This window comes from Natrix helvetica, assembly GCF_964273705.1.
Source record: "Natrix helvetica genome assembly, chromosome: 1".
NCBI classification, from domain to species: Eukaryota; Metazoa; Chordata; class Lepidosauria; order Squamata; family Natricidae; genus Natrix; species Natrix helvetica.
Genome location: NC_138548.1, coordinates 298321283 through 298566208, shown reverse-complemented (window position 1 = coordinate 298566208; position 244926 = coordinate 298321283). Strand labels below are relative to the sequence as shown.

The following is a 244926-nucleotide window of genomic DNA, read 5'->3' as shown; positions in this document are numbered from 1 at the left end:
TTAAAAAATAACAAAGGGCATTTTTACTGAAGGGGGGGGGGAAATGAATCATGGATTGTGAAACCGTGGACGAGTGATTTTTATTTTGAACATGATTTTTTTAATGGAGTTGTTGCTACCTGCTGTGAAAAGGTCATTTTTTTTTTTTTGGTCCTATGCCTCTTGTCCTGCTTAAACCCCAGTGAGGGCTCCTGCTGCAGGAGCCTTGGTGGAGGGCTGAAGGTCCAGTTTGGTCTCGTTAAGAACCTGCTGTTGCTGGAGATGAAGGACTCTGGCTTGCAAGTCTCCCTCCACCTATTGCCACACACCCCCTTCTTTTTGACGTTGGCATTTTTAATCCTCTCTCCCCGTGCCCTTCTGCCCTCTGTGAAAATTACAAATTGAAATCCTTTTTCTTCAATGTAAATTGTATTTATTAAAAAAAAATAAAAATGAGATTCAAGTCCTGTCTGTTCATAACTCTGAGCTCCTGTCACATTGCTTGCCACCTTGTTCCAAGTGAAGATAATGAAGGCAATAAGTTACTTAAAATATGGGTTATGGCGATAACAAATGCTGCCATATTCATAGGAATGTAACTGAAGTACAATGCGTAGTCTTTGAGAAACATTCGAGAGTTGTGCTCTCTGGACTTCAACAAAAGAGCACACAATGAACTCTTACCAGGAGAATCATGTTCAGTGACTTATGGGAGAATTCTGAATCTCCAGTTGTGCATGGCCAACGCCAAGATAATTTGAAAACCGAAAAAGTGAACTCTTGCAGAGTTTTCCTTCCTTTCCTTTCCCTCCCTCTACAGTTAAATCTAAAATTACAGCAACAGTAAGATTGATATATAATGCAAATACATAAAGATCTATACAGAGGTTGGAGCTGTTGGCTTCTTGTTTCTGGTCTCTGAGGTACTTACATTATAGCACCTTTACAAAATTTTGCAGTAGCTCTACAATGTAAATCAGCATTTATCTTCCACTTTGTAGGTAAGTCAAAGCCAAGCAGAGTTTATAGCTCATTCTTAGACATTGTTCCAGCCTTTTTGAATTAAAAACTTTGAACTTCGTATGTACTGAGGCTTAACCTATGAATAGCATTGTTTTTAAAAGTTCACACATTTCCTCGTTAGCTTATTCCAAAACATTTTCTTTTAATAAATGAAGATTTTAATTGATTCTGTTTAAAAATTGCATTATGAACACATTTGTTCAATTGACTAGTACTACAGTTGGAAAGCCTGCTAGGCATGCCTTGGCCAGACATGGGTTTAACTTGGCTTGTTCCAGCAAAATGCATATTAGCAGACTGCCTTAATTGACCAAGTTTCTTTAACAGCCGATAAATCTGGTTTGTATTAATGCGCACGATTAGTAAATGAAGTGTTCAAATTTGCTTAGGTGATATGTTCAGTTTAACTAATTAAGATATAGGCAAATTGCTTATCTCAATTATATAACTGATCTAAACCTTCCTTAAACTTGCCGAATATAAATACAAACAATATGATTAGACTAAACCATATTGCACATTGCAATGCAATATCTAAGGTTTATTCTCTACCTACAGCCATAGTTTAAAAATGTTGCTTTATATAAGCCATTACACCACCATAGGGTAATAAAGAAATGCAATTTGTTAGGAAGAATTAATAGTGATTTGTGTCATACTAGCATATTCCTTATTCAATACAATACAATACAATAGCAGAGTTGGAAGGGACCTTGGAGGTCTTCTAATCCAACCCCCTGCCTAGGCAGGAAACCCTATACCGTTTCAGACAAATGGCTATCCAACATCATCATTTAGTGTTTGTCCATAGAAGCAGCTTAACTACAAGTTGTAGATAAACAGTCGATTTTGTAAAAATGAAGATACGAGTTGGTTACAAAGCCACTATTACATGCTAAAGCCAACAAAATATTTGCAATTGAAAGGGTTGTGTAAACCGCCAACCCCTAAAAGTAGAGCAAAAACTTCAGAGAGCTGTTTACGTTTAAAACATTTGTTCACAGCCTAACCGGACTTTGTTAAACTTTCACCCAATTTGAGCAGATTTACAATCTAGGATCTCAAATGAAATAAATGTAGATGCATGGTGATTAAAAATGCCAGTTTGAGGTAAACAAAATTGTGGAATGCTTTACAAAATTGAGATAATTACTGTATATCTTTACTTCTATTTACAGTAGTTTCCTTTCTAATGCCTTCTAGTCATTGTTGATTCCTGGTAACTGGACAAGTCCCTGTACTTTTCTTGGCAAGCTTTTTCTCAAGTGCCATTGCCTGACTGAGTGACAGGCCAAAGGTCACCAGGTTAGCCTTGTGGCTGAGGAGTTACTAGAACTAATGTTTTCCCAGTTTTAGCTAAGGCCTCTTTACTTTCTACTTAGCTTATTTCCCAGGATCAGGTCATCTCAGATTTCTTAAATACCGTATTTAAGACGCATCACGATTTTGAAGAGTGGCAAAAAACTGTGGCGTGCAGAGGCTTTGGGAGGCTTGTAGAGTGCTCCTGGGGGACAAAAACAAGCAAAAAATGGCCCATTTCTTTTTGCAAAAAACGGTGTGCAGAGGTTTTGGGAGGCTTGTAGAGTGCTGCTGGGGGCTGGGGCAAGAAACAGCCTGTTTTTGCCCTCCCCAGCAGCACTTTGCAGGCCTCCCAAACCTTCTACGTGTCCATTTTTGCGAAAAATGGGATGTGCAGGGGCGAGGTTTCGGGAGGCCAAAAATGCTGTATTCAGTGTATAAGATGCACCCAGATTTTCACCCTCTTTTTTGAGGGGAAAAAGGTGTGTCTTATATCCAAAAAATACGGTAATTGCTCATACTGTTTCACATCAATAATACAGGGATTGAAGTATAGAAGCCCAAGTAAATGAATAGACACTTCATTTTATGTAGGTTTTAAAAAAGAAAAATATGGGTTTAAAATTTACCTCATGGTTATTATTACTATTATTTGCATGGCTGCCCAACTCTGGGTGGCTCACAACATTAAAATATACATTAAAATATACATATAAATATTTGGAAATAGCAGAAAACAGTTGCCACTTTATGTTATAATATAATTTGCATAGTTTTTAGAAACCTTTTTTCCCCAGAATTGATAAAAAAAAAAACTTCTTTAAAGTCTATTTGCAACACCTTTTATGATTTTCAATGGTTGTGCGACAGAAACCTTTCATTAAAATTATTTGCTCGTTGATAGTAGAGTGATTTGTTCACGCCAATGCAGTGGGTATCCTGTTTACAGCAATATAGATTACCCTCAACACCATTTAGCAACTTCTATGCAATAAATTACTGTTACTTGAAATATTCAGGAATATCACCACTGTAAAATTGCATATCAATATGTTCTCGTGACACATGTTTTCACATTTTAAAGAATTAACAATTTAGATACAAATGCCTATGACACTGAAAATAAGAAAAACCTTTAGAAAAGCAATGTTTATATTAGATAAACCTATCTTTTTCAACCTTAATGTTATACATTACAACTCAAGAGAATTTTCAACCAAATGTTTTGTAGTCCCAGCACATCTGGTTTGAAGTTCCAAACTAGCTGTTTGAACAAGCTTAAGATTTTGGAGTGTGACAATGCTCTTTCTGAGCAAAATCTTGACCTTCTTATAGTATTGAAAGCATTCCCTAAATGCATTGGGAAAAGAGAGAGTAGGAATAGATTGCACAAATTATAGCACCTGTCCTTAGTGTACTTCTTGCTATTCTATGATTCATGTAGCTGCTCAATCATCTTACAAGCCTTTCTTCCAACTACCTTCCCATTCTTTTGGGAAAGTTTCAAATTTTTTGAGAAGTGAACTGCAACAGTGAATTCTGAAAAGTAACTAGGTTTACAGCTATTTATTAATTGCGTAAGTTAGACACAAGGGAGCTAACCTGGCTGTAGAAGGGGGAGGATTTCATTACATGCTTTTTAAAAAGAATATACATGACACTCCTCACAGGACTACTTCACAAAAAACTATGAAAGTAGTATATTCCAGCAATAGTTATATGCGAATTCATTTGCAATTACAATTTCCAGTCTAAGGTAAAATAGATTTATATGCATTACGTACAACATAATTGTCTGTGGTAAAGGGTATAGACAAACTAAATCCTGCATTTGTACAGTTGTGATAAGAGTGCTTCAGAATACATCCAAGTAGCACATACATTTGCCTAGCTCCCTTGGATATAAAAAGGGATGCAGTTTAGAATTTGATAGTATTATATAAGATAGTACAAACACTATAAGCAGGCAATTTGTCAAGTTTTGTCTTTTATTTTTGCTGTATTAACTGATGAAGGAACTGAACAACACAATCACATAGATGTTGTTATCAGGTCCTACTCAAGTGCCTGGTTATTTGTCTTCCTGAGAAGCCCATAATTATTACTAGACAGGATATTTAAGAACAGCTTTCAGTTTGCAATATTATAATCAATCCAACAATCAACACAATCAAGAGGAAGAAAAAAGCCCCCAAGGTGCCTCATATTTTTTATTGCACCAAGAGTTGCAGAGAATTAACTGAAGCTTTTAAGTTTTACACAGCTGTTCTTTGGCTAAGACCACCTTAAAAGCTTTCATCCACCAGGAAAAGGTTGGTCTGAAGGATACACTGACTTGTCTTTAAAAAAAAAAAAGCACTAGCTACCTACCACTGGGGAAAGAAGCGACCAGGCTTCAGTTATTGAAGAAATAAAAAGAGCACAAAACTGGCATAATAGTGTTAAATAGCAGTAGAGTGGAAGAACTGAATTTGGTAAAGTCATTAGCTGTTATATTCTGGAACACAGAGCCAGCCACTGGCAGACTACAGAAACCAGGACACTGCACAAAATTAAAAAAATCCATCAGCGAACAAGGCTTTACTGACAACTTTCCATATATTTTTTTAAAAGTAAGAACACGGCAGACAGTGTCACGTAGTAAAACAAAATGGGATTCATTAAAATGGATATTAAAAATATTAGAAACTAATACAATTGTAGAATTCGGTGGGAGGACTCCTAGGGCCTCACTCAAAATAATTGGCCTTAAAAGCAACCAGGCAGTGTGAGACATAAAGAAAACACAGAATCAGAACAAGGGGATAAAGAGGAAATGGATACAGAGTAGATACTAGGCAGTGTCTTTGACTATCACTATCACCATATGTTCTTCTTCTAACTTTCCCAATGTTCTTAGTGCGGACTGGAGGTACTGCTGAGAAAATTCACAAGGAGGAAAAGCATAAAGCATGCCTGTGCTGTCCCTGCCCTTTGCCCCTCCCACAGGAAGGCTGATGACTCCTGCAGCCTGTTTTTGTTTCAAGTAAGAGACCAGGTTCCTGAGAAGCCGTCTTTGTAAGCCAGGCTCCGCCACTGGGAAGGTCCCTTCAGCACTTGCTCCTTGAGCAGCCTGGGTGGCTAGTAACACAGCATAGCCATTAGGGCTCCCTTGCTTGATACGTCGAGTTACTTCATCCAGTTTGGGTTGATCCAACCGAAGTCTCTGAGCAATCTTAAGCTGTGTTAACTTTCCACCAGACAAATGGTCTTTCAGAAGCCCGTTGATGACTCCCAAGTCTCCTTCAAGGATGTGCATAGATGTAGGGAAGCAGCTGTTTTTAAGGACAAGTAGCCCATTCCAAGCAAGCTGCAGAGTATGGGCGTAATCGGATAACGTTTTTAACTTCTTTGTTTCGGATTTGGGCTCTTCATGAGTCTTTGATTCAGACTCACCAGTTCGGTGATTGCGTTCACTGTCTCTTTTTTTAGGCTGAGGAGGATCAGAGGTTTCACGGTGAGGTTTCTCCTCTAATGCATGTCGATTATTCTGCAGCGAGTTGTTTTGTTCTTTCTCTGTGGTAGATTCTGTAGTGTGATTCTCCTTCCGAACCCGATCTGGGCTGCGATCTGCTCCTGGCCCACCAGCCTTTGTCCTGGCTCTCTCCTCATATGGCGAATGAGTAGTCCTCCCACGATCATTGGAAAGGCTACGACGCTTACGCCTTTCCTCCCAGGGCTTGAGAACACTGCGATCACTATCGCTGCCCCAACGTTCTCCACTCCGGCTGCGTGCTGAACGACTGTATGTCTCCAAACTATTTCTGCGCTCTGCACTTTTGACAGAGCTGGCCCAATCGGCCTCTAGAAAGCTCCTTTCCCTGTCTGAGTAAAGGAGATGAGGAGGAGTCCTATCCCTCACCCTTAAATCTTGCTCCAGACTCCTGTGTCTGCTATAGCTTTCGGGGAGTAATTCATAGTGTACAGGAAGTGGTGCAGGTTGGTACTGCTGAGGATAGCGGGCTTCCTCAGCTTTAGCAAAATCCACTCTAAGTCTCCTGTCTGGACCACCCAAAGGGAAGCCTCTCATTTGTGCACAGGCAGCTTGAGCAGCATCCAAACTCTCGTACTGAATATAGGCAAAGCTGTCCCCCTTTACATAGTCAATAGTCCTAATGCTACCAAAGCGATCAAACTCCCTAGCAAGAGCAGCTAGGGAAGTACTTGGACCAAGGCCACCAACCCAAAGTCGGGTAGTCGGGTTGGCTTTCCCATAGCCAATTTTGATAGGGTTTCTGCCAACAACCCGCCCAGACATGGCAACCTTGGCCCGATGTGCCATGTCCAGGTTTTGGAACTTAAGAAAGGCATAGGCTCCACCTTGACCCCGTGCAGGCCTCTTGATCACCACTTCCTCAATGATACCGTATTTTTCAAAAGCACGCCTGAGTTCCACCTCAGAGACATTGTGATCAAGATTGCCAATGAAGAGATTCCGGGTAGCTCTCTGGTCATCTTCTGGCATTAAATCCTCCTCAGCCACCAAGGGATAGCTGTAAGGACGGCCCCGTTCATCATATAACCCATAGTAATCCAGCACCCTTTCCCTTTCTCGAGAAAGTCCCAAGGCAACAGCTTCCAAGGCAAATGCTGCTGCTGCAGCTTGAGCATGTCGAGGTCTAGGCTCTCTCAGCAAAGGGCTGGCAACAGGAGACAGCGATCTCTGTTTATATGGATAAACACCATGGATAGGAGGGAGAAATGCCAAGGGTTCAGGAGAGGGGGTAGGTGGAGGAGTACGGCTCCGGCGGCCCCCTCGCAGGTACACAGGCTCCACCTTCAGAGGCCGATCATAAAGGAGAAGCTGCCGGGCTCTGGCGTGCCGTCGAGCATCACGGGCATCTGCCGGGTGCCTGAAGTTAACGTAAGCAACACGGCCAAGTTCAGGTGTGTGGGACAGCTTGACGCTAATGTCACTGGCACCGCCACTAGCGAATCTCTGGAACTGGCGAAAGAGGCCGTCCTCCAGCAACTGGTCAGGTAAGGCTGGGCCCAGGCCACTCACTAGCAGAGTCTTGTAGTCGCTGGAGCCAGGAGGCTCACCTGCCAGAGTCACCCCTGCCGGTAAGCCAAGGCCAGGGGCCAAGAGGAGCGACGGGGCTGCCACGGGTGGAGGCCCACCCAAAAGCAAGGAAGGGGCGACCACCGCCGCAGCGGTCACTTTACTCTTGGCGAGCCCCAGCGCCCGAGAAGACGAGGACGGGGTGGGCGGGACGGCAGGGGCCGCGGCGGCGGTTTGGCTGCTGCTGGTCCTGGCGCTGGAGGAGGCTGCGCGGTGGTTCGAATCGCCTCCGCCTCCCGGCCGCTCCTCCCCGCGATGGCTCCGCGAGCTGGAACCGCCAGCGGCAGGCTTGTCCCGACTGCTGCGCGACGAGGCGGAGGTGGAAGCGGATGACGAGGAGGAGGCGCCCGAACTCCGGTGTGGGCCCCGCCGGCTGCTGCTGCCGCCGCCGCTGCCGACACCGCTGGCGCTGCTCTCGCGCTCTCGAGGCCTTTTCGTGGAGGAGGCGCCACGCGTGCCCCCGGACCCGCCCGGGCTGGAATCCCGCTCGGTCGCCCGCTTCATGGCTTCGAGGCCCGCGATTCAAGAGGCGCCTCCGGCGGCAGCTGCCATCTTGGACAAAAGGGAACGAGCGAAGGCGGCTCTGCCCAGTTGCCGCGCCGTGCGCTTCTTCGACGTCATCATCCCGCGCCCATCAGTATTAGGCGGCGCGGGTGGCTGTCTCGCGCCCTGCTCCTTTATCGCCCCGTCCCGCCTGGCTCTCTGTGGCAGGCGGTTCCCCGCTGGGCTTTTCGCGCCTGCCGACCAGGGAGCGGAGCCGTAGAGCGGGCGACCGAGGGCTGGGAGCATCGGTTCAGGACTCCGAGGACACTGCGCTGCAGGGCGCTGACTTAAATACTGCCAAGCCTTGGCCTGGGGGATGGGGCGCCTGTTTAATATCAAACTGCAGTGATAGCCAGAGTTAGAATCGCTAACCTAGAGGCACACAGGCTTCGGCTCCAAGTACTGTACGCAACTCTCGGATCGCCAGAATGGACGAGGTCATACTGTAAAAGTTGTGTTACTGGCTTTTTAAAAACAAGAGGGATGGTCAGTTATTATGAAGGCAGTTATTGAACTGATCCGACAGAATTTCACTTCCCGTTTTTTCTAAACGACTGATACTTTCGGAGATGCACCGAATACTTGAATAGCTTGCAGCTAGTTTAAAGCCTATTAAAAGGGAATGACTATCCTGTTTAATGAAAACAAGAGCGAACTTTTTCAAAAGTGCTTTTTTACATCAGTTAAAGTTTAGTAGTAGGTCAAAGTAAAATCTCGTCTTTTTAGTTTAGCCTGTCTGTCATGCAGACACTCATAACTTAATAGGCTCATTTAATTTCTTCTAAGGTTTGTAACAATGCTGTTTTCAGATTCAATTTCAAATAATTCATTGCATGTAGGCCATCAGATCCAATCTTATAAATTCCAATATAAAAAAACCCTATAAAGATGTGATCATCAGCTTCACACCACCTATTTTTCAATATTATTTAAATAAAAGTAATTTTTTCCTGTAGAGGTGCCTTACTCTGTTTTCCCATGTTTAGTTTCCGGTGATGTAACATTCTGCAAAATGTTCTGTCCAATAGCTGTTCCCTGCCGAACCTATCCAAACCATCCCACATCAAACAAAGGAACTCCTGTATATATTTAAATCCCCGAGGGGCTTCCCTGAACAAAACTAACAATTCTGAACAGTTCTCTCTTTTTGTAACATCTCAGTGCTTTCACATTTACATTGGTTAAAAATGAAGAAATTCTTGTTTACAACGATGTTTTTCTCAAAAATGAATCACACGGATTTAATTCCACCGAGCAGAAAAAGCTTAAATTGATACAATCTGAAATGCCGGTACCCAGAACTAAGAGTCATCACAACACAAGTTGCTTTAACAGTTTATATTACGTGCATCATATGAAAGTAGAACTCATCTTTAAAAAAGTGTACATCAGTATATCTTCCCCTTCTGCCACTGCATATTTGTAGTTGAATAAGAAAGGATTGTCATAGGTACTGACAGTGGAAATAAAGACAGAAGGAATACCTTTCTTATTCAGAAAAATTAACTCCTGTGAAAGATGTGCATTAAACATTTAATTTGGATATGTAATAAAAGTGTTCAGCATTTTAAAGAATGGAATGTAGAAAGACAGTAATAACAGCAAATGCAAGCTATACTGTCTCATAGGTCATCTTCAAACCATTGTTACTTAGGTAGTGCTGGAAAAGTGCAAGGTTCAGTCATGACACTAACTAATGCCAATTCTTTTAGTTCAACTGACAGTAGATTTCATAACTTTTATTTAAAAATCCCATATGTATGTCAAAGTCTTATAATAAATCAAAAACAATAGAAATAAAAACTTAAGACATGACGAGGCATCTGAACCAGCATTGCAAGAATCCCTTCAATTTGATACTTGAAACCCAGTTAAATAAGTTACAAAAAACAGCTTTCCGGGAAAGAAAAAGTTTAACGTAGTTTGTGTATCTTGCTAATTGATAGAGGTCACTATGGTGGTCAGAGATCTGTCCGCGAACTGGCTGCTTTTGGTGCATATTTAGGCATCAGTTCATTGATTTTACGAATGTAATCTGATTTTTCTGCACAGCCCTTGCATGTTTCACCCCAGTCGTCTAGAATTTTTTTCAATTCTTTGACTCTCAGTTTCTTCAGGTCTACAGTACTCAGGTCAATCTGTTTATCTGTGAAAAAGAAGTACATATTAATATTTGATGCATTAACTGTCCAAGTATTAGATGATTAATTTATATAATCTGTATCCTGATGCCAATCATTATTCAGCACTTGATCTTACATAGTTTATAAGGAACTATTTCCAGTTAATGGTAAGACAATGATGAAAGTTATTTCCCAAATTTGTCCATTATTTCCCCCCTTTTTGTATCTTTTGTTGAAAAAAAAAGATATACTTACTGGAGATTATAAAAGTATATTGTTATTGTTACTATGCTCAGCTTCTACTGGCTAAATATATGGGTTTCTTTAAAAAACAAAAAATTACTTCAAGTCAACTTTAATGAAGAATGCAAGTTTTCATAACTCAAATCTATATACCATATTTTTCAGAGTATAAGACGCACCAAGGTTTTGAAGAGGCAAATTAAAAAAAGGTTTTGCACTCTGCAAACCTCCCCAAAACGGCTCATTTTTCACAAAAATGGGCCCATTTCCCCCCCCAAAAAAGGGCAGCTTGTAAAGTGCTCCTGGGGGGTTAGGTGTGGGCCAAAAACGGCCCATTTTATGTAAAAAAAAAAGGCATGGATAGCCTTTAGGAGGTTTATAGAGTGCGGGGGGGGGGGGGGGCAAAATTGATTTCTGCCCTCCCCAGCCACCAGGAGCACTCTGAAAGCCTCCTAAAAGCTATGCATGGCCATTTTGGTGAAAATGCTGTATTCAGTGTATAAGATGCACCCAGATTTTCAGCCTCTTTTTTGAGGGGAAAAGGTGTGTCTTGTACTCCAAAAAATATGGTAGGTACTCCTCAACTTACAATTCATTTAGTGACCATTCAAAGTTACAACAGCACTGAAAAAAGTGGCTGTCGACCATTTTTCACACTTACAACAATTGCAGTATTACCATAGTCAAAATTTGGATGCTTGGCAACTGGTTCATATTTATGACGGTTGCAGTGTCCAGGGTAATGTGATAAATATGTGATATATGATTTTCTGACAAGCAAAGTCAATGGGGAAGCCAGATTCACTTAATTTACTAACTTTAGCAACTGCACTTAGCAACAGAAATTTTGGGCTTAATTGTAATCATAAGGCAAGGACTACTTGTACTAGATTTGGGCTCAAAATAAATTGTTAATGTGTTTAGTAGATTTCTAGTATTGTAAAAATTGCTCTTTAGGAGCATTCAAACCTGCAACTAATACAGAATGTGGCAGCACGGGCAGTTATACACGCTCCTAAATCAGCACACATTATACCTCTGCTCTACAAGCTGCATTGGTTGCTAGTATGTTTCCAAGTTCAATTCAAGGTGGTGGTAATGACCTATCAAGGCCTACACTGCATGGGGTTAACTAAGGCCCTGTCACTGCCTAATTATATCCACCATCCTATTGGGACCAACAGGAGTGGCATTTTATGGATCCTGCCTACAAAAGAGTGTCATCTCCCTGGATCAAGGAAGAAAGCATTTTCTGCCATGGGGCTCACTCTATGGAACATCATTCCCCTGAAACTCAGATTGGTCCAAACCGTCTGGCTTTTAGGAGGGCCCTGAAGTCTATTGCTGTGCTTGGGTGTCTGGCAATGGTGGAGGGCTTTTATAATGGCTTGTTGAGCTTATGTAAAGATGGTTCTGCTACTGATCATCATAATTGTTTTTGTTTTGGAATTATTACTGATGGTTTTACATGTTTGTATACTGTTTTAGCTTGCTTTTAATGGACTGCTGTTGTTAACCTGATGTAAGCTGCTCAGACTCATTTCAGATGAGATGGGTGGCCATACACATAAAACATATTATTACTATTATTTCCAAACATTACCAATTTGGTAATGAAAGAAGTGTATCTTTTAGCTGATAAACAAAGAATTGTTGTATTTACTTGGAATATATTCTATTCAATGAGGCTTATTCTCAGTATTTTTTCTATTATCTTTATCCTACAATATTTTCAATGTTTAAACTAGATCTTTTTCCTTCTCTGACAGTACAATCACTTCAAGTGATCCAATAAAGCAAAATACTGGAATAGTGATGACAGAAAAATAGATATTCTTCAGAGTTCATTACCACAAAATATTATAGCTTAAGGAGGAAACAAATTCATGAAGGATAAAAAATAATTCTATGTCGTCTCCAAATCACTGCATATATTTTGAACATTTCTGTGACACTATTACTACATTAGTATAATTATTACTAATACTGCTCTGTGCATGTCTGCATTTGGACTCTGTTGTGAATAACAAGTAATACATAAATATACAAGTAGTCTCCTTTGAATCGAGTTCCGCTCCAGATGTTATGGCTTTTTATTTGGTTAACAACAGTATGTAAATGATTAGTACTGCAACCTTTGGGGATGATTTCTTAGCTTCACAGTTTACCCTACAATCCTGGGAGTTCTTGCGGTCTTCCAAATATTAAGCAAGCCTAATCCTATTTAATTTTTTCAGCATCAGCTAAATTCATCTAGCTATGACGCACTGCTGTGATTTACAAATATAGTGAAGTATCCTTTAGTCTATGAATCTTAACTGTTGAAAGAAAATGTTGTATTTGGAGGGTTTTTAATGCAATCCAGCATTTCTGTAATGTTATCATTTATTCCATAACCAACATTTATCTGTACTCACCATATTTCAGTTCACAGATCTGACTATCTTTCTTTTTCAGCTTCTCACAAATCTTCTCAACAGGGATATGATGACTTAGAGGTTTTGATACCTCATTAGTTATTTTGGTGGCTGCATCACTGGTTGCTCCAATGTAATAACACTAGAAGGAAAACAGCGAAAGGAATCAGGACATTTAAAAAAAGAATCAGGCATCTTTTGAGCATCTATAAAATTTATCAGAAGCATAGATAAAACTCAAAAGTAATTCTGCCTTTGTTTTCAGATAGAACACTTCAGCACTGTCTGCTTCTTCCTTTTATTGAAAGCAACTAAAGACTAGGAAGACCCTTGTTTCATTATAAAATATTATAGTGATATTGTTACTTAGTTTTATTTAGTTACTTATTACCACTGTTAACCTTTTAAAATAAATATTAACAGTAACATTTTTTTGAAGCTAAGATTAAAAGAAAACTAGGATGACCTAGTGGCTAGTTTAAGATTATGTGCAATGTGGGAATTCTGCATTCGTTTTTTCCTAAGTTAACAACCCTTGCTTTGGTACCTAAAGTAAATAAGAACATCTGAATGTAATCAATCCCTTGTTTTCAATAATTAATAGAGAATTCAGAAGTGATATTGTTAAATGAAAAGGGGATGTGAGCATTACTTGTAGTAGCTAGTTTTCTCAAAATAAATTAAGCCATTTCAAATCAGCTAACTCCAAGAATACTTCTGGAAACATTGCTCATAAGAACCCAGTTGTAATTTTTCTCAGGAATGTTTTCCATAATTTAGGTGGGTGTGCCAGGTCAACTTCTTTTCTAGAGAAATTACAATCACACATGCTCCATAGATCAAGTAAAATTGATCATTATCCACTGCTTGCATTTTCTAGGGTGGATTTCTTTTTCTTGTATTACTCGGTTCCTGTTGAATTTGCTACTTCCTAATTTGTTACCTAGCCTAATTCAAAGTGCTAACTAAACCATAAAAAGATCTAGGGGTAGAGACTCTCCCATGATGCCAGGCTTTAACCCCTCAGTGTGGAGGACATACCATATTATATATGCTGTTAGTTGGTCCACCTCTATGGCAATGCCTGGGTTCAGGATCAGCGTAATCTGGCTGAACTGATTCATAATGCTATTTCAATGCATACAAAACTATCTTCTGAGCAATGCCAACCTTACTGTCTTTTTAAAAAGAGTTGGATTTTTTACAATTGAAAATGTTAAATCTTAAACAACACTGCTTGTGTGAAGCTTCCACTATAAATAAGTCAAATATCCTTTTCCCATTGGTTCTCAGTAGCAAACTTACTAAACTAATTTTTGTCTTATAAGCAATATAATATTTCCACCAACTTCACACTGCTTAAAATATGACTAATTGACTGAAAACTCAAAATGTATTATTAATGCTTACAAAACGGTTTTCTTTGCCTTTTGCCTCTTTACAGAATTTCAAAAGTTCTTTTTCAATACTGTTTGGTGTGAACTCAACATTCTTCTCTTGTAGAACTTGATAGAAGGTTCTCAGGAATGACACACACACTGTGAAGGGGAAAAAAGAGAATGGTAACTTTATTAAGAATTTAAAGGGTTTAAACAAAAATGAAAAAGAACATTAATGCAGAAAATAAGCTACTGGGGGAAAAAGAAAAACATTCAGATGATGTATTAGTGTAGCAAAAAGCAGTGGGATAATGGCAAGTGCTATAAGCAATAAACATTGCTGCAGCACTCCAGCCTTACTCCATGACATCAAGTATTTTAGTACTTGACTGCATTTGCTCATCTGTAAGCCTTGTTGTTTTTCAAAAAGGAAAAACAAGGCAGTAGGCAAAGTAATGCTTCTTTAAACAGAATGAAGAATGGTACATAAAATGCTATCCTGTGAAAAAAAATAAGATATTTTGTTCATTGTAACTTCGTTAAGTTTATGACATTGTTTTTAAGCCACATAATATCTATTTATATAATCAAAGTTTTCATTTTAAACTTATATTTGGATAGCAGAAGTCTTTTTAGTTTTTCAGATTTGGAAACCAAATGAACAACAATGCTCATTTTCTCACATTATAAAGATAGGAAACTTTTAGAGAAAAATAAAATATTTGTATTTCAGTCAGCATCTTCCATTTCCAGAGTGTTCAACTTTCCAGAAGCAAAGGGAGGAAACAGTGTGTCCTTTGAAAGAGAAGTGATATACGATACCACTAGAAACCATTGTCAGAAATCCCAAATGTGTTCTGATTTACTGCAGTATCAGTGTAGATGTAACACATTAAGCAAACAGTTAACAAAATGTAGTTATTTTTATAATGCTTAAATAAACTACCGAAAAAGCTGTGACTAATTTTAATTCAGGTTTGATCATGGAACAAAGTTAGTGTAAATAAAAGTGACTGACCAACCCCGTGTTCACATAGCAAGTGTAAGACAATATAGAACCAGGAAACCCAGGACGTTCACTTTATCACACCTGATTTAATTTATTCTGAGTTATTCAATAACTCAGAGCAGTTCAGACAGGGATCCCCATAACGGGAGGCCGTTTTGGTTTTGAGTATATGAATAGCCCCAAATCACTCATGAAGTTTCGAAAGTTAAGAGTGGGCTTGAACTTGGGTTTCCTGGCTCCTAGTCCTATACTATGCAGTACAGAATACACCCCCCCCAAAAAGGGAAATACTCTTCAAGCTAGTAATCACTTACAAAAAAAGGACAAAGAAGATCCAGGACTGTCCCTTGCACTATAGTGATTGACACAGCAGGTACATATCCTAGTCGCTTTAAATCCCAAACTCAAGATTAGAGGAAAGTTAGTTGCACTGATGTCTCTTTACGATCTCTAAACGCTTTTCGACTCGTAGAAATGCTGCCTAAGAACTTAACGTTTTCCAGAAACCCTAAACTCCTCTCTCTCCCTGCCTCAGTCCTGAGAGCAGCCCCCTCCCCGAGCCGGGGCCTTCGAGATCAGTGGCTCTGTAATGGCCCACAGCCCTAAATCGCGGCCTTTCCCACTTTGTGAAGGGGTTTCAGGAGGCCACTTCGCAAAGCCGGCTTCCTTCCTTCCAACGGGACCAGGGACTCCAAGCAGCGGGCCTCACCCTGTCGCCGGAAGATTATCATTTTCAAGAAATTCCAGATTTATACTTTGGGCAGAGTCTCTAAGCTCCACGACAATCCCTCGAGGTAGCTCACATCCCTCCCGCTGATGGAAGATGAAGCCCATGGGAGGTGGGAAAGCTCTGCCCGGAGCCACCCTCGCTCCAATGGGAGCGGAGGCCGGTAGGCTGAGGCGCTTTCGGCTCGCTTCTGCCCTTCCCGCTCCAGCCAGCGGAGCCCCGGTAGTCCCGCGATCTCCACGGCTGGCTGTTGCCGCCTCGCAAGACTCTCGCTCGGCGAAGCCAAACTCACCTTCGCAGTCTCCCTCGCGCAGAGCGTGGCTGTCTCCGGGGAGCAGGATCAAGGCCAGCGCCGCCCAGAGCCCGTTAGCCGCCCGCATCCTCCTTCCACCGAGCCCGACTCGACCGCTCACTCGGCTCACACTCAGCCCCTTCACAGCCGGCACCTTGACGACGCACTTGCCGCCCACTCGGAACCTCATTGGCTGCTTCCCCCTCTTTCCGTTCTACATTAGAGGCTTTCGTTGGACCATTCTATAACAAGCCTCCACGCTGCTTCTCTTGGTTGGCCGAGCCGTTTTCAAGACGGGCGAGTTGGCGGCCGCCGATTGGACGAGCTTTTCCGAAGGAAGACGAGAGGTGCGCATGTGCCGCTAGGCCGTAACCAATGGCGGATCTCTGGCGGCGGGGAAGGCTGTCGCGGCAAGCGAAGGATTCGGGAATCCCAGCCCGCGAACGTCCGGGGCGGCGTTCTCGCGCGTGGCGCTCCTGTAGGGGCAGCTCCGCAAAGCCAACGCGGAGTAAGGAATCCCCTTTTCTGTCGCCCACTCTGGAGTTGCAGCCCCGGACGGTGACACACACACCCCCTCCGAGTGTGGGAGCCCTACATGTGAAGGAAGGGCCGCTCTACTGCTCTCATCAAGCAGCCTCGTTGCAAGTGGACCGCCTTAGACGGTCTTAGGCCTTCCAGTCCCATAACGCCGCCGGTCACAGCACGGGGAGGGTGCCGCTTTCAGGAAGGCTCCTTGGTGTTAACGGGTTTAATAGGTGCATGGATGCTGCTCGGAGCCAGGAAAGTGGGCCGCCGGGGGTATATCTCACCGGCATTGGTTGAGTGCCGCCTGCTTCTAGTCTGGCATCTGAAATAAAAAGAGCCAATCTGAGTCAGGGCACCGCGGCCGGAAGCTTTAGTCCTCCGATCTTTCGGACTCGTGCTGGAACTTCGGGGGAGAGAGAGAGAGACGTTCCCTGAGGATGGGCTCCACGATTCCGAAAGGTCGGAGGACTAAAGCTTCTGGCCCCGGTGACTGACCCAGATTGTATCCTGGAACAATATGATGGGACACGTATATTTATTTGCCTTCATTCGTGCAATTAAAAAAAAAAACACGGAAGAACCATTCTAGCTTCCCCAGTGGTCAAGCATTGCTGACAACACCGTTCTCCACTGGATGAAAATAACGCAGGAGCAAGGCTATGCTTTAAAAAAAAACCCATAAAACTGGGCCTCAGACAGCTGTTCATTTGTCTGCCTTGAGAAAGCTTCCTCCAGTGAAATCATTGTAACATGTATGGTAAAAAGCCAAAACTAGGATGAAATAAATTTTATTGAAATATGCAGAAATCGATGATGATCAGGTAAAAACAGTGACTTCAGATTTTTCAATTTTTAATAGAGAAAAGGAGTTCCAGAATTTCTATTTTTCTGCATCTGCTATTCAGTAGTAGTACATTAATGTTTCATTTTATTGTAGCAGAGTGTTTTGTTTTTTATATACCAAAATGGAATTATTCTTGCATTTTTAGCGGCTATGCACTCTTTCAGGCACTTGTTTCTTTTTTATCCTCTTTTTGTTCTATAGTACTGGTTACCGATAAAAAAAAAACCTCTAATTTTTATAGTGATTTTGGGAATCAACTCTTAATATTCCAGAATAATGCCAAATCATTGAACATTTTAAAATATTTTATATATATTTATTTCTTGCTCCTCCTTCCTTTCCTTTTCCTCTTCCTCCTCCTTTTTCATTGTTGGCCAAAACAGGTCATTATTGGTACAAGTTTCTGGTAGTAGCTGATATATCAGTAGGTGGACCAGGCTCTGCATTCCTCCACATTCACATATTGTGCTGTTATCCGCTAAGAGCCTCCACTTGAGCATATTGGTTTCACATTAGGCAACTCTCAACCTATTCTGGGTTCCAAGAAGTATAAGTCAAATCCTTCAGCCATATCCTATTCCTTGCTCGATGGTCTCCTTCCTCCATCTTTTAATTTGCTTTTATTCTTGTGTACTCTCAAGAATGTTTGTTGTTGCTATAAAGCTTTTCCTAGATCTGAGTCGGTGGGGTGTGGGGCATATATCCATTCAGAAGATGTCAATCATTCTCTTGCTTAGTTCTCTCGGCATCTGCTGCTACCTCTCCTGATCTTAGGTGGAGCAATACCAACAAGAGGATATATTTTCTCAATTGGTGTAGGCTTGAGACAACCTGTCAGTAAATGTACTGCTTCATTGATGGCAACATCAACTTGTTTTTCATGTGCAGAGTGCCACCCTGAAGCACATACTCTGCTGCAGAGATGCTCAAGGCCAAAGCTGATGTGCACAATGTTGAGCTCCCCATCTGTAATTTAAAAGGTAAAGGTTCCCCTCTCACATAACTGCTAGTTGTTCCCGACTCTAGGGGGCGGTGCTCATCTCCGTTTCAAAGCTGAAGAGCCAGCACTGTCTGAAGACATCTCCGTGTCATGTGGCCGGCATGATTCAATGCCGAAAGTGCATGGAACACTGTTACCTTCCCACCAAAGGTGGTTCCTATTTTTCTACTTGCATTTTTAACTTGCTTTCGAACTGCTAGATTGACAAACTGGGACAAGTAATGGGAGCTCACTCTATTACGCAGCACTAGGGATTCCAACTGCCGACCTTTCTGATCAACAAGCTCAGCGTTTTACCCACTGAGCCACTGCGTCCCTGCCCGTTTGTAGTTTATCAATGTCCTAATTATGTTGTTCCTTGAGCTGACTAGCCTTAATAGGCAATGCTGTTTAAGAGAGTGCATCTATAGAGGGTCATGCCAAGATACCTGGGTGTTGGACAGTGTTGTAGTCAGTTCCCTTGCCACATAACATCCAACTCTTCCCTTTCCCAGTTTGAAAGCACATACTTGGTTCTTATTTGGGTTGGGCTTTAAATAGTTAATAATGTAATAACCTAATTCTTTAAGTGCTACTGTAAGTTTCCCAGCTATCCCCCTCATCAAAAGTTTATTCTTATGTGGCTACTGTGGTTTCATTTGCATAGATGAATAGATGTGTGTTGTCAGGGACAAGTTGATCAGTCGTATATGTTAAACAATGTTGGAGACAATATACTTTCTTGTGGCAGCCCTTTCTTCTGTATCCTCCATCTACTGTACTTACCATTCTTACCATTCAGTGTCACAGTTGTGAAGGAAGCTGCCAATGACCCTGGTAAATTTATTATCTCTGGTGATAATCAACTTGAGTAGCAATATCCTATGGTTAAGAGGGCAGTGGTGGGATTCAACATTTTTTACAACTGGTTCTGTGGGCATGGCATGGCAGGGGAAGGATACTGTAAAATCCCCATACTCTCCGGATTAGCTGGGACTCGGGAGGCAGAGAATAGATGGGGGTGGGGTCAGTAAGAGGTATTTACTGGTTCTCCAAACTACTCAAAATTTCCACTACCAGTTCTCCAGAACTGGTCAGAACCTGCTGAATACCACCTCTGCTACAGGATAATGTGCTGTAGTTAAATCAATGAAAACTACTCCAGTAATTAGCTTTCTTTTGAAAGCATCCTAAATATGTTGTATGAAGATTTAGGATTTGGCCACAACAACCTTGTCCAAGGTCTAAAAACGGCTTTCTCCCTTATGATCTTTGCATCGATGAATTTTGAGATATGGTTGAGAAACATCCATATCCATTCCAGTGCCTTGTGGAGATGGCAGAGAAGTGATACTGGTTGGTAATTTTTTGGATCCTCTAGGTCTTTGCTGGGTTTCAGTAAGGGAGAAACTCTAGCCTGTCTCCACAATTTCACTATCTTAAACCTGACTATACAGTTCATCAAGAATATTTGTAGCTCAGGGTTGAAATGAGGGGTCCTTGGTGCTCTGAGCTTGCTTGGGTTTTTTTTTTTTTTTTTGCAGATGTTTCATTACTATAACTAGTGCTGTTTACTGATAGTTTATATTCTGGTGTCTTGCCTGTCTCTGTGGGTGGGGCTGCTCTTAAGGATTCTCAATAGGGGGAGATAGCATCCATGCATGGGTTGACACTGTCCGTGCTCTGATTGGACTGAGTCTGATTACTAATTAACCACTATATAACCCGCCTCCATGAGTGGTACCACCCAGTTTGCAGATTCAGTTCACTCTGGGACAGTCGTGTTATCCTTCGTATCTTCTACCTGATTTGATGACTATTCTCATAACTTCAGCTATATCGATTCACAACACTGAGCTCGCTGTATTTCCCTGCTCCTAATGCTTGGTCTCCCGACCCTAGAACCAAAGGGCTGCTGCCCGCAGGCCACACACCTCCCCCCTGCGCACCTCAGAGAGCTCTCAACTCACCTGAGCTTTTAAACGGCATGCCGGAGCAGCAGAGAAAGGCGAACAGCCCGGACTATCGGCCTTTTGACCTGTTGAGTTCTTGACAACGGCGCAGGCAGGGGGAGAGTCTGGGACACCACACAGCGGCTGGGCAGCGCCCAAATTAGCGGAACAACCCTGAAGGTTTGTACGAAGCCGCCCTTGCATTTAAAGCAGTAGTGTGACAAAGGCAGGCGCCGCGGAAATCGCGGGGAGGCTTGGCAAGCCGCAAATTGCAGGGACAAGCGTGCAGCTCTCTCAAAGGCCTAGCGCCGCGCCAAGGAGTCTGGGCCCAACTAGAAAAAGGCGCGAACGCCATCTTGGATAGGGACGGAGCCCAGGGTGTTAACGAATGGCCACAGATGCCATTTTGGGCCATTTTACCTCACCCTAGTAACATGGCTGACGGCACCATGCCTGAGTCCTCTAGCGCTGACAGAGAGGTCGCAGAGACAGAGCCTGGACTCCTGGCTATGACGGACTCCTTTCCCCCACTGGGCCAGCCTCAGCACAGGCTAAACCCTCCCACAAAAGCTTATCTTCTGATAGCAAGAACTCAAAGGCCAAAAAGACATCCAAGATCTCTTCCAAAAGTAAGCACTTGGATTCATCGGGTTCCTCCCAACACCGATCTGACAAGGAGATGCGGGCACCGCCACAACCAAGCCCATTGCCCCCATTGCAACTTGTTTTGGCTCAGGGCCCGTTTAGCCAGATGTTACCAAATAACAAATAGGGGTTTGGGGGGTCCACTGGATCTCATTGCCAAAGCAGGAACATGGAGGCTACCTTCACCCAGACTGCTGCTGGGCTCCGTCCAAGGGAGCCCCCCTTACCTCTCCTGTCTTCCCCTACTGCCATGCATACCATGCCTCCTAATTGCGAGGACATTATAGCGGAAGCTATAAAACGGGATTGCAGCTGGCTTAAAGGAAAAAGTTTCGGGTTCACAAACTGCGATCCCTCAGGGTGCACCCCGAGCAGGGGGGCTCCCAATCCTTACAGATCCATCTCAGCCATCTGAACCTGACCGCTGCCCCTCCCCCGCCTCAGAAGAGGGCGAGATCACGGATGTCAACCTGTCTGACGAGGAGGGGCCCGTTACCGATAAACCCTCCTACATGTGCCTATTTCCGTCTAACTTATTCACACCTTTACTATGCAAGGCCAAAGCGGCCTCTGAGCTGGGAACTCAAGCAGTGAAGGAACCCCCATCTCAGCCCCAGTCAACCAGTGTTTGGTTTACTGAACACAAGATGGAGACCGACACCATTCCGGCTCCGCAACTGTTTGTTGACACTATTCAGCATCAGTGGTCCACACCTACGTCGAGACCAGCCCCGTCAACCAACGATAAACGTTTCTATAATGTTGCAGACGACGTCAACAAGGTGCTGTTATAGCTAACGATTGACCCACCCATCGCAGCCCTATACACTAACACCACAATGCCGGGGGCACAGGAGGGCATCCTCAAACCAGAGGATAAACAGGCTGACCAAGTCATCCAGCAAGGCCACCAGGCAGCCACTTGGGCGGTGCGGGCCTCAACAGCGGTGTCCTTCTCCCGCTCCAGCCTTAGCTGGCTACAACAGTTACAGGGGCGGATCCCAGTCAAGGATTCAAGGGCCCATCAGGACTTGAATAAAATTATAGCTGCTGTACAGTTCATCGTGGACGCCAGTTCGAGCGCCATCCAGTTCGCCTCCAGGGCAATGGCGTCGTTGGTGGCATCGCACAGGCTTTTGTGGCTGCGACAGTGGCAGACGGAGGTCAAACATAAATGGCGCTTGGCATCTAAGACATACACGAGGGGGGCGCTCTTTGGAGATTCACTCACTCCCCTGTTGATTGAGGGTAAGGATAAGTGCAAAATCCTCCCCTCCAATCCCAAGAAGGGGTTCGCACACCCGGCTCCTTACCCTAGAAGGCAACCCTTTCGTAATCAAGAGTATGGGGGACCCAACTGGCAACAGGAGTACTCTCCCTTGGGGTATCGCTCACAGGGGGGTTCTTTCAGCAGTCTCGGCAACAACAGTATCGGCAGCAGAGGGGTAACCAATCTAAGCGCCCCTTTCGGGGAAGTGGTAACCGATACTACTGCAGACCTTAATCCTTCTCAGGAACAGTTCCCCTTTGGAGGCAGGTTGCGTTTTTTTGCTGACCAATGGGAGACCACAACTACTGATGCTTGGGTTAGGGCCACGGTCAGGTTCGGTCTGGCCTTGGAGTTGTTTCCACGCCCCCAAAGTTCTTTCTTCGTTGCCCAGTTTCTAACAACCCCCAGAGGAGGTCCCTTATGCAGTCCGCTATACAGCATTTGCTTGAGATTAGAGCTATACAGGAGGTGCCGGCCGCTCAAGCCGGCTGTGGTTTCTATTCTGTTCTATTTGTGATACCTAAGGCCTCTGGAGGGTGGAGGGCCATCCTTGATTTGAAACGATTACACTAGTTTGTCAAGTAGAGACGTTTTAAGATGCATTCCTTGATCACTATCCTGGAAGGTATTCACGAAAGTGATTTTCTAACCTTGACTGACCTCACGGAGGCATACCTACACGTGCCTATCTAGAGGGAATATCGCCAGTTCTTGCGTTTTTGTTACATGTCACATCACTAGGCATTACCCTTTGGCCTTTCTTCCGTACCCTGGGTTTTTACCAAGGCCTTGGTGGGCCATCTACATTCGATCCCTGTCAGGGTACAACTCTATCTGGTGATATATTGGTTTAATCAAGTTCCAGGGACAGGGCTGTGGAAGACCTTCACCTCAAATTAGGTGTCTTGAGGGAGCATGGGTTCTCCATCAATGAAGCCAAAAGCCATTTTACACCCACAACTAGTATTTTACATTTGGGTACTTGGATAGATACAGAGGCAGGTCAGGTTTTCCTTTCTGGGGACCGACTGAACAGCCTTAGACATATTGTGACAGAGGTGTTACACAGTCACAGGGTGTCCCTGGCGCCTCTATCCAAATTGTTGGGGAAAATGGTTTCTACTATTTCCATCGTGCCCTGGGCTAGGTTACACACAAGGGAGTTGCAATGGTTCCTTCTCCCCTACCAGAAGTCCAATTGCAGGGTCTCCTTCACCAAGGTAACATTACCCAGAGAGGTTTGCCAATCTCTCAGCTGGTGGAGGTCACTAGCCATAGAGAAGGGGTGCCATTTTAGGGTGGGCAATAGGGTGACAGTTACCACAGATGCCAGTCTGTATGGTTGGGGGGCCCATATGGGGACACAAAAGGCACAGGGCCAATGGTCAAGAGAAGAGGCGGAGAAAAGCATTAACTGGTTGGAACTACAGGCCATAAGATTAGCCCTATTGAGTTTTCAGGATTCCGTCTCTGGACAACATGTACTTGTTCTAACTGATAATATGGAGGCCAAAGCCCACATTAACAGACGGGGGTACTAGATCAGGTGATCTCATGACAGAAGCGAATGTCTTGTTTTCCTGCACAGAGGAGAATCTCTGGTCCATCTCCGCAGAGCATATCTCGGGCATCACTAACATCACTGCTGATTAGCTTAGTAGAATTAGGGTTGACCAAGCCGAATGGCATCTGCACCCTTATCTTTTTCAGGAAATAATGCAGTGTTTCGGGCTCCCGATCGTCGACCTATTTGCTACTGCGGACAACGCCCAGCTGCCGAGGTTTTTCACACGGTTCAACACACCGGGAGCGGAAGCAGTGGATGCTCTTCGCTGCCCCTGGCCCAGGGGTCTGCTTTATGCATTCCCCCTGATTCCTCATCTCCCCAGGGTCATCCGCAGGATCATCGGCGTGGGAGCAGAGATCTTCCTTCTGGCGCCTCACTGGCCACGCCGCCCCTGGTTCGCCGCCCTGTGGTCGATGTCGGTGGAGAGACCTTGGAGAATTCCGCCAGACAGGATTGTCCACCCAGGGATCTTTGGAACATCCGGACCCTCAGTGGCTGCAACTGACCGTATGGCGGTTGAGCAGCTGCGCTGAGGGACGGCAATCTCTCGGACAGGGTCATTTCCACCATACAAGCCTCTAGGAGAGCGCCTATGGTCAGCATTTATAATGCCACCTGGAAAAAAAATTCCCGCTGGTACGTAATACAAGCGTATCTCTTCAGTTCAATCTACCATCCCTCAGGTTCTGGAATTTCTACAGGACAGTTTGGAGAGGGGGTTGTCTCCCAACAATCTTAGGAGACAGGTAGCCGCCCTTAGTAGCGTACTTACCTGGGGTGGGAGTCAGTCATTAGCACATCATCCCAACTTCCAGTTTTTTTTGAAGGGGGCGGTTAATCTAAAGCTCCCAGCGGTGCATAGATACCCAACCTGGGATCAGGCCAAGGTCCTGGAGGCCCTGATTGATCCACCATTTGGGCCACTCCAGGAAGTGTCCTTACAATTACTTACCTGAAAGGTACCATTCCTGGTGGCCGTGACGTCAGCGAGGCGTATATCCGAACTGCATGCCTTGTCTGTGCGGTTCCATGAGGATCGGCTGGTCCTCAGACTGGACCTTTATACCAAAGGTGGGTTCCTGGTTTCACCGCACGCAGGAAATGGTGTTGCCAAATTTTTGTCCCTCACCCAGTCATGATTTGGAACATCGTTGGCACAAGTTAGATGTGCGTTGGGCGATAGGAGTTTACATTGATCGCACGGCAGGTCACAGACACTCAGAGGCCCTTTTTATTTCGTTCCAGTCATCTTCCCTTGGGCAAAGGGTCTCAATAGCGACCATTGGACGGTGGGTCAGGCGTTGCATTGCAGCAGCATGAGTCGCGCCAGGAACTGAGGCCGGCAGGTATGACGGTCCACTCTACAAGGAGCGCTGCCACAATGATGGCATAGGCAACGCAGGCTTCTCTGGAGATTTGTAGAGCGGCTACGTGGGCTTCCCCGTCTCCTTTCATATACAATTACAAACTTGACAAGTTCACATCAGCTGATGCTGCTTTCGGAAGGAGAGTGCTGCAGGCTGTTCGGTCGTTTGTGTCAGTTTCGGAACAGTCTATTGCCCACCCTTGAGGGTTATACGGCTTGGGTATGTCCCATGCATGGATACTATCTCCACCCTTATTGAGAAAGGGCATTGGTATCTTACCTGATATGCTTCTTCTAAAAAGGTGGAGATAGCATCCAGCCCCAACCCTTCTTTTGACTGTTCTTTGTCTTTACGGGACTGTTTTCTTCGTTCTAATTTCAGATGTTTGTATTGATCTTTTGATGATGGTCTTTTTCTTGGAATCACTAAACTTGAAATTTGTTAGGATAACACGTGGTGTCTGTATTTTTTTCTGTTTGCTGGAAAACTGGGTGGTACCACTCATGGAGGCGGGTTATGTAGTGGTTAATTAAGTAGCAATCAGACTCAGCCCAATCAGAGCAAGGACAGTGTCAACCCATGCATGGATGCTATCTCCACCTTATTAGAAGAGGCGTATCAGATAAGATACCAACACCCTTTCTTTCTCTGGGCTGTTTACTGATGGCTCTTTGGCAGTTTCTTGATTGGGGTATTGCTTACTTGATTGTTGGTTTGAAGTTGACCTTGGAGTTAATCTATGCTGATCTGAGTGCTGATTACTGATGGAGAGGTGCTGGAATCTTTTTCTCTTTTGGGCTGGTTGATTAATATATAAAGAATACAAAGAGTATTCTTTAGTTTTCTGAATACATACAGAGTATGGTGTGATATACTTGGCCATCTAAATAAATATTTCATCACTAATTCAGAAAATATATTTTCTCAATGCTTTTTAATATCAGTATTAATCTTTAATTCCACATCACAGCAGTTGAGTGGGGAAAGAAAATTTCCAAAACAAAACATCAGATATTTACACCTAAAATTCACATCACTTATTTGTTGATTCTGGAAACATGCTATCACAATATATACAACCAAGTATCTTTAGGATTCTGGTACATTTTTTCCTTTAGTTTGTTTTCCTTACAATTAATACAGGTTTTTTGAACAAGAATACACAAAAAGAGAACTGGTTTAATTAATGTTTGTGTGTGTGTGTGTGTGAGTGTTTAAATAAGATTGGCATAGGTTAAAAAACACATTTACAGGGCAGAATACCAGACATCACAATCTATACATTTTTTGCTCAATTTCCTGTACAACTACACAGCATTCATGTGAGATATCTACATAAAACATAATACAGAGAAAATTAAGCAAATTATACTTCCTCTCTAAAGTTCCTGCAGTCTCTTTATTCCTCATATAGAAAAGTATTTAGTCCCCATTGACAGTAAAATGAGGACAAGGGTGGGATGGGGAGTCAAAATGATTATGGGGATATTTCCTGGGAGGATTTGTTTTTCTATAATAACAAAATTTAACTATATTCTTTATTACTAATACATGATGGAATGAATTCATTTCATTTTCCAACCACTAATGTCTTTGAACTTTCACTTCCAGAAAACATATTTTGGAGCACTTTATACCTTTTTCAAGGCAGCATGATTGTGCTATTTTTATGTCCAAAAATATAAAAAAGAGTATTTTCCATTAGCTACCTGCGTCCAAAAAAAAGAGATGCTTTTTACAGAAAGTCACTTTAACACATAGATTCCATGCAATAGTGCTTATTTGGTAATCTGAAAAATTAATAAGCAACTTTAGTAATACAGCATAGGGTATCTAATAAAGAGCCTGACATCTACCCATATATACAGGTAGTCCTCGACCTACAATTCATTTAGTGACAAGTTAAAAGTTACGTCACTGAAAAAACTGAGTTATGAAAGTTTTTCACATTTCAATCACGGTATCCGCATGGTCACATGATTAAAATTCAGATGCTTTGCAACTGGTTCATATTTATGATGATTGCAGTGTCCTGGGGTCATGTGATCACCTTTTGCGATCTTCTGACAAGCAAAGTCAAATGGGGAAACCAGTTTCACTTAACAACCATGTTACTTAATTTAGTAACTGCAGTGATTCACAACTGTGACAAGAAAAGTCTCAAATGGGGCAAAACTCATTTAACAAGTGTTTCCCTTAGTAATAGAAATGTTGGCTCAATTTTGATCATAAGTTGAGGACTACCTGTATTTTGTGATGTTCCAGTTCCAAATTATACAATGCTTAGTTTCACATTTATCTTTTAAAATATACTGGAAATCTGATTTTATACTTTGCACACAGATATATACACAATGTTTCCCTTAAAAAGCTATCACAAACTTGCGTGGACACGCACCAACATCATAAAAGAAACTGAAAAATAATGGATCCTGAAAATTCTTATTAATATATCAAAATGGGCTTTACTCCACAGAACTTGGTGATTATGATAAATACGAATGTACTTGGTCCTTGAAACCCTATTTAACATCTACATGAAACCTCTGGGTGAGGTCATCTGTTGGCATTAAATCAAGTATTATCAGTATGCTGAAGATACTCAGTTATACCTCTCTGTTCCAGGCCATCCAATTGATACTGTTGAGGTAGTCTGCCAGTACCTAGATGCTGGGAGAGTCTGGTGGAGAAGTACAGGTTTTTTTCTCAACTGATGAGATTGGCTATCTGTGTCTTTTAAAGACCCCTGAATATAGTGATCTTCCCTTCTTAATTCTAGAAGTTGTGCCAGTTCCTAGATTGGGAAGCAGTGCCCGATTTTCCTTTCTTCTGGTCAATCATATCTAGATCTTGGAGATTTCCTGGACAAGTCCCTGAAGTTGCCGAGTTTTTTAAGTAATGGTTTGCAATTGCCTTTCGTAGGCTGAGAGAAATGATTGGGCCAAGGCTACCCAGTTGGCTTTGGGCCCAAGGTGGAACTAGAACGCAAGTCTCCTGGTTTCTAGCCTAATTTTTTCACTACACCAAATTGGCGCTCAACCACCCCCACCCCAACCCATTTAGACTTATAGCAACATGTTGTATATGAGGCCGCCCTTTAACAGCGTTTGCAAGCTCCAACTGGCCCACGGTACAGTTGTGGACACAATACAGTATGCTGCTATATAAACTTCACTGACTTGTGTCTGGGGGAGGTGCTGGTAGTGTAGCCTCGACTGATTTGTATGTTATATTTTTATCTTTTGTTGTCACCCAGAGTTCCATTAGTAGATGGTCAGCTATATAAATTTATAAAATATATCTAAAAAACTCCAAGCTAAATAAAAAGAAAATATATATATAGTTAACATCCAGAATTCAATCCTCCAACCATTACTTACTATAGAATAAGACTCAATGAATTTAAAGAAGTATTTTATTTAGACATGCTTGGGAGTATGCTGACGCTCTCTTCAAACTTCAAAAAGATTATATGCTTTAAGAATCCTGCTGGAGTTTTGGATGAGTGAAATTTAGGATGCCTGGATGTTTGATGTTCTAAAATTTGAAACTTATATTTTCTACTGTGCTTTTGTAGATGGGGGCACCAATGGGAAAATGCTGCTAATGGGACTAAAGTTAAGAAATGACTGTAAACAAAATAATTTTTCATGTCACTTCACTTAAGAAGTTAACGCATGTTTTGCACAGAAGAGACATTGAGGAAAGTAACTGAACAACTCCTCAACATTTGACCACAATTGGGAGATGATTAGGTGATGCAATCTTTAAGTGAGTCGCTCCTGCTTTCATTACCTTTTTTATCATGGTCTATTGCTAAACAGTGCAATCATTAAGTAAGTCGCAATTGATTTTACTATCTCTTTTTTTTGCTGCATTTATTAAGTGAAACCCTATCTTCCCCCATTGATTTTGCATGTGGAAAACTCCTGGGAAGATCACAAATCATGAACATGTGACACTGAGATGCTGCAACCATTGTAAATACAGGCCAGGTGCCAGGCACCCAATTTTGATCATATGACCGTGGGGGTGCTGTAAGTGCAAAGACCAATTAATAGTCAGTTTTTTCAGCACTGTCAAAACTTCAAGTGGTTGTTAAACAAATGGTTGTAAGTCGAGGACTACTTGTACTTCCATGAAAAGCAATTTCAGCCATGGGAAGCTGTGGACACTGTACCCTTGGTTTTTAGATTTGTTCTCCCCCCACCTTACAAATAATAATTCACTGATTAAAGAAATGAAGATTTTAAATTTGTTTTTTACCTATATTCTATTTAACATTTCACGAGCAGACCTTCACTCATACACTGGCTATTCTTTTTTTTATATATATACTGAAGTCTGCTTCAAAGAAGAGTAAATTTTGAGAGTATAAAGGGCACAAGAAGGAGAATCCATTCTACCAATGTTGTATGTTCTATTAATGAATAGATATCTTAATTACTGACTTTTGTGGGAGAAATACAGAGTAAACCCATGTAGTGAATAGGATCCTAAAGTATTAAGTGACTCATAATTTAGTTCGGACTCTTGTGGTAAGCCATCAACTTACACATTTTTCACAACGTGCTTGTGAAAAATGTAAAAATAAATGGAATGTTTTCCTTTTCAGAGACTGGGCAAAAAACAAAAACAAATTTGGATCGTAAAGCTTTTCCCTTTATATTTTCCATTTTAAGAACCTGGAATGAATTATAAGAAAATGAAGCATTGATTAAAATTCTTCAATTATCAATATAAAACTATTTTGCATTATAAGTTTTCCATATTGCTTAATGTGTATTCGTTTAATATATTTTCATACACTTTTCCAAGTTTAGTTACGCTATCAACTACTGCATAATATATGGCACCATGTATCATGATTCCTTTGGTGAAAATGTATAATGGTAACATGTAAAATTAATTGGTGGAACTAGTTCTTTAATACGAATTAAGTAGCTCCTTTCTCTGTATGCCAATGTCTTTCAATCAGTCACAATTTTAATACCTCTATCTTAAACCCACTGGAACAGGTTTTAATTTTTTTTGGTGATCTGAAAGTCTGAGGAACATGATACAAGACATTTGAGGCAAAGATTAAGTACGCACTCAGATATTCCTTTTATTTTATTCTAGACCAGATTCCCAGCTGCTGACTCATAGTTATTCCTTTGCCAATCCTGAATTGGCTTTTGGCAACACCATTTTATAAGAATAAAAGAATGCTGGGGCCAAAAGCTTCTTTAGGCACAGCTGGCCAAAAATGGGCTACAGGTTGTTTGAATAACACCATGATGAGAAAAGAAATTGAAATAAAAAGTCTAGCAAACTAGGAAATATGTAAAATAGGCAATAGCAAGCGAACATAAGTCAGATTGCTTCAGCATTCCTGAGGCAGCGCAAGGAGATCACCACAAGAGTTCATATGCCTCAAGCCTGAAAGATCCAGTTATCTTCAAAAGCAGAATTCACTGTACTTAAAACTTTAAACTGCACCTTCTGGCTTGACATTTCATGGAATCTCCAAATCCATTTAACACAACAAATAAATACATTCCTAGTGCAACTGCTTCGATTTGTGCACATCTTCAAAACAAGAGGAAAGCTTGAAAAAATCCCATGCTGCTTCCCCTTGTGTCATTCAATTCTTCCTGTTATCTGAAATTGTAGAAGGAATGTAGCATCCAGTGTGGGAAAAAGAACAAATCCCAAACCACTAAAAACCTGGAAAGTATAAAATTAAATAAAAAGGAAAGCAGCAGTTTTTTTACATGCTGGCTCAGTCTCTGATTCCAGTCAATCTCACAGAGCAGAAGAAAAACAATCAACTTCTCCTCTGCTTTTTCACTGTTCTGGTTCTAAAACCTGGAATGATCGTACAAACTATGCTCTGACAATTTTGCCTACTGCTCGCTGATGCCATGCTCCCATGCCACCCTTGCCTGCTCCTCTTTTGCACCAGTAGCTGGTTGGGCAATTTTGCGATGCAGTGCTCGATATTTTTCGTCCTCTTCCAGGATAATTCCCTCTTCATTTGGGTGACGGGAATGATAAGGTTTAGGGGGTAAAGCTGGAGGGTCCATAGTGTCCTGAGGAATGACTCCAGACGGAGCAGAGTGGCTTCGGCATGGCTGAGTTTTGAGAGTTTCTAAAACATCAGGTTCTGAGACACTGTACCTGACAGGGAGATAGGGCGTCTCTAAGTCTTCATCAGTGTTCCATGTCTGGCTCGGGACAGAATCCATGGTGTCTGTTCGAGGAGGGGGCTCAGACGAATGGCCAAAATTACTTTCACTTAGTGAGGAAACACCACTGCTAGCACTACCAGAAAGAGTGGAATTGCTTCCATCCAGGCCAGACTGGGGACTTGTGGGGGATGCAGGTATCGGATGAAGAGGAGACTAAGTGGAAACGCAAAGCAAAAGAGACAGGCATGCATATATTAGAACATATAAAGAGTTTCATGTAGTTCTATGTTGAATGCTTCATATTTGCAATAGATTAAAGAATATTATTCCTATTTTCATCTCATTTTATGGTAGTGATATCCTTGATTTTCATCTCAATTAATCCTCCTCTAAGCTTCTAAAATGCTACATCTGTTTGTGATGGTAGCATTATCCATTCTGTATATATCTTTGGTGAACTGAAAAATCACAAAATGTCAACATTTTAATTAGGTAATATTGAATGAAAAGCACAATATCTACAGCTGAGCAATGTCTTTATAACTGGACCAAGCAAAATATCCAAAAAAAGCATGTGTGTTTTAGAATCTTACAGAATACTTTAGAACTGAATGGTTAAAAAGACTGAAAAGAGCCTTTCAATATTGTTTAAAGACCGAATGTAAATCTTCATTTGGACATCTAAATTCTTCATTGCTATAAATCTTACTTCTATATTGTATAGTTTGGCATGAAGCAACTTAATTTTAGTTAAATATGTACAATTTCTAAGCAAGACTGCTTTTTGTTTTTAAGGGTAATTTCTTGGTGAACTGGATGCAATCTGCATATAAAATAAAACATTCAGCTGTGATTCAAGTATGGAAAACCTCAAATCAATAGGCTGGGAAGGTGCTTTACGTTACATTACCATTTACATATATGAAAGATGGCAAAAACAGAACACACATTTTCCCCATTTTTTCATAGGCAATATAAAGATGATTCTAACTATCACCTACATAAATGCACTTAAGAAGAAAGTTTAAAATGGATTAAGGGGTTAGTTATATTTGAAACATTGGGATTTTTATTGAAGAGTTAAAAATAATTAAATACATAAAATAAGAGATTATTGGAAATTCAGACTGTTCAGTGTTCTAGTATAAAGACAATTGGATTTACAAAACATATCTGAGATAAATCATGTGTCCATACAGTAGAATTAGGGATCAAAGAATTAAGGATGAAATCAACGATTTAAGGCAAAACAAGGAATAAACTCTTTTTTACTTTCCTATTTGTACCTAATTAAATGGCTGTTAATAGAAAAAACAGACCATTGAAATAGACTATATTTCAATAGACTTGAAAAAGTCACACATTTCAAAAGAACTTTGAGAAATTGGGAAAGAATATTACAGCTATCATAACAGCCTCAATAACTGCTTATGTGAATGCATTATTTAAAAGAGATTTGAAACGAGTAGAGATGAAAAATAATATTTAAGAATTTATAAATAAGCTCAGTGGAGAGGTAATTTGAAGTGAAGTCAAGATGGGATTTTGGGGAAATAAACAAATTATGGAAAACAAAATAGAGATAATAAACAGTCTATTTTCTTTATAAGGACCTAATTAATTTATTTTAATCAATATGCTTGAATAACTGGAAATGAAAATATGTGCTAAGAAAAGGCTTGTTTGTCAGTGGTGTCTTAGATGTTTAGCCAAGTTTAGTATATATTTTGTATCATCTCCCTTGATTTTGAAAGCCCAGCTCTTCTGCAAAGATTCATTTTCCTTCCCTAGTACCTATTAAGCTAAGAGGAAACTTTAGACTCATCCTCTCACATGGGAGCATGAGCAAAACCTGGACATAATTTATATGAACTCATTCAAGGTGAACAGCTTATATAAAAGAACAAACAGGAATGTTATTTTTTTTCTTTTGAACATCCTAGCGACTTGCTTCACTTTTTAGCATTTTATTCTCAAATAACCCAAGAGACCCTTATACAGCTTACAGAGTTTATATGTTTCTCTTAGGGATACTGATTTTTGCTTTTAACCTCTCCAAAAACTGGGTATAATAGACGTATCTTAAAATTCTAATCTAAGCAATATTAGAATGATACTGGATAGAAGGTTCTGAAAAATGACAAAACATTTACCTTGCGCAGTGTTCGTGCAGGCAGTGCTGGGGGAGCGTCATTAAGATGATGGTGGAAGGCATCAAAGTGTAGTAAATAGTGGCCTTATAAGGGAAGTCAGATAGGGCAGAATCACGGACCTGTTCAAAGTTCTTAATTTGTGCAATACTAGTTAAAGCAAATGTTAATCCTGAGAGTTGAACACTCATTTTCAGAAATCAGTGTTACTATGTAAATACAGTCTAATGTTTTTAATAAATATAAAATGGAAGTAAAAAGTAAAGAGAGCAGAATTTTACCAACAGCTGATATTGTATCAAGATTCCCGTGGCAAGAAAACAGGCTCATTAGCAATCCACATCTGAAATCTCAATTACTTTTTAGTACTTGATTGTCCTTGGAAGGATGATAAAAAATTTAAAGTAATATTTGTTTTCAAAAATAATTTGAGCTCAATATACATTAAAACCTACAGCAAGACATCAGGTTACCTTACATCGTTCAAAAATCTAAGTCCAGTCCCAAAGCACATTCACAGCCCTTCTGAAGTTTTCAAGGTTTAGGTTAACTGTCAGCCAAGAGAACCAGGACAATATTTTCCTCCATGAATTCTGTTTCTTTTTATAGTCATAAAGATGTCTGTGTTGGCCTTCATATGATTTATCTGGGCATTGTTGTAGGGTGGTTCTGCAGACCCCCTGACCTTTTCCTTACCATGGGTCAGGCTTCGGGGAGGCACTGGTGGGACCAGGATGCTCCCAACATGAGCAGACAGGAATGGTAGGGCCTCTCTGGTTCCGCTGTCCAGACTCCAGCTGCTTGGTGCTGCTGAAACAGCTGAAGGATGGAAACAGATTGTATTTGGATAATAGTCAAATACAGGTTTTATTGGGACTTGACAGGATTGAAGGCTGACATTTTTATTTTCTTCAGTCTCTGGAGTATTTTGGGACTGGCTTCATGCATATTTGTCCATGAAGATGGGGTAGATGATAGGAAATAATAGTGGTTTTTTTTAATGAAAGAACAGAACAATTCTGAAAACCAGTAATACACACACACACACACACAAACATACACTCCGACACATTTTACTGTAGTAAGTTATCGTTTGCTTTGAAAATCAAGATAAAAAAGAAGCAAAAAAATTACGAAAAGAAATAGCAATATGCAACAGAGCCTGTTACTGTGCACAATGACCACAATGTTTTCCATAGCTTCAAACTGTTTTTGAAAACTTTCTCAATAATCATGACACCAAATGAGTATTTCACCAAATAAAATTAATCTTGAAATTATATTAGATTCCAAATTAGATCCTTCCTAAAAACTTGCTTTAATAATTATCCATAAGATTTTTCATTGATTATGTCTTAAGAATTGCTGCTTTGATTGCTAAACAACAAGCACAATTTTAGGCAAATCTGATAGAGAACATTAGCCGACGTCTTATACATCAGCATTTTGTCACTTAAGGGAGTACTGTAATTGAAAATGAAAAAGATGACAATTCGCAGCTTTAAAATCTACTCCATTTTCACAAAGTGGAGGCAAAGTCCATTTTTAATCAAGTTCGATCCTGACAGGGCTCAAGGCTGATTCAGCTTTCCATCCTTTGGAGGTCAGTAAAATGAAGACCCAAATTGTTGGGAACAATATGCTGATGTTGTAAACCATTCAGAGTGGTGTAAAGCACTTTGGAGCTGTATATGAGTCTAAGTGCTAATGCTATTGTTATTCTAACTTTATGCCTGAACCATTATACCAAAGTGGCTCGCAGACTTCTTAAATCGGTGTGGTCGCGTGACGCCTCATTTAATAACAGCTTCACTTAACAACAGATTTTCTCCTCCCAATGACTTAAAAGCTTAATGCTTCCTAAATATTTTCTATATTAGTCCTCTAGAGAATTTGGAAACAAAGGGAGGTGGAAGAAAATCAATGTATGTATTGTGAATATTCTACTGTGTTAGTATATTACTTAAGTACCAGGCAACGTGGAATGTCATTTTGATGATAGGTGACTTCTGCCACAATAAAGCTAAATAAAAGGATGTCTACCTTGAAAGCTCATATTACAGGGCATCTGCAAACAAACCAAGATTCCAGCAAAATCTGACGGATAAAGCATGTGTTATGATATGGCCATACAAAATTCCCTCCTATGTATTTGTGTGGGATATGACGGCTGCAAGTATAAAAAGTGTGCAGTCACATTTAATCGTTTGCTCCCTGTCCAACTCACCCTGCAAATAATTTGCAGATGGGCATTTATTACATGAACTTTTTTTGTTTAAGCCACTGTGTATCCCTTTATCACAAAATAAATAAGAAATGAAAAACTTCACAGTTTTTTTTGAATTTCTTTACTATGTCTCTTCAACTGGTTGGGAAAAGTTGTTCATTTATTTTGAAAAATCCATATTTTTGTTTATATGGATTAGTGATGTTTCAGAAATTATTTCTTTAACATTTGGTTTGGGGGATTATCTTGGTAAAAATATGATATATAAACTGTCTATGATAGATTGGGATAAGATAATTGTGTATCAGATCAAATGAAATAGTATTAATATCAAACAAATGAAAATCAGTAGTTGAATGTGTTGTATAAAACATATATAAAATAGAATATACAATACCTTTTTCAGCAACAGATAGATTAGGATCACTGCAGGGTTTGCATGGTCCAATTACCTGCTGGAATAAGGCTCTCTGGAAATTTGGATGCTAGGAAAGATAAAAATGCAATTTAAGACTATTGAAACAAACATTGCACATTACAAATACAGAATCATAGATTTAATTAATCAAATGCCCTTTTTGCAATGAAAGATCTCATTCAGGTTCTTACCATATAACTTATGTTTTTAGTTATAAACTGGATTTGCATGTCATGTTCAAGTCTCAAATGGCTGAATAACAAATGCATTATCTTAGAAATTCCTGTGGTGACAACACAGAAAACCTGTGACTAAAGCCTTGAAGATTAATCCTAGTAATCCCCTGGCTGTATCACATCATATCAATTTATGCATTAAGGCTGAAGTTGAACCCAAGCAAGATAGAGGTGTGTTTTTTTCAGTGAGATTCTCTGCCAATATAACACCAAGATTCTCTGGGGTTATATCTCAAAGAAATGATACTGCCCCGATGGGAGCAGTTTCATGATTTGAGTTTCCTTGATTTCTAGCTTCAACTGGATGGGCATATGGAGGCTATGGTGATATGGAGCTTTGCCAAACATTGGCTGGTGCACCAGCAGTAGCTGTTCCAGGATAGAGAAGACTTTGTGACAGACACTCACTTGTGTTCTAATCGCAAGCCAATTAAATTACAGCAATGTATTCTACATGGGACTTGCCTTTAAAGACTCCAGGAAAATCAGTTGGTTCAATAGGCAGCACTCCTGTAGTAACTGGCACTAGGTAGGGTGTCATGTGCACAAATTCATATTGTGTGTTTATTGTACCTGGATTGTGAGGCTCTGTTCAGTTACTCATGCCCTGCTCATCTCCTGAATGGACTACTGTAACATGCTCTAAATGGGGCTGCTCCTGAAAAGTATCTGAAAGCTTCAGCTGGTGCAAAATGGAGTAGCATGGGCAGTTATGGGCGTTCTGAGAAGGATTCATTTTGTACTTCTTTCTATGAGCTGCACTGGTTGCCAGTTTGCTTCTGTGTACACTTCAAGGTAGTGTTTTTGATTTTTAAAGCTCTATATGACGTGGAGCCAGGTTATCTGACAGATCAACTCTCCCCAGTCACTTCTACCTTCTACCCATCAGGTCCACCAAGAGGCATCTGTAGGTCCCATTTGCTAAGCAGTTCCATTTGATGGGACCCATGAATTGAGTCCTTTCTACTATGGCATTTACCCTCTGGAACATCATCTCCCAGCATTATTTTATGGCCTTTTGAAAAGCTCATAAAACTTAAGTTTTTTCATCAGGCCTGGGAAATCCCTTGGCAGTAGAGTTAGTTGAACCATGTATAACACCTTAATTAACCCTCTTGAAATCTTGTTTTTACCTATGTTAATTGTTTAATTATTTTAACTGGTTTTTATGTTTGACTTTAATAGTTTTATTGTACATTACCCAAAATCATTTTGTGTGAGATGGGTGGCCATATTAATTTGATAAATAAATTGCACCTTGCTGCAGGCCCTGAATTAGTAGCCAATAGTTTTCCAGGAGTAGTTTAAAGCAATAGTTTTAACTCATAAACTCACTATGTCTTGAAGCATATAAGCACAGCCTATTTCAATATCAGCATGCATGTGATAGTATAATACATTTATACTTAAATTAAAAGCAGTAAGTGACAATATACTTTTGCTGATACATAATGGAATGTAGAATTTTTAAATCCTCAAATTATTAAATTATTTCTGAGACATTTGGGACTTTTTTTTGTTCCAAAATCTGGTTGTTTTCTCACAAATAGGAAACCATGTAATCTGTTTCTTCTATTAGCATTCATTAGCATGCTTTAGGAAGGAGGATCTCTCTTTCTAAATTATTAGTGGTAATTTTAGTAAGATGCTGAATAAAAGAAAACAGCTGGTGGTCTTGTTGAAGACAGATAGTAGGATGCAAGAGTAATTATGACATGAAAGAGAATCTCAAGCATATCCCTTTTTGGAGATGAGAGTACCCTCATTTCTAACAGAAAAAGAACTTTTGTTTTCCTCTAGACCAGCGATGGCGAACCTTTTTTGGCTCGCGTGCCATAAGCGGGTGGAGCGCAGGGGGGTCGTGTGCAGGCGTGCCGCACCCATAATGCAATGCGCGACCCCCAGTGTGCATGCGCGCACTACAGGTGCTCCCCCTCCCATTTTTACATGCTTTTTTCTTTTTGAAGCCTCCAGACAGTCCCTGAAGCCTTCGGAGCACTCAAAATGACCCTCTGAGCAAACCGGAAGTCACTTCCGGTTTGCTCAGAGGGTCGCTTTAAGCGTTCCGAAGGCTTCAGGGAATCCTCCAGACGGTCCCTGAAGCCTTCGGAGAGCTCAAAACGACCCTCCGAGCAAACCGGTAGTCACTTCCCTGACGCCTCCGGAGGGCTTCTGGGGGGGGGCTGTTTTTGTCCTCCCCAGGCTCCTATAAAGCGTCTGGAGACTGGGGCAGGCAAAAAATGGCTTAAAAAAAAAAGGGTGAATTCAGCTGGCCAGCGCGCACATGCCTCGCGTGCCCTGACAAATGACTCTGTGTGCCACCTGTGGCACGCGTGCCATAGGTTCGCAGTCACTGCTCTAGACGTATATTTCTCTAGACTCTGCATTTCCCTCCCCTACAATCCCAGAGTTAAGCATCTAGGTGCCTTGCAAGGAAGACTTCCTATTCTTCCAGGTTGATTTGAAGAGTGGCTCTGCTTCCCTTTCAAATGACATAGCAAGAATAAGGAAGTGGTGGTGACACTGCTTGCTGATTTCTCTCCCACTATTACTGATTAGGTCTGAGTTGTGGCTGTAGAAAGGATGGCAGAGAGGACACTTGTAGGACCTGCAGAAACACTTCTAATAGTATGAAGGAGTGAAACCAGTGACTGTATTTCTACAGTCCCAAGACTGGCTTTTAGTAAAATATATATTAAACATAAACTTTGCCCAAATCAGGGAAGTAGATACTTTCCTGTAGGTATTTTTTAAAACAACTCCCTCCCTATATATAGGAAAATACTTTTAAGCTAACTGTGTCACAGTTGGTATAATCTAATATCCGTCACAAAGATACACACGTATATGCAGGTGCATGGATGTGCATGCATGCAAAAACACAAACACACACACCCTTTACCTGTCCATTTTCCATGATAGCTGCAGGATACATAGCACTGCTAGGCCGATCTCGGTGTGCTGGTAGTAGCATCATTAATTCTCGATGATGGCGGTATTTATCTGGTAGAGAGGGAGAGCCTGTAAACGAGTTAGAACAATCACGTACACATGACAAAACACAAACGGTTCTCTTTCACCCAATTATTTCATCTTCCTGAGACATATAACTCACAGACATTTATAAAATTCCAAATATAAGATGGCAATGACAGAATGACTAATTACATTGATTCATGTGAGGTGATGAGGAATCTTTTGGTGAACAAAGATGACATTTAACATTGGCAGAAAGTGACCAACTGAATGAAACCACATCAGACAAGGATATAAAAGTGAATTTTTAGAGGAATTTGGAAGTTATTTAATAAATACGATATACCCTACATCACAAAATGGCTATTTTTCATCAGGTTATCAAAGGGGGAGTTGAGTGGATTGAAGGACCACCAGGTTAGAGCAGCTGAGTTAATAAGTCAATGAGGGAATTCTGTAACTCCATTTTCACTGAAATAAAAATTTTATGGTACATCTGCCATCATTAGCCTCAATGGCAGTGTGACTATGTACCAATACCACTTGCTTGGGAAACTAGATGTACCAGATAGATACTTGTACTGGTTGAGATGGGCGAAAGATCCAATTCAGCAGGGCACTGCTTCTTTTATTAGTTGCCTTTCTACATTTATGTCATTTCATTTTCAAAAATATGAACATATTTGACTGAATAGGAAGGAGTACTACATTTTCAGCTTTGGCAAATATTTTATACATCTCACTCAACCAATATAAAGTCAGGGCTATAAGCTCAAAAGAAATTTATTTACCCCCCAAAAATTAAGCAGTTAAAAATTAATCTGAAAATATTAAAACACTGGATTATAGCGAATTTTATCGTTCAACTGCAGAACAGCACCTATTAGAACAGAAGCCCAATATAGGCTTTATCAGTTTGCATATTCTCAAAACTATTCCAGAGGGCTGCCAATATATGAAAGCACTATAAGAGGCTAGATTATTCATTAGATTTTCCACTTTAATAAAAGTTTGTTGGAAAATTGCAGTTTTTCTACTTTTCAAAATGCAAGTTGTGGATAATGTATAGCTTTCAAAAACTTAATCTGGGAAAAATGGTTACATTGCTCCCCAATCTCCCAAACAATTTAATGGTTAAATTTTCTGGATTTTTAAAGATATTTATATTGTCTTTAATTTATGTTTAGGTTTATACCAACAAGAATAAAGAAAAAGAACTGAACAGGTACACTTGTTAGAAGGGCTATTACTGCCACTTGATAAATTTTCCACAACTATGAATGTTTGAGTCATAGCGACCTGGTTTTCACATTAGCAGAAACATAGCACACAGATTGCAATAATAAATTAATGAGTAATACAGGAGAAAGTTGCAGTTTTTCTCATGTTCAAATACCGGTATACAAACAAATTCTTAATTCACAAAGCACACATTTGACACAAATGGTCTAAACCCTCAATCACTCACAATATTAATTTAACTAAAATATTTTGCTCATCCTACTCATATGCACATCAAAGATAATGTTGATGCATATATTAGTAAAATATTGGACTTTCTGAAACATCAAAAATTGCATAATGGCACACTGAATATCACAGATTCCTCCTCTTTATCAGATATTTCTCATATAGTTTCCCAAATGCAGATATAGATATGTATCATACATTTGAGAAAGCACATGGCTCTAAGACAGTTATTGCCTTGACCTAATCTGCAAAATGTAGTTGTGCTGCTTTTGGTATCAGAATTGGTGAATAGTGGGGATCCTCTCACCTGGAATATTTCTTTATTTAATATAGTATGCTTGTTAAATAGGGATGGGAAAGTTTGTAGCTATTTGTAGACTCATTATGTAAAGGGGAGGAGAATTTATCAGTTTTACTTTTTTTTCCTCAGCAACCAGCAGGGGTGGAGTCTGTCTGTTTAATATTAAATTTATTTGATATTTTCATAATTTTTTCCATTTTTTGTACACATTTTACATTTTTTTTCTTTGTTGTTATTGTTTTTCTATTGTTGGTTTTTTGCATTTTATTCTTGTTGATAAAACAATGTTACCTCTACATCTATTTTGCTATTTTTTTCCTTTTCAGAAACTGAAAAGAGGACTGTTTTCAAGGTAGAAGAACATATAAAAAGTAATATTGTAGCAAACTTTCTAAATCCGAACCATTTGGACAAGGTTTAGATATATTTAGAAAAACAAAAGTATTGATAGCTTTTTAAAAATAACATACTTTATTTAAAAGTAAATAAAATTATTATCAGATGTTAGTAGATAGCTCATAGATATATATTATGTGGAACATTACTGGATAGATGCTCTATAAATACATGCATCTCTACAAAATACCTATTTCAGGTACAGTAGAACCTCAGGTGATGACCAGAATTCATTCCATAACTTTGGTTGCAAACCGATTTGGTTGTGACCTGAACCTAATTTGGGAAATTTGTGGTTTATAAAAAAAATGGTGTGGAAGGGAAAATTGGCTGCGGAAAACAAATTGTGAATTTTTTGGTCAGAACTGGATTTGGTCGTAGTCAGAAGCGTTCATGACCAGAGGTTCTACTATATTACTTTTAGATTGACATGGTGCAAAATAGCAGCACACTCATATTTAAATGGGAGGAAATCTTCAATCATTTAAAGTTGTAAATATAATGGTATGCCCATAGGAATCGGATACCCATAAACAATGAGATAAGAGGCATTTTTCAATCAATATCTTTGACTCTGTCAATTGCATAATTCCTGTATTGCAATACCTAAATTAGCCAGGAAGCAGTTTTCTCATCAATTAATACCAATGTTTAGTACAAAAATAGCATCAGATCTTTACAACAGATGTCTTTGGTAAAGATGTCGTATAGAAATAATAATAATCTATAATTAATAATCTATTTGTTGTACAATAAAATTGGCAACTGGAAATGGGATATCTGGGTAATTTTGTTAATGCTACTGGACTAGCAGCTGGAAGAAGTGCTCTTATAAGAGCACAAGATTGATAAGCAAATGATGAGATTTGCTATATAATGAAAATATTTTATTTTTGAAGTTTTGAATTTACTTAGCTCAATCTGATTTAATTAAACACTCAGGGCTTACATACAATTAGTATGGCTTGATTGTCAATAGCTCTGAGTGAGGTGGGTGATTCAAAAATGTGAATAATAAATAAACATTTGTTATTTTTAATTACATTTGTTTTTGCATATCCTGTCACTTTTGGGATCCCCCCCCCCTCAATAAAATATAAAAAATTACTCTAAGTGCTGTGCCATTGGAGTTTTGTTAGGTATTATGAACTCATCAACATATACTCTTACACATAGGATTGCATGAATAAATAATACATTCATATTGCATTAAAACTTGGAATGGTATGTACTACATATATTGAAATTGAACAACAGCTGATTGCCAAAAATATAGCATGAATCTGATCTGTAACTGACATTTGCAAAAGAATACATGACTATGACAACATGAAATGCCTTTACTAATAGTTGCTCAGTGAGTCGCGTACATAGAACCTGGTCATTCATTGCATTTAATGTACATATAATCATTACATACAGACATAAGAGAGAGTGTGTGTGTGTGTGTGTGTGTGTGTGTGTGTGTGTGTGTGTGAGAGAGAGAGAGAGAGAGAGAGAGAGAGAGAGAGAGAAGGAGAGGGAGAGAGGGAGGGAGGGAGACTGAGAGAGAGATGCTATACGTAAATATTTAAAGAGTACAAAACTGTATTACAATGTGCCTTTTACATGCAAATATGGTACGACAGGAACTGCCATTACCACAGCCGGTCCACAATTCTGCAAACTAAATAATCCTCAGACAGCTTTAGTAGACGTAATATGTAATTCAGCCAATTCATATACAAACAATTTAAAGTGTTGGATTTCACTGGATCAACTGCTATGTTAAATGCCCTCCCTATTTGCAATATGCATAGCAACATCTGATTGGATGACTTTGCTGACAGGAGAAAGAAATATGCATCTTTTCAACCAATCCTAACATCAATAAAAGCATTACTTTTATTCAGGTGTATATATGTCACATGCATTTATCATTTTGGGAGGTCACAGTTCCGCAATATTTGAGAACCATCAATTTATATAGTAAGCTATTTCCTTCCTTAAAATTGAAAGTGAGATATTAAAGTAAATTAGAACACAAGAAAGAGATGCAGTTTTCATCTACTGAAGAATAATTCTATAATGTTCAACTTCATGATTAAAGAGAGAGACCTCTCTTTAAAAGAGACTTTCAACTTAGCCTATATGTGGAATCCAAGAAAAACGTTCCTTATTAAATGAATTTTTAATTGTTCATTTTACTATTTATACTTTAAAATAAACTTTTCTACAATGAAAGTTAAATGTGCTAAGCATTATAATGATAGAAACAATCTCCAATGTATTTATGTAATCAATATGGTATCATGATTTTAAAATAGTTAATTGTATATGGACACATTGAACAACTGTCTTGCTTGCTTGTACAGAAAAAGAATAATGCATCAAAGCATGGTGTCATACTGGGACAAAACTCTCATTCCCTAAAAGAAATAGTCAAAAATCCAAATTTTCATAGCTATTTCCTGACAACATAGATGGGCATCATATAATAAAAATGTGTCTAAGTAGATTTGATCCAAAATCTTCTATTTTATTTCAGCCAGTTCTCCGTCACATTGTCCCTATGTATTCAGAAATGTAAACTAAGGGATGATTAATCCATCCCACCTTATCATAGTTATACTTCAAAAAAGTTAAGAGTGAACTATAACTACAGCGTTTTTCCAAAGGTATCTCTCAGTTCATGAAAACTGTCAGTTTCAGGGATTCGTGCAACTTGAAGAATTAGTCATAGAGATACTTTGTTTTTGTTAGCTGATGGATATAGCATAAGTGAAGAGTAGATAAAGCAGTTTCGTTATAGCTTTCTCATGGGTAAAATATTTTCATTGGAGAGGGATTACTGTTAAGCTGGCAAAGAAAATGGAGTCTTAAAAAAGCACATGAGAAGAAGAAAGTTTTGGAAGAGAGTTATAGAGGAATAATCTATGGCAATCAAAAACAGATCTAAACAGCATTGGTTGTTTAAGATTTGTGGTTGGTTTAAAGCAGTGGTTCCCAAAGTGGGCGGTACAGCACTCTGGGGGGCGGTGGGATTAGGGGGGCGCTAAGAGGCAAGTGGGGCAGCAGGGGGGCACTAAGAGGCAAGAGGGGCGGCAGAGGAGTGCTGGAGGTGACCCCATCTAGCGAGCCATTTAGAATCAGTTCATTCACTCACCCCCACCCATCTGGAAGCTGCTCGATCGCTCGCTCCCCCAGCCTGTCCACACTATGCTAACCCTGCCCACCGCTCACTGATGTCCCGCCACCGTCCCCACCCCCGCGCCAGTGCTTGCAGGTGGCCATGCAGCCCTGCGCTGTAAGCAAGCCAGGGATCCTTGCAAGGCTGCTGAATCCTAAGGGAGATGCTTTTGGGAGACCAAAATTTGAAAAACATGTGAAATTCTTTCTGGAGACCAGAAGCAAACACACACACACACACACACACACACACACACACACAGAGCAAAAGTTTCTGGTTTTGAATATAATCCTTCCTCGTGCTTGGGGAAAAAAATAGAGGAATATTTGGATATACATTTTGAATTAACTTGGGAAGAAAATTGCTAAAATCACTTTTAGCTGTGTTCTGTATTAAGGATTCATGCAGTAGCATTTCTTGTTGAATTAGCAGAGTAATATTTACAACAGCAAGCTAAGATAGTTTTATCTGTCTTATAATGTCCGTGGGTAGAGGACTTAGGCATAAATACAATGTTTGCCTGTGATTATATAATAAATTCACAGCTTATACATTTGAATTAGATGTTTTTCAAATCATGCTTAACCTACACTTGATATACTTGTATTCAATACATAAGGTGTTAATTATGTCAATGGAAGAGATAGGAAACTGCATTGGTGATATATATGTCAATGTGTTGATTTGTACTAAAAATGTTTAGCTTAAAGAAGTTATAAGGAATCACAAATATGAGTGTGGAAAATGTAATGTAGTTGTGGATGACCCATTGCACGAATTGTATTGGGAAAAATAAAATAAAATAAATAAAATAAAATAATAAAATAATAAAATAAAATAAAATAAAATAAAAATAATAATATTCCCCAAAGAGCTAAAAGGCTACATTTTGCTAGAGTTATTCTTTGCTTCCAAACTGTTGAGGAAGGGGATTGGACTCCATTGTCTATATTTCCCTTTCCATTCCCATGGTTTTTTAGTGAAAATTATAACCCAAGAAATGATATCAGGTTTTCAAAGTTTGATAGTCATTTATCAAGAACCTTAGTAACTAGTAACATAGTAAACTCAGTACAATTTAGTAACTACTTCACTGTTCAGTAAATTCTTAATGTGATGGATGGGCTTGATGAAGTGATACCAGTTTCCCAATATCTGGTTTTAAGTCACTTAGCAGGAGTCTTAAATCACCACGTTCAGTAATCTGGAGTCGATTTCTTTGCTTGGAGAGAAGTTGGATGACCACACTGAAGCCACGTTCCACCAAATATGATGTTGGAAATGCAACAAGCAACTTCTTAACCACTGTCCATAGTGCAGGATAGCGATCAGAAATTTCTTTCTGTAACCAAAATTCTTGGTACGATTTCTTAAACTGGCTTCAGCTCTATGTCATTTTACAGCTCTATGAGTTGTTCCTCCACTACCCCATCTTCCTCAGTATGTGAAAATGGATTTATCACCTAATCTGAAATTTCTAACAAAAGAAGATCCTGATATCGCTCAGACATATCTTTATGCAGCATGTCCAAATGGTCACAAAAATCTTGAAGATCATCATCTTGTATCCCACCTTTCTCTTCTAGCTCAGAGAAGCTCGGAAATTGGTATAGCTCTTAGTGCCCCTGCAGCTGCCCTTGCCTCTTAACGCCCCCCTAAATCATCCCACCTCCCCCAGAGGGTGGTACCGCCCACTTTGGGAACCATTGCTCTAGGTCTAGGAGGAAAAGACACCCACATCCAAATTGTGTGTGCAATTGCTTCTAACTTAAACTACTGTTGTTACCATTCAAGAGAGCAGTGGAAGGTTGCTTCCAAGTGCTTCCAAGTACTATTTCCAATTTTTAATGAACCTTGCAAAGGAATCTTACATAAAACTGCGGCTAAAGACTTGCTTTGCTTTGGTGTGGTAATAAAAGAAAAGAAAAGTTTACAACTTGTGTCTGGAATTCTGAATGCTGCATTAAATCCTAGATATCCACAAAACCCTGGGGCACTGACCAAAATTCTCTTTATGCTTTCTGTGTACAAAAGCACCTGATAGCTCAGAAAGCATTCTGGGGAGAAAAATTATCATTAGTTACATTCTGATCTTCTTTAGGGAGAATGTGTGAGTTAGACAAACGTGTGAGTTATTCAAATGTACAAACATAGTTCTTTTGCAAGATAATTTAACTGAAGTTTTAACATATTATGTATGTTGCGAGATTATAATTCAAATTGTACTTCATCTGTTTATATTAAAGGCATGTTGATTTAATTGTTATAAGAGGAAATGAACTGATTATCATAAAGTGTTTCGGAACAAAGAAATGTGATGAAAAGTATTTAAAAGATATTTAGAAATACATTTGTTTTAAAGCATCTGTTCCTTTTTCTAGATGCACAGAAGACTTAAGCCTTGTAAATATATAGCTAACATAAAGCTAAATTTTTGGCATACATTTTTACTGTGAACTCACAATCTCACAATTCATTATTTCTCATTTTGTACTTATGGTTTACCTTGTTCCTAAATAACTTGGATATACAATAAACATGTATTGATCAATTCATATTTACTAAATTTCTTAACAGCTCTTTTAAATGCAAGTCTGATATTAATCTTCTGCTATACAATTCTGATTATTTATGTAATTATTTACAAGCATGATTTTCTTCTTAGGCAGAGGAAGGAAAAGTCTGAAGAAAACAGCAAGAATTACCAAATTGTTCCTACTGTAAATACAGCTTGGAACCATCTTGAAAATATATTAACTACATTTAAAGATTGCTTTTAAACAGAATTGATATATTTTTGCATGAAACTTTCCTATTTTAACTTCAGCTGTAGTCTGTTATATAAAATATGAGGCCATGGCAATCAGTGCTTCATTAACATTGGTCCACAGAACAAATTCTTACTGGTCTCCTTTTCACAGTTCATTAAATTTATAGAATAAATAGTGCAGCCATGAGCTTATTAAAAGCAAATATGGACACCCCATTATGTAGCATGTGAAGGAGTAAGCACTTCAGTTTTTTGTATTTAGATTTATGAAATAAATATATGAATGTTTATTTAATATTATTGATATTACAGTTACTAATCACAGATATATGCTAGAAATTTTATCTCAGTATTGTCATCCAAGAGTAACTAGTGCTTGTAGAATATTTATGGAAGTTTTATCTGTGCTCTAAGTTCAATTCTGAAGGAAGGGTATGTACTAGATCAGAAATTCATAACTAACATTTATGGGGGGGAAAGATCATATGATTTCTTACACTGTTAATAAACAGCTTTTTGAGTTATACTTTAGAATGCAGATAAATCAATCTGTGAAGCAAAGCTTCTTAAAGTTGCTTTATGCATCATGTTTTATTATTCTAAGAACAAAATATAACCATAGAAAATATAGGATACTTTCTATTTCAGTGGTATGAATTTAAAATATTCCAGCATTTTGCTAGATAGATTTACTTATTTTCAATAGTACTTTGAGTTTTTGTAAACTGCAAATGAAACAGCTTGACATGTTGTTTTTATTCACTAATATTTACTTCATAAAATTGAATACTATGTCAGGAAGAAAAGTGATCTTGTAATAATTTCATGTCATGTTGGCTTATGAAAGGGCCGATCAAAGTACTCATTATTTTGCTGAAAATTAAGACATTGTTAGAAAAGTGTAGTGTCCGACATATCATTTAGGCCAAAGTGATTCTTGATATCTCCATTCAGTAAGTCAAGGCTCAGTAACAATTTCTGAAATCATTTACTGACACTGAATAGATATAGTGAAAGCTGTTGATGAATGTGGCACATTTTCTGACTGAAGAGGGTATACTACCACAAGCTACTGATTTTAACAGAAAGGCCAAGGACTGAAAGAGCCATGGAGACCAATCTCTCTTCTCACCTCTAGAGGTGGTCCCTCCAGGACAGAGATGAGGCACATTGGTGGGGGCAGTGTGGGAAAGCTTGCACTGCTGCCGCCCAGGCTGTATCTGTTCTGTGGATAAATAGAGGGCTTCAGCCTCCAGAGTTGTCAATCCAGCACCCTTCAGCACTAAATTAAAAAGAATATAAATAAATATAAAAGAATTGAGGTAGATTGACAAAGCTAGGCATCTGAAACATGGACTGTACCTTGCTTTAGTGCCAGTGTTTATTTGACATATAAAATCATTAAAATTAAAAAGCACAAATGAATGAACAAGACCCTTGCTATTTTTGCACCATGATCAATATGGTTTCCTAAACAATATCATCCTCCATGGTGGTTTCATAAAAATATATTATTAATTAGTGTTAAGAACATCAAAATTATTTTAATTTTTCTGTATTACGATTTTCAAATTGTTTATCAGTTACTCTGGGGACACTTTTTAAAAATAAATGATAACATTTCAGTATATGTCATAAACATATATTGAAATATATAAACATTTCTTCCTGTCTGAAGCTAAAGGAATAAAAAGTGTTATTATTTTGTTTGCTTTTTAATATTTTTGAGGAAATGCTGATCTATTTATTAGCTCTCCATTATACAGTTGTCTGGTCTCTGTAGAATCAAAACAGTGGGAAAATGTTTTGAGAAATCCAGCAGACACACATCCAGTATGACAATGTTACCAGCAGTTATAATATTGTTCCGCAAAATTTATACTTCTAGATTGATACGATAAGTTTACAAGTGTGACCTTGAAATAATGAAGTCACATATTTATTTATCCCCATTATTATTACTATTATACCATCTTACATGCTAATGTTAAATACTTTCCCATCCATTTATATGTAATGTTCAGTCCAATAAAGAAGTAATTGTTATATCTGGTAGATGATGAAAAAAATATATTTTTAACTGTTTGTCAATAAAGTCCCTCTTGAAAATAAAAAGCAATTACTTTTTGAAAAAGTGGGGAATGTTACTCAGAAGTGATGCAAAAACAAAGAAATGATTAGTTTCTGATTATGTATCATACAGTTTACATATATATATATCCCCAAATAATACTATCTCAGTGCAAGAAATTCATGTTTACCTCCCTCAGTTAATGTGTACCAACAATTTACTGCCCATATGTTTAGAAGACTCATCTTTTTTGACAATTTACTTAAAGGACTGGTGGAAACTTTTATAATTCTGAGACCATGTTGTAGATCCATGGTCCCCAATCTTTCTGGCTTTGCAGACGGTGATGGTGGTGGGTATCTGCATTGGCAGGTGAGTGTGTGCAGCTCACGCAAATGGAGCTTTGCACACTTGTTCGCTGCTTGTACAAGCAGAGCTGCGCACACTTGTGTGCTCGCCCACCACTTTCGTGCCCAGTTCTGAATGGGCATGGCTCAGGTTCAGGCTGGGGCCTGGTGCTGGGGCCCCCTGTTGTAGATAGTCTTGCAAAATAATTTCTGGGAATGGAAGACTTCTGAAAAATGGCTACCATAGGCAATATAACTAACTACGAAGTAGCATTTTATCAGAAATATACATACTATTCCAATAACATCTTTCATAGGATGCTCCCTATCACCCATACATATATTTTGTTCTCTTTTTTCTGTGCACATTTCGAAAGAAAGCTCTCAGCTAAAACCTCCAGATATATTTATATTTGAAGAAAGCATAAGGAACCCAGGAAAATAAAGATGATTTTGAAGGCTAGCATTTCACTTTGTAGCATTACATCATCTAATGTTTTATATTAAAGATTATTTTCACTGTAAGTCAGGTAGAACACAGAGCATGTTGAATGCCAAGGGAGATCACATTGGGCATGTTAGTACTATGGGGTACCAGGTTGGGAACCCAAGCTGTGAATATTTACAGAATAAGATTTCTGTTCGTTTACTGAGTTTCTATACCAACTACAGGCAATTCTTGACTCACAACCATTCATTTAGTGACCGTTCAATGTTTCAATGGCAGTGAAAAAAGTGACATATGACTGGTTTCCATATTTACAACTATTGCAGCATCTCCATGATCACGTGATCAAAATTTGAATATTTGACAACTGGCATGCTTTTATGATAGTTGAGCTGTCCCGAGGTCATGTGATTTACATTTGTAACCTTCCCAGACAGCTTCCAAAAAACAAAGAAAATGGGGGAAGCCAGATCTACTTAATGACATGATTCAATTACTAACTATGGCAAAAAGGTCATAAAATGGGGCAAAACGTATTTAACAACAACTATCTGTAATCTCTTTTTGTACAATGCATATTTCTGCATTTTTTTCTTTTCCAAATATTATATCAATTATTGGAGAGGTCCTTTCTTTCTTTCTATCCAATGCTTTGAAGGTTTATCCACAACACAATAGTGAGAAGAGTTTTTATATCTCACAATCCCCCCTCTAATTGCTTTTGTTGGAGTAGAATTGAACTGCAAGACTGATAAAGATAGCCCAATCAGTCTGGGATTATCTCAGACATACTCCCAATTTTATTTCTATACTTCAGAATAGAATAACAGAGGTGGAAGAGACTTTGGAACCCCCCTGCTCAAGCAAGAAACTATATCATTTCAGACAAATTGTTGTCCAATATCTTCTTAAAAACTTCCAGTGTTGGAGTACCCACAGCTTCTGGAGGCAAAATAGTGATTTGATATCAGAAAGATATGACATTGAAATCTCCTGGATGTCCTTTGCTCTGTTCTAAGAGCAGAACACCAAAATATCCTATGGTGTCCAGAAAACTAGGCAGAATATGGTACTACAGTCCAAAGTTTGTGAGATGGGCTGCTATATAAATGTAATAAATAAATAAAAAGCAATTATCTCAGCCATTTGTGAGACTTTGTATTACTTTATCTTAAATGCCTCATTCATACCTCTTGCACTAGCAGGTGCAGAGTTGATCATTTGAGATGGTGCGGAATGGGTAGAGCTCAAGCTTGAGGTGGAAGGACTGGCCTGGGAATAAACAAAAGCAACGCTGATAAGAAAGTTCAAATATTTATTATTAAGGAGCCCATGATATATATGACAATATTAACAAGATGAAGGACTTGGGGAAAATAGACTATTTATTTGTTTAAAATACTTATACTGCCACCCTTCTTATTAGTCATAATGTTGAGTGGCTCACAATTTGCTTCATGGCACCTTTATCTTAATTAATAATTAATACGATTCATACACAAAATATACTTACTAGCACTTTCCATGCAATGTAAAAGAAATCTACGTTCTTTTAACTTTATACTTCAAGTTATTATTTGTACTCTCAGGCATATAGGATAGCACTATTTGGGCCAACATGAAATGTTCATATATTCAACAGAGTAACCTGATATAAGAAGTTTATCTATCTATGACTCTAAAAGAAAAAAAACCCGTAAAAGGTACAACAGAAAGAAGCGTTTGGTAGCTCTGGAATATTAATTTTACCTCAGCAGGTGCATAAACCCTTGAGGGCTTTCACAAAGGACAAATAATGGATTGTAATGTCTTCGTCATCAAGTCTGATGCCATGAAGCCCCTAGATAGAAGCCTTTGGAGAACTGAGGCCGCGAAGAAAGATATTTTGCCTACGTCCCATAGGCAAGTTCATGGCATAGACAGACTGAGACTGCTCAGTTTGTAGCTCAGTCTGTTATCTATTATGCTTCAGTAGTAACTTACTTCTCCAAGCACATTGTATGTACTCTATAGTTTTCTGTAAAATAATCATGAATTATACATATTGCTTGCAATGTGTTTCTAATATATTTGCGTGATACCTGCATGTGGTATACATCCTCTGCATTTTCTCCAACAGAACTGTCTGTTAATATAACCATATTTCCTGTTTCACTTGATGTATGGGAAGAAAGGGAAGACGATGAATGTCGGACGGTACCCAGCATATTCAATGGGCTAGAAAAATAAAAAACTACTATTAGCAAATATTTTCTTAAGCTTGTTTAATGAAGAAAATGTCATACTGAAAGGTGCTGAACTTCAAACTCTTCAAACATCTGTACATAACATGTAGAGACAAACATTTTTATTTCTGCATGGGAAACATTAGCAAATTTTGAAAAAATCAACATAGTTCCCAATTGGAAATAGTTAGAACTTAGCAATATAAATACATTCATTGTACTACTCTCTTTTGGAATAAACAGCAGAAAGTGAAGAAAAAAATAGTGAGGAATAGTGAACAAGAGAAATCAAAATCTAATATATATAAAAAGAATGGAAATATAATATCACATTCTATCCAGATATTGTCTTTTCTTTTTTTTTAAACTAATCTCTCTCTTCCAAGTTCTCATCAACTCCATCTAACCATCTTTCAACTCCTCTCAAAAATATTAATTCCCTGTTTGTATATTGTTTTTTTGTAATCCAGTCTTCATTCATTTTATCTACCGCATATGATCAAAAAAGCGGAGTATTTCTTTCATACTGGTTGCTTTTGTAATTCAAATTCATCTGACAGCACCCATTAATTTATGACTCTGTTCTTGTTTTATCACACACACTTAAGTAACCGACTTCTATTTCAACATATGTTTTTTTGACACATCCAGATTTTCATTTCTGACAAAATCATGGTTTTATACACATCCATTTTGGGGGTTTTGACATTCATTCATTCATTCATTTCTGGCATCTGAGCACTGTTTTTCTACTTACATTAAACACATTTTAAAATTTCTCCATCCATTTTCTCATCTTTAATAAATATTCTAAGGTTCAATAAATCATTTTCTTCTTTATATTTTCATCATTAATGTATAACTTGCAATCATCCAGCCTACATAATTATCTTGGTCTTCTATAACATTAATTTTCAGATTTTAATAACTGTGAAAAATGGTTCTTTTTATTAAATCTGGTTGCTAATCATGATTTTATCATTTTGTTATAACCTGCTAATGTCAGGTTACTACATAAATAATAAGAAATAATGAACTTTCAGACAGCAAAACAATCTTATAGAAAATTTAATCCCACAATAATGAAGTTGATTTAAAAATCTGGCCTTTAATTTATTATAGCTTTGAATACTCCAAAAGTCTTATTAATGAGACTTTTAAATTACATGTAGCAGGTATATTAATTATTCAATTTCATATGTTATTTGAAAAGGCAGATACAGAAAGACTATTATATATAGAAAGTGCATAAAATAATACCTGTGGCGATGCATTACTTTGATGCTCTCTGGACTCATTGGACTGTGTGATACAAGCATATTGCTGCGTGGTGTGCTTGTTCCTGAGCAGGCTGGGCTTAATTTTTCCAGAGTGGGTAATTCCTGTAGAGGATATTAAATGCTAGTTGTGAATGGATAAGGCAGAATATAAATATTGTTTATAAAACAGGATACAACCAATATGGCCTGTCCACCAGCTCTACATGTTGAGAAGATAACAGAAATGAACTAAGATGAAGAAGCTGAAAAATTGAGTTATGGTGACAAAATCATTTCCAGAATATAACAGAAAGAACATTGGTAGAGACAAAAAGTATGGAAATTATGAACATTATCATTGATAATGTTTTTTTTAAACTGAATTATTGTCAACTCCCAGCGTTGTTATAGTAAGAGAAGGGAGGAGTGCATTCCACGCATAATGTCGGCTGAAGTTGGATCTCAGATTACTGCAGCCGGCTTGGGAGGGGTAAATCTCATAGGGGAAAAGTGATTTGTGACACAGACTGAGGGGAGGGAAGGAACAGGGGTAAAGTTCAGCTATAAATCAAACAAAGCTTAGACTTGACTGCAAAAAGATCTTGCCTATAATGCTCCTAATAAAGGACTAGTTTTGTATTAAAACTTGACTCGATACTCATGAACCAATTAGGGCATTTTTAGGAAACCTTACAGACAGTCAAGACTGCTTTTAAATATCAGTGGTGCATGGAGGGGAAACTCAGGCAACTATGGCAAAGGGCAAGCTATCCGAAGAGTGCCTGATTGCAGCCGGACTGCAGCCTGACCTCAGACATCAAAGTCAAGATGGGTGAAGCAAGAGGAGATGAGTATTCAACCCCTAAAGCAGTTAAAGCTGAACTCCCCCACACCAATGCCCAGAAAAAGGGAAGGGCCCTGAGAGAGCTGGGAAGAGTGGAGGGGATGCTGGACTGGAACCAAGCCAGGTCCCCAAAGCCCCCGATGGAGCCCCTGGGGAGTTCCATAGAGCAATGGAGGGAGGAATTTAACTGGGCCACCCTCCGCAAAGAGAGGCCATTATGTAGGCCAAAAGAGAGGGGAGGAGCAGTGGACCCACTTGAGGTGATGAGAAGCAGATAGGAACACAGTCACCCTTCTCCACCCATCAGGAGGAGGATGTAACTAGTGCCTCTCCCAATAGCAGGCAGGCTGCCCAGGACAGATAACCTCCTCCCTCCTTCCCAATTGGAACTGAGGAGTATCTCCAGACATATCAAGCACAAGCATACAGAGGCCGACAGGAGGAGGGAGGGGTAGTGCTGATTGAACCGCCCTGGTTCAGGGGGAAATTTGATGGAGACTCAGACCAGTTAGCCCTATTCCTTGACTCAGCTGAGATCTACCTAGAATGTTATGGACACCTCTACTCATCCCCCAGAGCCATAGTGAATACTATTACAGAGGGACTAGAAGGAGAAGCAAGGGAATGTCTAGCACCCCTCCACAAGAGAGCTCCCCAACTGCAAGGCATAGATGACTTCCTACGACTGCTAGAGGCCAGATTTGAGGAGGTGGAGGAGGACCTGTATGCAGAAGATGAGCTCAGTGACCTAAAGCAGAGGAGCCGCCCCATCAGAGCACATCCACAAATTTAGGAGAGTCATTGGAAGGCTACCCCTTTTACCAGAGCGTCTGTTAGTGCATTTTTTCAGAACAAGTCTGGACAAGCAGATTGCCCAGGTAACTGCCTACCTTGACATCCCTTTACCTCTCCACAAAATATTTGAGGTTAAGACTCTCTAGCAAGAAACTGGGACCATTCCCCATAGTAAAGATAACCAACCCAGTCACAGTGCAACAGCCCTGATTGCTAGAGAAGATACACCCTGTATTCCATAGTAGCCTCTTAAAACCCGTGATTGGATCCACTCTGAGACCACTACCCCGGGAGCCCCCCGGCCCTGTGGTCATAGGGGGCCAAGCCTATTATGAGGTGCAACAAATATTTGATTCGAGAAGGCACAGGAGACAACTCTAGTACTTAATCAAGTGGAAGGGCTACCCCTTATCAGAGGCATCTTGGGTAAAGAGTAGAAATATCCAGGCTGAACACCTTATAGAAAGAGCCCATGCAAAAAATCCAAACAAGCCTGGGGAGAAGATGTAGCCTTAAATCCTATACTTGTACTCAAATTGGTTTTGCTTAGCACAGGTTGCTTTTGGAAAGTCAAGGGAGCCGAATGTCAACTCCCAGCGTTGTTATAGTAAGAGAAGGAAGGAGTGCATTCCACGCATAATGTCGGCTGAAGTTGGATCTCAGATTACTGCAGCGGGCTTGGGAGGGGTGCATCTCATAGGGGAATGTGATTTATGACACAGACTGAGGAGAGGGAAGGAATAGGGGTAAAATTCAGCTATAAATCAAACAAAGCTTAGACTTGACTGCGAAAAGCATGCCTATAATGCTCCTAATAAAGTACTAGTTTTGTATTGAAACTTGACTCGATACTCATGAATCAATTAGGGCATTTTTAGGAAACCTTACAGTTATTTCTTGGCATGGAATGACAACCTGAAGATAATAATATCACAAATTCACTGAATTAACAATGCGTGGTTAGTGGAAAAGCTCTGTTGCACCATCTATTTCTTTATTTATAAAATTTATTTGCTCCCCATCTTACAACAGAATCGTTTCTCAATGCTGTATTTCAGTGAAACCAAAGACAAAACGATGCATATTTAGAAAAATAAAGAGTAATTATGAACTTACATGGTACAAGCTAGATCGCATCATTTGAAATTGGTCAATTAATTTCTTATGTAGTGGACGCATCTCAGGATGTACAAACTTCTCATGTACTGCCAGACCTATTCCTAGGATATGTACCTATTAAAATTAAAATCACAATTTAATATTCAGTTTCAATGAGACTACAAGATAATACTTTCAATATTGCAAGCTTACTAAAATATTTAAATATTGGGGCTATTTAAATTATAATTCATGATTACTACACATAATTTCCAGATTTTACTGGTAAGAATTGTAAATGATAGCTAAACGATAATTGATTTGCTTCCCTGGTAACTATTTTGAAACAAATCTTCTAGTAGCAATGTTAAGACTGAAATAATAGCAGTTTTAATTGGATAGATAGCATACATTCAAATACATATGAAAGGTATTTGATAAATTGCTTGTTTTAAGGAATTATAAAACAATCTAGCATATTGACGTGTTTTTATCTGAAAGGAAATGTGAGTTTTAAAGTGAAATCTCTTTAAAAAGATTTGTTCTGTACATATGTACACTTCTATTTACACTATTGAAGATGCAAGTGGCTAATAAAGGTTAGCAAACAGCATTTTTTAGACCTTCATTGTCCCCACTTTCTTAGTTTTCCGTTATTTTCAAACATCTGTATCTGTTTTATATATCTAGTACATTGTGTTATACAGGTGGATGTCAAATTCTACATTTCTACATTTTTTTTGTCAATAAATGCAATGATTGTTTTAGAACATGAGTGTCAAACTGGTGGCCTGTGGTGCAGGCCACATTTACCCTGGCTCTGCAAAGGCAAAAACGTCATGATATGTCATATGAAGTGATCGACTTTTGACACCCGTGTTTTAGAATATAAACATAAGCATAAGTATATGTAGTATAATGTTCTGGTTCTCAGTATTTTATATAGTTTGAATAAGCCTATATTACTTTGCATAATATCAAAGGAAACAAATTTTATTACAGTATTATTTTATTTTTATTTTAAAAAGATAAGAATACCTGTTCATGCATCAGTTCTTTCAACTGTGTGATTTTTTCTGCATCTCCAGGATGAGAGGAGATATAATCCCTATCAAAAAAGGCCTGGAGAAGAAAAATAATCAGTTGTACTTTGGAAATAGTCTGTTTCTTAAGAAACATAAGGAAGAACAAAATTAATCCTTGGTATCTTTATTTTCTATACAATGAAACATGGAAAGCCTCACTTGACCCACATTCTGTGACTATGGAATCAATTTTAATCATTTTGTCACCTTTTCTGCCCATTTTATGCAGCCTGTATTTTCCCCATTCTTGTATTTTGTAAAGTCAAAAGCCAACACATATAAATCACTTGCAAAGGAAATTTGCTGTAGGACAATATTAAATCATTTTTAATTGATCATATATTTATTTTAAATTTCAACAGTAATACTGTCAACATGCTTCTTGACAAAATCCTGAAACTTTCACATATATTGTTTATTTCCACTGAAATCTTCTATTTCTAGAAGATGAGAAATAAATAACTTCAGAAATCATCTATATTGAGTGTGTTTTGTAGATTTTCTGCACTCAGATAATCCAGAAATAATTTTAGCAATTTACATTTTAAGTAAGCAATTTCTAAGGCAGCATTTATTATTTTGCATTATAATTACACACTTTTATTTTTTCAATTAATTTCATATTTATACAAATAAAATAAGATGCTATGATAATTTACTATATACAGAATTCAGAATCCCCCAAAATAAAATAGTTATTTAGACTAGAATACAGACATAAAGCTAACATAGTGTTATAATTAATTATTAAAAATTGTCACTATTTCTAATATAATTGAACATTTTTATATACTGTTAAACATAATAATGAAATATAGCTGTATCGTGAAAAGCTCTGAAAGTAAAAATAATCAGAAAAGTCTGAATTTACCTCCTGATATCGTGCTATGCCACCATTCACAGCAGCATCAATAACTCCATTCAGGCACATACTGAGTAGATTGATGTTCCCATGCATTTGTTTGTGTTGGTACTGGCTTATTAGTGTCCTTAATTCCTGATTTTTGTTCTCCACTACTTGAATAGCATTTTCCAATGGGCTTACTTCAACCTATAAATATATCAAACATATATCAATTGTGTGTGTGTGTGTGTGTGTGTGTATGTGTGTGTGCGTATATACATACATACATACATACATACATACATACATACATACATACATACAAGCTTTTTGCTGTTTACTTCCAATTTTTTAAACTCACATTATATTTTCAAACTTGTCTTTTTGAGTGTCTCTAATTGCTTAAAAGTACTTAATAAGCAATTTACAAAGTGAGGTTATCAAACTTAGTGTCCTTTAAAAGGCACCAATTGCAATTGTAAGCAAGAGGGCTATTCCTGTTTCTTGACATTGCAGTTTCCTTGCAGGTAGCAGCCATCCCAAGCACATGTGGACAAGTTTGTGTCCTCTCCTTATGCTGAGAGGTTCCATTGGTCTTTGTTATGGTTGTCAGTTCTCCTTTCATGGAGAGATCTTCAATGGACCATTCCTCTCCTGGGAGCCCTTCTATTAAATTAGTCTTAATTATGTAAAACACTCGTTTGTTATAACAAGCACATTTAACATATTATTTTATCCGTTAGATAAAAAATTACCCACTCTTTCTCTTTATGTTATACCTTAACTTACAAAAATAATATATTACCAATTCTCGTCTTTCCACTTCAAACCACCGAGAGATTCCAGGTAAACTGTGAGTCAGGGTTAGAGTGGTACGTTCAATCCACAAGCTCTACAAAGGAAAACATAATATAGGAAATGAAAAACCAAATGTGCCTTATTTTATTTATCTATTTGCAAGTCTTACAGACTGCTCCAGTGTAGCATACAAATAATCAATGAAAACAGCAATTAAAATGAATTCTTCTGGAACCAGGTTTTTTTTTTATATAAAACATTAATGATAATGAAAGAGCCCAATCCCATGACTGTAAGACCATTATAACAGAATAGCCTTCCTGGCTGTAGAGGAATATGGAGATAACCTTGAAGAACCTACATAAGAACCATCAACTTAGCTCTGGAAAGGAAGAGGGGATGATAAAGAAATTTAAGAAAATCAGACCTTGATTCTGTTTGGTATCAGTGTGGACAGAGGGAAATTTTGATAGGCTTATAAGACTCTGTTACTTACTTACACACACACACACACACACACACACACACACACACACACACATCCTATTTCTAAACCACTCATCTCCCTCAGAGGGATGTTATACTATACTATACAGCAGCAGTAGATCTTTATTTATTACAATAATACAATAGTAGAGTTGGAAGGGACCTTGGAGGTCTTCTAGTCCAACCACCTGCCTAGGCAGGAAACCCTATACCATTTCAGACAGATGGCTATCCAACATCTTCTTAAAGACTTCCAGTGTTGGGGCAAGCTGTTCCATTGATTAATTGTTTTAACTGTCAGGAAGTTTCTCCTCAGTTCTAAGTTGCTTCTCTCCTGGATTAGTTTCCACCCATTGCTTCTTGTTCTACCCTCAGGTGCCTTGGAGAATAGTTTGACTCCCTCTTCTTTGTGGCAACCCCTGAGATATTGGAACACTGCTATCATGTCTCCCCTAGTCCTTCTTTCTCTTAAGCTAAACATACCCAGTTCCTGCAACCGTTCTTCATATGTTTTAGTCTCCAGTCCCCTAATCATCTTTGTTGCTCTTCTCTGCACTCTTTCTAGAGTCTCCACATCTTTTTTACATCGTGGCGACCAGAACTGAATGCAGCATTCCAATGTGGCCTTACCAAGGCATTATAAAGTGGTATTAACACTTCACGTGATCTTGATACAGATCTTTATCTGACTCAATCTTAGATGGCTTGACAGAAATATCAGGTTTTCACTAAAGGTGGGGCAAGAGGGAGGCAATTGCACATGATGGGGGGGATGACTATTCCAGAGAACGGGAAGTTACTGGAAATGTATATTTATAAGGCTCCTAAAGGTGAAAAGTCTTTAATTGAGTGATCTTATTGTGTAGACAAACATTACAGCGAGAAGGCAGCCCTGCAGATAACAGGCTCTGAACTGTGAAGGGCTTCTGGACCATCTGCAGCTTCTGAATGTTCTTCAAGGGAAGCCCCATGTAGAGCTTATTATAAATAGACAGGAAATCACTCCTGCCATTCCAGGAAAAGTAGATAGAAGCAAATTCTTTATTAACCTTGACTACCACCAGTTCCTAAAACAGGAATCAGTAGTCCAACCCTCAAATTGCAAAGGAGTTCTACTCAGTGGAGTGCAATTCTATTTAGAATTAAGGATGTAGTTTTACTGGAAAATGCCAGAAATATGCAGATGATGGGTCTAGGGCTTGATCTCCTTGTCATCCTGACTAAAAACATCATTTTAGGAACCACCATCATATAATGCCCTTCCCCCACTAATAAACGTCAAGATGGTTCAGAAGGATACAGTACTACTGAAAGCTGCTTTGAGACCAAGAAGGATGGTTGCATTACTTTTATTTCTTATCTCAGTTCTGCCAGAGATTAAAATGCAGTTAGTTTTTAATTCTGCTGAAACTAGACAGAAACTGGGCTGTGCTGGAACTAAGCAAAAACTGGGCTAAAACAGATCCAGATAATCTGTTCCAGCCTAACTAATTTCTAACCATAACCTTCCCCAAGAGGTTGTAGATAGATTGACAATCATCCATTAAAAGGGGGCCAAGCAATGATTTCTTAAGGAGAGGGTGCATTATCACCTCTTTTGAAGTACACAATAATATCTCTCAAGGATGCATTTTATCATTTCCCTCAGTGAACTTTCCATAATCTTCTTGGCAGTTTTCACCAACTAGAAGGGACACACATCCAGACCAAAGGTGGTCACATGCAGAATCAAATTCATCTCAGATAACACCCAAGGATTCACTAATTCCACTGAAGCTGCTTAGCTGGCATCAAGCTCCAAGTAAATCTAAACAACTACTGTATGTCCTTCATATGCCCAAAATAATGTTCACAGTGGCCCCTTGCATGATCTTCCTCCTTGTTCTTATTCAGTTGAATTTTTGTCACTTTGGAAAGAGCTGTTGATTAGCAGTTTGTGGATGCAATAAGAGAGCGAAGAAATGTCAACATTTTGCCATTCTCATCACTATGGTGTAGACCTGGATATGGGCTCTTACCCATGCTTGCTCATATTCTCTTTTTTGTTTTGCTCCGGTAGTACGCTAGGTTTTTTTTCAGTTCGTTTCATTTCATGGAACTCCTAAAAAAGCAAGAACCTCTTCCTGCCCTTCAAGTCTGCAAATGCAATTTTGTTCAAGTACACTGCCACTTCCCTATTTCAGCAGGAAGTTCAGGCCTTGGCTTCTGAAGCACCCTCTAGAAACTATATAGTTCTATTAGCTCCCTTAGTCAGACTAATCACATTTGCAAAAATTTGTATTTTTAGTCTTTTATAGCACAGTGCTATGCATGCCTAAACAGAATTATGTCTTACAGAGCTCAACAAGGCTTAATCTTGCACCTGTTGAGCTACTTTACAAGGTCTACTTTTATATCATAAAGCTGCAATCAATTATTCAAAAAAATCAGTTGTTATTCTTTTTGCCAACATTCAAATTGCTTAACACTTGCTTTGAGGATAGCAATAATTCTATGAGCTCTTATATATATCTAAAAATTCCACAATATATTTAGCATAAAAACAGTGTTAATGTGTTAGGAAGAATTAAAACCTTAAATTCATTTTCCTTGTCTTTGGAGCCCTTGTGAAAAGGCCTGTCATAGCGGAATTTCCTGATGTTATTAACTCGATAAAAGCTCTTTATGCGATCAGGGACACGATCCATATGTAGTACATCAATATTGTCTGGAATTGGAGTCACTGCATAGATTTGCAAGTCTGTAATAAGAGTCCAGTCAAAGAAAAAAAAAACTACACATAATACAAAAGACTATAGATTAGCTTTACACACTGCATAACATTACAGATCACACACACTTGAATCTCATATAGCATAAAAACTACAATGTGAATCTGTGCAATTTTAGCAATTATGGCATACTATGTTATTAATTTGCTAACATCATATAGTTCTGAACCTGTTCCTCCAAATGAAAGCATTGAAAGTGAGATGACATGTACTTTCAGTTTTATTTCCTTCCCACTTCTTACATCTTGATCTGTTATAAAATACTATTGGATGAGCATTTTGAAAAAGTGATACTTATTTTAAAAAGGAAACTTTGTTCAATAATTTTCCATTTCTGTCATGTTCTTAAAAGCTCTTCTGAGCCCTAATTTGTTTTAAATTAAGCACTTATTTTAAAAAGGAAACTTTGTTCAATAATTTTCCATTTCTGTCATGTTCTTAAAAGCTCTTCTGAGCCCTAATTTGTTTTAAATTTAGCACTAACCAAACAATACTTATTTTCCCTTTTTCAATACTTTTCATTAGGAAACCACAGTTTAAATCAACATTATCACAGAATTTAATCAATTTTTTAACCTGGACATCTGAGCATATACGTTAATTTCAAGTTTGCAAAGGGGTTTGTAACAGAACTTTATATTAGAATTTGCATTAAAACTTTGGTGTTTATTTCGCTGTGCTGTGTAAATTTTCTCTTTTTATTTCTCTGTAAAATAATTATGATATTTCAGCAATTTATGCCTGTTTTAGATTATGCATTATTTAATTTCTGGTTTGAACTTTTTGTGATCTGGATTAAAAACTGCAATTCTTCCTCAATCTCTTTACAGTCAATTCTTTTAATTTATTGAAGTTTAAGATCACATTTGGTTTTCATTTCAATTTATTAAATTTGGTTCCCAAATTTCGCTTAACAACAATACTATCCAATAAATTTACAATGAAGGCCTCCCTCCCTAATATGGCACTTTGGGAACATGTTTGTTTGGGCATTTTAATTCTTTTTAACAGTTAAACATCTCAACTGACATTTCTTGATTTTGCTTCACAGGAAAAGGGGAAATATGCAAAACACTTTTTCTAAAATGTTTTGAGATGGGGATTTTAGGATAAAAATACTCTAAAAGTAAAAACAAAAATCTTGCCAGGAAATTACAGAATATAATTTTATGAGGTTAAGAAAAATTAACATCTATGACAATCATCCAATGAATATCAAAGCTCCATTTCACAAATCTGACAGTGCATGCTACGTTCTGTTTTTAAGCATCCCCCCCCTCCCCACATTGCAGTTAAGTTTTAACTGTCTGTAAGCAGACAATGAAAAATATTAAAATTACTATAACTGTGTTTTAATTCTGAAATATTGTTAATTTTGCGGCAACTTTGGTAACTTTATTCTAAAACATTCTAATCAAGGATACACTGGGCATCACACTGCAATATGCTATCATCTGGATGATTTGGATGTTGCATTGCAATGGCTTGTGGAAATTCACTAAGCATTCTTTGTTGGAAGGTCTCTAATCTCTCATAGTCATGGCCTCGACAAACATACTCTTTATTCTGTAAGGAGAAAAAAGCAACATAAAATTAAAATATCACTGAATCACCAAAGTTCCCTTAACCTCTTTACTTTTATTTATCAACCAGACTAAAGGACAGTGGAATAAGACAGTTTAAACAATTTTATGAAGTGGAAAGAAGGAAGGGACAAACCAGAGTATGGTCCTAGTACAGGTAGCCCCCCGTAATGGAGCCTTCCTATTATGGTCATAATATTAAGTGAATAACGTTAAATGAATGAACCCCCATCCCTGCTCTTAAATCTTGCCTACACATGCTTCCATCCTCTTTGGGAAAGTCTTTTTTCATGAAAGATGGAGACCTGCAGGGATGCAAGTCTATTGTGCTCCTGCAGGCGTCTGCCCTCTTTGAAAAAGCCTTTTTGCGTGGAGGACAGAATCGTATGTAAGAACGCGAGAACTATCTTGGTGTCTGTATGGACAGAAGCATTTCCAAAGAGGAAAATAGATAGAGCTTGCATCCCTGCAGGCCTCCATCCTGAGCAAAAATGCTTTTCTAAAGAGGATGGAAACATGTGTAAGAACACGAGATCAAAGGAAAACAGCTTCACCAGTGTCTGGAAAAAAAAGACCACTTTTCTGCCATATGGCCCAGCCTGTTCTCCTTTCCTACCCCAACATCTTGAGGTTTCGAGATCTTCAAAAGGTAAGTGAGTTATCATTGACAGGGTGGGGAGAAGCACATGAAATCCGGTGAGCTAGCAAAGCAGACCCAGTGCCAATGGGGACTAAGCAGGGTTAGGGTGTGTCATAACTTTGAATTGTCACTAAGTGAATTGTCATAACTTGAGGATTTACCTGTAGTGAAAAGTTGTGCAATGTCGTCCTACAGTGGACATTTTATATAGTGCAGGCACAGAATTCTTAGTAGAACTTCTTTAGATGTTCAAACCAGATAAGTAGATTCAGTTTTAGTAACCTAGTATTCCAGTGCTATGTAATATAAGTGACAATTAGAACTTTGAAACTCACTAACGATCATGACTAACTTTAGATTTGGTGTATTCTGAGGTGCCAGACTGCTAGATTTTGTACCAGTAGCATCTTTTGAGTCATCTTGGGAGATAGCCCCATGTGAAATAGTTCACGGTAATCCAATTTCATGGTGGTTAAGACATGAGTTACCACTATCAGAGCATATTAATATAGCTGATGACATAACTGGCAAATCTGTTACAATTGGGCAAAGGCTAAGCAAAGGACACCAGATCATCAATCAACTCTTTTAGAGGAAGAAAAATTCCATCCAAGATAACGGCAAAGACTAACGCTTCCAAATTTCCTGAATATTTATTAATACAACTCAACCCAAGTAGTATTTTGTCTGGGCTTATTTCACTCCATCTAGTTTTTAACAGCTTCCAAACCCTAGTTCAAGCTTTCTACAACCTAGGATAGTAATATATAAATGTATGTCATTAATTCTACTACTCATAGAATCATAGTATCATAGGATTGGAAAGGACTTTGGAAGTCTTCATGTCCTTGTCCTGGATAGGAATCTTCACAGCACCCAAACAAATGGCTACTCAAACTTTGAATCCAGAACTGAAGTCAAATAGACTGTTCCATTGCTTAATAGTTCTGATGACATCTTACTGTAGACCAATGGTAGTGATCACTGATAGTGCCTTTCATTTGCATGATAATTACTGGGGAGAGCAACGAACCATGTGAAGCCTTTAACAAGAAATTGGTTTGATTATGGCAAAGGAAAGGTATCAGTTTTATTTTCAGATCACATTTCGTCTTCTCCAAATTAAAGGCCATCTCTAGCATGTGTCTTCCCACATGTGTTGTGACCACTATTACTTGTGACACTTCCATGGTTGTCATTGTGGCTATCAGGTCATAAATAATACTGGAACCCTCATTTAGTAAAATCTAGCTGAAGATTTTACAGAATAATAAAATCATGCAGTTGGAGGGAATGCTTAGACCATCCAATGCAAATTACAGTTTAACACAGGAATCAAAAACATTCTTGACAAATGTCTTCCACTCTGCTTGAAGAGTTCCAGTAAAAGTGAACTCACAATCTCCTAGATAAATAGTCCCATACTTTACCTGCTGTTACAGTTAGCATTTTTTCTAATATTCAAAAAAATTCTTGGAATTTAAATTCATTATTCTGTATCCTGCATTCTGGGCCAATAAAAAACAAGTCAAGATTTACTTCTTGTGACAATATATATTAATTTAATTTATTATGTGCCATCAAGCTGTTTCTGACTCCCAGCAACCATAGATTTTTTTCCAAGATGATGCTTAATCTGTTCTTTCGTATCTCCCAAAGGTGCACGTATCACATCTATAAATAACTCCATCCACCTTGCTGCTGATCATCCTCTTTTTTCTTCTGCTTTTCTCAGAATTATATCCTATAGCAGAGACTTGAGTCTTCACATAATGTGTCTGAAGTAGAGTAATTTGGGTCTAGTTATTTGTATCTTGAATGAGAATTTTGATTTGATTTGTTCAATGATCCATCAGTTTGTTTTCTAGGCTATCAAAAATATTCTCAGCAATCTTTTCCAACATCAAAATTCAAAAACGTCAATACTCTCCCTATCTTGCTTTTTCAAAGTCCAACTTTCACTTCCATGGAATATATCAGGGAATACACTGTCTTGCATGATTCTGATCTTTGTAGGTATAGACGCATCAAGGCATTTGAATATCGTTTCCTAGGTTTTCATGGCTGTTCTACCAAGTGCTAGTATGCGGCGTATTTCCTGTTCCTTTACTGTTGATAGTTGATTCTAAAAGATAGGAGCTATTGATCATTTTACCAATTCTATTGTTAGGCTATTCAGTGATGATATGGGAATCAAGATATCCCTGAAGCTATGTGGATGGCATTAGGGCTGAAAATAGTAGCCATGGGATGGATTTTGGCCAGTGAAATCTCTTTGGAGAAAAGAGAGATTGGAGGATTGGCCACATATACTGCAGACAGCCACTCCTCATGAGTAAATTGCAAGAATTTTTGCAACTGGGTGACGAGCAGAGAGATCCAATCTCTATCCACAACTGTAATGTAGCCTGTGTGGACATAAAGCTTGGCTGATTTCCTAATAACTTTCGGAATGACTTTTTTACTCTTTTTAAAATATTAAGAACTTTCAGAGCACATGTTTAATGCATTCCTTCAATCTTTAAGAAACTTTAATTAGAGCTTGAAAGATTTCACAATTTGGGCAAACAAATAGGAAAAAAGGTGATTACAGTATTTTTTTAAAGAAAGATGTAAATGGACTAAGGGTCTAGATCAGACCTGGGCATTTTAAAGCTCCAACCCATATCCAGCCCTTTGGCTGTCCCTGTCCAACCCATGTGACGTCACCTGGAAATTACAACTCAAATGTAATTAAGTGTATACCATGCATGCAACACAATGACATTGCTTTTATTTTGAAGCAGAATATTTTTTAAATCACTTTACATATGTGTCTGCGTGCATACCTACTACTTTCACAGCCCAATTGGTTTGGCCCTCCACAACATTTCCAGTTTCTCACGTGGCCCCTTGAGAAAATTAATTGCGCATCTTAAATGGACTTTAAATAGGGTTTTTTGGAAATTAATTGAATAAATCAACTCTATGGGAAAATGACCTATGTTTTGAATTCTAAAAAAACAAACATGATAGTATGGGATTTTGAAGGCTGGACACTAGAGGGAGCTAAAACGAAATAAAGATTACAATTAAAGAAGGAAAATCTATTTGACTTGTCAATACAGAACTGAGGCAAATACCTTATAACACTAAATGTACTGAAGGATATATGAACAATTGAGTCATAAATTAATTTTAAATATGTCTGCCATGATAGACAATTTCTAATAAGATTTATCAGATAAGACCAAAGTAGAACTGAATGTGGATTTTTAAAAAGAAGGACTACAAGAATGATCTGGAAAAAGATAAAATACTGAATTTACAAATGAAACTATCTGACATTTTAATAATTAAAAAGGACATACAAACATCTAACATGTAGTGATTTGGATAGTTTTCTTATATTGGATTTACAAGGGACATCTGTTAGAAGTTTTAAAAAACTTGATGAGAAGAGACAAAGGGAAAAAAAGAATTTAAGTTTTAAGATATTACAGGTGAAACTCAAAAAATTAGAATATCGTGCAAAAGTTCATTTATTTCAGTAATGCAACTTAAAAAGTGAAACTAATATATGAGATAAGACTCATTACAATTTTAACAAATCATCACTTTCTCTTAAAATACAATTACTTCATGCCATATCACATTACTTATCTATAAACAAATTTTTAAAACCTTGTCATTCAGTCCCGGCAGAAGGAAGCATGAAGTGCTCCAAAATCTCCTGGTAGACGGCTGCGTTGACCCTGGTCTTAATGAAGCACAGTGGTCCAAAGTCTTGTTGCTTAGTGGTCCAAAGTCCTCTTTTCTGATGAGAGCAACTTTTGCATCTCATTTGGAAACCAAGGACCCAGAGTATGGAGGAAAAATGGGGAGGCCAATCAAGCACAGTAATCCCACGGTCATTGAATCAGGTTTTGGTGCTTTTAGCAAAAGTTGCTATCAGAAAAGAGGACTTTGGACCATTGAGCAACAGGACTTTGGACCATTGTGCTTCATTAAGACCAGGGTCAACGCAGCCGTCTACTAGGAGATTTTGGAGCACTTCATGCTTCCTTCCACAGATGAGCTTTATGGGGATGCTAACTTCATTTTCCAGCTGCCCACACTGCCAAAAGCACCAAAACCTGATTCAATGACCATAGGACTACTGTGCTTGATTGGCCAGCAGACTCACCTAACCTGAACCCCATAGAGAATCTATGGGGCATTGCCAAGAGAAAGATGAGAGACATGAGACCGAACAATGCAGAAGAGCTGAAGGCCGCTATTGAAGCATCCTGATCTTCCATAACACCTCAGCAGTGCCACAGGCTGATAGCTTCCATGCCACACCGCATTGAGGCAGTAATTGCTGCAAAAGGGCCCCAAACCAAGTACTGAGTACATATGCATGCTTACACTTTTCAGAGCTCCAATATTGTTCTATGTAAATCCTTGTTTTATTGATTGCATGTAATATTCTAATTTTCTGATATGGTGGATTTGGGGTTTTCATGAGCTATGCGCCATAATCATCACAATTATGACAAATTACGGCTTGAACTATGTTGCTTTGCATGTAATGAGTCTTATCTCGTATATTAGTTTCACCTTTTAAGTTGCATTACTGAAATAAATGAACTTTTGCATGATATTCTAATTTTTCGAGTTTCACCTGTATTTGAAGGGATAAAAGATCAAGATTGTTAAAAGTAAAAGGAATGAATATAAAGTTGGTTTATTTGATCAGGGTTAAAACATAAGTTATTTCTGATAATGCTTAATACAATTTTAACGACCAGGACTGAATGACGAGGTTTTAAAAATTTGTTTATAGATAAGCAATGTGATATGGCATGAAGTAATTGTATTTTAAGAGAAGTGATGATTTGTTAAAATTGTTTATACTTGTGGAGACAAAGAGAGAAGTTGCTTCTTTATATTTCTTTTTTGGTTATAGTGGTATTTTTCTTTCTTCTATGGTCTTTCTTTTATATGCTTCTTTTTTCTTTTCTGCACCTTGTATTTTTTTTCTTTTTTATAACTTGTATTAGTTTTTATCTGCACAACTGTTAGAAAAATTCTGATTGTTTTACCAGTTGTCATTAATTTGGTCTTTCTTACATTTAATTTTAGTCCCCTTTTCACTGTGCTTTTTTTTACTTTTAGTACTAAGGCTTGGAGTTCATTTGCATTTTCAGTTTTCAGGGTAATATCATCAGCATAGCACAGGTTATTATGTTTCTTTCTCAAATTTTAAAACCATCCTTCCAATCTGGCTTCCCTTAATATATAGATTGAATAAAAAAGAGGGTGAGCCTGTGCAGCCTTGTTATACTCCTTTACCAACCTGGCTCCTGTGTTTCATCATCTTCTCTTATACTGTGGCTTTCTGACTTTTATAAAAGTTCGTCATAAGGAAAATGAGATGTTCTGAAATTCTGAGCATATTCCACAGCTTGACATGTAATTTAATTTAATTTATTAATTTTTTCTAATAAGTGTAATAAAGCTTATTTATCTAAGAGCTACATCCTTGAAACTCTGCTTGCTAGCCTTCATGTTTGAGTATCACTGGGTGACAATCACAAACAACTTCAAAATCTGTTTCTTCTTCCAGAATGCAGGACACAGAGTAAAGAATGTAAGTTAAAAGAAGGCAATTAATTTTAGGAATTAATTCCCAATTAATATTAGGAAAAACTTCATACCTGTAAGAGCAATTTGATCAGGTACCAATTAACCAGAGAGGTAGTGGGCTTTCACTGGATCTGTTCAACTAGAAGCTAGACATTCATTTGTCTGGGATTCTTCATCTTGTATTCCTATACTGAGTGGGGGGTGGGAAATTAGAATTCATATCCTAAAAGTTCTTTCAAACTGATTTTATTCTTCTGTGAATCTAAGTCTTGTTTGAATTAATACTACTTGGTTTAATCTATTAAAGTGACTTGTAGAGTGACTTTTTTGAAATTTCAAACACAGAAGATTTATTGTACATACAATATTTTACATGAAAAAAACTCAATGATGTTTATAAAGAATGAAAAAGCCAATAGGAATGCATATACATTCCAGCTACAAAACTACATTAAATGTTAAAATTTCCAAAATAGGGACAATAACCAGACTGGCAGAAACAACATCAATGTTTTGGATGAATCAATCCATTGTATAATTTTCTAGATAAATCCATATTGCAAAACAGAACAATTTTTATTTCCTTCAAATACACAAATCATCTTCATTATAAATTGCACTGCATTCATACAGTAATGGATATGTTAAATCTACTTACACGAAGGAAGAAAGGAAATTTTCTTCCATAAAAGCCAACTCTGAAAAATTCAGGTTCCAACCGTTGTTGGTCCATTATATTGTCATAATAGTTAGCTTCCATTTTCTAAAGATAGAAAAAATATATATACTGAACTGAAATAATGCTCTACTTTTAGGAGAAAAATGCTGACAGCATTCTTGAATGGGACAACTTGCCGCGACCGTCTCACCGCTGCCAACTTGCTGCGGCCATTTTGCCATGGCTAACTCGCCATGGTCATTTTGACAAAAACACAAATAATGTTGAAGAAATAGTGGTGGATAACATTTATCACGTTGAGGTATCCTGAGTGGAATTGTCCCACAGTGAGTTGTCTCGTGGCGAGTTGGCCGCAATGAGTTATCCTGTGGAAAGTTGGCCATAGTAAGATGGCTGCAGTGAGTTGACTGTGGTGAGTTGTCCTAGACCCGATGTAGTAACACTATGATATCTGACACTATTAACATATTGTTTTTGAAAATTTAAGGTATCACATACCATTCTGAAACACATATTCAAGATAATTTTACAGAGATCTCAATTTTTCATAGGCAGGATTTTATGCATAATTATTCTTAATATTTGTATTAAGAACCTAGGTATTTGCGGGATCGCATCCTGCCCCATACATCCCTTCGGCCGATTCGCTCTCACAGGGAGGGTGTCAGCATTCCAAATATCATGCAGAATTAAATCATTGTCCAAGGCAAAGTAGTCCTTAAAACTCCAATTTAATAAGACAGGCATGTTGGCATTAAGCTGGTGAAATTTCAACTCTAAGGTACATCCGGTGAATTCCCCAAGTTAAAAGTTCATCATCTATCCCCACACCCCATAATTCATCACATGGTCCAATCTTCATCTTCCACGCTGGCATGTACACCCCTCTTCTTCCGGCCAGGTGTCGAGGTGCGGAGACAAAAGACGACCTTGAGCTTCTAAGAAATCCATAACAATACATTCCACAATCCTACTCCTTTCTATTCCCCCCTCCCAACTACTATACCAATGAAACAGCATAATATATATATGTTTTAATTATGTGGCAGGCCAAAGATCCTAAAAGGAACAGAATTACAGGCCTGACAGAGGGACTCCTCCGGGTGCCGTCCACTAGGCAGTGCCAGCGGACGACGCCCAGGAGCAGGGCCTTCTCTGTGATGGGCCCGACCCTCTGGAATGACCTCCCCGCCGATATCAGAATAACCACCGATCTCTGCTCCTTCCGCAAGAAGCTTAAGACCCACCTGTTCAATTTAGCTGGCCTGGCCTAACCGCAGTTTTAGTCCCTCAAGTCTGTATTTTAAATTTTTAGGGGTGGGTTTTTAGGTTGTTTTTAATTTTTATCACTTTGTACAGCCTATTGTTTAATTCGATTTTATGGGAATTTAAGGGTATTTATTTTTGTATAATGTTTTTTACTGAGATGTCTGTACACCGCCCCGAGTCCCTTTGGGGAGAGGGGGCGGTCTATAAATTTAATAAACTTAAACTTAAAACTTAATACAATAATTATCTTTAACACTGTACTTTCTATGCAAGCTTAAAGTTATAAGAACTCAAAGAACAGTTAACAATAGTCAATTTTGGCAAAATTGAGTTCATCGGGTAATGAAGATTCAGAAGTGATTGAATGTCTGAGCAACTTTTAGTATAAAGCATATATACTGACTATTGATTAAACAAAGTGTTATGAAAAATTCTCAAGATTAAAATAAAAATCAAAACTGATTCCTCACATAGACTTGCAATATATGTAGAAATACATAAACATATGTACACATTTGAAAATATTCTTTTTATTTTTATCTTCAATGAATTTTAAAAAGAGTAGCCTGCAGGCTAAACAGTGTTGATTTGAGGATGTAAAAATATAATTATTTTCAGTTGTATAATATTAAATTCAAATCACGGTGATTTCCATTTGAATAACTATACCAGATATAGACTGAATGCATGGATTTCTATATTCATTTTAGTAAAATATAGATTTTTGTCAAAGAATCTGAATGATAAAGAGATCTCAAATTTAGAAAAATATGGGAAATCTATTTTGGATGCCATAATCTACAGTACATTCAATAAACTAAATAAGGGAAGTTACAAAAGTTGGGTTAACATCCTGATTAGACGATGTTTAAAGTCCAGAAGTGAATAATATTTGAATTTTTTATTTTAGTGGCTGCTTTTTTAAAAATTAAAACTTAGTAAATGTATTCTAATATGCACAGTAAGTATATTACAAAGTGGTGTTTTTTTTTACTTGCTAAGAATGGGCGTTGGTTCCTACCTGATACGCCCTTTCTCAGGACGGTGGAGACATCATCCAGGCATGGGTATGACTCCATCAGGATCCAATAGGATTGGGTCTACAAGTATTAAAGACACGCCCACCAGGCTACTCCCCAGAAATAGATGAAGGAGTGACTTGTAGACTGCTGTGTAAGCAATCTGAAACGATATATAATATCTCTCCCCAAGGAGCACAGTAGAAAGGAAAGGAACACATTAGGAAGGAAAGGTAGTAAGCCCCAGGAATAGGGTGGGGATGGATGATGTCTCCACTGTCCTGAGAAAGGGCATATCAGGTAGGAACCAATGCCCATTCTCCAGTAGCTGGAGACATCATCCAGGCATGGGACATACCAAAGCCCAATAGTCCCATCGGGAGGGAAATAAATAGATAAGAGACTTAAGTGGCCACCACTCGCTGCAGCACGCGCCGTCCGAAAGAAGCCACAGCTGAGGCATATCCATCCAGTTTGTAGTGACGGATGAATGGAGTAATTGAGGTCCATGTAGCTGCTTGGCAAATGTCCTCCAGCGGAGCTTGAGTTGACAAGGCTGCAGAAGTGGCCGCGCTGTGTGTGGAGTGCGTTGTGATATGAGGCGGAACAGGCAGAGAGAGAGAGTGGAATTCCCCCCTAAAAATAGCCACCCTAACCCAACGACCCATGTCCAAAGAGGAGGCCTTGGATCCTTTCTTACCTCCAGGTTGGAATTTGACAAAAAGGGCCTCAGATCGCCTGAAAGAAGCAGTTCGCTTAATATAAATGCGTAAAGCGCAACGCACATCAAGGTAATGCCACTTACGTTCCAGCTCGTGTGATGGACGAGGGCAGAAGTCAGGAAGCACAAGTTCCTGGGTTCTATGGAATACAGAATTTACCTTAGGCAGAAGAGTCAGGTCAAGCCGAAGAACTACCCTGTCCGGGTGAAAGATGCATAAGTCTTGTCTAGTGGATAAGGCTGTCAACTCTGAGATATGCCTTGCCGAGGTAATGGCTATAAGAAAAACCACCTTTAATGTTAAGACATGCAAGGACGCAGAGTGCAAAGGCTCAAATGGAGACTGAGTCAAGGATTCCAGGACTTTGGAAACATCCCAGGTAGGGAATCTATGAATTGTCGGTGGCTTGATATTTGTGGCCCCTCTCAAGAAACACCAGATCAGAGGTTCATGAGAGAGAGGCTGGGCCACAGTCAGAGAGGACTGAGGACAGAGCTGCGATCTGGCAATGAAGAGAGTTCGGTGAAAGTCCCAGGTCTAGCCCCCGTTGCAGAAATTGGAGAATTTGGGGAACAGACGCCTCGAGAGGAACAACACCTTTTGATTGGCACCAGAGAGAGAATTGAATCCAAGTGGCTTCATAAATGCGGTTAGTGGAAGGGCACCTGGCGGCTTGAATCATTCTGATGATTTCCGCTGAGAGGTTCAAGGTCCTTAAGAGCTTCCCGCTCAACCTCCAAGCGATGAGGTGCAGCCACGGAAGATCTGGATGTTGGCACGCCCCTTGCAGAAGTAGTGATGGGAATTGGGGCAATTGCCATGGGGAGCCCACTGAGAGATTCATGAGGTCAGCATACTAGGGCCTGCGGGGCCACCGAGGAGCGATCAAGATTAGTTCTGTCCTTTCCACCAGCATCTTTCGGATCACCCTCTGGATGAGAGGGGTAGGTGGGAAGGCATACAGAAGGCCCAGAGGCCAGTCGTTCCTCAAAGCGTCCACTCCCTCTGCCCCCGGAGACGCGAAGCGGGTGAAGTACCTTGGTAACTGAGTGTTGTCCTGGGAGGCAAAGAGGTCGAGGACCGGGGTTCCGAACCTGACCGTCAGCTGCTGGAATACGCGGCAATGCAAGCTCCACTCTGCTGGATCTATGTGAATGCGGCTGAATTCGTCTGCCTGTGTGTTGTGGATCCCCGATATGTGTTCGGACCGGAGCGACAACAGGTGAGCTTCCGTCCAAGATATTAGTTGGAAAGACAGAGACATCAGACGCCGGGATTTTGTACCCCCCTGCTCGTTTATGTGTGCTTTGGTGGTGGTATTGTCCGTAAGGATGAGCACATGCGCATTGGCCAGGAGAGATTGGAACCGGAGCAGGGCAAGAAACACGGCTTTCAGCTCCAACCAGTTGATACTGTTCCTTTGGTCGGAGCGCGACCAAAGCCCTTGGGCCATCTGAGACAGGATGTGAGCTCCCCAACCTTGCAGACTTGCGTCTGTCGTTAGCGTGATATATGGGGGTTCGCGAAATAGAGAGCCCAGTGTCACAGCAGGGGAGAGCCACCAGCGTAGGGACCGCCTTACCTCTGATGTGAGGAGAATTCTGTGAGAAGATCAACTGCAGTTTGCCTTTTGGTATGGGAGTAGAGCCATTGTAGTTGGCGACTGTGGAATCTGGTCCACGGCACGATGTGGAACGCGGAAACCATCTTGCCCAAGAGTTGAAATAGTTGAATGAGTGGAACCGTATGCTGGTCATGGATGGATGAGACCAGTTCGCGAATGCTTACCTGTCTCTCTGGGGATAAAAATACCTGTTCCAGAGAAGTGTCTATTACTGCCCCAAGATGCGTGAGACGGGTCGTGGGCTGCAGATGACTCTTCTTCGAGTTGACCAGAAAGCCGTGGTCTGCTAGGGTCTGGAGGGTGAGCTGGACGTCCCAGAGGGCCTGATGTGATGACCTGGACAGTAACAAAATATCATCAAGATAACAGAGAATTCTAATCGGCATAGATTTGAGATGGGCAGCCAGGGCAGCCAAAATTTTTGTAAAGACCCTCGGGGCCGAAGATAAGCCAAATTGAAGTGCTCGGTATTGGAAGTGGTTTCCATCATAAGAAAACCGTAGAAATTTCCTGTGATCTGGAAGAATGGGGATATGGAGGTATGCCTCTGTTAGATCAATGGAGGAGAGAAAGTCATTGGACCGAATGCTCTCCAGAATGGACAATAGAGAATGCATTTTAAACCTCCTATAAACAATAAATTTGTTTAGAAGTGGCCTTCCAACCCCCCAAAGACTTAGGCACTATAAAGAGGCAGGAATAAAACCCCCGCCCTTGTTGGTCAAGGGGAACCTCCTCGATGGCCTGAATTTGGAGGAGGTGGCTGATAGCTGTTCAACCAGATGTTTTTTGGAAATGTCCCTGGAGACGGGACAAGGTACGAAAGTCTGCGGGGGGCTGGAAAAAAATTCCAGAGCCAGGCCAAAACGGACTGTACGCCTGATCCAGGAGTTGCTGGTGATGTCATCCCAGCGATCAGCGAAGGAAGACAGGCGGTCTCCAATCGGGAGGTCGTCCAGACCTTCACTTCTGCTTTCGGAAAGTGCAGATTGACCCGCCCTTGAAGGGTTTTCTATAGGAGAATCTCTGGGAGTTCCGGTGGGACCTGTCCTGGAACTGCTGGCCTTGTCCCCAGGGGAGCCTGGTGTTGAGGACGGGGGTAGGCAAGTCCCCCGTCCATCCCGCGAAAGGACGACCTGCGGAAGAAGGAAGAAGGTTTAGGGTCAGACTTGCGGTTTGCAGCAGGAAGCACCTTGTGCTTGTCTTTGGACTCTACCAAGAGAGGCTCCAGAGAAGGACCGAATAGCAGACCAGGTGAGAAGGGTGCGGATGCCAAGTGCCACTTTGCTCTGGCCTCCGCCTGCCACTGCTTCAGCCAAAGGAGGTGCCTCGTGGCGATGGAAGAAGCCATGCACCTGGAAGAAAAATGTGCTGCATCCAGAGAAGCATCTGCTGCATACTCCATTACCACCTTTAATTTGTTAATGTCCTGGTGGGCACGTGAGTATCCAGGAGGGATCCTATCCTGCATCAGCTTCAGCCATCAAAGGGCAGCCCTAATGAATAAGGAAGCAGAAGAGGCGGCCCTGACCGCCCAAGTGGCTGACTGATGACCCTTCACCAGTGACTGCTCAAAGCGTTTGTCCTCAGGGCGGAGGGCGACCTCAGGAGCATTGGTAACCGCATTAGGCGACGACAAGGACACCACTGGAAGATCAATGGAAGGAACCTCCAAAAGTTTAGAAAGCTCTGGGCTGACATTATACAACTGTTTGTCTAGAGTAGAGGGGAGGGGCCCTGACCCTGGGGAGCCCCACTGGTTTTGAATCACCTCTAGAAACAGTTTTGGGGAAGGAATGATGTCCTTTTCGATGGGAGGATGGGAGAATAGGGGGGTCTGTGGTGTCTGATTTGTCCGTCTCCTTGGAGAAGGATGGTTTCGAAGCCGGAATACCAGAGACCTTCTTGGCTTTAAATAAGAGAGAATGAAACATGGCTTGAACAGGTCCAACAAGGCAGAAGGGGCAGGAGACAAGTCCTCATCCCCTGACAGGTGGGAATCACAAGTGGCCTGTTCCTCAGTATCCACTTCAGGAGGCTGAGAGACCCTTGCAGAAGCAACCCCTTGTGCCTGAGTAGAACTCCCCCTCTTGGATTTGTTAGAAGAAGAGGAATGAGGAGTGGCAGGTGCAGGGGATTGATGTTGCAAGCCTGCAGCAATGCCCCGCTCAATGGCAGCTGCTGTGATGTCAGCCATATCATCGGGGTTGATGGTGACAGCCCTTGGAGCCGGAGAACCCACGTCAATGTCTGGGGTAACGTTGCCATCTCCTTCAGAATCAGATTCCCCCTGAAAACCAATCCCATCCTCTGGATTCAAAGGAGAAGCTGGGGGGGAAGCATCCCCATCGGTATCAGTGGAGAGGTCCTCCATAGGGTTAAAATTAGAAGGAACAGGAGCTCTAGGAGCTGGATTAGGAATAGAGCAATGATTGGTCTTGGAAGTGGTCTTTCGAGGAACAGGATCACAGGCCTTGTCAGAATTTGCACTGGGATTAGAGGCCTCTTGAACCTCCTGAGGAGGGGCAGGCTAGGGGCCTTAATTGGTTTAGGAGCAGAATGTTTAGAATGGGTTCTCTTTTTGTTCCTAGTTTCAGCTGGGGCTGGAGCAGGAGGGGCAACTGGATTGGGGGAATCCTCCCCACGAGGAACCGAGGCCTCGTTGGTCGCCATTACTCACAGTTACTTGAATCGTCAAGGAAGGCCTTCCCGCCCAAACAAAATGGCCGCTGTTGATTTCGCGCCCAAATTAACTGCCGTCTGGGTAGATAGGGCCCTGAGGAAGGCCTGAGGTGGCGAGCCGACCAAGCAGCTTATCGCCCAGCAGTTAGCAGCCTGCCAAGTGCTTCATCGTGAAGCGCAGAGATTGCAGCCAAAGGCTCACGTTGCAGGGCGGCAAGAGGAAGCAGTGGCTGGCAAAGGTGATCCTCGTGGCTGGCGTGGCAAAAGGAGGCTTCCTGAGCGGCGCGGCAGCAGCGCTCGTCTTCCTGTTGGTACGGCTCAGTGAATGGTGCTTCAAAGGCTGGCGTTCTTTGGGTGGCGCGGCAGCAGCGATCGGCACCAGAGAAGCCTGAGGCGAACCTCGTAGGCTGGCCGAAAGGCTCTGATCTGCAGAGGCAGCGAAGCCTGAGAGAAGCAAAGCCTCGTAAAGGCTGTTGTTTGAAATCAGCCCAGAAGGAGCCTGACTGAGGTTAATTGAGAAGGAAAGCCAATTGAAGAAATTGAGAGAAGTTTTTGAAGAGAAATAGAATTTTAGCAAGGAGAGATAGGGAGACACAGCTAATCAAAGGATCAACTGAGTCTATTTCTGGGGAGTAGCCTGGTGGGCATTTCTTTAATACTTGTAGACCTAGTCCTATTGGATCCTGACGGAGTCATAGCCATGCTTGGATAATGTCTCCACCTACTGGAGAACAGGTAATCCTTGAGTTATGATGACCACCAGAATTTTTATTGTTCAGTGACGGAGTTAAAAAATGCAACATCACATTTAGCAACAGCAATCCCTGCTGTTGTTAAGTGAAGATTTGAGTCATTAAGAAAATGACTTCTTGCAACTTCCTATGGTTTCCAACAACCAAAGTCAATGGGGAAACTGACATTGGTCTTGCAAGTTGCAAGTCCAAAGTGGCTTACAAGAAAGACAGCAAGCAAGTAAGTGACTTCTGCCAGGTGGGAGAGGGAGCAACATGTGTGGGTACCCAGGGAAGAACAGCATGAGTATGATGGGGCTTGAGGTGGCAGTAGGGGGGATGTCCAGGTGGTTGCTGAGGCACAGCATATCAGCGAGAACAAAGGTACCAGGGTAAGGTGTGTGAGTAGTAAGACTTATTTGAGCAACTTGCAGCCTTCCCATCTGGCTTTCACATTAACTTGGCTTATGGGAAGCCCACAGGAAAGGTTGCAAATCACAATGACACAATTGTAGGATGCTGCAACCATTGTAAATGCAAGTTGGTTGCCAAGCACTCAGATCATGATCATGTGACTGCAAGGTGCTGTGATGGCTGATACTCTGAGGACCAGTCATAGCCACCACTTGTTCAGCACTACTATAACTTTGAATAATCACTGAACAAGTGGTATTAACCAAGGACTGTCTGTATATTTCCAATTGGCAAAATATCATGTCCTGCAGGAAAGTTGAACATCACTCACCCGAATCCAGCTAAGGCTTTGATAATCATATAATGTTTCATATTGAGTAGCCAGGTCTCTGCATAATGGGATTCCAAATTCCCAGCTCTAAAGGAAAGATTAAAAACTGAGATTAAATAGGACGTTTATACACAAAAAATATCTAGTTAAAGTTAAGTGAGTAACCCTTAGTAATGTATTCCTATGATAAAGAATGGACACAAGAAAAATAAGTGAACATTTAACAATTCTTAGTGAGTTCCTCTATTATTTGTTAGCCGGTCAGAGATATAGGCTCTGGGGTTTCTCTGCTTTGGCCATCAGAAAGATTAGCTGAGTTGGACAAAAGATACCATCCCAAATTAAAAAATGTTTATCAAAACAATAACTAACTCTGAATAACAGCAGATACTAAAGTATAGGCTGTTAAAGATACTAAAGAATTGTCGTATTGAGTAGGCTCAATACGACAATTCTGCAAAAAAGTATAGGAAAGAATGCACAAATGAATCTAAATGTTTAAATAGCACTTTCCATCATTAAAACAGTTGCATTGTTAAAACATTTGCACTTTTTTTCAAGCTGGCATGACTGCTTCATAAACTATTCTTAATAATTATTAATGAGTGTTTTGCTTGTGAAAAATAATTATAGTTGTGCATGCACATTTATGCGTGGGCTTGTGTATGGAAATATATAATTAAATATGGAACTAATTTAGACAAAATACAATATATTAAAACATGGTAGTTATATTAATATATTAGAAATATGTATGTACTTGAATAATAATTGCATTAATAAAGGAGAATATTTGTAGCTCAGAGTTGAAATGACGGGTCCTTGAGGCTCTCTGAGCTTGGTTGTTTTCTTGCAGACATTTTATTACCCAAACGAGGTAACATCATCAACGGTACTCCACTGATGATGTTACCTAGTTTGGGTAATGAAACATCTACAGAAAACAACCAAACTCAGAGCTCTAAAGGCCCTTCAATAATTGCAATAGATTACGTGTCTAATGTATCTAATTAGATTACATAGATATAGAATTGTAACTATTTACTACCAAAATGATACATTGTATTTTTATGCATTGTATTTTTCACTTTTATAAAGTGTCTTTTTTATTGTTAATGTATTGTTCTTTGTCATTAGTTTACAGAGCAATAAAAATAAACCTCCTCGGCCGCTTCTCCATCCCCCGCCATCACCCTTACCTTCTCAGGCCAGGCGAGGAGTGACTGGGAGTGGGGAAGGGTGAGGGACGGGGCCAGCCAGTGATGGGACAGGGAGCCGCAGCAGAGGGCCCAAACAGCTGCATGCGGCTCTGGAGCTATGGGCTGCCGACATCCGGGCCATACACTATAATTCAATGAATTTATGATTCTCCTGACAAGTAAATATATCTGAGTATCCTCCAGTAATTTTGCATAAACATTAATTCTGGCTTTAGAAAAGAATATCTAATAAAATTTGAAAATAATTGCTAATAACATTTGCTGACCTTGCCTTTATTAAAATAATGAATAATCTTCCGACAAAGATTTTCTTTACGTTGCCACTCTGTCTGAGATGGATAGTGGAGGAATTCCCGAAGAGGCCTGTCCTCCCATTGTAGTAGCTCGCAATACAAAAGCAATGTAAAAGCAGCCTCTGTCAAAACAACAAGGAATGAACACTGCATAACAATATCAAAACATTTCAACTTTAATAAATGTGCAAATAGATAAACTAAAAATAATAATAATGAAAATCCTAAATGAATCAGATAAAAAGGCATTTTTCTAGTAAAAAGAAAGTGAATATATATAATCATGTTATGCTGAAGTAAAAACAAATAAATTGATACACATTATATGTATATATGTATGTATGTATGTATGTATGTATGTATGTATGTATGTATGTATGTATTTATTTATTTATTTATTTGTGTTACAACCCCTGGTATGCCTAAATGGGAGGAAGGTCACTACTCCCTCTTTCTGTCCTTCGGCTCATCACAGAAGACCATGCAGGCAGAAAACCATTAGTCTTATTTGGACTTTAGGTAATATCAATGGAAATAATGTGGACATAATAAAAAAATATACTACATCAAATGTGTTTGAATATTAGTAGCTCGGGTTGGTAGTTAGGTTGTTTGAGCGCTGATCTTGGCAATTTGGTTGCAAACATTTAGTCACCATTTGAGGAGACATCGTCAGTGCGCTTTTAATTGTGCTCTACAAACAACTAATATACTATATGCATGAGTTGTGCTCTACAATTACCTAATACACTACATGCATGCAATTAAAATAAATTAGCTGAAACTCTCCAGCTAGTGTTTAAGCGGACCTCAAATTGCTAATTGCTAATCTCAGTATTTATGCAGAGACATTGGTAATGTAAACCAATAATGGAGAATTAATTCCAACCTGCTTACAAAAATGCAGAAAGTCTTCCAAAGATATTGGGTCACCACTTAAAAACAACATGCATGATCCTAGCCACATATTTTTACTGACAATTGTGATATAATTTGGTAAGAATTATGTTACTTACTGTATTCTCATACAATCAATTAATATGTAAATTATACATCTACGCTTAAAAATGTTATGAAAATTTAAAGAGACATATTTTAAAAAGAACACTGTAAATATATAAATAACACTTTCTCCCATATTTACCTGTGTAATTTTCAGCCTGCAGATGCATGTCACATAACTTGTGTATATAGCGGATATACATTTCCTCTTTATTAATTTCAGATTTATAAAAATTCTGAAAAATAAATATTTCAAAAAATAATCTTTGAAAATCTGTCGATCAAAATATTTTCAAGATTTATGTATTTTTTCATTCAGTTTATTTAGAATGTTAAATTATGTTTCAGTTTCATGAAATATACCATGAAGAAACTGAAAACATACATCCTCTTCTACACCCACTCTCTCCTATAACCATCCTTCCAGTGCAGAAAACTTTTAGTATGGAATGGACTGTATTACATTTCTGTATTACATCTTAATTTTGTTTATTCCATCATATTTTATTTCACAAATTAGGATTATTTGAAATACAAATTAGATCTTGAAGATTCTACTAATACAGGTAACGTAACTAAGCTCAAAACAAATAATGGCCTGATATTATTTCTTTAATAGTTCCTCCTTAAGAAATGTACTTAAAGGTTGAAAATGGTGCCATTCTATTTTTTATTTAAATCAGGAGAAATAAAAATGTATATTGATTTTAGGGGATTTTTTTCTTCTTTCTTCCATTTAATCCATTGGAGAGTGCCTGCATAAGTCCATCTAGTTTTCTTGACAAGGTTTTTCAGAAGTGGGTTGTCACTGCTTCCAGGGCTCAGAGAAAATGACTAATCCAAGATCATCTAGCTGGCTTTGTGTCCAAGGCAGGATTAGAAGTCACAGCATTCCAGTTTCTAGTCTGATTCCTCAATCGCTATATTTTTTTTTAAAAATCACTGCTCACCTCTACGGAGGATACATGTCTTCCTCAACCTTGTATCTCCTACCAGAAACCTGGGAGTTTGAGTATTCTGTACAGTATCTTAGCTGTTCCTAGCACTGACTCTTCTGGACAGAGAGCTCTGATATTCCTGGGAACTGTTGGAGCTGCTCTCGCAGTTTAGGAATCACAGCCCTGACTGTTCCTCCCACCACTGGCACCACTTTAGCCTTTACTTTCCACATCCTCTCTAGTTCTTTATTCAAGCTCTTCTCCAGCTTCTCATCTTCCTTCTTCCTGATTCTGCTGTCATTTGGCTTTGCTACATCAATCAATACCACTGTCTTCTGATCTTTATCTTTTATCATGTAATCCACTTGACTGGCCAATACCTGCCTCTCCATCTGGATCTGGAAGTCCCACAAGATCTTAGCTCTGTTAGTCTCCACAACCTACTATGGAACCTCTCATCTGGACTTTGGAGGTCTAGCCCATACACTCTGCAGACGTTCCTGTACACAATGCCAGCTACTTGGTTTAGTGTATGCTTCTGCCTGCCACTATGCGTTGGACTTTCTCTGAGGCCTTTTTTCCATCTGCCCTTGGTTCCTGTCTAGTGTGGAAAATCCCTGCTTTTATGGATCTGATGTTTAGTGCCTGTTCTTATGTGGCTATGATTAGTCCCTTGATTTTGTCTTTTGTCTTTTAATCCAGCCCTTTCTAGACACTGGTAGAATTTCTCAAAGTCAGCCACCTCAACTATCTGTCAATGGTGCATCTCAATGCAGGGTATTGTCTTGGCACAACACTTACTCTGCTTCATCTTCTTTCCAGATCTGCTGCTGTCTCAGACATTCCCTTAGCGGCTCATTTTCAGTTGCCATCCTACTGATATATTACTAGATGCTCTGGGTTTCATCCAGGACAATACTAATGAACCTAAGACTTAGATATTTTGAACACATAGTACAGAAACCCCCAATGTTTGGAACAATCAAAGGCAATAAAAAAGAGGCCATCAGAATATAAGGAGGATAAATGCTTTCATTGACACAAGTATGAGATTACAAGAATTGAAAGAAACAGTTTTTGATCCTGGTAAAATGATGTTTATAGTGTCACAAACATTATTCTCACCATTAAGTTAACAGTGCAACCAATTTTCTTGTTCTCTGTTTCATCTCCTTTCATACAGTCTCTGAAAAACAGAAAGTGTTGAAAGTTCAAAACTTTCTTCCCTTATAGAATTAAAACCAATATAGGCAGTTCTAAAGAATTAATCCATAAAGGTATTTCCAACGTTGACTATGTAGCTTTAGCAAGATCAAGAGTTTTATTTACTTCTTGATTCTATAAATCATCAAAAAATTCTTAAGAGTCTTAATTCTCAAGATTTTTTTAACTTTTCTTTTATAGCATTTATGTAATAATATATTGTGAAAATACAAGAAGTGACTGCATATTAAATCCTTAAAAACTGGGGTACAACTCATGATTCTCAGAATGTACATACGCAGTTATAAGCATAAAAAAATCTTTGGGAAAAATGTTATGTCATTAGTTGCTACTAACATTATTTACATATGTATCAGAGGTCCATGAACTGTGAATAACTGCATTACCTGTAGTCAAGGAGGCGCTCCATCAAACGAGTAACGGATGTAACAAATGAAACACCTGTCTCCCTCCAAGTTTCTTGTTCTATCTTTTCTAGCAGGCTGTATGAAAGTAAACGATCAGTAAGACTTACTCAGAAATATTATTGATTGTGAACAGTTTTGAGAACACTTAAAATACCTAAACACTTCCATATAAAATCTGAACAATCATCTTACCTGGGATAAGGCCCAAACAGCTGGGTTCTGATCCACGTTGCATGAAGCAAAGACAAGGAAATTATTGAACTAAGATGATACACTATTATTATTTCATACCAAGAAAATATTGTGCCTGGTCTAGAGATTGCATTTACACTACTGCTATTCATGAATGTAGGCGGTTTATATATATTTGCAGAATACATAAACATTATTTCCTTTAATGTAGAAATAACGTATTGCTGAGAAAAAAGCAGGGGTCACACTGTGAGATTGTTTTCATCAGGCTGATTTCCCTCCCCATCCCATGCTCAGTGATACTGTTGGTGCTCAGGTTAGAAAGTGAGCATTAGTATTGTGATGATGTTATCCATTCAGTTGAGTCCAACTCTTGGCAGTATATATATCTATGGGCCCGGTCTCTCCACATCTTCTGATCTTGCACTTAAGATCTTTGAGGATTTAATTACAAGTTTTATGTCTTTTCTCCCTTAAAAGATACAAACTTCCTTTTCATAATATTCAATATTTTAAAGAATGAAGCAATAGAAAACAGTGCATGGGAGTATAGTTCAATTCACTGCTTCCAGTATAATATTTTATTCTTCAGTAATGTAAGTTGTTTATCTATATATTGTGTGTGTACCAACATTATGAAATAGTGGCTATGTAGTGGTTATAACTACAAGGAGATCCTGACCTGACATTTTCTGCAGGTAAGGACGGCTTTGGTAAAAAAAAATTTTTTAAAAAAATCTGAGCTTTCAGAAGTGCTCTTCAAATTTAATTTAGTTCAGAGAATTATTAACATTTTATATATTAATAATTAGGTTTGTATGATCTGTGACACTAATACTGAACCACTGTTGAAATTTAATATTTTTACATTAATTTAAATTTTTTAGTATTTAATCGTGGAAAGACATCTCAGTTAAATTCTAAACCATGTGAAAAACAGATTCCCTTGTATGCTCTTCTGACAAGCTCTGAATGACCAGGAAAGAATTTAGGTTATCAAAGCAAAATAATGAATATTTAACAGTTAGTGCTTTAATTCATGTATTAATTTTGGAACAATGCCAGTTTATTTTCAGAATTCATGTTATGCTTCTTTTCAAAATTAATAACAACAAGCTCTTTTGGTAATACAGAGCTGTTTGCCTAACCTCACTTTGTACTTTCATTGAAACTCCAATCAACATCTGTGCAATCTTAATGAAGGTCATGAATTTCACAAATAATTTAGTAAATTGTCCTTAAACATAGGCTGAAAGTTCATATTTAGAGATACCCTGTTGAAGATAATGATTACACGAAGATACTCAATATACACTCCTTGAGACACTGAAGGGATAATTATTAGGGAACAGTAGGCAAGACTTCTTCCCCACTCCTGTATTCATTTTGTCAAAACATAGGGACATCTCCAATTAATATCAACTCAAAACAGAAAGTTAAGAAAAAAACAGAAATCCAAATATTCTTCCAGAAAAAAGCATTCAAAGGAGATGCAAAAAGCTATAAATCAATCAAATTTATCAGCTATTTCAGATGATTATAATCATGAATTGATCTTTCATGTTAATATAATACAATTAATAACAAATCTTGATTTCTGCAATTATTAAATAAAATGGATTTGCTGCTTTATATTAATACCTATTTTTATCAAACCGTTTATTCTAATGCATTATTCATTTCTAAGAACAGTTTTTTTGTTTAGATCATCCAATCACTTTATATAGACATGTACAGTTTTAATAATGCTAAACATAAGACTTACAGCAGACTGAAGAGTTCCCTGTAATTTTCATCTCCTTTTCCCTCTGATACCAAACTGTCTAGCTTATCAATCAATTCTGCCTCCACCTGGATCAAAAAGAAAGAATTTGTAAGAGTAGCTTAGTTTGTAAATTCTAAATATAAAGAAGGATGTGAAAATGATATTTCATGATATTTCTCCTACTCTGCATGAAGATTATTTTTATGGAGATACGGATGATTTCTGTTTCTTAACATAGAGTACTGAAAGTAGCAAAATGTAATTTTATAAAATAGTAGTTTTATGAAAAATAATATGCCTCATTTGTTTGAGGCATATTAAAGTTGTCACAATTTTTTTGACTGGACATCTAATAAAATGACTGTTTTTCATTTTCAAAATACAATACCATTACTCATTCTCTTATATAGTTATGCATTTAGTGTAGAATAAACAAAATCAGTGTATTATTTAAAATGTAAAGCAAGACCCTACTCCAAGATTGTTACTTGCTAATTAAAGTTGATCAAAAAATAATTAGGTCTTAATAATAATTCATTAGCTATGTAATTTCAATTCCAAGACTTCTTTTAAATATTAGTGTATTTATACAGTTAAATCTTCTCTGGACTTTTCTAAAAATTCATTTTCTTCCACATATATTCCACAGGTATTATGAATCTACTGAGAATCTAGTGATTAAATAAAACTCATTTTTTTCTGAATAATAATACAATAATACAATACAATAGTAGAGTTGGAAGGGACCTTGGAGGTCTTCTAGTCCAACCCCCTGCCTAGGCAGGAAACCCTATACCGTTTCAGACAAATAGCTATCCAACATCTTCTTAAAGACTTCCAGTGTTGGGGCATTCACAACTTCTGGAGGCAAGCTGTTCCACTGATTAATTGTTCTCACTGTCAGGAAATTTCTCCTCAGTTCTAAGTTGCTTCTCTCCTTGATTAGTTTCCACCCATTGCTTCTTGTTCTACCCTCAGGTGCTTTGGAGAATAGTTTGACTCCCTCTTCTTTGTGGCAACCTCTGAGATATTGGAATAATGCTATCATGTCTCCCCTAGTCCTTCTTTCTCTTAAGCTAAACATACCCAGTTCCTGCAACCGTTCTTCATATGTTTTAGTCTCCAGTCCCCTAATCATCTTTGTTGCTCTTCTCTGCACTCTTTCTAGAGTCTCCACATCTTTTTTACATCGTGGCGACCAGAACTGAATGCAGTAGAATAAATATGGCGTTCTATTAACAGACAATTCACAAGTAAAAAGGAGCAATTTTTGTTGCACAGATATTTACCGGACATTAATAGCATTATAAGATTGTCAAACATATCATTCTTCAATATCTTTCATTGCTTTAAACAGCTCACCAATATTTTTTGCCATTTTCCTTATTTCATTGCTTTTCCAATAATACAAGTTGTGTGTATATTATAATATTTTTTTAAAAGGAGATTTTGTTGCCCTCAGGTGGACAGCCTTGTTTTTCTCTAGTACGAGGAGAAAATTCATGTCTTGTGTATAAGATATGGTGGATGGCTAGAAAAATTCTGCTACTTTCCTTATTATACTTTATTTTATACTGCACTTGAGTTCTTATAACAAACCTATAGATGTAACAGCATTAGTCATGGCTTGGAATGTGTTATACTTTTACTTTTATATAACTCTTAAAACCAAATAGCTCTAAGATTTGAAAAAAAAACCAGTTTTTTTAGACAGATGCAATATTTTTAAGAGAAAGAAATTTTTAGAAGAATGTATATCATAGCCAAACTCAGTGGCTAAGACACTGAGCTTGTTGATCAGAAAGGTTGGCAGTTGGCGGTTTGAATCCCTAGTACAGGTCTCCTGTGTGAGCAGGGGGTTGGACTATATGACCTCCAAGGTCCCTTCCGACTCTGTTACTGTTTACTTTTCTGTGATCAACAATTAGTTTAGCTGACCATGGGAATGTGGTTGATATTGTATACTTTAACTTCAGCAAAGCATTCATAAAGATTCCAATGATATATTGGTAGAGAAAAGGACAAAATATGGGCTGTATAATACTATAATTAGTATAGTAGATTGAACAATCATATCTATTAGATATATGTCAATTGCTCAACATCAAATTGGAAATGTTGACTAGTACATCAGAGTTCTATTTTAAACCCTATGCTGTTGAATAGATTTATAAATGACTTAGAAAAGAGAATTAAACAACAAGGTTATAAAATATGGTTAGTCGATATAAAAGTAGCAGGGATAGCACTATCTTAGAGAACAATGCTAACATTCAAGAAGACCTTGATAAGCTAGAACAATGATCTAGAAACATCAAGATCAATTTCGGTGAAATTAAAGCAAAAAAAAAAACAATCTTGGTGGAAACAATTGAAAAATCCTATATTTTGATAGAATAAATCAAATGTTTGGGTGGGGGAACCTTACTGAATAACATGCAAAAATAATCAGGTGTCCTGTGAATCAAAAATTAAACATGAGCCAACACTATGATGCAACTATAAAAAAGCAAATGCAATCATATAATAGAATATAGAATAGAATATAAGATCAGAGAAACAATTGTTCCTCCCTATTCTGTGTTGGTCACATCACATTTGGAAAAATTCCTTCAGTTCTTGGCATCAGATTTTAAGAAAGAATTGACAAATTGGAACATGTCTTGAAGACAACAACCAACATTATATGAGATGGTTGGATGCATTGGACATGTTTAAACTGGAGAACAAACTACTGTGTGGAAACACAATAGTGACCTTCAGAAATTTGAAGAATTGTCATATAGAAAAACGAACAATTGTTCAGAGTTGTTCCCTCAGCCAAGCCAAGAAATCATGGATTTAAATAATAAAGAAATATATTTCACTTGAACATTAGGAAATATTTCTTAATGCTATTAGTTTTTAACCATTGACTGTCTTGTGAAATGGTGGACATTCCATCTAAGGTAATATTTAAAATTAAATTGAAAATTGAAAAGATAGTTAAAATTTAAAAGTTTACAATATAAGTTTATATTATACCCAATGTGACCTGTCCTCCACCCAAGTCCCAAAACTAAAGAAAATGCAATTAAGCAAATGAATCAAAAGCATTACACTTGCTCATTATTTTCTCATTACTAAAGAGAATGACAACGCTCATTCTAGCACCTCTCTCCAACCATAAAGGCTGGCATTTGTGGTTAGTGTTAGACGGGGCAGCTCACAAATCTCAGATTCCAGACTTAGGGCTGGAGACAGCCACCATCGTAGGGACAGAAGAACCTACGGAGAAACGCGCACGAATGCCACCGATGCACTAGTGCCCTGCCGCTGGAATGGAATCAGGGTCCATTGCAATGTTCTGGAGTGTAAATGGGCCAGGGCATGATGCCTATGCAGGAAATCATTTTTCTTAAAAGGCTGGATAACGTGAATATGGACATCGTCCGAGCCCGACGTACCTGATGTATTACTTGGACAAGGCTGTCCCAGCGGTCCGGTGGTAAAAGACTTGTCCCTGGACCGTGTCGATGACCGCCCCCAGGTGCTGAAATCTTGTGACAGGTTTTAGGTGGGTTTTTTTGAAAGTTCACCGAGAACCCCCGAGTTTGCAATGACTGTATTGTTAGCTGCAGGTCGTGTGATGCCCAGGCCGCCATTGATGCTTGGACGAGGATGTTGCCAAGATAGCACTGGATTCTTACTGGGACTGTTCACACCACTAGCACCACCACTGTCAACACCTTTGTGAAGGTCCGGGGCGCAGATGCTAAACCAAATGGGAGTGCTCTGTATTGGTAATGTATGCCAAGTAGTCACTCTTGGATGCCTGCTAAAATCAATTTCAATGATGACATCTTGAATCTGAGATACACCAGGTGGCGGTTGAGGGATTTCAGGTGTAGTATAGCCCTCCAACCTCCTAATGTTTTAGGGACCACAAAGAGGTTGGAGTAAAACCCCAACCCCTTCTCCACTTCGGGGACCAGTTCTATTGCCTGAATGTCAAGGAGATGAGTGATGGCCTTTCTATAAGTTTACACTTTTCCATGACCTTGGACATGGAGAAGACCCTAAAGCAACTGGGGGGGGGGGAGAAGAACTCGAGCCTGAGCCCCTCACGTACTGTGCTAAGTACCTATACGTCCATGGTGACCACCTCCCAGGCTTCCGCAAACATGTTGAGGCAATCGCCGATGGGATGATCCCCTGAGGAATCACTTCCCTCTGCAGAAAGAACGGCTGCCTCCCCTCGAAAGGGCCTCCTGTCCTGGGACTGATAGTGGTTCTGGTACTGAGGCTAAAACCTCTGTCTGTCCTTGTTAAACCTCCTATCTGCCTCTCTATCCGGGCTAGGCTAATAGTACCTAGGAGATGGTTTCCCATAGTATGTAGACCGGTCTGCGATAAGGTGCCGGCCATTGTTCTGCGCGCTTGGTGGCAGATGTGGTAGGACTTTCTTTTTATCTTTGTTCTCGACCAATATTGGGTAGAGAGATTGTCCAAATAAGGATCCCCCAGAATAAGGTGCAGCTGCCAACCTCCACTTGGATTTAGCATCCGCCTGCCAGTTGCACAACCAGATGAGATGTCTGGTGGCAACTGACGATGACAGGGCCCAAGAAGTGAACTTCACTGCTGTGAGGGTGGCGTCTGCTGAGAACTGGGTGGCAGCCAGCAGTTTATTAAAGTCCTGCTGGAGGTGTGCATCCTGGGGGGTGATTCGTTCTTGAACCTGTTGTAGCCACAACAAGGATGTTCTATTGAAGAACAAGGCAGCTGAGGCAGTTTTAATTGCCCAGGCAGCCGCCTGAAAGTTTTTGTGGAGGGTGAGCTCCGCCTTCCTGTCCTCAGGTTTGAGGTTGTCAGCAATATCCCCTGCCACTAGGGCGGAAGATGTAGCCAGGGCCACCACTGGTGCATCAACAGTTGGAACATGAAGGATGTTAGTGATTGCTTGATCCATGTTATAGTGGTCAGTACCCCATGGGTTGGACAATGTCCCTGGATGGGCCCACTGATTTTTAACTACTTTGGAAAATAGTTGTGGGGCAGGTATCTCCTCCTTGTCCGGTTGGGGCTGAGCTGTAGGATACCTTTTTTGGCTGGCTGGGGCTGAGCTGTAGGAGTTTGGGTAGGAGGAACCTGGGCAGGTAACTCCAAATCAGCTATAGCCCTGGCCTTGCAAAGGAGAGACTTAAACAGCAAAGGAAGAAAACAACAAGTAAAGGCAGGAGGGTCTGGTTTAGATGATTCTTCATCTTCAGATAAGTCTAGGTCTCTCTGGGGCTCCTCCCCCAATAAGGATGCCTCACTGGCCACTGAGGGTGAGGCAGGTCTGACCTCCATAGGAATCCTGGTCTCCCTGTTGCAAGTGGAGCTAGGCCCCTTGTGTATAGGTTGTTTGGCTGGGGCCTTGTCTTTTTGGCGTAGGCCAGAAGCAATGCCATGTGAAATGGCCTGTGCAATCAGTTGTTGCATGCGCTCAGGAATATCCTGCATGAAATCCTCAGGGAGGAATTCATTCCTGGGGTGGGAGGTGCGACATCCCTAGGATTAGGTGATCCTTGTGGAGCAAAAGAGGTATGAGGGATCAAACTGGATACCGAGCAAGCAAAGGGAGTCCCTGAAATGCTCCCACATCTCTACCGGACAAAGGAGGCGACAACAAAACTTATCTTCCTCTCCTTGAACATTGGGGAGATGGAGAAATAGAATCAATGGCCCTTTTCCTGTCAATAGATCTGGATCTGTGAGCAGGTGGGCTGACACTGTGGACTGCAGAAGCTAGCTGTTTCTCTGCTCTGGCTACCTTCTTTTCTAAGGCTTTCTGTCTGTGTTGTTCATCCCTCTCCACTGCTATGGATTGGTGTTGGACCGCAGGTGCCCTGCCTCCCTTGGATTTGGCCTTGGGTTTCCTGGGGTTGCTATCCTGGCTTTGAGCCCTGGAAGTGCTTGGTTGCCTAATGGGGCTATCGTTGGCCATGGCTATGCTTTGCACTCACGGCCCTTAGAATAGCTCCAAAGATGTTTCCGGCGCTGGGAGCCTTCTGAGGCTTTTTTTCCCTTTGCCTCTTGCTTCTCCACGTGGTGGCACTTAAAATGGCCACTGCAATGAGACCTTGCTGTTGGAGGTTTCAAAATTGCCACTATGCCTTGCTATGCGGCTCTGGAGGCTTCACTGCTTGTCGAGGTCTCCTAAAGTCTAGCGGTAAAATTTAAGGGAGCCACGCAACCTCTGCGAGTCCGGAGGATTCCTCTGCTCCCTGAGGCTAGCCCAGTCGGGGCATTCCCCCTTGAGGGGCAATACACCCCCACAGATCAGTCAGGCACTGAGGCTGCCTCTCTATTACTCCCAACTATTTTAGAATTTTAGGTGTCCAATTTTGTCACATTTAAGCTTTGTACATAGACTGATAATAATTCAGAAGTGGAGCCAAAGAAATTACTTCTTCTCTTAGACCAGACTGAGTTAAACTGGGCCAAGGAACAGAAGAGTCATAGGCATGGCTTCTGAATTATTGACTCAGTCTCTCGACCAATCAGGCTATGAGAATACCCACTCCTGAGCCATCCTGCTGTATCCATGGAGAATAATGTATACTTCCAAAAAGCCACATCAATTTTAACAGCATCTGCACAAGTATAATCTGAAATGTAACATCACAAACAGTATATATCATCTGTACTGTTTGCTGTTTGCTGCAAGGAGGCAAATTGCTGGGAGGCAGAGGCAGATTTTTTTCTCCCTTGTTTTCCTCCCCAAAAGCTAGGTGCGCCTTATACTTTAGAGCATCTTATACTCCAAAAAAATATGGTACTCTAATAGTCCTGATCCTCCTTTGTCCTATAAAGGTTGGTCAATTTTCACTGCTAATCAGTGATGTTGGCACTTAGGAGAGGAAAATGAGTGTTCCTTACTCCCAACTTATACCGGTTACTGCACTGTGCAGCTGAAGCCACTCTATTCCCAGTATAATGGGTACTTACAAGGAAGCAGTTACATAAAGTGTATTCACTCTGTCTAATCATTGATTATCAGTTGCAAAGGAACTATATGGTGTAGGACCTGTCCTGCCTGTAAATAGTTTCAATAATCATTGGAAATTTTAGGTCTTGAGTAGGCAAGTTTTTGTACTGTTTCTATATCAATAAAATTAGTGGCTGCCAGAGTTTACAAGAGCTGAACGCCTGGAACTAAAGTAATAATAGCAGGAGTAATTGAGAAAGCTTGCCTTTTCTTATCTGCCCGAGCTCTCCTCGAACATTGGATGGCCTCTGTTTAGATCTGTGGGGAAGAGGGGCAGGTAAAGTTCTCTCAAGATACTATCTGGGACTAGGTTGTGCATTTGATGGCTTCATGCTCCACAAATCTAAAGTTCTGCATCTTATTATATTGTCCCTTTCAATGTCAGGGATCATCTTGCTGCTCTAATTTCTATGGGTTCTCCCACTTTGGATTCCGAAGAGGTCACTGGGAGGGGTGCTAGGAGGGAAGACAAACTGTACGTTCCTTTTTATTTTCCATTTCTTCCTTGCCTCCACTCTTCCAGTTGGGCATCTATAATTATACAAAGGTAATAGAGCTCTTCCAGGGTAATTAGAGAGCTTTATCTCATTAACTCAACTCTCAGGTCATCGGTCAGCCCTCTGTGATTCTCTGTATGATATCCCTAAAGTGTCTCTTGGGTGTAGAAAAAGTCTTGATAATGGTTCTGCATTTGGATTGTTCCCCTCAGTGAACAGTATCACCCACTTGGCTGGCATTTCCTTCAGCAAGCTGAGCACCAAGTTACTTTGGTGCAATCAATGGAAAACACCACTAATCTGCATGCCATAACCATCTCACACTGAGCAACAAAAGTACAGAATTGATCCTGTTCTCGCCAGAATCTCTGGAAAGCTACCATGAGAATGCAGAATCATTAAGCTGCTATCTGTTTGTGCTGCCATGGGTTGAGGCAAATTCTACCCTAGTTGCTGAATTTGTTGTATCATGGAATTCTGTTATCTGTACATGTACTTGTTGTTGGTGTTGTACTAAGGATCAGGGGCCAGTGTTGAAATTCCTCTCTGAAAGAGAGTAGGAGACTTGCAAGATTGTTATCAGGATAAAAATATTTTCCACTGAAAAGAGGAAAAGCAAATTCTACTTTTAGTCCTCAGGTTATCCTTTATTCCATTTTTAAAATTTGACTTGGTGACTATGACGCCCCTCCCAGGTAACCCAGGTAGGAACCATGTCAAGATGAGCTAAATCTACTTTATTGTAAAGCTACATTAATAGAATCTTGCAAGATTTTGATAGTGAATAGAATTCTTTTCTATAAATAAGACAGGAATTCCCATACTCAAATCTAATTATCATTCAATTGTTTGAAACACCTGACTGTATCCTCCCCTTCAAATGAACTAATAATCTTAGAGGCTCACATACTGACTTGTAAAGCCCTACATGGCCTGGGACCAGGGAACCTATAGAACTAGCCCATTACATCAGCCCATCCCTCCCAATCACACAGGGAAGGTGTATAGCCTGTCAGTTAAAGAATTCCAATTGGCAGGGTCCAGAAAATGAATCTTCTCTGTTGTTACCCCGTCCTGTGGAATATTCTCTGGAGGATATTCAGATGGGGCAAGCCTTACATTCCTGGCCTTCCAAAAAGGAGTTAAAATACTCTGCAGTCTCACATGGGGAACCCAAGGAGCACCCAATCGTAGGATTGGTTGGTGCCACGAGAGCCCTCCCTCAGCTTTTGTTAATATTTTTAACAGGTTTTAATTATTCTTGCCTCATTTTATAATTTAAAAATTAAAACTTTAATTTTAACATTTTAATTTTTATATATTTTGCCATTTTATTGTAAATTGCCCAGAGTTCCTCTTTGAGGGAGATGAGAGGTTCAGAAATGTGAAAAACAAACAAGCAAACAAACAAAAATAAACATTTATCATACATATATGTAGATTTGGATCATTTTTCTCATAAACAAAAATAATGTATTTGACACATTTGTTTAACTGAATTCTCTTTATCTAGTTTTAGGCCTTGGGTGGAGAACGGATCACATTTCAGGTCATATTTATGCAATTCAATAGAATTCACAAATGTTTAAACATTGTTCTACATGATCCCCTTAATTCCTTAGAAAGATCATATTTTATGATCCTAGAAGTACTACTACATATTCTCCTCTGTTTGTCCATCAATATAGTGGATAGAAATATATGAAAATAACAAGAACTTTAGAAAGGAGGTAACTGGCTGAGTGAATAGAAAATTGCTATTTGTAGTATCAAGTTACACATATACAACTTACCTTTAATCATGTTCTCTGTGCATCACTTACATGGGTGAATAATGAACTTATTTGTGGAGGACAGATATAAATTAAAGCACAGGAGACAAGACAGAATATCACGATCAATGCCATTATCACAGGTTTAGATAACTATGGCATATGAAAATTTGATGACTGGTCCTGCACATATCAAAGAGTGAATCTATTGAAAAATGCTAGATAAATCACCATTATTCTAGTATTCTGGTCCCTAATGGAAGATGATTTCAGTTCAGTGGTATTTCACAATCAATGAGCAAACCTTATGAACAGCATCTTGTGGCTAGAGTCATATATAGGATATAAAACTCTAAACCCATCTGATTTTCAAGAAATGTAAAGAAACTTTGAGAGGCATAATCAAGTTTGGAAGGAACACAGCACAATCAAAGTGTGAACAAAACTTAATAGCATGTTTTACTGAAGTCAAATGTATGTATATGAGTGAGTGAATTGCACAATCATTAGCAAGTGAGGCTATCCCTCTTGAGATAACAAAATTAACTAAGACCACATATGGAAGCAGTTGGTCTGAAGAAGGCTTTCTTAATGGAAAAAGAAACAGAAATCTAAAAACAAAGTAATTAGCCTAACATTCAAAAGGTGCAAACATGGATATTGAAAGGACAGGTTCCAAGTATGCACGAAAGTGGAGGACGGAAGTTGGTATGTTCCATAGATAATTTTCTCAAATGTAAATATGTTTAAAAGAATACAGTACATTTAAAGAGGAATGATATCCAGAAATTTCAATCAAATAACCTGGGACTGAGAAAGCTTTTAAACTCTGGAATATATATATTTTTAAAGGTGCTCACAAATAAATAAAACAAAGAATGCATAAAGCATAACTCAGGGGGGGGGGAAGAATTCATTTTAAAGATATGTAGAAAGGTTCATTTCAGAAAGGTTTTCAAGCAACTTGAATCACATTTGTTGAACACATGGAGTCAAAGAATAATTCAGTGCTGTGAGTGCCAGAGCAAACCACTAAGAAAGGATATTGATTCTTTTCTTGTCCTGGGATAAAAGGTTAGATACTTTTAAAGGAAAAAAGATAAATTCCTATATAGATAAATAGTTTCTAATTTATACTGGATTATAATCTGAAAGAAAATGTTTACAAAATAATACATTGCTGGTATCTAATGCCTAACAAAGATGTTTCTATTGGAAATATAATTGTAAAGAAGGTACTTTTTATCTTTGGTGGACTTGTAATAAAATGAAGAGACCAGATTCATGCTTTGATTCAGAAGAGCCTTTGTTTTAATATAAAACTGGAACCAAGTTTTTCTTCTGGGACTATTGATTAAGGATTTTGAAAAAATTGGAATTTTGTTATTATGTATGTTGATTGCAGCGAGAATTCTATATAAGCTAAAGTGGGAAAATATGTCAATTCCTACAATGGAAGAACGATGGAAAAAGTGGTGGAGCTAGCAGAGATGGAAAAATTAACTGTTTTAATTAAAGAAAAGAATGAATCTAATTTTGTTTCTAGTTAAAACCCTCTTCTAAATTTGGTGTTCAGAACAAAAAAAAAATTTTTTTGACTTTGTGTTTTGCTGATTAGTTTGTTAGAGAAATGGATAATGTTCACTAAACGTGCAGAAATAAAAACGGAGGTTGCAACTTTATTTTGTATTTTTCTGCACCAAAAAAATTGGAAGCACTGCTTTTTTTCTTTCTCCTTTTACCCTACACTTCTTTTCCCCTTCTTTTTCCTCCCGTTTCCATATTATCTTTATTTTCATTTGTATAAAATAAATTATATATTTTTGAACAAAAATAAGTACCTATGAGCACTTGGAACAATGTTGGAAATCAAGCCTGACATGGACATCAGACCATGAATATGCAATCTGCTCTACATGTTTGCGCAGGAAAACTACATTTATGACCAAGGAAAGTGGAGAGAAGTTCTAGAAGATATGACAATCCCATTTACATATATATGTTACAGTTATGGAAGGTTGCAGGAGAAAAAGTGATCCTGCATTTTTAAGCTTCAGAGGAAAAGACAAGCTCAAAAATTAGAGTACAAAAATAAAAGTACAAAATTTAACAGAAGAAAACCAACACTGAACCTATGAAGTGAGAGAAACCAGGGTGAATAGAATTTAAAGATTATTTTGTTGGCCTTAGGTTGCAAACCAAAGTCACTGACAGTAGTATATTGTGTCACTGTAACTATCTGAGATCTAGGATTTGATATCCACATCTCACTTCAGAACTGTGAAATATTTCTTGAAGGAATGCATTATTTTATGGCACCTTTATTCAAAACTGGAAATCTGTTTCTTGATATGGCAAGGAATAGTTGCCAGAAAATACTAAGAGGAGAAAATGTATTAAATTATGTGGCATGAGTGTTTTATAATTAACACGTAGAATCAAAGAGTTGGAAGAGGCCATTTCAGTGAAGGGATACCCATCGCATTTGTGGTTAATTGGTTCCACTGTTGAACTATTTTAACTATTAGGACACTTTTTTAAACTTTCAACTGAAATTGCCTTTCTGTAATTTAAATCCATTATTCTAGCAGTCCCAAAACTTCGCGACTTGGCAGCCCAGCTGGTCGGGAAGAGGGGAACCGGGTGGTGTAAGTGGTATACTAGTGTGCACGCACATGCACACACGCAGCTCCACTCACAAAAGAGAAAAGAAGCCTTTGGGATGAGGTTTTGCGCTTGAGGCTTCTCCGTGCCAAAAACTTTTGCAAAGGGACGGGCGGCCCAAAAGTGTTTGCAAAAGCTTTTGATGAGGAGAAGAGAAGCCTTTGGGGGCTCCTTCAGACTCACAGAGGCTGCCTGAAGACACCTGATTCACTGAATCAGGTGTCTTATGCAGGTAAGCTCAGTGAGTCAGCAAAACTGAGCAGGGTGCACTCGTCCCATTCAGCCTCTGCTCTCACTGCTCCACTTTTGGAGTATTGGAAGCAGGTAGCTTGATTACAGGTTTTTTTTTGGTGGGGGGGACCAGGTTGCTGAACAGTGGGCCAGCACTCCACTCACACATAAGAGAAGCATTTGGGGCAGCACTCATGTGAGTGGAGCTATATACACACATTCGCCTGCCTCTCATGTCCCAGTTCCAAGTAGGCCACAGCCCAGTAGTCGGGGTGGGGGGCCCTGAATTATTCCATGTCCTGCATTCTGGAATGAGCACGAACAGAACTTAACCTTCTATGTGACATTGTTTCAAGTATTTCAAAATGGCGATCATACTTCCAACCCCATCCCATACTCTCAATGACTAAAGTTAACCATCACATTCAATCTCTCTTTATAAGACTTAGTTTCTGACTATCATCCTTTCTCTGAACCTGTTCCAATATCACAGAATACTTTCCTAAGTATGTTGGCCCCCAAAAGATACAGTAATCAAGGTGAGAGTGATCAAAGAAGGATAAAATTGAATTGTTATTTCCTGTAATCTGGAAATTATATCTCCATTGCTGCAACCTGAAATTACATTTCCAGGCTTGTAGCTACTATTTACTGGTGGTTCATATTTTCAATTAACTAATATTCTAAAATGTTTTTCATAAATACCACAGGATAGCTATATACCACTGTAGTTTAACTGTCATGCCATCCAATCCTCACTTAATTAGCATGGGTTGGATGACATATTGTGTGTGCCTGTGTGTGTGTGTGTGTGTACACATATATAAAACATATAAAATATGTGATAGTGTGTCACATTTTGTCAAATGCTTTGCTGAAATCAAGGTAAATTGTGACACTGCTAATGAAGTGACCCAATCAAAAAATGAGATAAGATTAGTCTGGCAAGATTTGTTCTTGACAAATCCATGCTAATATCTGGTAATTGTAGCATTGTTTTCAACATGTTTACAGATCAACAACTCCTTGATCTTCTCCTTTTCTTGAGACTAATGTTAGATTGGAGTTTAGTTTCCGAGACATTCCTTTTTCTCATTTAAAGGCAGGAATGTTTGCTTTTCTCCACTGACATGGTACTTTATCTATTTACCAAATCTCCGAGAAGCATTCCATGACCATGTTTCTATTAGTCTCAATCTTCAATCCTGACCCTTTGTCCTGATCTTCAGAAATTTCCTGGTGCAGCATTCTTCGATGGAGATCTAATCAAAATAAGACTTGAGTAGCCCTGCCTATTACACGTTTGAATGTTGACGCCTTTATTTGGAATCTGGTTTGATTTTTAAAAAAATATTTTGAGAATATGTCTTTTGTTATTCTTAAATTCCTTCATTAACCCTTTTGCTAATTCTGAGCTTTCATTTTTCTGATTCCAGCTCTGCATATTTGGACTATCACTCTGTATGCTTTTTTTGTGATCTTTTCAATTCGCTTTTCATTTTCTATATATGCTATTGTTTCCTTCAAATATTCAGTAAGTCTTTTGCATAGCCATGCTAGTTACTTTGGCTGTCTTCCACTTTGTTTTCTTCTAACTGGAATTGTTTGCAATTGCTTTTAATATCTCCTTCTATAGAACTCCCTCATTCCCAGAGCTTCTTCTCCCATCAGCATTTCCTATCATGGTATTGTATTTGCCACTGCTCTGTTATTAAAATACCATACATTTTTCAAAATCTGGAGTATATGTTGGAGAAATATATCTGGAGAAAATAATGCTTAGTTTTTAATTTTCTTCAAATCAAAAATTCAGAACTCCAGCATTACATGCTAACTTTTCCTCAATATTACTGTTACTTCTACCTCCTCAACAAGGATTCCCAAATGATTAGAATCTAATCAAAAGTATCTGATCTTGTGCCTTACTCTTTGAAAGAAAATATTGCCAACAACAAGAATAAAAAGCCAGGCATTTTCTGAAGAAATGTTAACACAATGGTTTCTCCCCTGATGTTAATGACAACTTGCCTTTGGGAAATATTACCTGCATTTTTCCCTTGGTTGGGAGAGAAAGAATAGAAAATAATGCTGTCTTGAATTGTTTCTGAATTTATTTTAGCTGAAATGATGTCAGCAGCATTGCCATTCTTTGAATGATTATTTTTTAATGTTCAGCATATCTACACCTGACTTCTTTTTGCTTCTGCTCCTTTTGAATATATCTCTTTTGGTTACTACATTCCAGTCATGGATATCATCCCATCAGGTCTCCGTTACACCTCTTCAATTATATTTGACTTTCCGTACCAGGAATGTAACTGCAAGAACATTATTTCTTATATTGGGAAGCCTACAGCATTAAAACCATTAAATAGTCGGATGTCCAGCGGGAGCCAGCCAGCTGGAGTCGGCTGGAGAGCCTGGAGAGCCTGTGAGTCTGTAAGCCTGGAAGTCAGCTAGAATCGGCTGGAGACGCAGAGAGAGCCGATGTCGGTTTGCGAGCTTGGACGCTAGGCGCCGAAGTCGGAGGTCCGCTGTGGAACCAGCTGCGAGAGCGGAAGATTGGCAGACCGGGTAGGAGCTTCTTCAAGAATGTCGGCTCGCCCCCCCCCTCCAGCTTCATTGCCCGCCCTCCCACTCCAGTGGGGATTTTTGGAGGAGCGCTGGAGGCTGGCAGCTTTTGGTAGAGGAACGCTGTGGGGCTGGAGATCTGGCTGGCAAGAGGTAGGAGGCTCCTTGGCGCAGGACTAACTTTCCCCACTGACTATGTGATTAAATCATCTCTCCACCCTCCAAGATTTGGGCCGTTTACTTCACTGGAACAAAGGAATTTTTACCATCCGTAACATCCCCAACCAAACTGTAGCCCTGCCGGAAATGTTACCTTACCATGCACTCGAGGGCAGCCCTGGTTTTATTGCGGGAGTCCCCCCTCTCGCAACTATGCCCCCCTGCCCTCGCGAGGGCCCACCTCGATGAGGGATTTATCAATCCAGAGAGGTGGAGGAAGCGCAAGCTTAGGGGTTTTTTAATTAGATCTTTTTTATGTCTCTTAAGGGGTTCCAGGGTGGGGGGTGGGCTCAGTCAGGCTGAGGGAGGGGATAGTGCCAGGCAGACAGGTGGGTCTAACCAGGAAGTGAGCGGAGCGATTAAGAGAAGGGGGAGGGGTGACATTCCGGAAGAGGGTCTTCCCATTCTAACGGTCGTGGGGAGGGGTAGGTGCGAGGGTAGGTTGAGATCTCTTAACCGGTTGGGAGACCGGGGCCGTTGGATACAGCCGGTCATTTGTCCCAAACCCCGCAATCTAGGTGGTCAGGATCTACAGGGCCGGGGCCTGAGACTGATGCTATGCAACGCCAGGTCCGTTGCCAACAAAGCCCCCCTCATTAATGATTTGATCTCGGAGGGGGAGCCGGACCTGGCAGGGACAACGGAAACCTGGCTGGGCCACGAGGGAGGTCTCCCCCTCGTGGAAATGTGCCCGCCGGGCTACCGTGCATTCCATCAGCCGCGGGCCCAGGGTAGGGGTGGTGGGGTAGCGGTTATTGTAAGGGAGGGTCTCGAGCCAAGAGAGTCCACTGTGCCACAGATAACCAGTTGTGAGTCCCTATGTGTGAAGTGGGGCCCAGGGAGACAGTTGGGCTTGCTGATTGTATACCTGGCTCCTTGCTATGCATCAGCGGCCCTGCCCGAGCTCCTCGAGGTGATCTCCGAGATGGCAGTTGAGACCCCCAGGCTGTTAGTCATGGGGGACTTTAACTTGCCATCGGCAGGGGAAACTTCCGAGGTGGCTCGGGAGTTCATGGCTTCCATGACAGCCATGGACCTGACCCAGGTAATTCGGGGCCCCACACACGAGGGAGGTCACACACTGGACCTTATTTCTGTATCTGGCCAGTGGAGGAGTGATCTGGGAGTAGGGGATTTAGTTGTCACGCCCCTGTCATGGTCAGATCACTCACTTCTCCGGCTCGACTTTCCAACCGCTGCTCCCCATTGCGGGGAGGCGGAACCGGAATGCTCTAGATGGTTCCGCCCCAGGCGCTTGATGGAACCTGATAGGTTCCAGACGGAGCTTGGGCCATTCCCTGTAGCCCTGACCCGCACCCGGACGGAGGACCTAGTGGCCGCATGGAACAATGCGGCCGCCGGTGCCTTGGACCGGGGTGCGCCTTTGCGGCCTCTCTTGCGGCATCGAATCACCCAGGCCCCTTGGTTTACCGAGGAGCTGGGGGTGATGAAGCGTCGCAAGAGACACCTAGAGAGCAGATGGAGATCGTCACGCTCCGAATCTGACCGAGCACAGGTAAGAGCCTATTTACGGACTTACCTTGTGGCATTAAGAGTGGCCAAACAACAATATTGTGCCACTCTTATTGCGTCCGCAGATAACCGCCCTGCCGCCCTGTTTAGGGTGACCCGCTCCCTCCTTTCTCAGAGGCCGCGGGAAGCACCCTTGCAGGGTAGAGCAGAGGAGTTTGGGGAATATCTGCAGGACAAAATTGCTCAGATTCACAGCGAATGGGTCTCCGCTAGCGGTCTAGAAGAGACGTCGGAGGCGGGTCTTGAGGTGCCATTCTGGGAGGAGTTTGACTCTGTTACTTCCGACAATATGGACGGGTTACGTGGACGACTGCGAGCCACCACATGTTTACTGGACCCGTGTCCCTCCTGGCTTATACTGGCATCCTGGGAGGTCACACGAGGTTGGCTCCAGGAATTAGTGAACGCTTCACTGAGGGAGGGGTCCTTGCTGGCCGTCTTGAAAGAGGCGGTGGTGAGGCCCCTACTCAAGAAGCCTTCCCTGGACCCAGCTAATTTAGTTAATTACCGTCCCGTCTCCAACCTTCCCTTTTTGGCGAAGGTTGTAGAGAGTGTGGTGGCGCAACAGTTCCCACGGCACCTGGAGGAAATTGATTATCTGGATCCGCGCCAGTCTGGCTTCCGGCCCGGTCACAGCACGGAGACGGCATTGGTCGCGTTGGTGGATGATCTCTGGAGGGCCAGAGATGGGGGCTGTTCATCCATCCTGGTCCTGTTAGATCTCTCGGCGGCTTTTGATACCATCGACCATGGTATCCTATTGCGTCGCCTGGAGGGGTTGGGGGTGAGGGGCACCGTTTTGCGGTGGTTCTCCTCCTACCTCTCTGGTCGAACGCAATGTGTGTTGACAGGGGAGCAGAGGTCGAGCCCGAGGCCGCTCACTTGTGGGGTGCCACAGGGGTCGGTCCTCTCGCCTCTCCTGTTCAACACATACATGAAGCCACTGGGTGAGATCATCCGTGGGTTCGGGGTAGATTACCATCTGTACGCTGACGATACGCAGCTGTACATCTCTACCCCGGACCACCCCAACGATGCCGTCGAAGTGATGTCCCGATGTCTGGAAGCCGTTCGGATCTGGATGGGAAGTAACAGACTCAAACTCAACCCATCCAAGACGGAGTGGCTGTGGCTACCGGCACCCTGCTTCAACCAGTCACGTCCATCACTGGCCATTGGGGGCGAACAGCTGGCCCCCGTGGATCGGGTACGCAATTTGGGTGTCCTCCTGGATGCCCGGCTGTCAATGGATGACCATGTGACAGCCGTGGCAAGGGGGGCATTGCACAGGTTCACCTGGTGCACCAATTGCGTCCCCTATTGGACCGGAACGCCCTATGTACAGTCACTCATGCGCTTGTGACGTCTCGACTGGACTACTGTAATGCTCTCTACATGGGGCTCCCCTTGAGATGCACCCGAAGGCTGCAGTTGGTTCAGAATGCGGCCGCGCGGACAATTGTGGGAGCTACTAGATACTCCCACATAACACCTTTGCTGCGCGGGCTGCACTGGCTACCTGTGGCTTTTCGGGTGCGTTTCAAGGTGTTGGTTATCATCTTCAAAGCGCTCCATGGCACAGGACCTAGTTATTGCGGGATCGTATCCTGCCCCATACATCCCTTCGGCCGATTCGCTCTCACAGAGAGGGACTCCTCCGGGTGCCGTCCACTAGGCAATGCCAGCGGGCGACGCCCAGGAGTAGGGCCTTCTCTGTGATGGGCCCAACCCTTTGGAATGACCTCCCCCCAGATATCAGGACTATCACTGACCTCCGCTCCTTCCGTAAGAAACTAAAGACCCACCTGTTCAATCTAGCCGGCCTGGCCTAATTCCTAATTCCCAATTTTAGTTCCTTAAGCCTGCATTTTTTAAATTTTCTAGGGGTATACTTTTAGTTGTTTTTAATTTAATTTTTAATTTTTACTTTTTGTACAGTTGTATGAGGTTTAATTCGTTTTTAAGGGTATGGGATATTCGTCTTTTGTATTCGTTTTAATGACACACCTGTACACCGCCCCGAGTCCCTTCGGGGAGAGGGGGCGGTCTAGAAATACTGAAAAAAATAAAATAAATATATTAGTGCATTACAGACAATGATGGCCATGACCTCTGTAAGTCCATCTTTTTTCAGATTTTCTTTTCTTCCTTTCAAACTTTCTTTCAAATGATTTAAGAGGGTTTACGTATTTTTTTCAGTTTGTATGAAGTACAGCCCACATGTCAGTAATTCTACCATCTAAATAAAACAGACTGTGGCTCCAGAAATCAAATCTCTCCATTCATACGGCTAGACACTGACTTCTAAGTTTTTATTCTTTGTATCCTTTCTGGTTCTCTTCCATAGACCAGGATGAAAATACAACCTGATCTTCCAGTTTCTTGAGCTTCCTTCTGAGTTTTTCAAACTTCTTAGAAATATGGTTATAGCAGCTTTTTGAAGTATAATTTGTTCCCTCATGCATTGGCAAAAAACAGTAATTATTTTGGCAACTGTTCCATTGCCTCCTTGAATTTTGCTGTTGCTAGATAGAATACTTCATGAGTTATTGGTCAGCATACATTTGCTTTAGTTTCTTTTAGAGATAAACGACTAAAGTGCCATGAATCTTCTCTTTGTTTTTATAGTGTACAGTTGCATCCTCCTTGCCCATCATCCTGTCTCCTGCTCCGCAGCATCTCTTTTTTACTTCTGAATGCGCAACAGTTTTTCATCAGCAAGGCCAGAAAACTAAACTGCAGCAATATCACCTATCTCGTGTTTCTTATTGATACCCTAACACATTGCATTTGCTCTTTGTCTGCTGTTTAAGGGGAATACTCCATTACCATCTTTTGTTCTAGAGCCTCATATTTTTTGGACCAGCACATCATCGTTCTTTTTTATTGGCTCCAAATTTGCCTTTTGATGCTCCAATCATTTTGACTTTTTCTTCAAATAACGTTGCAAATGCTGCTGCTGTAAAAATATGCCAGGGTGTTTTTAGGTAGGAATATAAATATACTACTAACATTTCAGGCCATAGCTACAAATTTCTGCCCAGTCAGCTTTACATTTACTCCACGGGGCATACAAGTAGAAAAGCTTTTATTTTTTACTGATGTTTGTTTACGTTTTTCTTGTTCCTTTCTCGGGCACTGTTCTTTTTGTTTCATTCTCAGGCTCCAAATTTACACTGCTTATATAGAAAAAGGATTGTTAGAGATTTCTATTTTAGCTCTGTATTCACTTTTTGTGTTCATTTACTTAGTGAACTCATCATCATGCTGCCACACAGATTCTACTAACTTGGCAAAAGGAAGCATTCACTCAGTTGCCCACAATGAGCAACTCTCAGAATATCCCACCAGTACTCCTAACAATTCAGGAGATCCCACATCTCAGCACACAAAGCATCCTGGTCACTATTCTCTTTTCTCTCTGTTGAACTATCCAGGGAAACTCCCGTCCGTCTTCCCTACCAGCTTACTTAGATATGTACTTGCCTGGTGTAATATGGATCACTGATATGCAGAATACCATAGTCTGTGATTGAAATGAATGAGAATCTTATTTTTGGGATGGGACTACATCATAATAAAAAATATTGCTTACAACTCTGTTGATTTGCTGTGGGGAGCCCTCTTGAATTTTGAGGAGGCAAAAGAAGACTTCAAGCCCTGCAGGTAGAAAAATAAGATGACTCTGATGTGAAGACTGACCAAACTCTTTTGGCATCTGGAAACTAGAACCAGGACATACATAGGAATGCTGTGGTTGAAATAAAAAGCTCATCTTCTATCTTGTAGTTCTCAGTTTCTTTACCCTATTCAACACATTACTGTCAAAGTATGTGTATTAACCAAGGCTCCTTCATTAAAAGAAAGGTTTTCCATTTTGAAATGTATCCTTTGGGACAGACTTGCTAGTTTGTGCTAAACATAAGGATAGAAGGCTATTGATCTAGCCAAGGTCATTATAGCACAGCATGTTTATAATCCTTTGAAAAATAAATGCTTTCCATCTCAAAAGAAACCTCTTGAGAAATCACTGATAAAGCGATATGCAAGCTTCACAGTCAGCACTAGAAAATTCCAAAGAAGCTGAGAAGTAATGTTTCTTTTACCTAACATCCAGTATTTAGCTCTCTTTTTCAGCTGATGCTGAAAGTTTCTGGCTAGAATTTCCTGGGGAAGTCTCAACTATAACTGAAGCTAGCACTTTAGAAAACAAAATCTATATCTCTATACATTATTAAGGGTTTCTAATTTCTTGAATACTGGTATTGTAGGTGATGGTTTCTATGGCAGGAGCAGGTTGTTGCTTGTCTTCCAAATAAAAGGAATGAGCCATTTGAAATAGTTATTCTGATTTTTTTTCTTTTGGAAAAAAATAGGTATCCAATAATGCATTATCAAGAAAAAGCATAACAGTTCAGAAGCAAAAACCGAAACAGATTCCCTCTAGCACATAGTGGATTCCAGTTTTTTGGCAGAAATAGGAATATAATTCAGATTAATAATATAAATTGAGAGCAAGGAAGAAAATCCCGGAGTTAGGAAGATGAGAGATATTTGAAGACATGGGGACAACAATTTAAGCAAAACCGAGAACGTTGCTTCTAGTACAAGTGAAAGTCAATCAGACTATGAAAACAGATTATATCAAAATAGTATAATTGCAGATTGAGGGTCACATCTGAAAGTTGGAATATTTGCCAATAGCAATGTATGAAATATTCCTGAAGACTTGTAAAATTGCTTGTTTTGTGCCTGAACTGTTTGTATAAGAAGTGTTGATCTATATATAAAAGGAAATGCATAGATTAAATTGCAGTTACTCCTGACAAAAGCATATGTGGGAATATAAGAAAAGTAAAAAAAAATGAGGACATTCACAGCAGCAGTTGAGGAAACGGAGGGAAGGGAAAGTATTGGAAAGTCTGGAGAACAAGTGGGCTAGTGGGATATGGCATGTTGTGAGGCTGTCCTTCCTACAATAAGGAAGCCTTGCAATTAAGGAACAAGTGCACAGGCCAGTATATCAATGGCAGCTATAGAGAGGGACAAAAACCCAAGTACTTGGAAGATTATGCATCATCTGTCTGGTGGGATATGTTGATCTGGGACTTTGGTGCTGCTAAGGGAAGGCAGCAAGGACTAATGCTGTGGTGATTCAGAGTAAGCAGAGAAGGAACTACTAAGAAGATTGTGATGGGCAGCCTGGTGGAATATGATATCCTGAGATATCTGTGGAAGCTGAGGGAATGCACAGCAGAAAAGAGGTTAAAAAGACTATGGAGTGGGTTGGTTGCATGGGAAGTTGCTGAAAGGGAGTCAAAAGAAAGGTGTCAGGAACCAGCCTTGCTATTCATCCCGTAAGATCACTGTAGCATTCTCCAAAATCCTTCTGAATTTTCTTTCATGCAGAATGTGCTTGGTGCTGTTTCTACGAAAACAAAGCCAATTCAGGATTATTCAACAAAATCTTTTTGTGTACAATAATTTGATCTGGATTAAAACAAATCAAATTTCTGCTTTGTGCATATCCCTACTTTGGAATCTGAGATTGAAAAGCATATATTTGTGAGGCTACAATTCTGGTTTTCACTTGATGTGCAGTTTGAAGGCCTCCTATAAAACAAGTTGATATCCAAGCCACAATCATTATCATACTAAGGAAGGGTTAGGATGAGAAAAAGGCTAGACTGCTTAATTCCTATTTTGTATCTGTAGTTTTTTCAAAATAAAAGAGGACTGATCCAAACTGCATTGGATGTTGGGATAAAAAGAGAAAGATCATAATAAAAAATTGGTTTAAAAAACCCTCTGAGTAATTTTAAATGAATTTAAGGGTCTGGAACTGGGTGGATTATATCCCAGGGTGTTGCAAAATTAGCATACGTAATTTCAGAACACTGATTGTAATCTTTGAAAACTATTAAAAGATTAAAAACAAAGTTTGTTCTGGAAAAAATGCAGAAGATTGTAGAAGAGCAAATGTTGTTCCCATTTTCTTAAAAAGAAGGAAAACATTGATTCAGGAAACTAAAGATCGGTTAAGTTGACATCAGTAAATGAGAAATTCTAGAAAAGATAATTAAACCGTGGCTTTGTAGGCACCCAGAAAGGAACAAAATGATTACTAGAAGCCAGCATAGTTTTGTCAAAACTAGGTAATACCAGATAAATTTTACTGCATTGTTTGATGAAGTGATTAATTTAGTAGACCAGGAAAATGCTGTGAATATAGTGCGCTTAGATTCCAGAATGGTATTTGATAATATTGACCATACCCTTTTCCTTGATAAAATGGAATAATGTGGGATGGATAATCCCACTAGCAGAAGGATTTGTAGCTGACTGAAGAACCAGACTCGGCATGTGATTCTTGAATGCTTTTATGCCAACATGGAGAGGAAAGTATCCTGTGGAAGATCTTGACTACTTAGATGAGGAGCTAGAAGGAGTACAAAAAAAACTGCAGATGATGCAAATGTGAGGATTGATAACATATTAGAAAACAAACTCAGTGTTCCAAAGGATCTTGGAAGTTTTGAATATTGGACCATATCCAACAAAACACAGTTCAATGTTGAGAAATGTACATTCTATACATAGGTAGGAAAAACAGATACAAGATAGGCAACAATGGTTTAGTAATAATACTCAGGGGATGGATGAGGTAGGTCTAGTACTTGAGCCAGTAGTGTGATGCTGATGCTAAAACAGCTCCTTCACTCTTGGGCAAATTAGCAGAACTATAGAGTCAAGATCATGGGAAATGATAATTCTGCTCCATGCTGCATCTGGGATATGGGATACTGATTGCCTTAATACAAATAGGATGAGGACCCAGAAAGAGCACAAAGAGTGACAAAGATGACAAGGAGCTTGGAAACTAAACCCAATGAAGAATGCTTAAATCAATAGGTTATGTTTAGCTTTAAGAAGAAAAGACTGATAGCAGTCTTCAAATACTCAAGGAACCATCCTAGGGAAGCTAGGAGCCATGGCTCCTGAAGGTGGGACAAGAAGTAATGGATGGATGCTTTACAGAGGAGAGCCAAACTCTAAAATAATATATTCTTTACTTAGAGCTGTTTAGCAGTAGTAGTAGCTATTTAGCTTTTTGGAGTTGTGGATACTCTTATCACTGAAGGTTTTCAAGCAAGGCTTGGAGTTGTGTGGATAGTATGAGGATTCCTGCTCTGGGTTTAGGATTGGACCTCTTCAGGCCTGTGATTCTATAAGGTTCTCTCTTATAAGTATCCCACATAAATCAAAGTCTCCATAAATAACTTTAGTGCAATCGTTTTCTGTAATGCAGAAATATTTGTGTGATATACAGAGAAGAATGGTTTCTCTTCCATTTTTTTTCCAGAGAGAGAATATATTCTAAATTTAAACCCATTATTTACATTGTCTTAACAAAAATAAAAATTGAAGAGACAGGATCCTTTCCCCCTTTTTAAGATTAGAAAAAGAGTACAACTCCCAGTCTGGATTTATTGTACAGTTGAACCAAAATTCAGAACAGAGAATGGGATTGGAAAAAGTCTCACTCAAATGGGAAGAAGTTTTGCAATTGGCTGAACGTTCTATACGTAGTTCTTGACTTACCATCATTTGTTTAGTAACTATTCAAAGCTTCATTGGTGGTGAAAAAAGTGACTTACTTCCGGCCCTTTGCACTTATGACCATCATAGTATCCCCATGGTCAAAATATGGATACTTGGTAACCAGCATTTATTTATGATGGTTGCAGTATCTTGAGGTTATTGAAATACGCTTAATAGTTTGGGAGAAAATGCTTATTATTTCTACTATGTAAATGAACATTTAAATAAGAAATAAACATTGTAAGAACCAAAGAGACATTTTACCTGTTTGAAGTTGCCATTTTTTCGCTGTTCCCAGTCCATCATGTCATGAAAAATGGGGATCATAATGTTGCGGACCTCTAGCTGTGGCACAAGTGTGGCACCCAGAAAAGGACCGATCATTCCAGGAATAAAGTGAATTTTATGTTCCCCTGAACAATAACAACAAAACCAAGCAGTTATTTAATATCATTTCCTCTGCATCCCATTTCTCGCTCTTTTTTGTTTAGCTTCCCTGCTAATTGAAAATATTCTAGAACTGACGATAAGGAATGAAGTCAGATATGAATCAAGCTAGATGCTTACCATAAAGAATTAATCCAAAAAGGAATAGAATAAGTTATGCCTGGAAATGTGTATGTATACAGGTAACTATCATCTAGTGATATATCGTGTGCAGTTCCAAAGGACAAATGATTCTTCTGTTTTATACAAATGATTTCTAATAAAGTTGTACCAATGTGTGTTTAATCCAGTTCTTATAGTGCTCTGAATGCTCCTTTAATTTGCCAGCACTGTGCTATTATTAGATTAAATATAAACCTTAAACTGAGTAAATCTCAGTTTACTCAAAGATTAACTTACCCAGATTCTGCCACATGCTAAAAAGCTCATATGCCATCATCACACGCATATCACCATATCTGGAAATTAAACACAGAGCCAAAGGAAAAAAATGGAATATTTGAATTTTTAAAGTACAACAAGATTTGGCAGTATTAGTATTAAACTACAACTTATTAAAAAAGAACCAGAAGAAAAAGCAACTGCCTTACTTTCAAAACAAACACCTGAGAATGAAAATTAAGTTAATATATTCTTACTTGTCCAGAATCTTTTTCTGCTTAGCTGGAGTAAATGTTTCTAGCTGCAGGCTAGGTTGATTGATAAATAAAACTGACAAGCTGAAATAAGAGTTCCAGGCCTAGAAAATAGAAAAACAATGAAGCAACTAACTGAAAACTCATATACAGTACAATATTTTTTTTTTAGTATATCTTTAATAAATGTCAACTGATTGTTCTAAAAAGCACCAGAGAAGATGACAATGTATTTATTATAATGATATATTTATATTCTGCATATCTACTTAGAAAATACCTAAGCCAAATGATTATAACAAATAAATAGTCATTACATAATGATAGTAGTTTCATGGTCCATTCTGTCTACTGTACATATGATATGGCACTTCTTTCACACACATCAATAAACAATGCATAGTAGACCTACTTCATAATATAATTCTATAACTGAATTTCTGAAAGTGAATTAGAATAGAATATAGAATTATAATAAAAATTCTATAAATTCACACACAAAAGGCAAAGACTATAGCTATCTGAGGTGAGGAATCCCATATGTATTATTCCACAGAGACTATACTGTCAAGAATTTTTGAAGTTTTATAAACAAAATTTCTAAACTAAAAAAACTTGTATTGCAATTATTTACATCATTACCTGGGAGTTGGTTTACTAAACTCATAGGATTTATCTCTGAATCACACACACACACACACACACACACACACACACCGGCCGTCCTTCCTTTCAATTGTGTCCCATTCTCTGAGACTGCCTGGACAAGTTTTTTTGGCAAGGTTTTTCAGAAGTGGTCTTGCCATTGCCTCCTTCCTGAATAGCCCAAGGTCACTCAGCTGCCCTTATGCCCAAGGCAAGACTACAACATGGCCTTTTGGTTTCTAACCTGGTGCCTTAACCACTTCTCCAAAATGTCTGAGTAGACACACATAATCAATTGCCTGTGACGCTTAGTAACACAAATTTTAGCACTTTTGGTAGCCATTGTTAAGTGAATTGTTGTCGGTAATTAAATGAGGCAATTACATGATCACAATTTGAAAACCTCCTGCTGGCTTTTCCACTGATTTTGCTTGTAGGAAGCTGGCAAAGGTGGTGGCAAATGTGGATAATGTGAGCACAGACATATCATGATGGTGTAAGTACAAGGGCCAATTATACTTATGCTCATTCAGTGCTGTCATACATTTGAAGAGTCGTTGAACAAGTGGTCATTAAATGAGGACCATCTGCATTCCTTTATTTTTTTCTATTTTAAAGATCTGAACACTCTTGGAGGACTTTGGTGCAAATGCTTTATTAATTGTCATTTAATAGCAAAACAAATACAATGTTGATAATTTAATAGTATAAAGAAATTTCAAAAATACCTTAAAATCAAAATCTGTTTCCGTGAAATTCTTATGTAGTGCTGCAGACAGATACTGCACTGTTGTAACTATCACACTATAAAAACGAAAGGAACAACATTATAGTAGTGTTTACAGAATATGCAGAAAGTTTAAATTTAGCGAAAATCGTATTCTTTTATATTTATTGATAAAATAGTGGTTAATATATAATTTAAGAAATTGGCAATCCACTGGATCAGGAACATGAAGGCAGCCTCAAACATTTCTATCCAATAATTTGCCCTAGGGAAAACTAATCCTTAGATAGATTCCAATTCCAATAATTATTGAAAAAATCTATCCAATTAAAATTATTCCATGTCTTAAGACAGCCTAACACCACACTAAACTTCTAAATAATAACTTCTCCCACTTCTATTGGTTTTGTTCATAGCTACTATTAAGAACTGAATTATAGTGGTTTGATATTCTGGGCTTTTGATACTGTTGTTCACAATATTTATTTTCATTTCATAAACTGGCTGTAATTGTTGTAATAACAACAAAGTATTGCCACATAGATAACTGTCTCAAAGAGCCCAGATATGGAGAATGTTGATCAGCAAGACGGAAAATTCTTCCACAACATCCCAATTCTCTGCCTTGACTTCCCATTCTTCTAGTTATAGGCATAAGATGTTCAAGATAAAAGGATTCACTAAATTATAATTCCACTTTCCTGCTCCAGCTAACCTACCAATTGCAAGTCAAAGATATAGTATGGCTATATCCTCAATTAACTCATCCTATAGACTGATAGTATTAAACAGTGATTATACATTATTTACAATCATTTTAGCAGATTGAAAATAATTCTACAAGAATTTATTCAGACAGAGAATATGAATTTTTCCCCTAAAAGATAATTAAAAGAGGTCACATATATGTTCAGTTATCATTTCTCTTCTATAAGGTGCTTCTTCAAGTGGCAACAATAAAGGTATTTTTAACACAACATGTTTATATCTATTCCATACTGTCAAAATAGCATATCTAATAAAATGATTTTTGAAATCTACCTTAGCATTAATTTTTGGTTCTGCTTTCCTTTTCATTCTTTACTTCTTTCTTCTATTTCAATTATTAGATTTTATTTTCTTTATTTAATTTTTTAATAGGATTATCAAAAAAAACCAGTTATCAGTATGTTTCAATGAAGAATAAAAATGGAGCATATCTAAAATGGTCTAAGTGCTTTAAAATTTTAATTGAGCTGAATTTTTTTTAAAATCTTCATTTGTTTAAAAATTGTACATGATTTTAGTAAAATTCAACTATTTTAAAATGAATCAGTACTCACTTGCTGGTGAGTAATCTCATCACCATCCAATCTCGAGGAAAGACACTCATCTTCATCAGATTTCGAAACACACAGAAAATCTTTAGAAGAAATTCCTAGTAAAAACCAAGAAAACAATGTTAAATCATTGCTAGCTGTGTAGTTTGAAGCAAACATGCACCTTAAACAAGGGGAAAAAAAGTTGTAAGTTGAAAATGAGATGAAAAATTGCTTACAGATTTATCTCCAATAGCCCTAAGAAAAAGGCCAGGGCAAACTACTTTTGAAAGCTCTAGGAACTTGTCCAAAATTGACTCAAAGGCAGAAATAAAAGATAAAAGAAGAATTTTGGAGATTATCAATCATCTTCAGGCCATAGCTGCTGCACACTAGTCAAAGATAAGAAAACATATTCTATAAGATGCCCCTTGAAATCCACTATCTCCAAATTGCTAATCATTTTCTTTCAAAGGGAACATAATATTTTTTAAAAGAAAGCCCAAGCTGCCTTATGATCAGTCATCCTAATAACAATGGGCATACAGTATGCGCTGTACCTGGATTAGGTTACAATTTGCTTCTTTAAAACAGTCTATTATTGACTAGGAGTACATTCAGATGTCCTCAAACTCACTGGTATCATAAAATTCAATGTCACCAGCATACTAACAATATCAAACTCCAAATTTCTAGATGCTGAATCCTTATGATAAATAACATATATGAGAGTCAAGACTAAAACATTCAAGGATAATTCTTTTAAGTTATCGTGTTTCCCCGAAAATAAGACAGGAACTTATTTTCTTTTGACCTCCAAAATAAGCACTTCGCCTTATTTTCAGGAAGGTCTTATTATTTTTGAGGTGCGGTGAGCGTGGTCAACTCATGGTTGCTGGTGTGTTGCAATATTTCCAGGGAGGCTTATTTTTGAGAGATGGCTTATTTTAGCGCATGCGCTCAAAAGCCCGATTAAGGGAGGTCTTATTTTTAGGAAAACACGGTACTTAGTCAACCTCAAATTGAAAACCTTTAAAAATATTGATATATTGCTTCATATGTTAAAGTATTAAATATTTAATACATATTTTATTTTAATATTAAGTACTTTAGATCATTCTTTGGGCATTTACCTTTCTATGGGGAGTGCACTGAAAGCGGAATTACAATTAACAGAAAAAAACACACCAAAAGAACCAAAACATGAAGCACCAATGAAATAATATCAATACAAAAGCAGAATAAGCATGAGTATTTTATCAAATAGCTTCTAGCTTAAATACAGTTAAGTATAATTAGATTCAACTCTATTGAATCTAAGAGCTGTGGTGGCACAGTGATTAGCGTGCAGTACTTCAGGCTACTTCTGCTGACTGCCAATTACCAGCAGTTTGGCAGTTTGAATCTCACCAGGCTCAAGGTTGACTCAATCTTCCATCCTTCTGAGGTCGGTAAAATGAGGACCCAGATTGTTGAGGGCAATCTGTAAACCACTTAGAGAGGGCTGTAAAGCACTGTGAAGCAATATGCTATTGCTATCGAATGATTCAATTATTTCCCCCAAAAAAATTATGCATGTCAGGTGACACAGGAACATTTAACTGCTAATTGATTTGCAACCTCAGTATGTATCTGGGTCAGCTGCAATTTAAATATCTATTGAGTGCAATAGGCTCAATTCCCAATCAAATATACAGGATAAAATAAATAATATGGAATGGATTTGAATCTGTGACAAAAGAAAAGCAAACATTTATATAACCAGGATCATTCTCAGCTTTCCAGAGCTACAAGATATACATCAGCACAAAAACACAAATGGGAAATATAACTAGACTGTATTTATAATCTTACCTTTAGCTCATCTTTACTCTGGAAATTTTCCAGAAGATGTTGAAAATGAGTGTCTGACATCTGACGAAGTAGAGACAAAAGACAGGATACATATTCCCCCTGTTAATTTCAAAGAATAATTATTTTAGAGGAATAATCATTCACAAGTCTAAATAAAAAAAAAATAACTTTAAGGTGCAGGAAAAAGGTATAGGGACTGAAAATGGTGTGATACTTATGAAATAAAACACTATAAAATTATCTCCATTCTTCTTCTCATGTTTGTACTTTTACAATAAATTCTTACTATGTAGAAAATGTTTATGTAAAGAGACACATAACGGAATGTGGGTAATAAAGAAGGAAACAGGCAAAAGAGGTAAGAATCCCCTTTCTTGGTCAGAGAAAGAAACTTAGAAAAGACCTGCCCTAATGGATCAAGCCGTTAAAAGTGGCAATGGGAAGTTTGTACTTTCAAACTTGCAAGATTTTGTTAATACAGCCTTATAATAAAGTAGATGTAGGTCACATAGTAAACTGTCTAGTTCACCCACGGAGGCTGACAAATAGTCAGAAAATCAAATTAAAAATGGAAAACAGGATAATTAGAGGATTAAAGGATGAGATTTTGCTTTTCCTCTCTGCATATGCTATATATATGCAATACAGCATTGTTTTCTACCTTATAAAGAACTTCTCATTTCAGTTCAGGCCAGAGTGGAGTGGTCAGGTGGCTTCGGGGGGTGGGGAATCCAGGATGAGCTGTCTTTCAAAGCTAAGTAAAACTGCTGTCCTTTTGCAGGTAACCTTGGTTGGATTCATATTATATACTAAATGCTATTTTAGATTAACAAAACATAGCAGTGTTGTCATAATATGCTACTGATTCACACACAAAAAATCATGTTATGGCTTAAGCCTGATTGAAATAACATGACAGGTTCACACAATGCACTATCCAACTCCTAATAATATGGTATAAGATTCCAGTTGTTTAGGTTTTTTTACTTAAGTACCCACAAATTATTTTCAATTATTATAGCAAATATCTTAGAAATAATTAAAAATATAACCTACAATAATATGTTAAATAAACTAACGGCAGCATGGCTGAAGTTCTTAGATTCACCCTGACAGTTATTTTCAGTTTTGTAACACAAAAAAATGAATGAACGAAAAATGTAGTAAACTGGAGATGAGAGGATAGGGAAAGGGAGCAGGCTAGATAAGCAGGAGATAGAACTTGATGGTTAGTTACTAACAGTGATTTCAGCTGTGCATTGTGGACAACGCTGCCCTCTTACCGCCTCCTGAGATTGTGATTTACTCATAATAGTCAGAAGAGTTTGTAATAGTACATCCAGGAGGCTCTCCACCATCATTTCTACCTCCTCAGTTACATCTGTCTCCTATAGTAAACAGAACATAAAGAGTTAACATCTTACAAAATGTAAATGAAAATTGTGAACTTGCTTTTGGCTGCCTGTTCATTCATTTATCTATTAGGATCAGAGGTGGGTTGCTCCCGGTTCGGCATGGATCGGGTGAAACGGTAGTAGCAGCGGCAGGAAGTTCCACCACCCACCCGCTTCTGTGCATGTGCAGAAACGTTGCACACACACGGAGTGCGCCCGAACCAGCAGTAAAAAAATTGATAACCCACCACTGATTAGGATAATAGGCTAGAAGATAAGACGGACTATAGGACAATGACTATTTGTTTTCATGGCTTAGGGAAACCATGAAAATAGAGCCACTTAGTTTTATTATTATATTACTAGTTCTTAATTTGCTTTTCTCTACTTTTCAACTAATAAAATGCTCCTAGAGGAAATTATAAAAATTGCACTTTTTTTTCCAGCAGGTTTTGCTAGAACCTGCTTTCAAGACTTTCACTAAAGGAGGTAAAAAACAAGAAAGGAGAATGAGAAAGGGAAAAAAATGTGTTACCCAGGTCAGGATATCTAAAAAAGTTAAATCATGGCAACTAGAACAAACTTTCATCCAGTTAACATGATTTAACCTTTTAAGATACTTTTGGCCTGGATGATTGAGTCTTCATTTAAGTCAGGATGGTTAAAATATAAAAATGCATTGTAACCCATTTCATTCTAGGCTTAGTGCCCAATAGTCATTCTTATCTTTAAAACCCATGATGATGCAATCCTACGGTCCCAGATAGAGCATCCCAAGAAGTCACAGATTCCATCAAATTTTCTGTTCAGAAATCATAATAAAGACCCCCCCTTCTTATTTTCAATACCATATTTATTTAAATCTACAATAATAGATATTTTGTACTCCTATATCAAATGTTCTTATAATAATCTATTACCCAATTAAAGACAATTAATTTATTACCGTAATATTTTACATTCAGTCCTGTTCACAAACAAAACTCTATGATTAAAATTATGTCCAGCTCTCTCTTTTAGAATATTATCAAACATAATATTTTTGGAGGTTGTTAAACTTCCTTTGGGTATGTTTGATACTGTCTTAAAGATATTATAATCCAAACCTATTTTCAGAACACACACATCAGTGCTAAAGTTTCTACTTAAACAGCCATCTTTGAACATAGATTGAATATATTAAATGAACAATTTAGCAATGTGATATTATTGCTATCTTTATTATTTGCTTGCTCAGCAATACTATCTATCAAAAATAAGTTGAATAATTTTGCGGGAGGAAATCAGGAAATTATTTAAGAGTCTAGGACATACCATAGGCTGGATTTTATGTTACACAGAATTTTAATCATGTTTATTATTCTGCTAAAGATGTAGAACAATTCTATATAGGCTGGCCAACAGCCATATATCTTCTCTCAAGTAAATGTTTGAAAAGTTTGTTAAGCATAATAACTAGTGCACAATTTTCTGTCCTTCAGGTTAACAAAACATGCATAGTTTCAATAATCCTTTATACTGATGATAAGTAGGTCACAAACTATACTGTGTTACAAAAGATAACATATCATTTGAATTCTTCAGAGATAAATGATAGATAGAAAGATAGAAAGAAAGAAAGATAGAAAGATAAGATAGATGATAGAAAGACAGAATGATAGACATAGATTACCACGGAGCTAGTTTTGATGATAGAGAAGATACTGCTAAGAATTCCAGAGCAGATAAGCAACTCTTTTTGTTGTCTCAGATGAAGATGAATATGATGAAGGACCACAGGTAATAAGATTCGCCGAGATTCTAGGAATGGGAAACCAGAGGCTTGACATTATTTTACAGGAGAACTCAAAATACTGGAATGAGAAGCCTGCCTCATTTTAATTCATAAGCATATATATATAGAAACTAAAGAGCTACCATTAATAACAAATAAAATTAATTTAATTGGCCTTTTAATAAATAGCACAACAGCTTAATTGGAGGCCTCTATGAAACAGATTTTAAGGGAAACCCATTTTTATTCATTCAAACGCTAATTCTGAATAGCTAATTTACAAAATGTTGTAAAAAGTTATATATCACTTGCAATATAGTAAATCAAATGCATAAATTATCTTCACTGGCAGCCTTATTTTCCTTCACTGTTTAATATTGCTTCCCACAGAAACTAAATTGTCAAAAGTCATGAACCTACAATATTATCAACTGTCATAAAAGATATTACAACAGGCAACAGAGATACTGACTACAAAATGTGAAGTTGCACCTATTCCTGGACAGAGAGGTTGTTTTAATATTTGAGGACTCCCTAGTTGGACTATTGCAACACCACTTGAAGACCATTGAGAAGTTACAACTGGTCCAGAATACAGCAGCACATGAAATGTTTGGGACTCATAGTGCACTATTGTTATGCAAGCTGCACTGGCTTAATTTCCTTTGTTCCTTCCTACTTGTCATGGGGCCAGGGACCATTCTCAACTGGGATGGATTCAGTAAGCATGGTACGGGTCCCATCCTTTTTACGCTGTCATCTTAGGGGACCAGAAAGCATGCCTTTTTCATAGCAACTTGTGCCCTGTAGAATATCCTTCTCCCTATATCCAGCAGGCTTCTATTACTTTAGTTTTTTTGGAAGGTCATAAAAAGCTACCCCTTCCTAAAATACTAGAATAGGATGAAATAGGAGCATGTGGATGGTTCTGTTGGATACATCCAAGGGGGATGATTGAAGTGCCAGGGGTTTTTTTCCCCACTGTAGTGAGCCCCCCAGAGTTGAGTTCTTAAGATGGGAGGTCCTTTTGAATCTTTTAAATAAATAAACTGAATAAGGCATGTCCACTACTTTATTAGAAAAACATGGGCATCCGTTCCCTAACTAAATCTCAAGTATTTCTAAAACTGGTTATTCTAAGTATAGAACCATAGATATTAGTGTAAAAGCTATGACGAAGAGATGGCTTTACTTTGGTGTGTTACAGCCAAGAATATTAATATAGAAATAAATAAGATTTTCAGGATCCTTTTTTTAAAAAAAATTATAAGTGAAAAAAATTAAAAATATTTAAAGAAAATGTGGTATCCCCATACCATACTTCTGTATAGAATGGGCACTGATACTTTTTTAAAAAATCTGATTTTATTTCTTAATTTCCTAAGCTCTCCATTTGTTACTAAACTCAGTGACCAAAATACACCCATTGAAAAACAAAGGAAAATATTGGTGTATGAGGGAAATTCAAAAATTATAGAACAATCTTCTCCCCATGTACATAAAAAGACGGAAAGCAAAAGCAGGTGAAACAGTTCAAGGCAAAATCAATGTTTAGGAACCACAATATATGCAAAGTTGTTCAAGGAAAACAGAAAAAGAGGGAGTGTAATAATCTGGAAGAAAAAGTGGCTGGTTAGAACAGAAACACTATGCAATATAATTTTTGCACATTAATTCTAATGAATCAACTTTCAAAATATAATTTGCTTTATGCTATTTTAGGGGTACAGTTTTTGAAACCTAAGATAGTTTCATATATGTTCCTAAAATAGCATAAAACAAATTATGTTCATATTGGGTATATAAAGAGATATAATGATTAATATAACTGGTACCTGAGAAAGAAAATAAGCGACTGTCAACTGTACGAGCTATAGATTGCAATTTAACCACATCCATAGATTGTCCAATATGCACTGTACTGGGCATGCTCCCAAGAGTTCCTCTCACAAACTCTGCTACTTCCTGTACTGTGAACATCTGCAATAGCTCATCAAAAATGGCAGGGAAAGAATTCAACAGAGCAGCCTAAAAAGAAAATGAAAATATGAGACTTTTATGAACTCTGTTAGTATGGAAGAATCAAATATCACCAGTTTTACTTGGCAACAGAAGTAATGATATTTTTTTTAAAAAGGCAGGAAATCCTTCTTTGAAGATTCATGTTTTTATCAGAAAGAGATCTTGGAAATTATGGCATTGTAACATGAGTTCTTAATACAAAGAAACCCTAAACTACAACATCTTATAGATACGGAAGCATATGTTCATGAAATTAGAAAGCTATAAGTACTGTGACCATCTCCAAACCAATATAAAAGACAAAGGAGTTTCTGCGGATTTCACTCTGCTAGTTATTGCCGACTATAGAGGACAGTGCTCGTCTCTGTTTCAAGGCCATTGAGCCAGCACTCCTCAAAGACGTTTCTGTGGTCATGTAGCCAGCATGATGTCACAGAGCGCTGTTACCTTCTCACTGAAGTGGTACCTACTTGTCTATTCATATTGCATTATTGTCTCAAATCAAAGACATTTCTGAGCTCAATTTCAATGTTGGTGATAAGGAAGAACAGAAGTACATTAGAAGGTAGAAACTTTATCAGACCTGTCCAATCCTCCCTATCATCCCAGTTATAAGTCTGTAGATATTCTCAGCCACCCAGGTCATGGTTGTCCCAAAGGTACTTTTTCAGGAGGCAACTTTTTTTCAGGATGCTCGCACTGCATTTTGGGGCCACGCAGTGCTCCCACACCCCGTTTTGGCTTCCAGGTTGGTGCAGGCGGTTTTCCAGGCCCAAAACAGGGCATGGGGGTACACACGCCCCCCCATGCCCTGTTTTGATTTTCAGGTTGGTGCAGAAGGCCTTCCGTTTTGGGCCTGGAAAGCCTCCTGCACCAAACTGGAAACTAAAAATGGGTGGGGGGGTTCTTGTGTGTATGCACGGGGTGCACATGGGGAGGTCATGCATGCATGGACGGGGGCATGGGGTGTACATTGCAGCTTTCAGCACACGACGAAAAAAAGGTTAGTCATCACTGTTTTAGAGGGTCGTTGAAGCATCCACAGGACACACTTGGAGGTTTATCTGTGTCCTGGGGGTGCTTCAACAACCCTCTAAAAGGATGCAAATGTCCATCTGTCTGCAAGGAATATAAATCCTTCCATTTCCCACTATCCTGTCGGAGCTAAAGAAGCTTCCTGGATAAGAAGTGAAACATCTTCAAAAGAAAAAACAAGACAGTCCAGTTGCCTTCTGAAAAAGCACTTTTGGGACACCCTCAGTTATAGTTATCTTTTGTAGAAGTCCATTTGCAATACAGGGTCCAATAGCTGGGAGGGAGTATTGGAGCAATCAAAAATGTAAGAATTAACTCTTTGTTTCCTAGCTGCAACCACATTCCCCATTCCAAATCTAATGATGAAAAAATTGAGCAAGCCATTATCTCACATCACTCAGAAAATATTTTGATAGATGGTAACATACAAGTAACACATCTCTCTATGATGAACAGTGCTACCAGTGGGATTTGCAACGAGCCATAATGATACCAAAATGGTTGTCAATGTTGCATGAAAAAATTGCACAAATAATGTAATAATGCAATGAAGTTGTAACACCTGATGCAAATATGTCTGTAGGTATCCCACTGTGGATACTCGTAAGTATGAGTGGGTTATCCTGCATCAGCACCTGGCAAGCCATTGCAAACAGTTTATTATTTCCCGTGTTCTGGCTATTGATTTCTGTTTGTTTTATTTCATTTATAAATTATATTGGTAGTTAAATTAAAGATGGGTGATGACTTCCACTGAGTATTTTAGAATGAATGTTCTCGATCCAAAGAAATATAGACATAAGAAATAAAGATAATAATTAAATATTGAACCAAACAACCATTGTTATTTTAATTTCTTTATTTTTAAGATAAGTCAATTTCATGCCAGGGAAATATTCAGCAATTATTAAATATTGCTATTATTTCCAGTGACAGTTATATCAGAGGTGGTGATATCAAAAGACCTGTAATTAGAGAGAACACAATGCTCTTGGCTATTTCCATGAAAAAAACGTTAACAGAAAGAGATTAAAAATCTCTTTCAACATACATACAAAATACAACATCATTTGTATTTTCATTATTGGCTCTTACAGATGCATGAATATTTAATTGTTTAAGTATGACATAACCCAAACTCAATATTTGAGTTAGTAAATATTCTTTTATGAGATTTTTGTTACTTTTTATTATCATCATTAATATATTTTCTTTGAATTACCAGAGATAATGCTAAAGTTTGCCATAACTGATATAATTTCTCTCTAATAACTGGTGCTCGTATTCAAAGTGACTCATGCAAACAACAGAGTAACTCTTATATTCAAATGTTAAGTGTTTTGCAAATCACTTTATAATTGCAAACGGTGAACTGTGCGATATATTTTAGTTCATTGTGCAGAAAAATGGACTGGAAAAACACTCGTTAAGATACATCCATGATTAAAAGTTGTACAGGATATGGGGATAATTACTTACAGATTTAAATGACGGCCTTGCAATGCCACCACATTTTTGTGGGGCACATGTCCCAGCTCCGCTCACCTGTCCTTCAGGCTGAGGGGCCTATGGGGCAATTAGGGTTAAGGGGCAACACAGTGGCAAATGGGAAACAAAAAAAGGTAAACTTTTGATGCATTAAGTATTAAAGAAGATTTTAAATGAATATATAATCTTCTTAAGTACTGTGTCAGAGGCGAAAAATTAAAGTTAACGGTTAGAAAACACTGCTATCAAAATTTTATTTTCTTTATAGAACTATTATTTTTACTAGATTCTTCAGATTTATTTCTTTTACAAATATGCAACAATATTAGATACTTCTTAGACATAATAATAAGCCTGAAATTCATATTATTTAATGGGCAGCAATTGAATATTTTAGAAAACTCTCTTGCTTGGGACTTTTTACTGAACCAACTATTACTTTGCTGTTAAAATCTTTATAGAAAATGTTTATGAAATTGAATTGCGTTGAATGTTTCTTTGTGAAGGGATGCTACATCTCAGTAAAATATAGGTTGCCCTGGTAACTTTAGATAACTATAAGCTAGTCTCCAATCTTTCCTTCTGTGGAAAAGTTGTTAGGATGTTTTTCTGTGGTTTGTAATTGCACAAAGCACTGGAGGACACAGATTATCAGGACCCTTTTCATGATGATTCAGGCCCAGACATGAAACTGAATCCACATTGATTACTTTTCTGTCATCCTATGGCAAGAGTGGGATATGGATGTAATCCTTCTGATTCTGTGTTTTCTCTTAGTTGCTTTGACACCATTGATCATAATATTTTTCTTGATCACCTGCAAAGGTTAGGAGTAAGTGGCACTGCTTTGTAGTAATTCTTCTTAAATGGGCAGCTCCAGACATTGGTGATGGGGCTCTCTATTGTGATATGCTGCAGAAGTTAACACCTTGTCTTCTCTTACTTAACATCTACATGAAGCTAATGGTAATGGTCATCCAATAACACAAAACAGGTAGTATTGGTGTGCAGATGATATTCAACTGTGTACCTTGACTCCAAAGAAATAGAAGATATGACACAGGTTTTATCCCAGAGCTTGGAAGCCATACAAGTTTGGATGGGAATAAACATAGTCTGGTTCAATGTCAACAAGGGGAAATAGCTTTTTGTATAGAAGTCCTCCAATTCCAAAGGTATTCTATCTCTGACTCTGGATGGAGCTGTACTTAACACTCATTCGGTGTTAATGCATAATATGGGTCTCCATCTTAAGAGCATATGACAGCTGTGGTTAAGAAGGGCTATTACAGAGGTTCATCTTGTGTAACAATTATAGTCTTTCCTACATTAGTAGGCTTTGCTCTAGTCACTTAACCCTTGGTTTCCCCTCAACTAAATAATTAAATTATTCCATAAGGTGACCATTGAAGACCACAAATTTCAATTGCTTCACAATAAAGCAACTCAAGAAGTTTGGATGCCCAACAGTCTACCCAAGGAACACATCTGCTTTGAGAGCTACACTGCTTACAGTATTGTTCTGAGCGCAATCCAGGATGTTGGTTGTCACCTTTAAATGTTTCATGGTTCATTGGGCATCTAGGAACCACCTTCTCCCAGTAAACTCTGCCTGTCCTTTGAGATCTGAAAGTGAAATTGTTCCAGTGGATTTCACAGGCTGTGGGGTAATTTTTGTTACACCTGATGGTTAAATGTAAATATGGATTGTGGTTGTTTCTCAGAAACTTGGTGATTTATATTAAAATATAGTTATGTTTTTAATTTTTAATTTCATTACTATTTGTATCACTCAAACACATATATGACTGAAGCAGCATGTAAGTCCAGTAAAATAAATAAATAGAAAACTGAAAAAACTAATAGGATTGCAGAAGGATTGTTTTATGGTTTGCTAGTATTCTCCTAATGAATTGGTTATTTTCCTCTGAACAGTTTTGGTATGTTGTTAAGTAATTATATTAATTTACAAAGCCAACAATGAAATACACAAAATAGAACTGTAGATATTTATAACCTGTGTAAAGATGAGAGTCTCAGAGCTTCTGCTGTCCAAGCTGAGTACAAATCTGATGGACTGGAAAAGTTCTTGGATGCTAATTCTAAATTGTTCCTCCTCCATTCCACAAGTAGCTCTGGAGTAAAGGATCCGAGACTGAATAATAAACTTGAAAAGATATTCCAATGCCTTAAGAAACAGGAAGGGAATCAGGAAAACAAAGAACAAGGGGTTTATAAGAGTGGAATATTAAGTACATTATTAATATTCAAATTCTTATCCTTTATGTGAAGGATATTACTATTATTATTAAACTTACTTGCTGCCAATCTCAGAGTTTGAAGTGACTCTGAGTGGTGGGCACTCCATATTTATTTAGTTGAAAATCAATAAAATGAATCAACATTTAGCATTCTCCTCCAAGAAAACTATTTGCAAAAATCGCAGTTTCAAAGTATTTGCAAAAGAAAAACATACAATCTATTGTTATATGGTAAATTATGGCCTAGTATTCTTTATCCTTGGTAGGAGATAGTAATAATACAATATTTACATATATAAAGGATGAACCAAATAGACAAGATGGAGTAATATTTTTAAAAGAAAAATTTGAAAAGATCTGGACAGTACTGTAGTGCAAAAAGATTATTCAATGTTTTAAATTTGTTTTCCAATTTTGGAAATTAATGTTATCATTTTTGCTTAATATTAATGATGAATACATCATTAGCACATGTGAGAAATAACATGGAGGAATCCAACTGTTATCTGTATGTTTGAGAAGAAATTGCACCTTTAGCAAACCCTCCAATTCCATTGTTGATGAGTGAGTACATTTTTATTCCAGTGTTTCACCCCAGATTTAAATTAATCCACTGACTCAACCACAATAAATCTGATTTGCAACCCCATTTTTAAGTCCAGAGTATCACCTTCTTAAATCAATATTTGGAGGTAAGCATTTAATTCTAAATAGCACAGCTGAAGATCGATATTGCTGGAAATCACTGGGAAAAAAACCATTAAATAATATATTATTAAATTTTCATTCCTAGTTAAGTTTTGCCCTTAGAAAAGAAATAATATTTTACTTTTTAAACAAAGTAATCTTCACATAGAAACCATACCCGCATTGCTTCTTGAATATGATCCTGTCGTACTAGTTCAGCTGATCGATCCATATACCATTTTAAACAGCGGATGAGTTCTCTGAATAAAAAAAACCACATTTTTTAACAGACATTTCAATAGGAGAGATGCTCAAAGTGACAGATTTTTCTGAAATATATCAATATCTAGTCTATACTTAAATCTCTCTATTTATATGCTACATGAGTATATGTGTGTATGTGTATATATGTTTGTGTATATACATGTATGTTACAATAAATTAAATAAATAAATGATGGTTTAGCAGCATAGTTTTGATCTATAATCATTGGACTTTCAGTGACTAGGATTTTACTCCGTTTTTAACCCTTCGCTATGCTTTCTATAAACTATTCTCTGTGAGAGCTTAGTATATACAAAAACCCAAGCAAATGAATATGCTTTTCTAAAAATTACTGTTTTGATATTAACATTTACATAATAAACTGGCCTCCATAAAGTGATGACTTACTTATATGCTAAAGCTCCTGCAAAGTGCTTCTGAATATAAGTGTCAATTACAGGTCGAAAATGAAAATATTTGCTGTCACGCAGGAGATTTATGATAAACACCTGAAAGAAAAAGATAAAAAAAGAAACATATTTAGGAAGACAAAGATAACTAAATAAGTATATGAGCTTGTGTATAAGGGCTTGAATAAATGATATTTATTTATCCTGCATAAGGATGTTTCATGATAATTGTAACTTATTGCTATACTGACTCAATATATATTCTTGATAGAAGTAATGCTTTTATTCAAAATGAATATTATAGTTGTTTCTCTGATTGTTTCAGAAATGGCTACCAAATGGGAAATAAAGATAGTAACCATGAATTTCCATAATGCCTTAAAGATAGAAATATAGTCAGAAAAGTGCTAATTTACTTCAGAAAGATTTAAAACAAATAATATCAGATGTTATAGGCTGAAAAATAACTTCAGCTTCTTAAACATAGAATTTTAAAGATCTTTCCTCCAAGTTCATGAGTCTGCCCCAAATGCTAACTTGGAGGGTCCTGAAAGCCATCCATCTTTAAATTCAGAGTTCCCCAATCCTTTTGGATTTATGGACCAGTGGAGGGGGGAGAGAGGAGAGGGGATGGTACCACGCAAGGGACCATGTGCACGCAACTCCATTTGTGTGAGGGGAGGGCAAATGTACCTGCCGTTCTTGCAAATGGAGCATGCGTGTACATGCTCACCCACTGCTTGCTCTAATGGGGATGCGTGCACGCACACTCGCCCTCTACTTCCATCTCCCGATTCCGAAAGGCTCAAGGCCCAGTAGTGGGCCACGGCCCAGGAGTGGGGACCTGTTTTAATTAACTTTTAACATTGAATTTTAATCATCCTTCCCCTTTTTAAATTTTATGTATGATGCCACTATGATTTTATGTGAAGTTACTTTTATTAGATCTTGCCATTCCTGAAATCCTTGTAAGGATTATATTTCAATCTTACTGCATGACTCTGAGAAAAAAATACAGCTATTTTGAAAAAGTGGTGACAGTTGCTTGCTCCACACAAATAAACTTTTTGCTGTTGAATATGAAGTAAAGAATCGCCCTAGAATTTAAAACATTGTTCAATTAAGAATATTTTAATTTAGGAGTGTCTTCTAAAAAGATTCTTGTTTGGCCCTCTAGATTTTAATCATGGAAAATGAAATAGCAAGTCTCATATTCTGCCTTGTTCTTCTTAAAATCTGATGGCCAAAACCTACAATAAAGTAATTTGCAGATTTTCAAGGATGTTTGATTTCTAGCTTTTAACAATCAAAAACGATTCTTTAATCCCAATTTAGGCAGCCAAATACAGAAACAATGGAATCAGTTCTTAAATTAAAACTAATTCTTAGTTTAATCATTAGTTCAAGATATATATGTTCCTTAAGGGTATGTAGTCTATTTGTATATTGCCATACAGAAAGTATGACTGTAGTTGGTGTATAAATTTCACCATGGTGAAATTGGTATTGGATGGTCCGTATCAGTTTAATGTAACTCACAGAAAGTCATGAGAATATAGAACATTTAAGAACAAAATAATTTGCAACTATTCTAACATTTCCAATGGTAGCTGAACACTCAAACTTATTGCAATTATTCAGCATTTCAAAGTTCAGAGGTGATAACATTTTGCATTCAAGGAAGCTCATGGGAATTGCCATTATTTGCATTTTTGGAAACAAGAATCAACAAAAGACCCAGTTGCTTTAGCAGTTAAAGCACCAGACTAGAAAGCATGAGATCCTGAGTTCTATTCCTGCCTTAGCCATGAAAGCCAGATGAGTGACCTTGAGCTGGTCACTCACTTTATCTCTCCCTACCCAACTTACCTGATAGGGTTGTTGTCGGGAAAATAAGAGAAGAAATGTGTATTGGATATGTTCATTGCCTTGTGTTATTTGTGAAAAGAAAAAAAGTATGATAAAAATAAATAAATAAATATTAAAAAACAGATAAGGGACCCTGATAGATGTCAATTCACAAGTGATTAAGGAGAATTTGGAAAAGTTTCAGCAACTAATGCAGAGAAGTGTGTTAATTTTTAGAATAGTAATGAAGGGAAAGTGCCTTCACATCTTGCATCAGATTGATCTATCAGAAATATTTTGTTCTTACCAAAGATTGAAAGACCAGAAGTCCGTATTTTTCTGTGTTATCATCCAGAATCACAAACAATGTATCCAGAATGTCCTGCAAGAACTGGAAAAGCATAGGGATTTTTAGTATCTTTACAGAATTTTCTACCAAACCAAACAATTTCATAATTTTCTGACGTTATATGTAAGAAATACATTGATTATTCTCTAATACTGAAGTACAACATTCTATAGAAAAATCAAAGCCAGATATTCTGAATAAATTCTTCTAAACCTGTTTTTTATTAGCCTTTTTATTAAGTCAAGTCCACTCAATAACAAGGGACATATCTGAGAGGCAAAAATCCAGTTTGATCTTTTTGTTAGGGTTCTCTTGTGGCACTAATGAAGTATTCAAATTTTGATCTTGCTTTTTATTATTTGTGTATTTGATAACTATCTATGGTTGTATTTATGTATTTATATAATATAGGCAATCATATATACATTTTAAAAAATTAATAAGGGTTCATAACTAGACAGGATTCATAACAAGTACAAGCATACAACATGATGGTAAAACTGAGAACAGGGATGCTGACAGGAAAATGTTCAAATGGATTTGGAAAGAACTTTCCAGACATTTGGTGTAAATTTATAATTTTAGTCCTTGAGTTACGATTGCAGTTGGAACTTGGATTGTTGCCACTAAGCAATGTGGTATAAAATGAGATGTCATGTGACTGCATCACTTAGTAATAGCATTCCAAAAAATCCTAGTTATTGTAACCTCAGATATGCAGATCATTAAGCATTATTTGTTATTCTTATTAATACTGTATCACACATTTTCAGTACATGTGTGAAAAGTGTACCTGGAGAAGAAGTGGGGAAGGGATTTTGGCAAGAATACCATTGTTTCCCCAGGAGGAGACTGTATATTCCAGCCCAGAATAAATGATTATGCACTCCTGAACTGTCTGGGAAAGGGAGGCAGAGTTTTTAGAATAGCCATACCTAGAATCTCTCAGGGTACATCTGTTAGGTTAGAAGGTTGTAGTTTTAGTTTGGCAAAATTCTTTCTATTAAATCGACACAAATAAAAAATTGGACTAGATGTCACTGTATTGTTTTTGAATCTGGGCCTGACAATACCATGTTACTTTTTAAAAATGGGGCAGAAAAAAGAAGATTTGAAATAGTTCAGGGTTCTCCATATCATTTTAGTTCATAAACTAATGAAGAGAAGTTGACATATACCTTCTTACATTTGTGATTACACTGAGATTTTATTCATTGATAAATACAAATATTAATAACTTTTTGGTTTTTTCCCTAAAAGTGATGAGTTATTGTAATTAATTTGTTAATAATAGCTTAAACCAAATTCAATACCTTAACAATTTCTTCGCCACTGACTTGGCGCAATCTTCCTAAAATATCCATTACACGATCTGGATATGCTTTCCATTTCAGAAGAGCAAGCAGGTCCACTGTATATAGTAGAAAGGAAATAATATATAAATAAGTATATAAATAATAGCACCATTATCTAAAACACTCTGAATATACTAATAGCAATTTTTATGGATTTTTATGAAGATCATTTAGTCTAGGGCAGTGGTGGGCAACCTTTTTTTTCAACTGAGCCAAATCTCGCCAAAACCACGATTGAAATTTACTTTGAGAGCCACATTTTTAAAACCGAAAATACATAGGATGGTACACTGTTTTTAGTTTCAATAAGTTTTTATTGAGAATATTCTGCATGCAAGTATCTACATAGGTCGGGAGGATACAAATAACACAACTAATAAAACAAAAACTTTAGAACGATATTATTTATCGATAACGTTAAATTCCGTAAAATTTGCCTTACAATGTAGAGAAAATTACATCCTGACATTGACTGACAAAGTCACAACCACTAATGTGAACATTGGCCTTGCATTTCCTTGGATAGTTTGAGTAAGTCAGGTTTGTATGTTGTTGTTTTTAATTTCATCTCTCTCTCCCACTTTCTTTTTTTCTTTTTCTTTCTCTCTCTCTCTCTGGCTCTTTGTCTCTCTCTCCCTCCCTCCCCCATCTCTGTCACTCTATGTGTGTGTGTGTCTGTCTGTCTCTCACTCACTCTGTGTGTGTGTGTGTGTCTGTCTCTGTCTCTCCCTCTGTCTCTCTCCCCTCTCTTCCTCTCTCTGTCACTCTGTGTATGTGGGTGTGTCTGTCTCTCACTCATTCACTTAATCACTCACTCTGTGTGTCTCTCTCTCTGTCTGTCTATCTTTCTCTCCCTCCCTCCCCCTCTCTGTCTCTCTCTGTCTGTGTGTGTGTGTGTGTGTCTGTCTGTCAGTCTCTCTCTGATTCCCTCCCTCACTCCCTCTCTCTGTTCCTCTCTCTGTCTGTCTGTCTCACTCACACACACACACACACACACACACACACACACACACACAAACACACACACACACTGTGGTCATCTTGTTGAGTGTTCCAATCACATTTGAAACACTCAACAACTGGCCTGCATTTATGGTATTTTGCAGCATTCTGCAGTCATAGGACCAAAATTGGTTGTCACTCGCCCGGGCTTTGGCAGAAGCTTCCCTCCGAAGCCCGAGAGGAGGGAGGGGAGCGGGCACCCGGCACACAGAAGAGCCGCATTAAAGGGTGCAAAGAGCCGCATGTGGCTCCCGAGCCGCGGGTTGCCCACCACTGGTCTAGGGGAAGAACAAAATATAAAATATATTTGTTAAATAATTTAAGAAATTTTTGGACATCACTGTGATAAATACTTGTAATTTCAGTTATAATGTTTTCTTGTGACCCAGAAACATAATAATTAAGTGCACATCACTATTATATTTAATTTTATATTGAATAAACTGCAGTTCCTTCTGTATTACATAACTAAGACATAACATCATAGGACACTAAGCCAGATTCAAAAATGCCTGTCTAAACAACTTTAATTTAGTAAGTATTGTAGGAATATATCTTATTTGAAAATGCTTGATGTAATTACAGTAGGTGGCAGCATCTAGACAAGTTGGTTGATCTTGGAAAAAACCCTTGGTAGGATTTATACTTGGAAGGAAAATCAGAAGAAATTCCAGTGCTATAGGCTGGGTAACTGAATTCCCAGTCCTATCAATTTTTGTTGTCAGGAAAACTATATGGACATATCCATGTCCATATAGTAGTCAAGGTCAATAGGAGAGAATCATTGCTTCTTTTTCTGTTCTGACTGTATCCAATTTGCATCACTCAGGTGACCCTGATTGCACAGATAAACTTTCAGATGACCTTAATGACCTACTAAAAGACTGCAAATAACCAGTTGTCTGCAAGGGGCATAAATCCTTCTATTCCTCACCGTCCAGTCAGAGCTGAAGGAGCTTCTTGGATAAGAAGCGAAATGTCTTCAAAGAAAAACCAGAAAGCCCAGTTGCCTCTTGAAAAAAAGCACCTTTGGAATAACTATGACCTGGATGACTGAGAATCTCATTTCAATACTACATTCATACTTTTTATGAATTTGTACACTCTAAATACCCAATTCTTTGAATTTTTCTATTATTATTAAAATAATTAATTATACTTTATTTACAATTGCAATTGGGAAGTTAATCACCACAAATGACCATTGGCTTACCTGAACGGTCCTTCTCTGGGCGCTGCGGGAGAGTCCAAGCATGGGTTAAGTATAGTCTATCTGCCCTAGGACGGAGTAGATTTTTCTTTGACCATGCCTCCTTTGCCTCTTTGAGGGCAGTTTAAAAATGAAGTCTTATCCGCTGTAGGACGCCCTCAGGTATCTTGATCATGATGCAGAATCTTGGACACCGCGATAAACCCTGGGCGGGTTTGGAATCTCCCACAGTGCCCAGAGAACGACCGTTCAGATAAGCCAATGGTCATTCTTCTGTGCGCTGCTTGGAGAGTCCACGCATGGGACATACCCAAGCTAATATGTCCCAGGGAGGGAAGAACTCGTGTCCAGATTGTCCGGAGCCGAGGCAACTTGCTGTAAACATGTCTTCCAAAGGAGGCATCGGCTGAGGCAAAGGTGTCAATTTTGTAATTTCTGATGAATGCTGTGGGAGATGCCCACGTAGCCGCTCTGCAAATGTCAATAATAGAAGCTTGGGTTGCCCAGGCTGCTGTAGTGGCGGCACTCCTTGTAGAGTGTGCCGTCACTCGACCTGGCACAGTCCTGCCCTGATGCTCATAAACCGTTTTTATACAGGCCTGCAGCCAAGGTCCAATGGTTGAGGAAGAGACCTTACGGCCCAATGACACAGACTTAAATGACACAAAGAATGACTCTGAACGTCTAAAGTCCTTGGTCCTTTTAATATATATGCGCACCACTCGTCGAACGTCTAGCTTGTTCCAGGAATGTTCCTTAGAACGCTCAGGTCTGAGGCAAAAGTTCGGGAGGATCACCTCCTGGGCCCTGTGAAAGTGAATATTCACTTTTGGTATGAAGGAAGAATTGAGTTGCAGGATGACCCAGTTGTGATGGATAATACACAGTTCCTCCCTGATCGAAAGTGCTGCAATCTCTGACACCCTCCTAGCAGAAGTAATTGCTACTAAGAAGGCAGTTTTAAAGGTCAAATGCCAAAGACTGGCAGTTTGAATTGGTTTGACAGGCGCTTTCATCAGGGCTCGCAGAACATAAGGTAAGTTCCAGGAAGGGTACCTGTGTATAGCCTGAGAGCGGATGTTGAATGCGCCCTTCAGGAAATTCCTGACCTGAGGGTGTTGACTCAGAGACTGATGAGTGTCTCTATCCAATATAGTGGATAGAGCTGCAACCTGGCGACGGAGAGTGTTGGGCGCTAACCCTTTGTCCAACCCCTCTTGAAGGAAGTCCAGAAGTTGGGGTATGAATGCTGAAATGTTTACGATATCATATCTCTTGCACCAGGTGGAGAACGCGGCCCAGGTCACATCATATATGCGTGTTGTGGATGGTCTTCTGGATGCTTGAATGGTTTGGATGACCTTATAAGACAGATTTTGTTTCCTCAGGAGCTTCCCCTCAAGTGCCCTATGATTAGATGAAGCCACTGGGGATCCGGATGACTGATGACCCCCTGGCTGAGGGACATCTGCTCCTGAAGGAATCCACGGTTTCTAGATGGATAGGTCGACCAGATCTGCGTACCAGGACCTCCTGGGCCAATGCGGAGCTACCAGTATAATCTCCACCTCTTCAGCAAGAAGTTTGGTGATTACCTGCGGAATGAGCGGTAGGGGCGGGAAAGCGTAGAGGAGGCCTGGAGGCCACTTGGGTCTCAGCACATCCATCCCCTCCGCCTGGGGCAAGTGGTAACGTGAAAAGAATCTCGGCAGTTGCGTGTTGACTTGGGTTGCGGACAGGTTGACTTGTGGTTGACCGAACCACCGCACTATCTGCCGAAACAGAGCTGGATGTAGACGCCACTTGGAGATGTTGATCGTCTGTCGGCTCAGCCAGTCTGCCTTGACATTGCTGGCCCCGGATATGTGATCCGCTCTGATCCGCTAGGTGATGTTCTGGCAAATGGCCCAGAGACTCCATTTCTGCCATGAGTCCCTTGGAGTAGGTGCCGCCCTGCCGGTTTATGTGGGCCTTTGTTGCAATGTTGTCTGTGAGCAACATAACATGGCGACCCGCAAGTTGGGCTGAAAACCGTCTTAGGGCGAGCCTTGCTGCTCTCAGCTCCAGTCAATTTATGCTTCAAGCTGCGTCTGTCTGCGACCATCTGCCTTGTGTCAGTTAACCTTGACAATGTGCCCCCCAGCCATAGAGACTGGCATCCAAGGTGACCATGACTCTTTTGGGTTCCTTGAATTGGCAACCTTTCTCCACTGCTGCCAACTGCCACCATCGGAGGGAGCAAATCACCTTCAGTGGAAACCGAACCTTTCTGGGCGAGTTGCTGGCCTCCGATCTCTACATCGGCAGTAAGAACCACTATAGTTCCCCGACATAAAGCCGTGCCCAGGGAACTATTTTTAGGCAAGATATCATGACGCCGAGAAGCTGTGAGAGTTGGACAATTGGCAGGGATCTGACCCGACGGCACTGGCGGATCCTGCTCCTGAGATTGTGCAGCCAATCTGATGACAGAAACACCTGGCATGAAACACAGTCTATTATGGTGCCAAGGGGCTGAATGTGAGTTACTGGTACGAGGTGACTTTTCTTTCGATTGACCGAAAAGCTGTGGTTCTGTAGGGCGCGTATGGTGGCTGGCACGTCTCTTATGGCCTGGTGACGGCTCGACGACTGAATGATGATGTCGTCCAGATAACATTCCAGGCGAATAGGCCGGGCATGAAGGTGAGCTGCCACTGCCACCAGAATCTTGGTGAAAGTCCTGGGCGCGGACGAAAGGCCGAAGAGAACATTACTGTACTGATAATGCCTCCCGTCGTAGTGAAACCGCAGGAACTTCCTGTGTGATGCATGGACGGGCACATGCAGGTAAGCTTCTTTCAGATTGATGGACGTAAGCAGGTCCGCCTGTCTTATGCAGTCCAGGATGGATAGAAGGGACTGCATCTTTTTTAAAATATTTTGTTTTATTTTTAATTTTCAAAACAAACAAAACACAAAGAATCCTCCTTTTTTACATACTGTAGAAAGTGCATCAGATGGTTACAAAAAAACCTTCGTGCATCTCTTCCACAACCATAATTCATATTAACTCAAGTATTTTAACTCAGATATTTATACATATTACCATCATCATACCTCCATTTTCATTTGACTACAGTTGTTTAAACGTCCTTCATCATAAAATATATCAAGATTTAAAACATAACCACATACTGGCATTTCATTTGCTATTTCTAAAATCCTCCAATAACACTCAATCCTTATGGCCTATTCTAGCTAAACATCCATAATATCTAGTAACAAAAATTTCTAATCCTCCTTACCAAATCACTGTTTACAATTTACATGCAGTTTCCTTATGTTGTACCCATACATACATATATACGTTATCATTATCCCTCTTTTATTTGACTCTATCCTGCATCATAACATTTTCCCCCTAACTAAATTTAACTTAGTTCTTTTTTATAAGCCTTTATATATAACAAAAAAGATTTCTTTTTTTAAAAAATAATTTTATTGGTTTTTAAACATTTATAGGAAAGGGTAGGTGGATGTACAAAAAAATTTGGCAGCTACATCGTGCTAAAGGTAGAAATCTCTCCAAATCTCAACTTTTACAGAGAAAAGAAAAAAAAAACAAAAGATAAAAGATAAGCATAAACAGCATCTTGTTATACATTGTATTAACCATATATTCAATCATCTCTTTTGCTACTTTCTAATATATCAACAATTACAATGATATTTCAAATACATTTATTTTTCTGACCTGAGTCTTTTCAATATTGCTCCCTCCCCCCTGTCCACTGGCGGAGCCACAGCCCCTCCCTCCCTCATATCTTGTATATTGTCACCTTTTTCACTACCTCTTTAAATTTCGTCCTCTAGGAGGGTACTATGTTTTTTAATGAAAGCCTCTGCCTCCACAACTGTATTGATTTTAATTCCGTTTCCCTCCCAGAAGATCAACATTCCTTCTGGCAATAGCCATCTAAACCAAACTCCTTTGTTATATAATTTCTTTGATAAGGAGGAATACTTCCTCCTCTTATCTCTTATTTTTTTCAGAATTTGTTTAAGAATGGCAATTTCTTTATCTTTATATTTTAGTGGTCCCCCCCTTTGGGCTCCCAAAACCTCATCCCTCGTGGTCTTCCTAAGAAATTTAATGTGTACTTCCCTGGGAACATTATGTGTTCTGGCATATTGTGAATTGATCCTGTAAACCAGATCCATATCCCACCGCAACTGTTCTGTATCTCTCTTAATATATCTGCTAAAATTGTACTCATAATATCCTTAAGATCTTCATCTTCTGTCTCTGGTAGGTTCTGGAATCTGAGAAAAAGGGACATTCTTTCAAGTTCCATCTTTACCATGAAATTTTCCAATTCTCTATTCCCCTTCTGAACTGCATTAACCTCCTCCCTCAACCCGACCGCACCCTCCTCCAGCACACCAATTCTTTGTTTATTTTCTGTTGTTTGCTGCTGTACATCTCTGAGCTGTTCTTTAAAATCTGCCACCTCTTTTTTCAATTCATCCTGTCCCTTCATAAGAGCCTGGAACATTTGGGTAACAGATAAGTCCTTTGAGCTCTCTCCAGTCCCTTCTTGTTGTAAAAATGATGGAATTTTTGTCTGTTGAGTTGTTGGGCTGGATGCAGAGGAAGTAGGAGCCGAGGCTGCCTTGCCAGGAGGTGGTTTTCTGGGCCCCATTTGTTAAGTTCAGCTATGACTGTAAGTCTTATATAAAAGAAATGGCGCCTGTGGAATGCGCAGCTGGGTGGTGACGTGGAGACAGACAAGCCCAGAAGTGAAAGTTAATCCTCAATCACAGTTCCAAACCAAAAGAAGAAAATCAAATACTCCAAATCCAGAAAGACCACATAGCAGGATGGGCTCCAGGAGACCTTCGGGGTAGCAATAGTGTAAAGCCAGAAATTTCTCCAAAGGTAGTTTCAAAAGGCAAGTTTCATTTATAAGAGTGCTTCCCTCTTCATAAGTTTCATTTATAAGAGTGCTTCCCCCTTATCATAACACTACACATTGTATACATTATTATTATCATTATCAGTTATTTATTTGACTATATCTATTGTCACTAAATTTCACTAAATTTAACTAGCTTTAAATTATGCACTCCCATCTATCAACCTGTATCTTTCCAGTAGCAAAACAGTCTCATGTCTTCTACCATTTGTGGCATCAGTCCTCTAATCATCTCCTTAATCAAATTTGTATGGACTCCTCTTAGCAACTCCTTGTGTCAGGCCTGTAGTTATGTTCCTTTTAGGATCTTTGGCCTGCCACACTTTTTATTAATTTCTTATGCTGTTTCATTAGTGTAGTAGTTGGGAGGGGGGAACAGAAAGGAGTAGGATTGTGGAATGTATTGTTATGGTTCATCATAGAAGCTCAAGGTCGTCTTTTGTCTCCATACCTCGACACCTGACCGGAAGCAGAGGGGTGTACATGCCAGCGTGGAAGATGAAGATTGGACCATGTGATGAATTATGGGGTGTGGGGATAGATAATGAACTTTCAACTGGGTGAACCCACAGGATGTACATTAGAGTTGAAATTTCACAGCATAATGCCAACATGTCTGTCTTATTAAATTGGAGTTTTAAGGATAACTTTGCTTTGGACAATGATTTAATTCTGCATGATATTTGGAACGTTGACACCTTGCTTATTAAGTCTCTCATGTAATTTCGATGCCCTTCTTCTGTTTCCTTAATCAGCTTATCTTTAATTGTCAGTGGTGTTATCAATGATGTTGCTAATGAAATTTCTCTCTTTAAATCCATAATTTTTTTTGTTTTTTCTTCTTCTGTATCTTGCCATCTGGGGTAGAGTTCCCCTCCATTTAATTCCTCTTTCAGTGTTCCACTCTTTCCATTTCCAGATACAAACCAATCACCATAGATATCAGCGGATTTAATCTCTTTATGGTCATTTTCCTCTTCGGTTTTTAGGACGCTAACCTCCACTTTTTCTACATGATAAACATCTCCAATTTCTTCATATTTTACTGTTAGATGCTCTAGGTTTTCCAACTTTTTCTCCATTCTCTCAAATGTATTTGATAGTTTCTGAATTTCTAACAATATATTTTGCAGGCTTAAAATTTCTTTCTGCTGTTGAAGTTGTGCCATTATCTCCAGCTGACAAACACTGCTGCTCTGGCTTGGAAGGTTTTTACAAGTTTAAGCATAAATTCACAATAAGGTCTTATTTTCACTTTTCTTTGGTTAAAGATATACTTCAAAGGAACATCTGTATGCTTTTCTTCTTATCACTCTCTATAAACAAACAGTGAGACCTTAAAGTGCCAGAATAATCAGTGAGGAAAGTAAGAGTGTTTTGTTTCCAATACACAAACCTCCAGCCTCCGAGTAGCAGTATTTTTCTTTCCCTGTTGTTACAATTTTCTTTGTTTCCTTTTGTATCTTTTATTCTTTTAACTTGTATTCCAAACTTTAAAAAAAAGTGAAATTCTTGAATGAGTTAGAGAAGAAAAGGGGAAAAAACACCCACAGTAGTGAAGAAAGAGAATTTTAGTCCATAGGTTACAAAGAAAAATAGTGAAAGAAAAAAAAATAGAAGAAGAAAACTTAATCCATTCATTTTAAAAGGCTTGCATAAATTCCATCCATGAACATAGCATTTAAAAAGTAAGATAACTCACTGTTCAAAACCATTCAAAGCTTAAGTCCACCGCTTATTTCTTCTGTTCTCAAATTTAAATTAACTTTAAGATTTTTATAGGCAGTCTCTTTTAAAACAGTAAAAATTCCTCACCAGTTGGAAACACTTTCTCTTTCTGTATCCTTCCGTTTTGGACCTGCCCTGACTTCATCAGCCTAATGGCTGGATTCTTTGTCACCGGCTTGAAGAACTTCTCTTGGATCCATCAGGGACTTTGCGATGTCCCTGAGATCAGCAAGACATATTCTTCCTGTTCACCATCTCTGCAGGACAGTTTAGGTCCAATTGGAACACCCAGCGGCAAAAGTATCGGCTGTGGTGTCGAAGCATCGAGACCGCACATTCGTATCGTCGTGACGTCAGCTTCTCCTCTGGAGGGACTGCATCTTGAAGCACTTGTAGGCCAGATGCTGATTCAGGCGCTTCAAATCCAAGATGGCCCTCCACCCCGCTAAACTCTTTGGGACAAGGAAGAGAATGAAAAAGAAGCCCTTCCCCTCCTGGTCCAATGGAGAAGATGACGGATCTCTGCCTGCATGAGAGACCTTTTGAGGGGGTTTGGGGGGAGGGGGCAACAAATAAACATTCGTGGAGGGAACGTCAGAAATTCTAGGACCAGACCTCTCCTCATGGTGTTGAGGATCCACGTGTCTGTGGTGATCTCCTCCCATTGGTCTACATAAAGTTGCAATCGGCCCCCGATGGGAGGATCACTCTGGCGGTCACTTATCACGCCTGAACTGGCGGTTGTTGGAACCGCCACAAAAAGGCTTCCGAAAAGAGCCCTGGTGTTGTTGCCTGCCCCAGAACCCAAAGGTGTTCCTGTCTTGGCCCCTATTGCTAGGTTGATTGTAGGACCTCTAATAGGAAAAGGAGGTAGAAGCCTGAGCATTCTCCTGGCCCTGAAAGGTCTGTTTCCTGAAGGAACAAGAGTCCTTCCTCTCATTCTTTTTATGAGTAGAGGGAAGGATTTTCCGTTTATCCTTTGTCTCTATCAAAAAAATTTCTAAGGGATCCACTTCCAGCTTCCACTTAGCTTTCATGTCCGCCTGCCAGTGGTGGAGCCATAGCAGGCGGCGTGAGGTCACATTGGAAGCCAGCGCTCTAGAGGCGAACTTCGTCGCATTCAATGAGGCATCCACGGAATATTCCACAGCTGTAATGATCTTATTGAGATCATGACGCCACCGAGATCCCTCTGAGGGAGGCTTAGATCTCAACTGACGTAGCCAGAGTAAGGATGCCCTTCTGAAGAAGGAAGCGGAACTTGATGCCTTAATGGCCCAGGCAGCCGCCTGGTGCGTTTTATGGCAGGCTCTTTCCGCTCTTTTGTCCTCCGTTTAAATCCCTCTAAAAGGTCTGCCAGTAGGGCCCAGTTGGAAGTCAAGGAGACCACCAGGGCATCCACCTCTGGCAATTTCAAAATGTCCTCCATTTTAGATTCTAAGGAGTATAAATTTTTGTCTCCTCCACTGGGATTGGCCAATGTTCCTGGCGCTGCACGGCATCCATGAACAGGTCAGAGACCGAAATGAGCTCTGGGTCTGAAGCATTTTCCTTAAATAGTCCCTCCTTGGGGTCCTGGGAAGTAGAGGCAACAGCCTTATCCTTAGGTTTAGCTGGGCCTAGCTCCGTGGAAGCCCTGGCTTTATGCAAAATAGCTTTACACAAAGACAGTTTGAAGAGGCCAGTGAAGGCAGGCTTATCGGGGGGCATATCCTCATCCTCTGATAATTCAAACACATCTGAAGCCTCCTCCTCCCAGGCCAACACCTCCGTTGTCACGGAGGTACCAGGAGAATCGGGGTTGCGATCCCTGTTCTCAACGAGGTGGTGACCGGTCTTAGAACCCCTGCCACCTCTGGGTTCCTTTTGTCGCATTGCTTCGACAACGCCCTGGGAGATGGCCTGGGAGATAACTTCCCTCATCTCAGCTGACAGGGCAGGGCCTTTGTCTTCTGCAGGCCTGGACCTGGAGGAAGCCAGGTGACGGTCACGTCTAACAGGGACTCAGGACTCCTCCTCAGGTAGTAAGATACACTGAAAGGGCTCCAACTCCTCCCTCAAAGAAGAGCTGGGGGAATCCGGGTACACCAGGGAAGCTGCAGGGGACCCAATTTGATATTCCCTACCACTTAGGGATGGTGACTGATCCTTTTGATTCGCGGGAACTTCCCTTTCCTCAGATCTGGTGTCACACTCCTGGGAGAATGTGTGGCCCAGGGGCCTGTCGGATCTCCCCCTTAAGGCCTCCTGCCCTTTGGCCGCCTGTTTCTTGGGGCCCTTGCTCTCCGAGGAACTATGGAATGATTTTCCCCCAGTGCCCTTACGCCCTTTCCCCCTTGGCCTACTGCGCTTTGAAGAGGGCCCTGCCAGCTCCTCCCGTGCCCCCAAATCTTCATCTGCCATGCCCACTGCTGCTAATTTCAAATGAGGGTGGCTGAGTCATGGCTTGAAGGACAAAGCTGCAGTAAGGAAGGGACTAGGCGCTTGCCAGCCGGCTTTAGAGCACCTGTAGATCCGCTTAATAGTTGGAGTCTGGCTAGGTGGCCAGGACACTCCAATGCTGCTCTCCTGTGACAGGAAACCTTCTGGAAGGGGAGGGAGGCCCTGCCGGCATCCCGGACAGGACCAGGCACTCCCTGGCGGCGATCTGCGCTGAGATGATAAGGCACGAAGCTCCGATCTCCACAATAGTCCGAGGCGAAGAAGAGTCAAGTTGCTGGTATAAAATGGTTGCTGCGGCTTCGAGCTGCCAAGAGAAGGTCCTCCAATGCCTGTCAACGCCTCAATTAGTGGCCATTAAAAAGTGCGTGAAAGCATCACTTCCAATCTGCTTGTCGGATTGTCAGAAACATCGCTGAGAATACCAGGCTCTTCTGAAGCTCCAGACAGTGGCAAACGGCCAGAAACGCTCAGGAATGGTCCTGCCATCTCCATTCACCGGCAGCCGCTAGACAAGTGCTATCCCGACTGCTGCGTGCGACCAGCAGCAATTCAGGTTACCGACAGTCACCTCAGCAATCCTTTAAAGTAAGTAATCCTTCTGAACAGTTCTACTGAAATCTATACTGAATACACTACACTAAGGGAAAAAAATAAAAAATTCTGAAATCTATTATGAATTGCTTGGAGAGTTCCAGTCTATCTGTCAAAGGACTGAAGAGCTCCCCAAAACTAGTCCTAACGGGCGGACTGAGTTTTTAAACTTCCCTCAATGAGGCAAATGGGGCGTGGGCAAAGAAAAATCTACTCAGTCCTAGGGCAGATAGACTGTATTTAACCCATACTTGTACTCTCCAAGCAGCGCACAGGAGAAGTATATATATTTTAGTTTGAAAATTCTGTTTTGTGTTTCATAACTGTTCCATACTAATAGAAACAGAATCTTTCAAGTACAGATACATGCTGCAAGTAACCAAATCAATCAGAACCATCATATGAAAAACTTTTTAAAGTTTGTATATAAGTAAGACTATTATGCTTCATTGAAAAGGTAGACTATGAATTATGAATTGTTGGAATAAAAAACTGCTGTACCATTCTGGGTAAGTTTGGTAGAAGACAGCTGAGTAGAGATTGAAAAAAACTCTTTGGTGCTGCGCTGAAAAATCAAGCTTGAAGGGATGTTGGGACAACCATTATAATCTTCTTTGCAGCATGGAAGACCCAAGTAAAGTGCATGGTTATTGAAAGTGCTGTTTTCATCACACTGGAGACACAAGAAAATAAATTATTAAATTTGTTATATTTTATGTTGTTATATTGTTATGTGAATCGGACTATATTGAAAAGCAACTTATTCTATTCATGTATATGTTCTGCCTACAAAATGCGTACAGCCTTTATTTATTAATTACATCATTTAGAAAATCTTTATATTTACGATAATCAAAAAGTTATATGTATCTGCCATTAGATTTAGCTTCCTTTTAAATATCAGAATCAGAATTAGTAATTTATCACAGTTTTCACAAGGATTAAAATGTATATCTGAGAGTCCAAAATGCAACGTTTTTTCATTTATTTTACCTGTCAAGGATTTTAAATATCTATTCTACTACTCAAATCAAAATATTGTTCTTTGCTAAATGGAGTATTTTTTCAGAATCTTTGTGGGCTACTCTATTTTATCCAAAAACAGTAACAGAACAGCCCAAAATGGTTAATAAGGAACCTTTTTTCAATTTGTGTTAATATTGTGCGCATATGGCTATAGTATAAAACAAGAAAAAAGGAACAGAGATTTTAGTAATACTTTTCCATGATTACTAACTGCAATATTTTGACTGTTTATTTAAAAAAGTTAAAACTGTCAACATTCTTAGATTTTCAAAACTACAAACTTTTATGAAACAGAATAACAGAGTTGGAAGGGGCCTTGGAGATCTTCTAGTGCAAACTCTAGTCAAGCAGATGTGTTTATGACATTAAATATAGGCCAAAGAAGGGATATAATCACGGAAGGATCAAAATACAAAAAAAGAAGAATAGTACCTTATAAACATAAAGCTCATGAATATCATCAGATAAGGTAGTGCCATCATCTCTCATTAATGGTGTAAATGCAAAGCCAAAGAGCTTCTTTTCTCCTTTATCTTTTGCTGTAAAACAAAATCAAATATTTACACACATTTTTAAAATATTAGGTCTTTAGGTTATCTGTAAGAAATGGAAAGTCAATATGCTATGGTAGTCACAATACGTATGTATGACTAAAGAAGCCAGGGTTTATATCTTTACTAAAGCATGCAATTCCATGGATGATTCTGGACTAGTCATTCACAACTTGACATATCATAAAATTGCAAGAATAAAAAACACTGCTTCCAAACATTTTTAAACTTGTGTAGCTATAAATTAGGCAAGTTCCTACGACTATTGCTGGCTGAAATAGTTGCCATAATTTATTTTGTCATATATTTTCAAATGATTTCCTGATCTACACTGGTGGGTCCTATAGCTGGCTGAGGTCTCCCACAGATTCCCCCATTCCCTGAGGTACCAAGATTGGGTCGTTGAGTGAAGCAGTCACTTGGGTATCTTGCTTAACCACCACTTTAGTCAATGATCAAGACTCTGTATCATTTGTGGTGATACAATACAATAGCAGAGTTGGAGGTCTTCTAGTCCAACCCCCTGCCTAGGCAGGAAACCCTATACCGTTTCAGACAGATGGCTATCCAACATCTTCTTAAAGACTTCCAGTGTTGGGGCATTCACAACTTCTGGAGGCAAGCTGTTCCACTAATTAATTGTTCTAACTGTCAGGAAATTTTTCCTCAGTTCTAAGTTGCTTCTCTCCTTGATTAGTTTCCACCCATTGCTTCTTCTTCTGCCCTCAGGTGCTTTGGAGAATAGTTTGATTCCCTCTTCTTTGTGGCAACCCCTGAGATATTGGAACACTGCTATCATGTCTCTCCTAGTCCTTCCTTTAATCAAACTAGACATACCCAGTTCCAGCAACCGTTCCTCGTATATTTTAGCCTCCAGTCTCCTAATCATTTTTGTTGCTCTTCTCTGCACTCTTTCTAGAGTCTCCACATCCTGTTTACATCGTGGCGGCCAAAACTGAATTCAGTATTCCAAGTGTAGCTTTATCAAGCATTATAAAGTGGTATTAACACTTCACATGATCTTGATTCTCTCCCTCTGTTGACGCAGCCTAGAACTGTGTTGGCTTTTTTGGCAGCTGCTGCACACTGCTGGCTCATATTTAAATGGTTGTCCACTAGGATTACAAGATCCCTTTCACAATTACTAATACTGAGCAAGGTACCACCTATACTGTACCTGTGCATTTTGTTTTTCTTGCCTAAATGTAGACCCTTACTCTTTTCACCATTGAATTTCATTTTATTAGATAGTGCCCAATGTACAAGTTTGTCAAGATCCTTCTGTATCTTAAGCCTATCTTCTGGAGTGTTGGCTATTCCGCCATCTTGGTGTCATCTGCAAATTTGATGAGTTCCCCATTTATCCCTCATCCAGATCATTGATGAAGATGTTGAAGAGTACTGGGCCTAAAACAGAGCCTTGGGGTACTCCACTGCATACTTTCCTCCATGTAGATGCAGTTCCATTGATAAGTTGAGGGCTACCTGTATTTTTGTAGCTTTTGTTTATTTGTCTTATCTATTTAATATAATCCTTAATAAAAATATGTAAAAATATTAACAAAAATATTATACTCACTGGAACAGTGTCTGAATTCAAAACGGAGGTGAGATCCACGGAATCTGTCAATGGGAATTGGGAGTTTGATGACTTCTCCCCAGCGAGGGCTATTATTATGATAGAGAACAAACGAATGATACATACTTCTATTTGATTCTCCTGAGCCTAAGCTAATGCAGTCCTACAAAAAAAAAAGATACAAGGTAAGAATACTAAAATATTACACTAAACATGATACAAGACACTAACAACCTCATGTTAACAATACAAGGATTCTGTAGATTTCAATTAGTCTGTGTTGTGCATGTAGCCTCTATGTCAGACTGTCAATTCACTACTGGGCCCATTGGAAGTCAGGAAATGGGCCGTTTCTGGCCTCCAGGAGGCGGGAGAGACTGTTTTCGCCCTTCCCAGACTCCAGGGAAGCCTCTGGAGCTTGGAGAGTAAAAAACGGGTTCACCGGAAGTTGGGAAACAGGAAGTTTCCGGCCTCCAGAGCGCCTCCGGAGGGCAGGGAGGCCGTTTTCACCCTCCCCAGGCTCAAAAAAACCTGTGTGCACAGTGCAGCGGGGGAGGGGGTGTGGGCATGCATGTGCACATGATAGCGCATGCATGTGTGCTTTTGGCACCTGAGGCAAAAAAGGTTCACCATCACTGTCCTACACTATAGGAAGTTATGAATTTATGCAGACATAACTAAACTGCCCAGCTAAGAATATTGTGCTATGATTGATTTGTTTTCTGTGTGTGGATGAATCTTAACAATAGAACATCAGGCTTGATGAGTATACCTTTTTCTACAAAAAAAAAATTCAAGAGTGGATATGGTAAGGACTTCTAGAGAAGAAATAGCAAACTGAAGAGGGCTCCGTTAAAAGTGTGTGACGATTGTGGTGAAATACAGTGCTGATGAGTAGACTTTGTAAAAAGAAATTAACAGAATTTTTTGAAAATAGTCTAAATGCAGACACTGACATAAGTATAGTTTGAAATGCAAGTAAAGCCTATTTCATTAAAGAGGATATATAATAAATATTATAATATAATATAATATAATATAATATAATATAATATAATACTCAACTTTTACAAAAGAGCCAAGAAAAAATTCAGTCTATTTTAGATGAAATAAAAAGTAAAGAAGAATTAAAGAAATCTCCAAGGAAGATTATTTCTCATCAAACTAATTTTATATAGAAACAGTTGTCAATATTAAGAGTAAAAGAAATAGGGAAAAATGATCAATGAAGCTATAAAAAAGATTAAACCAAGAAAAATGCCAGGACCAGATGGATTACCATAAGATTCTTATCATAAATGTTCTGAGGATGAACTTTTACAATCTTTGCAAAATATAATGAATTTTATTTTACAGGGAAGAAATATTCCTGAGATTTGGAAATATACAAATATAGCATTATTGAAGGACTTTGACAAAAAATTATAAAACAGCATCACTACTTAATAATCATTATAAATTATTCAGAATTATCCTAGCTGATTGAAAATAATTTAAAAATAATGTATTAATAAAGAATAGATGGTAAGAACTTCATATCAGTTTACAGACAGAATACACCAGGAAGAACTGAAAAGGTTTTCCCTTCTATTTCCCACTTTCCAGTTTCCAGTTTTTTCCCATTTTTCTCTTCCTTATATTAGATGCTTAACTTGGCTGGCAGAGATGGAATGCTGTGGGTCCTGTCAATCAAGGAATTCCAGCTGACTAGTCCAGGAGAAGAACCTTCTCTGCCATGGCTCCTATCGTTTGGCACATCTTATCCTATGAGGTAAGATTGGCTCTCCGCCTTTGACCTTCTGCAAGACCCTGAAGACCTGACAGTGTCAAATGGTTTGGGGTCCCAATTGGGGTGCATCACACTGGATGGTGATTGACGAATTAAGAAGTAATTCCATACACACCCCCACACACATCCTGTTCCGTTCCCCGTCCCTTAACTATATTATTATTTTGATTGTGATTTCCATTTCATTGTTGTAGATATATTTATCTGTTAGGGTTTTAATGCCATTCAAAGTCATTTTGATACGAGATGGGTGATTAATTAAATAAATAGCCAAAATTGTGGTGTTAAATTTGGTAATCATTTCCTGAATTGTAGGCTTAACCTAATTTAACATTATCTAAACAAGCAATAAAAGTAAACTTGTCCAGATTTTTTTTAGCTTTGTTTAATTAATACAAAAGGGTATTAATTTCAGTGTTATGGCAGGAAGAATAGAACATACTGAATGAGGTGTCTTGGGGATAATAGGAGCACTATGTCTTAGCCACTCTGCTAAATAGAAGATTTAAAATAGATTTAAATAAAGATTTAAAATATATTTAAAATAGAAGACTGAGCTAAATAGAAGGCCATTAAAGTGAAGACAAGATTAATTTTCTTAAAAGGAACTGACAATTTATTGTGTACACTATACTGTAATGTCAGTAGAGTGAGGTCTTCAATTATTACAATAATTCAGTGATTGCAGCTTTCGGATATAAGAAAAGAGAAGATACAATTTTTATAATATGCTATGTAATGCAATACCATTTGAAATGTGTGGATTCTCTTGGGAGAGTTAATTAGAGTTCAACATGCAAATAGTTGTTTAGTGGTTGAAATCCTCTTTGAAATCTGACCACCGTGTAAAATAGAGAAAAATCATATTACGTTTCCATGAACATTTTGGTGAAAAGATGAAAAAGTGATGTAATAATAAATTAAATGGTCCATCTAAAAAACGCAGTTGGTGTTAGATATTCTTGGATAGAGAAGATTAAATCATGTGAAATAATCTTGAATAACATCCAGTACAATAAGCAATTTTTCTAGTTGAAAAATAAATGTTTTTATTTTTTCCTTTAGTTCATCAATAATTTAAAGTGAAGATTTGATTAAGAATTTAAACCCTTCCATATATAAAAGATTTTGAATTTTAAATAATTTAAACCCAACCATATAGAAATACATTGAATAAAGTATGTAAATATTTACTTTTAGAATTTCTCCATCTGCATAGAGAACGTACATAGTTACTTCTATGTTCTTTTGAACACTTTTTCCACCTCTCTCAAAGTCTCCTTTCTCTAAAGTTAGGTACAAATCATTTCGTATATCACCTACATACAAGGAAAGAAAATGTTTTTAGAAAAGAGCACATAGTAAATTATTCTTTTGGACAAACCAATGATATTTTGTTCACTATTCTGATGAGATATCAACTCATTCCAATTGTAAAATGAATAGTTAATAAAAATGAACATTTAATATCAGTGTATTATATTTGATGGCTGTTAGTAATGCTTAATGGAGTCTGAAAACAGGAAACCAGTTATGAGACAAAGGAGAGGGACAGGACAGGAGGTTAAGATTTTCAAATTCCTTTTAAATTATCTAGTTAGCAAATAAATGGTCAAATCATTCAAGACTGTTCTATTTTCACACTGATAGCTAATTTATAAACAGTTGTAGACAATACAACACTTGTGAACGATAAAGTCAATACTCTTTTACTGCATACATTCTCCCATCCCTTCTGTAGGACAGGTCTACCCAGCATATTTTTTTCAAGCAACTAAAGTGGTGCTTAAAAGTTTATGAATCTTTTTTGAATTTTCAATATTTCTGCATAAATATAACTGAAAAATAATTTATTCCCCATGTCACAAGTTCTAAAACTAGATAACAAGAACTCTATTAAACAAATGTATCAAAAGTATTATATTTATTTATTGAGGAAAATGATCCAAAATTGTGTATTTGTATATGGCAGAAGTATATAAAATCTAAGATTACCAGTCCTTTTGAAGAGGAAATTAGAGTCAAGTATTTCAATCAAAGGCCTTTCTTATATTGGCAAATGCAATCATCAGGATAACATGATAAGGTTACATGAAGAAAGCCACTACTCTCTCCATTGCTGCTATTACATATGCTCCAGTGGCTTATGGTCACTCACACTTTCACAGCGCTGGTCAATAGCCATACTCAACCAAACATTTTATATTTATATTTATTATGGTTACCCATTCCAAAAGATTCTGGGCAGATTACAAGACCAAAATATGCAGGTAAGGCATTAAAAACATAATAAACTACAAGATTAAAAAACACCCATAACACTTTAAAAAAGGCAACAGCAATATCACTTAATTAGGACTGTATTCTAGAAAATATAATTGTGATATTCTTTTCAATAATACAATCAATAAGCCTTAGTACTTGTATCCATAAGGACAAGTAAAATATAAGTGTAGAACTGCATGGCTGAAACTGGAAGAAATTCCTTTTTTTGGAGAAAAATTATGTATATTACCATTTTACATCAAACAAATTGCTATCTATGAAAGGTTTAGACCCATGTACTACAGTACATAGAAAAAGGATGTGAGGAACACAAACATCAGAAAATAAAAACACCAATGAACACAATACAGTGATGACAGAATCAATAGAAAACCTAAAACTTGGTTTATAAGTAAAAATTGAGATAATAAGAGAAATAGGTTTTGCCCCATTGCCATTTACTGCTCCCAAGCAAAAATATCTTTTTCATAAATTGTCATAGTAATGAAATGCTATTTCTTGTTGTCTATCTTTGTCCTTTTGCTGCTGGGTATTCAAAGGATATCTCATAACTAAACTGAGCTGGAAATAAGATAATCTTATTTTTTCAAGTATTCTTACCCTTATTTCATAACTTAATTTTCTCTATCTTTTCAGAGTAACTTAGGATGCACAGAAGCAGTGGTGGGTTCCTACCGGTTCAGCCGAACCAGTAGTGGTTTGGCAGCCTGGGTCACTGGAACCGGCAGCGACTCAGGCCTGCCACGCCCCCAAATCTGTTCTCTTACACATCCCCGAATCTGTTCTCTTCATCTACAGTGCCGCCATCTTGTTTTTTAGTTTTGAACGTGTGCAGAACAATTTTTATTCGCACCCACGAGCAAACCGGCAGTAGTGGCTGCCTGCACAGGAGGGATAGATAATTTCATTCACTAGTATTCGTTTGGCTGGCAAAAATACCAATAAACACAATACAGTGATGACAGAAAGCCAATCTGGAATTATGGTATATTCTTATAACTCTTCCATTCCAGAAGTGGAATGAAGTGGGAGAAACTGGGTGTCTGAAGACAGCTCAGAGAGTTAGTTTAGTCAGAATGTGTAAGATACTGGGTAATGGGAAGTGTTTTCTGGCATACACCATCAGCATAGCTAACATATTATATTTATGAATTTCAAATATTCAATGAAAATTATGGTGTAAAATATGGCGCAGAAAATGTGAAAAACAGCAAGCAAGAAATGGTCAGAACACAATGAAGCAACAACTTACACCCATCTATCTTCACCTCTGTGCCATTAAGGGGAAAGAATAAAAGGAAGATAAATAGGGTGCCAAGAAAATTTAGACAAGAAAGATAAAATCAAGTATTATTGACAGTTAAATGTTAAAACACACATTTTATGAGTAATTAAAAACAAAATACATACTATAATTAAGAAAAAGAGAAAAGATGTTCACTTGTTTGCAAATAAATAGATTAGAAATATGTGACCACACATGAAATAAAAATCAAGAACCAAAGAGATATCTTGGGTAAATTCTTAAGTACTGGATCGACTCACTCATAATTTCTAATAATAACAATGCTTGCTGAGTGTTTAAAAAATAAGTACTGCTCAAGGTTGGATACAGCTTGGATAGGAAACTGCCAGGTAATTCCAGAACTATATATTAAGTCAGAAGTTAAAAAAAAAATCCTGAAAGAAAGCAATGTGAAATTCTTTATGTATTGTTCCTCCCCAAAATCTATAGAAATTAATGCATCAAAAGTGAAACACAATTTTAAGAAGACTTCACTGATTTTACTTTCATGATAAAATATCAAGGGTGCCACAAAGGGGCTGGGGATAGCCCTGAGAGGTTAAGCCCAGGCCATGTATGAGTTGGTGGGGGCTGCAATGTGGCAGCAGCTCAGGGCAGCCAGGAAAATGGGATATATATGCGAGCACAGGGAGGCTCAGGGAAGGAGGTTGCTGATGGATGTGTACCTTTGTGCCAGTGCAGAGAAGCTGGGGAGCGAGGGCACTGGAGGGTGCATAAATCTGTGCAAGTGCAAAGAAATCTAGGGAAGGAGGGCAATGGTGGGTCCAAACCAGCAAAGGGAGAAGAAAATGCCGGGACGGAAGATGGGGGACAGGAAACTTACCCAAGCAACTTCTGATTTTCCCTGACGGCTTCCCCATTGACTTTGCTTGAGGGAAGCAGGCAATGTAGGTTGGAAATAAAAACCACATGACCAAGGGATGCTGTTACCAGTAAAAGTGTGAGCTGATTGCCAAACCCCAAAGTTTGTTTACGTGACCAGGGAGGCACTGCAATAGCAGACGTTCAAGAAGCAGTTGAAAGTCCCCTTTTATAGTGCCATCATAACTTCCAATAGTTGCTGAATGAATTGTCATAACTCAAGTAGTATAAGAAACAATTTATCTTTTATTTAAAAATAAAAGATAAGGTAAATAGGTCTGGGCTTCAATTCCACATTTAACTAAACCAAGTGTTTTCATTCAATACAGAGTTGTCAATATTTCATAGTGTATCCAACACACATAATTGCCATCAGTTGTATCATTCTTTACTGTTCTAAAAATTGGAAAATGATTCATTTTGAAATAATGGGTGTAAAATTTCATAAAGTACAACAGAATGGGCCATCTCCTGCATTTTGTAAATGGATCAATCTCAGAACATAAAAGTGCAAAATATTGCTTGATACTGAAATCAGCAGTTTTATATTGTTCTTTAATATAAAATTATTGTGGTACAAAACACCAAAAAATGAAATACTAAATATAAACAAATTCATTTCAAGTTTATCTGTAACTGCCTTTTGTATTAATTAAAAATCCTCCTTGTACTAAAATTAAATAGTGACAGAGAACTAAAAAAGCTCTTGGATGTACAAGTACCTTTTTTAACCTCTTATAATTATAATTGTAATATTTTTGATACTGTAATTGCTTTCTTGAAGTACTAAAAGAAGATGAAAGTCAAATGTTTCAATAAGGAAGAATCAAAACAATGGAAATGTTTGTTTGCTGAAAAGCTGATACATGATCAAAGTGCTTTTAAAACCATTTTCATTCTGAAAGCAGTATCCCATACAGCATTAAAAACTGCTACGTCAATGTTGAAATTATTTAGGGCTCACAAAAGGGATTTCATGAGTAACATAATCCTTACTAATACAAGGTTTCTTACACTAATGCATACCTATCGCTTAAAACCAAGACAGGCATGTGGAGAACTAGTTAGAAGACCCATACATTGTATATATGCATTCATTCCTAATTTAAGACTGATTTCTAAAACATGCTCATATCATCTAAAGTAACATTTAGAAAGAAAAAAAGTACTGCATTAAAACCATCTATAAAAATTCATCCCCAGACTTAAAACCTAAGCAGAATAGCAAGCATTATCAAATTACAATTGGAGTTATAACTCTATGCACATTATAAGGAAGGATTTCATGGGGGAAAAAACTAAAAAGGACATTCTTGTATAAGCTTTAATTCTGTCAAGTTATTTTTAGTAGAATATTATTATTTACAATTAAATCACTCAGCTATATCTTTTATTTAATATTTATTTTATAGTACTATTTACAATGATAAAGACCAGCATTCAGTAAGTACTATAAATGGAACTTTCATTCACTTACCAGGCACGATCACATCTGGGAATCCTATTTTTCTTGTAATAGACACCCCTCTGTTAAAGATAATAGGATATTCTCTTCGAATTTGTTCCATTTCTCCACGGACAATTTGAAGAGAAATTATAAGTCCTGAAAAAACAGAGCAAAATTAGATTCTTACAATTCAATTTACTATGAAACAAATAAAAAATACAATGTAGCAGAATGATGTTAAAGACAACATAATACTATCAGAGAATAGGAATTATTATATTTTTAAGGTCTGAGCAGCAAAAAAATAATACAGGAGATTGTCCTCTTCAACATAGTGGAAAAAGCAGCCCAAAACAATGCTAGATGTGTATTTGTTCAGAGAAGGGCAACTTCTGCAAATGGTAATGCCAAATGACAGGATACAAAGAGACTATCCTACGCCATTTTATTAAGTGGAAAGATCTTTCTTTGTTCTTGTCAGAAGCACCTTCAAATTGTAGACATAATATTCAAAATCACTAGTAAATCACTGGGCAAATAAGATAAGTCATCGAAATATAATATGTGTAAAAAGTATGTAAAATAAATAGGATTAGAACTAAATGACTTTTGTCCAGTATTGGTCACTTCCCACAAGCGGGAAAATTAGTAGGCAAATTGGTGTACAGGTACCCAGATCTTGAACCAAAAAAGGTTTAAGTAAAAGCTAGCACCCTGAATTGTACTCAGAAACCAAGTGGTAACCAACACAGTTCTCAAAAAACAGTATTATATTGGTGGTGGTAATCATCATCATCATCATCATTATCCTTCCTACCACCAACAGGAAGGTAGGCCTCTTTCCTCCCCCCCCCCCATTCCTGATCCTCCTTCCTACCACCAACAGGAAGGTAGGTCTCTTTCCTCCCCACCCACCATTCCTGATCCTCCTTCCTACCACCAACAGGTCTCTACTATTCTCTACTATAAAAATTAATAACAGAATTCTTGCCATTCTGCATCAGTTTCCTTACATGACCTCTTATGTTAAATATTGATTTGCTTCAAATCCATAATCTAAATATGTCCCAGGACAGTGATGGCTAACCTTTTTGGTGCCAGGTGCCCAAAGTGTGGGTGCGTGGGTGCATATGCAACCCCAAAATGCAATGAGCGCTTCCTGCACATGTGCTCCCCGTGCATTCACACGCATCTCCTGTGCATGTGCCCTGTCCCTTGCCCATTTTTGGCTTTCAGGTTGGTGCAAAAGGCCTTCCAGGCTCAAAACGGGGTGTGTGGCGCGCACACGCAAAGCCCCAAAATGCGCCCCCTGTGCATGCGCAGCAAAGACCTGAAGAGTAGCTGGCTGGCCGGAGGCATGCGCACATGTGCAGTGAAGCTGGGCTGAGGCGACAGCTGGCATGCCTGCAGAGAGGGCTCTGCCTGCCACCTGTGGCACACGTGCCATAGGTTCGCCATAAGGGTCCTAGGAGAAATGATGAATTCTTTTCCCTCTCAAGGATGTTAGCAGCGCCCCCTGCAAACTTCCCACTCTCATCATTCTTTCTTGCATGCTATACTTTCTGTATTCCTCTCCTTGCCAGAAAAATATGCAAATATGTTTGGGGAAGGAGAAAGCAATCTGATAAGGAGGTACAGTACATTGCTTCATCACTGATCATGTAACATCAACTTGAATCCAGAAATATAAATCTCAGGTAAGAGGAATATTTCATGTTTACTAACAATTAACAATGCTGAAGAGATTACTGGATTTTTTTAAAAAAAAAGGTTTCTTGGTTTTGCAAAATCTCCACACCCACATTTTTATACACAAGATAATTCCTTGAGGACTGTTCATGTCCATAGGCTCTAAAATATGAACTATGGGTCAAGTATAATGTTTTAATTACAAAAAATATATATCTTTAAAACAGCTAAAATAAAATATTACCATAATTTGAACTGGGTGCTGTATATTTGGTACTCGACTTGCGAATTATATTTTCATGGATCTGATGCCATTCATTCTCATTGTTGCACCTGAAAAGTAGAGTCAATGTTATTTGCACTGTCAATGAAATTAAATATGCACATAATTACAGAGAGGAAAACAAACTATTTACAACTGTAATGTGCACCATTATAGAACAGAATCTTATATAATTCAGATTAAGTGAATGTCTTAAGGTGATGCATTGTAATAAGAAAAGTTTTGCTTTCTTTGAAAATTTCATTATTGTATATTTGAAATCCATTAGCAGCTTCTTGATATATTTCCATGCCTGATGTTATCTTTCTAATATATCTATTACATATATCTACGTAATCATACTATTTAAGAAAATTGTGTTCTTTATATATCTTATTCTTCCTATTTGAGAACTTAAAAGATGGTATCAGAGCTTAAAATTCATGGATCATTAAGAAAGTTGAAATTATAAATAAATAAAGGAATAGTTACTCATTCAATTAATGATGACATTTGAAATAAAAAAATTAAACTACTATATAAGGAACTTATACACACAGAGACAGACATACAGCATGTGTGCGTGTGTTTATATATGTTATGTCATTGTAGTATGTTTGAGTGTATAAGATAAAAGATTGGAGTTCTCAACCTTCCTGTCAATCAAATCTTTGTGGAAACAGCATTCCGGAGGGTGGTTGCTGTGACAGAAAAGGCTCTCCTTTGCAGTTCCACCAGATGGTATTCCTTTGTAAATGAAACCTGAAGCATGCCTCTTCTGCCAGACCCAATGGCAGACTGACATCTCACTAAAGAGATAAAGCTGAAATATCCACCTCCTCCTCATCTCCCATGGTTTAAAAATCTATTTTTTCTTTCCCAGAACATGACAACTTCTTTATACCTAGCTCCATCTCCTGCCTTCTGTGTGGTAGCACTTATTGCAATCATCTACCTTTTAGGGAGGGCTTTATATGGCATTCTTTCTGCAGCCATGGTATGTAAGAGAAACAGGGTGCCCATATGTTCGGTCAAATTAAAGAGTAAAAAAATGAGACAAAATTAAATCTATAATTTAATCATCTGGAATTGAAGTCTGGGACTAGAAAAATCAGTCTTTCCTTTCCTCTTTTTCAGAGGATCTTACAAAAGAGAAATACAGGCAATCGACACTTAAGAACCACAAATGGCACTGGAACTCTACCACTAAACAATTAGGTCATCATACAAGACAACATGTGACCAGGACAGACTTACAGTCTCACTTCCACTATAACTGTTTTTAAAAAATCACCTGCAGTTGAGGTGAGCTTTCACGTGACCAGGAATTTTACTGACAGTTTCTCCATTGACTCAAGCCAATTGTGAAGCATACAAATGGCAATCACATGATCACACATGCTGTGACATTCACAGATACTCAATGGTTGCAAACACCCAAATCTTGATCATTTAACCATGGGGGTTATGCAACAGACGTTCAAGAATTGGATATAACATTATTTTTTCAGCACAGTTGTGACTTTGAATAGTTACTAAATAGGGCAGTTGTTATACAAGGACTACTGTAAAATCATGCTTTTAAAGCAAAAAAAAATATTTTTAGTGTTTAAGCAGTCCCAAATAAATATTTAAAGGCAATGAAGATAAACATGCAGAGTTGTTCAAATTTCAGATACTGACTTGAAAGTACCTCCCATAAAACAACAAATGGAAACACAAGATTACAGTCAGAATAGATGATGATGCTGGACTGTTCCTAAATTATAAAAACCAATTAATTTGAAAAATAGAAATACTAAGCTTGTAAATTCCAGAGACAAAATATTTGTAAGTATACGCTGTCAAAGTAAGTAAAAATTATTCCTGGCAATATTTTTAACTAAACTTGTTAAGTATTTACTATTATATTCTGAGCCTGCTTGTTTCTTTTTTTTTAGTTTCTTATAGATTTTCCTTTTATTAAAGGCGGAGAGCTCTAATCCTTAGTTTCCTTAGTTTCTTGATTATTTCCCCTCTCTAGAGAATTGCCTGCACTTTCCAAAATAACAAAAACTCTGCTAGCTGGATGGTAAGGTTTTGCTATGGAGGAAAGGGAATGTATGTTAAAAAGCCTTTTTCCCTCATGAAGATGCTGGGTATAATTTAATACCAACAAACCCAGTATGAATTATGTAGGTAAAGAAAACCTCCTTGGAAATGACTTTGAAATGGAGAATTCTGCTGCTTGATGAAAACTTCAAAGCTTCTATAATCTTTTGTACTACTCTGATTCATTCCAATAAAGGAAGTGGGCCTATAAAAATATGATTGCTTTTAAAAATTACAATATCTCATGTTGAACATGGAAGCATAGCAACCTAAAGCATAGGGGCTGCCCCATCAAAGAGCACATCCATGAATTTAGGAGGGTTATAGGAAGGCTACCCCCTTTACCGGAGTGGCTGCTGGTGCATTTTTTTCAGAACAAGCCTGGACAAGCAAATTGCCTAAGTAACTGCATACTGCGACATCCCAAATCAACTCTCTGAGTGGTTCCGAGTAGCAACAAAAGTTGACAGCCGGCTGTGCACCAATTATATGACAAAGCAACCAGACACTCAAGAGAGCGGTCAACCCGACCTGAAACCACCCAGCCAGCAGGGAACCACAGCACCACAGCAGGCTCTGAGACCAGCCCTCCTTCGAAGTCCACTGAAATGCTACAGATGCGGGGGGATGGGCCACATGGCAGCTGCATGTCCAACCCCAGCCCCAAAACCAAGGCCAGACCCACCGCCCAGACCCACGACCAGAACGATGGTCCAAACGTACCACCAACACGTCCAGGAAAGCCCTCCAGTCTGCAAAGGCCACTTCCTCCTCAGGCGAAAGTGATGGAACCCCAAGCAACGACAACCAGTCGCCTGAATCATATGACAGCGAGGACGAGGGAGAAAATGACCTAATGGTGAGTGAATCAATTCACCCTTTCCTTTTTCCAATACGCCTCACAGCCCCAAAAACAGGAAATCAGGAGGATTTTCAAGCCCTAATAGACTCAGGCTGCACAAGGTGCTTAAGCAACCTAACCACAGTCCTGAAACTGGGGATCAGAGCAAAAAGACTGGCCCGCCCAATCCGGTTCGAGCAGGTCGACGGTTCCCTAATGGGAGGACCCTATACCACCCACCTGACTGAACCAGTGAGGCTAGAGCTAACGGATCCCTGGGAAGTAATTTGATTCATAATAGCTCCCAAAATGACAGACGCAGTAATACTGGACTTTCCTGGCTAGACAAGTGGGGACCAACTATCTGGTGGCAAGGGGGTACCCGCAGACTTAGAATATCAAGGGGCCCCCAACTCCTCCCACACCAGCGAGCAGAAGCATCATCCACACTGGAAACCCCCCCAAGAGAGCCCACAAAAACAACTGGCAACCACATCCGACAAAACCCCAGAGGCCGAACTGATTCCGATAGAATATCAGGATCTCGCAGAAGTATTCAGCGAGGCCGAGTGCGATGTTCTGCCTCCCCACTGGGAGACAGACTGTGTCATCGAAATCATCCCCGGGGCAAAACTACCCAAGCCCAAACTGTATGCGATGACGCCCCGGGAAATGCAAGAGATGCGCAAATACATAGACAAAAACCTAGCAAGGGGGTTCATTGAGCCAGCCAAGCCACGGGTCCCAACACAAGTCCACTTTAAAGAAAAAAAAAGAACGAACCATGAGATTGTATGTGGATTTTCGAGGGATAAATGGGGTGTGCGTACACAACCTATACCCGCTCCCCCTCATGAAGGATATGCTATCTCATCTGGCCAAGGGAAAAGTCTTCACCAAACTAGACCTCAGAGAAGCATACTACTGAGTATGAATCAGAGAGGGAGATGAGTGGAAAACAGTGTTCAACTGCCCCCTAGGGAGCTTTCAGTTCAAAGTGATGCCTTTCGGACTGCAGGGGGCCCCAGCAGTATTCATGCAGTTAATAAACGAGGTTTTGCACGAGCACCTCTATAAGGGGGTCCTCGTCTACCTAGATGACATCCTTATCTACACTGAAACCATGGATGACCACGTACCCTTGATCCGCCAAGTACTGAAAAAACTTCTGGCAGCCAACCTGTACGTCAAGGTATCAAAATGCGAATTCCACAGTGCCCGGTTAGACTACCTGGGTTACCAAGTATCAAATGAGGGAATAGAGATGGACCCAGCCAAAGTGCAAGCCGTCTTAGGCTGACAACCCCCTCGCACCCGCAGGCAACTACAAAGTTTCCTAGGTTTTGCAAACTTCTACAGGCAATTCATCCCCTCCTTTGCGAAAATTGCCAAACCCCTAACAGACCTCCTGAAGACAGGGAGCCCAGGAACGAAACCCTGTCCGGGACAACCCCTATAGTGGGACCTAACCTACCAAGAGGTGTTCGAAACACTAAAAGAAATGTTTGCAAAGGAGCCAGTGCTGAAGCATCCTGACCCCGAGCAACCTTTCGTGATCCAGGCAGACGCCAGCGACATGGCAGTGGGAGCGGTGCTACTCCAAAGAAACAACCGAGGAAACTTACAACCCTGCACCTACACCTCCCGCAAGCTCACATACACAGAGAGATGATGGGCCGCGTGGGAAAAGGAGACTTTCGCAGTGAGATGGGCACTGCTAACCTGGAGACACCTGTTGGAAGGGGGCCAGAAACCGTTCGAAGTCTGGACTGACCACAAAAATCTAGAGGCACTTAGGACCCCACGGAAACTATCACCCAAACAAGTCCGATGGGCTCAATACTTCAACCATTTTGATTTTGTTTTAAAGCACATTCCAGCAGGTATGAACTTTCTAGCTGACGCCCTCTCAGTACAAATTCAAACGGGAGCATGTAGTGGACGCCATCATTCCCTCTACCCAAACCACTGCCCAAGTGACCACCAGACGGCAATGCCGTGACCGGCAAGACCAACTTGCAAGTGACCTAACCACGAGGCTCAAAACTGAACTGCTAGCAGACCTCTGATTCCAAAACAACCAACACATCTTGACAAAGAGAGATGACCTTGCATGGAAGGGGACAAAACTCTACGTCCCAGAATCTCTACGTACCCTAGTTCTCCAGAGGAGTCATGATGCCAAACCAGCAGGCCACTTTGGGTTCCTAAAGACTTTACACTTAGCCCGGAGGCAATTCTGTTGGCCTGGCATGAAGAAAGATGAAGACAGTTATGTGAAAAGTTGTACCATTTGCGCCACAATGAAGAGACGACCAAGAAAACCCCCTGGACTACTGCAAACAGCAGCAGAGCCAACGAGGCCATGGGAGGAGATCGCAATGGACTTTATAGTAGAGTTGCCAAAAAGTGGGGGAAACACAGTGATTTGGACTGTAATAGACCTGTTCTCTAAACAGGCACACTTCATACCCTGTAGCGGACTACCCTCGGCTCACAAGCTGGCTAAACTGTTCGTGAAGCATATCTACCGCCTGCATGGAGTACCTCGAAGAATTATCTCAGACAGAGGGGTCCAGTTCACGGCTAAGTTCTGGAGGGAGTTCCTGCGGTTCATTGGATCATCTCAGGGTCTTAGTTCAGCTTTTCATCCGAGCACCAATGGGGCAGCAGAGAGACTGAACACCATGGTAGAACAGTACCTGAGGTGTTACATGAACTATCAGCAGTCCAATTGGGCAGACCTTTTATCTTTTGCTGAGGTCGCATACAATAATGCTGTCCACAGTAGCACAGGACTCACACCATTCAAAATAGTGAGCGGTATGGACTTCGTCCCAATGCCTGAGTATCCAAGGGATACCCCCTCCTCAGTCAGCTTGGATGACTGGATGTCGATGCTGAAAGCGACCTGGGAAAATGTCAAAAAAGGCACTGGCTAAAGCGGCACAAACCTATAAGAAACAGGCAGACAAACACCGGGCTCCGCAACGGCCATTCTGGGTGGGAGAGAAGGTTTACCTCTCCACAAAATATTTGAGATTAAAACTGCCTAGCAAGAAACTGGGGCCAAAGTTTATGGGACCATTCCCCATAGTAAAGATCATCAACTCAGTCACAGTGTAATTGAAACTGCCTCAATTGTTGGGGAAGATACACCCAGCATTTCATAGCAGCCTCTTAAAACCCGTGATTGGATCCACTCTGAGACCACTACCCCGGGACCAAACCCATTATGAAGTTCACCTTGATTCAAGGTGGCACAGGAGACAACTCCAATACTTAATCAAATGGAAGGGCTACCCCTTGTCAGAGGCATCTTGGGTGAAAAGTAGAAATATCCAGGCTGATCGCCTTATAGCAAAATTCCATGCAGAAAATCCAAGCAAGCCTGGGGGAGGGACACATCCCTAAGTTATACACCTGTATTCAAATTGCTTTGTTTTATACAGGTCCCTTTCAGGAAGTGAGGGGAGCCGGATGTCAACGCCTAAGGCATTTCCATGACTACTATCAACTTGAGAAGGGGGGGGGGGATGCCATGCATACTTTGGCCAGAGTAAAAGTCTCATATTTCTGTACTGGGATGTGAATGCGCATGTTCAGAACCCTGCCATAATGTCCTGTTGGGATAAAGTCAGAGGGAAGGGGGCACAGGGACAAAGTTCAGACGCCATTAAGTGTGATTTAGTTTCAGCTACACAGAAGTCCGTGCCAAGACGTTAGTCCTAATAAATGAATGGTTTTTTTTTTTACTTTATCTCGGGGCTCGTAAATTAATTAGGCCAACTCTTGGAAACTTCACAGTTTCTATGTTGATTTTATATCCAGTGATTAGTATGATAGAGTTTACACAATTACTATAAATTATAGCATAATTAGTTTTTCTCTAAATGTTGCTTTCAAGACATAAGAAACAATAGATTGGTTAGAAACCAATGCCCTAAACTCCTTTACAGGAATTCCATCCACTCACTGGTATAGGTATGTCAATGATACTTGGGTCAAGATTAAAACAAGAATTGGAAGCCTTCACCAAACACATCAACTCTATGGATAGCTATATTAAGTTTACTCAGAAGGATATTAAGGAAAGTAGTCTGGCCTTCCTGAACTGTGCAGTACACATTAAGGAAGCCTGGAAGCCTTAACATTGAAGTTTACAGAAACGCCCCCCCCCCCCAACACAAACAGATCAGTATTTGCATTTTTATTCTCACGTCCCATTGGAGTACAAAATGGAAGTGATCAGAATCCTACAACACCGGGGTGAAAGTTGTCTTTTCCAAAGATGGAAAAGAAAAATAACTAAAATGTATCAAGGAAGCCCTCAGAACTTGTGACTATCCCTACTGGACTGTGGTGAGTTGCCAATTTTTTTACTACCAGTTTGGGCGCACTTGCACATGCAACACTTCTACAAATGCGCAGAAGCGTCCGGGCGGGTGGGCAGAGCCTCCTGCTGCCGCTACTACCAGTTCGCCCGATACAGGCCGAACCAGGAGCAACCCACCTCTGTAACTGGGCCTTCATTAAATCCAAAAAAAGACCCAGCAGGAGCTTCTCCATAACAGAAAAAGAAGAGCAACAAACTAAGTAACGTTGTCATTCCGTATGTTGCAGGAATATTGGAAAAGCTCAGGAGGATTTTCAACCAACACTATATGCACCCACACTTTAAATCCAAAATACACTATGGCAGAAGCTTATCCACCCTAAGGATTAAAACTGAACAACGTGATATGTGCAATACAATATAATGAAACATGTAGATTTGTACATTAGAGAAACAAAACAACTACTTCACAAACGCATGGCACAACATAGGAGAACAAACCCATCAGGACATGATTGAGAAGTCCATCTGCATTTAAAAGACACAGGCCACTCGTTTGAAGACAGCAAAGTCCACATTCTGGACAGAGAGGACTACTGGTTTGAAAGAGGCCATCTACATTAAGATAGAACAGCTCTCTCTCAACAGAGGGGGAGGGATACAACATTCCCTGTCTCCTGTTTACAACAGAGAAGGTTCCACACCCATTTGCATTATTCAGGGGACCCTGAGGGCATAGATAAACCTCCTCAACAACTTTCAGAACAAGTGTTCAACAACCAGATGATTGCAAGGAATATAAATCCTTCCATTCTCCACCTCAGAACTGAAGAAGCTTCTTAGATGAGAAGTATTTTAAATGACAAGCAAAAACTAAGAAAGTCCAATTGACTTTTGAAAAAGCACCTTTGGGAGTGGGCTGGTTAGAGATCCCATGATTAATTTTGACCATGTCTCTCATTATTATGAAAATTATATCCAATAATGGAGAATATTTGTAGCTCAGAATTGAAATGAGGAGTCCTTGGTGCTTTCTAAACTTGGTTGTTTTCTTGCAGATATCTCATTACCCAAACTAGGTAGCCTCACTAGTAGTCAACAATTGAATAAGAGATAACATACAATTATTTATTTTATTTTATTATTTTTTCAACTGAGAATGCCGCCTCCCCCCAATCTTATAAGGACTAGTGGAGACCTGATGGTAATATGATAATGTTTAGATCTAACCATTTTACAATCTTTCATGTTTTGTGCTCTTGAGGATATTTAATGTATGTAAAGTTTTAGCATTCCTACTCTTATATACATACACACATATTGCACATATATTATATGGCTGAATTTTGGCAGTTTAGTCTGGAAATGTCCTTAAAGGATTCAAGAAAAATATAGCTGTTTAAATGTAGTGGAAATACAAGGAGCCTATTTCAATTATTAATTACGTTAAACAATTAAACAATAGATAAAGGTCACTTTGAACATTGTCCCTCTGTCTCTTCAATTCAGCGAGATTATTTGTAGGGATTTTGGAGCTTCTAAAAATGTACTTGGAGCATGTATATGACTTAGAAGCAGTGCATCTGTATCTGCCATCATAAAATATCTCTCAATTTCCCTGCAAATTATTTGCTGTTTCATGCTGCTCTTTTTTTTTGGGGGGGGGGGGGGAGTGAATCATTGCCTTGATAAATAATTGTACATTTTATCTGGGATTGCACAATCCCAGAAAAAAAATGGGTTTTAGTTAAGGAGGCACCAGAGGCCCATGCCCACTCCAAAGCATCTTGCTGCACTGACTCCCTAAATCAAATATAATTTTTCCTGTAGTAATGTGGCTACCAAACAGTGACATGCAGTCAGGGGAGGCTATGCGATGATGTTACCTAGGCATTTTTTGCATCGGGCGAGCCCGGGATCCTTGCAAGGGGAATGGGACAATGTGTGCAGGCAGCTCCTCAGCGCACAGCCTCAGATTAGCACAGCTGCGCTTATTGAGGCTGTGTGCTGAGGAGCCGCCTGCACACGTTTTCCCATTCTCCTTGCAAGGCTCCCGGGCTCGCCCGATGCAAAAAATGCCCAGGTAACATCATCAGTGCTAGAAAGGGGGGGGGGAGGAGGAGAAAGGAGAAGTTTCTCTTCTCAGAAATGTCTTTTCAGTGGAGCTGCGGCAGCCTGCCTGCCTCTTTTTGACATTTCTGAGAAGAGAAACTTCTCCTTTCTCCTCCTTCTCCCTGCCCATTCCCTTCTAGCACTGATGATGTTACCTAGGCATTTTTTGCATCTGGCGAGCCCACGATCCTTGCAAGGGGAATGGGACCATGCGTGCAGGGGAAGGGAATCACGGCTGCGCTAATCTGAGGCTGTGCGCTGCTGAGGAACCACCTGCACACATTTTCCCATTCCTTTGCAAGGATCCCGGGCTCGCCCGATGCAAAAAATGCCTAGGTAACAACGTCAGTGCTAGAAGGGGGGGGGGGAGGAGGAGAAAGGAGAAGTTTCTCTTCTCAGAAATGTCTTTTCAGTGGAGCTGCAGCAGCCTGTCTGTCCCTTTCTGACATTTCTGAGAAAAGAAACTTCTCCATTTGGGCTGCGCCCGTGCGATTGGAGCAACCACGCGGTTTGATGACTTCACCAGCCTCACCAGTCATAAACATCACCGCACGTCACTGCTACCAAATAATTTCAGTAAAAGTTATAGCCTCTTTAAGGAGATGCTAATAGGTGTAGAATATATACCTCTTTAAAGCAACTTCCAACTTTAGATCCGAAGTGTTGCAATCAGATACGTTAGTCACATATTGGCTTGTCATAGATAATACATATTAATTATTTGATTAATATTTTTAAAAAACATATCCTAAACTGTGATAACAGTACCTATATTTTACATACCAGAAAAATAGTAGACTTGACATTAACATATTATGGCATTTCTGTTCATTTACTTCTTAAGCCAATTTATACAGCTACTCATCTCACTAAATGCTTCAACTAAATAAACTTACGTGTAAACTTTGAGAACAAAATCCTTTTCTTCTTTGAGTTCAGAGATTGATGGAATTACATCCAAGACACTCAATACAGCACAGCCGTATGGACGACGATAATAGAGGTGAGCTGGACCCTTTCTTGAGTCATTTAGCAACATACGCCCTAAAACAAACAGAAGAAAAGCTCTTCTGAATCAGGCTAAGACCCTCACAGTCCAGTATTTTGTTTCTTACAGCAAGATGTAGCTAGGTGTCTTCATCCAGAATGTTCCCTGTAAGTTGTTTGAGAGGCATGCTGCCCACAACCCTTGAGGCCAATAGCCATCCCATTTTAAAATAATATCAGTGGCCATCAATTTATCTTTTGTCTTAAATTCCACAGGTTAATTGTTAAATATTTTTAATTTTTTCTCAGTCTGTTTCTAATCAATTTCATTGGATTAATCTGAGCCCTAGCGTTTCAAGAGAAGGGGAATAGTGTCATAAGCATTTTTCCATGTCATGCATAATTCAATCGTATCTTCCTCAGGTGCCTTTCTTTCTATGTTAAGAAGTCCTAAAAGTTCTAGCCAAAATATATTAGTGGAAGCAGATTAAAATTTGAGAGTTTTATTTTTAATCTCTTTCCTGACAATTCCGAATATGACATTTTCTTTTTTCACAGTTGCTGCACATTGAATTGTGACTTCACTGATATTTGATTGATTTATTGATAATATTTCTTATTAGTTTGGGTGACAGCCCAAAGTACATAAATCTGTGTATGTGAAATGGGATGACTCAATGCGCATCACTTTACACTTGCTTCAATTGAACTGTATTTGTCATTTCATTTACCATTTTGCTATACTTAAAAAAAAACCTTTCCAGAGCAGTATCATAAATTTTAGATTTAATTACCCTAAATCGTTTGGTATCATCTACTGCTTACCCTGTCAACTTGCTGCTTATTTCAAGACAATTTGTCCATAAACCATGAAAGCACTGATCTCAGCACAGATCTTTAAGGAACTACACTTTCATTTTCTAAGAAAATTGACCATTTTCAAGCAGCTTGAATCCTATGGCAGCTTTCTACTCAAAAATATGTTTTCTGTAAATCTAATTGAAAATAATGGGTAGTTAGGAGAGTGAATGCAAAAGCAGGCAGGCAGAAAGAAGATGATTGCTTATGTGACTTCAGCCAGGCATTCATAATAGAAAAAAAAAGATATAATTGCATCATGTTAATTCATAAATGGTACAGTAATTAGTGCATTCATTTTTTTGAAATTCAAATAACTTTAATGTAGAATTTGCATAAATTAAAACAAGGACGAGTTTTGTGTTACTACTTATTTTCTATCACTAGAAATTTGCCTCATGATCAGAAGTTATGGGATTTTAAAAAAATATACTGACAGGTTCTGCAACTTAAAGAACCGTTCATTAGGCAAGAGAGAAGTGAAACTGAATAAATTCTCTGCAACATTCTTTCTTGTTGAAGGTAAAAGAGATCCTTGAGCCCGGATTGAATTTTTTAGGGAGGAAATCAGAGCAAATTAAGCAATTTGATAAAACAATCTGGAATATTTAAAAGTAGTAAAATATAAAGAATTCTTGGGTCTTAATGACTTGAGTATCAGATATAAAATTGCTGATTTCCCGGCAAGACTATTTAACTTATCCCTAAAATTGTTCAGTGCTAGAGAACTGCAAAGTAGCCAATGTGATACCAGTTTTAAAAAGGATTCCAGGGGAGATTTTGAAAATTATAGGTTTGCTAGGAAAGTAGAAATACTATTCAAAGACAAAATTACTAAGTAAACAATGAAAAACGTTCACTGAAAAGTAAATAAGCATGAATTCTCCAAAGATAAATTCTTCCATAGCAATCTTCTATATTTTTTTAAGTGGACAAAAATGATTCTGTCAACTGTGTGTACTTTTATTTTCAAAAAGTCTTTAGAGAATTCTTCATCAATCATTTTTCAAGTAAATTCAGCGACCATGACATATGAAGATACACTCTTTATCAATTACTAACTGGCTAAAAAACAAAAGACACAAGGTGTAGGGAAAAAATATAATGCAATGCACAAAGATAATTCTCATATGTGTTTTACTCTAGAGCAGGTCCCACTGTAAAGGAATTTGAGGTATACATGCACTGCACCCAAGCTGACCTTACATTTGTAATCTTTTAAAATAATTCTGTCTCTTTTTGCTACATTTGGGACAAAGTAATAGCCAAGCAAAAATCAAGAAAAGGAAGATATTTGCTCCATTAGATACGGAAGCTCAGTCTTTGGTTAAATATTTGTTCACAAATGTTTTTGGCAATATAGTGTTTTTTCAGCCTTCAGCTCAAACCTGAAAATCAGTAGGGCTGCTTGGTAATTACACTGAAGGTTCAGCTGCTTTAAAGAAGGGCTGAACCTGAGCGCCACACTTTCCAAAACGTCTTTTCCAACTCTTTTCAAGTCAGGGCAATCTTAAATAGCAAGGACTGAAAGAAATCAAGATAAGCCAAATATAATTCAGATAGGTGCTGCCAGAAGTATGTTATTATCCTTTCAAATAGATTGATTTACTGTATAAGCATAAAAATAACACATACAATATGTTGGAATAGATATACTACAATATCCTCCCATTCCATTAAAACATTTAGTGAGTATGCTTATAATTCAGAAGTCTTTAGCAATTAGTAATAAAACATAAGTGATCTTCTGTTATTGTTTACAGCAGACAGAGAAACTATCACAACTTATACAACAGAGCGTATCATATATTATTTATGTTGTTTAAACAAAAATGCAAATGCTTTTAAGAAGGCATACTGTACCTATTCGGATTACATGGGCAACTATATACAAATCTTTCTTCATATCTTTGCTGCCAAGGTCCTTATAAATAGGAAAGATGCAAAAGAAAAAATAAATTAGCAACATTTCTAAGCTATATTTATATTTCAGAAAAGCAGTCTCTATGTTTCTTCAAAGTCTTACAAAAAGATATGAAAGACTAGGGAAAAATGAAAACAAAAGTACAAAAATTTCCAAATGGTATCTTATTGTTCTAATGAATGTTAAACAATTTCTGAAAATTAAAGTTTTTCAATGATTTCTCTTTCAAAGTAACATGAAAGTGTACACCTAATCATATGAATTAAAACTAAACAATTCAGTCTTGGTTTTCTAAATATAAAATGCATTTCTTCTTCTAAAAATAGAAATGGAGCGTTGGTTCTTACCTGATACGCCTCTTTTCCTGGCGGTGGAGACAGCGGTCATGCATGGGTTAACTCAGTCAGTAACCAATAGAACTGAGTCTACCAAAGTGATGTCATCGTCTCTGTGGAGCATGCTCCCGCTTTCGTGACGAAGGAGATAAGTAGACTGCTGTGCTGTGAACAATCGCTCTCCTTGAATGATTACGCATCATGCTCCCAGAAGCTCCCTGCGAGGTAGGCCAGATCCCCAAGGGTGGGGATGACCGCTGTCTCCACCGCCAGGAGAAGGGGCATATCAGGTAAGAACCAACGCCCCATTCTCCCACATTGGTGGAGACAGCGGTCATGCATGGGACATACCAAAGCTGGCGTGTCCCCGGGAGGGCATGAGACTGGCCTAAGAGCTGGAAGAAGGGAGAACGTGTTGAAGGACGCGCCGTCCGAAGATAGCATCTGCCAATGCATATCAATCCACCTTGTAATGTCTAATGAATGAATTAGGGGTGGACCAAGTAGCTGCCCTGCAGATTTCTTCTACTGAGGCTTGCCGTGCCCATGCCGCCGCCGTGGCCACACTTCGTGTGGAATGAGCCGTGATGTTAGGCGGAGGAGTGAGACCATGCGAGATGTAGGCCCAAGCAATGGCCGACCTGATCCATCGGCCAATCGTAGAAGGGGAAGCTTTCAGCCCTTTGTTGGTAGGATGGAAGGATACAAAGAGGGCCTCGGTACGTCTGAAGGGGGCCGTCATGGCTATGTAGACTTTAAGCACCCGTCTGACGTCCAGCTTGTGCCATTTGTGCTCCAGCCTGTGCGCTGGGGCAGGGCAGAGGTTTGGGAGAGTGATATCTAGGGAGCGATGGAATGCAGAATTGACCTTTGGGACAAATGTGGGATCAATGTGGAGAACCACTCAGTCCGTGTGGAATACACATAAGTCAGAGCGGGTGGAAAGGGCCGCCAGTTCTGACACCCTCCGTGCAGAGGTTATGGCCACCAAAAAGACAGTCTTAAGTGTTAGATGGTGTAAGGTTGCCGACCTGAGAGGTTCGAAGGGAGGGTCAGTAAGAAAGTCAAGGACTTTAGGCAGGTCCCAGGAGGGAAAACGATGAACCACTGGGGGGCAGAGATTGGATGCCCCTTTAATGAATTTGCGGGTGTGAAGGTGCAGAGGTGGGTTCATCCTGTTGAAGTGAGAGAACAGAAGAGAGAGCCGACACCTGTCTCCGCAAGGTGTTTGGAGAGAGACCCTTATTAAGGCCAAGTTGTAAGAAGTCGAGAAGTGGGGCCACTGAAGCCTTTAGGGGGTCTATCCCTTGGGAATGGCACCAAGTCACGAAGGTCTGCCAGGTAGATTCGTAAATTCTGTTTGTAGCCAGATGGCGTGAGGCCTGAATGGTATTGATTACAGTCTCTGAAAGATTGTCTGCCCTCAGGACCGCCCGCTCAGCCTCCAAGCGGTTAGGCGTAGCCAGTGCAGGTCGGGGTGGTGGAGGGAGCCTTGGTGGAGGAGGGAAGGAATCATTGGTAGAGACCATTGAGGCTCCACAGACAGATTGATTAGGTCTGCATACCATGGGCAGCGAGGCCAATTGGGAGCAATCAGGATGAGCTCGGCCTCTTCCTCTATCACCTTCCGAATCACCCTCTGGATCAGGGGGAAGGAAGGGAAGGCGTACAGGAGACCGCGAGGCCACCTGCACCTTAGGGCGTCCGTCCCTTCTGCGCCTGGTGTCGTGTATCGAGTCAGGTACCTGGGCAGCTGGTGGTTGGACACAGCTGCGAAGAGATCCAGGGATGGAGTCCCGTACCTGGAGGACAGCTGCCGAAAGATGCGGTGATTCAGGCGCCACTCTGCAGGGTCGATCGTTGCGCGGCTTAGCCAGTCGGCCGTGGTGTTGTCCGACCCCGAGATGTGCTCAGCTCGTAGAGAGAGAAGGTTGGCTTCCGCCCAAGCCCCTAGGTGGAATGCACAGTCCATGAGAGAGGCCGCCCTTGTCCCCCCTGGCAATTGACATGAGCCTTGGCCGTCGTGTTGTCCGTCCGGATCAGCACGTGGGAGTTGTGAAGGGAGTGCTGGAACTGGAGGAGGGCCAGATGGATGGCCTTTAACTCGAGCCAATTCATACTGTGGGACAGGTCGGAATTGGTCCACAGTCCCTGGGCCACCTGATGGTCCAGGTGTGCTCCCCAACCCGTTAGACTCGCGTCCGTCATGACCACGAGGCACGGGGGTTCCCTGAAGAGAGATCCACCAGTCCAGAGAGCGCAGAACCTCTGGAGTCAAGAGTGACCTTCACTAGGGAACAGCTGCTGTTGGTCTTCTGCAATGGCAGAAGAAACCATTGGAGGCAACGGCTGTGAAGCCGTGCCCAAGGGATGATGGAAAAGCAGGAGACCATCTTCCCCAGCAGCTGAGACAGCTGGAGAAGAGGGACCCTTTGGCTCCCTCGTACCTCCCTGGCTAATTCCCTGAGACTGTTCTGACGGTCTTGGGAGAGGAAGACTCTCCCCTGAGAGGAGTCTATGAGGGCTCCCAGGTGGACTAAGCGAGAGGTGGGAGAGAAGTGACTTTTCTCCCGATTTATGGAGAACCCCACGTTCTGCAATACCTGAAGGGTGTCCTCTAGGTCCCTGAGGGGCCTGGGTGTGAGACCTGGACAGCAAGAGAATGTCATCCAGGTAGCAGAATATTCGGATGGGCATAGGCCGCAGATGGGCGGCCACCACTGACAGCACCTTCGTGAATACCCTTGGGGCTGAGGACAGGCCGAAGGGAAGGGCCCGATATTGGAAGTGGTGGCCTGCGTACACGAAGCGGAGGAACCGCCTGTGTTGCCTGTGGATGGGGACATGGAGGTAAGCCTCCGTGAGGTCTATTGATGTTAGGAGATCGTGCTTGCGAACACTCTCCAGAATTGATAGGAGAGAGTGCATTTTGAATCTCCTGTATCTGATAAATTGATTCAGAAATTTTAGATCGAGGATGGCCCTCCAGCCTGGAGGCACAGGTTGGATGGCCCGAATGTGGTGCAGATGGGAAACCGCCTGCTCTACCAGGAGCCTCTTTTGAGGATCCCTGGAGGTCGGGCACATGACAAAGTGGTTCGGAGGGCTGGATTGCAAATCCAGGAGAAGGCCGAATTGGATTGTGGATCTGACCCACGCGTCGTTGGTGATATCATCCCAACAATCCTCAAAGGCGGCAAGGCATCCCCCTATGGGGAGGTCCTCCAGGCAGTCACTTCTGCCTCTTGAAGGAGCGACTGGAATTGTCCCTGAAGGGCTTCCTGGGCTGAAACCTCTGATTGGTTCTTCCTGACCTATTAGAGAAGGAAGGGTTCTGTCTGGGAGGAGCCTGTCGCTGCGGACGGGAGGTAGAGGCACACCCGTCCTGTCCGTGAAAGGGCTGCCTACGATAGAAGAATGGACTCCGACCTTCCTGTTTTTTAGTGGCTGGTTGAAGGACCTTCCTTTTATCTTTGGATTCTACCAGAAGGGGCTCTAAGGGAGGACGAAAGAGAAGGGAAGAAGAATAAGAAGAAGAACCAAGCCTCCACTTGGCACGCGCTTCTGCCTGCCATTGTTTTAGCCAGATAAGCCGGCGGGTGGAGATGGAAGACGCAATGGCCTTAGATGTGAATCGGGCTGCGTCTGATGAGGCGTCTGCGGTGTATTCCAGAGCCGCCCTAATTTTATTGATATCTCTGCGAGACCTGGAATCCCTAGCTGGAAGACACGCTTGAAGTTGTCTCAGCACAGGAGGGCCGAGCGGCTGAAGAATGAAGCTGAAGTGCCAGCCCTAACAGACCAAGCTGAAGCTTGGTGACCTTTGACCAGAGTCTGTTCGATCCTCTTGTCTTCCGGCCGCAGTGTTTCCTCAGGAGCTGCCGAGGCCGCATTAGGAGAGGACAGGGCAATGATTGGTAGATCGATAGAAGGTACCTCTAAAGCCTTGGCAAGGTCGGGAGAGACATTGTACAGGGTTTATCCGAGGCATTGGGGAGGGGAACGGTACCTGGGGATGCCCACTGATTTTGGACAACATCCAAGAAGAAACGTGGTGTGGGATCACCTCCTTTTCCACCGTAGGCTGGGTGAAGAGCGGATCAGTGGTGTCAGCCTTGTCTGCTTCCGCAGTCGGAGCCGTCTTAGGAGAAGGAATGCCTGCGATCTTCCTGGCTTTGAAAAGGAGAGAGCAAAAGACAGCAGGTTTAAACAAACTGACAAAGGGAGGTGGATCGGGAGGAAGACCCTCATCCTCAGACAGATCTGAGTCTCTTGCCGGGCGATCCTCTCCCCCGAAGACCGATTGCTGGTTGGAGGTGCCGCGCAGGTCATTTGAAGAAGAAGCCGAGAGATCATCATCTCTGTGCCTGGAGCTGGAGGAAGAAGGAGACCTGCGAGAAGCAGAGCGGTTAGCCGACCTGTGATTGAGCCCAGCCGCAATCCCACGTTCTATGGCCTCAGAGATCATATCAGCCATGCCTGGCGAATAGGAGCGGCGCCTGCGGGGTGTTAGGGTGTAACCAACAAGTTGGGTAGACAATATATTGCACAAGGCATGTTATATATCTTTAAGAGAGGAGATCTACTAATTAGTAGATTACAGCATATAAATTGCAGCTGATGTTCTCTCTCTCTCTCTCTTGCCTGATGTATGATAACTGCTGTCTAACTGTTATTACTGTTGCTACTACTTACTGTGTGTAAGTTATTGGACTGTTTTTCTCTGTGTATGACTTTTTGGCTGTGTTTATGGATTTTGCTATATTCTTCACAAAGTAAAGTTTATTTTGTTACTTTACTATCCATTATTCAGTGTGGTTGCTTTATATATCGCACGCTGCGTATACTTTACAGGGTTGCTCTGTTATAACCTCGACCTGGGGTTCATTGCTAGTGCTTAATCGCACTAGTACCACTAACATTGGTTATGGGCCCAGACACCCTGCCTTAATATTTTATTTTTAAGCACCACTTTTTGGATAGTTTATTTTTGTGAATATGGCACATGAACAGTCTGCTGCACTCTCCATGATTACCCGGTTTGATGGAACCAACTATGTTTCCTGGTCCTTGAAGTGTTCCCTACTTCTGCGTAGAGAAGGACTGTGGTCTGTGGTTCAGAACCCACCAGATGTTACAGGTTGGGATCCTGCTGATGATGAGGATGCGAAGAAGATTGCGCAGTTTAACAGGGACAATGAGAGAGCTCTCTGCATTATTGGACTAACACTGAATGACCAGCAACTGGTCCATATTCGTGGCGAAGAGTCTGCTGCTAGGTGTTGGAACGCATTGCGGAGAATTTATGTTCGGGACAGTGTGGGTGCTCATATTCATCTCACACGGAAACTGTTTAGAGCCCGTTTGCAAAAAGGTGGTGATATGTTGGCTCATTTAGACTTCATGAAGAAAACTTTGCAGGATTTGCAAGAAAAAGAGTTAATTTTTTCTGAGCTTCAACAGGTGTATATTATTCTATCATCGCTTGATGAAAGCTACGACTCTTTTGTTTCCTCATTGGAAGTTCTTTCACGAGATGAACTGACATTATCTGAGGTTACCGGGAGATTGCTTGAAGAGTCCAGACGAAGAGAGGATAGAGTTCAGTTCAGAGACAATCAATCACAAGAAGAAACACAGTTTTCAACTGTAAATTTTCTTAAGAAATGTTATTCTTGTGGTGGTAAGGGGCATATTGCTAAGAACTGTAAAAATAGCAAGAAAAGGAGTGTTGCTAATAGTAAAAGAAAAAGCAACAATGTTACTGTAACTGTAGCTAAGGTAGATAAGGCTGTAAACCATAGTTTCTGGGTGGTTGACAGTGGCGCATCCCATTCTATAACTAAGGTTAAAGAAAGGTTTGTTACTATGAAGGCTAGCAAACAGCATATTTCCTTAGCAAATGGTTGGAAAATTAAGGCTTCAGGTGAAGGTACAGCTTATTGTCCATGTATTAATGAAAAATTGGAAATGTTATATGTACCTAAAATGAAATTTAACCTATTATCTGTAAAAGACCTTGTGAAATGTGGGTTTACAGTAACATTTAAGAATGATAGATGCATTATTGAAAAGGAAGGTAATAGTGTTATTGCCAATTTGGAGAATAATTTATTTATTCTACATGAGAACTCTTTAAATATTGCAAGTTCTGAACCTGGTTATAAGAATAAACAGCCCCATGATAACTGTATACATCTACTTCATAGACGTTTAGGCCATGTAAATTTTAAAATGGTACGTCAAACTGTTATTCTATCTAATGGAATCAATTTGAAACCTTGTTCAAAATATCTTAACTGTAATGCCTGTAACCAGGCTAAAAGTAAGGTTACTCCTGCAAACCGGTTTCAAGGATTTAAGACATCTAAACCACTGGATGTAGTGTTTGCAGACCTAATTGGCCCTAAGAAACCTAGCTTAGGAGGTGCCTGCTATATACTCAGCATTATGGACCATTATTCTAGGTATGGTTTCTGTTATGTAATGAAATCAAAGGCAGAAACTTTCCAACATTTTACTAAATGGTTAAAGTTTGTTGAACGTAAGATGGATAAAAAAGTACTTTGCCTAGTCACTGATAATGGGTCTGAATTCACTAATCATAGGTTTACATCAATGTTGGAGAATGCTGGTATAGAACATAGGCGTTCTGCCCCCTACAGGCCAGAACATAATTCATTTATTGAAAGACGTGGTCAATCATTGCAGGCAATGACCAGAACTATGCTAGTTGATTCTGGTTTGTCAGAAAAGCTTTGGGGTGAGGCTATAATGTGTGCAAACCATATTCTGAACATAGTAGTTAACTCAACTACTGGTAAGATTCCTTATACTCTTTGGCATGGTAGGAAGCCTGATTTGAGTTATTTACACACATTTGGTGTCCCTGCTTGGGTGCATATTCCCTCACAGACTAGACGGAAGGATCAAAGCAGAGCTAGGAAGATGGTTTTTGTTGGGTACAATTCCAATCATAGATCGTTTAGGTTCTGGGAACCTGGAACTCGGAGAATTATGCACAGTGCTAGTGCTAAATTTTCAGAACATGTTGGTTGGGAGAAGCTAGAACAAGAGTTTCACAAGGTTTGTGATGATATAGATGTTGATCGTTTGGTTAATCACGATACACCAAATGAGCAGTTAGAGAATCAGGATAGTTCATCTATTACTCTGAAAGGGGAGGAAGATGTAGATGTAGAATCTACTCGTGAGGTGGAACAGGATGATCCTGCAAGTCCTGTATTGCCTAGGAGGTCTACTAGGGACAGGCATCCACCCGACAGATACCAAGCCAGTGTAGTATTGCAAGTTAGCATAGAACCTTCTAGTTTTGCAGAGTTAAGGCTGTATCCTGAAAAGGAAAAGAAATTGTGGAAGACAGCTATGGAGAAGGAGTTGAAATCCTTACAGGAATTGAAAGTTTATGAAGAAGCTAAGCTCCCTTCAGGGGAGAGTGCAATTGGCTGTAGATGGGTGTTTAAAATTAAAAACGATGCTGCTGGCAATGCTATTTATAAGGCTCGTTTAGTTGCTCAAGGGTTTTCCCAAACTGAGAGGGATTACGATGAGGTTTTTGCTCCGAGCTTGAAAGCCTCTACATTGAGGGCAGCATTGGTGTGGGCTGCTAAGTATCGGTGTAATGTTACCCATATTGATGTTGAAACAGCGTATCTGCATGCTCCATTGCAGCATACCATTTATATGAAGATGCCACCAGGTGTGGATTCTAATGGCCAGACTGGTTGTTGGAGACTTAAAAAGAGCCTTTATGGTTTAAAACAGTCCGGTTTTGAGTGGAACAGATGCATAGTAAATGAACTAAAAGCTATGGGATTTATTCCAGGTTTGGCTGATCCTTGTTTATTTAGACGGGTGAAAAATGGTTTGATCTCGTTGTTGCTTTTGTTCACGGACGATATAGCTATTATTACTAGGTCTGAGCAGGAAGCTATTGACATTGTTTCACAATTAGAGAGTAAATTTAAAATCCGGAATTTGGGTGAAATTAAGCATTATCTGGGCTTAGACGTGGTTAGAACCAGTAACGGTTTTAAGCTGTCACAGGCTGGTAAAATTAATCATTTGCTTAAGAAATATAGCATGGAGCTATGTAAGACTGCAAAGACACCAATGGCATTGGAGTTTAAACCTGAGGTTACTGAGGGTACTGGTTTTGATAAGGGAATCTATCAATCTTTGATAGGTAGCCTAATGTACCTAAGTAATTGGTCTAGACCAGATATATCATTTAGTGTGAACCAACTGGCTAGATTCAATGATAGTCCTTCAGAGAGGCATTGGCAAGCAGCAAAGCGTGTGCTGCGTTATTTGAAGAAAACTATCCACTATGCATTGTATTTAGAACCGAATAGGGATTTAGTTTTGACTGTTTATGCTGATGCGAATTTTGCAGCTGCTATAGATAATAGGAAGTCAACTTCCGGCATAGCCTTTATGCTAGGTGGTGTACTGATTGGATGGAAGTCGATACGACAGAAACACATAAGCTTATCCACAATGGAAGCTGAGTTTTCATGTTTGTCGTTGACATGTACTGAGCTGATATATTATAAGCAGTTGCTTATAGATATGGGATTAAGTATGAATGAACCCTTTACTGTGTATGAAGATAATCAGGCAGCAATAAAAATGGCGACTAGTTTAGCTATAAAAACGAGGTCGAAGTATACTGATTTGAGGTATCTTAATGTTCGACAAAGCATTAAGGATGGCCTGATAAAGTTGGAATATTGTTCAACTGAAGACAATTTAGCAGACAACTTCACTAAGGCACAAAGTTCAGTGAAACATACCTCATCATGTGAAGGTTATCATCTTACATTGTGAGTGGATATATTGATCTACCCAAAGGGGAGAATGTTAGGGTGTAACCAACAAGTTGGGTAGACAATATATTGCACAAGGCATGTTATATATCTTTAAGAGAGGAGATCTACTAATTAGTAGATTACAGCATATAAATTGCAGCTGATGTTCTCTCTCTCTCTCTCTTGCCTGATGTATGATAACTGCTGTCTAACTGTTATTACTGTTGCTACTACTTACTGTGTGTAAGTTATTGGACTGTTTTTCTCTGTGTATGACTTTTTGGCTGTGTTTATGGATTTTGCTATATTCTTCACAAAGTAAAGTTTATTTTGTTACTTTACTATCCATTATTCAGTGTGGTTGCTTTATATATCGCACGCTGCGTATACTTTACAGGGTTGCTCTGTTATAACCTCGACCTGGGGTTCATTGCTAGTGCTTAATCGCACTAGTACCACTAACGGGGAGTGATATGTTCCTGGTAGAGGGGATCCTCATCAGGGATAATGCTCCTGCCACAATCAGAATCATCCCCACTTTCAACCAAGGCCTCTGCCCCTAGCCCCTTCAGGCTGCAAGATTGAGGCAGCTGGAGAACATTCCTCCTCCGAATCAGAAGATAGATCAGGAGCTGGGCTGGAGTGGGCAGGACTTTGGGCCAGGAACAGGCGAGGCTCGGTGTGTTTGGTCTTGGCTCTGGCCTTCTTGGCCCGGGGCCGGAGGGCCCCATCATCCTCCTGGGGGGGGGGTTCCACAGCGCCCCCTGTAGCAGGCCTTGGATCGCTGGGGGGGGGGCTGGATGGCATCCCCTGGAGCAGGCCTTCGCTTAGAAGCCAAAGGCCCGGTGGCAGGGGCAGTAGTCACAGGGACTGGAGGTAGCTGAGAGTCAGGATTGGGAGAGGAGGCCATAGCCAGTACTCACAGTTAGTGTCCAAAATGGCCGCCGCACATTTTTCGTGCCCAAACAAAATGGCCGCTGAGGCTAAAGAGCCTATGGGCCGGCGCCACGAGGTAGCCCAGGCCGCGCTAATGGCATGGGTGGGTTAGGCCCTGCGGCAAGGCTGTGGGGCCAAGGGCGAAGCCGCGGAGGACAGCTGGGGTGGAAAGCCGATCTGGAGAAGTGGCGGCAGAAACGGAGCCTCCCAGCGACGAAATAGCTCCACACGGCTTTTTACGTGCTCCCTGCAGCGATCGGAGGCTCCTGGCGGCGGCAGGCAGCGCAGCAGGAGGGCTCCCAGGCGGAGAATCCCTCGTCGGAGAGCCTCTTCTGGCTCTCTTTGAAGGCGCTGCTGCTCAGAGGAGCCTCAAAAGCCCGAAGGCAGAAACAAGGCAGGCCTCGCCGAGGCAAGGCAGTCCTCTCCAGCCCCAGGGGCTGTTGAGAGAGTGCTGAAACCTCAGCAGGAACCCAATGGAGAAGAAGAGTTTAGTAGAATTTAGCAGAGAAGTCCAAATAAGTTCAAATTTGCAATAAATGGAACAAATATTCAAATTTTGTAGAGGAGAAGCGATTAGCACAGCCAGTTCTTAATCGAACTGAGTCTAGAAAGTGGGAGCATGCTCCACAGAGACGATGACATCACTTTGGTAGACTCAGTTCTATTGGTTACTGACTGAGTTAACCCATGCATGACCGCTGTCTCCACCAACGTGGGAGAAAGAACATTATCATTAGTTTTAATATTTTATTAAATACATCTATTTTTTTCCAGAACATCTAAAAGTATAGCCCCTATACTCACTCATCTGCTTTCAACCTACATATTTTCATATACTTTGAACATATTGCTTATTTATTATTTATCAAATTTATATGCTACCCATCTTACTTTACAAAGCCAACATTGCAAAGCAATGCTATTATTTGGATATATAACTAGAAGACAGTGTAAAAGCTAAATCATAAAACTCATAATCACAAATATTTTAGAAAGGAAGTCTGGACTTCCAGGGAAGAAATGGCAAACGGAAGATTGTGCTGCTTAAAGTGAAGCCAATGACTGAGACAGAATGAAGACTCTAATGAGGTCTCCAGACAAGAGGACCTGAGATCGTTTATGAATACTTCACACAGTTGCTCCTCACTATATCACAAAACATCAGCTGGCATTTTAAAGGATGGTGGCTCATATTTCATTTAAGTATTTAAAATAATAATGTTCTACAAAATTTGTGGTATTATAAATTTAGAAATATTAATCACTCATAAATGACCAAACTGTGTCAGAAACAGAATACAGAATATAAAGCACTACTTACTGTAAAAAGTGTACACATCCGATCAATCTTCTCTGGATTTTTGGCCCCACCATTCTTGTTCAACCTTACCAGAAATCTTTCACTGAAAGGGAACAAAGATTTGTCTATAATTAATATTTTAGAATATCCTATTCTAGTCAGAATTATTAAATTTTATTTAATAAGTTATTAAACAAATTAATTGATTTAATAAATTAATCATTTACTGAGAGACCATATATATCATCTCATTTTGAAATCCTATTAGTTATCAAGACTTTCAGAATAACACTTTTATATACCTTCTGAACTTGCATTAATTAATGCCTTTTTGCAACTAATAAAATTCTGTGAATAATTTGAAAAATACTGGACATGGATTATTTTCATCACATAAGTATTTTAATATTGGTGGAAGAGGAAATAATTTCTTAGGGGGATGGGGCAATTTATACAGGACAGAAGGCTCAGACTCTTGTTAATGATAAGCTACCCAAGTCCTGTGAGATAGAGAATGTAACATGAAAAGGTTGTTCTGTCACCATTGTTGTTTATAAAATTTTACTGATGAGATTGGTGTTCTCCTAGTAGGTGGAGACATCATCCAGGCATGGGTTTGACTGTCAGGATCCAATCGGACTGGGTCAACAAGCTTTAAAGACACGCCCACGAGGCTCATCTAAGGCCAAACATTGCACTGTTCCGATCTCTGCCCCATTAGTTTCTCCTCAAGTAATGGTGAATCCTCCTGAGGATCTCTCTACTGACACTGATGGGGATAACTCCACTCCTGCTTCCCCCCCCCTTTTTTTTTATAAACAAAGTTTTATTGGGTTTTTTTTTAATTTACAAGGGAAAAGGTAGTGGAAAAGGTATACAAATTTTGGCAGTTGCAAAGTGTGGTGGGCGCCCCCTCCCTCCAATCTCATAGTATACATCTAAGTAAAAATCATTAATACATAGTCATATATAGTCAGCATGTTAATTCCATTGGTACTTTCAATCAGTTTGATACATAGTAGTATATAGTCCACATGTTAATTCCATTGGTACTTTCGATCAGTTTATGTCAAAAAGATTTTCTTATTCATTTTTGTGATCTGAGCTTTCTTGGTATTGCCCCATCTCCCCCCGCCGACAGAGCTCCGGCCCCTCCCGTGTCCTGCATATCTGTTGTAGGATCTTCTGTCTTTTCTAGGTGTGTTTTGTTTTTTTCCATAAAGGCCTGTGCCTCTATGGGTGTATTGATTCTAATTCTTGTCTCCTCCCAGAATATTAACATACCTTCAGGCATCAACCATCTGAACCACACCCCCTTCTGGTATAATTTATTCGCTAATTGTGAATAACTTTTCCTTTTTTCCCTAACTTTCTTGGGGATCTGCTTCAGGATGGTTCTTTCCCTATCTTGGTATGTCAAGGCTTGCCCCCTTTGTGCACCCAGAATTTCGTCTCTTGTGCTTTTTCTAAGGAATTTAATATGTACCTCCCTGGGTACGTTGTGTGTTCTAGCATAGGCTGAGTTCACTCTATAAACCAGATCTATCTCCCATTCCATCTGTTGTTTTTCTTTATGGATATATTCAGCCAAAATATTTGTCATGATGTCCCTTATGTTTTCATCATCTGCTTCCATCACGTTTTGAAATCTAAGGTAAAAGGACATTCTCTCAAACTCTGTTTTCATCTGTTGGGTATCAAGTTCTTTGTTTCCCTTCTGCACCACCTCCACCCCCTCCCTCATCTCAGCCGCCCCACCCTCCAGAAGGTCCAGTCTCTGTGAGTTCTTATAAATTTGGGCCTGATTCTCTTTACTTTCTTCTTTCATCTCCTTTAGTTGTTTCTTGATTTCCTCTTGTCCCTGTAAAAGTTGCTGAAGCATTTGTTGGAAGTCCATCTCTGCACTTTTAGGTTGCATCAGATCTGTTATCTTTGATTGTGTAGCAGGGCTGGAAGTTGCTGATGTCGGGGCAGAGGTAGCAAAGCCAGGCTTTCCAAGAGGTGGTCTTTTAGGAGGCATTGTTTATAGAGTAAAGAGTTCAGTCAGTGTAGATAATGGACAGTCAGAGCGGCAGAGCAGCCAGAAGAGTCCAGGAGGCAGAAGTTCCAGGGAGAAGAGAGTTTCTCTAATCACCCTGGCAGTAGAGCAAAGTTTTTCACTCCAGGGAGTTCAAAGAGTAGCAATCCACAAGAGATTTATCTGAGTAGCACGGAGACAAATACCGGAAGCCTGAATTTTTAAGGGTGGAGTCAGGTTTCACAGTTCATGAAGACAACGGAAGTGTGCCATCTTGCCCTGCCAGCTTCGGGTTTGGAGGCATAACAAAGTTTTCAAAGTTCCCAAAGTTTTCAGATCATCAGTATATTATGGGGTTAAGTTCAAAGAAAATCACTTTAAGAAAGGGTGTGGCATCATTGGTTGGCTCTCCCCCCTCCTCCTTCCCCTGGGGCTGAGAGCAAAATTGTTCCAAGCCGCCTGTCCGAGGGGGGGGGGGAAATCCCCCTCCCTCCAGCCGCGCCTCTCAAGTCAGCCGAAAGAAAAGGTTTTAAACTGCTGGCAAATTCTTCAAGTCAGTGAAGGGAGTGGAGGGGGGTCTGCGCCTCACCGCACCGCAGCTGCTTCCTTCTGCTTGCTCATTCTCCGCACCGCCTCTCAGCGAAGACGCCCACGCGTCCTCCGATCTGCTCCCCGGTGCCTTGGGCGATCCTGCTTCCCCCTTGAATCCTGAGGATGGGATTGGGTTTCAAGAGGAGTATGATTCCGAAGGGGATGGCAGTGTCACCCCGGACATAGACATGGGTTCCCCTTTCCCCAGAGCAATTACTGTTAATGTCCAGGTCCCTGCACCAAGCAAATAGACATGTCCAGATCACTCTAGAAGAACACGGCTTCCTGGTCAACTTGAAAAAAAAGCCATCTGCAGCCCACGACTCATCTCACGCACCTAGGGGCAGTGAGAGACACCTCTCTGGAACAGGTCTTCTTATTGCCAGAACGGCAGGTGAGCATTTGCGATCTAGTCTCATCCTTCAGAGGCCATCCGAAGATTCCTCTCATCCACCTGTCACAACTTCTGGGGAAAATGGTGTGCATCTTTAACATCGTTCCATGGGCCCGATTCCACAGTTGCCAGCTCCACTTTCTGCTACCATATCAGAAGGCAGACTGCAGTTGCTCGATACACAAGGTTCATCTCACCTCAGAGGTAAGCTGGTCCCTTTGCTGGTGGCTCTCCCCTGCCTTGGAACAGGGCTCTCTGTTTCGCGACCACTCACGCATCACTCTAACTAGGGATGAGAGTCTGCAAGGCTGGGGGTCCACATTCTGTCGCACACAGCCCAGGGCCTTTGGTCACGCTCTGACCAGAAAAATAGTATCAACTGGTTGGAGCTAAAAGCTGTTTTTCTGGTTCTTCTTCAATTCGAACACCTGGTGACCAATGCGCACGTGCTCATCCTTACAGACAATACCACTGCCAAAATGTACATAAACCGGCGAGGGGGACGAGATCCTAACGTCTAATGACCGTGTCTTTCCAACTGGGGTCCTAGGCGGAGACCCACCTATTATCTATCCGGGCTGAGCATATCTCGGGGGTCCAGAACACTCAAGCAGATGACCTCAGCCGCATGCACATCGACCTGGCAGAGTGAAGCATGCATCGGCAAATCTTTCAACAACTGACAGTCAGGTACGGCCTTCCGGTTCTCGACCTCTTTGCTTCCCAGGACAACAATCAACTACCAAGGTATTTTGCACAATATGTGACTCCAGGGGCGGAGGGCGTCGACGCTCTGAGGTGCGAGTGGCCTCCAGCCCTTCTGTATGCGTTTCCCCAGCCCCTCTCCTACAGCGGGTAATAGGGAAAATGCTGGTGGAGGAGGCGGAACTGATCCTGATCGCTCCTCCCTGGCCCCGCAGACCTTGGTTTGCCTATCTGCTGAACCTTTCAGTAGCTCCTCCATGGCAACTTCCCTAGTTTCCCTCTCTGCTCCTTCAAGGGTCGTTCCAACATCCTGACCTTCCTTGGTTACGACTAACTGCCTGGAGATTGAGCGGGACTACCAATCTCTAAGGACTACCAATCTATCCACTGAAGTTATTCACACAATTCAAGCCTCCAGGTGCTCTTCTACTAACTGCATTTATGATGCTACTTGGACGCAGTTCTCTGTCTGGTGCCTTAGGAAAGACATTGTTCCTTTACAGGCCTCTATCCCTAACATTCTCCAGTTCCTGCAACGAGGACTAGATATAGGACTCTCACCAAACACTCTCCGTCGCCAGGTTGCGTCCCCGTCCTCTGTTTTGTCGCTTGGTTCCACTCAGCCACTTTCTTATGACCCGCTTATCCGTCACTTTTTGAGAGGTGCCACAAACATCAAACCACCGACAATATATAGGTTCCCAACTTGGGATGTCTCCGAAGTCCTGGACTCTTTAACTCAGACTCCCTTTGAGCCTTTACATTCTGTATCCTTATATGACTTAACCTTAAAAGTGTTTTTTCTTGTAGCCATAACTTCGGCGAGGCGAATTTCCGAGTTGGCGGCATTGTCAATCAGACAAGATTTATGCACCTTTCATCCAGATAAGGTCGTTCTTCGCCTTGATCCAGCTTTTGTACCTAAGGTAAATTCTGTATTCCACAGAGCCCAGGAACTAGTGCTTCTCGACTTTTGTCCTCACCCATCTCATCGACTGGAAAGTAAGTAGCATTATCTTGATGTGCGACATGCGCTACGCATTTATATTAACGAACTGCCGATTTCAGATGCTCTGAGGCTCTTTTTGTAAAGTTTCTGCCGGGAGGTAAGAAGGGCTCCAAGGCCTCTTCTTCTGACATTAGTCGTTGGGTACGAGCTGCTATTTCTAGAGCCTACTCTGCACTTTCTCTGCCTGTTCCGCCTCATATCACTGCGCACTCCACCTGCAGCGTGGCCACCTCGGCTGCCTGGTCATCTCAAGCTTCATTAGAGAAAATTTGCCAGGCAGCCACGTGGCCTACTATCTCTCTGTTCATCCGCCACTACAGGCTCGACAGATATGCCTCAGCTGACGCTTTGTTTGGACGGCGCATGTTGCAAGTGGTTTCTACTTAGGATTATTAACGTCTATTCAGGACCCTCCTGATGGGACAGATTGGGCTTTGGTATGTCCCATGCCTGGATGATGTCTCCACCTACTAGGAGAATGGGCGTTGGTTACTTACCTGATACGCCCTTTCTTGGGACAGTGGAGACATCATCCAGCCCCACTCTTTATTTATGCCTTTGTCCTTGTTTTGTCTATTCTTGCCTTGAGGAGAGATAATATCTATCGTCTGAGATTGTTTACACAGCAGTCTACAAGTTACGCCTTCGTCTAAGCTGGGAGGAGGCGCCTCGTGGGTGTGTCTTCAAAGCTTGTAGATCCAGTCCGATTGGATCCTGACAGAGTCAAACCCATGCCTGGATGATGTCTCCACCGTCCCGAGAAAGGGCGTATCAGGTAAGTAACCAACACTCAATCTAGCTATAGTTTTAGGTCTGTTTTTTATTATATTTGAAACAGAAACTGTTTATTTTGTTTACTTTTTTACTTCAGTAGAAGTATTACTCATGACATCATATTTCATAATGACATATTTCAAAATTATGCTGGTATTTCATAAACTTTATTAATTAATTAATAAATATTACATAAATGGGGATTTTAAATGAAAGTATCAATACTGAACCATGGTGGCACAGTGGTTAGAATGCAGTATTGCAGGCTAATTCCGCAGACTGCCAGCAGTTCAATCCTGATTGGCTCAAGTTGACTCAGCCTTTCATCCGAGGTCGGTAAAATGAGGACCCAGATTGTTGGGGGCAATATGCCTACTCTGTAAGCCATTTAGAAGGGGCTGTAAAGCACTATTAAACAGTATATAAGGGTTATTCCTATTGCTGATTTATATATTCTGAAAAAGTAAATGTTGTCTTGATTTACCTAATCTGCTTCCCTTCTCGAACATCATATAAAAAAAAGAACACATCTGCATCCTCTCCAATGGTATTATATGTGAAACTCTTTAAACTGAGAAAGAAATGGTGAGGTACTGGCAGACGGCATGCTTCTCCATGGCGTGGCCTCATCGTATCCGCCTAATTTGAAAAAAAATGAAATAAAACTACATTACAGTATTTATCATCAAAGTAAATTACATAAAATTCAGTATTCTGTATTTGCTCTTCATTAAATTTCACACTACATGTAAGATTCTGTAAACGTGAGCAAACTGCTGAATAAAGCAATTTTCTTTGGTCGATATTTACAGCCCAGCACTATCTTAACCATTTCTGAACTGGAAAATAAATTGAAAAGAAAATGAAGTAGTACCCATGTTGATGAGAATAGATAAGTTGTTTAAACATGAAGAGCAATGATCGGCTATAGAAGAAATGAAAAGTCAGGAAAACTTTCTTTCTGATATTTAGCTATATATAGTTGCAAGTAACCTATACATAATGATGAAATGTTTATATCTATCCAGCTGACATCTAGAAAGTATTATGACCAGACAGAGACAATGGGTACTATTTTCCTTCCGTCAAACTTGTTTTTCATCTCATTGATCAAAGACTTATAGGCTCCATTCTTGATGATAACAGTGATGTTATTTTGTCTCCGATTAAGTAGACAGTTATCAAATTTAAATACTGGTACACAGTGGAAAAGGGATGTGGCGGCTCAATGGCTAAGATGCTGAGCTTGCTGATCAGAAGGTCGGCAGTTCAGCAGTTCGAATCCCTAGCACTGCTTAATGGGGTGAGCTCATTACTTGTCCCAGCTTCTGCCAACCTAGCCGTTCAAAAGCACGCAAAAAACACAAGTAGAAAAATAGGGACCACTTTGGTGGGAAGGTAACAGCACTCCATGCCCCTTTGGCATTTAGTCATGCCGGCCAAATGACCACAGAGACCTCTTCAGACAGCACTGAGCACCGCCCCTAGAGCCGGAAATGACTAGCACACATGTGCGGGGGAACCTTTACCTTTACACAAATGGGAAGGTAGGATATGATTTAAAAATTGAGAAAGCTCATTGAAGTCATTACTAATACAGTCTTTCTTTTGAAGTTATTTCAGCAGCAACACAGAGGCTGCCACTAATGTTTCATACCCTTTTCATATCTTGAAATTCGGCTGTATTGTGCTAAACACATTTTATGTAGTGCAAATGTAACAGCAAGGGAAAATACACACAACCCAAACATTTCATGGACACAGATATGTGTACAGTATCAGTATCACATCCTAATTGTCTCACTATACAATTTTCAAACTAATGCAAGCAGTTCTAAACAAAGATCAAGAAGAAGGTTGCTGCAAAAGAAAATAAATTAGTATTTGTATACTAGCACTGTCAAGCAAAACCTTCTAATACCATTAAATGTATTCATGTGATATTTAGAAAATGATGATGCTTTTATAACTCAACTTACCTGTGATATGCTTTGTTGCACACTGTGCCTACTGGATAAATGCTGTAAAGATGACAGGGAAAATGTTATTTTTCTCAATACATTGCTTTGGTTCTTTACTTAATTAAGCATAATTATTTTTACTCTTTAATATGTAATTACTTTGTTTAAAAAGATTCAATCAGTTAGCTATAATGGTTAAACCTTTCTGTTACCCAAAAATATGTGGATTGGAGATGGTGGTGGAATTGGGTAATGACACACAACCGATTACCCAATCACAACAGAAACTTTTAAGTTGACTTAAAGTGTTTATCTACATTGGGCAAAAAGGACTTTCTGATAAGCAGCTTTGGGTATAGGTAGTCTTCCTCTTTCGGCCATTTATTTAATGACTGCTCAAAGTCATGTAAGCCACACACTGCAGCAAGATGGGAGGCAAAGAAATATAATAAATAAAACAAAGTAAATAAACACATTTGCAGCCTTCCCAGGGGGCTTCTGACAAGTCAATGTAGGAGTCTGGATTTGCTTAATGAGTGTGATCATTTGCTTAATGGGTGAGACAAAAAAATATGGTAAAATCAGGTACAACTCATTTAATAACCACATCACTTAGCAATGGAAGTTCTGGTGTCAATTGTGGCCATAAGTTGAGGACTATCTGTAATGAAGGAAAAAAATTAGGAAGCACTGGGTTAAAGTAACAGGCTAGAGACTGGGAGATCTAATCCTGCCTAAGGCATATAGCCAGCTGGATCACTCTCTCCCAGCCCTAAGATGTAGGCATTGGCAAACCACCTCCAAAATCTTACCAAGAACATTGTAGGGGCTTGTCAAGGCAGTTTCCAGGAGACAACATTAACTCAAAGGCAAACTTTTCCATTCAAATCAAACTAAAGAATTGGGAATTGTAGTACCAATTTATCTGCAACTACAGTCCCATGAGGTCAATTGGATATTTTTCACAGTAGATTTCTCAACTAAAACAAACCTTGTAATTTTCAGTGTTATTTAAAATTCTTTCTTTAACTAGCAATCATACTGTTATATCAAGTAAATACATATTATGGGTTGGTCGCAGTCAGATGTTACAGGATGTAAGCTATTCCAAATAAAGTGGCCATTTGCAATTGACTGATGAGATTTTGTTAATGCCGATGGTGTTCAAGTGATGCTCCTGATGTTTTAAGATTGCACCCAGGGCTATTATTATTGCTACTATTTTTGTTTTATTTTGCTATGGTCATTTGACTTGTATTTGCTAAGTCTGCGTGTTTTGTGATTCTCTCCATTTGTTTCTCTTCTGTTCTGCTGACTCCAGGTACTGTCCAGACTTTTTGTTTTTCTCATCAACAATTGTTATATCAGGGGAGTTATGTGGCAGGTGCTTGTTTATTTGAATCTGAAATCCCGGTTTTCATTTTCTATTACTTTGTCATTTTCTACTTTGCCTATTTCCACCGGTTCTTGCTCACAAGTAAATGAAATTTCTTGCATTAATGTTGCTACTTTGTCATACGATTGTTTGTAGTCATTCTTGCAGCAGATAACTAGGTAAATTCACTGTTTCTTCAGCTTCTTTGCAGATAGCAGTTGCTGTCTGTTGCTGTCCTCTCAATTCGGGCTTTTTATGCATTTGTTCTTAATTCTTGGTCCTATGTAGCCAAAATTAGACCCTGTCTCTCTTTCTTCAACTTTCTTAATCTTAGCCATTAGAAGGTCCTATACTATACTGTTTTCCCTGCTATTTTTTTATCTGCTGGTCATGTAATACTTTGCTTTGACATGTTTCTTTTCTATTCTTTATTTGGTTTTTCTTGTAGGTTTCAGTATTCAACAAGCCTTCATGGCATACTAGCTTGAGTGCATAATTGGCAAGTTTACAGTTAATCTAAGTCCATCTAAGATTGCTGGAAATTTAATAATTCAAGTTCTAACAAAGGATCTAAATATTATTAAGCTAGCATCTAAAAATATAGGCAGTTTCTAACTGGTTTTTTTTTTTTTTTGGTAGGGTGCTCAGGTTGGATCAATTCAATATTTCCAGATATCGAGGGAGATTTTTAAGTAATGCTCCACAGGCTCCAATCACAATTGATATAACAATGGGTTTCTTTTTTCATTAGTGATCAACTTCGATTTCCAAGTCCCAATATTTTGTATTTTTTTCAATTTTTTTTCAATTCTAGCCTCACCCAGTATAACAATATCAATGAAAAATATTTTCTTCTTTTCAAAAACTGTTATGTCAGGCATGCTATGAATAAAACGCCTGCTTGTTTGGATCTTAAAGTCCTATAAGATCTTAATGCATTCATTTTCCAAAACTTTTCTCAATTTCATGATCCCAGCAGCTTTTACTACATTCAGTCCAAACCTTTAGCAGTTTACAATGAATAATTCTGGAAACTCAGTCATGATGCTGTTTGTAGTCAGTTTGTGAAATTCTGCTGCAGCTACTGATCAAATGGTCAATTGTTTCACCTTTTTCACTACAAAGGCAACATTTGTTGTAGTTTGTTCCATGACAATTTTTTTTCTTCCTACAATTAGTTGCCCAAAATTGTATTTATCCTTTATTTTTAAAATAACTCAATGCAGCAAATATACTTGAGCTGCTAAAATAAAGCCTCAGTTTCTTTAACACTTCTGATCTTAATTTACTCCACGTGGGATTTTTATATTTCTTTTCTATATTCTTCAAGTACTGATCATACATTGGCTTGTTCTTCCAATTAACAAATTGGTTTTCAATTATTTATTGTCTACATTCAGCCTTCACTTTTGTTGTTTTCAAGAGCTTTTCATGACTGATTCCTTGATCAAGGTTCTTTTCTTAATGTAGTTCTTCCGGCAATGTAGTCGTCTTCTGCCCATAGCAAATACAACCAATATCACTTTTGGGTGCAAATCATTTTTGGATCCACTGTCATTAGTTTTCTTATCTTCCAATCCAAATTCTCAAATTCCATATGAGTCCAGTCAACTATTGCTGCTACATATTGAACAATAGGGAGTGCACAGATATTAACTACTTTAATGATGTTTCCACATTTAGCATTGGTTTTAAACAATTCTGAACTCATTTGGTATTTGGTAGAAATGTTTTGACTTGATTCTGTAATGAATTGGAAGCTTCCAAACTCCAAATTATTTCTAGTCTCCTACTGGTGAGATTGCCTTATGAAATCTTTAATATTAAGCTGTATTATATCACATTAAACACTTCTGCCTGCCCTTATTATGGTTACACGTGTCAATGCAAAATTTCATTCCAATATATTTACTGAATTATGTTGTGCTTGTTAATAAGGAATCTAGTACAGCCTTTATTTTTTGAAGTAACTTTAAATAATTCATATAAAGTAAATGCAAACATTTTATTTGTTTTATGCCAATTTATATGCATGGTTGGTCTTGTTCGGAATTGTTGGTAGTGGTGCCACTCATAGTATAAAGCAGTGTTTCTCAACTTTAGCAATTTAAACAGGCGTGAACTTCAACCGCCAGAATTTCCCAACCAGCATTCTGGGAAAGAGTAAAGGTGATAATGAGTCACCTTGAAAATTAAAATATGTAATTATTTATTATTGTTTAATCCTCATCATTATAGTTTAAACTAATGCATTTGTTGCAAGTTCTTTTGAATATGATAGAGAAAAATCTGAAATAGGATGTTATCTATTCCTACAGTTATTTTATCCTCACAACAATCATTTAATTTAAGTTAGTCAAAGAGACTGATTGGCCAAAATCACCCACTTGCATGTGGATTTGAATCTGAATCTTTCCGGTCCTAAACATACCATATTAGTCATAGTTACATAAATAATTTTTGATTATACAAAATGTTCTTCCATAAACCCTTCGTCCCCATGAACAGACTTACCATTTTGTATAGATCAGACACACTGATCTGATCAGAATCGACAATCTCAAACTCCTTCCGTGGGACAAGATCCAAGCCCAAATGTCTATGAAAAAACAAACCAACAAACCCAGAATCAATTTTTAAAAATATCTCCAAGATGCATATTAGATCCTTTCAGATTTGAGGATTCAGATTTGAGAACAGCTTTCATAGTAAATGATAAAAAATGTCCTATTCTTTGCATAAAATACTGTGCATTTTAATAAACGAGGTCAATTGCTCTATTTCATAATTAACACAATAATGAGGAAATGCCGTGGCCAGAGAGAGACGACTTCTGGTTCCTGAAGGCAACAGACGTGTTGTCTGCCACTCGTCTCCTCGTCTGGCTCCGTAAGGAGCACAGGGGGCCTTGGAGGACCTGTGGAATCGATGCAGAAAGAGGATCAATATGTCCAATGCAGCACCCCCTACAAAAAGCAGTGCAGGTGACATTATATATTCAGATAGTGGACAGTCTTCTGGCTGCCTGGATAGTTTGAATGACCTTCCTGGAGCACTTATCTCACTTTTAGATGTCCCTTTCAAGTGCCAGACGGCTACCTAGAGCCAATGAGGCTCCAGATGGAGCAGTGCCCCCTGGCTGAGGGATATCTTGTCATCTAGAATTCTCCAGGGCCGGGAGACTGAGAGGTTGACCAGGTCGGCGTACTAGGGGTATCTGGGACAGTGGGGAGTGACTAGAAGGATCTCCACTCTCTCAAGCACCATCTGGATGATCCTCAGGATAAGGGGAAGGGAAGGGAAGGTGTACAACAGCCCCGGAGGTTAATGGCTGTGGAGAACATTGACTCCCTCTGCCCCCAGCACGGGAAACTTGGCGAAAAACCTCAGGAGATGAGTGTTTGTCGGATGAGCGAATGAGTCCACTTTCAGTTTTCCAAATCTGCGGGACAGTTCCTGGAACAGTTCCGGATGAAGGTGCCACTCTGCATGGTCCACAGTGCCTCTGCTCAACCAATCCGCTGCAAATTCGCGATCCCGGAGATATGCTCTGTCCTGACAGAAAGGGTGTGTGTCTCTGCCCATAGACCCAGGCTCTCCACCTCAAGCATGAGGGACTTGGGAGTGGGTGCCCCCCTAGCAGTTGATATGGGCATTGTGGCCACATTGTCGGTGAGGATCAGGACGTGGTGCCCTGTTATGAGGTTCTGGAAATGCTAAAGCGCTAAGTGGGAGACCCGGAGATGTTATGTTGTTCAATAGCTCCTGTGCGCTCCATTGTTCCTGAGCCACCTGAGTCTGGGTATGGACACGCCACCCGAAGAGACCGGCATTGGATGTTACTGTGATACAGTCCGGTTTCCTGAACAGGCACCCATTTTGCAGAGTGGAAGATATCTACCAGTTCAGTGAGCGGAGCACCTTTGGTGGCATCCGGACCCTGGTGTTGGAGCTGCTGCTGCTGGCCCGCTGGTACGGGAGCAGAAACCATTGCAAGGTCCACGTATGTAGCCGTGCCCAGGGAATGAAGTCTATGCAGGAAATCATTTCCCCCAAGAGCTGGGAAAGGACCGCCAAATATACTGACCTCTGTGTTTGTAGTTGACCGGATGCTGGAGCGCTGCTCCTGGGAAAGGTAGACCTTGCAGTTCTGTGCATATATGGTAGCACCTTTCACTTGTCCCTATTCCCAACCAGGATGGGGTCTAAAGCCTCTCCAAATAGATTGCCTCCCTTAAAGGGTGCTGAGGCCAGGTGTCATTTGGAGCGCATATCAGCCTGCCAGTGGCGGAGCCAAAGGAGGCGTTGGGAAGTCACATTAGACGCCATAGCCCTAGACGCAAACTTGGCTGTATTAAGAGTTGCATCAGAAGAAAATTCCACGATTGCCACCAACTTGTTTATGTCTTTTGTGCAGGCATAGACCCTCAGGAGAGAGTCTGGCCTGCAACTGGTGAAGCCAGACCAAGGAAGTCCTATTGAAAAAGGACGCAGCAGTAGCTGCTCGAAACTCCTAGGCGGCCACCTGATGCGGCTTGTGGAGGGTCATCTCTGCTTTGCGGTCTTCTGCCCTCAAGCCCTCCAATACATCTGAGGGCACAATGGCAGATGAAGCCAGGGGATCCACCAGGGGAGCTACAGTTGGGATCTGCAGGAGTCCTTCCAGGTCCAGACAGGAACCATAGAGCTTTTGGTCATTATTACTAGGGGGGAATGGCCCCAGATTGGCTCCACTGCCTCTGGATGACATCCTCGAACAGCTTCGGGGATGATATGACCTCCTATTCGGGGACTGTTTCGGAAAACAGTCGTTCCTTTGGATCCAGGCCCAATGAAGCCTCAGCTGGAGCATCTGTCTCTCCCATATTGGCCGTGGTTTTGGCCTTGTATAAGAGAGACTTAAACAAGGTAGGCCAGAAGAGCCAGAGAAGGCGGTTCTGTCAGGACCTCCAACAATTCCTGTTCACTTAGATCCGGGATGGCGAACCTATGGCATGTGTGCCACAGGTGGCACACGGAGCCATTCGTCAGGGCACGCAAGGCGTTGCCCTGTCAGCTGGCCAGCGCACATACGCGCTGGCCAGCTGATGTCAGGCTTTTTTTTGAGGCCATTTTTTGCCCTCCCCAAGCTTCAGAGACTTTATAGGAATCTGGGGAGGGCGAAAACAGCCTCCCCTGCTCCCCCGGAGGCCTTCCGGAGGCGTCGGGAACTTCCCTGAAGCCTCCGGAGCGCAAAAATCCAGCCCTACGGGCAAACCGAAACTTCGGAAACGGACTTCCGGTTTGCTTGTAGGGCCAGTTTAAGCCCTCTGAAGACTTCAGGAGCCTTCCGGATGCTTCACTGAAGGCTCCAGAGGACAAAAAACGACCCTACGAGCAAACCGGAAGTCACTTCCCAGACTTCCGGTTTGCTTGTAGGGCTGGTTTAAGCCCTCCAGAGCCTTTAGGGGCCTTCCGGAGGCTTCCCTGAAGGCTCCAGAGGACGAAAAACAACCCTACAAGCAAACCAGAAGTAAGTTCCCAAACTTCCGGTTTGCCCATAGGACTGTTTTTTTGCACTCCAGAGGCTTGAGGGAAGCACCTGAAGCCTCCTGGGGGCCTCCAGGGAAGAAAGGGGAGGCTGTTTTTGCCCTCCCCAGGCTCCTATAAAGCTTCTTGAGCCTGGGGAGGGCGAAAAAAGCATGCAAAAAATGGGGCAAAGTACCAGTCATGTGCACATGTGCGCTGAGTGTCACATATTGCATTATGGGTGCAGCACACCTGCGCATGACCCTCCCTGCGCTCTCCCCGCTTTTGGCACACGAGCCAAAAAAGGTTTGCCATCGCTGACCTAGATCCTCTTCTCCCACGAGCAAGTCCTCACTGTGCAGGGAGGGTAGTGGAGAAGGAAGGTCCTGTAGGGGCACTGTAAAGGTCCTGGCCATGGCCTGTGGAAGGGAAGATTGACCCCTTTGTTGAATTCTGACTATGCCCTGGGATATGGCTGCAGAAATTAAGTCATGAATCTCCCAGAGGAGACTCATAGCTTGGCCTTCCTCTGAGGGGAGCTCTGCTGCAGTAGGCATAAATGTTGCCTCTGGCACTGAGTGCCTGACCACAGGGGCGGGCTCTAGGCCTACAGCTGTTAGGCAAGATGGAGGGGTAGGGTCAGGACCAACATCAGCTGCTGAGAGGCCCTGCAGTTGGGAGTTATCAAGAGATCAGGTCTGGGTCGCCTCCAGCGCAGTAGGAGAATCAGGTTATAAATGAGGAGAGAGTTTCCAACACCAATGGGGTGGGGGTCTGTTGGCCTCTGCCCTGCTAGTGGTCTTGGAGAATTGTTTCTCCAATACCCCATCTCCTCTTAGTGTCCCTTTTGGCTCCGTTCATTGAGCCACTGAGCTACTGGTCCTGGATCTGCTAGATGCTCCCCTTGTGGTGGGTCTGCCTACCCTGGCACCAGATGCCTCTGCAGATGGTGGTCACCTGGGGGAGAGCTCTGCCCCAATACTGCTGCTTGAGATGGAGTTATCCACCATGCTATAGCCCTACTGCCTATTGGGACACCCTAGCTGGACTGAAATCCTGAATAGCAGGCCTGAGAGGGAGTAGTAGATGGAACAGGCCTCTGAGCCTCAGAAGGCCTGTACACTCACTGCGATGGCGCCTGTTGCCGAAAAGGGCACAAAATAGCCAGGCGCGTTCAGGCAGGCCTCAGAGTAAATTGAGGTCCCCAAAGAAGATGAAGCCACAACAGGAACTCTGAACCATGATGCTCGCTAGGGAGAATTTGACAAAGGTTCAAAGGGTCAGAGCACTGCGAACACTCCAGCAACGACGTCCGAAGCCTCAGACCTCGCGGCGATCAATGCAAGCTCCAAAATGGTGCGAGAGCGGTGAACCCGCTCTCATGGCGCCAAAAATCAAGCCACAGACTTCAAAGACTAGCTTGAGTGATCAGGCAATATCTCCAGGCTGCCAGGCTCCCTGGAAACTAAAGAGGTGGAGAAAGTTTGAAATCAGTAGTGGCGGTTCTAGCCGGCAGGTCGGGGGAAAACCAGCACACTCACCGGCAGCCAAAAAACACTCGGGAGAGCCCTGCATCAAAAATATTCTCCAATTTTCCTGCTCAACTGAAATAAGAAAAATCGCTGTAATTTCTAGGAGAATCCAAGCTCATGAGAAAACTTTTGCTTAGGCTGAGCTGGAGAAAAATTGATCACGTCTCTCTAAGCTAGACTGAGTTGAAGAAACTGAGCTCCATCAAGCAGAGGAGGCATGGTCAAGACTTTTTCTAACTCAGTCTGTGGCAAACATGCAAAAGTTAACTCATGCTTGGATTCTCCAAGCAGCCCACAGGAGAATTTGAACATTTCCATCAAATATTAAATAAACTATATGGCACAATGAGGTATACAGATCTGAAACTTAATATATTAAAGGCCAAGGTTTGTACTACGAGGAAAGTGGAGGAAACAATTGTAAGTTATACTGTATATAAATAGGGACAAATCAGGACAAATGAATTTGTGTTATCTTGTAGAAAGCCCACCAAATATGGTAAAAGTGATGGAGTAATAGATACAAGTGCTGACAGAAACGTGAGGCCTATTGTAAGGAACAAGTATTTACTGAAAGAAGTGAAAGTGATTGATTATAAGAGTGTGCTTTTCTGCAAATAGGATTAAGATATGGCAGGAGAAACATAGAAGAAAATTGAATGTAGTAGAAATAGATTATTTAAAAAGTATGTATGGTAAAACAAGAGATGGGGCAAGAATGAGTGTATGCTGAATGATCATAACTAAAATGAGTGACAAATATGAAAGAAGTGTAGGTAGTCCTTGACTTACATTCACAATTGGAACTGGAATGTTCATCACTAAGTGCTATGGTCATTAAGTGAGCCATGCCCAATTTTACAACTTTTTTGCCATGGTTGTTAAGCAAATTATGCAGTTATTAAGTGAATCCAGCTTCCCCCATTGACTTTGTCAGAAGCCCCTTGGGAAGATCTCAAATAGTGATCCTGTGACCCTTGGATCGTAAATACCAAATATTTATCATGTGACTCCAAGGATGTGGTGTCTGCCCTGATCTCATGCTTTCAGAATCTCCGTTACAATGCAGGCTGCTCCAGCATTCACTTGGTTCCCCCAGCAATTCCTTCTGGGAAGGTGGGATCTCTGCAACTTGCTAACATGTGCAACTCATAAGCAAGCAGCAAGAAGCTGAACTCACTGCCACTATCTACATTTCCATAGGAACAATGGTCACTTGCTAGAAACAACTACAGCATCTGGCTTGCCTATCTTGACACTTGGAATCTAGTTATTTACAACCCTGCTTGTTGATTAACCATGATCTCTCATAAATCATAGGCTTGACTTTGGACTCCTGGACTTGGAAATTCACCTTGCTCACCTAAGCCTTATCTATAGTTAACAGCTGTTTCCTACTGCCTTGCTGTTGGGATTTACAAAAGCAAATTTTCCTTTTAATATTCAGGAAGTCTAGGAACTATGGCTTTAGAGTGCTAAAAAAAAGTGAGGATATGAAACTTCACAGGTAAACCAAATGGGAAACACAACTAGATACGCTAATTCTGCTTTATTATTAGGTTATATTAATAGAACCTTTCAAGTCTGAAGTGCTGTTTTCCTGCTGCTACTTTTAACTCTTTAATCAATTAGAGGGTCCTTCCTAAGTTTCTTTCTCTGTCCACTAGTTTTAAGAGAGCTCCTGCCTCTCTTCTCTGTTTTCTAGACAGCGTCTTTCCCTACACATTCCATATCAACTGTGATGGATGTAAATATGAGGCCACAAGTCACTTTTTAAGTGTCATCATAACTTTGAACAGTTGTAATAAAATGGTAATAAATCAAGGACTATCTATATATAGTTTGGTCATATAAAGAATATGAATGAGGCCTGAATCACCAAACTAATATATTGAGAGATAATAAAGAGACTGAGAGAAAAGGGAAGTCTGAAAAAGTAACAGATGAATGAGTTGAATCCTGAAAAAGTGGAAAGTTTAAAAAACAAAAAGTATGATGTATAGAGATGGAGGAGCCAAAAATGAGAAAATAAACATGGAGATATGTGTTGAATGATGTCAGTGTAAACTAGATTTAATGAGAATTCTTTTCTACTCTCTTAACTCCTGCCTTTTCTTTTGTTAACTTCTTCTCATTATTTTTCTGTGCTTTGAATAAAACTGTGTATCCCAAGAAAAGCATAGCATGGCAATATGTGGGCTATATATAAAGCTTTTGACTATTTTCAAATTCTGTTATTTCACCACTATTACACTTATTTAAATAAAACTAGAACCATACTTACTCATTTCCCCAGTCCAATCGTACAGTGAGATGTCTCTTGACTTCTCGAACTTGATCCTGGGTCAAATGACCAGAAAGTAATTGTCTGCGAAGATCAATCAGTTCATTCATCACATGGCGTAGCTTGTAGAACAGATCTATCTTATGTTTCTGTGAACATTTTATTTTTTCAAAAGCAGAAAGGGAGAAAAAAAGATTTGAGAACCCTGAAAATGTCCTAATGAAACCAGGAATGGCATAGTTTACTCTATATTTTAAATTTCAGAATGTGTGTTTGAAAGCACAGGTAAGTCCTCATTTATCGCAACTAAGACATTAAGCAAAGTGGTCGCTAAATAAAACTAAAAATGTGCTTATGATATTACTTCAGCTTTCCTTTGCTTTACAGATCTGTGAAGGTCATTAATGCAATGATTGTTATCTTTTTATCACCATTGTAACTATAGTCAGTCATTGCCTGAAACAGTTGCTCAACAAGGAATACCTATAGAATGCATGTGTATCAAGAAATAATTAGTTCCAGAAGTATGGTAGTACTTCAAACCAATTTCAATAAAATATTGACTGCAGAGACAGATTAATATAACTTTATTTACTGAGCAGAGCTTTTCACATTACATTCTACACTCCAAAAGAACTGTGGTTGCCAAGTGTGATGTCATTTAGCAATGGCAAACCCAGCAGTGCTGGCTGTCACCGTAACCCCAGGAGTACAGGTCGATAAGTGAGAACTTCATATGACTGTGACAACAACTGAATGAGTGGCCATGGAAATTATTTCAGTGGCTCCTGCCTGTAAGGTCTGAGATATCTGCATAACTGACTATAACTGTACCGGAGAAGTACATGAGAGAAAAAATAAGTTTGCAATATGTGTTTGTTTCATCCAGTGCTTATGCTTCTTTTATTATGTTGCCTTTCATCACTGATCAGTGACTTATTTTCAACAACTACATAAATCTTCGATTTATGACTGGTTGCTTAAAAACAATTCAAAGTTAAGATGGCTACAGAAAGGCTGCTTTACAGCTCCATAAAGCACTTTGAGCTGCTTTAAAGTATTAAGCCCATCTTTTTGCAAATCTAGTTTGTGAATTACTTCTTTAAGGCAGGCTGAGAATAGGATAGGTGATATTGTATCACCTTGTCATGCACATCATTCTATGTTGACTTCCACTTTAAGATCATTAAGGCAAATTGTTGCCATTGTTTTTTCATATATTGATTATAGTAAGTTTACGTAAACAGTGTCTATGCCTTGGTTGAGCAATGCTTTAATTATTGCTTGCTGGAATACTGAGTCAAACGCCTTTTTGTAGTCAATGAAAGCAATGAACAGAGGCATGTTGTATTTGTGCCTTTCAATAACTTGCTGAACAAACTGGATGTGATCCATTATTCTGTAACCACTTCTGAACCATACCTGCTCCTTTGGCTGTGCATCATTTAATCTTCTCAATATTATTTTTGCTATTATCTTGGTAAAAAACTTGTAGATGACTAAAAGAGGCTTATTGGACAATATTTCTCTTCTTGGGCCCTTTCTTGTGTATAAGAATCACTTTCACATTTTTCCATGCATCAGATATTTTTTCTTCTCTAAAGCATCTTGATACTATAGTTTTGTTAGTATCTTGTGTAAACTGTCATCACCAACTTTCAACCATAACAGTCATATCCTGAAACTTTGCCATTTTTCATTGAGTTTATGGCACTTGATACCTCTTCCATTACCATAAATATCTATCATTTCCTCTTTCGTGGGTGTTGTTACTTTGAGTAATCTTGATCTTTGTATAGCTCTGAATAAAAATTTCGAATTATTTTTAACATTTCCTGACTTGTTCTACACACAAAGCCATCTTTACATTTTAGTGCAAAAACCTTCTTTCTTGTATTTATAAGCTTACATTTTGCTCTATTAATCATTTTTTCTCTTCAATTGCCTTTTTCACAAGCTTCACATTAAACTGTCATGTTTCTTCTTTTTTATTACCATTCATTGCCACTTTATTTGCAAGTGGTTGCTAAGTGAGGTAATCACTAAACAAGGAGTGGCTATTGTGTTAGACTTAGTCATATAAATCATCTATTGCGTGATCTTCTCTGTAATTAGGTATTTAAGAGTGTTGATTTGAAGATTCTTTAACTCACATGTGTCGACCCAGAAGATGACATATGTGTAGCCATTTTTTATTGTCTATTCTTTTCTTAGCTTTTAGGTTTTGTTAGTAAAGGAATTTAGTATTACTTCAGGGCCGCCATTCTCTAACTATTGAGAGAGGGGTTATAGAGATAAAGGGGGAATATTATGTCTAGGTGGCATTCCTTCCTGTGGGAACAGAGAAGATGTCTGCAGCTGGAGGAAGGTGGAGTTTGGAGTCATCGGACTGTTGGCCTGAGAATTGATTGGAGATTGTGACTCAGGAGGGATGTTTCTGTCTTTTGCTTTTTATTGGGTATAATTCCAGATCCGGGTCAGAATTGGAATTATACCAAGTCCTTGCCAATTTGATAGAGAAATTTCCTGACAGTTAGAACAATTAATCAGTGGAACAGCTTGCCTCCAGAAGTTGTGAATACCCCAACACTGGAAGTCTTTAAGAAGATGTTGGATCGCTATTTGTCTGAAACGGTATAGGATTTCCTGCCTAGGCAGGGGGTTGGACTAGAAGACCTCCAAGGTCCCTTCCAACTTTACTATTGTATTATTGTATTATTATTATTGTATTATTGATACGTTCCTAATAAATACACTCAAATGGAAAATGGATGCTTTGGATTTTATTTCATGAGGCATGTTACTTTGAAACTTGACAACATGATTTGATCTTGTTCTGTTATAGCTCATTTTTGCTTTCAGATCAATATCTATGATAATGTGATTTTGGAACGTATTATTAAGGATCTCAACATGCTGGTCAATTATATTCCTAAAATTTGGTATCTTAAAAAGAACTCTGGCTTTATCCACCTTGGGCTAGAACAAGAATAATTTTACATGATTGGAAGGAAAGTCACTCTATTGTTTTAAGGAATGGATCTAAGACATATATTTGATAATTATTGTTGAAAAATTCTATGCACCATGAGAGTATGAAGCATTATAAGTATAATCTTTATTGTCATTGTACTTAAATATAATGAAATTATGTTGCTATAAGTTTAAATTAATTAGTTATATTTATAATTTATTTTTGTTTATTTTAATGTTATAGTAGTTCATTTGATTGTTATACTGTATATTCAACTTTTTCATTGTATTATCACTATTCAATATATTTTTCTTCTTTACTATAATAACAAAAATCAGAAATAACTCACTGAATTAAATGGAAAGTTTTTAACTGTGAAGACAATTAACCAGTGCAACAGCTTGCCTTCAGAAGTTGTAGATGCTTTATCACTGGAGATTTTTAAGAAAAGACTGGACAATCACCTATCTGAAATGATATACGGTCTCCTGCTTGAGCAGGGGGTTGGATTAGAAACCCACCAAGGTCCATTCAAGCTCTATTCTGATTGATTGATTGATTGATTGAAAATGATGTGTATGAAACCACAAAACAGAAATTAATAAGTCTATTGTGCTTGACCAATTTTTCCAACGCCCCCCATGCAGAGTGCAGAGATTATTTAAACAAGTATTTTCTTCCTCTGCTGCTTTTCTCCACAGCGCAGTAATTTTACAAAAGATACTAACTGCAAGTTAATAAATGCAGCTCTGTGACTTTCATTAGCCAGCTTGCAGCTGCTGCTGTAACTGACAAGACTTTAATCACTTTCACACCTTCAGCTTTTGTTTGCCTCCAAGCAGCTGGGGCTTTGGAGTGGTGGGTGACTGGGCTGGGAAAACAGTTGCTGCTCACACACTCCTTTCAATATGTATTTTCCATTGTGTGCCTGTTACTGTCTTGTAAACCCTTCCTCTCTGTTATTATTTCCCTTCTTTCTAATTATCCCTGTGGTTGGGTGAGCATTCCAGACAGTGGTGGGTTCCTAACTGGTTTACTACCGGTTTGCTTAGTGAGCGAGCGCACCAAATGTGCATGTGCACAATTGGATAAAATGTAGTCAGAAAAAAAGGAAAACAGCTGAGGAGCGGCAATTCAAGCTGCCGCCCCAGATCAGCTGAGCTTTGGAAGCTGGAATAAGGTAAATATAATCCAGGGGAAAGCGGGCAGGCCCACTTTTTAAAAAAAAACAGAAAATCTCTTTGTTTGAAGGCAGCACTACTGGTTCTGGAGAACCGATCCGAACCGGTAGGAATCCACCTCTGACTCCAGAAAAGTGAATAAAAAGGGAAGCTGAAGTAAAATCATAAGCTAGTTGTGGTCATATGATTTTCCAATTAGTGACCATAAGTGAATGAATTGCTGATCTCAATTGTGATTGCTAAACAAGGACTACCTGTGTTAATTATTTACTTTTGGTTTTGTCTCTCTCTTCATTTGTGTACATAAATAAGTATTTATTAATATATCATATATTGTACATTTGGGCTAGTTTGCTTTGGAAAGTTTGCTTTGGATTTTTCTGGCATATTGTAAGACTTTTTGCCTTCTATAGCCTGAGAAAATATAAGTTCAGCACATCTTTTACTGCTGCTACATTTTGTTTACAACATTATACAGGCAGTCCTTGACTTACAACAGTTCATTGAGTGACCATTCGAAGTTACAACAGCATTGAAAAAAAGTGACTTTTGACCACACAACTGTAGCAGCATGCCCATGAACATATGATCAAAATTCAGATGCTTGGCAACATATTTTTGATGGCAGCAGTGTCCCAAGGTCATATGATCACATTGTGCGACCTTCTAACAAGCAAAATCAATAGGGAAGCTAGATTCACTTAACAACATGTTATTAACTTAACAACTACAGTGATTCATTTAACTAAATCACAAAATGGGGCAAAACTCATTTAACAAATGTCTCACTTACCAATATAAATTTTGGGCTCAAATGTGGTTGTAAATTGAAGACTACCTATAATTTGGAAATAATCTACACTAATAACAGTGTGCTATACAATGTTCATCCTTAAATAAAAAGTTGAGGCTCATTGACCTATCTTAGCTATAATTATAAAATAAAGCACAATGGAAATTTACAATGGACTATTGATTGTTAATACCTTAAAGGTAAAGGTTCCCCTCACACATATGTGCTGGTCATTCCCGACTCTAGGGGGCGGTACTCATCTCTGTTTCAAAGCCGAAGAGCCAGTGCTGTCTGAAGACATCTCCATGGTCATGTGGCCAGCATGACTAAATGCCGAAGGCGCACAGAATGCTGTTACCTTCCCACCAAAGGTGGTCCCTATTTTTCTACTTGTATTTTTACATGCTTTTGAACTGCCAGGTTGGCAGAAGCTGAGTCAAGTAATGGGAGCTCACTCCGTTACGCGGCACTAGGGATGTGAACCGCTGAACTGCCAACTATTCTGATCAACAAGCTCAGCGTCTTAGCCACTGGGCCGCCGTATTAATACCTTACTGTATGACTAATCATTTAAATAATAATTACCTTTTCCGTATAAAAAAAAACCATCACAGAATCATGTATTTATGCAAGAATCCTGTTTTGTTTTCTTAAACCATTCAGGGAATCAAACATAATCCTGGACTTACTGAAGTTGGATTCTCAGGAACTGAGATGGTCTCTAAGTAGAATACTTATTATCACCATTCTTCAGTCACACTATATTAACTATTATAACTCTGTGACCTACATGCTTTTGCTTACATACCACATATAACTGCTTCCAGAGGATGGCCCATTCCTGGAGAGTTGCTGTAACTTCAGTAATAACAGAATCTTCAAGTGGAACAACTGTTTCATACTGCCTGTAAAATGTATAAATACCAATAAAAATGTCATAAAAAGGAGGACTTTGGGTTCATTTACTTCCATCTTCCCTTGAGACTATGTATTCATTGATATATAACAAACACCCCCCAAAATATAACATAGTGGAATGTTCCATTCTCAAATAATCTTCTGTCTTCTGTTTCATTGTACAAAATTTTATTTTATGACAATTTTAGTTCTATCTTTTTACTGGAATTGTGTAATGGGATGTAAGAATAACCTTACATCCCATTACAATAATGTTGCAATGTAAAAAAGCAACAATGAGATAATTGGAATCTGAGTCCAAACCAGAAATGTAATTTGAGAAAACGTTTCAGGCTCGACTCTTTCTAGTTATCTTGCAGATAAAGGTGGAAGAAGAGGCACTTTCAGACTTGCAGAAATCTGCCAATTCCATGGGATGAGGTGGTTTCTCAGATAAGCTGAACCCATGCCATGAAGGACTTTAAAGATGATAACCAACACCTTGAATTGGATCTGAAGCAAACTGGCAACCGGTGCAGCTTGCCGAACAGCAGTGTAACAGTGGCCATCCTAGGGCTCCAAGACCTGTGCGGCTGTATTCTGTGCCAAATATTAAAGAGTAGCTCCAAGTACGGCATCTTGCAATAGTCCAAATAACAGATTTGCAGGGTTGTGTAAAACTCAATAGATCTCAAAAAAAGTAATTTCAGTCCTCTTTTGAAGTTGATCTTCTGGTTTGCTCTACCCAGTGGGGCTGACAAACATTAATTGATACTCTGGTTAATCTATACAGGGACGTGCGGTCAGGGGAGGCAGAGCCTCACCGCTCTCATCATGAAAATAAAAAAAAAGGGAAAAGGGAAAAGGCACTGAGGAGCCTTCTGTACACGTGGTCCAGGAATGGGACCACGTGTGCAGGAAGCTCCTCTAGCTTCAGCCTTCCTCCTGCACACGTGGTCCCATTCCCGCCTTCCTGAGTCAACATGAAGGGGACCGCGGAGCGTGAGCCGCGGTCCCGCAGAGCGCTCTCCGTGGTCCCCTTTGACTCAGGAGTCAGGAAGGAGGGGAATGGGACCACGTGTGCAGGAGGCTGAGGCAGCTTTAGTCTCCTGCACACGTGGTCCCATTCCCCTCCTTCCTGAGTCAACGTGAAGGGGACTGCGGCTCGCGCTAATGACGTCACCAGCCTCACCAGCCATAAACCTCACCGCACGTCACTGAATCTATATGTTACTAAAACTCTTATTCCTAAACGGAATAAGCCAAAACGGTACAAAATATGACAAAATCTTTTGAACCAAAATACCTCAAATGGGCTAACATACAGAATGCATCAAAAATCCAGGAGCCATGTCTCTCACAGAATTGAAATTTGATAAAAGTTATAAAATGTCTAATGACATTAGCATTATCATAAAGCAATTTGTGATATAATACAAAATGTCATAAAAACACATCGTGTACTGATATTTGACTGGGCTAACATGGGCTATTTTCAAGGCAGGTAATCTCTGAATGTATTTCCAACTTTTACTATGAAGACAATATATTAGAAGCACTGTCATTGTTGAAGGCATTGAAACATCTGATAAGGAAATATCTCTAAAACAAAAACCCAACAAGGCATGGGTTATCTTAGTCTCATAGATATCACATAGCTGCAAAGAAAGACAGCCTGTTAAATTTTCTGACAAGGTATCATTCTTATGAATAAGGACTAATCAGTGATACTTAAGAAAGTTCTTTTTAACTATGTTCCTCATGTTTAGCAAAAAAAAATTAGGAAAGAAATTGGATGTAATTTTTTAAATTATTTGTTAGAATACATATAGTGTTATAGAATAAGTGTTTGAGTTTTAGACAACTGTATTACATGCAAAAGTAGTTTAAATTAAAAATATATTAAATAATGTTAATGAATTCCTATCTATTTGTCAGATATATCAATTTCTTAATAATTGAAATGCATACTCACCCTCTGTTACTGACCAGTGCCTTTTTCAAATGAATGTAATTTGCAGGAAAGATTCCCTGCAAGAAAAATGATTATATTTATTTTAACAAGAAGTATGAAATGAACACTTCAATTGATGGGCAGCATAATTCAGTATTTATCAGCCCATTTGGTGGGCTGATAAATACTAGTTTTAGAATCCCTTTTCTTTTTTAAAATTCTATTGTGTTTTAAGTTTTGAGGCCTCATTACTTCTTTCTGTTTTCCTGTATTTTGCATTTCCCCAAAATGAAATGTGACAGATTTGTAAGGTTTTCATAAATGCAGTTTAACAACCCTACTTAAGTAAATAGTTTGGTAAGTGCTGATAAATTAGAATATCTGATTGACTGAAATTGATTTATTCTCAATTACATGCAAGTCTTATCAGTTTTCTGAATCCGGAACTTTACAATTATAGGTAATCCTTGACTTACAACCAGAATTGGGACCAAAATTTCAGTCACTAAGCAATAGGGTCGTAAATGAATCATCATGTGACAAGACCTAATTTTACAACCATTTTTATCCTGATTATTAGGTGAATCAACTGGCCGTTAAGTTAATCTAGCTTGTCAGAAATCGAGTCCTCGGAAAGTCGCAAATTGCAATATGTGATCAGAAGACACTTGGACCATTGTAAATTGAAAATAATTTCCCAGCATCTTAATTGTGATCATGTGTTCATGGAGGTAGTGCAATAGATGTAACATTGAGGTTGGGTTGTAAGTCAATTTTTCTGAGGCCATTGTAATTTTAGAACTGTTGGTAAACAGTAATAAGTCAAGGACTACCTGTATATTTTGGCTCACAAAATAGTTACTAAAGTAAAGAGCTTTGGATAAAACCAGCATTTGGTTGTGCTTTGTCATGCTAGTAAAAAATACCAAAACTAACTGGTAATATATTTACCATTAGCAATGAATGTTGCATATGCCACACATAAGGACTAAGGCTCCTAGTCAACTTTATTCACTATTTCAATTTTCATGTTTGACTGCCCCTTTATAAGAGATTATTATTATAATAACTCAATTATTGACAAAACAGAAGATTTTCATTAGTTCAAGTCAACATTTAGCAGTGGCTTTATAAGATTATTTGAAAGGATGCATTAAACTCAATATTGTTTTTGTTAAAAGCAGCATCTAAACATACCTTTATGCTAGGTCTCTTTATTGATATTCCTCTGTACCAACCTAAAATAAAATAAATTCAATTATATTAAAATATATTATTAAAGCTTGTTGACAATTCAATTCAATTCAAACGTTTATTGTCAGAGCACAACATGTGTACAATGAGATTGGCTGAGCCTCCCTAACATTTACAAATTGTGTTATTTTCATTAATTGTGAGAGGTTCATATGATATTCCAGCAATATGTTTAATTAGAGCTCTGAGTTCTAGTTTTTATGTTGATAAGATGTCGTCTAATGATTCTGCTTTCAGAATAGTCAAATGGAAATTTTAAAAATTCAATTACTACATGGTATTGTTGTCTGAATTTCTCTTTGTAATTAAATTGGAATGTTAATAGGAACATCTCCCACATATTTATAGAATAAGAGTTTGGGCACTTTCTACTCTTAAAGCATCTGTAACTAATGGTATCCAGCCTCAATTTGAAAATATATATTAGCCAGATCCACTGGCTGACAATTTGTACTCTCGGGAAGTTTGTTCTGACATTTAGCGCAAACATACTTCCTTATAATTTTAGCTCAGTGTTTTTGGTTCTACCCTCTACATTCTCTTTCCTGTATGACAATCCTGTATGGCAATTTGAAGACTGCTATTTTATTCCACATAGCTATCTCTTTCGCACATATCTTTAACACGTTTTCTTTGTTTTTCTGATAGGATTTAGTTTCCAGAACTCTCAACTTTTTGATAGTCCTGCCTTGAATTGCTCCAATTTATCACTTTCCTTAGGCTCAGAAGTGAACACAACATTCAGACTGAACTTTGATCAGGAGAGAATAGATTAAAACAATTTCTTAGCATAATCTATACTATTGTTATTATACTACAAGGTCATTTTCTCTTTTGTTTTTCTTATCCAAATTCAGATAATACATTTTCCCTATTAAATTCATCCTATTCATTTTGGGCCACTGCTCAAGTCTGCCTACATGTTTTTAATCTTCAGTTTCCATTTTAAACCATTTATTATCCTTCTGAGCTCTGTATCATTTGCAAACTTGGTAAATGTTCACTAACTCCAAGTCACTGATAAAAAAATATTTTGTTTGAATATAGCTATCAAGAAATAATTCGAGCGGCAAAAATTAAATCAGTTTCTTGCTTCATTTCGGTTTCTTAAGCCATACAATCCAACTATATTTTCTTCTTTTAATTTTCCAACTTTGGCATTTCAGTCCCCAATCAGAAGCATTGTAAACTTGCCCTTTCTGTCAATTTCTAATTAAATCTGATTATAAATAATGGTGATTAAATCATCAACTGGTTCTTTTGCATCAGTAATTGGAGCACAAACTTAAATGACTGTCATATTAAATAATTGTCCATTAAGTCTAATCAGTATTACTCATTCATTGATTGCACTATAGCCAAGCATTATTCTTTCTATAACATTTGTAACTGTAAATGCAACATCATTCCATCCTTTTTTTGTCCTGAGTAATAAACAGTATAATCTTCTGAATGAATATGTTCAATCCCAATCCATCTCAATTCACTGATGCCTAAAATGTTAATGCCATTTCATTTCATCTTTCACTGTTTCAGAATGTCATACTTCTTACATTCCATGTTCCTGTAATTTTCTTTTCAGCTTTGGTTTTCCTTTCCTATATGGCAATATCAGAAACTAGTCATCCCAAAGATTTTGATCTAACCACAGCATAAACACCATTAATACCAAATCCTAACCTAGTTTGAAATTCATACTCTGAATTCACAGCTACAATTTTCTCTCAAGTACATTTCAAACTGATCTATGTAGTCAACATCAATCTGATGGCATATAATCATTTCGTAGGATAAAAGCACAAGTGCTCAGTTACTATGTGGAATATTAAAGCTACTTACCTACCTGCAAAGAAAATTGTAGACTTTGAAATACTTTGAAATACAATATACACATTTAACCCTTTACTTATAATCTAATATACAGTTATAACCTTTTCATTATACAGGTAATCCTCAAAGTATGACAAGCCATTCGATATGACAGACCTTCCAAAAGCCACATATAACCTAATTTCAAAGTTACGACAGCTGCAAAAGGCCTGCGATTGTTCGCTGTTACGACCCACTACAGGGTCGCTGCAACATCCTCCTGCCTCTCACCCCATCCCATTCTGCCAGAACTCTGCTGTACTTGGGTCTCCTCCTCACACACTCATCACATCCCACATACCTTCTGAAACTCTCCAGATCTCATGTGGAAGAAGAGCAGGCCCTATGTTTCCAGTAATGCAACCTCCATTTTGTCCACCCATTTGACAGCTGCCAGAAAAATCACTTCATTTTGCTGCCTTACAATAAAGTCTGCATAGTGATGCAGAAGCTTCTGACTGCTGCAGAAAGCTTCTGCAGCACTATGCAGATCTCTGAAAGACAGCAAAATGAAGCAGTTTGTTCCAAGGCTGTGCAGCAGCAACCTAAATGTAGCCACCATTTTGTACCAACCATTTGTGGATGGCAACAAAATGGTAGCCATTGGACAAACTGCTTTGCTTTGCTGCCTTACGGAGGTCTGCACAGCACTATAGAAGATGCTGCAGGCCTTGTTAAGGTAGCAAAATGAAGCAGTTTATTCTTGGGCCATATGGCAGTGACCCAATGCAACCACAATTTTGTGACAGAATAAAATGGTGGCCACACAAAAATGAAAGTCATTCCAGTTCTCTGGAAGACCTTTAAAAGGTAAATGAGGTTGTTTGGCTTGGTGGGTGGGAATTAAGCCTAAGACCTGGGAGGAGCTGGTGACAGTGGGAAAAGATTTGTTGGGACCCACGGTGTGAGAAGTGGAGTATGGGACATCTCGGAGACACCTTGGGAGGGCCAAGGCAGATGTATCTGTGCCTGTACTAGGCTTCCAATGGCCTCTCCCACCCAGGAAGTACCCCACCTTCCACTTAACAACCCGCTCGTTTGTTTTATATTTAGAAAGAGCAGTGATGGGAGGGTTCATTGTTTCATCTAATGACTGCTGTCATGTGACCAATAGGCGGCTTAATAATGGTCATATCTTGAGGACTACTTCTATTGTTATATGTTGACAATTTCATTTATTATAAATTTTACTGTGGTTACAATATTTTCAAGAAAGTTTTGAAATTAGTCACTGATATTAAATAATATGGACTATGTATTAGAATGCAACCTATTAAGAAATCTAAATATATTCCTGGTTATCGTTATAAAATCATCACAAGCCATCCTTATCCTCCCAAAAATGAAGTTCCAATATTTCTAGACAGATGGTTAATAAATATGCTGACCCTTTTCTGACAGGATTACTAATAATGCTTCAATCTTCCTTATAGAAAGTGGGTCAGATTAGATTTACAAAGCATTTGAATAATCATGGTTCTCAAATGATTTATTGAAGCATAGGTTTGCAAAATAAAAAATGCATTCCTTTTGGGGAATACATAGACAATTTTCAGCATGGTTGGCTTCCCGATGCCTAATAAAAAACAATGAATCTCAATGATTACAGAAATCCATTTCTCCTTATTCATCTTCTCTTTACAAGACAAAAGGTGGCAAGTGAATGGAAACAAGGGAAGGGGTTATAAAATTTATATTCCAGTGTATTTTGTGTAGCATTGGCTAAAGAAGTACACCCACAAGATACCATTATGATCACAGATTATTATTACTATCTGAATAAATAGAAAAGGCAAAGTAAGTAGATGGGGCAGTTAATAAACGTCAGAAAAAAATATTTTCAATATATCATACCTTCACATTTTTCCAAGATCTGTACAGTTTCTCCTAGTTCTAGAACTAAGCCTTGCTGCACATGTCCTTGGAAGCTGCATATAACTAGGGACACACAATATGTTAAAAGATTAGATGTTGAACAGTACATTAATATTTGATTTCATAAAACAGAAACAACATTCATATTAAAAAAAATTTATATTTAGTGTATTCAAAAAAGTTAATATAAAATGCCAAAATATTAAAAAGAGAAAAAAAACATATTAAAAAAGAATCTTAAAAAAGATTAACACACATAGACATATCATCTTCCCTAATTCAATACTGATTGATATGGAGATTAAAATAATCAAAATAATTTTATATCAATAACAAAAGTTAACAGAAATTAAAATGCTTTTAAATAAACCATTACACACACACATGCACACACACACATACAATAGTATAATAGTAGCCTAATTTAACATTATAAGCTAATTCAAAGAAAGCAAATAAAAATGTAATAATTAAACTAGTAGGAAGCAATTTTTACACTTGGACTCATACTTTTACCTCTTATTTTGAAAATCTGTAAATAATTTGTGATTTTGTATTTATCTGTCGTACATCTATAACATAGTTTCCAAAACAGGAAAAAGCTTCAAAATAAAAAGTTGGCAGATACTGTGACCCCTCAGTTATTTGTCCTGTAGCATAGTTCCTTTATTTACAAGTAGCGTGTTTCATCAAACTGGGATAAATTTGGTTAGTTGAAACTTTACTTTCTTCAAACATGGCAAGGTCAAATAGTATTTATATCACTAGTGGGCAATAGAAAATAGAAATATTTTATATAGAAAAATTATATTATGATCTATACCTTATGTTGTAAGAAGATGTAAATATGTAAACCAAAAATCACCTCTATGATGGTTAAAATTATTTATTACAACAGACACCTATATCTAGATCTTAAATTCCAATATCCTGTCAACTTCAAATTTCCTTTCTGAACAAATCCATTTCCATAACCTTTCTAAAAATTTAGGGGCATAGATGCTATCCAGATGTGTAATAGCTATTCCTAAAGGTGGGTGCTGCCTCTAAGAAGCACATTTCTGATTTTTTACCAAGTGTCCTCAATATTCCAATCCTAGTTTCCACTTCATTTTACATGGAAAAAGTTGGTCTAAACAGCTCCAATCCAGATACATTATCATATGCAGATATGAAAATAATCTTTAAAATTTTGGTACTTCTCAAATTGCAACCATTTGTTTAGCAACCACTAGTGCTGTTTACAACAGCACTGAAAAAGGTGACTAATGACTGTTTTTCACACTAACGACTAATGCACATCCCATGGTCATATGATCAAAATTCAGACACTTGGCAACTAACCCATATTTACGACAGTTGCAGTGTTCCAAAGTCATGGGATCTCCTTTTGTGACCTTTTGACAAGCAAAGTTTACGCCAGCCCTAGCAATAAGGATAGTTGGACATACCCACTACACAAAGCCATTTAGTAATTAAAGTTTTTAATTACTGGCTGAACATCCTATTCATGGACCCAAACAGACTACTCAAGCTGTGCTTCAAATAGCAACTGCATAACAAGCAACCTTGTGCTTAGGCTACCCAACTTTCAAATATCATGTCTCAGATGGATTTTCCAACCACTTCACAGTCCAATTGGATCTAAAGGCCAAGAAAGCTTTCAAACGAAGATTTATTGACTGCAACTGCCCAAGATGATATTGCAGTACTTAAATGCGTCAAGATTCTGAAGTTGCTGACTCAAAAAAATCAGCTTTCCAGTTAGAAAAATATTTAACAACTTACATACACATTTCAGAAGACCTTTTTCTAGATCTTGATTCAAACAACTGGACTCAACAGTAAGACAGGGGAGGTTTCATAAGAGTCCCAACTAGAGTCCCAAGACTCTGCATTTGGGGAACAGTAGCCTTTGAAGACACTGGACACATTCTTGTTTACTGGAAATTGTATTCTGAAGAAAGAGCCTTATTTAAAAACTAAAAAATATTCGAGCACCCAGAAGTCTTATTTATTGCAGGGAACAAACTTATCGTATTTTTCAGAGTATAAGACGCACCGGAATATAAGATGCAGCAAGGTTTTGAAGAGGAAAAATTTAAAAAAAGTTTTTGCACTCTGCAAACCTTCCAAAAACGACCTGTTTTTCCTCCCAAAAAAGGCATGAATAGCCTTTAGGGGGCTTGCAGAGTACTCCTGGGGGGAGAGGACAAGCAAAAAATGGCCCGTTTTTCACGAAAAGGGCCCCATTGTTCGTTTTAAAAAAAGGACATAGATAGCTTCTAGGAAGCTTATAGAGTGCTCCTGGGGACTGGGGTAAAATTGAGTAGAAAATGGGCCCTTTTTTGCTAATTTCTGCCCTCCCCAGCCCCCAGGAGCTCTCTAAAAGCTTCCTACAAGGTATGCACGGCCATTTTGGTGAAGGGGGCGGGGTTTCAGGAGGCAAAAAATGATGTATTCAGTGTATAAGATGCATCCAGATTTTCAGCCTCTTTTTTGAGGGAAAAAGGTGCACCTTATACTCCGAAAATTACGTTAAATATCATCAATAAAACTATACTCGTGATTTCAAAAGCCATCTCAAAGAGGACAAAAAGAGGACAATCTTGATCAGATTGGAGATAAATGTAGGGATGACAATCTATTATGAAGTTTTGTTCTGATCTATTTGTATTTTTGCATCAATTTTATATATATGATAGTCAATTGGTTTAATTAATAAAGTTTTTTTCTATTTTGCCTTATGCTGTTTTATCTTACTTTCTTATCTACTGTTATTTTATTTTATCTCACAATAGCTAATTATCTACTGTATCTTATCATATTACTGTATTTTACTATTATTGATGCTTATGTTAAATATGGACAATTGCCTAATCAATAAAGTATATTGTGTCATAATTATAATAGTGATCACATGACAGGAGGACACTGTAAAGATCATAAATATGTAAAGGCATTGGTAATGTTATTTTTTCAATACCGTTGGAACTCTCAACAATAAGGCAATTGGTAAGAAAAGTTTACCTGTAAATAAATCAGGAATTGGTGCATGGTTTTCAAAAATCTTCTGAATTATTGCCCCATTACCTCATATGGTGATTCAATCTTAAACAAATTATTCTTTCAATGACCTCACAGGATGCCATAATTATTATTTCTATCCCCAGATATAATTACAAGCATTTATAAAATTGCTAAACAAACTAAATATTTAATTACATCCTCACAATTCCGTTTCATAGCATACAATACTATGAAATATTACATGTCCCCAATGGCTTCCCTTCAGAAGAGCTGAATGAAAATGGGTGTGTATACTATATATATAGATAGATAATTTGGCAACTTTCTATGTAGATGAATTAGATTCATTTTAAATGTGCTTTTCATTTACTTGCAATAATGTTGCAATAATGCAATAATGCAACATAATTGCTAGTTGTACTGATTCATTTAATCAGAAATAATCCCTAATTTCTCTTTCCAGAAGAAAAAAAATACATTCAACACATTGTGCAGGATTTATACTGAAAACAAACTAAAGGCATAGTGTAGCAATTCACATAAAGTTGCAACAGGAGAAGTGCTTCCAGAATAAGTAGTTTTTGCCAGTTTCCTCTTTAGACTCAAACATTGGAGAAAAAGAATACAACCTGGCATTCCTCCCCACCCCCCATAAATATTTTTGCCTGATCCTGCACTACAATCAGCTCACACCCACTAAATTCAGAATGGGCATTGGTCTTACCTGAGACACCCGTTCTCTGGGAAGGTGGAGATAGCATCCATGCATGGGTTATCCTCGTCTGTCATCCAACAGAACAGAGTCTGCAATCTTAAAGTCCCGCCTCCTGCTGCTGCTACACCCAGCTTTTTGACGACGGTGCTGATGCAGACTGACGTGTGAACCACGGAACAACCTCTCCTCACTGTTACTGGACCAGACCATCTGTAGGGTAGGGCTGGATACTATCTCCACCTTCTGAGAGAACGGGCATCTCAAGTAAGTCCAACGCCCATTCTCCAATGTTGGTGGCAATAGCATACATGCATGGAACATACGAAAGCTTGTCCATTCTTCATAAGTGGGATGCTGTCCGGGTCAGAGACTGCTGATTTACACTAACTTGCTGTAAAACTCAGCTACCAAATGCCGCATCACCCAATGCGTAGCGATCAATCTTATAATGACGAATGAAGGGTGATGGCGATGACCACGTGGCAGCTCTGCACATCTCCTCAAGCGGGGCCTGTGTCCCCCATGCCGCTGATGTGACTCTACTCCGAATGGAGTGGGACGTGATGAGACCCGGAGACAACTGTGACTGCAAGGAATAGACCTTCGCAATGCAGGCCCGGATCCACCAACCAAGCAATGAAGATGATGCCTTATGTCCCATGGTGTCTGGCTGAAACGAAAGGAAAAGCGCCTCAATGCATCGAAAGGAGGATGTCCTGTGGAGATAGATGTGGAGCACCCGTCGTACATCCAACATGGGCCACCACCATTCAACCTGATGGACAGGATCCGGACAGAAATTCAGTAAAACCAGATCTTGAGAACGGTGAAATGTAGAGTTCACCTTCAGGATAAATGAAGGATCGAGCCTCAAGACAACTCTTTAAACACGCACAGATCTTGTCTGACAGATAAGGCGGCTAGCTCCGATATCCTACTCGCTTAGATGATAAGTTGAGGGCCGCCTTGATGCCTGTATCGTCCCAATGACTGATGGTGAAAGGCCCTTCGAGGTCATTGAGCGCCACTCAACCTCCAGGCAGTTAACTTGATCCACTGAGGATCTGGGTATGCTACAAATCCCTGGGTTAGAGTTGTTCTGGTAGGGAGGATCCGCCACGGAGGAGCCACTGATAGAACCATGAGGTCTGAAAACTATGGCTGGCATGGCCAATGGGGCACCAGGAGCAACAGCTCTGCCCGTTTCTCCAGCTGTTTCCGAATGACCCACTGGATCAGGGGAAACAGCGGTAAGGTGTAGAGGAGGCCTAGAGGCTACGGGCAGTGGAGGGCATCCGCTCCTTCCATCTCTGGGGTTGAGTACCCTGAGAAGAACCAAGGGACTTGCCAGTTGTCTCTGGTGGCAAAGAGGTCGACCTCCGGAACCCTGAATCATCTGGTCAGGTCTTGTAACTGCAATGGATGAAGAGTTCACTCCGCCTGATCCACCCGAGTATGACTCAACCAATTGGCCTCGATGTTGTCTGTCCTGGAGATGTGCTCGACTCGCAGCGACAGGAAATGTGATTCTGCCCAGTACCCTTAGATGCTTGGCCTCCCTCATGAGAACCCTGGAATTGGTCCCGCCCTGCCGGTTGACATGGGCCTTTGCCGTCATGTTGTCCATGAGGATCAACCCCTGCTTGCCTTCCACTGCCACCTGAAGGTGACGCAGGCCAAGATGGATTGCCCAGAGTTCCAGTCAGTTGATGGTGTGTTGAAGTTCAGTAGGGGACCACTGACCTTGAGCCACGTCTGGCATCCGTGGTGATTGTCACATGGGAGGATCCCGAAACAGCGCCCCCCTTGAGATGGCCGGGGACACCAACCAGGTTAGGAAACTGGTCACTTCCAGAGGAACCCTGACAGACACAGATGAACAGCTGCTTCCCGCCTTCTGATACAGAAGAAGCCACTGAAGTGGTCTGCTGTACAGTCTGGAACAGGGCACTATGGCAAAACAGGAGATCATCTTGCCCAGGAGTTGAGAGAGAACTAACAGCTGGGCTTGACAACACCCCTTTACTCACTGAACCAGGGCCCTGAGACTCTGGTATCTATCAGTGCACCTAAGTGGAGAATGCAAGTGGCCGGAACCAGATGGTTTTTTGACAGGTTTATGGAAAACCAATGATCCCTCAGGGTTTGGAGTGTAACCTCTAAGTCCCGTTGCGCTTGATTGGGGGATCTGGAAAACAGAAGAATGTCATCCAGGTAGCACATTATTCTGATCAGGTGGGCCCAAAGGTGGGCCGCCACTACTGCCAACAGCTTGGTAAACACCCTGGTCACTGAGAACAGACCAAAGGGAAGGGCCTGATATTGAAAATGGTTCCCCCGGTAACAGAATCGGAGATACTGCCTGTAGGTCTGGTGAATTGGCACGTGGAAATATGCCTTTGTAAGATCCACCGCGTGAGGTAATTGTCCCTCCAGACGCCTTCTAGGATGGTCAGAAGGAGTGCATCTTGAACCTCCAGTAGACAATGTAGAGGCTCAAAGACTTGAGGTCGAGAATTGCCCTCCAATCTCCCCGAGACCTTTGGGACAATGAACAGGAGGGAGTAAAATCTCTGTCCCCAGTGCCCCTCCGGGACCGGCTGAATTGCCTGAATCTTCAGGAGGTGCTGGATGTCCTGATCCACAAGGCGTCTTCCTCTAATTTCGAGAAGGAACAGAGGAGGAAACGCCGGGGGGGGGGGGCAAGAGAGAAACTCTAGGGAGAGGCCAAATTTTACCATCTCCTTGACCCAGGCGTCTGTCATTACCTCCTCCCAATGGTCGGCAAAGAAGGCCAATCGACCGCTGATGGGAAGATTGTTCTGGCAGTCATTTTTGACCGCGGAAGGGACAAGGGGTACCCAAATCCCATAAGGATCTTCTAGGGGGGAATCGTTGGTTACCCCTGCCTGCTCTATCATGTTGTTGCTGCCCTTGTCTGAAAAGTGTCTGGTCGGATATGAAAATCTGTATTCCCCGTGCGAGCCTTGAAAGGGTGACCTATGCTAATAAGGGGAAGCTCTGCTGTTGGATCTGCAAAAAAGGGACGGGAATATCTTCCTCTTGTCCTTAGACTCGATGAACATAGGTTCCAAAGGAGACCCGAGCAGCTTCTTCCCTGAAAACGGGGCCAAAGCCAACCACCACTTATTTTTAGTATCCGCCTGCCACTGCCTGAGCCAAAGCATGTGTCTATCTGCTATGTAAGAACCCATGGATTTGGAGGCAAACCTGGCCGCATTTAAGGAGGTATCTGCTGAAAACTGCAGAGCCGCCTTCAATTTGTTCAGATCCTGGTGGGACCTGGAATCACTGGCCGGGAGCCTATCCTGCAGCTGTTTCAACCACAGGAGCACAGCCCTGTTCAAGAAGTTGAAGCCCAGACCACCCAGGCAGCTGCCTGATGGCCCTTGACTAAAACATGCTCTGACTTCTTGTCCTCCAGTTTGAGCCTCCTCAGGATTGCTCGGGACTACAGTAGGGGAGGACAGTGAAGCAACCGGGACGTCAACCGAAGGTATCTCCAATACTTTGGCCAACTCAGGAACTATGTTATAAGGCTGAACTGAAGGGAAAGGACCCAACACTGGGGACGTCCATTGATGCTGCACCACATCCAAAAACAGTTTGGGAGAAGGCATCACCTTCTGAACTGTGGGTTCTGAAAATAGGAGCCCAGCAGAATCCCTCGCGATTGATAAACTAGATTGAGAGGCCTGAGAAGATTCCATATTAGCTATTTTCTGGGCTTTGAACAAAAGAGACCTGAACACAGAAGGGCGAAAGAGCCCCACAAATGCGGGTTGATCTGGATTGAGCCCTTCATCATCAGAAAGCTCTGAATCCCTATGAATGTTCTCCTACTCCCCCAATAAGGAGGAGTAGCTGGGCAACCACAAGGGCATCTATCACAGCCCGTCTAAGCCCCCAAGGTTTGTCTATTGCCTGAACAGCTAGGACGTCTGCTCGGCACTGAGGGAGCTGGAGAGGGCTTATACTGAGGGCCGGCTGCAATGCCCTGCCAAATGGCCTCAGTAATGATGGCCGCCATAAGTGGTGATGGAGTGGCCTGATAGTGCACAATACCAATGTTAGCAGTTGAAGGCATTAACGAGTTGCAGGCCTAGGGCTGCTGGACCTCCTCTAAGGAGACAGTGGCTGGGCCTTATCAAGACCCTGTTCTCCTATCTCTGACCCCTCGCTGTCAGGGGACAATCTCACCTCCGGAAGAGGCACCCTGTCCTGATCAAGGTCCACAGATGGTTGAGAACTTGTGAGTTCTTGAACTAGAGCAGCAGCCCCTTTTTGCTTCCTTTTTGGCCTTGGTGAATTGTCTGTCCAAGGCCTTGTGCTGCATACTCTGCCTTTTGTGAAGCCTTGGATGATTTCCCCTTAGCTTTCCCTCCTTTCTTGCCTCTTCCTGGCAGGTCGAAGGCCAGAGGGCCCCTCAAAGGGATCATCGGATAAGGGGGAAGAAGGCTCCATATCACCCCTTTCCATTGGGGCTGCTGATCTCATCCCTCCCTTAAGACCCACTAAGGTGAGGGGGGTGGGGGCGGTTGCTGGATGGCCCAATCAATAAGGCATGCCTGGGCCTGGAGTATGGGCAGAGGCTTCAGTAGTCGCTGAAACGGTCAAGGCATGCCTGGGCCAGTCTCATAATAAGCTAGAGGAAGCACGCCTGGGCCCCTCTGCAATTTGCCCTCACAGCAATGTATTCAATGCTGGAACGAGCACGCATGGGCCTGTTTGGCCTTTTAAAGGCCTCCGGAGAGCGAATCTAAATGAAGGCCATCCTCGTGTCTCCTTAAAATGGTGGCCGCCCTCATGTCTCCTTCAAAATGGCAGCTGCAATCTTCGCAGCAGCCAAAATGGTGCCCGGCGCGAAGGCAAAAAGCCCAAACCAGCAACCAAATTGCGGAACCCCGCAGGCCCCCAGAACGCTAAAAAAACTCACAAAGGGGCTATCTGCGCCGAGCAGATGCCCCGCTGAAACCCCCACTCTGCAGCTGCATCCCTGCGGCAGTGCAACATGGCACTCCCCCACGTGGAGCCTTCAACTAGTTGGGGGAAATAACAACTAAACCTAAATTAAAAGGAAGGAAAAGACTGTAAGGATTTGAGGTTTAGAGGAGAAAAGAGTTTTAGGAAGGAAAAAAAGGAGTTTTAGATAAGAAAACAATAGTTTGGCTGGGAAAGGTCTTTCACACGTCCAGTCCCTTAGACAAACTGAGTCCCAAAGCTGGGTGGAGCAGCAGGAGGAGGCGGGACTTTTAAGATTGCAGATTCAGTTCTATTGGATGACAGACGAGGATAACCCCTGCATGGAAGCTATCTCCACCAACATTGGAGAATAGGCCAGTGACAGCTAACCTTTTCCAGACTGAGTGCCCAAAAGCACGCGCATGCACCCGAACCCCCAAAATGTAATGCACGTTTGTGCCCCTCCCTGTGCGGATACACCCCTGCATGCATGTGGCTCCTCCCCTCAGGTATGTATGCACAGCCCCCCCCCACATGCACCCCACCCCTTCACATGCACGGCAGAGACCCGACTACCAGCTGGCCAGCAGGAGGTGTATGCACATGTGTGGCGGAGCTGAGCCGGGGTGATGGCTTGCATGCCCACAGAGAGGGTGCTGCATGCCACCCCTGAAACACGTACCATAGTTTCACCATCACAGGAATAGGCAATATATTGTCTGCAATGACAGGCAGGAACAACTATACTTCCACAAAGATATGCTTAATATATCTACTCTTTATAGGAGGAATTAATGTACTGTACTGATTTTGAACAAATAATCACAATGTAATTAATAATTCTTACAAAATAAGTTTTAAAAGTTCAGTTGCTTTAAAGAAAAATTAATGAAATTAATTAATGGTGATCTTTTGTGGCTGTTATGGAGAAGTATTTCCAAGAGTTGGCCAAATTAGAAGATTTTCTGATGCTAATATAGAATTACTGAATAAAAAAAATGGAATTTCAAATAGACTGTTTCCTGTCATTTTCTTTGGAGAACTACCATATTTTTCAGAAAATAAGATGCACCTTTTCCCCCCTAAAAGAGGGTGAAAATAGGGGTGCATCTTATACACCGAATATAGCCCTGCCCTCCCAGTCACCCACCCTTTAGCCTCCTCTCAGCAATTTATCTCCTTGCAGCTAAAAGGAAAATGGGGCTTGCGGAGGTGACAATAGGCTATGGCCATCCCTGCACCCTGAAACAGCTGAAATTGAAAGTGAAACTGGCTGCTTGCAAGGAAACAAATTTCTGGGAGGCAGAAGCAGATTTTTTTTTCTTCTAATCAGGCTAAACTGAAACAGGCTGTTTACTGTTTGCTGCAAGGAGGTAAGTCAATAACTATAATTACCTATAGAATATTCAAATTATTAGACTTATTTTTTAAAGACTGCTTTATTATTGTTCTAGACAACTTAACAAAATGTAGAAGCTTTTTAAAATAAATGTTTGATCTGAAGAGGCCCAGTGCTTTTGTATCTTCTTTTAAATAGCAGAGAATAACATATACTTCCAGAAAGCCGCATCAATTTTAACAGCATCTGTACTGTAATACCATAAACAGTATATATCATCTGTACTGTTTGCCATTTGCTGCAAAGAGGCAAATTGCTGAGTGACAGAGGCAGATTTTTTCCCCCTTATTTTCCTTCCCAAAAGCTAGGTGCGTCTTATACTTTGAAGCATCTTACACTCCAAAAAATACAGTACATGCAGAGGTGGGTTTCTGCCGGTTCGCCCTGGATCGGGTGAACCAAGAGTAATGGTGGCGGGAGGCTCCGCTCACCCGCCCAGATGCTTCTGTGCATGCCTTTCTGCGCATCCGCAGAAGCGTCACATGAGCGTGCGCACGCAAGCAAACCAATAGTAAAATAAATTGAAACCCACCACTGAATACGTGATAGAAACTTGCAGCTTTCCAGGCAAATAATACCCTTGGAATATGCGGGGGGGGGGGATAGAGCTATTTTTTGATTTGCCTTCTACAATTGTTAATAAACAAAGAATTTAATCTCAATAATGATAACTTGAGTCAAGGGATAAAGATTTTTTTCTTTACGTTGCAATCTTTGGAAGGTGGGATGAGAAAATTTCATAATCTTGATTTTTCTGAAGGGGGTACCTTCAAATCAATATTGGCTCGTGGTGACTGGTTAGCCAAGTCTCTGCAGTTTTCTTGGCAAAATTTTGGAAGAGGTTTGCCATTGCCTGCTTTCTTGGGCTAAGAGAAAGCAAACTAACTAAAGGTCATCTGGTTTGCTCTATGCATAAGGGAGAGATGGGGAGAGAGACACACAGACAGAGATACAGAAAGAAGGGGGGAGATAGAGACATAGAGAGAGACAGAGAGAGGATGAGACAGAGAGAGAAAGAGGGGGAGAGAGACACAGAGGGGGAGAGCAAGACAGAGCAAGAGACATAGAGACATACAGAGAGAGGGGGAAGATAGAGGGAGAGATTCAGAGAGGGGAGAGAGAGGGAGAGGGGGGAAAGACATAGATAGAGAGGGGAGAGAGGGAAAGATAGGGAGGGGGAGAGAGATACAATAATACAATACAATAATACAATAGTAGAGTTGGAAGGGACCTTGGAGGTCTTCTACCCCCTGCCTAGGCAGGAAACCCTATACCGTTTCAGACAAATAGCGATCCAACATCTTCTTAAAGACTTCCAGTGTTGGGGCATTCACAACTTCTGGAGGCAAGCTGTTCCACTGATTAATTGTTCTAACTGTCAGGAAATTTCTCCTCAGTTCTAAGTTGCTTCTCTCCTTGATTAGTTTCCACCCATTGCTTCTTGTTCTACCCTCAGGTGCCTTGGAGAATAGTTTGACTCCCTCTTCTTTGTGGCAACCCCTGAGATATTGGAACAATGCTATCATGTCTCCCCTAGTCCTTCTTTCTCTTAAGCTAAACATATCCGTTCTTCATATGTTTTAGTCTCCGATCCCCTAATCATCTTTGTTGCTCTTCTCTGCACTCTTTCTAGAGTCTCCACATCTTTTTTACATCGTGGCGACCAGAACTGAATGCAGTATTCCAAGTGTGGCCTTACCAAGGCATTATAAAGTGGTATTAACACTTCACGTGATCTTGATTCTATCCCTCTGTTGATGCAGCCTAGGACTGTGTTGGCTTTTTTGGCAGCTGCTGCATACTGCTGGCTCATATTTAAATGGTTGTCCACTAGGACTCCAAGATCCCTTTCACAATTACTACTACTGAGCAAGGTACCACCTATACTGTATCTGTGCATTCCATTTTTGTTGCCTAAATGTAGAGCCTTACTCTTTTCACCATTGAATTTCATTCTATTAGATAGTGCCCAATGTTCAAGTTTGTCAAGATCCTTCTGTATCTTAAGCCTATCTTCTGGAGTGTTGGCTATTCCTGCCAGCTTGGTGTCATCTGCAAATTTGATGAGTTCCCCATTTATTCCCTCATCCAAATCATTGATGAAGATGTTGAAGAGTATTGGGCCTAAAACAGAGCCTTGGGGTACTCCACTGCATACTTCCCTACATGTAGATGCAGTTCCATTGAGGACTACACGTTGAGTGTGCTTGGTCAGCCAGTTACGAATCCATCTGGTGGTGATGCTGTCTAACCCACTTTTTTCTACTTTATCTAGTAGTAGGTTATGGTCTACCTTATCAAATGCCTTACTGAAGTCCAAGTAAACTATATCGACGGCATTCCTCTGGTCCACTAATTTTGTCACATTATCGAAGAATGCAATAAGATTAGTCTGGCATTAGTCTGGCATACAAAGAGAGGGGGAGAGGGGGGGAAGAAACATAGAGAAATACAGAGATGTCAAAAGGGTTTTGTGGTTCCCGGTGTCTTTAACAACTGGTTCTCTGCCTTAATGATGGATGGGTAGATGTGGCTAGAGGGTCATGTGACTGAGTGGGAGTGAGTGATGTCGAGTTGGCCATGCCCACATAGGTTTTGTGGCTCCTGGTTTTTCTTTTCTGTGGGAAATGGGTCCAAATGGCTCTAACTTTTTAAGGTTGCAGACCCTTCCTTTATGCCAATTGGGGTGTTTTTTCTAAGCATGTAATTTTGATATACTATATGAGGATAAATTTATATTATTTTTGACTTTTGAAGCAAAAGTCGCAATAGCAGAAAACTAATCCAACAACTACAAAAGAATGAAAAGGCAGAAAGTGGATGAGCTCTTCGAAACTTCTATGGAAAAAGAGAGAACTTGAGATTGCCCACAAGTGCTCCAGACAGTTGCTCCTAACAAAAAGACCAGCTTCTGGTTTAGAACTCTGGGAGACAAGAGAATATCTATCTTGCTCAAATCGCGGTCAGCATTTTAAAAGGACATTCAGTTTGCATACTTCCAGTGGTGGGATTCAGCCAGTTCGCACCACTTCAGGAGAACTAGTTATTAAGTTTCTGAGCAGCTTGGTGAAGTGGTTATTGGAAGAAATCATTAGGGCAGAGAACTGTTAAATTATTTGAATCTCACCACTGCATACTTCCTTGTCTAATCACTTTCAGAAGTTGCTTGTTAATTGCTTTTCAGTTGTTAGATCCTTTGGATCAACATATTTGACAGCACTGAGTGAATTTCCCTCAATCCTTAGAAAAAGAAAGTTTAAACTAATGGTTTAAGAACATAAATACACACACACACACACACACACACACACACACACACACACACAAACACACACACACGAGTAGCAAAAAGGTGATTAAAACTTTTGACTGTGGAAAGTTACAAATTGATTAAGGGTCCAGATAAATTTGAAATGAAATTTTGGAATTAATTATAAAGGAAGAAGAACTCATAAATTCAAATTACAGTGACATAAAGAAGCAAAAAATTCTAATATTGGACATATTGAAGAATATTTTTTAAAATGAGCTTAGAAATTAATAGTATCAACAGAGACATCTATGAAACTATACCGAAAAAAAGTTATAAAAGAGGAACAAGTTTTACTTGACAAGATCAAATCTGAATTGAAGTACAAATGACTGGCTACCAGAATGACATAGAAAAACATCTTACGCTAGACATAAAAAGAAACCAGGTACTGTTTTAATAATTAAAAGGTATACAAATAAAAAACCAGAAGAGTAGCCTGGGTAGTTTTCTTATATTAGAGTTACAAAAAAGACATATTAAAATTTTGAAAAATCTTGAGAAGAGGCAAAGAAAAATAAATGGAAAAACTAAGTCTTATGAAATTATTTGAATGGACTAAAGATTAAAATTATTATATATAAAGGGAAATAATATAAAGTTGGTTATTTGATCAATGTTGAAATAGTTAAGTTGTTATTTCTGATAACTCGAATGCTTTCTTGACATCAGGATTGAAATGGCAATTTTCTATGTTTTTGTCTATAGATAAGAAATGGCATATGGAGAAAATTGTTGTATTTTAAGAGGAAGTGGTAATTTACAAAAATTGTTTATACTTGTGATGAAGTTGGGAAATCATTTATTTTTTCTCTATTATATTATTTTCCTTATTTTGTATTTCTCTATTTTTTCCTTTTTTTCTTTCCTTGTTGCATCTTCTCTTTCTTTTTATTTTATTTACTTTGTATTAGATTTGACTGTTAAAATTATAATATTTAATAAAATTATTATACAAAAAAAAAGAATAAGTATATTTGAATGCTATTTTGTTGGAGCCCTGTTCTAGATTTATGTTAGGTTCTTCTGATATCAAACTATATTATTTAATGTTTTTGTTCAATCATTATTTGTATCATAGAATGTCATAGGACCGAGCAGGTTTAGATGAAGACACAACTTTGCATACGGGACATTTTTTTACAAATTTAAGATGCTGAAGCCTGAAATAGATTTTCTGCAAAAACCCTGAAGAAAATATTTACTTACAGGGAATTGGATTGATTATATTCATATTTATCAAAAATTGAAAATAGCCAAAGTATTGGGTACATTTAGGAATTTCATACTTTATATTTGAGCAATTTTTAAAAAGATATTGATAGTTATGTATCATTTGGGGTATCTGAGGAACCATCTCTTCCCAATGGGGACTAGCCCACCTCATTCATTCCACTGGAAAGGACCCACTGCAGATCCTGTTGGCCAAAGAATTTCAGCAGAAGAGCCCTTTCTGCTCTGGTCCCCGCCCTCTGGAATATTCAGGTGTGAGGCCCGCCCCCACTTGGCTCTGTTCTCAACAGAGGTCTGCTACATTGGGGATGGCTGACCAGGAATATAAAGATTCCCACCCCCAGTGTTCACAATCATCTTTGTTGTCAGCTTTTCTAGTCAATTTTTATAATTGTAATTGTTTTTTGGTCCTTTTTTAACTTTTCATTATATTGTAAGCCACATGAGTCACTGTATCATTGGTATGTGCAGCATAGAAATTAATAAATAAATAAAAATAAATAAAACATTGGATGTTATAAATGGTAATACTTGGATAACTGAACCAAAGATAAACCTCACATTTTGTTTCTTTGTTTATTGCTAATTTTTTTAGACAGACCTTATAGGTTAGAGATTTTAGTTAAAAAATAAATTTGTCAACCATTGAAATTAAGTTTCAAAGGAAAATTGTTTACAGAGATGGGAAATCATCCATGCTTATCGCAGATTTAATTTACACTTGATTAAACAAAAATCCATTGATATAGAACAAATGAACTTTAAAAAATATTTTAATCAAATTGATCAGTCAGATATTAAGTTTTAATTGAATGGTCAAACTCCAAGGTTCTCTCTTTCAGAATATGGGGGTTTACTTTTGCTGATTTTCAGTTACATTTTCAGGCACATTTATTACCCCCTTGGTTTTTTTCAAATGTAAATTATATTGAGCATGTACCACAAGCCCATCTGGAGAGCTGTAATTTGGCATCTTAAAATCTTGGCCAGTTCTTGCTTTGAGTATAGTCAAAAGACTGTTGTATTTCCAGCCCTGAAAGCAGTCAGATATGTTTAGACAATATTGAAGAAATTAAAATTTGATCCCTGTTCTCAGAAAAACTGTTCCTTTGGAATCTGTATTTTAAATGGCAATCTCCCCCCCACCTTCCCTTACCCAAGTTTGGCCTGAAAATTAGATAGCTTTAATAAAGCATTAATTTGTGTGACTTACTATTTACATTTTTGATATCTTGGATTTGAACCAGTGACGTGCAGTCAGGTGAGGCAAGTGAGGCAAGTGAGGCACAGCCTCACCGCTCTCATCATGAAAAGAAAAAAAAATGTAAAAGGAAAAAGCTGAGCTAGTTGCTGCCTCACCATGGATGACTCTGCTTAACTGTTAAAAAAAAACCTCTAGAAAGTGCTCTCTACTATCAGGCAGGAGAACTTCATGCCTCCTCTAGTCTGACTTTAGGCATTTTATGATCACTCGAGCAGAGTTAAGCAAGGGTTAAAAGCCTAAAAATTCCTGACGTAGTTGAGGCAGTAGTTCTCCTGCCTCATAGTAGAGAGCGCTCGTTTGGGCTGGGCTTCTTCAGAGGACCGGAGGCAAGAGCAGAGTTGAAGTCCTCCCTGAAACAGCTGGAAAAGGTATGTGTGGGTCAGAGGGAGGGGGAGGAATTCAAACTTCATCCTCCTGGTGCTGTGCGGGGCTTTGGACAAAGGCTGGAGGGAAGGACCCTGGCTCGCTTGTACTCTCCTTCCCCAAGTGTAGTTTGATTGCAGGCAGAGCCATGTTGCAGGGCTGGGGGAAGGTGTGTGTGCTACAGCATGGCTCTTTGCCTGGCTTCCTGCCTCCTCCTGTGGTCTCCTCGCTGGTGCTCTCCCTCCCCAAGTGTAGTGACTTCCTCCCCAGGCCCCCATCCATTTCTCTCTCACACACACACAGCTGGATAAAACTATATAAAAATCCAGCCCAGCTTCACTGATTACAAGTTTGAAAAGGCAACATGGCTCCGCCTGCAATCAAATTACATTTGGGGAGGGAGAGCACAAGCGAACACTGAGGAGACCACAGGAGGAAGGAAGCCAGGCAAAGAGCCATGCTGTAGCACACACACTTTCCCCCAGCCTCTTTCTTTTGGAAGGCTTGGATCGGCTTCCCTCTGGCTTCTCTACCTCTCCTCTCACCCCAGCCTGCCAGCAGGAGGTGAGTGGTGGGCTTTATTGCATTTCAGGCATTTCCCACCCAGACAGCAGGCGGCATTTACAATGGGGGAGGTGTTTGGGGAAGGCAGCAAGGAAATGGGGGTGGTGGTGGCAGAGGAGCTGCTTTCAAGCTACTGGAAAAGGTATCCAATCCAACTTTTATGTGTGTGTGTGTATGTGTGTGTTTGAGAGTGAGTGAGAGAGGGAAGGGGATAGGAGAGATAGTCCAATCCAAATTCTCTGTGTGTGTGTGTGTTTGAGAGAGGGGGAGGAAGGGAGAGAGAGAGGAAGGAGGGGAAGGGAGAAGAAAAAGAAAAAAGGAGCAAAGGAGAAAAACAAATGCTGTCGCTTTAAATCGGAACTAAGCATGCCTGGCTGTGGAATTCTGGGAGTTGAAGTTCACAAGTCTAAAAATATTTGAAACCCACCACTGTATCAGTGCCTCACCAGCCATAAACCTCACCGCACGTCATTGATTTGAACCACTTGCATTGAAAATCCTAGTTTTTCACTTTTTTTAGAGATTAATACAACTGTTCAGTTTCATCAACAATTAAAGAATTTTAATATTCAACTCATTTTCAACTAATCAGAACAAGCAATTGGGTTTGCCTACTTTGCCAGATCAAAGTTCCTGTGTTTTTAATAAATGATAAATATATTTATTGTGATCTTATAATGAGACAGAATTCGTTTTTAAAATAGGTTTAATAAACACATCAACACTGTTAAAAAGAATTTTCTTTTGCATATAAAATAAATTTGGTGTGCTGGTCAACATGTTTGTTCATGCCTTTTGGTGTATATTGGATAAATATTCTAATTATAGCAAATGAGGTTCTTCGAATGAAGTTAAGATTTAAATATGTTAATGTGTTGGGCCACTATATTCCAAATATTTAAGATGTATCTATGAACTTTTTTTCATCTACCATGCCTCAATTGTTTCTAAAAAGACTATCATGCATTTGTAAAAAGATATATATTCATGTATCAAGTATCAAAAGCTGGCTTCATAAGGTGTGTCAACTTGCAGTCTTTGATTGGTTTTTTATTGGTGTAAAGACTAAAGAACATGTCATGTGATTGAAGTTTACCTTGTAGTAATTTTCACTTAGTTGTAACATTTCTATGGTCTATTCTTTTGTAGGGAAAGAGCATTTTGTCTTTGCTATTTAAGTTTGCATTCATAAGTGGGTTTTCCCTCGTTCTTTGTAAAAACATATTTTACAAATAATTAGAAAGGCCTCAAACAATTTGGGACAATGATACCTGTCAGAATGTCTTCCCCATTACAGATCTAATCACAGTGTTTATTAGGAGAGGTCCTGCTATGTATGCTGGGAATAGCAAGTATCATCTTGCAGCTGCTTGAAAATGGACTTCCCCCATGATAATTTCAAATGTTCTGGCATTCTCTCCCCATTAAGTTTGGGAACATTTGCTTTAACCTCATCTCAGCTTCTTTTGAAAGCTTACTACTCACATAAACCATTCCAATATGAATATTAGAAGACAGTCCGTCACCATTTTAATTAATATATATATTTATTTTATTAAATAAATAAAAATAATTAATCTAACCAAAATCTATCTGCATTTAGTATAAATAGTCCTCAGTTAATAACAGTAATCGGGTCTAGAATTTCCATTACTAAGTGATGTAGTCATAAAGTCACGCAGATTTCACATGACTATGCCACTTAGCAACAGTACTTCTGGTTGCCATCATGAAGCAAATCCTATGACATTGTGGAATAACATCAGATCAACAATTTCACATGGTCACCATTTGCAACCTCCTGCCAGATCCCCATTGACTTCGCTTGTCAGAAGTTGGAAGGGAATGTTACAAGTAGTGATCACATGACCATGGGGATGTTATGACATTGTAATTGCAAGCTGGTTGCCAAGTTCCCAGATTGTGATCAAATGACTGTGGGACACTGCAATGACCAGAAATTTGAGGACTCATTGTAAGTACCATTCATAAAGTGCTGTCATAACTTTGAATGTTGCTGAACAAGGTTATTAAGCAAGGACACCTGTATTATTAATTTCATTTTAATATATTGTATTGCTCTTTTATTATAAATGGATTTGAGATAATTTGGCAGAGTATAAGTAAAATATATAATACTGAGCAAGTAAATTTTCAAGTAGCCCTTAGGCTTAAATGTATTTTGGCAATTCTGGACAAGTAAGTTCCATTTGAATTGAAAAGGATATATTATTTTTGTTTTTCATTTTTTAATGTATCTTACATCAATCTAAAGATCAGGAAAGATATACCTAAGGCATCTATTATATACAACAAAGAATTTCATTTAGGCAAGTGGCAAATATATGTGAAATAGAGGTTGACTGCAAAAACAGTAAACATTTCTGGCTAAACTTTGCGTGAACATAACTTGGCTATCAGATCAAGTGTAAATTCTGAATTATTTCACAGTAAAGCAACAAGCCTGGAGAAATGTGTTAATCTTGAAAGCTCTAAGTGCACTAGAATCTAAAAATCTATCTCTTACATTCTAAACTTGTCAGGCTATTAGGATTTGCAAGAAAGACATTCTTAAAGATATTTCCATTGCCAATGGCCAATTAATTAGCATATCAGAAAGGACTTTCATCAAGCCCAAATTCTGAAATGCACTCTCTTCAGAAGGGGTTCCCATTTTTTAGTGTTTAGCTATGTGTTAAAGGCACATTTTATTTAATATATTTAAATTATATTTATTTTAATTACTGAGATTATTTTAATAGAAATAGGATTTCTATTAAAAATTCTAATAGAATTTTTAGAATAGGATTATAGTTATATTTTTGTTGCTTTGTTGTTTATAAACTACACAATCTTTTGACAATTTTAGGAGAAAGCTGTTAAATAATTATACTTACTAAGTTAATTTTTGGATAATATTTTAATACTGTGGACAACATTTAAAAAGATTAAACATATGCAGTTTCTACACTTTAATTCTTAAGCAACAACAGACTTGCAAAAGTATCATGTGACTTGACCTACTGTGTAACTGAGTGTCCTGTTATTGACCCCTATTTTTTAATTAACACCTGAAAGACAGGCTGCTTAGAGAAGCTAGCGCTTCCTATTCACTTTTGCAAGTGATAACAAACTTTCTGTTCTAACTTTAATTGTTTCAACTTTTTTGTCTTAGTTAGGCACTCAATACCTGCTAGACACTTAATCTTCATTAATAGGAATCTTCCGTACCCTACCTAAACTAAGCATTTTGAGGTGGGGGGAGGGGGGAAGGGATTGCTTACAAGGTATAAAATTAGTCAGCAAAAGCAATTCTTTTGTGATTAGAATTCTGGAGACTGCCCAGAACACTTGGGCTCACCCTGGAAGCTGGATGCAATTAAAGGGGACAATTTAAATAAACATGACACAACTTGTTTCCCTTTTGGCATCTAATTTCTTCCTGCTACAGTATCCATTCTGAAAATTCTAAATTGGCCAGCCGCATAAGAATTTCAGAAAATACTGAATATTTTGTAGCTGAAATTTTATTTGGAGGTTCTATTTCCTTTTAGATTTTAGAAGTCAGATTATTTTTTTTTGCTAAAAGTACATTAATTTGGAATTCCTAATATTCCTTCTTCTTAAACTATTGTATTCCCTCTTTTCTCTGAAACCAAGAGTTGAGGTAGTGTTACAAATCTTGATTAATATAGCACAGGTTTGCAAATGGAGCTAAAGGAAGATGGAATTGCCTATCAGGCATGAACAAAACATAAATATACAGACTATATTTTATTTTTTTAAAAACCAAAGTGCTATATTTTCAAACCAATAATTTCTACTGATTATTTGACAATGATAGGAGATTTTAAAAAAAGATTAGTGTTCTTTGTTACAATTCTGTTCAGCCAGAGCATTTTGTTAGTTTTGCAATAGTGGCCAATATCTGAGAAAGTTTCTAGTAGTCTGGAAGTTGAATCATGGCAATTGGTTTATTGTTGGTTTGAGACATTTCGCTGCCCATCCAAGCAGCTTCTTCAATCTGAACCTATTAGTTAAAAGAATCTGAGGCAACTGGACTTTCTGGCTTTTCTTTGAAGACGTTTCGCTTTTCATCCAACAAGCTTCTTCAGCTCTCTTGAAAAAGCACCTTTGGGATTATCAATGTTCAACTATTTAAAAAGGCTTGTATATCCAAACAAACAATAACATGATTAGTCTGGTTTATTGTTTTGGACTGCTTGTAGCATTGGAAATGAACTCTTACTTTTTAAATACCTTATGCTACGATGGAAATTTAAAGCTCTCTATTAGTATTGCTGTGGGGTGGGTTTAGTGTTAACCCTGCCAATAACTACCGTGTTTCCCCGAAAATACAACCTGTCCCGAAACTAAACCCATGCCACATTTTTCGCGTGGGCAAAAATATAAGCCCACCCCCGAAAATAAACCCCCCCTCCGGCCATGCAGAGCACCGCTCACTGACCTAGCGTTATTCCAAAAGCGCCAAGTCCAGGAGCCGGGGGGGGGAAGCGCTCACGTTGCTTGCCGCCTTCGGGATACCGCTAGGTTGGGGAGTGGCGTTCTGCCTGGCCGAAGGGGAGAGTTGCCGGGCGGCTGCTCCCTTGTGAACTGGCTCCCGAAGAGCCGGGCACAGCCTCAGCAGCGAAGCAGCCATGAGGTAACCATGCTCACGAGCAGCCGCCCGGCAAATCCCCTCTCCAGCCGGGAAGAGCGCCATTCACTGACCTAGGGGGTAATCCCTAAGGTGCCAAGCCATGTGGCGCTCTGCCCGCCCCCCAGCTCCTGCGGCTTGGCACATTCGGGATACCCCCTAGGTCAGTGCATGGAGCTCTGCCTGGCTGGAGAAGTGGGTTGCGCGAGCGCCTGTTCCACCCGCAGCCTCACCAAGCCCTGGAAGACTCTCTGTCCGGCAGCCGGCCCACCATAGAGAGCACTCCTAGAGCGGCCGATGCTGAAAGACTCGGCCCCGAGTTTTGAAGTTGCGCGGAGCGGAGCGGGGCGGCGGCGGGCAGCAGCAGCCAGCGGCGGTGGCCTGGGAGAGCTGCGCAAGGGCTTGGTGAGGCTGCGGGCGGAACAGGTGCTCGCGCAACCCACTTCTCCAGCCGGGCAGAGCTCCATGCACTGACCTAGGGGGTATCCCAAATGTGCCAAGCCGCAGGAGCTGGGGGGCGGGGAGAGCGCCACATGGCTTGGCACCTTAGGGATTACCCCCTAGGTCAGTGAATGGCGCTCTTCCCGGCTGGAGAGGGGATTTGCCGGGCGGCCGCTCGTGAGCATGGTTACCTCATGGCTGCTTCGCCGCTGAGGCTGTGCCCGGCTCTTCGGGAGCCAGTTCACAAGGGAGCAGCCGCCCGGCAGCCCCAAAACAATAAGCCCTCCCTGATAATAAACCCAAGGGCATATTTCGTGGGGCAAAAGAAAATAAGCCCCTGGCGTATTTTCGGGGAAACACGGTATTTTTACGAACAGGTTATTACATAATTTATTTCATACTGTCATATTATATATTTGTGCTATGGTTATGTTTTCCAGAAATATTTGAATGCCTCATTTTAAAGTTGAACTGTTCAATTAAAAACACTGCTTTCTCCTTCATGTTATTTCTTTCTAAAAATTCTTAGTTTAAGTAAAAGTTAAATATAAAAACTGTATTGCAGATGAATAAACATTCATTGGTTAAAACAAAGTGACTGATCAGTATGAAAATATCAATATAGAAAATTTTATCATAGGCAGTCTTAAATATTAAGAAACAAATGAAAAATAGAAAAAAGTTCAACATTTTAATACTGGCAATTCTAAGATTACATACACTATTTCGTTTCAGTTTCTTATTTATGAAATCATCAGCTTCATCATAGCAAAGCTGTGATGCAATCTCATCTTTGTAAAATTACTTTTATGATAGTAACATTATCTCCCTTCAAAATTTTACTTTCGAAAAAGCATGCAAGCCTAAAATAAACCGACATTATTTTAAAAAATAAACAAAAATAGCAATCTATTTTAAAAGATTTTAAACGGGTCAAAATATGTAGAAGACAAGACATGCCCACAATATTAATTATATTTTCTAGGTCACATCGGTATGTTCATACGGAGGGGAAAAATCATCAGCATCCTTGCTCAGAGTACAAAAACTGCCAGTTAATGAAGTTGCTTTGGTTACTATTCTTGGAATAATTAACTGAGCAGGTACATAATTGGCGCCCCCTAACGACGCTTCAACCACAATTCTTTATTTTTAATCACAACAAGATCGTCGTGGACGATCAAAAAGACACATTATAAATAAGTAGGTTGAAAGATGAGACCGGGTTTCTATTGATCTCATCGGGTTAGTTTTACACGCGGACTTCGGAAACCCATTTTTGACCACCTCAACAAGATCACTTCTTTAAACGAAACACGAATCCTTTATCACTCCCTAGCCCTGGATGAGAGAAGCTAACTGGATTTCTGCACGAGCGAACACCGTCCATCTTTCACTTCGAGGGCACTGCCTACACGATCGGTGCAGAATTTTGAAGAGAACTCTCTCTCGCATGCCATCTTGCAGTGAGAAAGCAAGGGAGCCAAATCGGGTGGAGACGGAGAAAGCTCTTGAGCTGCAGCGGGATGAGGCATAACGTTGCACCTGCCACCCTTTCCGAAAAACGAAGCGAGGCCGCTCGCTGCCGCCACCAAAACAACAGCGGCTCCGCATCCCACAGATCTCCTCCATCACAAACCCTTCCAAAAACGGCACCCTCCCCCCCACACCCCCCAAACGCCATTTTCTGACAAAGAACCAAGTTGGGCTCCCTGGGAGAGACACGGACGTGCAAGACAGAGGCAGAGCGCGCTCGAGGGCGCGCGCGCAACAGGGATCGCAACCGCCGCTCCGCCCGCGAGCCAGCCGTTTTGCTGGTGCGGGGGGGGGGGGAGAGACAGGGGGGAAAGGCGGCGGCAAAGTAGCCTTTCCCCCCCCCCCCCCGCTTCAGGACAGGAGGTGACTCTGGACCTACCCACGCCGTATTTTTCCTCCTCCGTTGGGATCCACATGCTGCTCCCGCCGCCGCCGGGGCTGCTCCTGAAGCCGGCTCCCCCCTGCCGGAGTGGAGCTCCTGAGCCGCGATGCTCATTGACGAGCAGAGGAGGCGGCTTTTCCTGACGAGCCCGGGGCCGCTGCTCCGTACAGCCCCCAGGGCAGCGCGGCTGTGGCGGCGGCGGCGACGTCTTCTCCGTTTCCGCGGGACAACAAGTGCGCGGGTGAGAGACGGCGACGGCGGGCGCAGAAGCGGGCAAGCCTTGTCCCCGGAGAAACTCGGCAGATTCCGCTGCGCTGGTGAAGGGAGAGCGTAGCGCTCGCTCCCCCAGGACGGCTCTGAGGAAAGGACAGCTCCTCGCCTTTAATCCACTAGCCACGACGGCCCCGCTCCTCAGCCTGACTTTCTTCCTTCCCCGGTGGTGATGGGAGATAAAATAACGGACGGCAGCCCTCAAACGCTTCCTCGGCGGCGGCGGTGGCGCGACAACGACTGTTGTTGTCTCCCCCGCTCTCTCCTGCTGAAGGACTCCCGCGCCCACCCACTTGGCAACCAGGCGCATGCGTGGAAGCTCCCGCTGCCGGCCTTCCCGCGCGATCTCGGTCGGCGTTTGCGTTGCATCCTGCTGCTGAGGTGGGCGAGGAGCGGGAGTTGCGGGCTGGCGGGCGTGGGGGGGATGGCGGTCTCCCTTTGCGGGAATCTTTCTTCGGATGTTCATTCCTTGCCTATCCAAACTACGGTAGCGGGTAAGGTGGAGCTCGCTGGGTCCGCTAAATCCTAAATCCTTCGGAAATCGATAAGGTTTTGAGAACGTATGCCGATAAAATGAGGGTAGTGAAAAGAAATGGCCTCTCTGAAATCAAGAAGATTACTATGGAGATTCTCAGCCATCCAGGTCATGGTTGTCCCAAAGGTGCATTTTCAAGAGGCAACTTGAAAAGTGCAGTTGGCTCTTGAAAAAGCACAATTGGGACAAGATGATTACTGCCATTAAAAAAAATGGCTTAGTTCTATTCCACCCTAAAAGGATACATTGGAAAACAGAAGAAAACGCCACAATTCCCATATCCCCCCCCCCCCAATTTAAGGTATATCTGGTTCATCAACCATTAGGTTAACTGTAAGAAGTTAAGTAATACGTAGAAAAATAAATGGAATGCAGTGGTATATGATGGAAGATACCTGGTTTTGTAATAATATTTGAGAAAATAATATTGGAATTGGCCATGGAGCATGTCCTTCTGAAAAGGCATAGTCCTCAACTTACAACCATTCATTTAGCAACCATTCAAAGTTTCAACAGCCCTGAGTAAGTAAGTAAATCTTTATTACGGTCAAAGACCAGCAATACACATTAGTTTTTACAATATGCTAAAAAGTACTGACATTAAGATATAATTAAAAAGTATTGACATTAAAAGTGGAAAATAACATACATGTTCTCAGATTGTTCGGGTCACTCCCTGGTTTACCTGGGTGCAACACTGTTAAGTAAAGGAGTAAATACAATGGTCTAAAGATTGTAAGAGAGATGTCCAGATAATTGGTACAAGATGACAACTATACTTCTGTAGCCAATTTTTTTCTTATGGACATTGCAGCAGCACAGAACTTTGCCACTGCATACGTGGTAACCGGGTTAGTGTCCTGGAGGAGAAAGCCTAGATAAAAATTGTCTGCCCTCCCTGGCAATCTCTCTAAAGGGAGAATATGTGCAGACCTACAAGCTCTGTATAGCTCGCAGTGTAATAGAACAAGTGAATTATCTTCCCCTTCTCCTTTACCACATATACAAACCCGTTCTGCTATAGGTGTTCTCTTATTCTTGCCCTGGAGGAGTGCTGAAGGAAGAATGTTGATCTGGCTCTGAAGAAAGCTATTCTTTGTTTTGGGAAGATCAGGTCATTTAGATATCTTGCCGATTCCCACACACCCTGTTTGATTCTGTCCCTACTGTGGAGAGGCAACCTATTTAGTTCTTGGAACTCCATGTCCTTTGTTCTATTAATTACTATTTGCTTTGCTTGATCAAAGCCTAGGAACATTAAGAATAATGGTGAGAACACATAAGAGCCCAGTTTGTGATCAATTGCCTGTTTCCAGGGGGAGGGGAAATTGTCAGTCAACACTAGTGGGGACAGTCCCTCTGGAAAGAAATGCATTTTAAGCCAATGAATGGTCATCATCTTCCAGGCTCTTACCTAAATTTGAGGCATGCCTGTCTCAATTCTTAACTGGGCATTTGGAGTTCCTTTGGGTGCAGCTAAGATGGCTCGCAGGAATTTGGTTTGTATGGTTTCTAGCAATTCTTTGCAAGGATTCCTGTTTGTGCCCCATATAGAATTTGTGCCAATGTTTTGGCCTCAAAAAGTTTTAAGGCAGCAGGTACTAACTGACCTCCACCTGTATAAAAGAAATGTTTAATTGCATTTGAGTACCTATTAGCTACTTGCAATGTGTGATCCAGATGTGCCTTCCGTGCCCCTTGTGAGTGGAAAACCACTCCAAGGTATCTAAATGTTCTAACCTGTTCCAAACCATGTCCTTTTATTTTCCAGGAATATTGACTTGGTCTTTTAGCAAAAAGTAAAATTTTTGATTTATCAAAGTTAAGGACCAGCTTGTTTTGCCTGCAATAGCCGAGTGTTGCCCTAATTGCTCTCTTCAGTCCTACAGGGGTTTGTGATCAACAGCCCTGAAAAAAGTGACATAGCCATTTTTCACACAACTGTTGCTGCATCCTTTAGTCATGTGATCAAAATTTGGATGCTTGGCAACTGGCTCATATTTGTGATAGTTGCAGTGTCCCAGGATCATATAACCTTGTGCAACTGTTTGACAAGTCAATGGTTCTCTTTACAACCGTGTTACTAAGTTAACAACTGCAATGATTCACTTAATTGTGGCAAGAAAGGTCATAAAATGGGGCAAAGCTTACCTAACTGTCTCACTTAGCAATGGGAATTTTGGGCTCAACTATGGTCCTAAGTTGAGGACTCTTTGTATTCAATTTTAGGTTGCATCAATAGAAGAATAATTTCCAATACATAATAGTTCCACTTTATTCTGTCCTGTCTTGAGTACTCTCACCAGTTCTTGGACACCATATTTATTTGCTTGCTTGCTTGCTTATTTGATTTAGATGCTGCATGACTCAGAACAGAAAACAAAATTAAATGGTAAATTCAGCCAATAACACAGAAACATATACAACACATCCAGAAAATATAAACGATTCAGAGAAATTGGAAAAGAGGGAGAAAAACTAGTTTGGTCTAATAGTTAATGCACCAAGCTAAAAACCAGGAGATTGAGAGTTCCATTCCTCCCTTGTGCATGACTCAGCTCAGTGACTTGGTCCAGTCACTTTCAGTTCTACTGACCTCACAGGGTTTTTTGGGGAAAATAGAAGGAAGAAGGAATATTAAATATTTTCTCTGCCTTGAATTACGGTATTTATAAAAACAATAAAGGCAGGATGAAAAAACTAAAAAAAAAAAAAAACACTGAGGATTTCCTAGACATGATGAGAGAATTAGATGTACATAGGCCTAATAAAAGACAAGTAGGCACATTTAAATATTTTTAAGTAGCCAATAGGGTGTTACATAGAAGATCATCAGTCAAGTCCACAATCATCACAGAATTGAACACATTGAATAATGGTCTTGTTATTGAAAACTAGTTTGTTGAATATTTCAAAAACATTATTAATAGTAAGGACTGTTTAATAGTATAATCAATTACAAAGATTGTGGTGAGTTTCCTTTTATTGTTTGCATTAAAACAGGTTGAATGAGAGATAGTTTTAATTTCAATTTCTCTGTTGTGCAGAGTTGGATTTCATGGTTCTTTTTTCTTGCTGATTAGAGTATCACAGTAGTAGAAACAATAGTTTTGAAATTATTCAACCAAAGTTCTAGAATGAATTATGGCATTTAGAATAAAGTGAGTCTGAACAGAATGTCTGTAAATGTGAGAATAAACAACAGTATTATTATGAACTGGACTACCAGGCAGGTGAATAGAATAGAAAAGAATAGAATAGAACAGAATAGAATAGAATAGAATAGAATAGGAGTTGGAAGGGACCTTGGAGATCTTCTAGTCCAACTCACTGCTTAGGCAGGAAACCCTACTCCACTTCAGACACATCTTAAAAACTTGCAGTGTTGGAGTATTCACAACTTTTGGAGGCAAGTTGTTCCTTTGATTAATTGTTCTAACTGTCAGGAAATTTCTCCTTAGTTCTAGGTTGCTTCTCTCCTTGATTAGTTTCCATCCTTTGCTTCTTGTCCTGCCCTCGGGTGTTTTGGAGAATAGCTTGACTTCCTCTTCTTTGTGGCAGTCCCTGAGATATTAGAACACTGCTATCATATCACCCCTAGTCCTTCCTTACTCTTTGTTTATTAAAAAAAAATTATATGACCTCTGGGTGACTCATAACAGCAATAAAACTACAAAATCTTAAAGCCATAAAATTATTACAAAATCCTAAAAATCTAACCAATATCTAATATGCTCCTCAAACTTGCTGGCCTGGAATTATATTCATTACTACTGGAGATTGTCAGGTTGGGCAGAATTATAAATGACAAGTGTCTGATGCAGTATCTGAACTATTGGAGATAATATGCAGCCATATTTAATACTGCTTTAATAAGCAGTGTTCATGTTTTTCCAAATAATAATCCTTTTAATAACAAAATATAAATTAACAGTCATATGTCCAGATCCCTTTTAGACTCTGTATTTTGAGCAGCAATAATTAGATGATTATTTGGCTTGATATTCTTACAAACACTGATTCTTATACAGAGATTCTCTAGAATGAACAGTTGTTCGGAACAGCCTGGATTTAATCTTCCCAACCCAAAATAGATAGTAACAGAGCCAGGACTAACATTGCTGATAATTTGTCCCAAATAGATATTAAACATTGGTACCAAATCACCATTACCAGTATCATTGGCTTGCTCTTGCATCAAGCAGCTCACTTGCAGTGTTGGATCGTGTTTCTACTAGCTCAGCAATAATATTTCATCTTTCCTATTTTTCAACTACAAAAACAAAAAATCTTTCACAGTGAAGAAGACATATAAAGAATTCTAATAAATGGGGAAATATGAGGTTGAAAAACCAAAAATGTAAGACATAACATTAGGGCTTATGTAAACATTAGGAATAATGTATGTTGGTGATACTAGAAGCACTTGCTCTTGAGGATGGTTCTGATCTCACACGAGTAGGTGTGGAAGCTTTCCTCCCACTGCATAACAGACTGTGAAATGCTGCTCAATGTTAATGTAATGTAAATGAATTTATTGAAGTGTCAAATGGTTTTTTTTTTCATTAGGAGAGATTATACTTTTCCTAGACTGTACATGAAAGACTATTATCCAACTTGCTTTAAAGACTTCATACGGGTGTCAGATTTAAGTGGTATAATATCTTTGCAACTTTTTCCTGGGCCTTCATCTCTGCAGCCAATTACTGGTTTATCATCTCCAACTTAGCACAATATAAAAATACAATGGTCTTTCAATAGGGAAAAAAAAACAGGGACATCATTCAAACCTGCTCCTGCTGGTTGAATAGCAACAGTCAGCAGATATTTTGCAGATAACTTCTGAGCTTATTTACTATAGGTAAAAAAAGAACTATATACAATTTAATGAAAGTAATAATTTTCACTATAAAGCAGCACATTATAGCCTTAGCATTTGTATATTTATTAGAAGCAACCTTTTCTGAATTTAATGGTATTCATTGTAGTGTATTTTTAAGATTGTGTAAAAGTACATAGCTATTATTGAATTATCTGAGATCTTACTGTTCACCAAGCTCCTTTACATGATGGTGAAATCTGAAATAGGATCATCTTAAATTTCCCAGGCCCTAAAAATAAAAGAATAAAAAACTAGGAGGTTTTACTAAATATAACTAAATATGATTAATTGCACGCAGACATTATTTCTTATGTTTTTTTATTCCTCTTACTTTTCTAGATTATTTGAGCATTAAATGATCAAAGTGACCTTATTCAAAAACATGACTCCTTTCATCACAATGAGCTTTCTGAATTTGCTGTTTGCATGGAATTAAATCTATGCATGACATTTCAACTTGTTGAACTGAATCCTGTTATGCCAGATGGCTTATGAATATAATAATATTCGCACTAATACTTTTGTCAGTCTTGGTTTTTTTTTCAATTTTAGATAAACCTAACATTAAATAACTGCAACCATAGTATAAAAGTTATATCTCAAAGTGTTAGTTTTCTGTAATGTTTACATTTTAAAAATAGGAAGTCTTATAACAGTATCAGACTTAAAAATGCATGGACATGGTTTCCTACTTAGAATATGTGCCTAACCTTCCCTAACCCATTGCTGAAATATACAATGCATTTTAGTATGTCCTGTTTTAATATTGCATATTGTATTTTAACATAATGAATGTGCATTAAATATATTCCTTAGAACATATGGATACAACATATGGATTGTACAAAATACAATTTTATTGTTATTAGATACTATAGTTATTTTCCATTCTGAATGCTGTAATACTTATCCAGTAGTTGTTTCATAAGTCTGTTAGATATGTACATGTATTGATTTATTCTCTTCAGCATATATGTTCTGTATTTATGTAATGCAGCAGAATGAAGAGTGCAGAGCTCAGTGAGGTTGCTGTGGAAACCTGTTCTGAAGCTTTATGCACTGAAGTTCCGTAGTCTATGATGTCCTAGCATAATTTATATTTGGAATACAGTCCAGTTGAATTCAGTACAAAAATGCAGAGTGCAATATTTGTACAGCTTTTCCCTTTACTTAAACATGTTCCTGCTATGACTGAACCTAAATTTTCAATAACTTGGGAAGTTATATTACATTTTGTATTGTTGCTAATACAATAGGATTTCTTTCTTTTCTAATATGAATGCCTTTATGTTATAAGTGCTGGCAGTTTTGCAGACTCACTACCTGTTAATATTGTCTCTCTTTATCACAAGTAGTAGTGGTTATGGAATGGTGATAGTGATATATTGGTTGTGCTTAACTAAACATATACTTTATATTTATCCCATGCATAGCAATGCAGCAGCACTTCTTTAATTTGAAGTAAGCCTTCTAAATCTTATTTAAGTTTCAAATAAGAGAAATAAGTCTTCATTCCAGAAAGTCTATTGAACAAGTATTAGATTCTGTTTCTAACATTAAAATATTATTTTTTGCACAATGGTAGCATTCATAAGAGCATAAGAATCATGCTGGCCCAAATCTACCTATCATTATATTTGTACAATTGCTAAATAATGCCTTTGGGAAGCTGATAGAATAATAGCTTTCTTACTGATTTTGGAAGTTACAATTAGGTATCATTAATACTTGCCATTAAGAAGTTTATCCATCAATTTTTCTAATCACTTTTTCTCTTTTACTGAAATTGTTGCCTATCACTGCTTATGGTTAAAAATTACAGAGTTTATTGCTATTTCATAAATTCAAAAAGCTTAGTGCTGCTCAATTTCTACTATACTGATTCAATATAGCACTATGTATGTAAATCACAGCAGAGAATACAGAAAATTAATTTGATTTTCTGCACTGAATCAGACCGTCTCAAAGGACAAGTACCAGCATAATGCAGAATTATATTACTTAGAAAGACAGTATTGAGTTCTACTGTAAAGATTCCTTAGGTGCATTTTATTTTTCAGTGTCTGAAAAGGTCAGATAATAATACTTTCTCATTATTCTGCCGCTTATCACAAGCCTGCTTCGCATGTTAGTCAGAGCTCTTGCTATAAAATTAAATATTCCATGGTACTTATTTTTAGAAAAGAGTTCATTATTCTGGGGGATGCAGTGACTGTAAAGATGTAGCCATTCTCTATAGCACTAGATTACACATAAAAAAGTAAGAGAAGTAAATTTTTATGGTACAAACAATGAAATAAAAAAAATTGGTACAGAACTATCTTCAAATAATGGTTTTTAGAGCAGGAAGAGAAATATGGAGGAACTGTCCATGGTACTGACATATACAAAACCAGCTAACATGTTTAGCTATGTTACAAACCAGTGCTGCATTTTATAATTCTATCACTAGAATAAAAAATAAGTTCATCTAAATAATCTGTTATGTTATTAAACAGAACAGGTAACAAATCCATATCTATTTTGGAATCAGCTGCTCATCTTTTGAATTTGTTACAATAGTTTCTCCTATATAAAAAATCACACTATTATAACTTGGAAATTATACTTTAATATTATATGTGATAAATTAAAAATAAAAGGAAACTTAACCATTATATTGGCAAAATTCTTTTTTTAATACATTGATTAATAAAATAATTTTCAATTTAAGAATTTAAAGTCATTTAAATTTATTTTTAAAAATAAAAAGTCAAAGATACCATTCTACTCATGTAATATAAGTACTTAAGTACCTTTTGATGCAACCTTATTTTTTATCATATTAGTATGATACATAGCAATGAGAATGTTTGCATTTTCTTTCCATTCAGTACCTTAAAAATATTAATATTGGTGCCAAATTGGCAGGGGAGTTTAAGCTATGTTACTATATTTTAAAATTAACATTTTCAAGAAACATGATTATTAAGAGAGAAAACATACTAATTTTCATATAAATCATGGTGATTAATGTCTAATTTTATATTTAAAATGGATCTATAATGTTTTGGTGGAACTTAATAAAGTTGGTAGAAAAACGGTCCTATTTGGGGGAGTAAAAAAGTAAAGTCTCCTTTGAAATAAGCTTGAGTATGTAGATACACTCATGTTCATTTCTTGGCAATAGTATGAAGTTGTTTTCAATGGTCATCCACCAGGATTATTTTTTAAATTTCCAAGCACAAATCAAGGATTTTACATGGTTTCATTTCCAAGTACCAGCCACATCCAGTTGTATTAACTTTTTGAAAATTAACTGAAATTGGCCAAGAGCTGCATTATCTGTGCCAAATTTGGAGCTAGTTGTTATTATTATTATTATTATTATTATTATTATTATTATTATTATTAGCGTTTATATACCGCCCCCTCTCCCAAAAGGGACTCGGGGCGGTGTACAGTCCGTATTAAAATACAACAGATTAAAACATAGAAATAACTACAGAAATACATGTATATATATATGAGGAGGATAAAATATGCCAAACTGTACTGCTAATAAATAAATCAAT

General features: G+C 39.5%; 3 protein-coding genes across 3 annotated transcripts; all 3 read right to left on the bottom strand.

Moving 5' to 3' along the window:
- Window positions 1-4053: 4053 nt before the first annotated feature.
- Window positions 4054-8048, bottom strand: RBM15B (RNA binding motif protein 15B). Its single transcript, XM_081945234.1, has one exon. The coding sequence runs from the start codon at window positions 7904-7906 to the stop codon at window positions 5135-5137; it is 2772 nt and encodes a 923-aa protein (XP_081801360.1). The 5' UTR covers window positions 7907-8048; the 3' UTR covers window positions 4054-5134.
- A 1621-nt stretch (window positions 8049-9669) lies between these two features.
- On the bottom strand, window positions 9670-16340 carry MANF (mesencephalic astrocyte derived neurotrophic factor). Its single transcript, XM_081935884.1, has 4 exons — window positions 16136-16340; window positions 14139-14266; window positions 12729-12870; window positions 9670-10091 (listed from the first exon to the last, which is right to left on the bottom strand). Exons 1-4 carry the CDS (start codon window positions 16323-16325, stop codon window positions 9907-9909), a joined length of 645 nt encoding a protein of 214 aa, XP_081792010.1. The 5' UTR covers window positions 16326-16340; the 3' UTR covers window positions 9670-9906.
- A 14824-nt stretch (window positions 16341-31164) lies between these two features.
- Window positions 31165-235992, bottom strand: DOCK3 (dedicator of cytokinesis 3). Its single transcript, XM_081936757.1, has 55 exons — window positions 235683-235992; window positions 211788-211871; window positions 208008-208048; window positions 206832-206887; window positions 204768-204864; window positions 199012-199160; window positions 192202-192286; window positions 188331-188372; window positions 186836-186990; window positions 180883-180964; window positions 169399-169459; window positions 166587-166734; window positions 156293-156381; window positions 154390-154515; window positions 149654-149778; window positions 146671-146833; window positions 144973-145079; window positions 144016-144187; window positions 131542-131639; window positions 130187-130270; window positions 128030-128130; window positions 127536-127617; window positions 126427-126597; window positions 121700-121892; window positions 119763-119890; window positions 117938-118084; window positions 116697-116795; window positions 114867-114961; window positions 113546-113621; window positions 112176-112276; window positions 111937-111995; window positions 111355-111503; window positions 86987-87072; window positions 85222-85248; window positions 85009-85104; window positions 84524-84584; window positions 82603-82696; window positions 81432-81580; window positions 79946-80032; window positions 71133-71237; window positions 64066-64207; window positions 62444-62610; window positions 59392-59478; window positions 58614-58793; window positions 57696-57779; window positions 56676-56792; window positions 53922-54043; window positions 52518-52653; window positions 51627-51708; window positions 48703-48852; window positions 39391-39509; window positions 36232-36319; window positions 34304-34426; window positions 33611-33693; window positions 31165-31670 (listed from the first exon to the last, which is right to left on the bottom strand). The coding sequence occupies exons 1-55, from the start codon at window positions 235717-235719 to the stop codon at window positions 31173-31175; spliced, it is 6285 nt and encodes a 2094-aa protein (XP_081792883.1). The 5' UTR covers window positions 235720-235992; the 3' UTR covers window positions 31165-31172.
- Window positions 235993-244926: the final 8934 nt, after the last annotated feature.

Excerpts from the sequence above, each read along its gene's own strand:
- RBM15B (XM_081945234.1), bottom strand. The coding sequence starts at position 7,906 with ATGAAGCGGGCGACCGAGCGGGATTCCAGCCCGGGCGGGTCCGGGGGC.
- MANF (XM_081935884.1), bottom strand. The coding sequence starts at position 16,325 with ATGAGGTTCCGAGTGGGCGGCAAGTGCGTCGTCAAGGTGCCGGCTGTG. Across the intron at positions 14,267-16,135 it reads GCGCGAGGGAGACTGCGAAG|TGTGTGTGTCATTCCTGAGA; the intron begins GTGAGTTTGGCT and ends TCCCCTTCACAG. Across the intron at positions 10,092-12,728 it reads GATCTGTGAACTGAAATATG|ATAAACAGATTGACCTGAGT; the intron begins GTGAGTACAGAT and ends TCTTTTTCACAG.
- DOCK3 (XM_081936757.1), bottom strand. The coding sequence starts at position 235,719 with ATGTGGATCCCAACGGAGGAGGAAAAATACGGCGTGG. Across the intron at positions 36,320-39,390 it reads CTATCATGGAAAATGGACAG|CATCCAAATTTCCAGAGAGC; the intron begins GTAAAGGGTGTG and ends TATCTTTCCTAG. Across the intron at positions 34,427-36,231 it reads TCTATCTGTTGCTGAAAAAG|CTGTTTCAGCAGCACCAAGC; the intron begins GTATTGTATATT and ends TCCATCCTTCAG.